The 288,358-nt window shown below is 42.1% G+C and overlaps 10 protein-coding genes across 13 annotated transcripts; 4 read left to right on the top strand and 6 right to left on the bottom strand.

The window, feature by feature from the left end:
- Window positions 1-9,474: 9,474 nt before the first annotated feature.
- On the bottom strand, window positions 9,475-14,958 carry elovl4a (ELOVL fatty acid elongase 4a). The gene is made up of 7 exons (XM_069655447.1): window positions 14,727-14,958; window positions 13,698-13,780; window positions 13,083-13,270; window positions 12,868-12,948; window positions 12,072-12,243; window positions 10,381-10,508; window positions 9,475-10,238 (listed from the first exon to the last, which is right to left on the bottom strand). Exons 2-7 carry the CDS (start codon window positions 13,762-13,764, stop codon window positions 9,903-9,905), a joined length of 972 nt encoding a protein of 323 aa, XP_069511548.1. The 5' UTR covers window positions 13,765-13,780; window positions 14,727-14,958; the 3' UTR covers window positions 9,475-9,902.
- Window positions 14,959-16,228: 1,270 nt separating this feature from the next.
- On the top strand, window positions 16,229-20,092 carry prelid3a (PRELI domain containing 3A). The gene is made up of 7 exons (XM_069655448.1): window positions 16,229-16,504; window positions 16,955-17,123; window positions 17,313-17,402; window positions 18,614-18,684; window positions 19,047-19,149; window positions 19,353-19,429; window positions 19,581-20,092. The coding sequence occupies exons 1-6, from the start codon at window positions 16,473-16,475 to the stop codon at window positions 19,422-19,424; spliced, it is 537 nt and encodes a 178-aa protein (XP_069511549.1). The 5' UTR covers window positions 16,229-16,472; the 3' UTR covers window positions 19,425-19,429; window positions 19,581-20,092.
- A 3,647-nt stretch (window positions 20,093-23,739) lies between these two features.
- fbxo32 (F-box protein 32) lies at window positions 23,740-30,638 on the bottom strand. The gene is made up of 9 exons (XM_069656011.1): window positions 30,450-30,638; window positions 29,796-29,917; window positions 29,398-29,447; window positions 29,177-29,269; window positions 26,715-26,808; window positions 25,934-26,118; window positions 25,636-25,818; window positions 25,045-25,188; window positions 23,740-24,935 (listed from the first exon to the last, which is right to left on the bottom strand). The coding sequence occupies exons 1-9, from the start codon at window positions 30,560-30,562 to the stop codon at window positions 24,846-24,848; spliced, it is 1,074 nt and encodes a 357-aa protein (XP_069512112.1). The 5' UTR covers window positions 30,563-30,638; the 3' UTR covers window positions 23,740-24,845.
- A 5,109-nt stretch (window positions 30,639-35,747) lies between these two features.
- On the bottom strand, window positions 35,748-38,205 carry klhl38b (kelch-like family member 38b). The gene is made up of 4 exons (XM_069656925.1): window positions 36,980-38,205; window positions 36,755-36,896; window positions 36,257-36,362; window positions 35,748-36,122 (listed from the first exon to the last, which is right to left on the bottom strand). The coding sequence occupies exons 1-4, from the start codon at window positions 38,197-38,199 to the stop codon at window positions 35,833-35,835; spliced, it is 1,758 nt and encodes a 585-aa protein (XP_069513026.1). The 5' UTR covers window positions 38,200-38,205; the 3' UTR covers window positions 35,748-35,832.
- A 36,327-nt stretch (window positions 38,206-74,532) lies between these two features.
- lratd2b (LRAT domain containing 2b) lies at window positions 74,533-76,827 on the bottom strand. The gene is made up of 2 exons (XM_069656479.1): window positions 76,673-76,827; window positions 74,533-76,382 (listed from the first exon to the last, which is right to left on the bottom strand). Exon 2 carries the CDS (start codon window positions 76,192-76,194, stop codon window positions 75,364-75,366), a length of 831 nt encoding a protein of 276 aa, XP_069512580.1. The 5' UTR covers window positions 76,195-76,382; window positions 76,673-76,827; the 3' UTR covers window positions 74,533-75,363.
- Window positions 76,828-80,394: 3,567 nt separating this feature from the next.
- On the bottom strand, window positions 80,395-85,957 carry nsmce2 (NSE2 (MMS21) homolog, SMC5-SMC6 complex SUMO ligase). Of its 2 annotated transcripts, none has more exons than XM_069656822.1 (6): window positions 85,599-85,957; window positions 84,758-84,870; window positions 84,338-84,491; window positions 82,063-82,154; window positions 81,740-81,846; window positions 80,395-80,821 (listed from the first exon to the last, which is right to left on the bottom strand). In XM_069656822.1, the coding sequence occupies exons 1-6, from the start codon at window positions 85,711-85,713 to the stop codon at window positions 80,710-80,712; spliced, it is 693 nt and encodes a 230-aa protein (XP_069512923.1). In that variant the 5' UTR covers window positions 85,714-85,957; the 3' UTR covers window positions 80,395-80,709. The 2 variants fall into 2 exon arrangements, with proteins under 2 accessions (XP_069512923.1, XP_069512922.1); XM_069656821.1 differs by having other exon boundaries at window positions 84,338-84,500.
- A 172-nt stretch (window positions 85,958-86,129) lies between these two features.
- Window positions 86,130-100,203, bottom strand: washc5 (WASH complex subunit 5). The gene is made up of 29 exons (XM_069656123.1): window positions 100,170-100,203; window positions 99,041-99,317; window positions 98,562-98,707; window positions 98,272-98,356; window positions 97,920-98,020; window positions 97,390-97,582; window positions 97,137-97,289; window positions 96,832-96,945; window positions 96,214-96,385; window positions 95,900-96,027; window positions 95,539-95,668; window positions 95,049-95,161; window positions 94,223-94,389; window positions 93,250-93,325; window positions 93,016-93,126; window positions 92,409-92,549; window positions 91,784-91,864; window positions 90,632-90,733; window positions 90,180-90,359; window positions 89,920-90,044; window positions 89,639-89,801; window positions 89,387-89,489; window positions 89,217-89,296; window positions 88,887-88,990; window positions 87,767-87,896; window positions 87,504-87,600; window positions 87,056-87,209; window positions 86,811-86,898; window positions 86,130-86,607 (listed from the first exon to the last, which is right to left on the bottom strand). The coding sequence occupies exons 2-29, from the start codon at window positions 99,224-99,226 to the stop codon at window positions 86,551-86,553; spliced, it is 3,480 nt and encodes a 1,159-aa protein (XP_069512224.1). The 5' UTR covers window positions 99,227-99,317; window positions 100,170-100,203; the 3' UTR covers window positions 86,130-86,550.
- A 10,636-nt stretch (window positions 100,204-110,839) lies between these two features.
- On the top strand, window positions 110,840-150,174 carry LOC138583866 (exostosin-1a-like). Of its 2 annotated transcripts, XM_069655913.1 has the most exons (12): window positions 110,840-111,002; window positions 111,300-112,495; window positions 135,215-135,308; window positions 138,471-138,578; window positions 139,814-139,933; window positions 142,727-142,859; window positions 143,772-143,890; window positions 144,895-144,990; window positions 147,575-147,664; window positions 147,870-148,030; window positions 148,154-148,325; window positions 149,877-150,174. In XM_069655913.1, the coding sequence occupies exons 2-12, from the start codon at window positions 111,555-111,557 to the stop codon at window positions 150,060-150,062; spliced, it is 2,220 nt and encodes a 739-aa protein (XP_069512014.1). In that variant the 5' UTR covers window positions 110,840-111,002; window positions 111,300-111,554; the 3' UTR covers window positions 150,063-150,174. The 2 variants fall into 2 exon arrangements, with proteins under 2 accessions (XP_069512014.1, XP_069512015.1); XM_069655914.1 differs by lacking the exon at window positions 110,840-111,002 and having other exon boundaries at window positions 111,204-112,495.
- A 6,805-nt stretch (window positions 150,175-156,979) lies between these two features.
- LOC138584635 (double-strand-break repair protein rad21 homolog A-like) lies at window positions 156,980-164,374 on the top strand. Of its 2 annotated transcripts, none has more exons than XM_069656916.1 (14): window positions 156,980-157,101; window positions 158,546-158,736; window positions 158,936-159,065; window positions 159,257-159,356; window positions 159,512-159,618; window positions 159,850-160,047; window positions 160,165-160,290; window positions 160,476-160,601; window positions 161,248-161,471; window positions 162,009-162,162; window positions 162,311-162,456; window positions 162,627-162,803; window positions 163,077-163,160; window positions 163,413-164,374. In XM_069656916.1, the coding sequence occupies exons 2-14, from the start codon at window positions 158,593-158,595 to the stop codon at window positions 163,602-163,604; spliced, it is 1,908 nt and encodes a 635-aa protein (XP_069513017.1). In that variant the 5' UTR covers window positions 156,980-157,101; window positions 158,546-158,592; the 3' UTR covers window positions 163,605-164,374. The 2 variants fall into 2 exon arrangements, with proteins under 2 accessions (XP_069513017.1, XP_069513018.1); XM_069656917.1 differs by having other exon boundaries at window positions 158,550-158,736.
- A 601-nt stretch (window positions 164,375-164,975) lies between these two features.
- LOC138584777 (eukaryotic translation initiation factor 3 subunit H) lies at window positions 164,976-232,978 on the top strand. Its single transcript, XM_069657087.1, has 8 exons — window positions 164,976-165,098; window positions 175,844-176,000; window positions 201,294-201,461; window positions 208,660-208,759; window positions 212,072-212,221; window positions 223,216-223,336; window positions 232,065-232,197; window positions 232,647-232,978. Exons 1-8 carry the CDS (start codon window positions 164,997-164,999, stop codon window positions 232,739-232,741), a joined length of 1,026 nt encoding a protein of 341 aa, XP_069513188.1. The 5' UTR covers window positions 164,976-164,996; the 3' UTR covers window positions 232,742-232,978.
- The last annotated feature ends 55,380 nt before the right edge of the window (window positions 232,979-288,358 follow it).

Below are 288,358 nucleotides of genomic sequence, written 5' to 3' on the forward strand. Positions count from 1 at the left end.
ATGATGGTGTCAGAGGCTCAGCTCATCCTCTACAACATCCATCCCCCTCACCAGTGTCCCTGTGAGTGGGAAACAATGACTTTTCAGAACCAAAGACTACAAAAGATTAATAGGATGTAAGAAGAGGTTATCCTCTACAGGTCCACCAAATAAGTCCAACTTTCTTCATTCTAATGAAGATCGAAAAGGAATAATGTGCTTTTAAAAACAGGTCAGGACGCATCATGCATTTTAAATGGATTTCCATAAAGGATGATAATAAGGCTACTGCCAATGGAAGCGCCTAGAGACAGGTGTACGTGACCACCAGTCATTACCGGTTACATTCAGCCAATGGCTGATGAGATGTTTGATAGATCAGCTGCACATCGGGTAATTAGACGATCATTTGCGTCATGTGCGCAGCCAAAAGGGCAATGTCCACGAGAGAGAGAGAGCAAAGACAATCCAATTGGCTGTAAACCTGGAGCAGCATTCAGCCAATTAACCGCTTCCAGTTCAGTTGACAGAAATGAGGTTCTGAGAGGCCTTTACAGACCCAAAAGAAACAAAGGAGGATCCAGTTTCTTCATATCACATGAGCCACATCCAAACGGAGACAACAGAGAGCCGCTTCCTGTCAGCCATCATCTCCCTCCTCCTATCCAACATTAACGATGACTCACTTCTATTATGGATGAAGATGAGCCATAAAGTCAGAAAACAACGGACACAGGTTTCTTTTACCTCCACTGTTGAAACAGTCTCTTTTGTCTCTTTAAACGAACAAAAATCGACTACCTGTCACACACACACACACACACACACACACACACACACACACACACACACACACACTCTCTCTCAGTGCTGAATCAATGAAGAGTGTTAAATGAGTCCAAACAAGGAAAAAAGCTCCGTTAAGACTAAACTCAAAATTCGTATTCAACATACAAGCAACAGCAAATCAACCCACTTTAAAGGCCTGACATTACAGAAGATAACGTGGAGCAGTCAGACATTTGCCCTTCATACAGGTTCATGCTGTTGACACATTCATCTTCAACACGCACGTGCGCTTAAAGAAAAAAAGGTTATAACGTGGAATTAAAGAAGCTCAAGTAGATTTTCTTACCTTTTCTTGGTGTTTTTGTCGGATCCTGCAGGCTGGTGGTGGTGATGGGGAGGCAGAAGGGATGCTGACTCGAGCGCCTCCCGACCACCAGGCAACCTGTTTCAATATTCATGACATTACATCATCGCTGGGAGGGCCCGCGTGCACGGAAATGAAGCTGCGCGCAGCAGGCTGCTCTCATTGGAAGAGGATACCATACTCATTCTCGCTCTCTCTACTTCACTTTCTCTCCCTCTCTGTTTCTCCTTCACTCTCTCTCTAAACAGTGATTGGATGGAGCCATTGCAACTGCACATTCACCTTGTTTTGAGTCATATAGATAACTGCAAGACTTTGAGGATTTTATATGATCACAGAAGAGAATATGTCTGTTCCCAAATTCTTTTGTTTTCATTATTATTATTATTTTTTAAGGATACATCAGTGCACTTTATTCCAAGATGACAATGTTGCTAAGATCGTAATGGACATTATGCAACAGCTGTTATCATTATCAGTCATTTTCGGCACATGTGGGATTGTCTGTCTCTTGCAGCTGTTACTTTTTCAGTTTTGCAATGATGCACGACTTAAAGACATAATCTCAAAGTTCTCAGTTTCGTTCTATTTGGTGGCACCTAATGGTGATAAAAGGCAATTGCAGGAGCAAACGTCCCAGATAACCAGACATTCACGGTTGGCTCCGGTTGTAACTCTTGTAACTCCTCGTTGTCGGTCGCTTTCCTTTTTAGATTGTTTGCCTTCATCTGAGCGTCGAATTTGTTTCTTTTTCTTTGGAGTTTCACTCATTGTTGAACTTGTATCTGTAGTCATTGATGTTTCTTTGTCTGTTAGATTACTGTTTACTCGCAACACTTGCAGAGACCAGAAAAGCAGCTGCTTAGCTCCGCCTACCCTCTCTGGCAGACCAACCACTGCTGGCTGATGGAAAACGCGTCACTAACTGGGAGCTGTTGTGATTTTTTGTCTGTGAAAGTCGCCACAGACGCCCAGTCTGTAATACTGCAAATGCAAAGGCTTTCATCAGTGGGCCATAGGCTCAATCACCATCTGAGTTACCTCATTCGGTGACAGATGGTGACTTAACAGATGTTTATTTACATGAAAATCTTTGAGGTTATCTTTAACTGTATCCTAACATAAAGTTTAATGCCCTTCAAATTAGGAGCGCATGTTAAATCTTTCATATGCCATTTTGTATTGGCTTAACACTTTTATTTAAATGAGACGTGACCTGGATTCCAATGTAAACGATCTGCCACATAGGCTCATTCACAGCCCCACTGACAGTTTAAAAGCATTCAAACGCTCATAGTTTCCATAGTTCATGGTCACAGCCATCTTTCTCCCTCCCACTCTCACTCATCAGTTCAATTCAATTCAAATCAAAGGCTTTATAAGCCTGAACGTCTCAGAGACAATAGAGTATAGTACAGAATTCCTCTCTCATCTCTCTTTCTCTCTCAAAACCCCAAACTGAAGTTTTTTCCCCAGAATCTTTTGTCAAACTTTTCTTGTTTAAGGAGGGGAGATTATTGTTGGGGGATTAATCAGACATTTCATTAGTTGAGTTAATGAGTTCTGTGTGCCATTCATTTCTCCGAGAACTAGTTTGTTGTGAGGACATTGAAATGTGGAAATAAGAGTGGATTTGGTTTGAAAAACAGGTTCATGTAAGGTTTTCCAGAGGAAATTGCAACTGAGGACAATTTATTCTGCTTGGAAACAGGCCCGGCTCTCCTCGGCGCTTCATAAATTCAATGCATCTTCACTTTGATTGAATTATTTCGCAGTGGGCCGGACCATCTCACCAGCCATTTGGAGTTCTTAATTCTTGGACCTGTGCCGACAAGATAAAACACTCTTCTGAAATGGCTCGTGGCTGCTTTAAGAAGCATCGCAAAGGCAGCAGCAGACTGGTGTGTCCTGTGTGAGTAAAATAACAAGTATGTTTGCAGGAAGTGGCAGGGATCGACTTAGACTGAAATGAAGGATTTTGTCTGCTCTGAAAGTTTTACGGCATCACAGGATTTAGATCTCTGTCAAGGCTTCAGTAAGCACAGCTCCCCGCCTCCGACTGTACACCTCTGTGCAATCCATTTGTTGCTGTCACTGCAGGATTTTACAGCACTGTATCTCAATCCATCCAGAGCTCTCTGTTGTAATCACACTTTAATTACCAGACGAGATGCTGTTGGGCCAATCATCCAGCTCTGGGCCTGAACCATGATCCATTCTCTCTGAATAGGATAACAGATGTTCGGGGTCTTGCACTCCCTTTCAGAGTGACACACACACATTCACCACTCCCCCCACCTATCCCCTCCTTCTGCCCCAGGACTATTCAATCATTCGCTTGCATTAAAGTGACAGATGTCTGCATCACAGAGGCTCCCATGTGCCTGACAAGACTCTGCTTTATCCAAGGTAAAACAAAAGACTGTGATGTTTGCTAGGGAAGTTGTTATTTCATGCACTAAGAAGACGGCGGCTTCTGTAATCACCGGGAAATGTTGAATCCTTATTCCTGCACCTCTTTTATAGTTTGCATATTTTACATTTAATCATGCAGATTAAAATAATTGACACATTTTCTTACTGGAATAAATCTTTATTTCTTGTCTTTATTGTGAAGTACTTGCGCGTCTTTCTGCACTAACCCTGCAGCAAGTTGTGTATTGTATCTCATCCTGTTAGAAGACATGTTAAAGGCTTGATATGAGACTGCTGACCTGTTAAGATGAACACTAATCACACAGCTCACCTGTCAATAATTCCTGCCAATCTTTTTTTATCACTGTTGTTGTCTTTGTCACTATTGTGTCCATCCTCTTTCATAATAAATCTCCTCATACATCCTAGTTCTCCATCCCACACCATGCACTGGCAAGAGGGAGGGAGAGAGCGAGGGAGAGAGAGAGTGGCCCTGATGAACCTTCATCTAAAAATATCTCCCTCATTCATTTTACACTCCTGAGTGTCTCTCTCACATTCTCACTTTTCTCCATTATTCACAAACACTCGGATCGTCACAGTTACACCATGTGTGGAGGGATCCAGGGCTGTGTACTGGTCGCAGTTTATGCATACATTTGGGAGTAATCAGCAGTGTTGTGTTGTAGTTCTTTGTCGTGTTTGAATTGTAATGTATACTGTTATTTAGATGGCTGGATTTGGCCTTGAAACGCAGTGTAAACAACTCCCAAACAAAGAAATAGCAGGGGGAGAAAAGCTCACAATCGAGCCCACTTTTTCCGTGCTTCATTTTTCATTGATAATCTTTATTAAAATAACGCCATGTCACGGATGAGGTAATGAAACACCATACGTCTTTAAGCTCTTATTCTGGCAGGTAAGCAGCGGAGGGCTTTGTAATGCTCGTGCCTTATTGGTGCAATATGTTTCTCCCCTGAGTCACAGATAACAGGCCTGTCTGTGGTCTCAGTTGCTGTGCTCCAGATATCAGCTGAGCTTCTGACAGGCAGGAAAATTGTTTCTTCGCTGTGAAATACACGCGGGATCTCACTGAGGGGGCAGCTCTGCACAGATACAGGCACACAAACTGACACATACCTGAGTCCTAACAGTAGGCCTACTTTATATCTATCACACAGACACATACAGTAAACACAGATGTAAACACACATTATAGCTGTGGATTTATATTAAGTACAATGTTATTTAAGTTTGTTTTTTGGTGTTTTTATTATAAAACCCACATTTGAATAAAATGCATTGACTGTACCGTACTAATGAGAGGGAAAACCAACATGTTATGCATGAACTGGCATGACGTACTTATGCTAAGGCTAGCATGCTGTGCAGGACAAACCAGCCATTTCGTCCATTATATTAATAGTTGAAATATTTGTCATTTAAAAAACTTTGCAAAATCTTATTGTTGGCAAAAATGTTTTAAGAGCTGTTGAGATTTTTACACCAACTATATTTTGCTGCTGATATTCTAAATTCCTTTCATAGCCTGTAATTCACCTGCAACTATAAATCACTGACCCTTTTGAAAACTGATTCACAGAGTCACAGAGCACTAAAGGAGCAATTCACCCCTGGAAAAATCCACTGTCAGCCAAAGATGGTGTTCTCTGTAATCGATAAAAGCAATATTTGAAATTGTACAAACAACTCCTGGTTTCACCCATTCTACATTCCTACAACACCCAGCGTGCATTGCGCCCCTCCCTCTGAAAGGAACGGCCCAGCGAGAGGCGCTGGAGTGAAATACTACAATTTTCACTGCAGGCAATGGTTCAGAGGGGTACCGAATCAGAAATATGGCGGACCGTCTAAAAAATCATCAGGTCTGCAGTCTACATTTCAAACCTGATGATTTGGAACGAGACATGACATCGGAGGCGGGCGTCCTAGATTGAGGAAGTGTAGTTTAGCGAGCTCCCTGGCCTCCGCCAGATGACGCGTTTTACGTAGTCTGGTGGAGGTTTTCCAGGGCCCATTGGAGAAGCAGGTAGCGTCCTCCAAAGGCACAGAGCGATTTGCATTTCTTTTCTACCATAATGGCATTAGCTCCCCCTAATAGCATGATAGGACTGAGGTTGAAAATCGACGAACTGATCCTTTAGATATTCAAGGATTCAAGGAGGTTTATTGTCATCGCAGAGCATGTTAGTACATGAAAAGGGATGAAATTAGGTACTGAGGTCCTGGTTAAGAAGAAAACAATAAAAGAAATACAATAATAAAAAATAAATATAGACTCTGTGTAAAAAAAAAAAGACTAAACAGTAACAAAAGTCAAATTTTAAATATGTATATAGAATAAGGTCCAGGCTGCTGATCTGGAGTGCAGAGTCCGCTATCTCTAGCCATGCTTCTGTCAGAGAAGCACACAACAGTTCCTCATCTCCTTATAGCTGTTCAGTCGCAGCCTATGCAGGTCCATCTTGTTGTCCAGTGAGCAAACATTGGCAAGAAAGAGTGATGGAATCATAGGTCTGTTCATGTTAGCATTTAGCTTAGCTAACAGGCTAGCCTGCTAAAAGGATAATGTCTGTCAAAAAGAAAAGACTGGAGGAAAGGTCTGAAACAGTTGGAAAGATTTGAGGCCAACGTTCGAGGGAAAGGTTTATGATGAGGTTATGGTTTTCAGTTACAGAGTTGTGCAATTGTTGCTGTGCGTTGGAGAATAGCACAAACATCATCCATGTAATATCACCCACCCCCCACCACCACCCCCTGCTGCTGCTGGAGGCCTCCTACTCATAAACTCTGCAGGGGGGTTGCAAACACACACACACACACACACACACACACACTAATATTAATGTGTTTCTCAATCTCTCTACCTATTACACAAGTGCACACACACACACGCGCACACTGAAACCTCCACTCACTGAAGTACACACACACACACACACACACACACACACACACACACACACTTACATGGGCACTAAAACCCTGTTAAATAGTTTATTGCGTTGGGGCAGTTTCCCACACATGCTCAGCTGATTCAAGAAGAAGCAGGAGGAGGAGGGGAGGCAGTGGGTGGGGGTGGGAGGATGGGGAGCTGAGGGGAGGGGGTCACACAGCTGCTGTGTACAGTTACCATGGAAACCTTTGTCTGAGTTGGCAGGGATGAGCCTTGTAATAAATTTAATTTTAAGAGGGTTTTTTTGTCCAGTAAACAGGTTTCTGTAGATGATCAGCACAATGATTTCATTTGTTTTATTTATCAGACAAGAAGCATGTAACAGCAGACATGACCACGCCCAATGTTTGAGCCACACCTTAACATCGCAGCATATTTTCAGGATCATTCATTATAAATATGTCATGCATCAGGGGTATCCATATATCCAGGCTTTTAGAATAAATAATAATTGTGATTTTAATAGTTTAGCCTTGTTAATAACCAAACAACACAGACATAAAATGGAAAGAAACACAAGAGATGAAGCTGCAAGAACAACAACACTACAACAAAAATGTCACATCAGGATTTCTTTCATTGCTGAAGGGTTGGAAGAAGTACCCAGGGATGGTATTATTACTTTTACTTCAACAATGTTAAAATAATTTATTTAAAGTAAAAGTCCTTTAAGGTTTTTTTTAAAGGGGAATTCTTTTCCTGATCCAAATCAAGGGTGTAAGGATGGTGTACAGATTGTAACGCCATCCAAGGTGTATTGTGATTTTGTGCTTTATAAATAAAAGTAACCTTTATCCAATATTCTAAAGAATAGTAATCTATAGTAGCAGAACTAGTAGTAGTATAGTATGGTATAGTAAAGTATAATATAGTATGGTATGGTGTAGTAAAGTATAGTATAATATAGTATTCTATAGTGTAGTATAATATAGTAGAATATGTAATACACTATAGTATGCTATAATATAGTATAATATAGTATTCTATAGTATGGTATACTGTAATATAGTATAGTGTAGTATTCTATAGTGTGGTATGGTATATTATAATATAGTAAAGTATAGTTTGGTATAGTGTAGTATAATATAGTATAGTATAGTGGGTATAGTATTCTATAGTAATATATCCTATATTACTGTGTGAAGGCTTCATCCTACTTGGGACTGCCTGAGTGAAATCTTCTCACAGCTTTTTATGTTAGTCTCTTATTATATGCAAAGTCAATGCCAGGCTGATAACAGGTATTAAAGATTATTATTCCAAAAAATGTCCATTAAAATATTACTGATTAAGTTGACTTGTTAAAGCTTTTTATCTTGAGGTGAAGTGATTTGTATAATTACTCTGGATGGTTCAGAACACGGGGAGCACAGGGAGCAAGCTGTGTAGACATTTAGATACTATTAACTGCAATGTGAGGATGACGCCCTCTAGTGTTGGAAACTTACTCTGCACATCTGATGCCAATGTTTTTTCACAGTTGCTGAACCACCAAAGTCATTGATGTCAGTACGATTAATATATAATATATAAAACATACGTATATAAAAATGTTCTATATCCATGGTCACACCGCAGTCTTGATCTACATCAAATTTAAAATGAATCAACTTGTTAAAGGCGACCGATATTTTCAATATTACAAGGTAGACAGTTAAATGAAGCGTCACACATTTGTAGAGGCATTCAGTTTAATTTAATTTGAAGAGATTTCAAAGTTATGATACTTTAAAAAAAACACAGAAGCAATGTGGACGTATAACTGTCCAAGCTAACAAGCTGGGAACATTCCCAAAATGCGCAGTGTACAAAATATCACAATGTCATATGTACAACACAAAAAGAACACAAATACACAGACAAGCACTCTCGGTTAGATGAAAATCCGTATTTACAGAAAAATAAATACAAAGAAATAATAAATAACATCAAAATGCATCGGTAGATGGATGACATAAAGCTGGATTTGCTGATATAGAGCTGGACACTGGTGTATATATTTTATATACTACAGGCAGCGCAGTTATCCCTCATACTATAGTATAACATACACACTCACTATAAAGGTCCATCAGCTGTCTTTGTATTTAAATCATAACTTTCCTCTTTTTAAATCCACGATTTACATTCAAGCCACCTCTGGACTCAGGATTAAGCCTGAAAACGATACTTGATTGAATATAAGTTATAAACTGTCTGTTAGCTCTTTCTTAATTCTCTGTAAATACAAGGAAAACCCAGCTGCACATCGCTGTGTCTCTGTTCGGCACACAACATATTCACCAGCGTGTAAGACAAACGACGACATCAGAGAGGAGAGAATATAAAAAGGTAAACATCTGCAAAGACAAAACTCCACCAGCCTCTCTGCCAAAACGGGGAACATTGAGATAATCCATCATTTGTCTGCATAATAATGAAATAGCATTGCATTACATACAAGTATGGACATATAAAACCTCTTCTAGTTGTATACAGAAATAGAAACTATCAATTTAAACCTTCTGTGAGACACAGTTGGTGATTTTGCCATCATAAACAATCGATGGAACAATCACACACCAGTCTCAGAGGGTTAGAAATGTGACTTTTGTACTTCTATATACATCTTACCTCTGCTTATTGATTTATCTTCCTTCTTTAGAGTGTACCTGTTTCATGGGTGTAAACACAAACTAAGTGAGGCCAATCTTAAAATAAATAAGAATAAATAAGATGTACAAAAGTTAGTGTATAGCTGCAGAGGTGTCTATTAGTAGACAATAACTGTAAACTTAAGTTTCTCTCATGTAACAGCGATAATAGCTTGAGGACAAAAAAAGATATGATACTGTACATTATCATCAGCGTTATATCTGTAAAGGTAAACAACAACAACAACAAAAAAACGCTCAATAGAAATTGAAAAGTTTCTGCGTGTTAATGATGTGTATTCCTCTCTCAATCTCTCAATGATTGCTAATAATGATATTTAATCTTTTACAAGCAGCTCAGGTGCATTTAATGTAGCTTTCCCAGCATGCCAAAGGAGCCTGATAAACTCTGTTTCCCAGAATTCCATCGCTGGACCAGATCGACAGTACTTGGCACCACAATAAAGAGAAGGAATACTAAGATCTATCCTGCACCGTACACGTTTGTATTTAGGCATGACCTTGGGAATGACCTTTGACACCTCTTACTGACAGAATGATCCTCTCTCAACACAGACCTGTCTCATGTTTTATCTACAACAACTCAGATCATGGCTTAAATAAACACACCTCATCGCATCCATCCGTCTAAATCATCAAATTAAGTCTCTCATATTTTAGCACTATCAACCTAGAACCCAAAGCGAGGCCCTACCTCACCTCTACCTCCCTCGCTCCTCTTCCTCTAATCCCTTTTAGCTCTTCCTTTCCTCTTCCTCCTGCCAGAGTTCTCCTGGGGCTTCTCCTCTTTGCTGCCCGTCACCACGGCTCCGTTGGCGGCCTTGCTGAGCCCGTTGAGGGTCCCGTTGGAGATGGCCTTTCCTGCTTTGGAGGCGGAGGAGGAGGAGGAGGAGGCGTCGCGTCTGGGCAGCTGGCGGCGGTAGGTCTGGTAGTAGAAGTTGCCGAAGAGGATGATGAAGGTGATGGCGTAGCAGATGAGGGAGTAGTGCATCCAGTGGGGGAAGTCGCAGTTGACGTAGAGGGACAAGGCTGTGTGGCCGATGGTGACGTGGAATTGGATCTGAGACACGAAGAGGGAAACAAAATCACTTTTTTGCAACGTATATCTGTTTCACACCTTTTTAGAATGGTTTTCAGTGTGAGATTCACCTTCAGAAATGTGTGAAACCAATGCTAATCTATTGAAATCAGTAATATCTCACCATCTGGATGATGGTCAAGTACTTCTTCCACCACAGATACTTCTGGATTTTCGGTCCACAGGAGGCCAGGCCGTAATACAGGTACATCAAGACGTGGATCGCTGCGTTCATGTGTGCCCCAAAGAATGCTGCAAATAAAACATTGAAATTAACTCCCATTGCCGATTGTCTCTGGTCCCATTGCCAGTGAAGTATACTCCTTTTGGCCTCTTTTCTGCTGCATCACCGTCTGACGTCACAAACGCGCCGGAGACAGGGTTAGCAAACAGTGAAGATGTTACGGTGGTAAGGTCTTTATTGTATCTATTACTCATTCAGTCTGAGTATCAAACTCTGAGCCGCCAAATGTGGAACGATGTTCGAGTGCTGCTTGGACGGAGACGGGCGGAATTTGTAGCTGAGATGACAAGGAGTCGCAGAAGTTACCGACGGAGTATAGCATCGCGACAGAAAGGAGGGGGGAGATTAGCGTGTCGACAGGTTTTGTGTTCCCATCAATGCCGATCGGAGCAGAGTCATTTGACTTGGGTCTGTATGTCGATTGTAGCCTTTCCCACTAAGCAAAAAAGCCGGGTGTTAGTGGGTTTTTTGACCAGTGGGAAAGAGGCTTTACAAACACAAACACAGTTTGGTTTTTATATAGTACTTTTTTTTTTACAATCTATAGACAATAATGGGAGTTTCTCTTATATGTTTAAATCAAGTTTTGTAAACTTGTATACTAAAAAGTTTTACAGCTGCATTAACACAGAGGTTGTTATGATTCTGACTCATTTGTAATTGTTTGTGTTTATTTATGATCATAATGTATCAGTATGTGTTTGGACTGTTTTCCCTCCCTGCCTGAGAGTGGCGCTGTTCTCCCTGCAGTGTGTCTTTCTGTGTGTTGAATTGCAGGTGGCTGCTGGTAATTTGATGTGAGGCTGATGGCACCTACTTTAAATGCTGGCTTTACTCAGCCTTGTTTTTCTGAGTCCCACTCAGACCTCGCTGTACCGTTGATAGCTTTAGAAGAGTGAAAGTATTGTAAACTTTTAAACAATTTTCAACATTTAAAAGCAGATCTTTTTCACTATAACATTTTCCTCCTGTTCATGCTAGGGAGGAAGGTAGTATCCCTGTATGTAGTTTGCTTTTCTTTTGTTGAGGTAAGAAAGTTGGATTAAATTACCGACTGTGTTGTTTGTTATCTCGGCCATCTCTCCATGACATTGATCTACCCTGTGTGAGCTGAATAAATCAACTATTGCAGGCATATTCTGTTGCATTAGTCATCCTTTGGGGTGAGGAAAGAGGGGAGTCACTTTGTGCTGCGCTGGCTTTCCCCGAGATTAACAAGAAATAATTTAGCAAATTGTACACAGGGTTGGAACATGTATCTCGTGTTTCAAGATGATTTTCACAATGCTGGCAGGCACGGATTACGACACCATAGAATCAATCATTCCTTCCTTCCCAAAAATCAAGAGATCCCTAATTTAAGCTCTTAATGAAAATATTAATGAAAGCCAATGGCTCCCCCCAAAAAAGTGAAATCAGTCTTACAAGTTACAGTAAATTTAAAAACTTGTGTAAAGCACAGTAGTATAGATCTAAGGCTGTTTTAATTGCAAGTTAAAAATATATTGCTTCATGGGTAAGAAAAGGCATGTGATGTAATACAGAGATCTATTGGAGCATGAGCTACTCACACTGTCCTCCTGCCACCCACTTGATGCCGATCCACCAGAGCGTGAACATGGTGCAGTGGTGGTAGACGTGCAGGAATGTAACCTGGTTGAATTTTTTCCTCAGGATGAAGAACACCGTGTCAAGATACTCGATGCCCTTTGAGACGAAATACCACCACAGAGCGCCTGCCACCTGTGTCAGACCGAACAGGAGGGATGAAGGGAGCAGACAGGTGCAGGTGGAGGAAAAGAAACAAGAGAAACACAGACAGTTAGAGGAATAGAGGAGTGGTTCTTTTGGACCAAATATGAAGCTGTATCGATTTTACTGAATTCTTAATTACACTTCCTATAGGAATTTTTTTTCTGTTTCTTTTCTACAAACTCTTAACAACAGGGTCACCTGAGACTGAGCGACTGTGTCAGATGTGTAACTACGTCATGGAGCAGGAGGAAGGAAGGTGTAACTGAACACCTTACATGATCCCTCTTCTAGCTCGCACTTTTTCTGATAAGGGGAGAGGTCCAAATGAAGCTGATCATGTTTCTAAAACCAGCCAGTGAAGCTTCCTTAGCAAATTGTATTGTCTTAGTTGTTTTGGATTCAGTAGAGCACTACAGTAAAGTTAGATTCATCTGGGAAACGTGACGTAGTGGCTAATAAGCAAAGGTGTCATGTTCCTCCTGCACCCACATTAACCATATGAAAGTAAGCTACTTTAATGGGCAGGTGAGTTGAATCCATTGTGGTAAATGTTCAATTTTCATTTAACACAAATGTTTGTGTCTTTAAGTGTGTCTAGCTCCAAACACTCACCCTGACTTCATTGGGGTCGTCTGAATAGTCCACCGATTGACAAATGTAGCTGTAGCTTGCTGCCCGCGCCGCCATGAACAGCTAAAAAACAAGAGAACATCTCTGTTAGGAAGGAAGGATACAGCTATGGTTGGGGTAAGACCTCCACACATTCACCTTAAAAACACATGCAGGGAAACAGAAGGAAAGCTGCTTTGCCTGTGATAATAACCTACCTCTTTAAAGATGAAGAAATTGAGGAAGACCATGCTGAAGTTGTAGACGATGAGTGTTTTGCGGAGCTGGAAGGGCTCTCTGTTCTTCATGTATTTGGGCCCCAGCCAGAGGAACAGCAGGTAGGAGGTGCTGATGGCCAGCGTGGGCAGGGGGTTGTCCATCAGAGGCCATTTCTCCACTCGCTTGTCTGCGGGACGGACAGATGTTCTCAGAGGATTACATAACAAGTCTTAATGTTTGCCAATGTCAACGTGGGTTTATTTAAAGAAGAGTGCAGGTCGAAACAGAGGCTGACGGATGCCAGAGTTTTGTTCCGAGGTGACCTGTCTGGAGGTCAGTTTTTATTTGTTTAAGGAAGCATCATAGATGAGTGTGAATTTTAACTCTTTTATGATGTAAAAGATACAATTTCCATACCTACATAATCTTTCATGCATTTAGCAGGTGAATCAAAATAAAAGTCCTTTAAAGATTTCCTTTAATAATTCCAGCACACCAAGATGTTTACATTATCTATGCAATATGTATGTAATTATTAACTTTGAAATCACAATTTCTCTCAAAAACGACCTCTTACAGTGACTCTAAGACGTACAAAAACACAAGATTGTTACCTGCAATGGTTAGGGTCCATTTGTAGAATTCTATGGTGTCATTAATAAAATGTGTGACAATCTCCATGGCTGCAGCTGATGACCTGTAATAAAAGAGATGACTGTGACTGTAGGCTGACCTTTTAACAATGTTTAGTATTCAGAGTTGGATCCAATGAGTAACAGCGGTGTCATCTTACAGGAAATTAGTAATCAACAATTTTACTTTAAGCATAAATGTAATCCTCATTCATTTTCAGACATTATTGAAATTCAAATCCCTGAAAGAGACGACCCCAGGCCAACAGAAGGCGGTATGTGGCCCCATGAGGCCATGATAGATGAGCTATAGGCTTCACTGCGCACAAAGGCTGGGAGCACCGGCCGGCACAGCGCATGTGTCAGCAGATTTTTGGCGTGAGCACGACCACCAGGATCACCAACCTGGTGGCCCTGGTAATGAGGGGGGGGGGTGCCTCATGCCCCAGTTTTACATTGAAATGGGTCAACAACGGTCAGACCCGACGCATAGGCTGATAAGTAGCGCAGTCAGACACACGGTATGATTTAATGATCCTATAAGGATGACGCCCCCCTCTGTCTCTCCCCCCCTCTCTCTTACACCCTCCAGCCCGGAGCGGATCAGGCACTGCTGCAGCATCTGCCTCCTCTGCTGCTCGCGCACAAACTGCCCTCAGTATAAACCATAGACTACATCTGTTGGAATACACATTTAACCCCACATGCTCTATTTCTGAAAGGATAAGTTGGAGTATTTAAAGTAGGAGTATTCAACGATTTGAATGGCGAATTTGCATTCTGCGGCATGCAGTCCGGCCTTCAACTAGGCTGCACGAGCACTCCTGTCATCAATATGGATTTCTAAAAAAACGCCTGAGCTGTTTCCGTCTTACATCTGTCAAACAACACGATTGCCGTCCATAGAAGATAAACATATTCTAGAAATTCAGATTGCATCATACAGATGATCAGAAAATCGACATTAATCTCGCCTTCTTCTCGTGCGGATGAAGATGCTTATTACCTTACCGTGTCGGTGCTTTAAAAAAAATCCGTCTATAATGACATTCAATGCAAGGTCACGCTGTGTGCGTTCCTCCGGCCTGTACTCTGCTGGGCTCGTGATCTATAAATGTATTGATTGTTCCGAATCCCGTGTGAAATGACCGGGCCGCCGAACAAACGGCGATGGCATGAATTTCTCGTTAAGGGACCACACTAGCCTCCACTGCGCGTCTGCTTCAGTGAATTTCTCCTCTGATCCCCCACCACACCAGCGGCAAGGCACAGAGAGTACAACTTACACTTCCGGTTACACTTACAAAATAAAATGCACTAGAGCACATCCTCAGAACAGAAAAGTAAAAAATACACTCAATGATCATTTCAGCACACACTTGTTTTATCCTTATTAATTAAATCCTTATTTTTCTTTAAAGGTAAATCAAGGGGGGTTCAAGATTCAAGATTCAAGATACTCATTGTCACTCAGGTACAACTGCTTGAAATTCTTTAGCCAGGGGCTCCATTTAAAAATGGGTGGATATTAAATATAAAAGACAAAAAGTATAATAAAATAAAATATATGTAACAAAATAGGGAAGCTAAAAATCAAATAAGAAATTCTGAGGGGAAAAAAAGAAAAAGTACATTTAGAGCAATATATATACACACATTTAAGGCACAGATTGTCAATGAGACATTGATACATGGTTATATTACATTTTATTATATTTTAAGTATGTTGCTGCCATAGTTTGAGCTAATTTTTCTAGTGAGTATTCTTGTATCTTTGATACCCAAATCCTTTTATTTAAAGGAGGTACAACTTTATTTCCTGTTTGCTCTTTGCTGTCTGTGTCTAGCTTGATGAAGCTCCGCTCCTCCGCTCCATAGACTGACGGGATGATAGAAGGATGCTACGCGCACGCGCAAAAATGGAGGCGGATGCAGCATCTGCGCTCCCTCAGCTTCTTGTAAAGTTAGCCAGCGACAACTAGAGGACGGTAGGAAAAGTATAGCATTCCTTCAAAATAAAACTGTACAACATGTGAAGCTTAATTGGTCAAAAATACCAACTACTCACCTAACGTGAAGTGACTCATTTCTCTAGTGTAAAATAGGAAATAAAAGTGTATTTTATAATTATTTTTGTTTTTACCATGAGTGTGTTAAATATTTAGTAATTTTCCTCCCCAACTTTTTAAAGTGACGCCTTAACTATAGCCTACATATTAGTAGAAAAGGCTAAATTATACTCTTTATCTAATTTTGTGCAATGTTCCTTAAACTTAAGGCTCCTTGTCTCCATCAGATATTTGAAGGTCTGTAAATGATGGTTAAACAAAAACAAAGTTGCAATCCTGACGGGTCATTGAAACGGTTTTATTTTGAAATTCCTGACCGGATCCACGTATCTCACGCTGTGTGATTTAACATTCAGTGGCTCTTCTGGTGCACCGGCTTCTCTCTCGTCCTTTACTGTACGAGCTAATTGTTTATTGTCTATTTATCATTTGTTTTCCGCTTGTTCTTCCTGTGACTCGGTTCTCAGCAGAACATATTGCGCAGTCTTCACGCGAGGCTGACATGGGAAGAAAAACGGAGATGCGCTCTCGCGACTCACTACATTGATGGCTGTGAGCTTCCATCATAAAGGCCCTACTCTCTCTGAATACTGGAGCTAGCTCCTCTTATAAAAAATGGTCCGGTGAATTACACTTTGGGATCATCGAGGAGGTTTTTCAGCGATAAGGTCGAGGCTGCGTTTGAAAAATGAAGATTTGGAGCACGGAGCATGTTTTCAGGTTGGTCACAGAGGGGTTCATTGTTCCGAGCAAAATGAGCGGGTCTGTCATTGCAGGGTGGATAGGACCTTCAACTTCATTAACTAAGTTTTAACAAATTTGATGAACCTCTCAGCCCATGACATCATTATTCTGGTCAGTGAATTCCACCTGCGCTTTATTATAACCAATGGAGAGATGGTGAGTCACCATGAGCATTAAGCATCAGGAGTCAGCCACAACTAAAGCCTGAACAGTCACGGTTTTGTTCAACAGAGGCGCATTAGGGAATTACTTTTAGTTTATTAAGCGCTGACTTCAACAACCCTGTGCATGTGACTTGAAAATTAGATCATAAAACATATTCCTACAAACTCTTAGTTAACTATTTGGCAGTTTATCAAAATATTGTCAGCATCTTTCAGCCAATAGTAACTGTTGAATTGTTTGTATTTCCTGTTATGTGTGCAGTTACCCATGGGAGACAGTGATCAAGGCCGCCATGAGGAAGTACCCAAACCCCATGAACCCTAACGTGGTCGGCGTGGACGTGCTCGATCGCAGTCTGGATGAGGAGGGACGCCTGCACAGCCACAGACTCCTCAGCACAGAGTGGGGCCTCCCGGGAATCGTACGAGCGGTCAGTATCTTCCCACCAACTGTGCTGTAGAGAAGTACAGGAAAGGAGGAATATCACTTTACTTGTTTATGTGCATGACCAAACTATTACAGGACCCACTTCCTCTTCTTGTGTCTGAGACTCAATGGGAAAGGTACTGAAAGTCACACATTTTAAAGGTTGTTTGTTTGTGTGTTACTGTGTTGTCAGATTCTTGGAACCAGCCAGACGCAGACGTATGTGAAGGAACATTCAATAGTCGACCCAGATGAGAAAAAGATGGAGCTGTGCTCAACAAATGTAAGTTCATAACACATTTTTCCTGACTTCAATCAACATTAGTAACACAGATATCCCAGCTAGAAATTCCTTGTTCTAAGAACCTTCTGAGAACATTACGTGCAATGTTTTTAATAGCAGGAGAACGTTCTCTGAAAACATCTTCAGAAAGTTGCAGTGAGAATGTTCAAAACACATTTGAGGAACGTTTTATAAATAACTTTCTGATAGTTCAGGCCAGACTAACATCCTGAAAAGATCCTCAGCATGTTGCAGTGAGCACGTTCTACCTTTGTTTGTATGTAACATTGAGCAAACGTTTTATAAAAGGCGTTCTCACCTCCCAGGCCTCAATAACATCCTGAAAATATCCTCAGAATGTCGCAGTTAAAACGTTTGTCTTAGTTTAAGTTTTAACGTTACAAGAACTTTATTTAAAATGATAAACATCCTTAAAATGTTCTTTGAATATAAGATTAAAACGTTTTTCTTTCAAACGTAATTAGAACTTGTAGGTAATGTTAGCCGATGTTATGGGAACGCTCCCTGCTAGCTGGGATATTAGCATCCAGCACCCAAATTAACCACTTCTAAAGAAACACTTTTTCACTGCTAATAGTCATGTAACGTGGTCAGAAGTTTCTGGGAGGAGGTGCCTAAAATCAAAAAAGAGTTTTTTGCAAAAGTTGTGTATTCTATACCTATATCTAAGGGATTTTCTCATTTAAAAGTGTGACTGCACACTAATACACTTGTGTCTCTTCCAAGCTAAGAGATCTAAGAGAATAGATATAGGATGGAAACATGTGAACAAACCAAGTTTAAATCAATATATTAAGAGTCTATCGACATGTGATGGGATGGACAAACAAACATGCATTAGTATATTAGCTGGGAGTTTCTGAACATATCTTGGGGTGCTTAATGGGGTTGTTGAAACAAAATGTTGGTAATGATCAATAAAAACAAGACTGGTTGGGGTTGGGTAAGAAATCTGGTGTACGATTATAAGAGAAGCAGTGCATGTGATTCTCAAGATTTCCGTACTACTTAGTCACTGTATCAGCTGCATCTTTAATGATGTTTTATTCACTTATTCACAGTAAACTATTCATGAGGTGGTATATGGCACTTTAGCTATTTCTGTATCAATAGTGATCCCTTTGTTTGCACTATAATAGTTCATGTAAATGTCCCATTAATAAAGAAATGAAATATATTTTATCTTCCAGATCACTCTCACTAACTTGATTTCAGTGGATGAGAGGCTTCTTTACAGACCTCACCCAGACAACCCCGAGGTGTAAGTACAGGGAATAATTTATTCAGTTATGTGTTTTACTATTTCTGACAACACTTCTTATTTTGATAATGTAACAGTACACAGAGAGATTGATGTAGACTTGCAGGTACACCACATTAGTGTTTGTTCATGTCTTACAGTAACCATGCTCTCTCTCTCTCTCTCAACTCAATTAAATTTCAATTCAATAAGCTTTATTGGCATGAATGTAACAATAACAATATTGCCAACGCATCATGTAATTATACAAATAGCATTTCAATGACAGCAATAATCAATATAATAATAATCTCTTCCTCTCTGTGTGTGTGTGTGTGTGTGTGTGTGTGTGTGTGTGTGTGTCTCTCTCTCTCTCTCCTCAGTACCGTCCTGACCCAGGAGGCCATCATAACCGTAAAGGGAGTGAGTCTAAGCAGCTACCTCGAGGGCATGATGGCGAGGAGAATGTCAGCTAACGCCAGGAAGGTAACGCAAAAAAATTACAACGGTGCAATCAACTTCCTGTATTCCTCTGCATGCCTTCTAACTGGGACTTTACTCTTTCTGTTTATGTGCAGTTTCAGGGCGACATTAATGGACATACAAACAGAAGTTACTATTTTCTCCATCTCTGTTTATTGCCTTTTTGTCTCTTCTTTAACCTCCTGTTTCTCTGTGTGAATCTGTAGGGTTGGGATGCTATTGAGTGGATTATTCAGAACTCTGAAAGAGAGAACGTTCCTCTCTGTGACATTTACTAACTCTGGTAACTCTCCTCTTTGCTTTCCTGTGTTGCCCGTCCTACCAAACTATTACAAGCATGCCAATTCTCTCTTAAATATTCCAAAATCATCATTCAAGTCTTTGATTTCCCACATGTCACATAATGCTTGATGCACATTTGTCTGCACACACAGGACTGCAGCTCTACAATGACATCTACTCTTCCAGGCTACACCTCATAAACCACCGGGGACTCTCTGCTGTTGGTTCTTATACCGTCTGGGAGGTTTTTCCTCTCTCACCTCTGGAGTCCATGCACTGCAAGCTCAGAGACGCTTGTAATGTTGCCAAAGCTGAATGGATCTGATAGGGATGGATATGAAGGTGGTAGGTGCGCCTCAGTGCTAACCCAGTACTCAATAACACATTAACTACTGTTCTAAGTAAGGCAAGTGAGGAGAACGGGACGGGACACTTTGTGTGTTTAACAAGTTTAACAGCTGTCGAGGAGTTGCATTAACATGAAGAGACTTTAATATTACTTACCGACATTTCCTTTGCTCTAACGTCATATCTTAGCATACTGTGGAAGGGATGCAGAAGAGGGATGCAGGACGTCGTACACGCACACAATTTTCAGAAGAAAAAAAAAAGAATGGTACAGCAACAATATGCAACAAACTTTGTAACTTTTATTTGAACTAATGTAAGTCTACTGTTTTGTCAAACACTGGCGACTCCTGCAGCAGGAGTTCACTCAAAAAGCTTCTGGTGCTTTTATGTGTTTCGAGAGGCACAAACTGTAGATGATGTAGGTTTGCATGAGTTTACATAAGATAATGGCTGTGTCTGAAACAATTCACTATTCATTATATAGTCCACTATATATTGAGATTACCATTTAGTAGTACCCACAATGCACTGTGAAAAGCAGGGTACAACTGTCGGTCACTAACCAAGCACTACTTTATTTATTTATATATTTGTTTGGGCACAATAATGAATATCAATGTAAAAATACAGCATTTAAACCTGCCAGAGTTAGCAAGAATGCATTTTACATCAAATTGAAGCTTAAGGGCCCGATCAGACAGGACGCGTTTTAGCAGCTGGGGGCGGCTTTTTTGTCATTGTTTTCAATGAGAGGGATGCTTTTTGCACGCTGCTTTTGCTTTGCAGAGCGCCGCGCTTTTTTCTGGTCTGTGCGCCTCCCGTTTTTGAGGAAACGCTCCGAGCGCCTCGAGTTGAAAAAATTTCAACACAAAGCAGAAAAGCGCCCGACGTCATGGGTTTTTTTTCTCATTGTCCAATCGGATGAAAGGAGAGGCGAGCCTTCTGTCAGTTTACAATGTAACGGTTAGGTTAATGACAGCTAATGATTCGGTGGTTGCCTTAACAACAGTAGGAAAAAAAAGCCGCCCCCAGGTGCTAAAACGGGTGACGTCTGATTGGGTGTTTACTTCCACAAAAAAGGCAGTGCGGTGCGCCTCGCGTTTTACAGCCTGCAAAGCGCGTTCTGTCTGATCGGGCCCTAAACCCTGTGAGAAACCTTCAGTTTGTGTTAATTTTGGCGCCCCCTGTGGACAAAGCCTATTTTCTCTTTGCTGATTTTGTTCTGTACATGCTTAAGTGGTGTTTTTTAACACATCTCATCCTGCTTTCTTTAACAGTCATATGTGTCACTCACTTTAAATTTCTGCCCTGGAAATGTAAACAAAGGCAGCGTGCAGTTAACTGCTTCGTCTGACACCTACCCCCCGCCAGCGGTTTCAGGCATTAAAAATTATTACATAGAAATAATCAGTCTTGTCGCTGATTGTCTGATTTGCTTTTTTAGTTAATATAGAGTCATCAGGATTCATTTCAGTCTTTGTCATAACCATCAAAAAACTCCTCGCAGGAGCTTTAAAGATACAAACATACTGTATAATAAGTAGAAAAAACAAACTATAAATTGCTCTAAAAGAAATAACACAGCAATGACAGTGCAGGAAAAAATTCTCAAGTAGTGTCCAAAAGTGTTTTCATTTTGCTGATGAGCGCTGTAGTCTTCTGAAATAGTGAATGATTTCAGACACAACCTAGAGTAGTGTGGTAGCTAGCTAGCCAGGTTGCTAGCTATAAAGTCACGAATGCAGCTTTAGATAGAAATTTTAACGTTTATCAAGGACAAAAAAGATGGGAATGTACCTTTAACATTGCCTTCTTTTTCTGCTGTCAGGGCAACAATACACTGCCATCTTTTTAGGGGAAATTGATGGTGAATGTTTCCTCAAACCAGCAGATTTGTAACTGGGCTACTGAGGATGATTCAGCTTTTGTTATCAGTATAGTAAATAGATAGACTGACTCTCTTTCTGGGCAGAATTACTGTATATTGTTGTTTTGGCCTCAAAATGATGCTTGTGTATTATAGCTCTGACAGCTGTATCAGTCATGCCTATGCCAGTCATACACATCATGCTACTCTGAAAGAGCTACCTATACGCCCTGAGGAGCGGTGCCGTGTGTACTGTATGTGCAATGCTGCAGTGGGATATGCACACTACTACAAGGACTCCTGTGCTAACCTTATTTCTTTGTAAAATGAATAATATTTACATAATCTTTGTATAAATATTATTTATTTAATGACATGTGTAACCAGCAGTGAATTATTACATTGTTTATATCGACTTTGATGTCATGCAGAAATTCATTGCCTTTTGAACTTTGTTTTGACTTCATCTGTTGTCCGACTGCAACGATTAAATCTGTTGTTTAAGAAAAAGTTCATTCTGAAACTTGTGAACACGACGTTTGTTGTTGATCAGACGGAGCTGATTGTTTAACAAGCACTGTGTTATTATACAGCAGGCCTGCCTCATTCACACTGATGCCCCGGAGCCCTTTCTGGTTTAATGACACTGCAGAGGTCCACTAGTGTTCGTGTTTCCCCCTGAAGCACATTTCAGACAGTAAATTAAAAAGAAATATGAAAATTCAGCCTTAATAAGTAAAATATCCCCTTAGTAAGAAATAATTATAGATGAAAAGTCAGAATTATTAGATTTAATAAATAATTTAATAATTATTTTTAAAAATCACGAGATTAAAAGTTCTGACTTTATAATTTAATCTTCTTCTTACATAATTAAGACTTTATTTTTAATTAGATTTTAATTTTGACTTTCTATCTCCTAATTATGAATTGTAATGCCTTAATTATGGCTTTCCATGGGGTTATTTTAAAGGAGCAATTCTCCCCTGGAAAAGGCCACTGTCAGTCATAGCTGCGAGCATTATTATTTGAAATTGGCGCCATAGCTGCTGGGAAAGTTGTGCAAACAGCTCGTGGTTTCGCCCATTCTACATTCCTACAACACCCAGCGTGCATTGCGCCCCTCCCTCTGAAAGGAGCGGCCCAGCGAGAGACGCTGGAGTGAAATGCTACCGTTTTCACTGCAGGCAACGGCTCAGAGCAGTACAGAATCCGAAATACAACAAGAATATACCGGTGGATCGTCTAAAAAATCTTCAGGTCTGCAGTCTACATTTCAAACCTGACGATTTTGAACGAGACATGACATCGGAGGCGGGCGTCCTAGACTGAGGAAGTGTAGTTTAGCAAGCTCCCTGGCCTCTGCCAGATGATGTGTTTTAAGTACTCTGGTGGAGGTTTTCCAGGGTCCATTGGAGAAGCGATTAGCATCCTAGATCAGATAATTTTTTCCACCATAATGGCATTAGCTCCCCATAATAGCATGAAAGGACTGAGGTTGAAAATCAGCGAACTGGCCCTTTAATGGACAAGGTTTCGTTTTTATCCCATTTTCTTTTACTGGCAGGAATGGGCCTCCTTTCACTATATGAGCATGGTAGTTAACTGATAAGCTTTTCAGTTATGTTAGTATTTTTTTCAGTTCAGAGTTTCAGCTCCATGTTTTAACATCTTAGAGCTGGTTAAATTCCTGTCTTTTTTAAGAAACAATAAGATATGAACAATGATAAAACCCTGAGGCAGAGAAAACATCTCTCCTAGAGTCTGAAGCAAGCATGTCCTGATGGTACCAGCAGCGCCCTCACCAAGAGTTTTCATAATGTACGTCGATGCAGTTCATTATTTGTCCAATAGAGGGCGCAATTTAACTGTTTGATTCAGCTCAACCGTCACAGCAGCTCATGTTTACCACTAACAGGAAGTCTGTGTGCATTTTAACCCCGTAGAGGAAATGTTCTGTCCTCCAGCAGCTTCAGTTCGTGCTAAAAAAAGTCACATTAATGTGTAAAGAGGTCACAGAACTGACGGCAGAGTTATGGTTATTTTCTTTTATTTATTCAACAGAACATAAACAGAACGCATTGCATAGCATGTACATCATTCCTCACTGTCGGAGCAGTGATAGAGGGAAGTCTGGGTTTAATTGCACCTTCTTTATTCCTATATTCCCCTTCCTTCAAACCTAATAGTGCAAGCTGAGCCACTTGCCAGAATCTCAGTAATAAATAAGTAAACACATTTAGCTGGTGTTTAAAACAATCATGCAGGAGGCTACAGAACTGTAACTTGTTTATAACAGTCAACTTTGGTGAGACGTTTGCTGATAATACGAAAAAACAGCATCAGGTCCGGAAAACATAAACATGGATGAAGCTGTACCGGTTTCAAGTTTCATGATAAGGCACAGGTGTTATACTCACTGATATTTTTGGTAATACTGCACTCAGGTGCTGTTGCTAAAGCAGCCACAGCAGAAAATAAACAGCAATGCATTTTTAAAAAAGTCATATCAAATCTTTATAAAAGTGAAAAACAACAAAGGAAAATAGAAAACATTGTGGTGTGAGAACAAATCAAGGAATCATCACTCAGTCTAACGATCAGTAACAGACTCCTCTGCTTACATTCATCAGCTCTTAGGTACTTCACTCCGCCCCAGTGCTAAACTTCAACTGAACATCAAACACATTGCATACCAACATGTGGGCCGGCCTTGTTATATATTAAACTATTTCAAACTTTAAAAGAAACAGGTTCCTCCCACTTACTGTGCTGAAAAAAAGACAAACTTTGAAAATAAAAAAGAACCAAATTCTCCAAATTGGGAAAAACAAGTGTTCGCATCTAAAGGTCAAAATGTGTGTTTTACTTTGGAGGTGTCGTTTTCAAAAACAGTAACCTAAACTCTGACAGCTGAGTGTTCCCTTTATCCACTCCTCTCCCTCCTCCGTCCACAGGCGGGATCGCTGCTGCGTCTCTTCTCCTCTCCGTCACATTCACTCGCTCTCAACACTGAACTCTCCCAGAGGCCTCTGAGCTCTATCAAAACAAACTCGATTGCATAATTGTCCCAATGCCTCCAGTCAAACCTCTACTAAATACACATCCAGGGATTCATTGTGCTATAAAACAAAAACATTATTGTACATCTCTATGTACAGTATGTACAGTCAGTTCATCAGGACTTGAGGAGGGGGGGTCAGAAGTTGAAAAGGTTGATAAAGTCTTGAGGGGAGAGCGACATGGTGCAGCTTTCAGGGTTGTTGGCTGTGCAGGGATGTTTTGTGTCCTGCAAAACAAACAAAAGATCAATATTACATTATTTATTCAGTTTTATCTTCTAAGCGCGGCTTTACATTCTCTTTCATCGTGTGGAGAGGGAGAGAAAAATACACTACCTGCCAGAAGAGGATGTGGCAGTGTGTGCAGAAGTGCAGGGTGTCACTGTACTGCTCTCTGTGAGGATAGCAGCGGCTCAGCTTAAAGTACATCTTCTTCCACTCCAGGTGACCTTTATCTGACACCATCAGGCGCTTTCGGATCTGAAGGGGAGGAAAACAGACTTTAAGACGAGACTCAAGGAGGCAAAAATATTCTTTTTAATGCCGGCTTTCTATCCGAATCTCTCACTGACCCCACACACAGACTCAAAGGTGGAAGCTTTCATCTCGTCGAGTTTTTCTACTCACCTAAACGTAAACAACTCTAACCTGTAGCGAGGTTCACCTTAACCTACATTAGCTTCCAGCCTGAGCCCACCTCACTTATCAGGTGCGTGCTCTTAAGCCTGGTGTTGGTCACTGTAGTGTCAGTATGCACAAACAGCTGTTTATCAGAGGTGCTTGACCCCCTTGTAGAGAGATTCAAATGACACGTTTGTCCGCGCTGTTATCTTCTTAACCGTCACACACGTAACCCTTTGGTCAGCTGAGGCGGATGCATAGTTTCAGGAGACATCTTAACTGTATGCAAATATGGTATCTACTTGCCTGTCTGTCTGTGAAGTGGTGCTGGCAGAGTCTCTTCCACAGCAGCCGGTCCTCAGTGAGGGCCCCAAGATCAGGGCACACCTGCCCCAGGCTGACCAGGTCCCTGCCGTCCGACAGACGCTGCATGATGTTCAGCTGCAGACTGGCAGGCAGGTCGGTCAGAGTCATGCCTGTAGATGTGGGCTGAAGGAAACAGGAGGAAGATGATTAATATAAAAGATTTGCATTGAATTATTTAAATCTTAAAGGAGCAATTCACCCCTGGAAAAATGCCCCTGGTATTGTGTCAGATGTTTACCCTGTTGATCTGGATGTTGTCCAGCTGCTGCTGCCACTGCATGATGTTGTCCATGCGGTGCACCCAGATGTTGATGTTCCCCACCAGCACAGACTTGCCCATGTCCTGAACGAGGACACACAGCGACAGGTAGAGCGTCTGCAGCAGCTCCTTGATGGGACGAACGTTCTGCTGGTCGTCGAGAACTGAGGAGGAAAGACAATACATCAATCAAAATCCATTTATGACTCCAATCACGACAGGATTTAAAGTCTGGGGCTCACAGGCAGTCAAATATTTATTGTGAATCAGTGAAAAAGCACATTATTAAACCAAATGTTAAGGAGGAGTTCTGTGACGTCCAGAACATTCGGCCAACAGGTTTCTTAACTACACCTAAACAAGCTGAATGTGTGTTTAGCAGAGGGAACATTTGGTTTACACTGCGGCTTGCAGAGGGGTCTGGTGTCTCTCAGTGTTTTCTACTGTGTCATTAAAGCGTTACGTTTACTGGTCGGCCTTCTTTAGATGTGGTCAAGGCTCGTTTCCTCACCTACGGTTGCAAACAACAGACCATCTTAGCTCCCCTTATATTATGTCTGTAATTGTCTTTATTGTTGAGTCACTTATGCAGGAAAGAAGAGTCCTCGTCTTTCCTACCTAGACTGAAAGAACTGCTCGTCTGTGTATTTTTTGCACTAGGAGTTACTTGTGTGTGAAAAAGAAACAGCCAAAAGATGAAACCCTTGGACACATAAAGGAGAGAAACTGAGACGCAAACCAGCTGAGTGGTGCTGCTCACCTTTCTGTACCACCCTCTCCAGAATATTCATGTAGTTCTTCTGCGCCACTCCGCTGAGCGAGGGGAGCTGTGACTTGGCGATAAGCTCCAGGAGCTGCAGAAAGAAAGAAAGAAACAACAACATAAATTTCATCCTGAGACTCTCTGCTCCATCGCCTCATTACTTGCTGTTTGTTATGCTGCATTCTTACAAAGCCACTTGCACTCCTGCTGTCCAGAACAAAACTTGGAGCTCTTCCACCTTGTCATTAACAACCGTACAAAAAGCTATCATGGCTCTTGTGGGGGAAGAAGCTACTGGAAAGGTGCTGGACAGCAGCCCGGCCTGTCAACAACGTCAGCCTCCACAAACAAGCTTTTAATCATTTGACTCCTGAGCCTGCTGTCATGTGAATTAGCTGAATCATTTGACAGACTGCGTGTGTGTGTGTGTACGTCTGCGAGGTTGTTGCTGCTGGCGAGCGGACGAGGGTGGCATGTGTGGCATGTAGCAGATGCTGTGACATCATGGAGAAACTTGAGTTCTCCCTTGCTCAATTCTGACCCGCGCATGTGACCTTTGTCATGATATCAACATCAACATATTGAGGGGTACTTTCTGGTAAACTGGAGGGTTGATGGCAGAGCTTGTAGGTCAGTTATGAAAGGAGATTTCACAACTCCTAAAAGTGGTGGTGTGAGAAAGCATTTAATCCCTAATGAAACGTTGATGAGTTTTGGGGTGCTCATTGTGGACTAAATGACTGTTCTTCTACATCCTCCACCAACCTGTCTGTTTTTTAGAACTATTTTAAGCCTCTTTGCTCCTTCCCGGCTCCTTTTTTCCGTTCTCCATCTCCATTCCTGAAACATAATCCCATGCCCTTCTTCTTTTAGCGGCTCATCAAGTGTTCCTCTCTTTGTGGAGCAGCCGGGCAGAACAATGTGCGTTTCCGTATCTACTTTTAGCCCCTGCTGTTCGCTAAACTGCACCTCACGGCTTGGCATGCGGATCATATTTTTCCACGCACACACACCAACACTGTTAAAAGCCCGGTATCTTATTGTTGTTTTATGGTGGCACAAGTTCACTTTAAGGTTCCCGTCTCCTTGAATTCACCTCCGTGTGTGTCGCTCCGAGCAGAGAGAGGACCACTTGTTGTCTCTATGTGGCAGAACCTGATCTGTGTAACTGAGACGGAGTTAAATGAACCCGCAAATGCCATCAGACACAAGCAGTGAAGAGCAGTGACCTGGGACACCGTGTGCAGACTGGTCGCTATAGTGTTACACAGCCGTATTGTTCTTAGGGCTTTCCACACTACACCGCGCTTGTTAGCTGGAGGCTGCGCGAAAAAGGTCAATCCAAAACTTCAGCAGAGACGGAAAGAAAGGGCTGCAAACATCATGTGTACAAAGAATACCAGATTGTTTTGTATTTCGATGCTGCAAGAATAATAGGATGCTGATACCCGACACTTGTGTTTATGAGCGTGCCACTAAACAGCCATAAAACATGCTCTCTTCTAAATGTCCCGGGAATTTGTATGTCTCCGAAGCCAAGCACGAATCGGTACATTACATTACACTTATCAGGATGGCATTTAAAACACAAAGAGAAGTTACAACTGTGAATGAGACAGAAGAGAGAGAGAAGGAGACAACACAATAAGAGGCAGCCTGAGCCTGGCAGAGATAAGTGTGTGTGTCTCTATGCGAGAGTGTTTTGAGGGTCTGAATCACCTGACAACCACCGGGTCTGGTTTCATAAACCCCTGTCGGGCAGTCGCACCTCACCGCACAGCTGTCGCCCCCCTCCTCTCCCCTGCCCTCCTCCCACCCCTCGCCCCCACTAGCTTTGGGAGAACAGGACCACATGCCGCCCTCGGCTCACATGGGAGCACATGTGGGAGAGCTGGTGTTTGGTTTAGTGTGGTAACACTTTGATGTGGGCAGGAAAAGCTGTGTTAAGTGATTTCCGTTTATATCCCGTAATTACATTATTGATAATGATATAACGAATGTTTCTGGTGTCACATCCCCCTCTCTAGTGGATATTTTTTCTAAGCCATTTGGCATCCCTAGTGTGTTTACTCTGTAAACACAGGGATGATTTCAGGACAGTATAAGGCATCAGTTTTACACTCATCATATGAAGAGAATAAATTGCATTGTGCAGCATATACTAATTACTTTTAAATAAAGCTTTCCAATTCTATTTAGGGATGCAAAATGGCTTTACTCATCAAACTGTATTACAGCAAAAAGCCACAGTCTTACGCCACCACAAACACTCTGATACCCTCCCTGGGAGTGCATCAGTCCTCTGCAGAGTATTGATAAGAGCCTGACAGAAGCCTACACACCCTCTTAACTTTAACCCCTTCTCTGCCACTAGCAAAACATCCACTATTAAAGACCACAGAGGAAGTCAAACATAAAAGAAAGAAGGAAGTGAAAGAAAGAAAGAGATGAGAACTCACTCTGACGACGTAATTAAATCTCCTCGTGTCCTTGATGGCGCTGCAGAAATCTAAGCGGTTGAAGGCCTCTCCCAGTGTACAATATCCGTGGCGCTGGGAGAATTTAATTATCAGGGTATTAGATTGCGATCCTTTGCAGAGCATAGGGTTTTCTCTGCATGTTTACAATAGCAATGATGATAAGAAAAGTTGCTGTGAAGCTAAATGAGTTGGTTTGTTACCTCTTTGGTGCTTCCTTTATGAACATAAATCCACTTTTCCCTGTGGAAATCTGTGAGAAAGCACAATGTTTATATTAGTGGCCGGTCTTCATTAAGCAGCTCATAAGCAGTGTGACAAATGCACACGCACACATCTCAAATATGATATTATTGCAGAGTAATTGAAAAACTTTGGAAATGATGGAAAATTAATCATAAACAATATTATTAGTGCAGAGCTCCCCTCATGAATGTTACATAACTTCCTCACGAGCGTCTCCTGCTAATACAGCCGGCCCAGAACTTAACTTTTAGATATTATTAGGTGATTTATAACCCCGCACATAAAAAACTAAATGTTTTCCTTTGCATATTAATACAACAGTTTCAGACTGTGCGGCTCTTTCTTTGAGACTCACAGGGGACCTTGCTGTTGTTGTTCATTAGGTCTTTTTTCCTCTTCTTGGCAGCCATGTCGTAGCTGAGAGAGAGCAGCAGGTTCTCCTTGTTGAAACACTCCTCCTCCTCCGCTTTGCAGAAGCTGGAAAAAGCACAAGGACCCATATTTCACTGAAGGCATCATTTCACCAGTTTATCTCAGTGCACAGTGCAGACTTTACAGCAGCTTTTAATGCCTTTTCAGCAACATGAGCTGTTGTCTTTGTACTCTCACATCATAACAAAGCTGTCAAATATAGTTCTAATTCGTTTGTTTTATATGTAGGCTACTTTATAATAAGCTATGGCAATAACAAAGTGAGTGTAGCCATTCAGGAAAGTGGACTCAACTGACGTTTGTTAATCCACTCAGTTGTTGTGAGGTTATTAATAGCTTAGTGATTAGCCTGGAAAAGAAACACGGTCCCAGAATAAGACACAGGAGGTAATAAGATAGAAACAACACGAAGGTGTAGGCCCGTCTGTTTGTAAGCCTGCCTTTGTTCATAAACTTGTTAAAAATCAGAATATCTGGCACTATTTTCTTTCTCCATCTTTCTTTAACTAATGCAGGAAGTGATGGCGCATTCAAGAGCTGCACAAAAAACTGTTTTTTTCCCAGCTTTATGACCTACCTCTCCACGGAGACATTGTTGTTTTTGTCCTCTGCTGTTGTCTTTTTCCATCCCTCCTCGGTTTTAACCCAACTCTGACCCGGTGACCTCCAGTCCTGTCCGAGGAAAGGCATCCCGCTCCGATGACGCTTTGTTAAATAAATGTAAAAACAAAAAAATATCAGGAAATAGTCCCTGCTTGAGTTAAGATGTATCCCTTCTTCTTCAAAGTGACTTCTCCAGCACGTATTTCTGGTCTACTGTTGACATTGCGCAGCTCTTCTTATATCCTCAAGTCAGAACCCGGAAATACAAAAGATCCGCCCTCTTTGGAAACTTCCCCGCAACACGTGGCTTTGTTTATCAACTTCAGGGTTGCAAAACCTCTTGGAGAGTACAGCGGAGGTAACGAAACGTCTAATGTCATGGAAAGAGCGTCAATGAAATACATATGGAAGGATTTAAACACGATGTATCCCTTAAGAAAGCACTTTTAAAATGTCAAAGGGCATTGAAGACGATTGTGTAACTCTCTTTTCTTTGACCAGGAGTGGAGAGTAACTACATTAACTCAAACTGCTCGAATATCCTACTTATTTACGACACAAAAAGGTCTATATTTTGGCTACTTCTGCTACTTCAACTTAACTACATTTCAAAGAGTAATATTGCACTTTTTTTTTTTTACTTCACTGCATTTACCTAACATTCATGGGAGGATTATCAGAACATGGCCCCTGGGGCACAGACAGATATGCCCCCCTCCTCTGCCTCCTATTATTCATTAGAGCAAGACCATTAGGTTCAAAAAGACACAAAAGGATTATGTTAATGATGCAGAGATAGTTTTATGTCTCTTTTTCTCTCTCTTGCGCTCATTTTGTCAGTCTTTGTAGGTGTTTTGTGTCTATTTGGACTAATTTTGTAGTCCTTTATGTCTTTTACTGACTGGGATTCATTCATGAGAAACATCATTTTTATCTAATATGTGATATAATAGCAAATCAAACTGTATCCCACTCCTGTCTCTGGACTTCACACTTTGAAAACATCCTGCCTATAGAGCCATAATGTTGCTCGCTGCAGTTTTTAATGCATAATGCATTGGTCAGGATAGTCCCTGTTCAGGAAGTGTGCTGCCTAAGCCTATCAGTACTGGCTTAAATCACTAATTGAAATAAATAGCTGGGCTGTGAATTCCCATGATTCTTAGTCACTGCTGGTGTTATTAATAGATCCCCTGCCCTTTGGTTTCCAAAGTATTTGGTTGCATTGTGGATTGTGTGGGAGTACCATAAGGGGGGTTTCCATTGTATTTCAATTAAATCCCAACTAATCCATGAAGACGAGATGAGGACATTTTGTTTGTTTTGGACGGTGCCATTAAAGATGGTGTGTAACTGAGTCTGCCCGGGTCACTGGGTCAGCTCTTATCATATTTAAACATTCAAATATAAGGCGTTTGGGATCGAGGTCAAAGGTCACATCAGTTTGTTTGCTGCTATAACCGACTTTAAACTTGTGCTTTTATATGCATCTACCAGGAAGTTAATGTTTACATGTCTTTTGTTGTTGTGGAAGACCAGGAGGAGTTGTGTATTCGATCTGTCATCAGCATACAGTAAGGATGATAACAAAGACATCAGTGAGGACGTGCTGTTCTCACCTGAAACACTTTGATCATTGATGTCATGTGACTGTTGATGTAAAGGGCTCGAGTTCACTTCCTGAAAGTCTTGCAGCATGAGCAACACTTTGTTTGTGAGTTCATTCTCAGTAAAAAGCAACAGCTGTGTGTATGAGTGTGTATCGATAGCCATGCGAGTAGATGAGTATATGCTTACATGTGTGCGCTGAGGCATCAAGAGGAGGCAGAGGAAGAGAGGGGAATTCTTAGTCCCCATAACTCATGACACACTATACAATCTGCACAACATGTCAGCAGCAGCAGCACATGGTGCACTACAAGTGTGCACTTCTAAGAAGCAGCATGGCAGCATTTTAGGTCAAGCAGGGCTTGTGTTTGGACTTGCTGATGTGGCTTCACTGCAGATGAATCACTGATGGCTACAAACTACCCTGTAGTGCTACACAGATCGTTTATTTTTGACTGGAACAGGTGCATATATGTCTTCATGTCTCGAGGTCTTAATGTAACGCCCTGATATAGTTAAAAGGTCAAAGGGTTCTGCGCACGCTCTGCATGTTAGAATCTGTCAACAAAACGTCACGTGACCATCTATCAAAGCACATTGGGCAGCTGTACTACTCGTAATCATCACAACTTACAATAGCAGAAGTGACCCTCACTGAAGTCATCACTTCCCCATTCAGGTAACCATACAGTCTGAACAGTGGTGTCTGTAAGAAGAGGAACTTAAAGACGGAAGTATTATTGTGTGAACCATGTGGAGTGTACATTTATCTACTTGGTGCTGTTGTCAGTCCTCATAGTCTAATTAAGTCTATTTTCAGAATAGGCCAAACTACAGGATGACATGGAAAGTCCCAGCAAGTGTTCAGTCAGATGGTGACTGGCTGGCTGCAGTAAGCTGTGACCTAAGGCTCCAAGGCAATCTCTTTAGTTTGTCCAGTGAATCACAAACAATGATTAATCAGAGATTTGCTCTGTTAAGTGTTTGTCCAGCAGGCAGAAGGTAAAGTAGTTTACACAGCTCTTGTGCTAACAAGAGAAAAAGTCCACCACTTTGGTCAGACTGAAATATCTCCACTATTGGATGGATTGTTTGAAATGTTTGAAAACCAGAGGTTAAATCCTTCTGCCTTCATAACTTCAGACCTAGCAAGTCAAGGCAGATGGCTGCTCACCAATCAGTCTGGTTCTGCTAGATGTTTCTGCCTGTTTAAAACAGAGTTGAGTTGTTTCAATACCAAATATAAGAAATGCCTTAATACTGAGTTTGCCAGTCAATGCACTGATCAAATGCCATGTTTTTTTAGGCCCAAATAAATCAGTATGTTTCTCCTTCTCCAAAACAGTAGCCTGCACGGCAATAATTTATTGTTACAGATTGTGCATAACAATGTGTTGGTGGTCATCTGATGAGATTTTGCTTTTTATTCATCTACATATTCAGATATCTGAGAGCAAGTGCTGCTAACAATCTCATACTTTGTACCTCAACTCCAACTCGATCCACGCTTCTCAAGTTGCTAGTCGGACTGTAAACAATGCAGCAAGCCTTGGCTGCCAACAGTAGCTTTAAACGACTGGCTAGGATGGTTGTTGACTTTGTTTTGTTGTTAATAACATACTGAATGTGTGTTTAAACTGTTTAAATTCAGTAAAAAGTCTATTTTTAAAGTGAATAATTTTCTATATATGAATCTTGTCCATGTTTATATCAATATTTCTGAGACACATGGTCGCACGAGGCATCAAATAACAACAGTTTAAAGGGTTATTATTAGTGGATCATCTCCCTCCCCCCCTATCTGTCCATCATCCCTGTTTTTGTTGTGATGTTGTGACCAGACGGGACAGCTGTCCTGTCCAGCAAGAACCTCCGGAAACCCTCATTAGAAACACACACACATGCATATGTTCACACACACACACACACACACACACACCTGTTGCTGCTCCTCCTGGTTGAGTTTCATCACTCGCTCAGATTCTCTGTTGTGAAACCTCGCTCATCAGTTTCTCTCTCTCTAGTCGTCTCTCACATCTGCCAGCTCGCATGGCAACCAGCAGGACCACATGCTTCACGTGGTGCAACACTCACCCTCTTGTTTGTTTCTCAAAATAACATCAGATCACCTATAGTTTTTCCAGTCCCCCACCTTTTCTCTCCCACTCCTCCCACTGTCCCCCGGACTCTATTCGCTGGCAGAGAGTGACCGAAACATTTGACCCAGTGACTTCTGATTTCAAAGAAATGCACACAGAGTCCTGTGTGACACCTCCTGCTGGTCACATTATGTTTACTCCACCTGACATTAGTCTCTGAAGTCATTCATAAATAAACATATGTAATCTGTAGCTTTTGCTTACAGTTTGAGCAATCATTTAAAGGGATACAGTTGAATTCTCTACAAGCATCTGAAGTGCTAACATCTCTTTGTGTTCACTTTAAATGTCATTTTTTAAAATGCCAGCCCTCTATGGGGTCTCATGAAAATTTAACCACATCTCTATTGATATTCTGTCTTGCTGGCTACACAGACTCATGTTCTGTTTCTCTCCTGTCCGTCTCCACGTGCTCTCTGTGCGAGCAGAAACATAAAAATCTATGTTAGTCAGCCGAGTTCACATCGGGCACCGGGGCTTTATTTTTACCTGCAACAGGTGTTTCAACGTGTTTTCCCTGGATAAAATCTCAGGCTGTTCTTTGTAAAGGATATCTTTTCTGAATCATCCTCTGTGCCCTCCTGTGCGTGTGCGTGTGCATGTGTGTGTGTGTGTGTGTGTGTGTGTGTGTGTGTGTGTGTGTGTGTTGCAGGAACCTGCCTGGGCATGTTAAGGTCCTGTGTGGACAGGAGTGTGAGCGAGGTCAGGCAGACACATGATGACACATACAGGACGCATGTGCTGGTCAGGTTGCATTCACTGTCAACTGACTAAGCACTGTGAAAAGATCCTGCACTGATAGAGAGAAAGACGGAGAGAGGTCACATGTCTGGATGGTTTTTATTGTAAAAATCAATTGCAAAAAATAGCAACAAAAAAAAAACAGTAGAAAAATTCCAGAAAACAACTTATAAAAAGGTGAAAACGCTCCTTGCTTCAAATAGATTAAGAGGCTATTCTTCAAGCCTCCGTTTCACTCAACAAAGTCAGTTAATATTTCAGCTTACAGTCGATATGATATGTTGTGCATTATATCTTATTTTGGGTATATGTCCTAAACAATAAAAAAAAAAACATCACCTATGGTTGCTCTATATCTTAATGCAGTCTAAAGCTACATTTTAAACAAATTCTTTATTCTTATTAATAATTGTAATTGGTAACAAGAAATCACAATTATTCAATCATAACTTGTCATTGAGGCAACAGACAAGTTCACCAGACACAGCAGCAGGTTCAGAGAACAGAACAGCTGAGACCTGCACCACACTGTGCACAGCCGCAGGATTTAAACATGACAAGTCAAATCTTGTGATTTACAGAGGGCCGAAAATAGCACTTTGTGAGGTCAGGCATGCTACGAACAAGCTGGGTGGAAGGGTAACTTATTTTTATAGGTTTGCTTGTCAAGTAAAAACATAGAAAAGACTTGGAATATCAAAAGAAGCATTTTTAGGAATCAAAATTCTAATATTTACATGAATATTTGAATGACTGGTGTTTGATGATGATGATTTTAATAAGTCTAAGTTTGATGACTGACAGGATTGGATGCTAATAAATATAATTCAAATACGAATCAGACCTGAGCTATGATTTTGCCCATGTCTGCGAGACATGCGTCAGAGTCAGGGAACCGTGGTCGAACAGTTTATACGGCAGAGTCCCCTTAGACGTCCACGTGTCTGTCTTCGGGTCGTAGCACTCGAAACTGTCAGAGTCCTCGATGACATCATGGCCGTTGACGTGTCGTCCGCCGGTGACGTAGAGTTTGTTGTTGAGGACGGTGGCAGAGTGGTGCATCCTCCTTTCCTTCAGGTTGGCACACTTGATGAACCGGTTGGCCTTGGTGTCGTACGCGATCATTCTCCTGGTGTATCCTGTGACAGGGCAGGTGTTAGTCTGAGAGGGGCGCCACGTGGGCTCAAGCTGAATGTAGTGACTCTACAATCTGATTCAGCTGGAAATGAATGCATGAATGAACTGTATGAAAATTGATATGGTTTCTTTCTACCTCCAATGATGTAGATTTTGTCATCCAAAATGGCAGCAGGAGCAGACACATTCTTCACTGTTCTGTTCTCCATCTTAGACCACATGTTCCTGGTAATGTGATACACCTGCAGGAGAGGTGGAGGAGCAGGGTGAAGGGAACAGATTGAGTAAATGATTCAATAAGAATAGATAGGAGACATAAACAGAGACGTGCACCCCGTTTACACCTGTATTTTAAATGTGTTCTCCTTATACTCATTAAGATGTGATCTCTGTCTTTAAGAGAAAAACCTGAGGTCAAAGGTCAGAGCAGAATGATGACGTAGGTACAAAGCCAGCAAGTTGTACATCTTGCGTTAACAACTACTTAAGATCCGGAAACAAGTCCTGGCAAGACTACCTCCAGATGTTGTCGGGCACCTTTCATTAACATGCTTGTATAACCTGTCCAATAAAGATCACATTTAAATAGCAGGTGTAAACGGGGTCTTAGTGAGTGGAGAACATTGTGTCCCACCTGTATTATTCTGATTGGGTTCTGCATGGCGTCCTCTCCTCCAAACACAAAGATCCTCTGGTTAGTCGCAGCCACCGCAGGGTGCAGCACAGCCTCAGGCATGGGCGCCATAGTCTCCCATTGGTTGAACATACTGTTGTACCTGATAGCATTGAAAGATGTGTTATTATTTACAATACTTTAGTGTCTTTTGCTGTATGTGCTGACGATTATGATGCACCTCACCTCTCCACACTGCCTGTCAGTCTTCTGTCAGGGCCCATGCCACCCAGGACGAAGATGAAGTGGAGGTAGGAGACGCTCTGGTGGGCAAAGCGAGGCTCCAGCATGGGCTCTGCCGTCCGCCACTGGTTGGTCTTCAGTGAGAGGGTGTAGACCGTCGTGTTGACCTGACTGTACTTTGTGTTTGTCGTCAGGCCTCCTATCACGTACAGCACACTGTGCAGGGCGACGTACGAGGCTTTATATAAACGAACGGGCAACTTGGCGAGCCTCTGCCATCGCTCGCTCTTCTCATCGAAGACGAGGGCCTCCCTCGACGTCTGCTCGTTGTTCTTCCTCCCTCCCACCACCACCAGCATGTCATGGTAGGAGTAACGCCTCGGTGCCACCCACAGAGGTTTGAAGCCATCTGCCGTGTCTCCAATGCATTTTGTGCTGACAGCAAACATGAGGCGTCTGACGGATTCGATGAGCTCGGTGCAGAGGGTGGACGACTGGATCAGAGGGTCGTTGGCGATGAATTGGAAGAGGTAGGTGGGGTGAATGTAGCGAAGGCGAACTTTCTTGAAAAGGTCACTGATGGCTCCACGCCTGGATAACGGATCATGGTGGATCCAAGCGACAAGTGTTTCAAAGACCTGCTCCTCCTCGGCACACAGACTGTCATCCTCCAGGTATCCCATGAGCTCCGGTAAGGAGAGCTCACACAGATCCTCAGAGGCTGACACATCGGAGAAGCTCCTCATGGCCATCTCCTTTGCTTTGTCTCTCAAACTGTTACAGTTCATGATCTCAGAGAGTCTTATCATACTCAGACAGTTTTCAGGGCTCAGCTGCTCCTGCAGGAAGCTCGAGCAGGCCTCAAAAAGGCGACCATATTGCAACATGGACGCCGCCTGCATCAGAGGCAGCACGATCTCCATGCTAATGCTAATGAGTCCTGTGTAAACATAGTCAATGATGCTGCTCAGGATGTTTGATGTGATGCCCTTTATGTTAATCTTTGCCTGCTGTCTCTCTAAGAAGTTGTTGCAGAACATGGCTCTGAAGTACGGGCTGCTGGAGACCAGGACGTTACGATGGCACGGGATCTCTGTGTGATCTGAACACAGCGACACGTCGGTCAGGATGTTGTCCTGCCTCAGTCTGTTGAGCTGCAGCAGCAGGTTGGAGGACTGCTCCTGGTCTTTGTAATGGAAAACCTTTATTTCTGGTCGGTCCATGCTGAGGACAGAGACATGATGTTTACATCAAACCCTTTTTTTTTAACATGCTTAAAGGTCTAATCTTGAAGATTTTCATTTAAATAAATGTCTGTTAAGTCACAATCTATCACCGAATGAGGTAACACAATGGCGACTGAGCCTATGGCCCACTGATGAAAGCCTTTGCATTTGCAGTATTACAGACTGGGTGTCTGTGGCAACTTTCGCAGAGCAGCGACCAGTTAGTGACACGTTTTCCATCACTTAGCAGTGGTTGGTCTGTCAGAGAGGGTAGGCGGAGCTAAGCGGCTGCTTTTCAGGTCTCTGCAAATGTTGCGAGTAAACAGTAATCTACTATGGCTGAACAAACAAAGAAAAGATCGATGACTACAGATACAACTTCATAAACAAGAAAACTAACGCGACACTCAGATGAAGGCAAAGGCGAGGAAAATCTAGAGTTACAACCGTGACAAAGGGTGCTAACCGTGGACATCGGGTTACATTGGGACGTGAGCTCCTGCAACTACCGTTTATCACCATTAGGTGCCCCCAAAGACAATCAAACTGAAATCTTTGAGATTGAGTCTTTAAATAGGGATTATAAATAGAAAAAATAAAATAAATAGATAGTAGCTCTACTTTAATGTGTTATCTATGGAAGCCCTTAGTGGACCTGCATCCACACATTTGGATTTACTCCGTTTCGGTGATAACGAGTAATTTCTGGTTGTTTTCTTACGATAACGAGATAATATTCTGGTGATCAAAACAACAAAACAAACAGGCTGATCACTGTGATACTACAGACCAGGACATGCCATGCTGCCATTGCCCACACTAATTAAGTAGGTTTGGTCTGTTTCTATGTTTGTTTTGTGCTTTTGCAACTCTGGGGATACGAGTTATGATCATCTGATGTCACGGTGCTGCAGCGAGATATGTGAGTTGAGATCTTTTGTTTGAGAAAGCAAAATTACTCGTTATAACGGGAAAACGGAGTAAATAAAATGTATGGCTGAATGTCCGCTAAGGGCTCTCGTAGTTATATACAAACTAGATTTATTTTAGTTTTAATTTAACTTGTAACTTGGTGTAAAAAGATATTGAGAAAATAGCTCTGTTTTGAATTCAAGGCCATAACGCTCAGATTTGGTTATTACACGTGCTGATTAAAAGTAATCCCCAGAATCGACGAGGATCAAAGGATAATGAAACAATCAAACATTATAACACAGCACAACACAGCCTGGTTATTGGAATTCAGCTTAATAACACTAATCAGTATTTAGTCATGTCTCCAAAATTTAGCCTTCAAATATTCTTGGTGAGTTTTCCCCAAATAACCACAAAATGAGTGTTTAAAAAAAATCTATTTAACTGTGTTAAACATGAAGAAAACAATGCAGTTATGTCATTTTTGACACATATCCAAATAAATGAAGAACTAAGACGACATATCGATGTTAAAACGAATCAAATCTCTTGTTAATATGACCTCATTCTGAATTTTAGGCCTGCAAATGTACTTATTATATATATATACATATATATATATATACACTGCATACACTTTCTGTAATCATTGTTGTATGCCGATAATTTCATTATCAACTGTAGATCATCACATCAGACAAGTTCTGCACTGCTGCACTCAGACACTTTATAAACAGGGCCTACAGTACGCCTGTGTGATTACTGTGGAGACGAGCTGTCTGAGTAGATTACAACAGAAACACCTGCACAACCATCTCTGCTGCATGATTGTTTTTTATTGTCATGGACATTTGATTATTAAGGATGTGACTGCAGCTTTTTCCCCTCCATGGTATGAATTAGAGATGAGAGCAAAATGTGCAAATAAACTGTAGTTTAAATGTAGTTGTAACATTAAACTTTAACAGATGATTATACGCTTGTTTAAAAGTGTACTTTACCTAAAGCTTAAAAAAACTTAACATCTCATTTATTCAGAGCCAACTTCACATATCTAACACATTTGCACCCTGCAGCTCCTGAAGCCATACTGAAATCCATCTCTTACCTGCTCCTCTTCTCTCTCTTTATGGTTCTTCTCTGTATTCGAAGCAAGATCTCAGCAGAAAATCTGATGCCTTGACATTTTCCTGTCCTTTCTGTCTCTTTCCTCTCGTGTTGATGCTGTGTGACTGTATGTTCTGAAGGGGGCCGTCTCTTTGTAGGAGCCTGTTGCGTACTGTTTGTTGTTGTGGTCTCTCTCCACGAGGCCTCTGTGTACATTCCTCCCCCTAAAAATAGAGCTGCACTTTGGCAACACCGCTGTAGACTCACATGTGACATGTTAGAGAGTTCATGTCTGACTCACTCTCTTAAAACTTCCTTTCCTTCTATTATTCTCTTCCTTCCCTCGTCTTATATCACTACTTCCCATTTTCTCCTCTATCTTGCATTCCTGTTGTCTCCATCACCTCTCTCTCTGTCTGGGTCATGATTGAAGCAGTAAAAACAGCTCGGATACTTGATAACACTCATGTTGTTGGCTGCTCACGCTGCCGGCTGTGCTGGTTGAAAGCACAGAGATACAAAAACAGCGAAAGGTTGCTGTGGAAGCGAAGAGGTTTGATATAGACTGCAGATGACGACATGGAGCAACCACATTTAAATCACAAAACAAGGTCAAACAAAATGCCTCAGATTTAGCAAGAGAGAAATGACTTTTACTTTTATCCTTTAAGCAGCAGCAACAGATGCTTCAATATTTAATCTATATATTTATCTGCATATTGTATGTATTTCATTGCTCCACACTTTCTGAAAAAGATGAAGCTTCCAGCTTTTGCCACAAAACTGTTTGCCTGTTCCTTAAAGGAGCAACTCACCCCAAAGCCAGTCAGCTGTCAGTCACAGCTGGTGTTCTCTGTAATCGATAGAAGCAATAATATTTGAAATTGGCGCCATAGCTGTAGAGAAAGTCGTTCAAACAGCTCGTGGTTTCGCCCATTCACCCAGCATGCATTGCGCCCCTCCCTCAGAAAGGAACGGCCCAGCGAGAGACGCTGGAGTGAAACGCTACTGTTTCGCTGCAGGTGATTCTGCAGTACAGAATCTGAAATACAACGAGAATATACCGGTGGATAGTCTAAAAGATCTTCAGGTCTGCAGTCTACATTTTAAACCTGATGATTTTGAACGAGACATGACATCGGAGGCGTCCTAGGCTGAGGAAGTGTAGTTAACCAAGTTCCTGGCCTCCGCCAGATGACGCGTTTTAGGTAGCCTAGCAGAGGTTTTCCAGGGCCCATTGGAGAAGCGGATAGCGTCCTCAAAAGGCACAGAGCGAAATTACATGTTTTTTCCTACCATAATGGCATTAGCTCCCCATAATAGCATGATAGGACTGAGGTTCAGAATAAGTGCACTGGCCCTTTTAATCTAGAAGCTTGCCAGGCTTTTTCATAACCGCCTAAAAACAACAAAAACAGAATGCCTTTTCAGACGTCATGATGTGATGTGTTTTTCTTGTCCTCACTCTTGTTTCCAGAACTCTGCGAATCAGACATAAATAGCTGCTTGAGATACCACCGCCACCGCCAGAGTAGCAGCAGTTCAATGTGGATTACACAACAAAGTCACTGGCTTATATCATAAACTACTTCTGCTTACTGGCCAGCTTTTTTGGACAGTTTGTGGCCTACAGTGCAGCAAACTCAACCCAGATGGAGACAAAGTCTATAATTGCCACATAAACAAGCATGAGGAGGTCAAATATAACAGAAGGGACTTAAAAGAAGGCAGACTGAAAACATGAGGTCACAGCACTCCCTCATGCGGCCTCATGAAACCAGGCCTGCTGTCATGTAGTGCTGCTTAAACTAAACAGCACCATCTAGTGTTTGTTTCCTGTTTCCTCTCTAGTTAACTCCCTCATACTTTTCCCAGCATGTGCTCAGGGGTTTATTTCCATGTAAAATGCACAACAGGTCAGCTAAATCGTAAAGGTCATAAGTCATCAATACCCGCAGGACAACCCTGACTGCATCATGCAACTAAATGTCAAACTGAACGCCCGCCCTTTTTGCATCACTGACATTCAAATTATCATCGATCTGTAAAGTCAAGGGCAAGAGCTTAACTTGTTTCCCCAGAAGACTGCAGAGCCATTTTATAACCCTCCCTCTCATATCCAAAGCTGTGATTGCATCCTTTAAAGTTACGCACAGTGTCTGCTATCTGCTGTTCCCTCACCTTGACGAGAAGGACTCATTAACGTCTGCCTTTAGGCAACAACTTATATTAAAAGTTAAGACTCGGGCGCACAGTTTTCAGCAGAGAGTTTTTCATGCAGCGGCGTCACTGTTGCCACCCACCGCCCCTGTGCTGCGTCTTCATATCGCTAAATGATTACCTTCTCATAAGCACATGGTCTAATAGAGCCTGCACCCAGGGGGATTTAGATCTCACTGATTAGTATCGTGTTTGTGTGTGTGTGTGTGTGTGTGTGTGTGTGAAGGGCAGACAGCTCTCCTTGGTCAAATAAAGCCTATTTGGAAGCAACGTGGTCATTGCCTTCACATAAAGTCTATTTCCTGATCTGCACTTGGCTTAATTTGATTACTGGTTGCGCAGCTGCCTGCCGTTTGCATATGGGGCCTTGTGTTTTTTCAAATTGTGAGTCATATAGAAATTATTTAAAAGGTTCCCCGACACATGGACTAAAGAAAACAAAGAGCATTGGGTAAACATAGGGGAAGGGGCAGCACTCATCCCTATAAAAGCCCAGATAATGATCCCCTTTCATCTGTGTTTGCTCAATTAAGGCCTTTTTTTATTGAATCGAAAGTGAATGAGACCCTTTGTATCAGAGCTGCTGAGTGCTATTCCCAAGCTAATTAAACCAATAGGATATCACACAATCATGTTTTTCTGAGATTTCCTCCGAGACTTCAGTTTTGATTTTCTTGGTCTAAAGCGAAGAGGTTTGTCCCTCTGTCGTGTCTGTTCAGACGACTTGCCTCGGTGCTTGGTCTCTGATTCTGCGCTTGACTGAGCTTGACGAGCCTCGTTTCTACAGCAGAGTCAGTGAAGATTAGCCGGGGAAGCAAAAAATGTAACTAATGATTCTCACCTTGCCAGTGGAGATGGATTACTGTCTGAGCTACAAGGTCAATAAAAAGCCTTGTAAACACTCAGAATTGAGCCATAAATGCCTCATTAGGTCAGGTTAAGTAAGGCACCTAATTCAGGTTAATGTGGGGATACCCGTGGGTACTCCTGCTAATGTTAAGAACATCATAATGCAACTCTAGTTTCAGCTACAGCGTACAGCCTCGCCCGGCGGTATGAGTGTTAGCCCAGACAGGGCACTTCACGTGGGCTCTGCCTTCCCCGTCTTCTTTGTAACACACCTCTCTCTACAAACTCTTCTCTCTCTCCTTCTCTCTATATCTTTCTCTTGTGTGGTTAATTCAAATGTGGGGGCCAGTAGAAGCCATGTGGTAGGGTAGGTAGTATCAGCCTTGTCAATACCTGGAGCTCGCATGGCGGAGCCTGCGTCTTTTGAAGTTGGCAATGCTGCTCGGGTTGCGGTGGTAGGTTAGGTTAAGTATTGGGATAAGGGAACAAGGGGAGGCGGTTCTACAATGAGCACTTATCCTTATCATTAGGGCACACGTATCTTGTGTTAAATTCAAATTCTAGTTTGCAATGACATTGTAATTCATTCATGTAAACAGCTATTCAGTCAGAAATACAACAAAAGATACAACATTAGCTATAGTCCTCGTAGTTGTTTGAACCAAAATGCTCCTCTTTAAAGCTCCTGTGAGGAGTTTTTCGCTGGTTATGAAACAGACTGAAATTAATTCTGATGACTCTGTATGACCTACAAAAGCAAACCAGACCATCAGAGACACGACTGATTATTTCTATATAGTTATTTTTAATGCCTCAAACTGCTGGCGGGGGGTAGGTGTCAGACAAAGCGATTAACTGCACGCTGCCTTTGTTTATATTTTCCAGGGCAAAAATGTAAAGTGAGTGACACATATAAAAACACTGTTATAAAGTCTGCAACCCCGCAAGATGATACATTTGTTTTGATTAAGAGGAAGGTGCACATTCCTCTCAAACATAATTGTACATAATAATTGTGAAATATGTGTGAATTAAACTTCATGATTTCTTGTTTTATTTTCTGTTTGAACTTATGATAAAATGGGCATTTTCATTATTTATTCCTTTAAAATGGCCGCTTGTGCTTTGAGTTCAGTATTTTTCCTTTGTTCACTTATGCTTGAGTGTAATCAACTCCTGGAGAGGCGAGATTAAGTTCACCTGTGGTCAAGATGGCACTGATTACAGAGCTCACCTGTGATTGGCCTAAAAGCAAGATATAAAAAGGTGTGTGAAATCAACTGTTGGATTGATGTGTGTCAGTTTGGAGGTGAGGGCTATGAGGAGAGCCTGTGTTTTCTGTTTGAATAACCTCTATTTCTTTTGTCTCTACAGAGGACACTTAATGATGATGATGATTGATATTTGATTGATAATGATTTTTTTTGCCTGTCTGGATGGCCTGAATAAATCTACACCTCAACTGGTAAATCGTCAACCTGGTTTTGAATCCTTTTTTTAGTCTCACTCACACTGCCTGTCATCCAGAAGCGTATCAACCACTTAAACATGTACAGGACAAAATCAGCAAAGAGATGAGAGGTACGGCTCTGTCCACAGGGGGCGCCAAAATCAACACAAACAGGAAGTTCCTCACAGGAGCTTTAATATGGCTGCTCTGCTCTTCCATGTGATGTCACTACGTAAAACTCTCATACAAGTAACATTAGATGTGTCCATGCACTGGCCACTGTCTTACAAAATTACTCAAATATATTCAGAATTTATCTGCATACATACGTACAATTGTGAATCCCTCGTGCGTTAGCAAATGATTTGAATGAAGTGCAGGAGGACGTTGCCTCCGAGAAAGCCAACTGAGTGTAAATACAGAAAAAAGTCACGAATAGTGAAATTTATTGGGTCAATTTAAGGAGGATTATAGATCAGTGGTTTTCAACCCACCATCACTTCCTTGATTTTGTAACCACTCAATTGTATTTAATAAAATAAATCTGTGCAGTTTGGACCTGAGATGGAACGAAACATCACAACCAGAGTGAGCTGCAGGCGGCAGTGCATAAGAAGAATATATTCCCTCTACAATTAATTCAATTAACAGCCATTTTTTGCAACATAAATGCAACTACTGTCAGGCTCATCAAGTTTTAAGACTGTAAATGTAACTGTAGCTGATATTACCCAATCAGTGGATACATGGAGTGTGAAGAAACTACACTTCTGCTTCACGCACATCAAAGGAAACCCACGTCCTTCAAAATAAAAGCACAGCAAAGACTTTATTGTTTGATCTGCGACCCACTGAAGACAGCTCTGCGACCCACTTTTGGGTCCCGACCCACCAGTTGAGAACCACTTTTTTTTAGATGACATTTCCTTTACCTCTCTGCAGCTTGATTTCCACTGTTGTAAGAGAGGCTTAGTTTCTCATGTACAGGCAATTGTAGGTGGTGTCTGACTCAGGTGTTCAAAACCATCTAAAAGTGTTAAATGACCAGAATGATCGGTGGGAATTTTACAAAACAGTTATATCTTACATGCAAATTAAGCATCAGCCAGCCAACTCTTCAAGAATAAGTCAGCTCTGGTGTCATTTTGAGGCTGAATGAATTGTAGGACTGTTGTTAAAAACACCAGAAAAACAGACCAAATTCAGTCTTGCTTTAAGCATTTTGTAATTACTCCCTTTCAGAGTAACATTATTGTATCCACTAGGTGTCAGGGCAACGTTATGCAGATTTCAGAGGGTTGTAAAGTCGACTCTGTCCCCTGTGACTTCCAAGAAAGAACCCAGGCTAAACTCACAGTCGGTGAGTAAACACAACAGATGTATAAACTGTCAGATGAGAATTGTGTGCTATTTTAGTTATTTTCAGGCGAATGCAAGGACATAAAATGAAGCTATCAATCCAGCCGGATATCGTCAAATTGTTTTTGAACTGCTGCAAACATGCGCTCATTGCGTGCAATTTAAAATTAATCATACACAAATAGCAAAATAAAAGAATTGGAACAGACAGTGAGAGCGATGTGATGACCTCTGGAGGCAATCTGCCGTGGGGTATCACTCCCAGGTGTAAAGCGATCCACGCCGGGCAACGCCGAGAGCAAGTAATCTAGCTTTGAAGGAGAGGCGTCCACGAGTAAATCAACAAAGAGAGAGGAGGAGAGAGGGAGAAGCCTGCAGAGACAAAGAGAGAGAGGTTTGTGGTGGGAAGGTAAGTGCATGTATGTGTGTGTGTGCTTCTGTACATGCACACATGCTCCGACGAGGATGAGGTCTTAAAGGGCTTACAGTTAGCTGCTTAAAATTCTTCTGATGTAACCAACACATGCAGGACATGTTATTTAGGAAAAAGAAGTGCTTTGTAGCAACAGAAGAGTGGAGGTGGAGGAGGGAATGCCTGGTGTTTACTCATTGTGTCCTCTGTTGTATCTCTCCCAAGGTTCCTCCCTTGTTTGTACGGTCACCACTGTGCAACACGGCTAATAGAGTCAGCAACACTGTGTACGTGGTGTTTGTGTGCTATATGTTGGTACATGCAGGAGGTGGGGGTGTGCGTGTGTGTGTGTGTGTGTGTGTGCGTGCGTGTGTGTGTGCAGCAGATATTGATATTCCACCAGCAGCAGAAGCTGAAGCCAGTGTCTTTAAAGTGTCAGCCCTCAGCAGCCAGCCAGGTGTACCCGAGGTATACAACAGGAAAAAGGGCAAGCGAGGAAAAGGGAGTAAAAGGAAGCGAAGGGAGCGAGATAGAAATATTGAGAGAAAAGAGAGAGGGGCCATGAAAGACAGCAGAAATACAAAGGCAGCGGAGATGAAGAGGCAGACACAGAGAGAGGAAAACGCTGCAGAGAGAGGGAGAGGAAGAGAGAGAAATATGGAGATAGGAGGGAGAGGAAGAACACTTTGGCGGGTTTTCTGGAGGTGAAATTACCCCATAGTCTTTGAAGGCCTCCACGTCCTCCCTCGCCCTCTGCGTGTTCGGGGGTTTCGGGGCGACAGACAGAGAAACAGATGGACACAGAGGGAGTGGTGGATGCGGGGACAGGAGGAGGAAATGTCAGGTTTCAAAAGAGAGCAAATGAGAGGGTCAGAGTGGGGCATGAAAACACAAAGGACAAATGTATAAAGACATTAAAAAATCATTCTCTGGCATTAAACAGAATGTAATCCAAATGTTGCAACATGCCTACAGGTGGATAAATGTGACTCTATGTATGTGTTTCTTGTTGTCTTTGGTTCTGGCCTGGTGTTTCTTTTGTCAGCCTTTCTCTAGACTTTACTGAAAGGTAAACAAGAGGTACTTTTACAACTAGAGCAAGGACAAATAGCACACAGCACCACAGAGGAGGTTACACATTTCTCCCTTATGATCACTGCTTGTGGTCTTACTCACAGACTGTACAAAAGTAGTGGAACTAGCCACTGTGACATCACCCATTTGTTTGGGAACTTACATTGTGAAGCCTTGTTTGGCATTTTGGTTTTTTTGGAACCAGAAGTGAGCATAGCAGTGTCCCAATCGAGGGCTCCTTCAGATGCGGCCGACAAATGCGTCCCCCGTTTCCCGAAGGATCCATCGGGTGCATCCTTCATGGCCCAACGTATCCCGAGATGCATTGCGCGCCAATTCAAACGAAATGGCAGACTTTTACGCAGCTGAGGCACCCCGGATTGGGACACAGCTCATGTTTGCACGACAGGGTGGATGGGGCTTGCTATGTCTTTGTGTGTAGCAGCTTGTCAATCATAGGTAGCCCCGCCCTAGAGCACATCCTGCTTTATCTTCTATTTCATTTTAAACATTTAATTTGCAAAGCAAGCATCATGCTTAAATGAAGAAGAATTAAACCTAGCAATTGAGTTCACAAACTCATAAGGAACATGTTTACCGAGGTTAAAAAAAAGTGTGCTTATTTTGTCTTCTGGTTTCATGAAATTGACTTCTTGCTAGCAGAGCAGTCGCCCCCTGCTGGCTGTTTAAAGTGCTGGTTTATGTCCACTTCTAAAGAAGGTGCATGTGCCCAGGACTACTTTCTCCTGTGTGTAATAGGAGAGGGGTTAAGCTCATAGTAAGGAACTCTAACCCACAAATAATTATCAAGATCTGCAGAGTATTGTGGGGTCCTAAAGCTTATTGTTTTGGTTATACAGCCTGTCACTTCACCGTTTTAAGTTACTCTCTATGGCACTTATTAGAGTTGCTCTGGGCTGAAACAAGCAGCTGTTTTCATCAGTAAACAGATCTAAATCCCATCATACACGATTTGCTTTGTACCAAAAAGCAGACAATGTTATAAACTAGCCTGTGAACCTAGCAGAGCATTTAGCAATTTAGAAGCCAAAGTGCCAAAAACAACCTGCTATTATTGGTTTAAACTTTATTTATCTTGGTGCACATGCTGCCCACGCTCTCAGATTGAACATTCACACCTGGAAGCTCCCCACAATCTGATCTGTGTGCCACCCAGGAGTTTGGAGATAAGAGACAAACTCCTGGGTGGAAATGAGCTGAAGTATTTCTTTCCGATGAAAAGACAAATTCACTATGCCAAGCTCTCAGGCCAGGCCATTTCTGAACCAACTCTCATCAAGGTGAACTCCTCCGTCTCCTCCTCACATCATCCATATTCTCCTTCAGAGTCTTCTCAGCTCTCCGCTATCTTTCCTGCACTCACATAACCCTCCTCTTCTTCTGCAACTCCCCATCTCTTCCTGGAAACCTGTTACACTGCTCCTCTCCTCCCTCATTCCTCTCTAACTCCCCTCCATTTCCTCCCCCTCACTACCCTCCCTCACATTTCTAAACATTGTCCGTGTTAACTGAATGTATCTAAGTGGTAGAAAAAGCAGCTTGGGGATGATGACTGTTCTGACCTTGTGTAAGATGGCTGAGATTTGTCAAACCAGCACCATCCAGTGCCTGTGTCTGGATTTATTTAGAAGCTAAACACTGATATAAGACTATCTGGAACAAGCACGCCTTCTACTTTTGAGAGTCATTTTTAGCCTCAAATCTGTTTTTTAATAGAAGTATCCCTGGAATGACTGCATGTTGGAACAGCTAAAGAACTGGCTCAGTTTCAGCATCCAAACACCATTTTTGTACATTTGAAAAAAGCTGAAACATTGTTTATTAAACTAAAAACAAAAGGGAAGAATTGATATTCAAAGACAGACCCCCTAAACGCTCTTTTTAGGGCCAGGGTTCAGAGTGGTGCCAAGGCCCTATTGTGCTTTTGGCCTAGGCGTGGCAAAATGGATCCATAGTTCCTTCTACAAAATTTCTAAACATCACCTGAAGTATATGTGACCTAGATTTATGAAATTTGGTAGACATACTGTATAGATTATGTCTGGACAATAGACTGTATAAAAAGAATCCCTAAAGGGGAAGCCAAACCCTCTCTACCGCCCCCTACTGACTGGCTGCAGTGTAGGTCATAAAGCCCGCCTCCTCCATGTTAACAGATGGGACATGAGTCAAACTATAAAATCAAAATAGACGCCAAATAAAGTTTTCTCAAACATGGTTTCTGTCATTATAGTTACTTCTTATCATGCTGATTTATGTCCAAGTGTTAATTTTTCTGACAAGTTTATTTTTAATTAGTTATTTGATGCTGTAAAAAGGATGATTGACAGCTCTGTTGACAAATACGGCTTCTGCAGCCGATCTGTTCCTGATTAGCAGAGTAGAGGAGGAACGGTGAGAGGAGACGTAACTAAAACAATCACTACAGTCATTGAAGTTTCCATATCTGTGAACTTCTGCTTCAGACCAACACAAGAAGCTGTTCTGCTGTTAAACACGACGGAGTGCGGGTTAAGTTAAGTGTGTGTTTTAGTTAGCGGAAGTGGCTATGGCAGCTCCATCCGCTGATCTCTACTGCGCAACTCTGGCTCCAAATGATGTCACCATCACAAGATGGCAGCGCCTATCATGCAGGATATTTTGGCCTTAATTTCATACAATGAGAGCAGGTGGAGATGCGTCCATCTATATAAACAGTCTCTGGTCTGGACCTACAAAAAAGCCTCTTGGACCCGTAACCTAAACCCAACAGAAAGTCCACCATTTTGAATTTATTGCAACCATATTTTGAGACATCTCAAGAGGTCAAACCTTTTCCTCCCTGGGTGTTAACCCAACCCTCTTAAAACTTGGTTGGTGTGTAGAAAAGACCTTGAGGTTCTTTGGGCTTGTACAGTCCTCAGACCATGTGGTCACGGCGTCTCACCAGAATTTGAATGTGTGGCCATGAAACAGGAAGTTGCTGTAAGTTAACTTTTAAAGTGTAAACTGCCTCAAACTTCACAGGTTTAATAACAGTCCAAGAGAACAGATGTAGTGTCCAAAACACATGACAATTCAATGCCACTTTGACTGTTCGGTTCATGATAAAGTCACGGTGGCTGCATCACACTCCTCGATATACACAGAGGTGCGAGGGCCCATTCAAGGCTGCTTGCAGCTTTAATGTTTCTGTTTGTTTTATCACAGCCTCCATGGCCTGGGGAAATGTTGTCAAGTTTGTTTCACTGAATGCTATAACTTAGTGACCTGTATCAGTGGAACCACATACGTCCCATCTGCACTCTGATCTATTTTCTCCTGACCTCTAAGTGTTTCACAGAGAAACTGGGTTACTTAAGAAAAGAGCACAGATAATAGCTGTTTATACACATTGAGTGGCCAAGCTGAATGCAAGTTTCTATACTACTAAATAACAGTATTTCTTTCTGTTGTTCCTTTAACATGTAGCCTTCACCCTGGCCCTGACCGGCTGTGGGAAAGAGGCCTTCTGTTTACAGAGGTATGGTTACACAACCGTTGCTGTTCAACTCCTCTAAGCCACTCAAACCAAACAAGACTTTAAAATGCAACATAAGGAAAAGTGCTGTTTAGGATCACCGTAAGGTCTTGTTTAAACTCTTACATAATGGCACAAGTCGGGGCTTTTAGGTGACTGAGGGCAAAACTTGTAATAGTGTAATAGTTTGGTTTAAAAAGTTCTGTGGGGATGTACCATGTAAGAAAAAGTGAAAATCTAAAATCAGCAACAAAAAAAATCTGAAACTCAGTCAGAGCCGGTGTCATGAGGGTGAAACTCGACCGGTGTGAGGGGGAGATTTTTCTTTGTTGTCAGTCTGGCAGCAGAGCTTTGAACAGGCTGGAGATGATTTATTGAAGACTGATGTGTAACTGTGTAACTGTAAAAGTACAATAATCTCACCAGTTTGTCACCACAGACTGTATAAAAAGATGGACGACAAACATCTCTATTGCCCCCTGCTGACTGGTCATAAAGCCCGCCTCCTCCATGTTAACAGATGGGACATGAGTCAATCTATAAATCAAAATACACGGCAAATAAGTGTTTCTCAAACATGGTGTTTCTGTCATTATAGTTAGTTCTTATCATGCTGATTTACGTCCAAGTGTTCATTTTTCTGACAAATTTAGTTTTAATTAGTTATTTGATGCTGTAAACATGATGATTGACAGCTCTGTTGACAAAACAGCTCCAGCAGAGTAGAGGAGGAATGGCGAGAGGAGATGTAACTAAAACAATCACTACAGTCATTGAAGTTTCCATATCTGTGAACGTCTGCTTCAGACCAACACAAGAAGCTGTTCTGATGTTAAACATGCAGGTGTGCAGGATCTTTGCCGTTTTTTTTTCGGTAAGTTAAGTGTGTGTGTTTTGGTTGGTGGAAGTGGCTACGGTCGCCGATCTCTGCTGCGTCACAGGGGCTATTTTGGCTTCAATTTCATACAGTGAGAGCAGATGGAGACGCATCGTCCATCTATATATACAGTCATTATTTGTCACAAGGACATGGATACATTCAGAAATTTCTTCACCCGAGGGAATGGATGTAAATTTTTACAATTTTTCCGAGATGCAGGATTCACCAAAGGGTCACTTGAGGCAACATTCAATTCATAAAGGTTTTGGGCCTCCATCTCGTGATTTCATTAAAATAAGTAATTAAATTAAATGAGATCAGAGTGATTAAAAAGAGGTACCTGTATAAGAAGGAAGGGGATTACAATAAAAACAACATAGTTAGCCAAATCACCAGTCTTTAAAAAAGAAAAAGACCAGTTTGGAGTTTGTTGTGAAACTGTTGGTTAAGGTTTTTGGAATCATTAAAAATGGATGAGCATGTGCGTGGTAAAAATACAAAATACAGCACCAGAGGAGAGAGTCTTATGCAGACTTGGGCATCTCCACTGGGCTAGAGGAGATTTACTTCCAATTCATCATGTCAATCTGGTGTAGGAGACAGGTGGCTGAACAGGAGCTGCGTATGTTAATATGTGAGTCAACATTTGGGCTCATAGGACGAATAGAGTTAATCTTTTCTATTAACAACTTGATTTTCCTTTGAGGAGGCAGATGGACCAGGAATCTGCACAAACTTGTAACATACTTTAAAGCCAGTGATGCAAACTGTGGGACATCTAAGGAGAGCGACAGACTAGACTAGCATCTATTTGGCAACTTTTGCACCTACCATAATAGGGGGCTTTCACATTAGGGACCCGGGCCCGGATCTGAGTACACTTGACCCCAAAGTCCGGTTTGTTTGATTAGTGTGAACACTGCGTACCGTAGTCGGGCATGGTTTGTTGATCCGTACCTGGGTCCACTTGAAAAGGTGGTCTTGAGTACGGTTCATGTGTACTCGGGCATGGTACACATCAGGTGTGAAAGCTAACTGTACTAAAACACGGAAGTGGACTGCTTTTTATAACGTCTCCTCCGAAATCCACGTATATGTGCAGCACCGCCGATCTCATTCTCTGAACTGCACGGCCAGGGCTGATACTGTAGGACTGTAGGTGAGAGGGTCGTTCTTGAGATTTTCTTCAAAACATGAATAATAGTAGGCATAGTGCGAAGGTCGGCTCCATTGTATGGGCTTGGGATCATGTGATTCGCACGCTTTTCTACACTGGAACGACAACATAAACAATAGCTGTGTCCCAATCCACGGGCTGCATCCTTCGAAGGAGGCGGTCCATGCATTACCGCCACCTTCTGCTTCTTGAAGGTTGACTTGAGTCCTACCGCAAGTGTTCTCAGGTACGGAACGAAATCACTCTTTTGCGGCTCGGGTACGGCTCGCGTACGGTACGAAGCAATTGTACCTAATGTGAAAACGCACATAGACAGTGAGGTTAGGGTGCGTTAGAGTTAGCAGGAGAGATAGCATTAGCTTAGAAACATGTTCAGCTAACCTTGAGGTGTCAGTATGCTTTTAAAAAACAGCATGTCAGAGGGTGGCATTGTTTCTAAAACATCATTCCAACAGTCTCCACATTCCAGCTGTGAGTGGTGGAGCGGCCTCTTAACATTTTCCAAGTTTCTGAAACAATCGAGAGACAAAGACAAAGCCTGTATTTTTGTGCAACAATCGGCCAGGTGTGTGGATGTAGAGAGAATATAGGAGCAGTTTCTTCTACACAATTTCGGTTCCTTTTTCATGTACTACTTCATGCGACATCTTGAATACCTTTTAAGACGGACTGAAAGTGTGCACCCTTATCCCCATTAGAACAGCTTGCTCTCGTGGTGACAGGCCTTTGAGTGTTGTTGTTTAGAACAGGTATAAATCGTTTGGCGTCTATATGTGATTGGAAAACACGTCCAAAGTATATTACAACATTAAAGAAATGCAATTTTTTCAATGGAGAAGCTGGACTTCAACTTGTACTTTATTGTCCTCTTCATTCTTTATTCATCCCTTGTTTTGCAACCTGGTAAAATCATAAAACACATAAAAAAACATAGTCCTGATGTTTCCGGACTTACTTACTTACATTTCCGGAAATACATGAACACATCAAGTGACATAAGGGTGTCTAGAGAATATAAAACCATCAATCAATATTAAAGTGGAAACTGCCCTCAACAAGATCATTAGAATTTAGCAATTTGATGGCCTGAGTGAAAATAGAATTTTTCATCCTGTTTTTTAATCTAAATCTCTGTCAGGAGGAGAGAAGCTCGGATTCACTACATGGAGGATGATGAGGACACTGTAAGATGTCTCTAGCCTGAGACATTCATCCATCCATCCATCCATTATCAACACCTCTTATCCTGTTCAGGGTCGCAGGGGGTGTGGAGCCTATCCCTGGCAGTCATTGGGCGAGAGAGCCTGAGAAAATGTTACCATAACATATACTATATAACATATACCATACATATGATGTCTTCTGTCTAACGTTGAACAAAAACAGACGAGCAGCTTGGCTCTTATTTTTGCGACACTATTGTTTTGCCTTATTTTTTGTGAATAGTGTAGCATTTCAAGGCATAAACTGGAGTAGCTATGGGTGGAGAGGAGGGCCACGTGCTTACCAAGCAGTGTTTGATACCCCTGTGGTGCTTCCTTGAAGCGAACCAGTGAAGAAGCAGGAATCTTGTCTTCCTAAGCCTGAGACCCAGTGCCTTTCAAGGTTAGCAAAGTCCTGTAGAAGGGAGGACAAATCTCTGCTCATAACAAAGAAAGGCCCACAGTTTATATGTACTTAAACATTTGATGTACCGGTATACATCTTCAACCCAAGCAATGTAGCTTCATGAATTTCTTAAAGGCAGCATAATGCTACGAAAGATAGTAAGGTTTGCATTACGTAGCACAAATACTACCACATGGTTCTGTTGGGTTCTCTTTCCTTCTTTGGTGACAACAAGCAGCCCAGACATTTTATCCTATGGGGTCATTGAGGTAGTGAAATGGGGAAGTCCGCCCCCTTGTTTCCACAAATAATGACCGTTGTCCTTCTGTTAGCTTAATAGAAAAACAGAGCAACACTGGTCCACTCTAACGTCTCCCCAGTTAAATATGAACAAATGTGAGCGCGGGGGGTGAGCGTTATTAAAAACGATCAGTCAGTCAGATCTCGGCGCACCGCTGCCAGCCTACAGCTGTACGTGTCTCTGTGGAGCCCCTGATATTGAATAAAGACATGCTACACTCACAGAAAATAACCATGCTTTAATATGTAGCAGCAGTAGAAACTTTGCATTCCCTGCAGGCTTTAGATTTGAGTGCACCACATCTTGTAGTTCAACGATCTACATGGAAACAGAGAGGAGAGGGGCTCTTTTCTGGATATGATTAAGCAAGGTGAGGCTGACCAGATATAGACGGTATACATTTGCAAATCTTCTCCTCTTGTAAGGCATGTGTTTTCTGACTTTACGTCATGAAAAACCTGAAGAGCAGCTAATAAAAGTATGCAAGACACAAAATAATCCAATCAGAGCGTCTCATTCAAGCCAAGATCTTAAAAGTAGCACAATTTTGTTTTTATATTGGAGAGGGTTTTTTTTTTTCATCTTTATAATTTGATCTGGGAAAAGGCCTAAGAGTCTCTTTGTTGGGTTTGTAGCTGGATATTAGTGCAAGCAGGAATATAAAGTATTGGATCCTAGGACCTGCTATTATTCTTCTTCTTCATTAGTATAAATTATGGTGAGCTAAAAACCAGGCTCACAGGAAGTTAACGGTGAAAAACATTTTGGATAATGTTACATTTGTACCTTATATGAGTCAAGGCCAGGCTTTAAAAATAGGAGAAAAAAACTGTTTCAATCTAGTAAGACTGATTGCATGTCGAACTGGGCTAAACTCATTGCCCTGCTCTGCAATTCACGTCCAAAGAATAAAGGAAGTTTCCTGCTCATTCAGGAACATGTTAGTTCATGAAAGGGACTAAATTAGGTGCCCAGTGTCAAAGCCCGGCTCACAGGAAGAAAGAGCAAAGGACCACACATGGCCTTTGACTAAAGATTTATTCTGACTGGCTCAAAGTCGGTGACAAAGTAGACGATCACACATGAAATAACATGAAATTTATTGTAAAACTTAAGATAAAATAATCCTGAAAGTTGCAGTGTATGGATGAGTGTGGTGTTGAATGCAAACACAACACAGAAGCAACCAAACCAGCTGGTGGGAGCGCGGGAGGAAGAGAGGGGAGACGGAGGTTAGAGTGGAAGCCACTTTAATAAGCCGAGGACCAATTAACTCAGGTGCAGGCGGCTTCCTGATGTCCTTCCCGTCTCTGCCCTTTGGATCCTGAAGCAGTGAGTCAAACAACCGAACCAAGAGCAGGCAGAGAGGGCAGGATGTCACAATTCAACCAAAAAGGATTGAAACACTGCCAGCGTAGAATATGTATATCAGTCAGGAGGTGTCATACAGGTAACTGCTCATCTGAACTTCCGCTCCTCGTCCATGTCCATGCGAGTGACAGGAATGAAAATAGAAACAGGGCGACTGGGTTGCACTGCATCGCTTAGGGCTGCGTCGCCCGCAAAAATCCCCATTCATTTTGTATTGCAAGCGGCTGATTTGCTGCTCATTCCTGGGGTGTCCCAGTTAGGACACCCCAATAGGAAGCAATGGAATCAAGCTGATCTTGTTGCTGACACTCGCATTGCATGCTGTTAGGACACCGCGTAACCCAAACAACGAACCATATGCCCAGAGAGAGAGAGAGAGACTGAATCCAGCAGCTTATATAGCTGAGGAACAGCAGCAGATTAAAAAGTGCACTTCCTGAAAGAGGAAAGACAGCACACACAGGATTTTAAGAGGGCTGCTACACCCCCAAAATAAACGTAGTAATATAATGGTCAAACTATTAACCTTTACAAGTATTTCCAAATACCTGGACCTGAGGCACCTGAGAAATATATATATTAATGTGAGGAAGAATATGAGTGAGGAAGAACACCTAAAAAACATGTAACAGCATTAACAGTGATACAATATGTTGTATAGCAAAAGGTTTTAGGACTCAATAATACCAAAGCTGCATAGACTACATGCCCAGCCATGAGCGCACAGTCCACAGAGCACTGATGGTTTTCTTTCCAACCAGCCACTTAATTGCATTCACCCTGAGTCCCAGGCCTAAAGACTCCTTCATTAGCTGGCCTAAATGAAAAACCAGCAGGACCAGGATGGAAGACCACTGATACAAACACCTCTCTTTCTCTCTCTCTCTCTCTCCTAACCTGTAATCCAATGCTGGATCAGTTGTCCAGGCAACAGCAGCGGCTACCGTTCTGCCACGTGCACAGTGCTGCCGGGTCAGGATGAAAGCGCCCAGAGGGGGCGATGCAAATCACCCTTTGCACCCCGGTGGAGCTCACCGCAGAAATCCTGCACCTAAGCCTGCCCTGAGGTTTCTCTCCCAGCGCTGGTGCAACACCTCTGTGTGTTATTAGTGCTGCGCTGTGAAAGATCTCTGTCGCTCACATAAATAAATTAAAGTAATTCCAGAGCTGATGCTTGTTTCACCTATAACTGATCTTACTGCTGTGTTTACAGGCTGAGCGTGTGTATTTCTCGCCTCTTTGCCACTTTGTCCGATGAATATTTTATCAATATATAAAAATATTTCGTTGCAGGCCTTTCGCCAAAAATCAACAGCTTGTAACTCACACTGTAACTGTTCAGAGAGTCAACATACTTCTGCTGTTTAGACTGGCACAATGTTGCTTTCTATCAGCGGCTGACATGATAAACAGCGAGCTCATGAGGAGGAGGATGCTGTAGGAATGTGGTGGGAAAACCCAAAGCAGGGAGTAAACACAACCCTGTACATGCACCTACACTGTGACCCTATCATGTGCTGCATTAATGCAGACACGCACATGCTATGTTGTCTGCTGTTGTGCACGGCATCAGCCACACTCATTGGGCTCAGTGTTGTTGAGGAATTAGCTCATAACCTTGTGCACTGCAGCTCTCAGGCTGCTCCATAATCTCTCCTGCAAACTTTGTGTGAACTCTGGTGCTCATAATACCTTCATTCAGGAGTCAACGGCATGTGGAGCAAACGCACAAAGCAGAGTTTCTGAAATGTTTCTGTAGCAAAAACTACCAAATGAATGTTCAACAATGGAGGATTTTCTTTTACATAAACTGTATTTTCTAATATTGTAAAAGCCTTGCTGGCTGTAGAGCTTCTAATAAGTGGTAAATGTGGGGCATATGTACTTAAAAATAAACATATGATCACTCACATTAGGATCTAGTAGCAGTAACAGTGTGTGATATCAAAGGGCACCAACTAAACATGATGACTTAACCAAGCAACAACCTTTCAAGCTGAAAAACAGCCAACAGTGAAGTCCCAAAAACTGACTCTAAATTTCCTGTAGGTGTGAGTGTGAAAGGTTGTCTGTCTCTGTGTGTCAGCCCTGTGATTGACTGGCAATCAGTCCAGAGTGTACCCCCCCTCTTGCCCAACGACAGCTGAGATTGGCTCCGGCCTCGCCGCGACCCTGAACAGGATAAGCGGTAATGGACCTAAAGATGGTGTCTGTATTCCATACCGCAGCTGCTTGTTAGCTTGTTCAGTGTGTCTTGTACACTAACTTATAAAGTGGCGGCATTTGTGCGTGGGCGTCAGAATATGTTGGGGCTTTTCCCTGCAGAGATGGCGGGTTGTCATGAGAAGAAGACCTGGTTTGTGACGTTTGCTAGCAGCAAGGCCCCTACCTTTCACAAGCCCGCTTAGCTTCTTTAGTAAAACAACTAAACTCAGCTACTGCAAATTAAATCTCTTTCTGTGGGTTAACCAGCCAACCAGCTAACGAATTAGCCACGGGCACTGACTGTGTAGATTCAGTAACATGATGTCTGGGCTGTGCGAAGTGTGCAACCTCACAGGTCCTCGCACCTCTAAAGGGCCTCGCACAGGGGCCGCTGCAACACATTAAAAGTAGCCCAATTCAGCGGGAAAACCGCGGACCAGGCAACCCTGCCTTTTTTACTATATACAATATTTTCAAGACAGACTGAAATGAAATTCATCTTTGCTAATTCCATTGTGCATACTCAAAAATCTAACATAACAAATGATTACGTTTTTTTTCATTTCCGATACTGCGTCGTTACGTAGTGCATGCTCCATCTCGCTGCTCACTGCAAGGATGACGGAGAAGGAGGAAACAATGTCGGCCGCAGGAGAGCGTGACAGATTTCATAAACACGAGTCGAGAAGAGGAAAATAATTTTAGTCACTTAAAAGTCACTTTGAGGATCCCTGGATAAATTTGTCAACACTGCACTTAATGATATTGATGCTATTGATGATGATGACATTGAGGATGTTGTAGATGTTGATTAGGATTTTCACGATGATGATGATGACTATATTGACCTTGTTGATGCTGCTGCTGATTATTATAAAAAAAAAACACATCCTATAGACGGTCTGTCGGCACCAGTGTCCAGTCACACTTGAAGCTGTCTGTGGGCACTTACTGACTTTGTCCCCTCCTGTCTTAATCATTGTTTGTGTTTTATTAACTCTCAGATGAACGTCGCTTTGCACGGCATTGTAACACTTCCAGAGATGTGTTGACTAAGCAGGTGTGCGAAGCTAGCGGGCATGCACGTCAAGTTCGCACAGGGCCTCGCAACCCCCCCACGACGGCTCTGCCGACCCCTTACTGCACTCTATCGCAACCCTCCCTTCCAAATATGGTCACATCTGGCACCAAAAAGAAACAACATGGAGAGCTCCAGACTAAAAATTGGAGTTGGCAAAACGTCATCGCGGCTGCGTTGTTCATACAGACAGTCCATGGACGCAACCTGTGACCTTAATGTGTTTTGATTTGAGATGAAGGTGATGTCATTGCTTGTACTCTTTATACTGCATGATGTGTAATTTCCAGACAGGAAATTGGATGGAGTTTAGTCATTAAATCAAACTTTATACACATTGTCAAAAAGAATAAAGGTTAAGTCTGTAATTACCTGTCTGCCCCTTTTAAGCAGGTTTGAATATAAGTCAACATAACAGAGTAGTGTCAGTCTGGTCACTCCGGCTGAGGCACCAACTTTTCACTGTGAAAGACGTTTGAAGGAAACTGAAAGAGTTTCTTTGTGTCATTTTCTCTCCTTCTCAGTCTGTCAGCCTCCCCTCATAGTGTCTGTCTGTTTAAAACATCCAGTCTCTCTATCTGAATCCTCTCCTGCCTGTGATCACGAGGACGGCTGCTTTTGGTTGTCAAACAAAAACAGATGCATGGCGCCTGATAGAATTTACAAACTCTTGTCAACAAACGCTGCACACGATCCATTTTTCACTCGGGGACGGTTAGAGTCTATTTCCCGGCGACGAAGTGACATAAAAGAACACAAAAAAATCTGTCATGGAGTGACGGCTGAAATTACAGTCTTGTTGTTTAATGAGAAGTGGAGACATAATTTGGCAATTTACTCCTCAATGAGCTGGTTTCCACAGACGAGAAACATAAGTGGTTTTATCTGTTTATGCACGGAAACATTGTGCTGCTCGTGTATCACAAGAGAGGGTGAACATTTTGGAGTTTAATGGTGTGTCTGTCTAGCTTATGGTACACACAAATAACAAAACCCTTTAGGGCATCATCTGTACACTTGAGTTATTTAGATAGATTCAACTTTAAAGTCCTGCAAAAGTGCTTCATGTCACTCTGAAATTAACTTTATAACTTTAAATCCCTCTCCGTGTCTTCATCCAAGCGATGGTCCTTTCAGCAGAATGAGGTCTGACACCTGTACCGCGGCTCACACTGATTTGATTTGTGTCACTTTGTGAATAAGTCTTTCTCTGTCCCTGGGTAGCAGACCTGTAAATACTCATCCTGACCTCGAATAGCCCGTCAGCCGCCCGAGATAATCCTGCAGGCTCACAGCGGAGCGAAGAAACAGTGTCCAAAAATCCCCAGAGAGAGAGAGAGGGAGAGAGTGACTGTTGGAAAATTCTTACTGACTTCCTTTTTCTTATTTATCTTTGTGACAGCGAGTCCAGAGAAGAGGATGACAAAGAGAGAGAGAGCGAGAGAGGGACGGTGCGTGTTAGGGAGACGCTGTGATCATGACTGGCAGTAGAGAGACAACAGCGGAGGAGAGGGACGGCCGGGGCCAGAGACAAGAGCGGCGATGGTAATGCATGTCACATCGATGAGGCCACGCCGTGAGAAGTTGGGAATGGGGTCAGCGCCACGTCCCGTCTCCCACTGTCTCTGCTCCGGGCGCTAACGCTAATTTCCATGCTATCATTTGTTTGGTCTCTGTCTCTGTATTCGTCTTTTCTGTTCCTCTAAACTGCCTCTCCTTTACTGCGACTATTCCTCCCTCTACTTCTCTACTCACTCTAACAATGGACACTATTCATCCGTCGGCCCCGTCTTTGTCTCGCTCTTCTCTCCGTCGCTGCCAACTCTCTGCAAAGTTCTGGACCCTAACCTTTCTGTGAAGGGAATTAAGCCAGGAATAAACAAGGCGCTTTCAGGCTTGTGAGTGGGGCTGTCACTTTATAATCCAAGAAAATATTTGATTCATAATAATTTCATATTAAGGAAGTGAATTAGCACAACAGCCTGACATGCAGTTAGCCTCAAATGTCTGTCTTTGACCCAATGCATGAACTGCCGCCCGAGTTAACTTAGCTATTTTTGTCTTTGCTATGCTAAACAGCTAAACAGCGTGTTGTCTTATTTGCTAGCCAAGGCACCATCATTAAACCGAATTATTTAATATACCACCACAGACTTCAGGATTAGGCTACATGAGGTTGTGTCTGGATTAATTCAAACAAATGAAGAGTTGGAAACAGTTAGAAACGAGTACAATTACTCAAGAACTTTTGAGCTATTGGTACTTGGACTACTTCCACTTTCCAACTGCTTTTTATTTTATTTAATTGACACTTAGAGTAGCTGGATAAGTATCGATTAGCTTAGCAACAAGACTGTGAGTAGAGGCAACAGCTAGCTTGGCTTTCTCCTCTCGGTCATTTCATCACAAACCACTTAAAGGGCCAGTTCACTGATTTTCAACCTCAGTCCTATCATGCTATTATGGCGAGCTAATGCCATTATGGTAGAAAAAAATGCAATTTCGCTCTGTGCCTTTGGACGACGCTATCTGCTTCTCCAGTGGGCCCTGGAAAACCTCCGCCAGATGACGCATTTAACGTATTCAGGGAGCTTGCTAAACTACACTTCCTCAATCTAGGATGTCATGTCTCGTTCTTAATAGTCAGGTTCGAAATAAAGACTGCAGACCTGAAGAGTTTTAAGATGATCCACCGGTATATTCTCGTATTTCACTCCAGCTTTCTCCACAGCTATGGCGCCAATTTCAAACATTATTGCTTCTATCGATTACAGAGAACACCAGCTTTGACTGACAGAGGCTTGTTCAAGGGGCTAACTTCTCCTTTAATTATGACGTATCTCGTTTAATTTAGACAAAAATAAAGCTAAAATCCGTTTTTGTGTTTCCTGGCAGACAACAACCTCATAGTGACTTCCTAGAGTCAAGTCCTCACAGTGAAGCTGGAAGGCGCCCAACTTCATCACAGGACATGCTCTACAGAAAAGTGCAGGACAGATGGGTAAACTGTTGTTTGTCAAGTTTCTCCGAACAGAGCAGAGCTAGCTGTTACCCCTGCTTAAAGCTAAGCTAACTTGCCAGCTTTTGTTGTGGCGCACAGACATGAGAGAACTGAATCTTTTCATCTCAATCTCGGAAAAGAAAGCAAGCAGCAGTGACAGGCATTCAAATAGCTTTATAGATATAGTCAGGATGGTCTGTTTTGCTTTTGTAGGTCACACTGAGGCATTAAATAAATGCTGTTTCATAACCAGTCAGAAAGTCCTCACAGTAGGTTTAGTCATCTGAAACGTCCACAGTGCTGTTGTTAATCTACACCTTTGTTGTTTCTCTGCAGATTCCCTCCATCACTTCAGGGTGCCAGGCGGGTGGCATTAGTCTGGGTGGGCGACACCAAGGTGTCCAAAATCTCCCTGCAGCCCACTGCTCCACTGAGCTGCACAGAGGAGCTTAGGAAGAAAGAAAACAGTGCTAATCATTACCCACATCCTCACCCACCTCCCGTCCCTTTCCTCTGTGCTCCTTCCCACCTCCTTCCTCTCATTAAAAGAAGTCCGAGACAGCTAGCCTGCATACTGATGCTTTGTTAAGCGCTCTTAATTGAACTTGAGGATTCTTAATGTGCCATCATTCAAATGCTTAGTCTGTGTGCTCTCGGCTGCTCAGTCCGAATTGCCCTCTGTGCTGAGTTTATCTCCACCTCCTCCGCTGCATACATTCAGCCTTCGGTGGAGGGGAGGACGGCCTCTGTGGCAGATTTGCGGGCACGGAGGAAAAGGACATTGACTCTTTATACAACCGAGGGAACAAAAGGGTTCACTCTGTGCCAACTGGGAGTTTCATCATCAGCCAGGAGAGAGAGACAGAGAGAGAGAGGGCAAAGTGAGAGAGCGAAAGAGAAAGGAGGCAGTGGGAACAAGCGAGACTGGGGGAAAAAAAGTTATTGGACTTGATGGGGCAGGGTGACATCAATAGCATCCCAAGCAGGGCCACAAATTAGCCGGGCGAGAAGCGGCGCAGCATGGGAGCCGACAGCTGGGGCCCCGCGCGCAATGCCACCAGGGGATTAGCAGGGTTTCAGGATCTGACACCGCGGGGATGAGCGTCATGGGCAGAATAAAGAGCAACGCGAGGATTAGAGAGCTTCCCGACACTCCACCAACACTCATGAAGGGCTTAAAGGGCTATAGATATCATTAAGGAATGGACACAGAGAGAGACGGAGAAAGTTTGGGGGGGTTGTCTTTTTGCTTTAATGCCGCCTTACCCCCCCTAGGTTGCAGCTCTGATTTATAATGATCACACAGTCCAACGTACATACATTAAAAGTCAATGAGAGGCGGGCCAAAGATGCGAACTACCCGCGTGCTGATCATTCAACATAACCCGCAGCACACCAGACACGATGGCCGCCGCTGACTGCTGTATGTTCAATTCGTGCCACCCGCTGAAGATTAGCCCTGAATTATTCATCAGAACGTCGTGGTGAAAATGCCAAACATATATTTGAATATTTGTACGCTTTCGTGCGAGTAGACTGCAACAAAAAGATAGTATTCGTTGTGGTGTGCGAGCGTGGTGCTGCTGGGAAACGTGTAGGTATCAAATTGTGCATTCAGACGCAGGGTATGGGGTGACTGGAGGGGCCGCGGGGCTGTGTCTTGTTTCATAAAAAGGAAATTGCTTGAGTTCTTTTCCTGTAAACAGACCCTGCCTTCAGATAGGCACAGCCCCACTGGCCCGTCTACACAGACGCTGCTGGGATTTGGCACCGAGATAACCTTTGTTCTCTTTGCTCCAACACATCAAACATGACACAAACTCTTGGTGTAAATATGATGTTGGAAGATGACACACAGGCCTGAAAGTTTTCTTAACATTAGCACAATCTGTAAACCAAGAAACAACCCTGTTAGCCTTTTCCACGATAGCAACATTTCCTCTGAGCCATATGGGATATCCTGGACAGGAAGGCAGGGGAAGATAAGTCTCCCTGTTGTTTAGGAACATGGAGTTATCATCCCCCTCCTCTTCCTGTGTGCAGCTCTGATGGAGCCTTTATCATGAAAGAGTTAACGACTTATCACTGGTTTCGCTGCTGCTGCTCTTCAAGAGCACAACTGGATTTGCTGAAGGCGCAGAATGCTCTTTGATGAACTTCAGTCAAAGTTTAATGAAAGCACATTTGCCTCTGCGTCGAGGCCTTCGTTTGCTCCTTCAGGGGGATCTCAGTCTGTGGCTATAGGAGGCCGCGACTGAGCTCTGCTAGTGTGTGCGACAATCCATCAAAAAAGGGATACACAGGTCCATCAATTTTGTCACGTCTGAGGAGCGAATATTTTTGTTTTCTTCCTCGCAGCGTGCTCTGACGACTCAAGTTGTTTTGCAAATGAATCTCTGCACGCTGCCTCCAACTGTGTGCAAAAGCAAAAGCAGCTCCAGTCCTGCTGCGTCAGGACGCCACACCTTGTCCTTGTGTACAGTATCCCACCATTGTCCCGAGAGATCCCCGGAGATCTCCAGGAAGAGTGTGTGTGTGTGTGTGTGGGGGGGTTTGTGTGCGCAGGTGTGTGCGCCATCTTTTTCCTCACCTTTGAAGTTACAAAGAGCGTATAAATTGTTGTAATATGCCCACAGAACAAAGACTATAATCCGCTGTGTGTGAAGTTGTACGCATTCGCTGTACTTGTTGTATCCTGATTGATGTAACACTGAAGAGCCTTGTTGCAATTATCATGCTTATGTTCTGTTGCTGCAGCTGCACATCATGGTATTTATGGAGACAGGCGGGTAGGAGAAGAAAAGAAACTTGGCTGGAAGTTGATTTACAAGAAGAAACTCATAAGTGAAACATTGTGATAGCAATAAAGTTGTTTTCTGTAATTGGAGCTGTGATAGCATAGGCGATATTTCCTAAAAGTTTTAATACAAAAGCAGCAATAAGCAGAAGGAATCTGAACGCAGCTTAATTGCTTCTTTGTTAAAAATGGAATCAGGAGCTTTGTTGACAATAACGCCGACCTTAAAGTGAAGCGTTTGAAAGGCTTCTGAGCAAACACCGGGCTCAGGAAGGCAGCCGTGTACTCATTATCGCCTCCCATTTTCACATTGAGATTTTAATCATGGCCTACAGTATTTCTGATTGATGTGTGTGCACGAGTCTGTGTGTGAAATGCGTGCACACACGTATAGCCGCGCACAGGGGGGGTTGTAATACATCTTCGTAATTAGTCTCATAATTATAAGGCAATAAACTGCAGTACACATGGGAGACCGATCCATCTCTGGGATGCTGCAATTACCCTGCTAAGATGTGTTGCTGTGACAAATCTGCAGAATCAGAGCAGAGCTCTGTCTGCACTGTTCACGCAGAACACAGGCTTAGTTCAGGTTTGTGCTTACACGTGTGTGTAAGAGGTTAAAGTGCTTCATTTATCTGGCCTGCTTCTTGGAGTGGACGCGGTCTTAGAGCTGAAAAAATCCCCCCCTAAAACAACATTGGATTCTATATTCCAGCTGTGTCACCACTTCTTCTGCTGCACGTTTTTCCCCCTAAAGCACGTCTAGACTGTCCAATCACAAGTCTTCAGATGCTGATGCACAACACACATCGCCGGGTACTCGTCAATCTGCTCGATGTGGTGATATCGCACGGCCGCTGAGTGAGTCTAAATTTGCTTTGCCTCCATTAGCTCCAGCAGTGCCTCATTATCAGCAGCCAGCATCGCGCCTGCAGGGTCAGACCTCTGCTACTCCGCCACCCACTAGTTCAACATCACACGCACACATGCACTGAACTCACCGGTATGCACGATCACACACACACACACACACACAGGGATGATCTCTCTGTCTCTTACACTCGCACACATTCAGTTTAATAGCTCCATTTCCATGTCTTTGATTAAGCCAGCAGGATGTTAAGGCCCGCTACTGAGAAACACCTGCTTTCATTGCCGAAACCCACAAGGGATGATGGGATGTTTATCAGCTGGAGATTGAAGCTTTTCCCATTGGTGGGCAGCTTAAAGAGCCGAGTGGTGAGGTTTTGTGACGACAACATGAAAGTGGAAACAGCAGCGGTTTATTATGAATGAATGCAAGCGTCAAACCAGCCTCGTCCCTATTTGCACAGCTGTGATACATAATCATGTTCATTAAACACATGCAAACTACACGAACACGTGTGCAGAGCAAAGGTTAAGTTGGCTTGAATTACATGCACACACGCAGCTACACACAGAAAATGTCACCGTGTGTAACCTTTTCTAAACACCGTGCAGACCTTTTTTCATTCAGCATCAGCGGACACAGTCTGCACACGGACGTCATGCCTGCGAGACAAACTCCAGCAAAATAATGGATCAGTGATTCATGCCTGAATCTGCTCTTTCTCTTTTCTTTTGTTGATACTTGAAGATGAAGAAAGATCAAACAGACAGGTTCAAATGATAGCTACAGGTTAGGATGAAGGCTTACAATGATATTTGGATTTCCAGACACAACGTCATGTGCATGTTAATGTCGAAATTAGTGTGTATTAGTTTTATTGCTGGTTCCCCAGTCGGCTCTTTTTAAATCCTCTGCAATTATTCTGCCATTCTTCTGGAAGTTTCTGGTCAATAATGAGCACGGTAAAAAGGTTGACATTTTAGGACTAATTGCTTTCTTGCCTTGAGTTACATATCTGTCTGGTAACTACATCCAGTTGCTGGTTAGCTTAGCTTAGCATGAAGAATTGAGACAGGAGCAAACTGCTATCACGACTATGTCTGAAGTCGACAAAACCGCCAACCAGAACCTCTAAAGCAAAGAAGTATACGATTGTTACAATCTTATCTCAGATATTGCAGCTGGTCTGCGGCCCTGAGCTTCAAAATATGACCACTGTAGCATCAGTTTGGTATGTGCAGGACTCCTAGCTAATATAAATAAGCTAGGTTGGGTTATAAAGTAAAAAACAAATAAGAAACAGCAGGTTTGATTTTCAAAATAAAGCTTGCTGACAAACGTCTCCTCTGTCATGACTTTAAAGCCGGAGATATACTTGCTTTTAACTACACATTCGCATGGTGTCTCCTCATGTGCTCTGCGTTTGTTTGGAGCGTCATCTGTGCACGTCCTCAAAAATGAACGTTTCACATATCCAAGATGCAGTATGCACATGAACGGTAGCGACAGTGTAGAGGCAGAGGGGATGTGACAGGGTCAACACAGCAGCAGGAACAACAATGGAGGAAAGATTTGAAAACAAGCTGATAGACTAAGTCTGCAATTATCCACATCTATACGATGTGTCATTACCACTGCACAGCGACAAACATGACTGTCAAAGGAGCTGCTGGCAGATAAGTTTCATTTGGATGTCAACTTGGAAACCTGCAAAACTAAATGGAAACAAGTCCAGGACTGGAGTGGGGAAACAGAGTGGGGGCGGTGCCGACGGTGTGTTCTGTCCACCAACCACACAAAAGCTGTCACTTTTTTCTGCCATAACCTCAGAACATGAAACCTGAAACATGTCTATTGTTTACTTCCCATACGTACGGTTGTTGCATACGGCCTGAGCTCTCTGGTGTGCCTTCTAAGGAGAGCAGTGGTTCTCAAATACCTCTTTCCCACCGAAATTAGTCCATTGACGCAGACCCGGGAAGACCTGCTTTTAGATGTCGATTGTCTCTTTTCCCATTGCCAGTGAAGTATACTCCTGTCAGTCTCCGCTGCGTCACTGTCTGACGTCACAAACGTGCCGGAGACAGGGTTAGTAAACAGTGAAGATGTTACGGTGGTTAGGTCTTTATTGTATCTATTACTCATTCAGTCTGTTTATCGAACTTGGCGGCAACAAATTTGGAACGATGTTCGAGTGCTGCTCGGACGGAGACAGGTGGCATTTGTAGCTGAGATGACAAGGAGTCGCAAAAGTTACCGACGGAGCATAGCATCCCGCCGGAAAGGGGGCGGAGATTAGCATTTGTGTTTTGTGTTCCCATCATTGCAGATCGGAGCGGAAGCGATAATTACCCAGGTCTACTGCAGAGTCATTTGACTCGGGTCTGAATGCTGATCGTAACCATTCCCACTTAGCAAAAAAAACGGGTGTTAGCGGGTTTTTTGACCAGTGGGAAAGCAGCTTAAGTGGTATTGTATGACAATACAAATAGCTCCAATGGCATCTAAAAGTGCAAATAGTAGTAAGCTTAATCGGTGTTACGATTATGAGGGGGTTCTTGGAAAATGTTCTCCCTGTAAGGTCTGAGAACCCCTGTACTAGAGGTATCCTCCAGTTACATGCCTGGACAATTACGTTCATGATGCAGACGGTTGTGTATGCAAGGTTAAAAAGCAAGTCTATCTCTGGCCTCAGAACAACAATCATTTACACATGGTTTAATTAGCAATGGGGCTGCAGTTTGGGATGTTGAGCTCATTACTTTGTAAGTAAACAGCTTACATACTTTTTTTTACGTCCTTCGTTACTTGAACATCAACTCCATAAAAGAATTCAAGGTCTAAACTTAGCTTACTTTCATTCTGTAGCTGTTTAATTATCGAACAGATAACAGGTTTTCATCTTGTCGTGTAACTGCAAAAAAACTAATGAGTGTTTTATATCAAACAATCCCGTTTAAGGCCACTGCAGAACAAAGCTGTAAGTACAAGAAGTCGCCTCTTTGTGAACTCCTCACAACTCCTGATACTCATCATGACTCTGTATTCAGTCAAGTGTTGTTGATCAGTGTTTACTCCGCTGCCTCTTCTGCTGTGTTGTTTGCAGGAGGAACAGCACTTCTCCAAACCACCTCCAGTCATCTCAAATATGCAATTCATAAGGTGGAGTGAGTGAGGCGTAGTTTGCACAACAAGCACATGTTGAAAAGTCTGAGTCATGAGCGTCGACTGAGACCACTTCACATAGTAGAATATATGCAGGCAGGAAAGATAACAAGGAAGGAAGGAGATGAGGAAGGAAAGAAAGAAGCTACCTTATAATAGGTTATCTTTTTTTTTTTGCTGAAGGGCAGAGGGAAACCCAGCTCTGCCCCTGACAATTAAACTGACAGTGCGCTAGGAGCAGCAACATGGAATTAAAATTAAAGAAGAGCAAGAAGGTTGATAAGCGCTAATTTGATTCCCTGGGATCTGGGAGGAAGGTTTGAAAGGAGAGCCGGGGAGGTGGGCTCGAGTAATTGCCCAAAAAAAGGAGACTCTCCAGGGATTGTGGCTCTTGCTTCCAGGTGAAGCTCAAAACTGGCTCCTTTCTTTGTGTTTTTACGAGTCTAACCTTTATTTATTTCAGGATTGTATGTTAAAGGGTACATACGCTTATATTTGGGTATAAGGTAGATAAGACACTCTGCCTTTTAAAGCTGAATTCTTGGTCAAATAATCAAAGAGGAAAAACAGAGAAGGAATAAAGTTCAGAGATAAAAATGAGAAGAGATTTTTTAAAGGGCCTACAAATGTACAATCAGCATAATTGGACTATCTGTGATTATAATTCTGTGCTTTTTAACCTCTGTGCAGCCTGCACGATGTTAGTCAGCACAGCCGCAGATGCAGGGCAGGATTTCCAGCGATGACTCAGGAGAAGATGAATGTTGATCGCTATTGAATCAGCCCGCCATAAATAATTGAAGTGACAAACAGGTCAGAGAGCTTGAAGGCAACAATTCTCAGCCACATCTCAGTTCAAGTATGAGGGTTTAATAACCACTCTGATTTCTGTTCCCTCGCTCTCGGGTCGTAACTCAAGCCTCCTATCCCTCGCTCTCTTTTATTCATTCATTTATCCAAAGAAACCGGGCCGGGCCTACTTTCCTCTCTGCTTATGCAAACCAGACAGCCCTGACTGACCGGACACGACAGCTCAAACTAAAACAGCGGCAGATTTTACTCTTACAAACCCCTCATCAGTTCCTGTCGTCCGAGATGCTCTTCCTTTACACGCGGCGAGATATCCCTACATCGTCTTACAAAGCTCTCCACACACACGCCGCCTTGTATCTTCACACAGCCTGACTTGCTACATCGGTATTCTTGTTTCCTTGTTATTTCCTTTGAACCATCATGATGCCTTTGAACGCATCACTTCAGAGCAAAGCAATTCCTCCCTCCCAGCGTTTGACGGCGGCTTTACCTTCACAGCTTACTGCTCAGCCCTACTGAAGCACATTTGTAAAGGAAAGTGAAAGGAAGCACAAAGGAAGGGAGGGAACGTTGCCTGCATGTATGTGTGGAAGCGTACAAACTAAACTGTGCAGCTGAAGCACAATGAAAGCAGGCTATGGGAATGTTGCTTTAAAACAAGGAGAGCTACTATAGAGACACATGCAGCTGGGAGTGAATGGACTTTGCCTTTGTGCGGCTGCAAAAACAAACGGTCGTCCCACGCTGGGACGAGCAAGACTCACACGTAGCGCCAGTCTGAACAGCAAACACAGCCCAGTCCAAGTCAAACTGGTTGGAGTCCAGTATAAATTATTAACCCACTGCAGGTAGGCGGTGCTTGAAGTAAAGTTTCCAACAACAAAAAAAGTTGTGTGGCAGCTCTGTGGATCGATACGTACTAATGAATGCAGTGTTAATTTCAGAAGTACATTATCTCTCTTATGCACAGGAAACAGAAGCGTCTCTCCAAACATGATTCAGGTGAGTGGGCAGTGAAAACGGCCGGACAAACAAAACCCCCACAGCTCTCTGTCACTGCTTCAAACAGATGGTTTTATGGGTGAGGAAGCAAATTAATATTTTTCACTATTAACTGTAAACATGACCGGAGAGTGGCCCGGTTTTCTGGCTGAATTTGAAACGTAGCACTGCGAATGAAAGGCGGGAGTAATCTCTTTTACTATCTTATCTTACAAGCGCACTCTCTCCCCAGCAGCCATTCATAAATCTTTACCGGTTAAAGATGAATCCTATCTGTTGGCAAAAACCTCAGCAGCTCCGAGATGCTGTTTGAGCAGCAAAAGTCGCCTAAAACTGGCAATCTAATAAAGAAGAAACCCTGAGGTGAGTTTCTTCTAAATAGTCGAGCACATATCCTGATAAGTCCTCAAACTATCCATCTCTCAGCGACGCACTGTTTGTCCCACTTGGATAACAATCTCTCGGTGGCTCGAGGCCTCATCTGAAATACACTCCCACTTCCTGCAGGCCTGTCAGATACCATCTCCTCATAAGCGCACTCCTCTAAAGTTCAGACATGTTTGCGTGTGGGAGGAAGTTTTGGTACATAATGACATTCTGTAAACACTGGGTGGGTTTGATTTGAGCTCTGGCTCGCCCCCAACTTCTGTGATGTTGCCAGTTTTGCCGGGGGGGTGTGGGCTTTCCTCCAACCCTCCAAAGGAAACGCGACAGACTCGCTGGCCAAAAGGCAGACGTGAACGAGACAATGTGTCAAAGCAAAAGCTTCCCCTGGTTTCAGACTCTTTGTATCAGGGCAAAAAGGCGTCTTTAAAGCCGATCACTCTCACTGGTCACATCATTTAGTTTGGTTACAGGAAATTAAAGACACCCTGTGGAGTTTTTAATACGAAGACTGCAATGCACTGCAATGTTTGTATGATGTCCCTGCTCTGTTTGCATCATGCATGTGGCTAGTTTCACAGTATTCTGCTGATAACACATGAAGAAGTGTAGCACTGACTCAATAAAAGCCTTAAAGGAGAAATTCTCCCCTGGAAAAAGCCTCTGTCAGTCAAAGCTGATGTTCTCTGTAATCGATAGAAGCAATAATATTTTAAATTGGCGCCATAGCTGTGGAGAAAGTTGTACAAACAGCTCGTGGTTTCGCCCATTCTACTTTCCTACAACACCCAGCGTGCATTGCACCCCTCCCTCTGAAAGGAACGGCCCAGTGAGAGACGCTGGAGTGAAATACTACCGTTTCACTGCAGGCAACGGCTCAGAGCGGTACAGAATCTGAAATATGATGAGAATATACCGGTGTATCATCTAAAAAATCTTCAGGTCAGCAGTCCACATTTCAAAGTGTAGTTTAGCGAGCTCCCTGGCCTTTACCAGATGACACGTTTTACGTAGTCTGGCGGAGGTTTTCCAGGGCCCATTGGAGAAGCGGATAACGTCCTCCAAAGGGACAGAGCGAAATTGCATTTTTAACTACCATAATGGCATTAGCTCCCCATGATAGCACGATAGGACTGAGGTTGAAAGAAGACTGTAAGCTAGCAAACATGGATGTAAACAAAGCTGAATTTAAATATTAGGAAAAAAATCAGCTCTGCAAATGTTTTGTAAGGATGAAAATACATTAAACATGTCTGCTTGACAGTAAGGATACTTACTGTGTGTTTTGATGAGTAACACGAAACGTAAACAGAAACTTTGTTTACAAAAAAAACTCTACAGTGCAGCTTTAAAGTTTCACCAGCGCACCATCTGAACAACACAATGCAACTCAAATTTATGTGACTGTGTCTGGCAGCTGGATGGATTCTTCTTTGCTGTATTGAAGAAATAAAATCATATTGTATAAAATATATATGATTTAAGTATGAATATATTCCGGCTTTGTCTGCACAGTGAATAATGTGAGTTAATATTCACAATTACACAACTTTTCTGGCAGCTGCTTTAACATTGTGAGCTTTCCCCAGTGCTGTGGGTGCTACAAAATATGAGTGATTATCATAAATATGCATCACACACACACACACAATTTATATTTCATCACTGTGGTAGACCACAGAGGACTGGAGAAATGCTAATGTGTCCGGCAGCCTTCCTATTTAATTCCAGTGTGGATGATGATCCTGCTCCGGGTCCAGTGGGACCTTACCTGCAGCTAAATGAAACAGCATTATCTCCATGCAAATACAACTTCAAGAAAACAAACAGGCAAAGTAACTCATCTGGTGACTGGCTGCGAGGGAGTCATCAGCTTCCTGTGAAACCCAGAGGTAAAAAAACAGCATGTCTCACAGTTCAAAACAACCTCAGCGCCTGCTGTAATTTCCGTTGCAGCCTGTGTGTGTGAACGAACTATTAAGTGTTTCACAGGCTGGGCTTGTTTGACATTAAACACTGCCATTTAATCTGATATATTATTTACTTTTATGCTCTGCTTCTCCATCACAATTCCTTCTCCCCCATATATTCATGTATTACTATTTCTTCTACTGTATCTTAAATGAGACTAAATGTAAATGAGTTTTGGCTGAGCTCAAACTAAGCCTGTTTGTTGGCGCGCACAAACAAATCTGCACCTTTGCCCAATATTTAATGAACGCTGTGATTCCAACTCCTTTTAGGAGGGAAAGCCAAATATGGGCGAAGAACATTTAACGCCTGCGGCTAAAACTTTCAAAAATGACTTATCTTCAGTCGGCAGAGGTGTAAACAAAGCAAAACGTCCAGCTCGGCTCGAACAAAACTTAACACACGCAAACAAAGCTGATGTTTAAGTAGTTTCAGGGAGCTGCTGCTGCTCTGAGGCAAATGTTTAGATCAAAACTGGCAGCACTGACAGCTTTTACTGTAGGGCAGCCGGCGCTCTTCACAGCACAACAACAAACAAAAGGCAGGGATCTTAGGAGCTGAACAGGTAGGTAACACATGCCTCCTCCAGGGTGTCGACTGGGATTGTGATGGTGGTGGTGTAGCTGCTTTCAAATAGTCTGTGCAGTGCAAACAAAGCTGCCATTTATGGAGAATATGGAATAGCCTCTTCTACCGTTCCCATTGAGATTGTTTTTTGAAATGGCTGATTGCACCACCATCCCCATAAATCTTTTTAAAGGTCACCCACAATCCTTCACTGAAAAGAGAAAATAAACTTTCCTGTTCAAATATATATTTATTTCCGTATTCCTTCATACAAACATCTTTTTTTTCTCAGAAAAATAAACTGTTAAGACGAGTGAATCAATACAAGTGCACAGTGATCAGTGTGCACAATAGTCACAGAGTGGGTAAAGCTGTGTGATGATTGGATAAAAAGCAACAGAAGGGAATCCTCAAGGTTGACACACAGTAACAAAAGCACACAGTCCTGTCTCTTCCACTCTATTGATCTCCAACAACACCTGAGTTGTGCAGAAGCAAGCACTTTCAGCACGCTTGTCAGGTAGAGGAACTTTGGAGAGGTTTGGCTCCTGTGTGCAAAGACTCATTGGATTAGAAAGATAATTATGGGCAATTAAATTCTGACTTCATTCCCAAATGATTAGTCTGCAGGTGCAGCTCCGATTGCAAATGTATCCATCAAAACAAGTCACTTAAGTCTTGGGTTGAGAGCGTAAAATCTCATTTTTCTAAGCAGGAGAGGGGAAATGTTCTAGTTTTACTTGTTTGAGATGCAAATTAACTTGAGAGAATTTAGTTTTGACCCTTGTGATCTGCTTTGCAAACACACTTGAGCAGTGTCAACACAGATGTCAGGGCTTTTCCTCTCATTTTTGGAGAGAAAAGAGGATCTCTAAGATTCATTTAAACTCCCTCTGAAGATACACTTTTGTTTGCAGAGTGGTACATGCACCCGAGCCCGCAGACAGAGCTCTTATTGGTTGAGTGGAGAGATAAATGCTCCCTCAGCAGCAACACACGTGCTTTGTCTCTAAGCATGAAAAGTGTGCATTTAAATCCGCACCGGATGACCAAAGCAGCCATTAACATTTAAGAAAATGCTCATCTTTGATTTCATGTGTTGCGTTCAGGTGGTTCGCAAGCTCCTCCATGACAGCATCTTTGCCAATCTGATCGTTCCTCCTCTTTTCCATGATCACGTCCTCCAGGCTCTGAAACTCCAGGACGTGACTCTTCTTCTCTGAAAAGAGCATTTTCAACCTGTACGGCTGCTTTCCTATCCTTATCTCCCCTCCGATTTTAAACTCCCGTTTGCCAAAACGGCACCAGGCGGCGAAGCACTCAGAGTTCCTCCAGTACAGCTCTCTGTCCCTCGAGCCCACATGGTCCAGGGCGTTACGCACGATCACCTCCGGCGGGAGCGCACGGTACCTGTAGAGGCCGTTCACTATCCGGCCTTTTTTACCCTGGCTCACATCGGTGAGGAAGTTGTTCTTTATCTCAGCCCTGTGCAAGTGAACCACCTGGAAGTCCCCGACGTAAACAGCCCAGTGTGGGTACTGTCCAGTGGCCAAAAACTCCAGCACGTCTCCGGGTCTGCAGTTGTTCAGGAGACTCTCCGCAGAGTGAGTCGCGTCTCCGGTGTTCCTCTCGTAGACGCACTCCTCTCGGTAGTAAACCGCACACTCCAGCTCGTCCTGGGGGTCAAAGGGCTTTTCTTCGTGGTTTACCGCGTGATTTTCAGATGAAAAGTGGTCCATATGCTCGTCCTGGTCGTCATCGCCGTCGTCGTTGGAGAAAATGTAAGAGACGCCGATTCGCGGTCCGTCGTCGTCCGGATCGAACCCATTTGGGTCCGACGTTGGCACCTCTGCGTAATTCAAATGCGTTAGTTTCTCCACCTGGTTCCCCATAAAGGTGAAAGGTGGATGAAGGGTGAGAAAGCCGAGCACAGAAACAGGATCCACCTGTTCTTGGCGCACTCAGGAGGAGAGACGGAGGGAGGTGAAGTGTCTTAACTAAATCCAAAGCGGTGAAGACGGGCACCAATAATCCATGTCCAGCTGTATATATCCTCCAGACGAACTCCAAATGCGTACACCTGTACGGAAATAAACAAAACAGCAGCTTAAACATCAATTTCAGAGCGGAGGAGAAGCATATCTGCAAGTCAAACTCTGATGCGTAGTTTACATTCCTAACAGGTGTGACCCGTCGCACCTGTTGGTCTCAACGAGACTCACCAATATAACTACAGCTATTTCTACTTTGTATGACACGTCAGTTCTACAGGATGTCACCTGCACTGCTGCTCACATGTTGGTCTTTCTGAGTAGTTAATCTTGTTCAAACAGGTCTACAGTAAACTCTGTGGCCAGCAGACAGACTCACCTGCAGCTCAGCTTCTGACAGACAGACAGACAGACAGCAGCTCTCCCTCTCTGTCTCTCTCTCTCTGTCCTGATGTCACATCGGTAAAACAAACAGGATGACAGTCCGCAGCAGCTCCTTCCTGTACCGCAGGCTGCTGCTTTGCTCTGCTCTACAGACTGTCTGTACTATGAACCACCGTGTTTGTTGCAGCGAAACTCACCCAGGATCAGAGACTGCTGGGAGGTGTTGTCATTTAAAGCGACAGTACGCCTCGTTTACATATTCCGTCTCCACTTTACTTTAAGTGGAATGAAATCTACAAACTATGAGGGATGTTTCTACTACTGTGTGATTTGAATGAGGGATTATTTAGGTGGGTATATAGTAAAATACTTTGATTAATGTAATATAGTTTAATACTTTTAACATGGTCAGTATCAGGGGCAGATCCAGAGGGGTAGCCTGCTTGGGCCCCCCTTGAAATCTGATTGGCCACCCAAGGTGCTACCCCAAACTATGATTGCCTATTTGCCTTGTCAGAGGCGGGGCTTATGTTAAAATAAACTATTTGGGCGGTGTTGCAACAGCCTGCCAACAGCTTTCTTTGCATTTCAATGTGGCACATTTCCTTTTGTTAGTACTTTAAATTGTGACTCTGGACAAAAGTCTTTCTTTTTGAGTCTTGAAAGAATTAAGTTTAGAAGATTTGTATGTTGCCACTCTGTTGTGTTACCTTTTAAAGCTTAAAAATGTGCACAGGAATATAACATCTTTTAGATACTTTAAAGATATAATCTCAAAGTTCTCAGTTTCGTTCTCTTCGGCGGCACCTAATGGCAATAAAAAAGGCAAATGCGGGCGCATTGCTCCAGATAACCAGACGTCCACGGCTGGCTCTGGTTGTAACTCCTCTGGTCCTCGCGGACGGTCTCTTTCCTGTTTGCTTCATCTGAGCGTCGAATTTCTTTCTTTTTCTTTGGATTTTCACTTATTTTTGAAATTGTATCTGTAGTCATCGATCTTTTCTTTGTTTGTTCAGCCATAGTAGATTACTGTTTACTCGCAACACTTGCAGAGACCAGAGAAGCAGCCGCTTAGCTCCGCCTACCCTCTCTGGCAGACCAACCACAGCTGGGTGACAGAAAACGCGTCACTAACTGGGCGCTGCTTGTGATTTTTTCTGCGAAAGTCGCCACAGACACCCAGTCTGTAATAATACTATATACTGCAAATGCAAAGGCTTTCATCAGTGGGCCATAGGCTCAATCACCATTGTGTTACCTCATTCTGCCATAGATAGTGACTTAACAGACATTTATTTAAATGAAAATCTTCAAGTCAGTATTCAAAGTAGAAACGATTCATGGAGATAGAAAGGGTTAATAATAATATAACACAGACTTCATGCCACCCCTACATAAGTCAGTGCCCCAGTTGGGCCAAAACAATCTGGATCCGCCCCTGGTCAGTATACTATGGGCCTATTAAAAAACATTGTATTTAATATAATATCCTATAAGACAGCCCTGGGGAAAAAATGATAACCACATAATAAACACATCAAAGCTTTCCTGAACAGACAAACGTGAAATGCTGCGGTCTAGAGAACTTCTGTCCTTTGTAACAAACACTGGAAATTTGTTTATAGACAATAAAAATGTGTTAAATCCTGACTTTAGTTTACTTTACAGCAGGCGCATGTACACAGTGGTCAGTAAACAAGTCAGCTATTTCACAAGTTCCTGGTCAGAAAGTTGTGAGCTGTGATGAAATCAGATTATATAATGAAATCTCTTAGGCATTTTACAACACACTGCATGTACAGGGACTCATGATGTAATTTGTGGATAAGAGCCAACAGTAAAGACTAAATACTATTAACAGTAGTTTCCTTCATTTGTTCCAACACAAATCACACTACTATAGATTTATTTATGTGCTTGGACCACTGAACATACTTATGTCTCACTGTTTATTATTGTAAACAGCCAGACATAACTTAATATAGACAAATCCAAACTAACTTCATATATAAATAAAATAAAAGGTTGTTTCATTATATTGACTTTGAGCTGGATTTTGCCTCCAAACCCCGTCAGCTGTAAAGATGTACACATCACTTTTTCCATCTGGGATATGAAAACAGTCAAATGCATAAAATGTGATGTGTGTGAAACACAACAGTTAAAAAACAACAGACATTTTGACTCTGAATCAAAGAAAAGCAAAGGTGTTACTGATAACATTTACAATGGCAGCGTTGTTAATGTTATCTTTGTATTCAAATGTCACAGTGAGCCTTTAATGTGTTGATTAGGCAGCATTCACAATACCAGGACCTAAATATGATTTTAGCCATGACTCATTTTACTATCGCGCTGTTGTTAAATTATCGTTTGTCTGTGCACTATTCTACAAAGGTAAAGGAGATAATGTGGGCAACCTCAGACAAACAAAGTTTCCTTAACAGCTCTTTGTAAGTGTGTCAGAAGGACAAAGAACCAGCCTCTTGTTTTAATCAGAGTCAAACTGTTTGGATTTGGCCCTGAAAAGCAGAGAGGGAAAAGCACGACACCCGGATCAAATCAGAATTCTGGAGTACCAGTCTCATCCGTGCCTCTCCCTCTCCTCCAGCTCTGGCAGCCGCCCGGCCAGGACTCCGGCGCCAGGAAGTGAGACTGTTTTCTCTTCCAGCCAAAAGGTAAAATCCTCCTCCTTGGACAAGCCAGATACCGAGGCTTACATCGTCTCAGGCAGCCATTACACCTTCTTCCTGGAGCTTTCGAACAGATGAATGTGAATTCCAGATCAAACATAACCAGAAGAAAGCAAACATCCACAGGGAATTGATTGGGTGTTTTTTTTTCTGTGTGTCTGTACAATACTGAGATTGAATTTCTGAGGATATTTACAGCTCGGCTTCCTCCAAAGGAACCGTTTAATGGTTGTGATATGGTGAACACGGTGCTGAGGCCTGTTTGTGTGCGCTTCCCACAAATTGAACTGTTGTTGTGAAATTACCTGTGACTTAACATGTTGTGCGGTAAACAAGATTAGATTCGCAGAGTGGTAATTCAGAATGAAGCGGAGTGGAGAGAAATGAATGAGTCAACATTAGCTTGATCATCTGTCGCCACTTAATATCTTCATCAGGAAATGCTCTTAGTGCTGCGTGACGCACCGTTCGGAGGGAAAGGGCAATTAGAGATTTTTAAAAATGCCTGATGCAAGGTTATTAAAAGATTAGCGTCACCTAATTTCATCTGAACACAGCCTTTGTTTGTTTCTCTTCGGAACAAAGACCCCTCACAGCAGGCGAGAGCAGGCAGGAAGGGAGAGATTTAATCACATAAGAAGTGCATTCCGCCGATGTTAAAGAATGTTTGTTTATGGCTCATTCACATAACGTGTTTTTAAGGCTTTTAGTGTCTCTAAATATCCTGCGAAACTTTCTTAGTTTAAAAAGGAGGCTCACAAATCAAAGATTTTAACATTAACAGTATTTATCTTGGCTGTCTAATCGTTGAATTTACAGCTGCAAGTAGTGGTCACAATTCTACTCATGATGGCATTTGGCATAATGGCATAATTGAAGCTGAGAATTTATATTCCAGACATGCAAAGTTGATTTCCTCTGCTCTGGCTCTGCAGACTGCAGACACTGCCCTCTTGTGCTTCAGTCAACTAACTGCATCATGTAGACTGGGACTAGATGACAAATGATTTACCAACCCTCATAATTACTTTCAAAACTGATTGTTTTATTAATTATATTTATGGAAAGATCTGTATCTTTTATTTACATTCAAGTGTAAAAAACATCTAAGTGAAATACAAAGAAGTCATCGCTTTTTAAATTCCTGTTTGACCTGGCAGAGCTTTCCTGAGTGGAAGTCTCTAAATAAAAAATGGTTAACAAAAAGGTTAACAATTTCAGCCCTTATGAACAAAAAATGTCTCTAAATCCTTCCGACAATATATTTTTGGTTAATGTACAAATAATAACCGAGGTATGGCTTCATGGTGAATTATTCTGCAAGTAGATTTATAGAGCACTACGTCGAGTTGTTCTGTCTCTTTTGGCTCTGGATCTTTCTCCTCAGCATCTGGTCAGGAATCAGATCTGATTGTTTCACATCCGAGTTCCCACAGCCAACCACAGGACAGCTGGAGGACAGAGACAGAGAGGGACACCTTTAAATCGTATACAAACCAATGACTGTATTTAAAGATGGATGATGTGCCTCCATCTGCTCTCATTGTACAACATTGAAGCCAAAGTAGCCCCATGACGGGTACTGCCATCTTGCGATAGTGATGTCATTCGGAGCCAGAGTTGCGCAGTAAAGATCGGCAGGTGGAGCCTCCGTAGCCACTTCCGCTAACCAAAACACACACTTAACTTTTTTTAAAGCATCAAATAACTAATTAAAACGAAACAAAAAAAATGAACACTTGGACTTAAATCAGCATGATAAGAACTAACTATAATGACAGAAACCATGTTTGAGAAACATTTATTTTGCGTGTATTTTGATTTTATAGTTTGACTCATGTCCCATCTGTTAACATGGAGGAGGCGGGCTTTATGACCTATACTGCAGCCAGTTAGCAGGGGGCGATAGAGATGTTTTGGCTTCACTTATAGGGAGCTGTCACGTCATCCATCTTTTTATACAGTCTATGATACAAACATACAAATATTACCTATTAATTGTCACATATGTAAGGGTGAGTTAAAAATATCTCGTTAGGGAACGAGGATAACAAATTGTGACTGCAAACACGGCATCAGTTCTGCGCCCAATCATGATATGAAAAGCCCACTCGAGTACTGCTGCTATTATCATGCATGTAAAGTGTGCACAGTGACCACAGCCAGGAAACAAGACAAAAGGCAAGTTTCTTTGACAGCAACATAAACTGACAGGGATTTAAATCAGTGTTCCTCTAGGAGCAGCCATGTGTAATTTCATTCCAACATCAAAGCAGTATGATAAGGAAAATGTGAATCAAGGCTGACTGCTGGTGGAGTTATTTACTGCTGAAAATCATGTTCTTTAAAGTCGTCCAAGATTGTCTTACCGGCATTTCTTCTTCTGGTTGTGTCTTGCTTTGATCAGACCCAGTATGGCTCCTTCATCATAGTGGTGGTTACATTTCTTATTCTTCACCGGGTTCTTCATTTCCACCTTGAATACAGACACACAGCGGTGTGTTATATAATGAAACACAATTTGGTTGGTAATATATCAAATCAAAGTGGGTTTCTTTGCTTTGCTGGGACCTAAACTAATTTGCTGAGATGTTATTAGATGAAAATGTTTTGAAGCAAGAGAAATGATTAAATGTGACAGCATGAATTGCTGTAAAGATAAATGAGCCATCAGCAGGCTGGAGTGGTGTACCTGTGTGAGTGGGCAGGTGAAGTTGACTTGGCTCTGTGTAACAACGAGGTCCTCGTCCAGCTCCTCCACGTTCTCCTCTGACTCTCTGATGGCTGAAAACACAACAAACAAACCATAGTGAGCCTCCAAATGTACAATCACAGTAATAAACTGTGGGCTGGATTGATGACAAGAGATTACCCAGCAGGAAAGTTTACTATAATCACACTGCAACCATTGTCCTCAGAGAATAGCTTAAATGCAGTTATCAAGTATAACGTTGTACTTCTGTGTTCCAGTTTGTCAAACCATATAAATGTTTGCAATCTTGCAAATTGATATCATTTCACTGCTTCCCGATTGATCCACAAAATCACACGCTTAGTCAATCTGAATTTCCTCCCTGAGGATAAATAAAGTATTATCTTGTCTTAAATCTAGATTGGCATGGGGCCATACTTCACAGTAAAACAACATATTATGTTACATTATGTTCACACATGGCATAACCCATTGGTGTCTGTTAGACACTTCCTAGCATATCAGTATTACATGATATGTTCCTGAAGGCGTGCCGTTATGTAAGCTTGTAAGCAGGTTGAGCGCTGATGTAATGTATTTATCAGTACCATGTGCAGTATCAGGAGCAATATAATCTGTTCATTGTGTACAATTACATTCTATATCAATCACTATGTTTAAATTCATAAACTTGTCTGCGTTACTGCGTTATAACTATTAATACTACTGTCAATTTAACTGAAACCATAACTTCCTGCCTACTTCTGTAAATAACTATTGTAATATTGTCTTTCTATCAGGCACCGTCTCTTTTGCATTAACCCAACCACTTTATATTTTGACTGATATTTGAGCTGTTTTGTTGCATTTCTCTCATTTGTACTGTATTTTTGGAGCTTTCTAGCACTTTAATTTCCTTCAGCATTAATAAAGTTCTATCTTATATCATCTGTCAGATAATGTTACCTGATGGTTTATCAAATATGTTATTTAGCCTTGAAACACGGCCTAATGTCCCTCTGGATTTTCACAATAAAATGTCTTTTTTGTTGCTGATAATTAAAACAATCGGTCAGATTCTTTTTATATATGCCTATATGTTTTGCAACATGAAATACAGCTGAACTACATTATTGCAGCTTTTGATATTCCACCCTAGACATGAGGTCTGAGGAAAACAGCCACCAGGTGAACATGGTGATTATAAACTCAGAACGTATCTTACATGTTATTAATTGTTAAAAAATATATTATTTTTATAACCCCAAAAACAGACACTGTCCATGTAACGTTGAGTACTAAGTATTCAATATGTTTTGCAAATGTTGCTACCATTACTACTACACAAACTGACAGCCACATAAATTCATAGTATCACACACAACCTTAAGATATTACACAGCTACACAGACATATAACACAACCACCAACACCTAAAGCAGTCTCTCCTTTGTCAGCCCACGCATTCACAATAACTACTGTTGTTGTCCCAGTGCAGCAGCGGCTGCTATTGAATAGTCAGAGATCATCCTGAGCTAAAGGTATTAAAAATACTCTATATAATGCTTTCTTAAACTCCTTCAGGAGATGATGCAATGCAGTGGCCATTGGTGCAGCCTCACATTTATTTCTAAACTCTATGGGAACCTAATTATGATGCGCAGACAATAAGAACTGCAGGGTGACCACTAAACATTATTATTCAACAGTAAACAAAGGGAGTAGTGTCTTTAAAAGTAAGCTAATCATCCTGGAAAAATAACACATACCCAACAAACTGTGATGCACTGTGTTTCTATCAGAACCAGCATCAATTTTTTCATCAGTTTGAACTACAGTAGCTCTTCACAGGCCAGCTTTCGCTCCCTGAGTGCATCAGTGAGCCTTGACCCTTGACCCTGTCGCTGGTTCACTGGTTTTCTGTCCTTGGACCCCTTTGGTAGGTCCTGACCACTGCACACCGGTAACACCCCACAAGAGCTGCAGCTCTGGAGATGCTCTGACCCAGTCGTCTAGCCATCACAATTTAGCCCTTGTCAAAGTCGCTCACATCCTTATTTACGCTTGCCAATTTTTCTTGCTTCCTACACATCAACTTGGAGGACAAAATGTTCACTTGCTGCATAACATATCCCACCCACTGACAGGTGCCATTGTAACAAGTTAATCAATGTTATTCACTTCACCTGCAGTGGTCTTTGTGTTATGGCTGATTGGTGTAAGTCGTAAACACGTTGCATTGAGTCTAGCAGTGAATACAATCTGAAAACCTTACCTTGGCTTGCAGAGTTTTTCATGGTTTCCTTGAAGGCCACTACTTTCTGATGATTCTGCAGCTCATCATCCGAGAGCCGGGCGATTCTCTCTGTGAACTGCTCCTTCACTTTGGCTGACAGGCTGAACATGGACTCTGGCTGCTGTGTAGTAACCTGCGGAAACTAAAGTAGGTTAGGACATTTCCTTGACTTGACATTTCAAACTAGCGCCTTAAAGTTAAGGCTTGCCACTTCAGAAAAATTTGAGCAGCAAAGCAGGAGCAGCTGTGGGTGTCAAGAGCGACCTTCAGAGGAGCCAATCCTCTATATGTATTTTGTACATCTCAGTCCTCATCCCAGTAATGCAACTTGAGGCTGACCTGTTCATTAAGTAGAGGGGGAAGGATGCTTTTTACTTGAGTGAAAAAGGTAGCTCTAACCTCTGCTGTTACTTGTTGCACAACGTCCACAAAGTAGTTAATCTCTCTGTCCAGCTTCGCACATTCAAGAATCATGGCCTCCATCTCTGCGATTCCGGGGTGCACCGCTTCATCTGCAACATAACAGCAGCACACAGTGAGGAACTCTATATACAGCACTAGAGGGGTTCCAAGGGTTTGTACAGAGCTAGGGAAAAAAAGCTTTCTCCTACTTTGCTGCCTGGACTTGGAACAATCTGCAGAGTAAATTACATCTTGAAAATCTAGTCCCCCTGGAACAATTTAAAGCCACGTTAAAAGTCCATGTTTCTGAAAAATGTAACTGCTTCATTTGAGCCGGTCTTAGTCCTTTTCTTGTGTATTTGATGATTGTATTTCTTGTTTGTTATTCTTTTATCTTTATTGGAACTGTAACTCGTATGCTGTCTTGGTCAGGTCTCCCTCGGAAAAGAGATTTTCATCTTAAGGGACTTCCTGGTAAAAAAAAAAAAAGGTCTTATCAAATAAAAAATAAACTAGACTTTTGTTTGTTAATGAGTAGAAGTAGGTTCTCTATAACACGTAGGTAGTAACTATAAGTATGAAGTAGCATAAAGTGGAAAAAGATCAAGTTCCTTTCCTCAAAATGTTCTCTTACTGTCCTTTAAATACAGTTATTTAGAGGGTTTTCATTACTGTAGATACTTGCAGATACACCATCAAAAATACGGTTTCTTGGAACATTCCTCGGTATTATGTTGCGTTTGACACACAGAATAAACCATACAGAGACTTGAAAAGGACCGGGAAGGCTAGTGAAGGTGACAAGCATACAAACAGTTTGTAACAATATAATATTTACTCTGAGTTTCAGCAAGGTCCATAGCTACATCCGTCACTATGTCCATTCCCGTCCCGATGTCTGCTTGACATGACTTCAGGCTCGATAAAGTTCCGTGAACGGCGCTAAGAGACATTATGATGGGTGTCTTTTATCCGGTGGGACCTAAAACACCACAAACATGAACTAATGGTGAGCTAACTTACGTTACGTTAGCCCACCTTGCTAACGAGCCCTATTTCTGATCTGCTTAGCTTAGCCAGCTAACTGACGAACTGTTGTATGAACGTTAAGTAGCAATGTGTCGATCTTTATCAATAATGTTACGATAGGTAACATTAAAATGAATCTAACAACCAAATGTTACACACATTACAGGTAAGCACGCAAATCACCCGCGTAAATATAACCAAAAATTGGCTTGAGTCTGACTTCCGGGTTTGTTTGTTTTTCAAAGTAAAAGCCTTAACCAAAAGAAGTGAATTGAAAACACAAAATACCTTAATACGAACAATTGTATTTTTTTTAATGATTTCATTTGGAAATGGCACAAAATGATGTACAAAATTGGCAAGTTAAGTCATAAACATTTTAAATTTTCTATCTATATACAATCTATTGTTAGTGCATTAAGACATTAATGGTCAATGAAATGTGCAGGCTTCAGTAAACAGTTCAATAAGCTTTGTTTAAATGAAAACATTAAAGCACAGTTGTAAATCAGAACATGAATGAAAGCTGAACTCCATTTGGCTGCTTCACTTTTGGGGTTTTGGTTTAATGCCTCCCGAGTCACTGACAGTCATGACTAACTGGGACACATGAATAAAAGAAAGATTGTTTTAATGAATGTTAATCATTAATTTCATTAGTAACACCTGTGTTTTTCCTACAAGTGTAAGAGTGAAAATGTCATAAAAAAGCATATGGCAGCAACAGCTACATTTTCTGATGAAACACTTCATCCAGATTTTCACAGTATTGTTCTGAACTCATCAAAAATAAAACTGGGCACATGAGCTTCCACCACCTGAAGAACACAAAGGAAATAAAGAGAAGTACATGTTAATATCCCACAGTAAAAACATTGTGTTTAAAAAGGTCTATAGTTGTGTTTCATTCAGGGCATGGTACCTGTTTTATACTTGAGCTGTAAGGTATTACATCTTACTGTATAATGATACAGAAAATCACGTCAATTCTTAAAATCAGTCAAGGTCAAAGATGTCCTACCTTACGCGACAGTTTTGTGTACTTTACATAGTCTTCCAGGAACATCAGTGCTCCCACCACATCAGAGGGCATGTCGGGGATCTTCTGACTATGATACGATAAATACAGTTGTTCATAACAGCATACATTTCAGAAGAGTATTTACATCAAGAATAAAAGAGAAAATAATATCTATGACACAAAAGAAAGTGATTAAATATGTAATTCTATCATTGATTCCAAAGTAGTTAAGTCTGTTGTGTTACCTTGTGCATTGCTCCATGATCGAGCGGATGAACTGACCAATGAGAGCCAAGAACTGTTGTGTGTATCTGGAGTGGAACTGCTTGAGCAAGGTGAGCATGCCGAGCACAAGCGGAGGCCAGTCGACTGGATCTGTGGCTTTCCTGCACGTCATTCCTGGGAAAACATCAGTCCTGTGGTCATTAACAAATAACAGGCAATACACAATAAAGCCAGCAGTGTCCCAGCCGAAAGTGACTCGCATCTATAAGAAAATATAAGGTAAACAGTGTATTAAATACATCTCAATATGTGATGAATAACTCGACTCAATGAAATTCAGCTTCTCTGAAACATCAACCATCACAGCATACAGATTTTACTTGTTGCACTCACAATCGATCAACTTAATAACTCATCAACAACAGTATGACAAGACCTGTAATATAGCAAGCTAATTAAAAAACTTGCCTTGGTTCTTGCTGTACTGAAGTTTAGGCAGCTGAGCGATAATAAACAGGAAGTTGATGATGGGGAAGTAAGGAAGGCGCTTAGTGGTTATGTAGATCTGTGAGAAACATTAACAGAAGAAAAGCATCAGATCATACTGTCACCTTCAACCATGCCAAACAGAAAATAGTCAGAGAGAATGTCTAAAATAAACACGTGACAACGGTTTCAATTTGTGGTGAACAATCATCATCACACAATAACCACACCCATCATCTCCAGACCTTGTTGAGTGGGTTGTGAATGCCAGCAGCCTCCAGGTAGGCAGTGATGTCATACAGAAGAGTGTTGTCCTCTTTAGGGTAGGGCAGGGACGGGTCCTGGTAGTGAGCTTCAATGTCTGCCAGCAGAGACCTGCAGGAGACACAATAAGAGTTCAGCAAAAGTTACTTATCTACAAGTAATTGTGCTTTAATTCTAATTAGGAAAAGTCACATGATATGTTTTATTTTTGAATCAGACAGCAAAAGCTTTAACATTAACTAATTAACATACACCGATCAGCCATAACATTATGACCCCATTATGAACATTTCGTCCTCGAGGTTGATGTGTGGTGCTGCATAGCCTCAGAAGAAGGCGGTCTGGTCTGATGAATCATGTTTTCATCACATCGCTTACCTGGGGAAGATATGGCACCAGGATGCACTATGGGTAGAAGGCGAGCCAGCAGAGGCAGTGTGATGATTTGGACAATGTCCTGCTGGGAAACCTTGGGTCCTGCCATTCATGTGGATGTTACTTTGACACGTACCACCTACCTGAACATTGTTGCAGACCAAGTACACCCCTTCATGGAAACTGTATTCCCTAATGGCAGTCGCCTCTTTCAGCAGGATAATGTGCACTGCCACACTGCAACGATGTTTCAGGAATGGTTTGAGGAACACGACGAGTTCAAGGTGTTGACTTGGCCTCCAAATTCCCCAGATCTCTCAATTGAGCGTCTCTGGGATGTGCTGAACAAATAAGTCTGATCCATGGAGGCCCCACCTCGCAACTTACAGGACTGAAAGGATCTGCTGCTAACGTCTTGGTGCCAGATACTTCAGCACACCTTCAGAGGTCTACTGAAGTCCATGCCTCGACGGGTCAGGGCTGTTTTTGCGGCAAAAGGAGGACCTACACAATATTAGGCAGGGGGTCATACTGTTTGAGCTGATCGGTGTACTATTACGGCTTTGCAAAAGAAATGGTGATAATACAACTTTTATATGCAGTGTTACAGACATGTATCAGGAGTCGAAAGCACCTAATGACAACAATAATCTTACACTGTAACATAGTTACAGAGACATTAGAGAATTAATAATGTATACTCTGAGGTGGTGAGACCGGACTGACTTGTTCAGGTTCTCCAGGGCTGCAGCCAAGTGTTTGGAGTCAAACTTGCAGGAGTAGTTCAGCTCATTAGCGATCTGCTGTCTGAGAATCTGCATCTGACCAACCTACGACAAACACATGTATTCAACATCATTTTTATAGCATCATGTCTTTACAAGCATTAGGTTTGAGTGGCATGAAAATACACGAGAGAGGGTGGGGTGGATTAAAGCTTCATTGAGGATTGTAAACACAATTTCGGCTCGTGTTTAATCTTCCAAGACAGCTCAACCCACAAACATCACAAAGTTATTAATGATTATTTTCTATCACAACATTAGACACCATTACCTTCATGATGGCCTCAAGGTATGCTCCCCAGATCTTCTGGGTTTTGGCTACAGCACTTGCATACACTTTGCTGGCATTACCTGTTGCAGAAAAAACAGAAACATTGTTCTAAAGCTGTTCAAAATAAAAAGATCTTGGCAGGTTGTAGGATTTCCTTAATAAATACCTACCCACAATGCCCTGGACTGGGTTAACTGCCATCAGCATGGCTTTAAAAACATCCACCACAGCTCTATCCTTCAGGATGGTCTTCTGAAGCATCGTCAGGAAGTTCTGAAGAGAGGCACAGGGTGCAAAAACATTCAGGCCATGTACACTTAAGATACCATAAAAGCCCCTTACAGAGCTCAAAACAGGAATTAGTCTCCTCTCAGCCTGGTGGTAGCTTTGCAGAGCCTGGGACCTCTGTGAAAGCTAATTACCTGAAGTTCCTTGACAATCATGAAGCAGAGCAGGCGGTCCAGTCCGTTGAGGCCAAATGTACCCAGCGTGTTCTGGATCTCAGAGAACAGCCGGTTGTTGGTGACTTCCTGGTGGTACTTCAGGTCATACCAGGTGTTCATCTGATCGAAGTAGCATGTTATCCTGTATAAAGAATAAAGGTTAACAACAGAAGCTTCTATTTCTATCTTTAAAACACTTCTCAGGATTTAAATAAGTTTTGTTTTTCAATTTCACTTTTATTCTCGAGGAGACAACGTACTTGGGATCAGTGATTCGGAGGATCTCTCTGCAGAGACGACCGATGAAGGTGGCCGATTCATCCACAGAGGGAAACTTTGGGATGGGGATGTGGGTGGACTGATGCACACTCTGCCAGTCCTGGATCTGATGGGAGGCAAGGGAAAGAACCAATCAACCAAAGCATTTCTTATTGAATACAGAGGGACGAACTGAGGTCAGCGCTCCATTTGAGGATGTGATGAGAAGAAGTCAAACGCATGCTGCTGTGTTGAGCCTGACCTTTGCCCTGAGGAAGCTGTTGCACTCCTGTTCAACATTGTAGTTGATGATGCGGGACACTTCCTCCTGCCAGATCTTAAGGCCATAAATGCTGACGTAGTCCTGGATGTATTCAAACGACCTGTAGAAGCCGTCCATGGTGGCTGCCATCTCCTTCAGCTTGGGCATCAGCTCGCTGGGCTAAAGCGTGGAAGATTTCTGTTTAGTTATTTCATTTTTTCACTGATGTCGTCCTCAATCCTCACAGAGCAAGAGGAAATTAAGACATTATATACATTGTAATGACAAATTTATAATGAGATATTTAAAATTGAATTCTGGGCAAAACCTGTAATTGTAAAATGTAAATCCAGTGTCCTGAAGAAGCTGCACCAATTATTAACGCACTCTAAAATATAGTAAAAAAAAAGCAAACAAACAAACATGCAGCATCAGCAGGTCTGATGTCTGACCTTGGCCTTCGGGTTGAAGATCAGTCCTTTGTGCAGAGCGTAAGCCACCCTCTTCACCAGCTCCTTCCTGATGCCGTCCTCCAGAAGCTGCTTGGGATCCACCTAAAGCATCAAAGTGTGTCAGTCAAGTCAAATACAACACAGTCACTTATTCATGAACTGCACTGTGGCTTATGTTAAACGTAAGTCCTGCATGTATGTTTGAACACATGAAAATATGTTTTCATTTTTTTATCATCATGTTAACAGAAAAGATGGAAAACTAAGGGGGGAATTCACTAAGAATGAATTGCGGCTGCTGATAGCTCCATAAATTGCACATCATTTGCCCCTTCTATCTGCTCCGTCTATGGGTCTGATTCACAAAACAAATTGCACTAATGATATTCAAGCGCAAACAAGTTTTGATATTCAAGTTTTGTGTCTGATTGTGCCCTCTGCTGCGTGGTGCTGTGCTCTCAGGCAGTAGTTGAGCATGCACTGATGGATCTCAGTTCCATGCACAGATCGATGATGAGCAGGGAGAAGAACGGGCAGCTCTTTTAACAGTTTATTGTAAAAGTCCAGACTCGACAGGTGTTTACTAGTTTAACTGTCTGTAACGCAGCTTCATCTTTTAAACGAGCGCGCAGCAGCAGCTCGTCCATATTATAATCCCCGTTAATCGTCACAGTGTGCCCGTGTGCCGGGGTTCAGCCTCGCACAGCTCTGGACTGATTGGTCTCCCGATTATAATAATGATGACAATACATTATTAACAAATAGTTTTTACAAAAAAATATATTTTTGATCAGTGGAAACTCAGAGCGTAACAGCCCTTATAATACTGCACCACGGTTACCACCAGCTCTCTGCAGACGGTAATATTTTCACACTAACTGCGCAGTGCTGTTAGCGCTGGTGTTTGTTAATAAGGTGCTTTTGAATAAAAAGGGGCTAAATTTGCCCCGAATGTCTGCATAATGACTCATTTAAATACGTGCAAACGGCACCGGAGCACAGAGACGCTGTTTGCTCTGCAGCTCACTTTGGGATGCATTTAACCCTCTGTGTGTGCTTGGAGAATGAGGCCGAGTCTTTTTAAGTTTTGCAAGTGCAAAAGCCACGCAATCCTTTAGTGAATCAGGCCCTCAATGTTTTAAAAACATTTACCTTAATGATCCCAACTAGAGTGGTCTTCATCATCAGGATCCCCTCAGTGAAAATGGAGATGTCATGGGTCAGTTTAGCCACCTGTAACAACATGAACAGGAGGATGTTTAAGCACACAAATAAAATACCACGGTGAATCAGTCAATTTTCAAGTAATGGAGAAAGCTGAGAGGGTTGTACATCACTTTGTATAAAGACAGATGAACACCAGCAGACAGTGTATTAGTTGAAATATGCCATCCTGTTTTGTTTTCAAGTAAAATTAAAAAATCTATTCAGATGTTGAACTCAATCACGTTTAATCTGAAAGCATTTGACTAAATTTCAATTATGCATTTTTCAATATCCGCCTGACAACATCTAATAAATGTAATTTAAGTAAGTCTCTGCCTGCACCATCTGTTTTCATATTGCTCCGTCTTTTCTCATTTGTGTTTCAAGATTGAAAAATGTTCAGAGAGGCCAGCTAGTACGATTGCCTCTGATCACACACAGTACATGCAGGGCCTCAAATTCTGCTTTTGATATATAAAATCTGAGGAATTGTTTTCATTACACATTCAATTACACTGTGAAACCTTCCAGGAGCTACATGCGCAATATAAAGTATGACAATTTGTGTTACTTCATAGCGAGCCCCGAGCTGGGAGAAGTCCTTTAGCTTGTCCTTATCGAGCCGCGTGGGCACCTCCATGATGTCATGGATCTGCAGCTTGATGATCTTGGCCAGAGAGGTGAACATGCTCTCTGGGATGATCTGCAGCACCTGGAAACAAGAAGAAAAAAACTGAGCTCAAACATCATTCTAACATATGTCTGAGGGTATTTTTTAAGGCAGAAGATTTGAGATTAGTCATCAGAAGCAGATGGTACAAGATGCTGCATGAGAAATCTTGTGTACAGCTAGGAGAAGCAAATCCTCTGGTATAAAGAAGCATGGCGTGTAGCTGATGAAACCAGAAGGTAATGGGATCTTAAGGTACACATCCACTAAGTAGCTGTTTTGGGGAGAATTTGCCAAACAGATGGTCGCAGACACATTAATCACGACTGCAGCTGCTCCTGTTCCTTATCGAACAATCATTTACAGCATGTAGAGCTCATTTGTAAAGTTGTGAAACCACTTTAAAAGAAATATCATTTATCAGTACTACAGGAAGTGCCAAAGAGTGTGCTCTCTTTAGACAGAGGAGCTACATCCTGGTTAAAAACATGATTGTATCATACTGTACCTTCCTGACATAAGCCACCAACTCTCCAGAGTAGAACTGTGACACACTCAGCAGGTCGGCACTGTTGGCCTGGTTTATACGCAGCAAAGGAAGGTCCAATGCAGACGCAAGCTGGAAAACAAACAAAAGAAACCACACAGGGAACAATCCCCCAAATCAAAGCAGAGTAATTACAATCATGTATTGTCTTCTGTCTGTGTGTAAGCATGTGTGTCGGGCAATAACAGTCCTCACCTTGAGAAATGTAGCTCTCAGTTTGGTGACCATTGACGGGTTGACTCTGATGCTCTCCTGCATAATTGATGTGAAACTGCAGAATGAAAGATAAGAAGAAAAACAAGAGAAATCTTCTGGTCACACAAAAAACTAAAATACAACTGAGATAAATGAAAGTCAAAACAACTGCAGCACTGCGGTCTTCTTGATAGTTTATGTACAAAGCTGAGCAGACTGTCTCACTATCTGTGGCTGACAAAGTGAAAGACACATCTGTTGCTATCTGCACCCGACTGAGGAACTTCTTAGAGAATATAAACTGAACTACTGTGAGAGTAGAAAATATGCAAGAAAATCTCGAACTAATGTGGCATTTAACTGAACTGGGTAGCAACTGGGTCATCAAAGATACAGTTTTCGGTTTATTTACGGCTGCTTAACCATCTTCTTCTGCACCTGCATTTTTGAATGACTATGATGCTTATCATTAAAGGGCCAGTTTGCGGATTTTTAACCTCAGTCCTATCATGCTGTTATGGGGGGCTGATGTCATAATGGTAGGAAGAAAAAATGTAATTTCACTCTTGGAGGAATGCTATCTGCTTCTCCATTGGGCCCTGGAAAACCTCCGCCAGACTACGAAAAACATGTCATTTGGCGGAGGCGGAGGTCTCGTTCAAAATCGTCAGCTTTGAAATGTAGACTGAAGACCTGAAGATTTTTTAGACGTACTTTGGATTCTGTACCGCTCTGAGCCACTGTCTGCAGTGAAACGGTAGTATTTCACTCCAGTGTCTCTCGCTGGGCCGTTCCTTTCAGAGGGAGGGGCGCAATGCATGCTGGGTGTTGTAGGAATGTAGAATAGGCGAAACCACGAGCTGTTTGTACAACTTTCTCCACAGCTATGGCGCCAATTTCAAATATTATTGCTTCTATCGATTACAGAGAACACCAGCTTTGACTGACGGTGGCTTTTCCTTTAAATAAGTACCTATCAATTATCTGCCACGCGTAGGACAAGTCTCCAACTATCTGCATGGTAATGAGGACTTCTTCTTTGATATTGATGGTGCGGATCATTTGGTGCAGGAACTTCCTGGTGTCAGCCAGGAACTGACACACCTGCAGGTTCGACTCCAGCTGGTGAAACTCCTGGACCTGAAGACCAAAGAGAGACATAATTTTATGGACACACAGAGCTGGTCAGAAAACAAACAACACAACAAACACATATCTGTATCCAAAGATGGCAGACACTCCACCGGCTGCCTTTGCTGTTTTTAAAAAACACTTCACATTTGGCGTTCATTCACTTTCTGGCTCCTGAGGATAATTTAACGCTGGCACAGAGGATTGTTCTGATGGGCTATTTAATTGTGAAAACACTTATCGAGGGCTATATAAATAAACAGAACCCAGTTTTTCAATTTTTGCAAATTATATTTGTTTTATGTCTCATTTTAGAGAACACTGAGTCAGGATGGACAGGAGAAATGAGGACATTACAATCCACTGAGCCAACAGGACATTTTGATTATGTTCTCTAATGTGTCTTTATTTAGATGCGTTTCACAGCAGTTAATTTTCTCTCTTTGTCTTGCTACCGTTTGCAAATATTGTTGTTAGATGTATTTAATAGCTCTATGTGTGAATCTAGAGCAAATTCCTGGAGCTGCATAACAGTATAAAGTGATTTCAATATTGTAAAACAACTGAAATTTAAGGTCAAAATACTCCTGGCTGATATTTTAGCCATCAACACTTTATGATCAGCATTTGCAGGTTAATATGAAATGCAATAAAATGATTTGTCTCACCTCTACGAGAGCCTGTATGAGCTGAACTGTCTTCCTCCCAGCCGCTGTAGAGTCCTCATAGTTCAAAGACTCGATCTGCTTTGAGATCTCTCTGAACCAGGCCTGTAAGTTCTCTGTGAGGAGCAATGCAGGTGTGTTGCACATGCGGAGAAAGAGTGATATAAAAGTGTTTTTCACAAGCAGTGGTTAAAGAAAAATGGGTCTCTCTTTACAAGAGAGCCAAAGCTGCAGTGACAGAAGTAAGTATGACTGATGTAAATTTAATCCGCCTCTCCCTGCATGTGTGTCCTTGATGCATTTCTTCCTTTATGTCTCCCTGCCTCGACATTTTTCTCGGAACAGCTTCGAGCTTGAATTTAAGCCTTTTTTGTTCCAACGCTGACAGTCAAAGCATGAAGCGCTGCACGGCTAAGGTTCCTCTAGTCAGTGCCACTTCTTTGCTGTGTGTATAATCCTCCACCTTATCCGCCCATATAACAGTGTAACTCACCATTTTTCTCCACCCTGGTAAGAGGTTTGACGCCGGAGAAGACTTCGGCCAGCTCAGTCATCCTCTCCGATCCCTCCTTCTTATAGCTCTCCCATTTGATCTGCTTCTCCAAGAGCATCTGCTTGAACATCTGGAAGAGGGACGGCACAGATGCGCAATCAATGAGGAAGGATAAGTCAGACGAGATATGTAATGAGGACATTAAATTTGTGTCCTCTGCTGGTGATAGACTGGCCATATGCTGTCTCACTGTGTGCTAATACAACACTGAATGAGAATGAGAAATGCAGTGGGCTGACTCAGCTCTTAGGAAGCATCAATGCCATACTCTTACACACTTTTACAGTAGAGAGACTCTCACCTCTTTGAGTGTGAACTCAAACTGTGCAGTGTCTAGCAGCACCTGGAACAGGATCTTTGGCTTGTACTTGGAGTCGACGAGCACTTGGTCTTTGATCTGACGCAGTCGTTTGTTGTTTGGATCATAGGCTGGAAGAAAACAATTCATTTATATTAATTCATATAATAATCATATATTCAGAGGTAAGTGGGAAGTCCGGCCAGCTCACACTAATGGACCAAAGTGACGTTTCTTGCCTATTTACTGTTTTTTGAAGGTAAATTAAAACATAACAAGAAAGATGGTGTCTATTCTTCTGCAAGCTACAGTCTCACCTGACTCTGCAGAGTGCAGCATCAGCCAGCGGATAGCGACGTTGCAGTCCCTCAGATAGTTAAGTAGTTTGGGAATGTTGTCGAGGATGATCTCCTCCCTGAGGAAGCCTTCCTTCAGCAGCTGCTGCACCTGAGGCCTCAGGCTCTCCATGCTGGCTGCGTACCGAGTGGCCTAAACACACAGTGATGGTGGCGGTTTTGTTTGGGTGATAAGTGAAAAGAATCCTCCATCTTGGATGATAAATTAATTATTTATCCACTCCCACTAGTAGCCATTAGAAAGCATGGCAAAGTCAGCAGATGGCACACTAAATGAAGGATGCTCGGTTTCCTCCTTCTGCTGTCAGCGCACCGTTCTTCAAGACCATGACAAGCATCTTTGTTCCTCCACATACTTCCATTTTTATCAAACTTTTCAAGACAAGTTTTCTAAAGTCACAGCTTTGATTAATCCCCTTGAGTGTAAATTTAGATTCTGCACAGTCACTGTAGATGACTTATAAATTCTGTAGACACCGTTATCAGCACCTGCACACAATAGAGCGCCACACTGACGGACTGTAAATCGACAAAGCCAGAGGCTGTGTGACATTGAAGCCACTCGAAAACTTTCCATACCTGCTCTCTGATGTTTGCAGACTCCAGGGTGTAGTTGAGAGCAGTTTTGGCAGCTTTGTACGGCTCCCAGGCCTCCACCAGGTTAACTGTGATCCCCATGTAGATACTGATGACCTGCAGGCAGACATCACAAACCATTCAGGACAACTTTCACAATAAAAAATGGACACAAAGCAAGATAAAATAAATAAGTGAATTCCAAAACATGACACAATTACTGCTATAAAAAATCATATTCAGTTTATTCAAATGAAAATCTTCGAGATTATATCTTTAACAACCCTTCCATATAACAAATGTCTTACCCAGTTGTCAGGGAAGTACTTGTCCACTATCTCCCTCATCTTGGCCTGCTGGGTTTGCAGGATGGAGGGGCTGAAGTACAGGCAGACATATAGCATAGCTGCCTGGTTAGCCAGAGCTGTGCTACGATGCTCCGGGAGAGGGTACGCAGACACCTGATGGACAGGAAGGGAAATGTGATTATAGTTCCAGCCCATAACACATGACACAATCTAACACACTCAAAAGTATGATGTCCAAGCAAACGTTTCTCACTTGGTTGTATATGTCGTCGGATCGCAGCCTCCCAATGACCATGCTAATAAAAGTGGTGCTAATGGGAACTCTGTGGAAGTAGCTCTCTGGATAGTTGGCTGGTCGTTTGGCTCCCGGCTGACTGGAGTAGCCCGTGCTGCGCAGCAGCTTGCAGATGTCATCCAGGTTGGAGTCGGCTGAGGAACGGGCAGCACTGAAGAAAATGTAGAGCAAAATAATGAACCACTAATCTACCAAGAAAGATGTTCTTGTGAAAATGTTTGCATTTTATTACAAGTTAACTGATATTTTGATGCAAATAAGACTACAAAAGGAAAAAAAGAGAGCATCCATATTAAATCACATTTCAAACATATTTACATAAAGAGGCGATAATACAGAGAGATAAAATGAGATCAGGTACACACACTATAATGTTTACTCAGTATTTAAAGCGAATGCACACACGAGTCAAGCATGTGTCAGAGTATGTTGGATGTGTGTGTGTGTGTGGGTGTGTGTGTGTGTGGGCGTATGATTCACAAACACACCTGTATCTATAGTAGGAAACAAGCATCCGCTCTCTGACCTCTCCTTCTATTTTCTGGTCAATTACCAGCAACATGACTCCATAGAGGTAGAGAGCTTCACACTGAGGGGAAGAGAAAACAAACACATCATCATCTACTCCTGTAGTGTATTTGAGGTTATTTACATTTATGTTATCATATCACGTGTCGTTCAAAGGGTTATGTATGAAAATCAATCTGCAAAAAAACACTGACACAGCCACTTTATTAATTCTGATTCAAACTCATCACAAACAGATACTTAAAAGATGTAATGAAAGCTTGTTTCTGTAATGTTACAAAATTAAACCTGATTTGCATTTGTGTCACTTACTAAAAGCTGTTTCCCATCCTCATTTAGCAGCACAGTCTCCAGGGTCTGCTGAATATAAACTCCCTCATGTAGGTCATCCAAATATCTGCAGGGAGGATAAATTGATAAAATGAAGTATTTTGATTTAGTCTTATTATTATATTGAGGCTAAAAGGGGGGAAAGGGGGGAAAGGAGTGTAAATCAAGGTTGGGGAAATTGTTTTATTAATATGTATTTCAACAGGACAACTCAAAACATTTGTATATATTTAGAATAACTTTTAACTAACTATCCCCGTCTCAAGTCTTACCTGTTAAGATCCACTATATATTTGTGGACACTCTCAAAAGCCAGATAGAACCTGGACAGAATCTCAATGTTGTTCTCTCTAAACTCTTCATCCAGGTCTTGAAGGTCCGGTTTGGTTTCCAGCTTCGCCTCGTAATACTCCGGACCCTATGGAAGAAGATTTTATAATCAACAACCACGTCATTATGAAAATGTACGCACACCTTTAATCAAAGATAGACAAGACAGATCAGCTGTTCCAATAAGAAAATAACTGTTTTCTTAAATATCATACACAGATCTTGTTTGTTTCTGTTTAGAGCTGTAAAAAATACAGCTGAAAAAAATTCTTCAACTCCTATTACTTTCAATAAATATAATAATGGCTTGAACATTCACTACACCACAGTACATCAAGTCTCTTGTAAGTTAAACTTCAAGTGAGATTGTAGCTAATTGTTTAATTGTTTGATTTAGCGCCTGTCCTGATGAAATTCATACCTTAAAGTAGCTGAAGTCACAGATAATGTCTCCATATTTCTGCTGGTCGCTTTTGTCTCTGAGTCTGAAAACTGCAGGGATGAAGTCAGAGAGGCGCAAGAGCTCTGCAATGATGGCATTTCCTCTTGAAACTATCCTGAGGATAGCCTGTCCACACAGGTTGTTCTCCGCCAGGAAGTCCACCATAGCAGCTGGAGGAAGAGGAGGTGGAGAAAGATGCTCAGAACAGCCACACCTGGACCCTGTGTTTGTGCAGTAGACTGTTTGGATACTTCAGCTGGAAAAAGAAAGGCAGGTAAATTACGTGAATGTAAGTATTTTTGATCATATTTTCATTTATATCTGCGTGTCATTGAGCAAGACATTGAATGTCTGCCATCATTCAGACTGACTCCTGTGAGAAGCAAAGAGAGTACAAGTAACAATGCTTATTACAGCATTACTATTTGTACTTAGCAACTATATGAAGGCGTTGGAGGAAGACGCATCAGGCTAAAGATCTGACTAATGACTTTCCCAATGTGATCGAGGATATGTTGACTTGTGTTTGCAATTGTAATGTGTTGTATGTCTGTAACTGTGTTAAAGTGCTGCTGCTGTCCAGGCCAGGACACTTTTGTAAAAGAGACTTTTAATCACAGTGAGGTGTTTCTTGGTGAAATGAATTAAACGAATAATAAAATAGAGTACTATCAGAGTATGGAGTTTTGAGCATGTCTTACTTTGTTCCCAAACATTTTCGTTACTTACTTCTCTCTCATTTAAATTCATTAGAGCTATCTAATAGGCTATATGTCTTATAGACTATTAGCTTTAACAATTTCCAGCTTTGTCAAGACACGTTAAAAACGTTTTGGCAGCTTTTAATAGACTTGTTGTTTGCCTCTAAGCGTACCAATTTGTAATAGGTAGTTATTAAATGGTCATGTGTTAGCTAAGCTCTTCCAAATGCCACCAAGCTATCGTTAGCATGTAGCCTGCTAGTTACATCGACCAGCCTTGATGCTGCGGACGACAACATATTAAAACGTGCACATACATTATGGCAAACTACCCTTTTTCTAGTCGTTATTATTTCAATTAAATAGCTGGAAATTATTTAACTCCAAGACTACAAAAAAATGCTTGCCTCTTTGAGTCTTCTCTTCCCTGTTTACTTCCTCATGACCAACCACATGACTCTGCTGATGGGTGCGTTTGATTTAGGTCATTCAGCACGCCGGAGAGGAGCCGTAACAACTTTATGACCCAAGTTTGCCTTCTTCCACGAAAAGTACATTTAGTATGTATTGTCTTATGATGATACCTGATGTAATATGAATCAAAACTATTATCTTTACAGACAGAATCGCTAAGTAAACTCTTATTTGTTGTATTTTCCCGGTGCACTCCGGTGCTTAAACTCAGTTGGGTGTGCATGTTTCTCTAGATGGCGACAGAGGTCCACCGTACCCTCATTTTATCTCTCTCACTGCTGCTCCACCAGCTACACTGTGTGCAGATTTCTGACTCCACAGGGATGCAGTGATTTGCAGGGATTGAGTGATGAGAATAAGCCAGAACTGAAATTAAACAAACCTAATGTGGAAAACGTCAAAAAGAAATCCAAAAGGAAGAAAGTGAACATACTAAAACCTCAAGGCAACTAATATCCTCCTCATAAATTTTTTCTTGTTCTCTCTGACTGGACTTTCCTGTCAATTTTAAAAGCAACCCACTTATTATTCGTCATGAGTACAAATAAGTCTTGCTGGTGAATTAATGAACCTTGCTTATAAATACTTGAGTTTCCCCACCCACTGTGTCTGACAGGGCTGAAAAAAGCAATAACCTGCATGACCAACATGTGGTCATCATGGATGAATAAGCAAATGCCCTCGTGTTTCCTTCAAATACTGATTGAATTGGACTTTTATTGCCAATAAGTCTGACACGCTGGCAGGCACTTCCTTTAAGCAGTGTGAGCTGGAGGTTAATCACAATCATATGGAGAGAGCTGTTTGTTTGACCTGTCCCCTCTCTGTGAAGCAGAACAAGGTTCCATATCAATCCTGAACCACTTTATGTCCCCGTGTATCCCCTTCCTCATTATTCAACATTAAAACTCTTGTAAATCTGTAATACAACACTGCTACATCATTTTAATTGCATTTTTTTCTTTGATATGCAAATGACTCTCTGCTTCAGGGTATTATCTTCAGAACACTTTTACTTCATTCATTACAGCGTGGTGATTGACAGGTAACTAGAACCCAGACAGTCTGACATATGGCAAGGTTAGCTCTGTTTAACGTCCTGAATAACGTGCTTTTTATCTCGCCGAGCCACTGGAGCACCATTATTTCAATGCATTTTATAGTGAGGACAAGGGAAAAAGACAGACAGGTGTAATTTAGATTCACAGCTCGCCTCCTCATTGACCTGCGCCGTCCACAAACTACACACTGTGTCCCTGCGGCCAGTGGATTTATTACCCGTTTACCATCACACCAAGGTCACATTCTCAGCAGCACCTGGGTCAGCTGTATGGGCTTACTGGGAAGCATCATGAAAGGTTTTCACTAATGAGGTCTCTCACTACACACCTTCTTTATTAACCTTCTGGCGCCTTAAGGGCTTTCTCTTCTTGTTATCGAGATTGGTCTTTGTAGAATCTCTTCCGAGAATTGCTTTTATTGTGAAATACGAGCTTGTTTGTGATGAATCAAATGCATATGCAGGGAAGAGACACCCTATATACACTGCAACAGTACAATCTTTTCCCATTGAGTAATATTCATGACACATTTTGTATATTCATTTAGTTATCGACTGAAAAGCGGCCAAATGACCCTCATGTCTCTGCCCATTAAGGGCATTGACGGATCTCAGTTCTCTTTCCCTGAGCAGCCCGGCGGCCATTGACTGTTGGGTCAGGTAATTATCATTTGTCAGTGAAACCCTTGAATTGGCTGACAAATGATGATTGCTTCTTTCTCTGTGAGCTACTTTATGTGCCAACGAACTGACAAAATAAAAGACTTTGGATAACGTTTTAAAGAAGGAGTGACTCAGAGGTTTATAAACTGGAGGTTATTGTCAGTATTCAGCAGCTGTAAGCGAGTGGTTTTAAAGTTCTGCGTCTGCATGTATGTAAAGACGGCCAGAGTGCACACATGCAAGGGCGTCCCATGTATGTGTGTGTGTGCCAGAGTGCATTAGCAAACGCACACGTGTGCATGTGTCCCCTCAGGCCCTGTGTGCCCTTTATTAGCAGCAACTTGACTCTATTCAGCTTGGCTAGTGATTAAACCTTTTCATGGCGGGAACTTTCACACTGCTGTGAACTGTGTGAGGTGATTAAAGGCTGCTCAATTTGTAGTCCGGTCCCACTGCTATTCTTCCTCATTGATCTTTTTCAGGCCCTTGAAGTGAGAGCAGCACACAGCAGGCGTCTCTCATTGGAATGAGACGGGAAACATACCCTGCACTCGTCTCTCTGCTCTCAAGTCAGCAATATATTTCACAGACATGTTTCAAATCTAATTACAGCTGAAATTAGCTGCCATGTATGGCTGGTATAATAAGGTCTATGCTATTAACTTTGCTGTGTTTCTTTTGATATTGTTTTATGGATTTAATTAAGCTCTTTTATGTTGAACAGTGTGCATGAATACATATCAAGCAGAATTCCATGAATAACGTGCTCAGACGACCGTTGATCTTTATAATATACGACACACCACTCAAGAAGGTTAAAGCACATTAAATCAAATGTAATTCCCCCCTGGAATAGAGTCCTCAGAGACTTTCATTATAATATTCTGTCATGGCAAACTAAATACATCCGGGATTTATTTTTATTTTACCTGTGTTTTATCCATAAACTGTATAAAAAGATGGACGACATGACAGCTCCCCAAAAGTGAAGCCAAACCATCTCTATCGCCCCCTGCTGACTGGCTGCAGTATAGGACATAAAGCCCGCCTCCTCCATGTTAACAGATGGGACATGAGTCGAATTATAAAATCAAATACACGCCAAATACATTTTTCTCAAACATGGTTTCTGTCATTATAGTTAGTTCTTATCATGCTGATTCACGTCCAAGTGTTCATTTTTCTGACAAGTTTATTTTTAATTAGTTATTTGATGCTGTCAAAAGGATGATTGACAGCTCTGTTGACGAATACAGCTCCTGCAGCCGATCTGTTCTGGATCAGCAGAGTAGAGGAGGAATGATGAGAGGAAACGTAACTCCAAATGACCTTACCATCGCAGGATGGCAGCGCCCGTCACTGGGGCTATTTTGGCTTCAATATCATACAATGAGAGCAGATGGAGATGCATCGTCTATCTATATATACAGTCTTTAGTTGGACCCGCATAGAGCAGGCCCACCCACAGATGGCTGGGCCCCTGAAAAGTTCCAGTAAAGGATCATCTGATTTATTTATATCAATAAATGTACTTTCAGAGGAAGACATAGTAGTGGTGGTGCCTTCACCGGCGCTAGTTACCTCCTGGTCTCTCATGGTAACTGTAACGTTAGCGTCCTGGCTAAAGTTTGTCTCTTTAGCCTGGTTCGAAGCAGCTCTCTGGGCCAACTGAAAAAAGTTGGTTGGCAGATTTTTACTCTCTTTTTCTCTCTCCTTTCTTTCTGGCATCCTGATTTATGCACAGATACTGGCACGGCAATAATTCAAAAGACTCAGTACTCAATAAATTAATTATAACTTTTGGCACTTTTAAAGTAATGACGAGTATTTTCTCAGATTAAGAATTGGTTATCTTTGCTTATATGTAGACTAAGTAAAGTAATTGCTTGCCTCCAGGGGCCTCTCTAGCATCTGCAGCCCAAAAAACGCCCTCCCCCCCTTTTTACAACCCTGTCAAAGAGCCTAAAACTTCAGTAAATGTTTATCATGTTCACCATTTAAGTCTGTGTGTTCACATGCTAGCATCTGCTAATTAGTATCCATCTAAGAATTGTGTTTTCAGTGGCAAGGAGCTGATGAAAATGTGTGGGGAAAGTGTTGGGAAAATAACAAATTCAGTAAACATGAAAATCCAATTTTATGGCAATCCACAGACGGGTCAGTCGAGATATTTCACCCAAAACCACAAATCTCAACCTCGTGGATTTAGAAGGGTGGTTGGCAAAGTTATTAGGATTCATCCTCCAGGTAAGATGAATGTCTGAATTTCATGAGAATCCTGTGAATTTGGGATATTTCAGTCTGTCACATCGACATCTCCATCCCTAGTGCCACACCACTACTACTTTTGATCAAAACACTGTTTGACTGCAGGGTTGTTCAGCTTCTGTGTTTCTTCTGTTTGCTCTATATGGCAGCTATTGCTTATCTGTCCATCCTGGAATAGTGACTGACCCCTCCTCCGCTGCCCATCTCAGGTTTTTAGAATTTCTCCATATCTGGATCAAGGATGAGGATGTTGTGCAGTACGCTGTATGGATTTTAAAGGCCTCTCATATAACCCTCTGATTTAGTCCAAATGAAAAAGACTGACTTGAAGAACGTGTCTATTTTCAGTTTGCCCAAGACTGCACAGATAAAACACAACACCTTCAGACAGTGCAGAGAGACAAGAAAAGGCAGGAGAAAGGTTAGGTCATCACCATGCCAAAACACTTCCCAAAAGGAGTTTGGAGGCTAACAAGTTCTTTGAAGACAAATAGCAAAGGCTGATTGTGGTAATGTTCTAATATCAGATGTGATCAAGGGGCAGATGTTACCTTTATTGCAAGTCATTACTGCTGTCATACTTATTAGCATACAAATCGTTTTTGGGCCTTCTGAGACCTAAAAGTTATTGCATGTGTAATTGAACCTGATCTCCGCTCTGTGACTGAGATGTTCGCAGAAGTGGAGGAGCGTGTTGTGAGCACGCACAAACCTGACTACACACACATTCACACACACACACAAGTGCTTCTTCTCTGTTCTTCTCATTTAGTCACAGTCGTTTTTCTAATATATAAACACACACGGAAGAAGGGTGGGAATAATAGGACGAGAGGAATACGATTATAATCATGACATCTATTATAAAGGGCATTGATCCTGTCATTGGTAAGCACATTACACTCCCGTGGACTCTTTCTGACACAGTTTGTATGATGAAAAACCCATCAAAACTGTTATATTTCACTTCACTTAACAAAGTAACTGATCAATTAATTGATAGATACCACTCTCCAATTTGAATTGGATCCTTAAATCCACAATAACACTGATAAATCTATCTGCAAATGGCAATAATCAATACTAGTGGGTGCAAATGCAAAATGCATTTCACAAATATTCTGTATCACATGCTATTTAGCTGGAAACAATATGAGTGTTTTATAGAACACAATTATTCACTCTGAATTTTAACAGGGTCACGGGAGCTTTTAGTTGCCGCCACTCAAATTGATGTGACAGGTCCTTATGCCTGTCGCGCTTCACAGGAAAGATTGCTCTGAACAGGCGCAGACTTTTAAAATCTAATGGAGTCAACCTTTCACTGTGGCCTCATTTCCTTTTTTTTTTTGCAGATTTGTTGTAATGACATTCAAAATGAGGCAATAATGAATTCATGTGACCCCTGAGCTATTTTTCTCCTGCCATATCAGCCCGGCTCTGGATATGGTATTGATAGTCTGTAGGCCTGTTGGTTAGGCTAAAGACAAACTGTAACAAAACTATAATATCTCAAGAACTATGTGATAGCATCTGTAGGAGCTATTTTTGATTGTAAATTATTATTTGTATTTGTTCTGTGGGCGTGGGAGAGCGCTGAGCACCTGACCAGTCGCTGTCTGGACACAGGTTTTTACCAGGTCAATGAGAGGCAGCGTGGAAAATGTTTATTTGCCTTGAACTGGAAGAAATGAATTGAATCATATACAGTACATTTGACTGGACATTCAACTTCTTGTGACCTCAGTACGACCAAACTGGAACGTTGCATCAGTGGCCTTTTGCCGAAGGTAAAGAATCTAACAGTGCAGACATGCATGGCTTCAAGAGGTTGAATCTTTTCATCATTACAATTTGGCCAATACCTAAGCTTATGACCAAATATACAAAAAAATCTGTCTTTTTCCATTTCTTCATCGAATGCTAATTAGTAATATTAGCATGCTAACACTCTAAACCAGTGGTTCTCAACTGGTCTAGCCCATGGACCCACCAACTACGACCCAAATTTTTAACAGTGCATAAGGTTAAAATATTTCTTCTCATCTAAATGTCTTATCTGAGTTTTTAAATTCTGCTGTGAACGCTTTTTCTTTCAGATCCATGAATAGAGTGTATCTTTTAATCAACATAGCGTTTGGCTAATTTCAAGGCACATTTGTATGAATAGTCGTAATGGGAAAAACACCTGTGAAAAATCTTATAATAAGTTTAATAGCTGACTCTTTTCTGTCAGGTTACTATGAAGCTACATACTGACCTGGTTAGCTAGCACAAAACTGGAGGGGGCAACAACTAGCCTTGCTTTGTCCCAAGGTCTCAAAATGTGTCTGCCACCATCTTTAAAACACACTCACTAACAGATTAAAGTTTTCAGTTTAATCTTTATGTAACTCAAAATGTTAAAGCTAAGGTTGTGTTTTTCTAAGGGCGTTATGGGTGGGATCAAGCTAAACTGCTAAGCTAGCAATCTGCTGGCTGCAGTTTCATATTAAACGAACTCAAATGACGGTGATATTAATTTTCTTATCTTACTCCAAGCAAGTGAATCAAGCTTTCTATTTCATAAAAGCTTGTGATTGGAGAATTCATCTATTTCCAGACTTGTTAGCAAGAGAGGAGAAGGTTCCAGATGTACAGTACGTAAAGTGGCTCTCTATTTGAACCCTTGAGGATACTCCTACCATGGCCCACTTTACATGAAGACACCGTCACTTCCATTTGTCACACGAACCCTTCATTTCACTGCTCATCCTGCTACACTCAGATGGGATTTGTGCATTGCAGCATCAACACAGAAGGATGAGGCTCCTCACCAAGGCCGTCAGTCTCCGTTCAGGAGGGGGCATTAAATTACAACATCCAAGGCTGTGCTCTACATGAAACACGTGCATCTACGTAGCTGTGTGTGCCTGCATGTGTGTAGTCATGCATATGTCTGCACAGCTCTTGCACATACCACACGTTGATATTTTAAAGTAAGTGGAATTATTAATAGGACATCTAACGAGAAAGGGACTTAATGAGCTCGAAGTGTACTCAGAAGGAAATACTAAATTTCCATTTGGCTGTTTAGTTGTTTGGCTGACTAGCGGGCTGGCTGGGGAAACTATGTTGACCTGGGCGCAGCCAAATTAGATATTGGCATGGTTGCGTGTTTTACACAGTGGGAGTGCTGCTCTGGCTCAGTCACCCTGCTGCTTTAAATCTGGCCAGTGCTCAGCTCAGCAAACTCAATGCAACAGCAGGGAGAAGGCATCTCCACGTGCTCATTAAGCTGCAGATCATAGATAGACGGAAGCAGAACACAGATGTGTTTTTTTGCTTGTATTGTTTACCTGGAATCCAATTGTATTTGTTGATTTGTCCTTAATGGGTTAAAATGTTGGTTTTGAAGTGAGGCATCCAAAAAGCCCACTGCAGGGCCAATTATAAATTTCCGGTCTGTATTCCACACGGATGCACCACTTGAAAGAGCTTGTATTCAAATTTAGTGACATAGAAACAATGCACATCTGATCTTTGTAGTGGCAAAAACAAAGCAACATCCATCAATTCACATCAGTAACCCCCCCTCGTAAATTAGTTTAACAGATAAAAGAGAGGAGAGATGGAAAGAATGCCAGAGAGCAGCAGAGGGGAGGATAGGGAGTAAGAGAGGGAGGAGTGGGGTGGGTGAGACAGAAAGAGGAGAGACAAAGAGAAAGGGAGGAGGTAGAGAATGAGGAGGTGGCCGTCGTATCCCTCCCTGTCTTTGATCAGTGGTCCATGGGGAACGGAGGCAGTGCAGATAGCTGGTCCACAGCTCCTGAGGAACGCAGCTTCACATTCCTCCTTGCTCTTTCCCCGCTTCTGAAAAATCACTTGTAGTCTTTCAGACCACAGCAGCTGTGAAAACACATCATGGCTTACTACATGCCAGACAAGACCTGCTGGCTAATGCACTGTAGTGCCATTGTCCTGCTGGTCCTCATTCACTGCTGCAGTTCCTCTCAGGGCGAGCTCTACTCTAGCCTAAACTAATGTTTTTTATTATATTCTATTTCTTTTCAGGCTCAAAATGATCAATTCGTCCCTTACCAGCTGAGGGGTCAGAGGTCATGTTCGGCTACAGAGCAGCACTGGCATGACTCAGGGATCTGGTGTTCTACTCAAGGGCACTTCAGCAGGAGAAATGAATGTGATGAAGAAAAAGAGCGGTCTAGTATAAGCGTAGGAGGTGTGAGAATCAGACAACAAAATCCTTCACATGTTATGACAGGGAACCAAACCTTATCTCTCCTGAAGCATGGTCTGAGTCCAGTCAACCTCCTGAATAGTTAATGCTGATTGTACTAAAGTAAAAACTGAAACTGCTATAGTCATCAGTCTTTAAACTTTAAACCATAATTTGAATATACAGCATTAGCCATACAAAATGGTTTGTACATCCTGCATCACTATGCATAACAGTATTATCAGCCAAACCACAGACCTTAAAGTTTTGACTATAATTGCAGCTACTTTATATGAAAAGATAACAATATAATTATACTTAGAACTGTGAGGGTGAGAGTGTGTGTGGATGTTGTGTATTAAGCTCCTTCATTAAAGTTGTAATCTCAAAGATCTCAATTTTGTTCTCTTTGGTGGGACCTATGGCAAAAAAAGGTAATTGCGGGAGCACACTTCCCAGATATCCAGACAGTGTTGCATGTGTGACGTCCACTGCTGGCTCCGGTTGTAACTCTTGATTTTCCTCGCTGACGGTCGCGTTTCTTTTTAGACTGTTTGCCTTCATCTGAGCGTCAAATTTGTTTCTTTTTCTTTGAATTTCCACTTATTTTTGAAGTTGTATCTGTAGTCATCGATCTTTTCTTTGTTTTTTCAGTCATAGTAGATCACTGTTTACTTGCAACACTTGCAGAGACCGGAAATGCAGCCGCTTAGCTCCACCTACCCTCTCTGGCAGATCAACCACTGCTGGGTGATGGAAAATGTGTCACTAACTGGGCGCTGCTTGTGATTTTTTCCACAGAAGTCGCACCAGACACCCAGTCCATAATTCTGCAAATGCAAAGGCTTTCGTCAGTGGGCCATAGGCTCCACCATTGTGTTACCTCATTCGGCAATAGATTAACAGTAGATTAACAGACATTTGTTTCAATGAAAATCTTCGAGATTATTACTTTAAACCCTCTATCATAAAGTGAGTTTCAGTTGCTCTAAGGGCAAGAAATTAGTCAAAATTATCAAATAATTAAAATGTTTACATATTATTAATAATAGATTATTAACATAGGACTTGATCTTAAACAATCATTTCTATCATTATGCGATCATTTGAGGTTTGTCACGTTGGGAGTTGTAGACGGTTGACACTTGGGGGTTCATTCCTCCATCATTGATGTTTGGGCCTGGAAAAGGTCTTTCCACTTGAGCCAAATGGATAATGCTTTCAGACGCCTCTGAAACTCATCTGATGCTTGCCTCAGGGCCTGTCCTTGGATTCTAGCCTCCTTAAGGAGTCTGATGTTAGAAGAAGCCACAACACCTCTGCCTCCAACTTTAACCCGGTAGACTTTAGTGTTCCAGCCTTGCTGTTTTACTCTGCTGCAAGCTCAGCATAATATAGGTTTTTGTGCTCATAAGCCTCAGACATAACTGTGAGATATATGATGCCTACAATCTTCAGTAAAGGTACCAGAATACCAAATCTGGCCTAAAGTGGGTGCAATCTCTGGTGTAAGAACTTACATAGTTGTCTGGGATTACTTGGTTGTAATAGTAAAATGTAATCAATAAACTATTTACAAATAAACTATGTAGGCTATATTAATCAGATTTCAACAAAGTAGGTCAATTATGGTGTTATTAGTAAAGTAAATTGATGTATATAAAATGTACATAAACAATTAGAAATAAAACAATGAAAAATAATTCAACACAGAGATGTCTGTTGCAAACTCCATGAATAGGCTTCTGAACATCTTGTTATATTATCAAAAGCTCCAGAACAGCTTATATATGGTCCTTGATGTGAGATTATTATTTTGTTTCTGCCCATTACTAGCTCTGATATAATTTTAATTCTAGCCTTGTTTTAATTTAAATTGAAGTGCGCGGGCAGCCAAGAATACCTTTCAATTATCATATGGCCTCATTTAATTTTGTAGGCAAACCACAAATCTCAGCTCATAACAATATGTGGTAAATCAGTGTATTGACTGTCCTTCCTGCATGCTTCTCTCGTTTGGGGATGTGAATAGGAAGCACTGGAAGCCCCGCCCTCCTCGGATATGACGCGGACCAATGGTAACGCAGCGTGCGCCGGGGAGGGACGTCACATCATCATTAGCAGCCGTTGTGGTGGGACTGCCGTGCTGCTCCTCTGCTTGGCTTGCAGTCTCTACGGCAGCGGCACCTCTTGTTTTTGTGTGTGTGAGCCACCACTTGAACACTTTAAACCACTGGAGAAATTAAACGGAGGAATTATCCTGTCGGTTTTGTGGGAAGAACGGAGGACAAATCATGCAGTTGAAGAGACATGTTTTTTAAAGGGAGGAGAGAGACTGCCGGGCTGTCTTTACTTCCAACCAGCGGTAAAGCTACTTTGATGCAACCGCTTAGCTAACAAGCTAACTGGGAATGTTTTCAGAAACTAGCCAGTTTGTTAGCTTGCTAGCTAGCTAAATCAGATGGAGAAATTCGCTGTATAGATTCAGAAAACCGTTACAATGCTACTTTTATCCGTCGATACATTAGCAGAAAGAATTGTGGAAACATATGAAACTGGGTATGTTGAAGGTTTAAGGCTCCTGTGCCTGCTTTGTTGCTAATTTCCAGTAGGGACAATAGTAAACTGTCCAGGCAACAAGTCTGGCACACTAATGGTTTAACAATACTCAAGTTTGTTCTCGTTTTGTGAAATGTTGATGATAGCTGCCATTTGTTACTAGTTGGCTCATCATGAAGACTCTCTGGTAAAAATGAGCATTTTTGTTTCAACGTAAATGTTATTTAAAGGAAAGTGAGGTGCTACTTTAATGTGAGACTCCCATTTTTAAGTGAACCGGGTCACTCTGTTTTATAGGAGAAACCGATGCCAGTTAGTCGACACAACTAGTGACGAGGAGACGAGGTGGATGAACATTACAAGTCGCCCACATGCTTTGGATCAGTTCCCGGACTTGTGAAAGGCATCTGAAGCAGAAGGTGGGAGACGTGAGTGCACAGCCCTTGCAGCCCGGGGGAAGATGGCGGAGCGATCCCGCAGGAGGTGGTGAAACCAAAACTTGGGCACTTATTGGATTTATCGCCAGACATCTTATCCCAGATCGTAGGACACATGCAGGCCAAAAAACGGTACTTAACTCTGTTCTCCGCCGGCGCGTGTCTCATCCTGTTGTTTTGTTTTGGGGGGATACAAGTCCCGCTGTCCAGACGGGGTCCCAGCCGGCGTGATGACCGCAGCCTCTCAGGGGCGCGGTGGCGTCGCTTCCCGGGGTCCCTGCAGCCCTTCAGCTCCTGGGAGCAAGACCAGAGTGATGATCACAATGAACACATATCTCCAAGGCAGAAGAGGGACGCTAACTCAGGTGTTTACACTGGAAAACGCTGCAGGATGGAGTCCTGCTTTGATTTCTCCCTGTGTGAGAGGAATGGATTTAAAGTTTATGTCTACCCCCAGCAGAAAGGGGAGAAGATGTCGGAGAGTTATCAGAACATATTGTCCTCTATTGAAGGATCCAGGTTCTATACACCTGATCCAGGACAGGCATGCCTGTTTGTCCTGAGTTTGGACACTTTGGACCGGGACCAGCTTTCACCCCAGTATGTGCACAACTTGAAAGCAAAAGTCCAGAGCCTTCCTCTTTGGAATGGAGGCAAAAACCACATCATCTTCAATTTATACTCTGGCACCTGGCCAGACTACACAGAAGACCTCGGTTTTGACATTGGCCTCGCCATGTTGGCCAAGGCAAGCATCAGCACAGAAAACTTTAGGCCCAACTTTGACGTTTCTATCCCTCTTTTCTCTAAAGACCACCCTAGGACAGGAGGGGAAAGGGGCTACTTGAAACATAACACTATCCCCCCTTTTAGGAAGTACATTCTTGTTTTTAAAGGAAAACGGTACCTAACTGGAATAGGATCAGACACTAGGAACGCTCTATATCATGTTCACAATTCGGAAGATGTGGTCCTCCTCACCACCTGTAAGCACGGGAAGGACTGGCAGAAGCACAAGGATGCCCGCTGTGACAAAGACAACGCAGAGTATGACAAGTAAGTACTGTGCAGTTGTTAACTATAAAGCAAGAAAATGTGCCAGTCTTTTTGGTTCACACAATACTGCTGCTACCAGGGTCTGGGTTTGTTTATCTTGCCCTTACATTTTGTCAGCATGACAGTTTTATATTATGTTTAAATGGATCTCTGTATCTCCGAGGGAAGTGTTGCTGTCTTGAACGTTTTGACTGAAGACCTGTTTCCTCCTTGGATTTAAACTCAGAGTTTTTAAGATGAGTCCTGTAACCATGGGATATTGTAGTCAACCCACACTGAAATATTAAAATAACTTGGCAAGGGTCTGATCAGGTCCAATCTTAACACTCATTCATAACACTGGCAAATATTGCCAGGTTTTGGATGTATTGTTGCAATGCTGATTTTTATTTCATGTTTTTGTTTGGTGCCATATAACTTGAAGAACCCTAAGTGTGGGATGTCACACATAATTTCTCATTTTACTTCCCAGAGTTGATGCAGAATGATGAGTATTTCTAAATGCAAGATGTTCTGCGTGCTGTCTAGATCCCTCTTTTCCATGATTGAATTTAATTTCATTCTGCTCATTTGATTCACTAAACAGTAATGTAAATGCCTTGGTGGACAATGGTGATTTGACTTTTAAATAGCCCTCATATCACATGACTTTATTTAACAAATTAAACATCATGAGGCACAGATAAGTAGATTTGCTTTAATGTCAGCCACAAGAGCCACTGTATTAATGTAATTTGATTGATATCCCCATCTGTCCACACAGCCGGCAATTCAGCAGTGCATGAATCTGCTTCTCTTGCTCTCAACATTTCCACCTCTCTGCTTGCCATTGAATTTTGAAACCAGATCCGATTCGGCAAAAAGCATCAATATATCCCAAAAAAATGTGCACAGTTTGCAACCAGTTGTCATGAGGCGATAGGATAACCATTTAATGAGTGAGTAGATGGACAGATTTTTAAAATGTTATATAATGCTCTATAATATTGTATCTGTTACAAGAACCCATCCCCGAAGAAGGCAATATTACACACTTCCAATGCTTCAAAAAGATGCTCTGTGATCATCATCCAGTCCTGTTCTCTGTGCCCAAATCTGATGAGCAAACTGGCGTCTGTCTCCCTGCTTTGGCCAGCGGGATTCATTTCGTGTCCCCCCAGACTGTGCTGTGTTGTTACTGGTGACTGTATGGCGCTGGGTGTTTGACTGTGGCTCTTTGGAGTGGATTAGTGGGGACAAAGCGCTGGTGCCAGTAAGGGGAAGCCACTCTGGCCCCTGTTTGCTCAGTCATTTCCCAGACAAACCCAACTGCATGAGCCAGGAATGCCCTGGCCCCAACCTGTGTCCTGTGTGACCCCTCGATGTTTGGGGCCTGCTGTGATTGACCCCCATGTCAACTCTTTACCTTGTTGATGTTCAACTTTGGATAAGAGATGATTTCATAGAAGAGTTGTTCTGATACCAATACCAGTATTGAAAAGCATTGAGTACAGGTATTTGTGAGGACGCCAGTCTATGCACCGATCTGATACCATGATTAATTTGTACAAAAAAATCAACTCAAATCCATTCTTCTTCAGTGCTCTAAAACAGTAGCTATCACAGCAAGTCACAATTGGCTTCCCCCATGGATGAATTATGGCTGCCACCAGCAACCACTTTTTAGATTGATGAACACAACAGAATTTTAGGTAGTTTACCATGTTACGATGGCAAACAACAGTGTGATGCCAGCAGACTGGAATTTTAGTCAGAGCTACACCTAATGAAGCATTTTCACAAGTTTCGCCAACACTTAAGCAGACACAGCACGCCTGAATGGGCTGTAAGTCGAGCTCCGTCTGACATTTTTGTTAGGTTAGCTTTTTTCTAGGTCCTTGGCCTCTTTTTAAAGTTAGGATACCTTCATGGTTCATTGTTTTCAGGAGCCGAATTATCAGCCAAGGTCTCCTCCTCTCTACAACAAATGGACTTGGTGATTAAAACTGTAAAAACTCTGAATAAAGCAGTTTCTTCGAGGCATCTTGATTGACATGAGAGGGATGCTTCAAATACATCCTCTCCATACAGCATTGTTATGTATTCATGGATTAATTAATTCGTTTTTTTGCAGTTATGACTATCAGAGAGTATATGGTGCTCCCCCTCTGTATTTTGTTCATGTGCTTCAAAGGGTTTAACTTGAGCCAGGCCGTTCAAAAAGCAACCACACCAGCAATATTTCTTCTTTTGCACAAATGGCAGATTTACTCCATCTGTCACAAATCAGGTATCAGAATCGGTATCTGGGAGTATCTGATTATTTGTATTTGTAACTATGTTCAGGGTCTATGAAACCAGGTGGCCACATGGATTACAGCGAGAATACACGAGAGGTGTTTTTAAACGTGTTCTGATTTGTTTCACATCCCTGTGTGTAATGCCTTTTGCTCAGCATTGATCCCCAGAGGATTCTCATGTTTGTGTCGGCCTGTGTAGGTGGGTATCAGCTTAAGAGGTTCATCCGTTTACTCAGCAGAGTAAGTTCTCCATATCACTCTTAAGACATGAGCTATCTGCTCTCTCTGCCCCTTGCTGCCAAGTGCTGCCTGCGAGTGATTTCACACAGTGAGACGGGTGGCATTGCAGCCATAACCCAACGGAAAAATTAATCCTCCTGTCATTAAGTAGCATTGGGGGAAGGAAACAAGCTTTGGGTATCTCTGTGGGTCTCGCCAGCTTAACTTCATTGCATGGCTACAGTATGTTTAATGGTTCTCAGTCAGTACATCCTCAGTGAGCCACACCGCTGTCAGTCAACATGCTTTGGCTTGATCCCCAGTCCTCTGCTGAATTTCTCTTAAATGACATGAAATTAATTTGCTGATCCACAGAGCTCCACATTTTAACACCGTCTAACTGAAACCAATATGGTTACAAAAAGTTTTGCAAAGGTTTGTGAAATGCAAACAAACTTCCACCGTCGTCATTTACACAGTTTTTTTTGTGTTTTCATTGTGGCTTTTATCATGCAGCAACAAATTAATGTAAACATTAACTAGCCAAAACACATCCTGAAGTAGTCACAGTTTTAACCCTGAATCTTAAGCTAGACAGAATCTAGATATGGCACTGTTTAAGCACATCTTCAGTCCTTTCAGATCACACTTCAAAAGTCAGATTGCTGCCATTTTACACTGAGGTGTTACATGTTGGTAGTAAGGAGCCCTGATCTGTTGCATCTGATCACAGCCCGATACATTTAAGTTCAATGGCAATGGCTCTTAAATGCACATCCTCATTAGGTTTCAAGGACAGATGGATAAGACCTTCTTTGGTTGTAAACTGTTGTAGATACTTGGTACAAAGTCTGATATTAGATTCCACAGATTTTATAACAGACGCATTTTCCATGGGTTGTGTACATAAGAGGCAAAGGGAAAAGTGCACCTCCGGGCCAGTTATGCATTTTTCATGAGAAGTTTGTTCGGCGTGGATGTGTTAAAAATATCTTTCAGTGTGTGTGATTTTAAAGAACACAGTTTGAGTCTACTGGGAATTCTCTCTCTTGATGTGTACTATCTTTTAAATGTTTACAGCCCACAGTCACGTGTTAACTACACGGTTTGTGCCTTCACATCTGTTGTGTTAAAAGTTTGTGACAGCCTGAAATGAAGGCTGTCCATCAAAACACGTTCCAATGCATTGAATTCAGTATTTTCAAAGAATGGCAGTGATACAATTGATAATCACATTTTATCCCCTTTTTTTGGTCTATTTTAGAGGATGATATAAGGCTGTTCCAGTTGTGTTTGGTCTCATAACATCAGGCATAATTGTCAATATTCCTCCGCAATAGGACTCTATAGTTCATCTGTGAAATTTTTGGAAAGCTTTCTTTTTAATTAAATTTCCTGCTGTATTAGGTTATTAATTATTTTCTTCCTTGGCTTGAGTCAGCAGTACAATGGACCATCAAATGCATCACAGTAAGGTTTTCACTGAGTCTGTTTTGAGTGCAAGTTGGGTGGGGTTTTGCCTTTCTGGGGGAACTCCAAATGGTTAACATTACAGTCTGACAGAACCGGTTCATCAGTCCCCAAAAGCTGAATTATTTTCAGTCTGTAATCGTACCCAGACCTGCTGCATATTCCCAGCCTGGCACCCGGCTGTGCAGTGCTTTCCAAAGGGGTGAGACTTAGAGGGGCCAAAGATGTGTGTGGGACAGTCGTCAAGAAAACAGAGTGCCAAGAAGATCAATATTTGTTTTCGGGTCGACTTTCAACTTTCCAAATTAAAAGTGCCTCTTGACTTGCACTGTGTTGTAAACAGCGCACCAGTTGGAGTAAGCTGGTTGTAGCATGCTGAAAATTGGACAAATATTGCGTTGGTTGTGCTCTTAAAAATATCTCCCTCTGGATGAAGCAGCTGTTTGTCAGACAGACAGATTTAGACTTGGATTAAGACATCAGCTAATTTGTGAAAGTGTCACATATTCTAACAGGTGTACATTTAAACTTATGCCACACAGCATCGTCTTACTTGCATTTGATCGTTGCACAACATGTGGCCAGTACTGAGTTTTGTGCAGTTTGAAGTAAGTGTTTAATGTTCCTGTTCTACAGCCCTGTGGGTCAGACAGTACAGTCTGTGGTCTAACTGGGTGGAAGTAATAGTTTCTGTGCCTGGCTGTGGCCCTTTGTGCAACAAATCCCTCTTATCCTCTCCCACTGACAACAAGGAAGTTGTGACAGACTGAACGCAGCCTCTCACCATAATTACCATGTAATGGCCATGTCATTTGTGGGTAATAGTTCAGACTCTATTCTCCAGATATCGACTTGGAATGTGTATGGGTTTTTGAAGTACTATGTCTACATGTGTGGCCTATTATAATTCCGGTGCTGCTTGCATGATACATTCACTCTCCGATTGTATGGTTTTGTTTGTAGTTTTAGTGTATATATGTTAGTGCAAAATGTTTTAAAAACTATATTGTCTAATGTTGAGAATTCACAGTCCTATATTAGCTTAAATAATATCCTAAAACTGAAGTTGCGTCCTCTGTAAGTCTTTTGTTTCTTATGCCTGCTTTTGGCTTCTTGAGCTTCTCTTGTTGGTGATAGAAATTGGCAACCCTCCAGATGCCTTTGGTCTCTACAGTGAAGGAAGGTTTTTTAGGATTGCTGAACTAATGTTTGTACGCATGTTGCCCACATTAATCTGTAATTTTCATATGTAGGAACATTGAGTCAAGGTCCCACATTTGAGCTTGTAAAGGTTCCAGGCAGGACGAATCTCTTGGCTCCCACCTTGGTCGTATAAATTTACACGTCTTACTCCAAATCTCGGGTCTGACAGGGCCTGTTGTCGGAGGATTAAAAATGTCAACTCAGATTCCACATATTGGTGTTTTGCGAGTTAACTACATCATGTCTCCATTCTACTTGTTTACCTGTCATGTTCCTGCTGTTCCCAGCCAGCCGGCACAGTCAACTTTTTGCTTCTCACTTCACCACCCTCCTGTCCTTCCGACGTCTGCACTCAGCCGCTGTGTACAAGCCTGTTATACGGCCAAAGGAGAGCAGAAAAGATACAGCAGGAGGCAGGTCAGATGCAATTTTAACCTCAAACTGAAAGCCCTCTCACAGCTTGTTTCCAATTAAGAGGCCCTGCCAAGCGAGAGAGTACGAGAGGGATGGAGTGAGAGATGAGGGGAGCAGGAGAGACAGAAGAGTGGGAAACAGACTGAGTGAGAGTGAGTTAGAGGGAAAAGTAGGAACACAAAGAGGGAGAGTGGTGAGGGTCTGAGAAACTGAAATATGGGGACAAAGTAAAAGCAGGAGGGACGTAGAAAAGAGGAAAAACGCATGCCAGCCATCCAGCAGTGAGAGGTGAGTGCAATAGCTGGTTGGGTGCTGACGCTGGTCTGCTAGGTGTATTTATAGACTCGCAGGTTTTAATCCTCAGTATTGGCCAAAGCCCCTAGCAGAGGGCTGCTAGCCAACTTGATGCAGGCTCTACAGAGCTTGGGGAAAATGATAATCGTTGGGGGAGGATGGTCGATCTGAGTTCCTGCACATTACCTTTAAATTTTTGTTTTCATTGCTTTCCCACTTGTATACTATTTTAAGACATTGGGTCAGCAGTGTTTTCATCAGGCTCCTCATGTACTTGTTCCGGGTTTTACTTTTTCTTTTGCAACCTTACTTTTCTGAATCATTGAATACTCTGTCCTTTCAAGACCAAAACACGAACAATTACTGATTGAATTCTTATTGTCTCATGTAGGGCTGGGCGATGTGGACAAAGACCGATATCACGATATAGGATTTTTCATATCTCGATAACGATATACTGTATACGAAGATATATCATGTTTCTGGTAACTTAACAAGTAATAAGTCTATATGAAATAACCACATGGTAAAGCCTTTTTTTGGATAATCCTGTGTGAATCAAATACTTAACAAATAAAATGAACTGAGTTTCTGTTTTCGCTTGGCCTGAGCCTGAGTCCCATTCTGCTCATTAATGTCCATTTTAATAAACCGTGCCTCCCTCATGGTTCACTGCAGGTTAGAGTTGTCAAAAGGACATAAACATTGCAGTAAAGCAGTTCAACCCCTGGTTTTGTGACATCACGATAGAGACGATACAGAAAAACACAAACGATAGACATTTTCATATTGTTTTAACTATACATTGTCATATTGCCCAGCCCTAGTCTCATGTTTAGCCCACATAGTTGGATGTGTAGGAAGACATAATTTCCAATGTTACTTCAAGCATAACTCATCAACTTCAGGGCACTAACAAGAAGCTGCCATCAAAGAACTATCACTGGCAGCAGACAGACTGATCAAACGTGTCACATTGTCACCTCAAACAGCAGTTTGAACATACTGCAAACGCTAAAGCGGTCCGACAATCACATACATGCATGAACCTTTTGTGGCGAGGGCCAAGTTTGTATTTTTATTCAAGAAATGGTTACAAGAAAAACAACCAGCCAAGCATCTGATAGCCAAAACAGATCTTTTCATATGACATTGTTTTGTCTCGTAATTGGAAAAGTAGATAAAAGAAGGTCATGGCAAAACACAAAATGAAGTCCAACCAAAAGGGTAATTTTTTTTATTAATTAAATCTCTCCCCAACTGCTGTTGCTACTGATGCACTTTGCTCACTATTGAACATATTGCAAAAACTACAGGCCATGTTTGGTCACAGACACATAGGGACAGTGGAGTTGTACCCAGCGGGCAACAGCTGGCTTGAGATGTGTCATTGCCCTTTAGCTGCCCACGGCTAGACTGGCAAAGACATGTGGGAGGATATTGTTGAGTTTGCACAATAACTCATTATTGAAGTTTGTCGTTTGGATATTAAATTTCTTGATCATATCTACTTGGTTTAAAATAAACTATCCAATAAGATAGTTTAATAATCCACCGAGCTTCCGTGTAGTAAAAGTACCTGAGGAGATGCAGTATTGATTATGACATAGACGACATGAGTCCTAACACGTTTTCCGTATTACATTTCTAATCTTTCGTTGCTCTCTTCTTAACATGGTCACATTGCCTACTGTTAACCCAGTACAGTCTGTGGTTCTCGTATGCGTAGCGTTTCTGTGACTTTTCTGCCAAAAAAATTATCTGAAGTGGCCACCCTTTTTAACTCAACTGTGCCAGTAAACCACCTACAGTTGGCCCTGCTGGAAAGTTTGATACTGAATGATACAGCAGGCTGGGAGGGAGGCTGGTAAACCACAAAACCACTCCGCTCAGATTATATGTTTCCTCCTCTTCCACGGAGGCCTATGTGACACTTACACGACCGCACAATCATCTTGGAATGGTCAGAGTTTTGAATACAGTTTCAGATGTGATTTGTCCGGCCATTATTTATATGAAAATAAAAGCATGGGATGTGGAGCAAGGGAGAGGCCTTAATCTACCAACATAGTGAGTCTGTGTACAAGAAGGCTTAGTAGCAGCTCTTTTTTGCTGAGTAAACTTTAGTCCCTTATGTGGGTTTGTGTTTCCGGATGTTGCATTTGTCTGTCAGCCTGGTCTTGGCCTCTCAATAGGTGCTTTACTGTCACTCACATCCACATATAACCGAAGAGTTTTATGTCCACGTATCATCTTTAAAATTGAGACAAGATTGGCTGAAGGCATCTGTTGCCACTTAGCTGATCTCGAGAGTTTAATGTACTGTAGCCTATAAGACAAACAACACTGAAGTGGCCATTCAATACATTTTGCGCTATTTATGTATCTCCATTACATTGTGTTGTCAGTCTAACTTATGCTGCAAATTTTACCACTTGCCGTTTGTTTCCTCATGTCTTGTCTCAAGAGCTGTATAGAAACATGCTGGCACAATCAGCCTCTGAAAACAAAGAGCTGAGATGAGCTCTTCTGAATGCTGGAATTGTGAACAAATTTCATATCTTTGTTAATGTTCATTCTTCCTAATGATTAGAGACAACAGAACAGGAAATGTATGTCAGTATGACGCATTGAGCTTTTTTATTTTCTTCACTACGACTACTAATGTTGGGTTTTTGTGATGCCAGGATGTTTCTTGCTTGTTTGCAGGGGAGTTTTAAGTAGTTGTATTTGACAGTTTGGTGCTTGAAAGAGTCTTTTATTATATCCAAAAAAACTTTGGTAAGCTCTCTGTCGCCAAGTACACACATCAACCAGAACATGTTCATAATGGATCTTCTGGCTGATGAATACAGTGTAAGAAGGGATTTATTTAACCTATATGCCTAATGGCCCACAGCCCTGTGTTAAGGGCTGAAGGACTAAAGTAGATGGATGAAGCACAGTTTCCTATAGAGCCTGGGGATTACAAACCGCTCTTATTTAGAGCTCATGCTAAGTGATAGCTATGGAAACAAATGCAGGGAGGAGTATAACTGAGCAGCCGGGCTATCACATGGCCGACATTGTTATTCTACATAGCTGCTTCATATCATGCAAAATATGACTAAACTGGCTCTGACATCCAAGTGAAGCCAGAGGCACGTGCGGCTGACCTATTGAGTTACAGCTCATCCTGTTTACACACAACATGATTGCTTCGAGTCAGGCTGGTGACCTGCGCAGAGTCTCATCACTGTTGGTCCTGTCACTTCCTCCTGTACTTTCATAGATGGTAAAGTAGATAGAGACGCTTTGGATGAATGGACATCATCCGAGCCAGCTGTGAGGACAGAGACCTAAATAATCTCTTCTAATTTGAATACTATTTGTACTTTAGATAAGTCAGATATCTTAAATTTGAAATACTCTTAATTCTGTTCTGAGAAGCGTGTTTATATGCTCTTTGTAAATTCGCAAGCATGTGGCCCCCTTACTCCCAGGAACTGCCTAAACCAAACTGTTTCCAGGAAGGATCCCTCCTCTCAATTGATTGCCATCTCCCTTTACACTGCCAGGATTTATAGAGAGGGAGGTCGAGGGGGAACCGAGGGTATTACCATCAATGTTCACGTCTCATCACTCATTAATTACTCCCAGTGCCTGTGAAGCAGCAAGCTCTACATTACCTTGACGTCACCTCTTGGCCAGTGACTTAGTGTGACCTAGCGCAGTCTAGTTTTAGAAGAGATGAAGTCTGGAAACTTGTGTTACCGTGTACTTGAGCGTGTGCTTGAATGGCTGCAGTGGTTTTCTACTCCCTCTCTTTCACACTCTCACTGTGATTCAAATTCAAATATGCTTTATGTGCCTGAATGGGTCTTAGCTGCACTCTCACTCTCTTTGGAGGCTACTGGTTCAGGACAGAGGGCAGCGCCGTTAGTTGGCCGTGCTCCCTCTCTCTCTCTCCTGTCCTGACAGGATGATGTATGTCTCGTCCTTGGCAGCCATGTGCAGGTGATGTATACCACTTGGAATGCTGGGAGAGTGAAATAAGGAAAGGGATGTCCACGTGCCAGACGCAGAGTGTGGTCCATTCCAGGAAGAGCTTGTCTGTCGTCATGTGGAGGCACATATCACCGCCTTACATCCACCAGATGTGATCAAGTTGGACTGGATGAAGCAGTAAGGCAGAGAGTAGAGGAGCTGCCAAACAATCTTGGATCTGTGAGGGTTAGGGTGTGGAGAAGTGAAAATAAATGCTAATGAAACACAAGCAGCACTTTATGGTGATGGATATGAACAGGGTGACCTTGGTGAAGGGTAGTAACAGTGAATTGATCTAAAATCCATTTTTATGGCGTTAGACACTGTGACTTGAGTTGGAAAGCATTTTCCAAACCCCAGGAAGCTTTTTCATAATTTTAAGATAACAAAAGAGTGAAATCTGCTGCTGTGCAAGTAATGGGGCTCTCTGATCAACCTTAAAAGCATTGGTCTGGGGGTCTGTTTTCTGAAAGCTCTCATGCTTTCCACTGATATGAATAATGTGATTGTGTTTGAAAAATTGGACCAAATCTCAAAAGCCTTTAGTTACGTAGACTGTGAGAAAGGAGCTAAGAAAGGACAGAGTAGTGGCAACATAAATATTTGATAGGTTTCTCTTACAAAATCATCTAAAGTGCCACTGGCGGAGCATCTCGGGACAAAAGATGTAACTTCTGGGAGCTGACGCATCACTCAGGAAGCCCTGTGTTTGCGTGACGCATGAGGCACATCTACTGTCCTTTCAAACACTCGGATAAGTTCCCTGCCCGGCATGACGAGAGCTTTCTCAATTATCCCTCATGTACGATAAAATATGTTGTGAGAACAACATGCAGAATTAAGCGGCACTCTAAAACCGAGGCCATCCAAATCCTGTGGGCTTTTAATCCTTTGGTCAGTGTGGTGAGCAGACCTGCCAAGCCAGCGGACATACAGCCTCTAAATCTCTGTGACTCTTGACTCAGTGCCACAAAATGATTTTTTTCATATTTAATTTATTATTTTGCAGTACAGGAAGGGATAACGCTACAATAATAAATAGCTTTAGTATTTCTGTTTTGGAGATTAAAAGAAAGGAAGCGACTTATCTTGACGAGTCGGGCCACACGAGTGTTGTTGTCCGAGTATCTTCTCAAACGGACTTTGGCAATGCATCATCATCACCATGATGGACCATGTTGCGCTGTGTTAATGTAAGCACACTTGGCAGCATGGAAAAATTGCTATCCACCATGTTGCGTGGCTTGGCTGGGTAGCGACTTGATCGTCAGATAAAACTGGCACACACACACACACACACACACACACTCGCACAGATATGCTATCTCTCGCTGTCCTCTTTGGACTCCACTTTGTCAGATAAGGGCTTCAGCCAGCTCTGTGAGAGGAAGGGAAGCTCGAGCACACACCATGATAACCCCTGGTATGTGATATGTCTTAACTCTTCCGTGAAATGGTGGCCTCATTCAACCAACTCTTTGTTGCAACCCTTAACAGATTAAGTGGCCATTAGATTCAGTTCTTAACAGATTAAGTGGAGACTCTCTATAATGTTAAACTCATTAAATCACGTCAAGAAGAAAAGCAACAGAATAGTGGCAAACAAGTAAATATTGGCAAAGTCTCAAAGCCACTGTTTTGCTTGTAAACTACTTCCTGTGATTCAAACTGAAATGACCTGCAGTTTGATTTTGTGCCTGTTGGCCAAGCTTCACACAGTTTCTTTTCTTCTCTCACTCAGTGAAATCTGTGACTTCCGCATGTGAGGTCACAACCACAGGGCAAGACAGGAAGTGTTGTCTTTGATCTTTCCCGCTGTTCAAACTAATTACCTGCCCGCAGCAGCAAGCACCGCAGGCCGTGGAATTCATTAACAGATGGTAAAGCTTTGTTCTGGGCCGGTGTGTCTGCGAGGAAGCAGAGGAATTCAGCTGCCTCACAGTCTGCTGTTTGGCAGTCTAATTCTGCCTGAGATCAGTTTAACTTGTCCTTTGGTGTAACATCCAGAGGCCGGTGAAAATGTTCACCAGCCCACATAGGTAGTAATTGTATTGGACAAAATGCCTCTAAAATGCCTCTGGGTGTTTTTGGCAGCATTGTAAAAATGGCCTGAAAGAGACGAGTAGGTTACAATATGTAAATAATTGAAGTAGGTGACTATGGCAGATGTTCACTCTTTCGACTGTAAAGAAGCAGCTGGAAGTCAGCATTGTTGCTTTGTGTTAATGTGTTCGACGTGGTGTGCATGTCCTGCAGAATAAAAGGTGATGACTGTGACAGCGTATCATTGTGCTCTAAGTGACGTGCAGTAATTTTAACCCACATCAATCCAGCTTGTCCTCCCTCTGCCCTCCCTTTGACCTCACATGCTTTTTAAAGGCTGCAAGTGACACCCATTTCTTATCCTGTGCTTAACAATAATTAAATATTCTTTTAAGCAGGATTACAAAATTTGATAAAGTTACCTACGTTTAATTTGAGATATTTTTAATATAATCTGCAACACAAAGTTAAAGATCTGTGAAGCTTTTCAAGGCAGAACTTTTCTATACGAAGGAGCCTGTTATTTCTCGCTCTGTCCACCACTCAGTTTAGAACTGAAGAAGCCTTTTCGGGTGATGGCTTCAAGTATTTCAACCAAGTCCAGTTGACTTTTGGATTAAGCTCAGAACTCTTATTTCATAGAATAATGATTTCATAATTTTAAGGCTTGAGCTCCTGCACTTGCATTAGTCCTCACTTATAGCCAGTTGATGCGAAGGTGTCTGTGTGTGGTGTATCATGGTATCACTGTAGGATTAGGTCGCCCTCCCCCACAGTCATCACATTAGCAAGTGAGGATTTATTAGGGGCTAAAACCTGAGGGATGGTTGGCGGTGAAGTATGACAAAACCTACCCTCTGTTAAGCATTTATGAGAATGACTGCAGTAAAGAGATATCAGTGCAGGTTGTAAATGCTGCCATGTCATGACAGTCAAATGGGTTTGTATTAAGCTCATGATATGGGTTACCATGGTCATGTGTTGGTTCTTTAATGATTTCACAGGCCTAGTAGTGTTTCCTGCCAGGAAAATATGGATGCATAATTATAGGCCTGTAATGTGCAGCATAGTGCTGCTGTACTGATGTTGATGTTTTAACGCTTTGGGGGGAAAAAAAGATTGTTAACCCAGCAGCAGACGCTCAATAAATAAGGCATTCCTTCTACATCTCTCATTTTGAAGAGCATTGCCAATGCGTAAGCCAAGTGCCACAAATTTCTGCTAGTCGCTGCAATTTTGCATGTCCTCTGGGATAAACTGCTGTATTTTTCCCTTTTCCCCATCATCATTAGCACCGCCGCCGCCCTGTAATCTCTCTTTCTGTCACAGAGGCAATGGGGCTTCTCTCCCCTCTGTGGTCTCGTAATTGTGAGGTAATCATCTTTTCCCTCTCGAGAGCTAAAAGACTGTGTTTACACTTAGTTTTTGGCGGCTCGACTTGGCGAGACACTAATTTACTCTCACAGCAGCAGAAGAAGCAGCTCCTCTCATTACTTCACACTGGCTTTGCACTTCTAGCCATTCTTTTCCCAGCGCTTATGAGGCAGGTTGACATCAGCATTTTGGATGAACTCCCATTTGCAGTCTCTCTTTCATGTGGTGTTTGTTAAAGGTTGGTTCACACAAATTCCATCTATTCCGTCATGTTTACCCTTTAGGTTTAGTTGTTTATGTAATATCAGTGTTTAAGTTCCCTTTAAGTCGATTCACTCGGTACAACACATATAGTATGATATCCCATACTATATGTGTAGTACCTAATTTCTCTCCTTCAGGAAACAGAAGTTATAGTCCTAACATTTCGTTCCCTTTCACTCAGTACAACACACATAGTATGGGATATCACACCCTTACTGTATGTGTAGTACCGCATTCCTCTCCTTCAGGGAACAGAAGTTATATTCCTAACATTTTGATTTCTGCCTCCTCCCCAACACAGTTAGTCATATGTTTAATTTTTTGTAAAAAATAAATTACCTTTAAATTATTCCAGAACAATGTCTCAGTTTCTTTGGATAGCCTGCAGAAAACCACGTTAACAATTTTCATTGGAGATAGTTTTATTTTTTGGAGAAAAGCTGCTTGAGAACAGTTGAAAGTGTGCTCTCTGAATTATCCACAGTAATGGGGCCAGTGTTTCTGTAAAGAGATGTTACCGCAGATTTCCTTTGTGATTTTTTTTTTTTTGAAAGCTAGAAGCACCTCGAGCGATATTCCACTTGCCTCCATGATATTGTGTTTGAGACAGAACACGTAGAAAAGCAATTTTCTGAGGGTCCTAGTGATAAAATACAATCTTCTATTCGAAGGAGGAAATCACCTCTTTGAGTAAAGATGTTCTTGCTTGCTTTGTTTGTCAAGGGCTCCCATTTAGTGCTCTTTGAAATGGTTCAAGTGAGGTCTCGTTGTCAGCAGCGTTACCTTTATCAAACTTCAGCTTGAACTTTGCAGAAAGAAATTACATTGTTACTTCTGCGCAGGGTTGTGTGATAGTTGGTGGGGGACTGTTGAAATAATCCAAGCATATTAAGCAATGTATCAGCTTCACTGACCTCAGCAGACCCTCTTTCTTTTGCATCATCCCTCACATGGACACACTTATCGTCGACTCACACTTTCGGTTCAAAAGTGCAAAAACCCGCTGGGATGTAAACAAGCAGCACATTTAAATAACAAACACTCTTCTGTTTCCTTCCCCACACTCTGTACTCTTTCTCCTCTCTTTCTCCCCTGAAACACTTGCATAAGAGCATCCCCTGGTATGTCCTAAAAAAAGACCTCATGCCCGTACTCATTCACATATGCATATACTTAAAGACACGGTCCTGCAGTTCCACTGAGGCATTACCCCTCCGATATTGTCCCCAATCACACCCACACACAAAAAGCTTCAAAACAGACTTTCGAGTCCGGGCAGATTCTAGCCTCAGCAGTCAGGCTTTATCTAAATCCCTCTCTCGGCATGATGGATCAGATCAGACACAGCCCGCAAGTCCGTTTGATGGTGCATTGATAGCAAATGCAGTTGATAACATCCCGTATTCTGAACTAAGAGAATTACAAAGCCCTCTTCTCCTGTCATGGTTATTGTCACGGCTGCTTTGCCATAAGACAGATGAAGATAACTTTGAGCTGAGAGGGTTTGTCACCCTGGAAACAAATAATTAAATGCTTGGATAAAGTGTCCACATGCTGATAAATTCACACAACTTTCAGTTGCATACAGATACCTGCAAGGATGCACATAAACATTGATTTTCTTCCTAATTTTACATTTGTCCCTCTGTATGCTGCTTTGCCCTTTGCTTCCATCTTCCTTGCCTCCGTTTTTCTCGTGTTTCATCCCACCCTCCTTTCTCATTCACCTCCTATCAGTTACCTCCCATTCATCACTCTCTCCTCTTCCCCACTATCTTCCCTCTCGCATCCTTTTATCTCTTCCTCCATCCGTCCCTGCTTGGCCCAGGAACAGAGGCATTCCTGACCTGGACTTTATCTCTCGTGCAGAGCAGCCACTGAAACAGCAGCACCAGCAGGAGTCAGTTACCCGACTGTTTGACGGCATTCCTTCAAGATCAGGGAGCGCTCGGATTAATCTGCTCGACTTCCACCTTTGTTCCGAATGAGACACACTTACTGGCCATCCAGAGATTCTCGTAATGTGTATTTTCATTCATGCATTCATTTATTCAGAATCATGTTGTTGGCTGATGGCTGGAATAAGAGATTGGGAAGTTTGTCAGCTGAAATAAAAGTCCAACGACCTCCATGGATCCACAATGATAACCACTTTACAATAAACACTTTAAGAACCATGATATTACTCTGGCCTAATGTGCTGTTTGGAAATACTTCATAAATCCCAAGTTAATTTATATCAGTCTCAACTATTCCCAAATCAGGCCAAGTCACTCAGTGCTCACTATAGTCTAATCATTTCCCCCAAACTGTCCTCTCTGACATCTTTATGTTGCCCGACTTTACAAGTCAGCCCTGACATTCCAGCGCTAATGGCCGCTCCATTAACAACAGTCGTTTCATTATCTCCAAGACTCCCCTGATCTGGGATTTTGGTGTCCGGAGAGCACTTCAAAGCATCCCTCTCATCCGCCTCATCAAGCTGATGGATGGCTGATGGAGAGATGTGGGAAAAAGCTTCCTCCAAACTCCTCAAGGATTCAGTGAAATTAAGCCGGCTCTTTTATGCCCCACATATTTACTTGATAGATGTTGATAAATCTGTGTTTTGGTCAGTGCGTGTTGATTATACTGGAACTAACTCCTAAGGCGTGTTTGACTCGATCTGGAGGAGGGATGTTTGGAGAGATGAAAGGTTCTTGCTTTTTGATTCTCCTGGTGAGAGAGGGCCTACGATGAGTGCAGGCTGAGAAGGGGACTAAGAGAAAGAAGATTCAAAGCATAGTAATTAGGTGAATTAACCTGGGGTCATGGTGAACTGTGGGAGTGCTCCAGACCCCCCTCTGTGCGTCTGTAAATGTTTTATAAAGCTGCCTTTGAACTCATTAACCGGAGGAAGATGAGTGAGATCAAGGTGCCCTGAGGAAACGAGTAAAAGCTTTGTGTTTTTTCAGAAGCCATATTGGTTTCAACATCAGTGATAGCTCTTACACTGTAGGAGACGTGTTACAGCCATGAACTTTAATCTGTTCAGTATGTGAACTGAAAACAGATATAGTGAGTCTTGTGCAATATGTTTACTTTAATAGGGAACGATGATTAAATTTGGCCACCCACTGTCACAAATATGACTCAGAGAAACCAAAGCCATTTTCCATGTATAAACTCTGAACAATGTCCGGAGGATGGGGATGTGACCTTGTCCAGAGTTGCCCTTTTACACATGTTGCACACAGCTGGAGATTGTCTGTGTAATAGGCTTTCTAAAAGACTGGAAATACTACTTGTGGCGAGGTTAGGGCTGAGGCCAAAGTAAAGCTTGTAAAGAAGAGGAGAAGGACTCGTCTGTAATAATGACTTATTCTGTGGTGATGTCACTACAACACGACGTATCTGCACATTACCACCGGGATACAAGGTATACGCAAGGAGTAAAGAGTATGAAGCAGTTACACTCAACGTAACTTCAACGACATCATAAATACAACCACTGGCTTACTGTGAACGCACAGGACAATGACCTGCACAAGGGGGCTGGCAGGGTAATCTCTGTTACATGTCCAGCTTCACCGATTTGGACATTTGCATTCTCACATGCAGCTCCTGGGCAATGGCCGGACATGTTCAGTAGAGCATTGCATGTGAAAAAGGGGCTTAAGCCTTTTGTTTATTCAGAAAATAAATGTATTAGTTACCAAGAGATGTCGTCTGCTTGGGTACAAACTTGATAACGGAGGCAGGAAATTCCTTAAAAGCAAGTTAATTTGACCTTTATATTGTATGAGACCTGAGATAAAGACTGTGATATGTACCGGACATTTCACCCTAGAAAATGTTTTCATTGGTGAACTTCCTATTGTGGCAGTGTCCATGTACATTTTGATACCAATTTTAAGTTAAAGGAAAAGGTAGAATGATTAATTATGCACATTCATCCTTCAGGTGTCATGACACAGCCAAGCTTGTGTGACAGTGTGTGGTTCTTTCAATTAAATTCTTACTTTCCCTGAACATCTGCTGCCAACCACCTTTTTTTTTTAGGTCCCAGAATTACGTCCCCATCCCTGCTCCAGGCAAAGTTAGACAGCTCCACTGCTTAAAAAAAGTTGTTCATCAATCACGACCGCGGGTAAAACAGTCAAGATTAACTATGCAATTAAGTACAATATAGTGTAGGGAATCTCATTCATGAAAGCGTTGGCCATCAATCTCTAATGCACCTGTCCTGAGGCCGCTGGAGTATTTTAAGCTCCAAAAGTTTGAGTCACACTCGTCATAGTTATTCCCCACACTGAATTGAATGAATTGTGTAACTTCATCTCTTTAACTTTTGAGGTATTGACTGAATTGCATCGCTGGAATAACTATCACTGTGAAATTTGAATCCACACACAGAAAAAATCATTCTGTGGGGGGAATCATTGGATCGGTGAAACAGATCTTTGAAACCGCTGCTAGTGTCTAATGTTTCCACATTCCTTTGGGATGCCTCTCCACAGAGGTCTCATAGCTCGTCCAATACCAGAGGGCTTTCTAGTATTCATCCTGAGGGCTAATTAACCCAGTGTAACATGGGTATGAGGGGTGCTCATTAACCGTCGTTTGATCGCCTCGTGGAGATCAAAACAGTCATGTAATGATTGCTCTCTTGCCTGTAAACAGCATGTAAGTCTGTTTTCTTAACACATGCAGGTCTGATGCAAATCAGAAAGAAGCTGCATTTGTTTTCAGAGTGCATTTGTTTTTGCATATAGACAGCCTGCTAGTTCCCCGTCCTTTCTGCCTGTCACCGTGCTGTGTACATGCCTGCCTCTTAGTGTGAAGCCTTGTCAGGAGAAACAAAGCAGCCATGTCTGGCATGTCATGAAATATTGAAGTGGCTCTGATGTGTATTGAGATCCGAACGAGGCTTTATGCGTCTGTCTTCGTCGTGTGTGTGACATTCTTGCCATGGGTGGCTCTGGCTGTGTGGAGCTTGGATATGACATGCGCTTGTCAACTGCTGTTTTCCCCCCCCCCATCTTTTCCTTTCTCATCCGATGACACTCACTTTCACTCGGTGCCTTTCATGCTGGAATTCCTCTGGCCTGAACTCAAAGTCCGGGAAAACAGTCGACTGCCCATCAACTTGGCTCAATAGAAAGAAAAAGAGGAAGCAGAAAATGAGATATGAAGTCAGTTTGGGATGGGAGAGGGGCGTGAGAGAGAGCGGGGTAGAGCTGCCTTTAGTTTCCCCTCTGAAGTCCATCTTTAGGAATTGTTGTTGTTGATGATTCTCAGTGTGACCAAATGTGTGATGACTACACAATGAGCTTGAGGCAGTGTATATTGCAGGATCCATGCCATGCATTTTGTTTTTGGATTATTCTAAATTTAAAAGCATTTATGTTTAAATCAACAAAACTACTTGGGTCCCTCTGTGGGAGGGCTGCAAATGTAATCCAGATTACTGAATCACAATAAGGCCCCTATTCTTTGGACATTTGGTCCATCCTGTTGCAGTTTCCTTATATACTTTGCATGCCAAGGATCATGTTGAACAAGTTCTAATTGTTGCAAAATGATGCTAAATCGCAAATAAATTCTGAGGATAATAAGGAACGAACTAAAGAGGATTAGTCTTGCACGCTGTCGCAGCACAGAGGACAGTTTATTGGAGCCCACATGAGAACTTGTCTTAGCGTCCTCTGATTGTTGTCCTCTCTGTGAGCTGCGTCGCAAACGTGTGTGGTCTCTCACGCAGATTATTGAAGACAAACACTTTGGCTGTTCTTCTGAGTCTCCTCGGGCACTTTGACAGAGTGAGCAGTGCATTTCTGTTTTAACACCATCCATTCTTGTTGCTAGGAGACTAGTTGATCTTTTTCTTGACTCAGCTCACTTCCTGTTTTTCTTTTCTCTCTCTGTGAAAAACACCGCGTTCCTCTCTTACAATATTAACAAATGAGATTTAATTACACCCATGAGTGAATAAAGATGCCAAAGCATCTCCCACCTTATTAAATAGAAAGGTGATTGTTCATCTTTTTCTCTTTCTCCCAATGAGAGTCTCTCTGAAAAAATACAACAAGTACCAGGAAATTCAATGCTTCTTTATGGATTTGAATTGTTGTGTTGAAGTGATAATGCTGCATTAGTGCACCTCAGAGGAAGCAAAATAATGCCCCAAAATAGAAGCTACTTCTCCAGAAATTAGTTAGTGCCTCACCCACTAATGGATTTCACATATAGCCTTCAAATCTCCATAATGTATCTCCTTACTGACAGTTGTTTGGCCACTTTACTTTCAGGAGAGGCATTCTAAGAGTTTATACCGTAATTTCCAGTCAGTGTTTCCAGTCAACACAGCATATGAGAGCTACTTTTTTATAGTGCTAGAAGCCTTTTAAAGCCATTACACTGCTATAACATGCAGATTCTTTTACCTGTCTTACAAACACATAAAATGTGGCCGTATAAAGAACTGACACTTTCAAAAGATGCTAGTTTCTAGCTACAGCCACTTTCCCACTGGTCAAAAACCCGCTAACACCCGCCTGGCTTTTTTGCCTAATGGGAAAGGTTACATCAGCATTCAGACTCGGGTCAAATGACTCTGCACTAGACCCGGGTAATGATCGATGCTGTGCTCTATCTGTAACTTCTGCGACTCCTTGTCACCTCGGCTACAAATTCCGCCCGTCTCCGTCCAAGCAGCGCTCAAACATCGGCGCCTAGTTTGATAAAAAGACTGAATGAGTAGTAGATACAACAAAGACCACCATAACATCTTCACTGTTTACTAAGCCTGTCTCCGGCACGTTTGTGACATCAGACGGTGACGCAGCAGAAAAGACACCGACAGGAGTATACTTCACTGGCAATGGGAACGGAGACAATCGGCATTTACAAGTGGGTCTTCCCAGGTCTGAAAAACCCATGTCAACACGCTAAATTTAAGTGGGAAAGGGGTGTAACAGTAACCGGATGGTCAGGAAAAATGAACAGTGTGGGCGCTCTGATTGAACAGCAGGTCGAGGTTAAATCCTCAGTGAAAGTTTCTGTGTCGATGCATTATCTCAGCCTGAAGCTTTGTGCAGTGGGATACATTGTTTTGCACTTAGGTTTAACTATTCACGTCTTCCTCTGCTGTCAGATTCAAATGTATGTAAAGCCAATATATAGTTGTAATATGCCCATGATAATGTTCCTGAAATACCGTTTTTTTGAAGAGGAATAATGAAGCTGCAGTAGAGTGATAACCTATGCCAGTCATTTCTCCCTATATTATTGTAGTACTTTTAATTATTGCCTTAATAGTATTTTAATGCTTCATTACAGCATTTATTCTAGCAAAGAGGTGGCAAAAAAGTATTACTTTAGAGTTGTAATTACAGTGATAACCAATCCGCTAGTATTAAACTCCTATGCTCACCAGCAACCATTTGTATGTTGGAGCATTAAAAAGACACAAGGCAGGATTTACCCCATGCCACGTACAGTTTACTGCGGACATTGCTTTGAGATGCGGAGCATGACTTGGGTCAGTTTTTTCTACTTGGACCAATCTGATGAACCTCTATGTGCATGCACACAAATCAGAAAGTGCACACAAAGACAGGAGTTGGTAGATGAGGAAAATATTTTTGAACGCTCATCTTTAACGTCTCGTCTGACATGCAGCAGCCCTACTGTGAGTCTTACTCCTCCCCACAGGCAGCCATCTGGAAGAGCAGAGAAGAATGGAGGCATGCAGGGAGAGGAACATCTGGTCTGCTCTGAGTGTGCACTGACAGGAAATGTGATGGATGGGAGATTTGCACTGAGCCAGGCCCAGATATGAACCTATACTTTTGTTTTTATTGGCCTGCAAAATGGTCAGTTATTATGTGCCTCTGGCTAGATTATCTGGGGTTTTTTCATGCATAATGGTAGGGCATTATATGGTATCTGTGATGGAGTCAGACTATAGGGCAGATTGTCGTTTGATAATGGATACACAGATCAGAGCAGCATCTGTCAGGCTACCTAGCGTGTAGCATTATTTACTGTAGCCTACTAATATATACTGCGCCGATAATGTATTTACGTGAACATTACAGTGTATGAGTATAGACAGCATCAAGCTTAACCATCGCTTTTATGATTTTTGTGGCTGTAAATCTTCTTTAAACTCACCGTAGTGGCTGCTGTGAATGTAATGCACAGTCTTTAGTGGGATTATCCATACAGACATTACATCAACACCATATCTGATTCAATGTTGATGTTTATATTTCACATTTCAATCAGTTGTGACTCCTATTTTATAGCTCTGCATAGCGCTACAGATGCTAAATAGAATTCTCATTGCAATATACTTTAACACATGTACATGATACTAAACTGACGTGTGTTGGCGGTGCTGCATGAAGATAAAGTGGATCGGTTCAGGCATTGAGTCTGCATTTGAAGGGGAATTTACTTATGCTCTGACACTGTGCAGATAGGCATAGAAAAGAATCTCAGCGGATTGTTTGGAGAGACAGGAGACGATAAAACAATGCTAAATAAATCTTTATAAACACTTTTTGAATAAAGGAGGGGAAAGAATATACACACTGAGAAGTAAAATGTGCAAACTTTCAGTCCTATCTAATGAATCCCAGTCCGACGCATGACAACCACGCACACCCTTTTTTGCACTCTCCCGGGTACACGTATAACATCGACACTGAAGGAATTCCAAGCAGCTCCTTAATCCAAGCAAGTGCTGACTGAGCTTTAGATTGGATAGAGGGAATGAGGAAGAAATGAGGGATGTTGAGACGTGCAGGTGAGAGGGCAAGGGGTTTAAAGCTGGGCGAGGAGACGGGAGGAGAGATGAGCCGATATCAAAGCTTGGGGATATCCCCTGAAAATACCTGTGGTTTCCAGGTATTTCATTGTTAAAAAGAGGGGACTTATCTGCCCTGTTGTCCATTGTGCACTGACTGTTCCAGAAAGTTGATCCTGGTCTAGGCTGTGTTTGAGGTCAGGATTTATGCAAGACATGTAGCTGGTTTTAATACTGAAAGAATCAAATACCCTGATGAAACGTGTTACTGTGATCTTCTGTTAGTAGTAGTATTGAATTAGTTCCTGATGTATCCTCTTGTTTGCTATCATCCTACAGGTACGACTACAGAGAGATGCTCTACAACTCCACATTCTGTCTGGTACCTCGAGGACGACGGCTCGGCTCCTTTCGCTTCTTAGAAGCTTTGCAGGTCAGTGACTCACAAACAGATGTTGCTCATTATCGCTAGACTTACTTAGCTGAGTAAGTAACAGTGCCTTCATTATGGTGACTCGGAAGTTGTTACATTATATATCTCCCAACTTTCCTGTCATGAAGCAATATAGTGGAAAAATCACAGTAGGTGAAAGCTACAGATGCTACTTCACTGGAATTATAAATTGTACCCTTTGATTCAATTTCACAAATATTTGAGTCCTGATTAATCCCCAATCCAAGGCTGACCCACATAGATTTATGAGCCTGCAATTTGGGTTGGCAGCTGAACTAAATGACCAAACACAAGTTGAACAGCTTTATTTTTAAGACATTTTCTAGTGAGTCAGTCCTGAAGCTGTATTCTCAGAACAATAAGCCCATTAATCAGTGGTTGTAAAAGGAAAAAGTGATGTACTGGGTTTGTCCCAATAGCCTTTCACTCACTGCCAGTCATCTTGTTATGGTGCAGACAGTGTTGATACAGCTGTGTCTGACTCAGTGCCTGCCATCTTTTATCTTCCTGTCATCTTTTTGTTTACTTCTTTTAATTCTTTCTTTGAGTTTCCTCCCACATAAACTGAAGTCAGCCTCTAACAGTGCACTCTTTAATACTTTCTTACATGAGAGTCCCTTTTTTGGCGTTTGCATCGAGCCCATCTCACTTATCGTCTTATTCACACTCACTTAAGGTTTACATGAAGGTTGAAGCTTCTGTTGAAGCTTCACTAATGTCTTTCACTGAGTGCATTTTTCTTGTTAAATAACAACTTGCCCCATTTTAAGAAGAATCTTTCAAACATATTGATTTTTCCAACCAATAGTTGCTTTTATTAGTCTGCAAGCTAGTGTAGCTTTAGAATCCACAGAGCAAGATGTTTGTTTATAACACTAAATAAGAGTTAAAGTGATAATCTCGAAGATTTTCATTTAAATAAATGTTAAGTCACCATCTATCGCCGAATGAGGTAACGCAATGGTGATTGAGCCTATGGCCCAGTGATGAAAGCCCCTCTTGCAGTACAGACTGGGTGTCTATGGTGACTTTCACGGGAAAAAATCACAAGCGGTGCCCAGTTAGTGACGCGTTTTCCATCACCTAGCAAGTGTGCTCCCACAATTACCGTTTATCGCCATAGGTGCCGCCAAAGAGAATGAAACTGAGATCTTCGAGATTATAACTTTAACTACTGGTTATAATTGGTGTGGTCTTGCAATTGAACTCATAACTCTTAATTGAGGGATTCAAATGTATATATGTTTTAAATTTGCTCTAAAATCCATACAACAATACCATGACTGAGTATTTACTATTCTGATCATGTTTACTGCCAACACGTCAGGATGAGCTTAAGTACTCGTACTCCTGCTTGTCTCTGAAAATGGCAACATTAGTGCTTCCAGTGTTGCTTCATAAAGCCTTTATATGCAAATGGTCTATGATACAGGTAAATATTTGCTATATATCCCTGTTGTGTTGAGTTAGACATCGTGTAATGGAAGTTGCAGGACACCTGGGGACAGACTTTAACTGTGTTAAGGCACTGCGTGTTAACACGAGTTAAGTATGTCCACAGGTAAAGTATTGTCATATTTTAGAGCGTACATATGTGAAAGTTTGAGTTGCTGCAGTGAATAATTCCTCTTGTGACCTACCGTGCTGTGAGTGCAACAGTGGTAAAAACAGTCCATATACTGTATATGTTATCAAATAATCAACAGCAACCAAAGTCATGGTGTTGTTTCCTCTGTGTGAGTTGTGTTTATATCAGGTACTGTAAGCACTTGTCCTGGGAAACGGGCAAGGAAGAGGGATTTTTATAGCCAGTTGAGGACTTTAAAGTTTACAACAGAAGATGTGCAGTGATTCTTGATTGACAGGAATGGAGAGATAATTGCACCACCAGGGAGCCCGGATTGAGTGGAGGTGAGACAGAGGACTGATGACCGGGTCCACACAGGAAGAGAAATCAGTGAAGCTGCAGTTGAGATTGCGCACAGCAGAGGTTAGCTGGAGTGAAGGGCTGGACTCTGGCCTGGAGGTATTAGTGGGTCTTTCCTCTCACAGTCTTACGCAGGAGCACAGAAGTTGAGGAGGGTAGACCGACACTGGGGACTTTGGGAAAGTTAAAGGCCAGGCAGGCTTCGAGCAGGTCAGGTTGGAAGTAGTGCAGAAGTCAAGAGTAGATATGTTCACGTGAGGAGGGGTTGACTGATCCGTGAGATGACATGGAGGGCAAACCTGCAGGATCAGGTTGTGCGATGCAGGTGCCCTCACAAGCAGAAGGCAGGAGTCACATTGAGATTCTCTGCTACACGTGTGTGTTTGCAAAATGTAGGAAGTTAACAGCAGGTAGTCTTATTAATGAATGTTTGTCCTGTGTGTGTGCATGTGTGTGTAATGTGATGAGCCGGGAGAGGATTGAGCTCCTGTAGTCTCTAGTTGATTGCTCAGAGCAGATAGGTAGGAAAAACATGGAAGCGTTTCAGCAGATTGCTGCCTTTGCTAATGACACCAAGGAGATTAGACGAGCACTGCAGCACCCTGATGCAGGAGCGTTTGTGCCTGGACGTGCGCGTGTGTGTGTGCGCAAGTGTAGTGACCAAGGCCAATCAGTGAATGGTACCGCGCTTAACAGATTAAAGTGACGGTCACTGCGGGCAGGATGCTGCCAATACACATACTAAAACTTGCAGTACAAGCGTGCACGCCATTTAGCACACACACCAACGGGTGAATAGATTCGCAAGGACGCATTTTCATTAATCTCTTGTATGCTTGGGTTTAATGTTCAAGTATGTTTTGAAGAGTATCTTTTTTTCCAGCGAGCGTAATGATCATTTTTATGAAGCCGCACAGCCTGGTCTTTTTGAGTTAGTCATCAAGGTACCTCAATGGTTCTGTAGTTAATGGAAATGTGTTTGAAGACGAGTTGCTCCTCTTGGTTAAATTGCCTGATTGGATTGCTGGGGAAATAGACCATGTACAGTGATGGTACAGGTTTGCAGAGCATAAGCCATGTAGTATTATTCTCCAGCTTTCTCCTCTCTCCAGTCTATTGTTTTTTTATCGCTTCTAGCTGAACAAACTCAAAACATTCATCTTTTTAACCAACTCTGTGTACTGTGTTTGTGTGTGTTTGTGTTACTCCTGCAGGCGGCTTGTGTGCCAGTGATGCTGAGTAACGGCTGGGAGCTTCCCTTCTCAGAGATCATGGATTGGAATACAGCAGCTGTAATTGGGGATGAAAGGCTGCTATTACAGGTAGGAACTTCATACAGATCTTAAATGGGATATACTCTAGAGTTTTGTCAACAGTGTTATAAGAAAAGAGGAAAAGCTGCATCTGCACTCAACTGCCACATTGCCAATTACCCTTTTATTTGTTTAAGCATGACAGCGTTGATAACCTCAGTTTTCATCAGGCCTGATCTTAAAAAGTATTTGTTACACAGCTTAGAGTTATTATAGATGCATTTATCCTCTTTGAATCAACTTTGCACCAGGGCTTTATATCTAAAGACACATTTTCTTTGTCTTTTGTACATAGTTCTAATGATTTGGACTAGGGATGCACGGTATTATCTGCACGTTATCGGTATCTGCAGATAATGGCTTGAAAATGACATATCGGCATCGTCAGATATGTCATTTGTCAACGCTTTAAAAAACCTCAACATAATACTACGACATTAACTCGGCACGAGTGTGCATGCACTGCCTGTGCGAAGTTGTCAATAATATACAAATAAAGACTAAGAAGTCACAGAAACTCGAGCCACTCAATAGAAGTTAAACAACTTTCACACCTCTTAACTAGCTAACAGTTAGCTCACATTCTCGTCATTTTACAGGACTTAAACAACATCAAACATGCCAAAAATACACTCGTGGCCAAAGCCGATGCTAACAGAGAGTAACATAAACATCAGTGCAAAACTAACTTACATATTCATGGACACACACACAATAAAAAGATTCTGTCAGCGATCATTGATCTCCGTAGTAGGTGCAGTAAACAAGTCCGGGCATGTCTCCCTCACTGCCGTGTTTTGGGTGGATGCTGCAATCAGGTGCGCTCAGAAACCTGAGTGATCAGACACGTGACCTTTTGTACAACACAGTGAAGAAGGGTGCAAGATGTCTGCTTCATGGCAGTTTTTGGCCATCACAATAAGAATAGGCATGTTATCAATTCCACTACAGGGGAGACTTGATGTTCTCTGCAATTAGGTGGGAAAAAAAACATGTGCCTAATATATCGGTATCCAAATCGGCAAACCGCAAAAAGGGTTGGAAAATATCGCCTTATTGGATATCGGCAAAAATTCCAATATTGTGCATCCCTAATTTGGACTGTTGCCTTGTTAAGGCAGATCTTGCGGTTGATCATTAGGAAGTGTAGATTAAGTGAGAGTATCCAATTTAGACCATAGGTTTCTGTTTTTGTTCTGTAGGGCTAATTTAACTATTCTAACGTATGTTCACTTGTGTCTCAGATCCCGTCAACAGTACGCTCCATCCACCAGGATAAGATCCTGTCCCTGAGACAGCAGACCCAGTTCCTGTGGGAGGCTTACTTCAACTCTGTGGAGAAGATAGTGCTGACCACAATGGAGGTAAACGCACGCTCATGTTCATACATACAAAACTATCTGACACACAAATATGGTGTCAACTCTTTCATCTGTGATTTTTCTTTTGTTTTGAAGTCTCACAATTGTTCATCCCAGTTATTGACTTTGTACTGTCAAGCTTTGAAGTGCATGGTGTGTAGCGGCAGACAAAATACCCACGATGAAACAGCTCCAGACTATATTGAAAACCAAGATGGGATGATATATACTGTTAAACTCTGCTGTCATGTTTTTGAAGCTGTTTCTCGCTGCGGCCTGGCTATCAATCATGTCAGTAGTTTGTTCCTGTCAGGGTCCATTTGTCTGCTTTCTTCCTGCTGAGTAGCGGGCTATCACACTGCTCTCGGGCTAGAATTACAAACAAGCAAAGATGAGTGCAGAGAGGAATGAAAAAGGGTAATGGACAGGATGTGGAAGGCTGTAAGTAAAGCGGGATTTTTCACTGCATTAAAAGTCATGCATTTCCCTAATTAACCAGCCACTATAAGCAGTGGACCTCCTAAATTATCATCCTTTTGCAGCTGATGTTTATTCTTTCAGATGAATGTCTGAATCTTCCTATGTCAGTGAAGGACTGCTGATTTTCGTATACGTTACAAACAAGCCTTATTGCTGTCAGCAGTCAGTCCATAGATAGTCTTACAGAGGCCTTGTCCCAAGAGGTAAGAAGTCAGAGTGCTAGAAGGCAGAGCTGGGATTTCTATGTCAGCAGGCTAAAGTTACAGCCCCAAGAAGCTGATCTTCGATCTGTTTACACTCTCAGTATCTCAACCATGTCCAACACATACCATAGTACAAACCCTGCGAGAGGGCAGTGTTTTGGCTTCAAATTGAATCCATTAATGAGCTAGCATTAGCGAGGGATTCATGTTATTATAGTTTCACCTCAAGCATCTGTTTATACCACAATGTCCTACAAGAAGTAAAAAAGCTTTATTTTGCTGTGTAGCTTCCACATAGCCCTTGAGAATGCTTAATATTTAATGAAGGTATCCTCTCACTGTGCACGAGTCATCTCAGAGCCTTCATGGAGTGGGAGGCAGTTGATGCTGTTGGCATGTAAAATCTGCTCACACATCGTCAGTGTCAACCCACTTACAACACTCATTGAAGTTGAGGTTCTGTTTAATATATTCAGACGAAGTAAAATGCTAATGCTTACTGTGGCTCATGACGAGCTGAAAGATTTAAGCTAAATGAGCTGATCAATTCTTTCAAAGCTGCTTGTGTTTTATAGACAAGAGACCAGTGGAGAATTTTATTAAGACAAGCCAGCGTAGTTTTATTGCAGTCATAATATTCAAACCTAATCAATTTATGTTTGTTTTCCTTCACACAGAGGTATTATAACAAGGTCCAAATGTAATTTATTTTCATTATTGATAATTTATGTCTTGTTTTCAGCTCTTGCAAAGCAGCCTCATTTGTATGCATACTTGCCATGTTAGTTGAGAGTCAGGGAATTCAAAAGGAAATGACATCACACATATCACAGATGAGGATAAAAGGTGTATTTGATGAACATTTATTTAATTTTAGTTATGAAACCTGTCACTTAACGATATTTCAGCCTTCTATATCTTTAGCTGTTTCTTTCTGAATCAGGGGATGCATTCATGTAGACAATTCAGCTTGTTACTGATAGTGGTAGTATTCTAAATTCAATGGTTGATAAATGTAACAAACTAATTTAAATGTTAAATACCATTTTTGAATAAAATAATATAATTTCAAGTGATGGGGATTGGGATATGAATTAATTTTAAAGGGCCAGGTCGCCAATTTTCAGCCTCACTCTATAATGGTATTAATGGGAGCTAATGCCATTATGGTAGAGAAAAAAATGTGATTTGACTCTGTGCCTTTGGAAGATGCTATCCTCTTCCCCAGGGAGCTCGCTAAACTACACTTCCTCAATCTAGGACGCCCGCCTCCGATGTCATGTCTTGTTCAAAATAGTCAGGTTTGATATGTAGACTGCAGACTTAAAGATTTTTTTTGACCACCGGTATATTCTCGTCCTATTTCGGATTCAGTACCGCTCTGAGCCGTTGCCTGCAGCGATCAATGTCCTTGACTGGAAAACGGTAGTATTTCACTCCAGCAGCCATTCCTTTCCTGGGCCATTCCTTTCAGCGGGAGGGGCGCAATGCATGCTGGGTGTTGTAGGAATGTAGAATGGGCGAAACCACGAGCTGTTTGTACAACTTTCTCCACAGCTATGGCGCCAATTTAAAATATTATTGCTTCTATCGATTACAGAGGACACCAGCTTTGACTGACAGTGGCTTTTTCCAGGGGTGAATTGCTCCTTTAATGGAGTGGCCAATGTAAAAAATATTTTAAAAAAACCAATAACATCTTTCCAAAAGGAAACGGTTAAAGGACAATTAAATAATAGGACAGTAATTTGTTGTTTATGACAAGACATGCCAGCAAATATGAAATGTCTGACTTCATTTGTATTCTGGAGGTTTTTTGTTTATTTGAAGTGACTTGCTGTGTCAGTTGTTAATTTGAGAGAAGATGTGTTTCTAAGCAGCTTATTAGTCTGGCATAATTATTGCTTGATTTGAAGTGTATGGACATGGAAGATATTGGCCTTAAGCTCATTTCCTACTTAAATCCTACTGACAGTTCCCATTAGTTACACAAAGAATGCATCTTGGGCTTGTTTAACTTTTTTGGAGTCACATAAAAACAATTTATTTTAATTAATTGACCACTTTACAGAAAACATTAACATGCATCTCCTCCGCTCCCCTGTTTATGCAGATCATCCAGGACCGGGTGCTGCGGCACACCTCCAGGAGTAGCCTGATGTGGAACAGCCTGCCTGGAGGCCTTTTCACCCTGCCTCAGTACTCTACACACCTGGGGGAATTTCCCTTCTACTACGCTAAGCTGGGTCAGTTCATCATTCATGCATATGCTGCTGTTTGCTACGAACAGCGTTAATGGCACACCCTGAGGTTTGATTTCCATCACACAGCTCTGGAACATCTGGCGTGTGGCAGCTGTTGAAAACTCATAAACTAACAAGCGATTCGCTGACATTGCCACAAGTTATGCAGTCTATCTTTATTAATTCATGATTTGTCACAGAGAAGCTCACCAGTTAGACCTGCCATGTCGTATTTCTGCTTGATTAATTGGCCAGACATGTGGCTTGTTGCTGACTTCGGGATTTGGTTAATTGGCACCTTTCTCCTTTACAAGCCCTAAAAGACCTTTTCTGTTACCCTGTATGTCGAGTAAACATGGATTGAAGTTAACAAGCTCAAACTTAGAGATGTTAGAAATTGTGATAGTAAAGAGGAATTACAGTAATTGTAAACTACCTATAGAAAATATAACAAGTGATAGTACTACGTGACCAAGAGAGATTCTGAGGATCATTCGGGTCATCTTGTACACTGCCAGTTCAAGGTGGGATTATTGCGCCTCTGTTATGTTCCATCTTCTATGTAAAACGCACAGAGGCGTAATGAGCCGGCATCAGAGGTAGTAACAGAGGTGCAGTGTGTGTGTGTATTTGAAGCATGCGCTATTTGCGCACATTTTGTTTTCAGAACGCCGGAACGCTTTGTAAAACACACACTGAGGCAGCTTCACGCCGGTGTTGCTTGGTCCAATGTAAAATGACAAAGGTGGAATGACGACGGAGCTTCATTACGGCACTGAGGCGGAACCACGGTGTAAAAAGGGCTAGTTTTAAGTGACTAAGCGAGATACAGAGGATCATTCTGGTGCTCCAAATCTGACCTGACGGATTGAAATTGCTTCTTTTCTAACCTCGATGTGTCCTGACTGTTTACAGGTATTAAGCCGTACACCAAGTTTACAGCGATCATTCACGTGGTGACCCCGCTGGTCTCCCAGTCCCAGCCAGTCATGAAGCTGCTTGTGGCTGTGGCCAAATCCCAGTACTGTGCTCAGGTAATTCAAAACACAGCTAACTACATGATGCACCTGACACAGTTGCGATCATATTAACATGCTGATATGGTGAGAGCAATGTCCCATTAAACTGAAATATCATGAACTAATTACTCAGATGTTTTAAGGTGTTAGACAGAAAGAGGGCAAAACAGCTTTGGCAGGAAAATGTCTGTTAGTCTTTACGTCAGAATTATTTTTAGGTTTATTACATCTGGTTTTGGCTTAAAGCTGTTTTTGAAATACATTTTACTTCATGCCGGGGATGAAGGGAGGCTTTAATAATAATTTCCAAACCTTCCAGCCACAACACATCCCCCATGACACTCCTCTCTCTGCTGATATTATAATAACACTTCTGCCCGCTGAAGAAAATACAGGAAATTATCACCTGCAGAACAGTTTAATGCACGGCTATTCAGCTGCCAAATATAATAACCCTTATATCTTAATATTCATGTTCATAGATAAAAAAGAGTTAGAGATATAACTGGTGACCACAGTGGGAGAGGTAGTTTGCCCTTTCACTACTTTATGGTCTCTGTTATGGTGTAGCAGTGGATTAATGTGCACAATAAAGACGTTGTTGTTTTAAGGGAGATTTCTATACAGTACACATTATTCTGCCCTTTTGCAAAGTCAGCAAAAATGTGAGTTCAGTTTTTGTTTAAAACTGTATAGTTAGCCTGAAGGTCTAAGCACATTTTGTTGGAACATTTACAGTGATAAAGTGTGATGCTGTCACATAATGTAGCTCTCATAAAGGGTTGGTGACAGCTCTGAAAATAGATCTACAGCAGAGTTATTACCATGTTTTCTTCCACATGAATATGGATTAAATCAAACTGGCTTTGAATTGAAACAAGGCTTTATTGTAGGTTTTTATATACACAGTATTACTAAGTCAGTCCTTAGTGTACATGCATATACTGAGTTGGCAGATGAATATGAACACGGTGTGTTCAGAGTGATGACTAAACCTTACCTGTGTTGCCTTTGTGCAGGTGATAGTCCTGTGGAACTGTGACAAGCCTCTTCCTGCCAAGCACCGCTGGCCCGCCACCTCGGTCCCTGTCATCGTCATAGAGGGAGAAAGCAAGGTACACTTCTCTCATTCAGTACTGTCACAGCAACCATTTCATATTCAATGCAGATTGAAACATGTGAAACTGCAGGCGTTACAAAGTGTCTTTGGAAGAAGGCATCAAACGCTGTCATGTTCAAGCTTAAGGTCCATTTTTACTTAAAGGAGGTCAAACACTGAAGATTTTTAATTTGTGGTTGACAGTGTTAGATCTTTCTTGGTTTAAGTTTGTAAAAGCTAAATGAGATAAAAAAAATAAAAAGTTGGTTATTTAAATCCACCAACTTGCTGCCGGAATATGGATGACTCTTTGGTAAAGGCACAGCCGACTCAAGGCATGGACGATACAGGCACCACGTTCCGCAGAGCCTCAAACGTTCTGAATGTAGCCCTGAGTGCAGTGTTAAATATAAACCTACTGCCAGATTGACACCTTAATTCCCAACTTCAGTTCTCTCTGCTCCGCAATCTGTCGCTCTGCCCATCTGTTAATAGAGGGGAGGGTAGGAAGACTGATCACTGGCAGCAGTATCTGCCAATGCCAATCAGCGATCACAGGGTCTATTTGAAGCCTTGGATAGACTGTGTAGCACTATTTATTCTTTTAACATTATCTATTTATTTATTTGACAACATTGTATATAAAGTTTTAAAATTAAGAGATAAGAAAGAATCGTGAATTGCCAATTGTTTGTTGCACATTAGTCCCGCTCTTGGCACTCAAGAATAACGTGCACTTTTTCCTTCGGGATCCCCCATGCTCGGAACATGTCACTGAATGCAACTGCAAGAGCCTCTGCGGTGTGTGACCCGCAGAACTAAATATACTGCGCAGTTAGCGCAGGCTCAACATGAGCATGGGACACACACTCAAACTCCAACTGTCACACAGTGACACTTATTGAAGTGGTGATGTCCTTCATAAGGCTATCTATATGAGTATAGACCGTTTGGCATTACTGCGGCAGGGATACATCTGTCAGAGAGAAACGTGGATCCATGAATGAGTCATCAGAACCCCTTGTCTTCCACAACCGACAGCGAAGGCAAATTAAGTCCATTATTTTGATAATTTGATATTTCTTTTGGATTCTTGCTGTCCTTGTTGTCATTGAAATATCTCTGTTACAGATGATTGAGTGAGTTGCGCCAGAGTTGCTGATGCCAACTGCTCTCTCTCCTCCTTAGTGCCTCTTGCTCACTTTGAATACGTCATATTGTTGTCATATTCTTTGACGTGACTCACCCTCAATAATGAGGTTCATGGTGTTGAATGTTTTTGATTGCATTCCCTCACGAGGTACTTCCTTGGAACACACCTTGCAAATTATTATAATTATTATCTTGTTCAGACACCTGATAAAACTGCAAGACCGGTGAAGCCGTTTTAGTGTTGCTCAGATCGTCTGATCGGCTCTTATGATCGACCTTTAAAACAGACCACAGATCAAACAAGTTAGAACGAATATCGGCTAATCACGATCGGTGGCTGATCAATCGGAGCAACCTTCATACGAAGAAAAACCTTTTTGATATTACAATAAACTAATGGTAATTCATGAATTTAACTTTTTTTCTAGTCAATAAATGTTAAATAATAGTAGTTGAGGAACACATTTTTAATGTTTGCAGGATTTCTTTGTGCGTCATAAAAGAGTGCATAAAATTTGCATCAAAATAGAGATTTTTTTACCCCAAAAAATCTAAGGCCCCACAATATCATCATATCCTAACACACGTCAATCTTTTTTGAAATATGAAATCTGTGATGCAAAATAGCAGCAATATATATATTTAAAAAATTGTATATTAGAAAAACTGTTATTATATATTTTCAGCTGTAGGGTGCCAAATCCTTAAACTGCCTCGGGCACCAAAATGGCCAGAGTAAAGGCAACAGTGGAAAGAGTGTCTGAAATGTACCAATCAGTTAAACCTACTGTATTGACAATTAAACATAGTGAATAAGCACTTGCTTTAAAGGGCAAAGAGGATCTTAAGGACAGTTGCAAAAGCTGCTACACAGCTGGGTCACTGCAGACCAGCAGCATTTGTCACCGATAAAACCAGTTTGTCAATCAGCACTCTTATGCTGCACATGAGTTTTTAAACCACTTAAATACAACTGGTTTCTGGTCAAATACAATTATTTTATATGTGCGGGCGGTTTCTGGCTAACAAGTCGTTGATGTCTCAGATGGAAAGCCTTACAGTATACTCCCAAAAATAACTGGCATTTTGTTCAGTGTGCGTGTGTTTCTGTGCCAGAAAGCAGAGGCTGCAGGGTTCATCAGGGAGGGAAACCACTCTGCTGCTTGTAGATTTCTATCTGTGGTTTTATTTCATCAGTGGAATGCTGTATTCCTGCTGTCATCTGTGTTATATCAGCTTGTATGTTTGTCTGTCTCTGCTGCTAAATGAAACAACTCTGTAGCACACAGACATGAAAGGACGTGTTATGCTGCTTGTCAGGCAGATGTACCTTGCTTGTGCACATATGGACACTGTTTATACTCTGATTATTTTTAGCTGCATGGTAAAACTATTCACTCCCTTTCAGCAACTCGTCACATCTGCTTGTCTGTCTGTGTTTATGCTAGGTGATAAGCAGTCGTTTTCTGCCCTACGACACCATCCCTACTGATGCTGTTCTCAGTCTGGATGAGGACACCGTGCTCTCCACCACAGAGGTCAGACAACAATACAAGAAAACTACAGCAAACATTTACAGTCTATTAAATCAATAGTACACTCTGCAGGAGTTCTTTTTAATAAGTGTTCAAAGACTATTATGTATCCATGTATTTCTTTGGTTCCTGTTCCCTGGACCTGTGTGTTTGTGGTGTCCTGGCCTCATGTCCCCTGCCTCTTTGTTTCCCTCTGCTCTCGCTCCAGGTGGACTTTGCCTTCACAGTGTGGCAGAGTTTCCCAGACCGCATCGTTGGCTACCCGGCTCGCAGCCACTTCTGGGACAGCAACAAGGAGCGTTGGGGTTACACTTCAAAATGGACCAACGACTACTCCATGGTTCTGACCGGGGCTGCCATCTATCACAAGTACGGACACATTACTGATTTTTACTCCGCTCTGGATATTTATCCCATTTCACTTCTTTCCACTGATTTGTTTCCCCTTTACTTCAACACTAATGCATGCACTCTCTCTCGTTCCCCCTTTAGATACTACCACTACTTGTACACCACCTACCTTCCAGCCAGTCTGAAGACCATGGTGGATCAGATGTCAAACTGCGAGGACATTCTGATGAATTTCCTGGTGTCCTCTGTCTCTAAACTACCACCCATCAAGGTCACCCAGAAGAAACAATACAAGGAGACGATGATGGGACAGGTGAGGCAGAATATTCGCGCCTGAAGTGAAGCAGGAACTGTTGATTACTAATCTATTTCATGGCTCTCAGGGGCAATCAGTGTTGCCACTACTTTTTACTTCCTAGTTTTTGTGAGTGCGATCATCTATGCAAAGTGAAATCCAAAGTAGAAGGTTAAATTGATTGCCATTCTTTCATTGTTAGGGGAGTTGATGTGTGAAGTGAAACACCTTAAAGGTGCAGAAAATCAGTACAGTTGCAATTTCACACCAAGACAATTCAAGCACGTAAAGGAAATAGTTTTATTTGTGGAAGGAGAAAACACAATACGTAACACTTCTTTTTTTTTTGCAATTTCCCCTCAGGGCTTCTTTCTTTTTTCACACATTCTGGTAGTTTCTCTTTTAAACTTGCCAAAACCTGCATTTTAACTACTGAAATCCACATCGTCATTTATTATTATTCTAAATGACGTGGGTATTCGACTGTAGCTGTAGCTTATGGATTATTATTTTTTGCCTAAAGTTCATAAAATATTATTCATTAGCAATATCAATCACATTTGTCATTTAAGATATGTCAAAAGTAGAAATAAGCGCCACGGCACTTTGGGCCGGGTTTACAATAGGGCTGTATGGTTGGGGCGGCCACACCCTCTGCCCCCGTGGCTGGTCTACTACAGGCTTCATTATGAGTGCGCTACACTTTTTTCTTTTTTGTAGTTCTTTTTTTTTATAGAATATTCGAGTATTGATATGCCTTCTATGCCTTCAAATGCCCATCCCTACTTTAGACACATTACACCACTTATACCCGAATAGTGTAACGGTAGTTAAGACATTTTTCATTTGTGCCGTAAATTCACAAACAACAGCCAGTAGTCAAATAAAATAAATAGCCGAGGGCGTGGTCGTGGTCGGCACAAACAAATAAAATAAAAAGGCCGGCCCCAAACACAGGCCGGGAAAAAAAGTTAAAATGTATTTCTGAATTATTTATGAGTGATGAATCTTTTTTAAATTTACAAATATTACCCAATAATCATACAATCATGTGACTTTTAACAAATCAACACTTTGTTGTGGTGGATTACTCATCTAAGTGTTAGTAAACTGGTTTAGTCACTGCGGGTGCAATCTAACCAGAGCGGCAACCACCGTCATAAAGACTTTCTGTCCCGCGTGCTGCATTCTGCATTGTTACAGGAGAAGAACCCGTTTTTCTTGTGATTTACTTTAATTAACGGGTCCTTTGTCGGAATTTCAACATCACGATGCAGATTAGTAAAAAATAAACTGCAAGCTTTTTAACGGCCTGTCTCTAACATAAGCCTACTTCATATAAAAGCCTGGTACCCTGTGCAGCTGAGGTAAATCAAGGCCCCGCCCACTATGGGAGAATTGTCGGTAAATTTGAACAGAAATTAGTTTCCCTGCTATATGACCTTCACTAAAAAAACCTTGTGAATAATCGCAGCAGGCTCTGAAAGGTCAGAGGAATTTGTGATGCATTATTCATTTAGTCTGTCCCTCTCTTCCTCACACTCCCACGTATCTCTCTCTCCCCTCCAGAGCTCCCGGGCGTCTCGCTGGGCCGACCCGGACCACTTTGCCCAGCGTCAGACCTGCATGAACAAGTTTGCCAGCTGGTTTGGCACCATGCCCCTGGTCCATTCTCAGATGAGGCTGGACCCTGTGCTGTTCAAAGACCAGGTGTCCATACTGCGGAAGAAGTACAGGGACATCGAGAGGCTATAACCCTCCGGAGCCCCCCCACGCTCTCTGGACACAACAAAGACGGAGTGAGGGAGGGGGGGGCGGGCATGTAAGGAAACGCGGAGCCTTTCCATGATTGCATGGAGCGGATCAATGGAGAAGCAAATGGGATTTGGTACAGGGGGGGAGGAGGGGGGAAAACTAGAACAGATGTGGAGGACGCCACATTCACCGCTCTCCTCTGTTGTATCGTCCTTTATTTCTCCTTTCTCTTGTGTGTGTTGGGCTGAGCACACAGCTCCCACTCTATACACTACGACTACCACCAACTGAAGGACACCTGATAACTTTAAAACTGCTCGACTTTAAACTGAAGTGGTGAAAGTCAGTTGGAAATCCCAGCTTGCTGCTTCAGTGTCCCATCAGTGGCAAACTGCTGAAAAAGACTTTTTTCCTGCTCTGTACACTCTGCACAGGTCCCAGACAGTTTTTGCTGACAGAAATTTATGACTATGAAGAGGATAACACTATTTTGGATTGTGTCTAGCTATTTTTTTTATACAGTGAACGAATGGCCAGCACTACTCTCTCTGTATTGTCTTAATTGAAACCAATAGCGGGTCGGCTGAGGAGAGGAACGACATCCCCTCAACCACAGTTTTTGTGATCTGATATTCACAGTGCCTCAAGTTTATCTAACGGCGTTGGGATCCGGGAGTCTGAGAAAAAGACGCGGTGCAGAATGAGCACCGTGATCTTGCTGCTTTATGTTTTGTTTTATTCATGATTTGTGATTTTCTTTACGATTGACGGGATAATGGATCTGGTAGTGAATTCTTCAGGTCAGCATTCCTCGCAAAAGGTGTAATGCAAATTATTTTTTACGCGATAAACAAACAAATTGTTATTATGTGCCATTTTGAACATTTCCTTCCTGGTTAAACCACATCAGTCTTGCATAACAAGTCAGTTAATCTTCTTTGTGGGAATCAATATCCACGAGAGCTAAATAGAAATACACGCAAATACATGGAAATCCCTCTTTATTTCACAAAGGAATCTGTTAGCGTCTCTTTTATCGCTCTTAAACCCTTATGTGATGAGCTAGAATTGGTACTTGATTATGTGCTGGCCTGAAGAACAGTAGATGATCACAAGAATTGCCTTGATTAAGGAAGGCTGAACTTGCCAATCGCACCTACAAATGGTCTGTTTGAAACAAAAACTACTGTGAAAACCAGGGAGTGGTTCTGTTAGCAAGGGATATTTATGTACGGTCATAGAGTTTCATTTTGTCCAGTGACAAGTTTGGCATTAGTCTTTGCTGACACGTACTTGACACGAGCTAACACTTGCTTTCATCTAAGAGCGTCGAACAGTGCTTGATGCCGTCATTTTAAATGGTCTGTATTCTCCCCCCTTGTTATGAACAAATACGAGTGTTGTAACACTGCTAAAAAAGCACAGGGAAGACATCTGCTGCCGAAGGGGACATATGCTCTAATAAGTAATCATTGTCACTTGTGGTGTTTCGTCAACAGAAATGTGTGTAATTAGAAGCCTTTCAAATTCCAGCATATTTGCAAAACGCCAATTTGTGTCTCTGAAAATCACAGATTTAAGACAGCTACTAATCTCTGAGAGATTCTGATTGGCGGTAATCTGTTGTGATTGGGCCATATTGAAAATTTGCAATGTAAAAACCGAATGTTGAAGTATGTTTCACAGTTCAGTTTTAACATCTTCCTCAACATCTCATTAAATCCAAATCTGTACATTGATTGCCAAATGTCAGTGCAACATACGATGGGGTTTGTTGCAGATGCATCGATAAGTGTTTGGTTTTAAGAGCAGTCACCCTTCACTTCATATGTCATATCCGGTGGTCTGAGACATACTTTGATGCATCCAGAATGTGCACTTGTGTTGTTTAATCACTGTGCATGAAGAATCCCTGTTTAGCCAGCAGCTTGTCTAAACCTCACCTGCCCTGACGCCTCCTCTGAAAGCCTCGGCTTCATGTTTGTGGGAGATAAATAATCTTTTTGGCAAGCTTCACCATTCTGTACCCTGCACCCCAGTATGTGCCAATGGAAGTGTATTTCCTGTCTTCATAAGAACGTACAATATGTGAGAAAGAGAAGGAGAGAGCGTCTCAGCAGAGACGTGTGCTGCGTGGTGTTTTTCCACTTCTGAGAATGTGCTATCAGCTTTACAGCAAACAAACAATCCTAGTATTACTAAACACAACACTATCAAGACAACTGAACGTGGGCGTAAACAGAATCACATTTCAGAAATGACCTTGGTGCAATATGTAGGATGACATTTTCTCTATCTGTGTTGTTTCTCCTTCCTGGTGTTGTTGTTTCAGAGGGCAGGGGTTATATATTGATGTGCCTTCAGAAGAAAAACGTTTATTAGTTTTTTCCATCTGCCTTGTGCAGGAAACAGGTCCCTGTTTTCATTTCAATGTGGATTATTTGTGTTTTCTGTATCAACACATAATGGCTCCCTCTAAATGATATTGTTTAACACTGGAATGCTACTAAGACCTATCACACATCTCATACTGACATTCCTGCCTTTTCTGTTGTAGGAACAGTTTGTTTTTTTTACACGTACTGCCTTGTATTACTATACTTGCGAGGTCCCTCTCACTGGTTGTCTCAAGTATAGCAATACATGTAACATACACTTAATTCTCCCATGCAAAGTATTTATCAGACAGGATCGTGTCTCGGTTGAATCTATGCCTGCTTCCTTCACTCTCTTCCGTAATTGCAGACCTAATTTTATAGAGATTTAAAATGGAAAGATAGAGGAAAAATCACATTTTTGTAAAAGAATTTTATAAAAACAAAGAAAAAAATCGATAAATAAAATGTTTGATATAATTTGATTGTTGTTTTGTCTGTTTATTTTCCTCTGATTGTTTCTAAACTACTACTCGACAAATTTGCAGTCTCCTTTTCAAACGAACACTTTGATGAATACAATTACATAATAAAAAATCTGCCCTACAGAAGATCCACGTACAGTAGTTCCCTTTTTTCCCCATTTCACTTCATCATCCCTCTTGCTCTCTGACCTGCTGGCAACACATTTTCAGGCTTCCCAAACACACTTAGCGTGTTGGGCTTTTGCACGGAGCCCACTGAGGGAGAGCCAAACTAAATAATACCTTCAGCTTCCTCCTCGTGTGTGTATGTGTGAACCTCATCCGATGCCAAGAAACTGCTGTGTTTACATAAATCTGTGTCAGGATGATTGGTTTAGACACGCTGCATAAATAACAGCATCTATCCAGGATGATCCCATGGTGCATGAGAGCTGCCAAGTCAGCTGGAGCAACAGCTACAGGAGAGATAGCTACCCCCCAAAACACACACATACACACAAAACTAGGTTAAACTCTGAAAGCAAAAAGATGTACGGTATGTAGAAGCTGGACTCACGCCTGCCGAGGTAAATGATCTAGTGTGGGACCAAAAGGAAAGCCATGCGGACAGTTACACCAAGACCACATCCACTCGATTCATCTGTGGACCAAAACAGGCAGAAACATACAAGATCCAGATGTGCTGATGCTCTGTTGCATGGAGGTTTTTTTTTATAAATCAGAGTGAAACTTAAATGCATCGCCGGATCGTCCAATGCTAAAAGCCTTTATGATTTAATACTATGCTAATCAGCTCAACGTCTCTAAATCCTACAGATGAGATATATATCTGCACTGGAGATGGATCTCAGCGTGCAAGGAGTCGGAGCTCTTACCTACTGTTTGATTTAACAAAGAGACTTGAGGCCAAGATTGATAAGATTTCTGTCCCTTTATCTTATTTTTACTTCAGATATTATTGCAGCCCCTTTAAAGACAGAATTGGTAATATGAAAGGAATGTTAAAGTTGCTTTTGGTAATTGATTTATAGTCTTACTCCCTTGGTATGTGGGAAATTGTGTCTTTCTTGTGGCATTGATGTTTCAATCCTTCAACCAAAAGACATGGTGATATTTTGTCACTTACTAATAGTCTCTGAGGTGTTCATACCAATAACAGCAGAGGATGTACTTCCTGTGGCAGCTGAGGAAGTTCAACCTGCCAAAGACAGTGATGGTGCACTTCTACACCGCCATCATTGAGTCCATCCTCACCTGCTTCATCACCGCCTGGTGCGCTGCTGCCACTGCCAAGAACAAGGGCAGGCTGCAGCGTATCATCCGCTCTTTAGGGAGGGTGATTGGCTGCAATCTGCCATCTCTCTACGGCCTGTACACCTCCAGGAAGATTGTGGCCGACCCCTCTCACCTCGGACACAGTCTCTTTGAGACCCTCCCCTCTGGCAAAAGGCTGCGCTCCATCAGGACCAAAACCTCCCGACACAGGAATAGTTTCTTCCCCTCTGCTGCCAGCCTCGTAAACAAGGCCCCAGCCCCACCTCACCCCCCAACATGACATGGACTCTCATCCTTACTTAACATTGTGACGTTGTTAACTCTTCTTATAGTCTTAATCTTATTCTACTTAAGTTTATTGACAGCAGGACTACTATTGTTTAATAGCTTTTTACTTACATCTACTTCTGTGTTTTGTTTTGCACCTAAACACCAAGTCAAATTCCTTGTATGTGTAAACCTGCTTGGCAATAAACTTAACTCTGATTCTTATAAAGCCTTTGAATTAAATTCAAAAATTGAATTGAACTAGGCACAAAGGCAGAAAATTATTGATTGCATTTAACTGCATGTGCACCTGAACGTCACAGAGCCTCATAGAAAAACAGTTTAGTTAATTTGGAGCAGAAGGCGCTCCCTGTGGCGACCTAATTGAATACATTAAGATTAGTTTTATTATGGCACTATTAGCCAGAAACAATTAATTTCCCAGGATTAAAGGCATCTTATTCTTCCATCCGTTTTTGCCTGGATAGAAATCTGCTGCTACTTTTAGCCCACGCACATGTCCCCTGAGTGTGTTTGTGTGTACATGTAACACAGCTTCAGTAAATTTCCTTTCATACGGCCGTGCAGATAATAATATACTTCTGTTTTAGGTATGTAGAGATAAACAGATGTTCAGGCTTTGTGACGCACGCGGCGCACGTCAGCAGGAGAGCACCAGTATTGGAGTGGTTGGGTTCTCTGATGCTGTTTAGATGCATAACAGTCACATGATATCAGAAAGCAATCAGCTATCTGGATAAAATTATCTTGTTTAACAGATGGCGCCCCAAAATTGTGTCGCCATCCACACATGGCTGTGCAGCACTGTGTTATAATGAGTCATTACAGTGTATGCTACACAACACATTAGATATCTATACAAAAATAGCTTAATTCAATATAATCATTAATCGGAGATGCAACATTTTTAATTGAAGCCCATTTTAAATGTATTGTTGCCCCTATTACATCTGTGAGCTGTAATCATGTTTAGTAATTTGCCATAGATCAATAATTTATCAATCTCACATTGAGCTGTTTGTGCGACGATGCAACATGCATGAGACTGATGATCTGATTTTGGAGCACATTTGCACACATTTAAATACATTTAGTAAATTACTCCCTCAGTAAGAGTTAATCATTTGATTGTGATGCATCACGCAGCTCAAGTGCTCCGTGGCTTTGCTTTGTTTTCCAACTGTTTTGTCACTGCTGATATCAAGCGTAAGAGTTCATTAAATGCGACCTAAATGCGATCTGATAAATCGATTCACAGATCAAGCTGATGATAAGAACTTAATTGAACATTAATCTAATGATGTGAGAGAAGTGCCTCAGTTATCTGCCAGCCATCCTCATACAGTGACATGGAGACCTGCTGCTCGTAAATCATAAACATGCTCCACTGGCAGCAGTTCAGTTTGAACTGCAACAGATGCTGTGGCCTATGAGACAAATCTGCTTTACTGCATACCAATTTTGCGATTTGATTGTAGATGAGTCAGTCTCTCTGTCAGGCATGTTTACCTCCTCTCTGTATCTCTGTAATAAACTGTTTAGGAAATAGTTTTTTTGTTATTAGCAGGTGAGCAGTTGCCTGTTGAACACAGCTGGTGAATTTGAATGATTCCCTTCTTTTTATGTAAATAGTGTGTAACCCTTCCTTTTTTTTTTCTCTTTACACATTTCCATCAGATTTAATTATAACATAAGGGTAGACAATAGCTTTATTATATCTGAGTAAGACAGCCTGCACCATAGCAATACCCTGCACCTGAGACCCCTGAATGGAAAGCTATTGATGTTAATAATTGTACCTGTGCATGTGACATGTCAAAATGTCTGCTGTGAAAAAGAGTTTCAGGTCACTCTGTTGATGTACAGGACGTGAGTCACAATAGCAATGTTACAACATTGGTTCTGTTGTTTTCAAAAGACTGGGGGCCAGATGGGACAAATAGAGAAAGGAGCAGAGTAGGCACACACACTCAATGAACCCCTGAAGGAAAAAGGACTCTAATGATAATATAATAATATAATAATGTAATACTACTACTATTATTACTACAACTACTACTACTACTAATAATAATAATAATGGATAAGATAGAGAAAACGAACATGTATCTTAAATGTAAACAAATATTACAGGGAGGTAGAGGTGTTAATGTACTATACATACAGACAAAGTGCTGATAATAATAATAATAATAATAATAATAATAATAATAATAATAATAATAATAATGATAATAATAATCATCATCATCATCATTACCAACAAGTGCATATCTACGTTAATATAAAACAACACGGTATATTTTTATCATCATATTTATTGATTCTGTCAGGCACCTCCACTGTCTTTGCTGAGCACTGTGCCACAGCGCCCCCTATCTCCTCTTGCGGCTCACAGCAGGCTGTCTGTCAGTGTCCGCCTCCATGGTCCGCCTCAGCAGACTCCTCCTCCGCCATTTTTGACTGTAAACATCCTGCCGATTTTAAAAGGACAGCGCTGAGCGGGAGGAAGGCGACTGGCGCCATCTTGGCAGTTTTAATGAGTACAACAGGGGAGAATTCGCTGGGAGATATAACATAATAATTGGAAATTTCACTCTTAAAGGGGAACCGTCGGTAAGTGTGTTTGCATGTCAAATATTTTCGCGTAGTTTAGTGTTTTGTATGAGACGGAATTAGCATGCACGTTTGTGTTTATTTGCTGCGGCCTTCATTGTACCAGCAGCCGTTAGCCACCAGCTAACTATACAGTTGTGTTGATGGAGGAAAAAAGTATGAGCAGGATTTGATGGGTGCCTCATTACTCCGTGCTTTACTTTCTCTTTGTGGCCGAATTGCGTTTTTTTCCACCACTTTAATAAGCTCTATGCTTTCTTCTCGGAAGTTACAATGATATTAACCTCTGCTTCATACTCAAAGCACACGATTTCAGTGCTCCTTTTGTAGTTAGCTAGCGGCTAACATAACGTTCATTTAGTTCGTCCCACTTGATGGCGCCGACTACTTACTGGCGTAGACCAACCCCTTGGCGCTTTTAACGTATTACCATGTATTAAGAGCATACACAGCCACGCAAATGTAACTTTTAGCTGACCTATGTATTTATGCAGATTAAGAATTCATGATTCATTGAAGCAAAGTACGGGGACAGTGTCGGGTACATTTGGTAAGTTAGCGTCAAACATGTGGATTTTTTAATGTTTGCCTCCCGATTGGTAAATAGGCGGAACTTCAGTGTAATCGACGCCTTTTCTGACAAAATATAATTTTTCTCAATACCCAGCCCTTAGTTTGTGTTCAATTAACCAGCTACGTTCACGTTGCAGTTGATTGGATCAAAAATGCCAACAAACAAAAGACGTAGCCTATTTCAATCGACCCTTATTGATTTTAGCCTCAATGTTAGCCCCAACAAGCCTCCAGCATAACATTACTGTAAATTAATTTAAAAAGTTTCTTTGTCAAATACTTTACAGGTTGATAGTTATTAAAAACAAAATTGTCCTATATAGTATCAAGGAATCTGTATTTAGAGTGGAACTGGACTTTATCTTTTATACCAAGAAGGAAAATAAATGATTCCCATCTTCAACGTTACATAAAATTCTAGATATGTAAACCTGAAAATGTTGTTATGGTTCATGTTGCCATAATATTTGGGCTTACTTCATTAGTCATTATTTGCATTTTTCTGAAAATCTGATATAGATGTGATTTCACTTCTGTTCTGATCAGTGTTGGACTAGCAGGATTTACAACTGCATTGCTTATAGCTGATCTCTGGCAATTTAAAGCACTATATTCAGTAAAGATAGGAGTTATTTCGAAACTAAAGTCAAACTATTCATTTGTTTAGAATTACCAAGTCTGGATTCTATGTATCACTTTGCAAACTTTTAGAGATATTGAGTATCATTTTGCTGATGTTATCTTAAAAAGTCTATATTATTTTCAGACTATTAAATTGCTTCTTCTTTGCTGCTAATTTCAGCGTTGCATTTTATTCCTACCTTTTTTTTTTCAAAGGCTTTTCCCTATACTAATGAATCTTATTTTCTAGGTAGACCATACAGCAGTGCGAGTGTGTGAGCAAGAGGAACCAGGGCAATGTTCTACGCCCACTTTGTCCTCAGCAAACGTGGGCCGCTGGCCAAGATTTGGCTAGCGGCCCATTGGGACAAGAAGCTGACCAAGGCCCACGTGTTTGAATGCAACTTGGAGAGCAGTGTGGAGAGCATCATCTCACCCAAGGTAATTAGACACAAGTTCAGCCTCTGCATGTTGGTGTTCCTGCTGCAGGACTTGTGTTCACTTTGCAGGTCTTGCTAAGATACCAAGTTTTTGCATTCTCAGTGTATGTTTGGTATTTGAAGATTATTATATCTAGTATTTGCTGAGAACATGAATTTTCTTTGATGCATGTTATTGGTTCCACCACATTTTCCTTTAGGTGAAGATGGCACTGCGTACATCAGGCCACCTGCTCCTTGGGGTGGTGAGAATCTACCACAGGAAGGCCAAGTACCTGCTTGCTGACTGTAATGAAGCCTTCATCAAGATCAAAATGGCTTTTAGGCCAGGTAAGTAGAATATATGAACGAATCAGTACTGGATTAATTGTAGTTTTTTCTTCTCAAGAGAGGAGTTTGTTTATTTTTTATTTTATGAAACAGTCATATGACTCAGTTGGTGACTTTGTATTAGTGTTCTAATGGGCTTGTGGAGAACAGTTGTGTGTTATAACAACGTCACTACTTGTGTGTGTGCTCAGGTGTGGTGGATCTACCTGAGGAAAACAGAGAGGCAGCCTACAACGCCATCACCTTACCTGAAGAGTTCCATGACTTTGACCAGCCGCTTCCTGATCTGGAGTAAGTTAAACTACATGTTGTGCTCTTGTGTCAAGCCCTCATTGTGTATTTAAAACACTTATAAGTTAATCAACACTGTCACTATTTGCTTGGGTAGGTCTGACTCATACAACCTTCTCTGATATCTGTTTTGATATCTGTGTTTTTCCAAATAGTGACATAGATGTGGCCCAGCAGTTCACCCTGAATCAGAGCAGAGTGGAGGAGATCACCATGAGGGAAGATGTTGGCAACCTCAGCCTCCTGCAGGATAATGACTTTGGTATGACACTATGCATACTGATGTTTACGGTCCTACAAACCACTATAAACCTATGAGAGGATTATGCTTTTTCACTGTAATAGTTAAATTCATCAGAAGTGTATCACACTGCAGAATCTTTTAAAATTGTGTGGTTTCTAGATATAACAATATATATTCTACCAGAAAGACAGAAATCAGTCTGAAAAGACTTGTTTATATTTCACAATAACAACCTGCTGTTCTCCTCAGCTGACTTTGGTATGGACGACCGGGAGATGATGCGTGAAGCCAGCACATTTGAGGAGGACATCATGCACGGTGCCACGGCCTCTAACCTTTTGCTAGAGGCTGAGCCTGGTCCTGCTAATCTCCCTGACAAGTCCAACCACATGGAGTACGATGGCTTTGGGGATGCCACCATTGGCAACAGTGAGGGAGGAATGCTGGGTAAGTAGTTTCAATATCTTACAAAAGACTTAATTGGACTACAGCTGAAGTCACTCTTGAGATATTTATCATTGAGGAATAAAGAATGATGTTAATCTTGATCCTCTTGTTTCCTAGTTGATAAGCTACTGAGCTCTGGAGACGGAGGTGGTATTTTTGATGACCCTCCAGCCATCACAGAAAGTGTCATGATGCCTCCCGATCATGGAGACGATGAGGACGACTTTGACAACCTCCAGTCACGTAAGTACACAAGTTCTTTTTCCTTATTGCAAAGCATTTGAAAGGGGTAGGGATAACTAATTTTTGTTATAACTCTCCATTATTTTATTTGTAAAGGTGTTTCATGTTTTTATTTTGTACATGTTTATGTGCAGAACAGCTTTAACTGCTTGTTCCCATTGTAATAACACATTTTGTGTTTGTAGCGGGTCCAGACAGCCCAGACTCTGGCCCAGCAGAGCCACTGCCAGCAATGGCTGACCAGACTGAACAGACCACTCTGGTTCCCAATGAGGAGGAGGCCTTTGCCCTGGAGCCCATTGACATCACTGGTAAGATTCCCGCTTACATTTCTTTAAGTATTAAAAGCTGTATTAAAAACATTCCTATCTTTTTACTTGTGTATATAAACCTGAATTAGTTCTTCTTCTCTATAGCATTTCTGCAGAAAGTCACGTTAAAGAGGGGGCATTATGCTGTTTCACATTTTGAGACTTCAGTATAATGTTACAATGTTGGATGTCCAGACTAAACGTGGGTGAAGTTTCAAATCTGTAGGTAAAAGTATGTTGGCGTAATCCCCAGGCTTCTCAGCTCAGTCTGCAGGCTGCTGTGAACGCCAGGTTTCACAGTTTTTTCTACAAGCTGCACTTTGTGATGTCACAAAATGCAGCCACAGCAGGCTTTGGAGAGCTGGCAAATCTTAAGAAAGTGGGCTTGTAGGGGCGGGGTTTCTTAAAGGGACAGAGCTGGCTGAGTCGTTTCAGGTAGAGGCTGTATGAGGGCCAGCACAGAGCGCCAGTGTGTGGTTTTTTTTAAACTGTAAATTATGCTAAGCTACTCCACAGGTATCACAGAGTAAAATATGAAGCTTGAAACTAGCATAATATCCCACCTTTTAAAGTGTTCATTCTCTAAATCCCTTACCATTTGCAACAAGCCATAAAGTATTAAGTTATTTTTTCTTCACGTCTCCAGTGAAAGAAACCAAGGCGAAGCGTAAGAGGAAGCTGATTGTGGACAGCGTGAAGGAGCTGGACAGTAAGACCATCAGGGCCCAGCTGTCCGACTACTCTGACATTGTCACCACCCTGGACCTCGCCCCTCCCACCAAGAAGCTGATGATGTGGAAGGAGACGGGAGGAGTGGAGAAGCTTTTCTCCCTGCCTGCTCAGCCCCTCTGGAATGCCAGGCTGCTCAAGGTAACTAACGCTTGTTAAGAAGATGCGCGTATTCGTGGATAAATATCAACACCTGTCAGCTTGTTACTATTTGAGAACATAATACAACTGTCAGCTGTCAGCCTGAAATCAATTTAACAATATTACCACTTGTGGAACGGTAATGAACAAGGCACACTGGAGGTCTGACTCTCCAAGCAGGTCAGACTCAGACACTGTTAAATGGAAGAGGGGAGAGTGGGTTTTTAATATTGTATCTTTCATTGACATTCTGCTCGGGTTGTAGGATTTCAAATGAGAACAATGAAAGAACAGGAGGTGGAGGAGTGATTGGTTTTCTCTTTTTCCTATCCTTTCACACCCACACGTTAACCCCTCCAGAATACTGAATTGAAAACGTGTTGATGCATAATTTAGCAGGCCTCTTTCCCTTTGTCTAGCATCAGTCCTTCCTACAGCCTCTGCATTTTTATTCTGCTCCTGGCTTTGCATAAAGTTTGTATTTTTTTATTAAACAAAACTTCCCTCCAAGTTTAACTGTTTAACCTCTGATGTCAGATGTTCACACGCTGCTTGACGCCTCTGGTGCCAGACGAGCTGAGGAAGAGGAGGAAGGGCGGCGAAGCAGACAGTCTGGATGAGTTCCTCAAAGAGCTGGAGAACCCAGAGGTGCCAAGAGAGGAGGTCATGAGTCAGCACAGAGATGTTATTGGTAAGCTATGCTAGAAGAGATGAGAGGAGGTCATGTCCCAATGCACACATGTCATCAGTTTTGTGAGAGGTTAAGAGACCAGACACTGAATAAGGGTGCGTTAGTTTTTATATTTAAACTTTTATATTCTTTTAAATCTGTCCCTCAGACCAGACTATCATGGAGGAGCCCAGTATGCTGGCAGCCTCTGCAATGGAGGGCAGCAGGACGACCCTGGATGAGACGGTCATGCCTCCCCCATCCACCCCCCGTGGTGTCAAACGCAAGACCCTCGACAAAGACGGCTCCCTTCCTGTGAGTACACATCACCTGTATTTTATTTTTCTATTGTCGATTTCTTGTGTTTTCTGAAGCACTAAACTTGGAAAATGTTCAACAATAAATCTAAAGTAATATGAAACATGATTAATCCAGTTGCCTGCGCTGTGTCATGACTTGGGTGTATCCTGCTTTCCATCTTTCAGATGGCTCCCTTGGAGCAGCAGCAGGTGACTGAGCGCTTGTCACAGAGGCTAGACATGCCTCAGGTGGATCTGCCCCCAGAGGAGAGCAGCCTCAACCTCACCCAACTTGTCCCTGAGCTCGACCTGCTCGGTGACGGCAAGGGCAAAGACAAGAAGGATGATAGTGATGAAGAGGAGGTAAGGGGGAAAACACTTTGCTTTGGCACACTCAAGGATTTGTAGTTTGTAGCATACATTATACAGTGACGTATTTTGTCAGATATGGCATGAAGACTGAAGAGAAATTACTATCAAGTACCTGCCAACCAAACAAAGAGAAATAGGAAATTAGTCAAGGACAATTACGGTGTAAAGGAAATTGTGTTCCGCTGAGATAGGCTTTAATTTGATTTGCTGTGATATAAATCTGGACCAGTTGATGCTCATGACTGTGTTGTCTTTGGTCCTCAGGAAGAGGAAGGCCAGGGCGGAGACCAGGATCAGGAGGAGAAGAGATGGAACAAGAGAACCCAGCAGATGCTGCACGGTCTACAGGTAAGAAAAGCTATTGCTGTATACAAGTATACTACTTTTATGTAGACTGAAACGGTCATTAAAGTACTTTATATCATTAGAATTGTGTACATATTTTGTTTTGATTTCAGAGATTTAAACTTTAGACAAACAGTTTTTGTTGTCTAGGTTTAAATAGCGAACAAAGAGAGATAAGCAGCACATAATTGCAACATTTGATTTATCACCAAAAGAGAGAACTCGCACTGACAAGCTCTGCTTCTATCCCCTCAGCGCGTCATGGCTAAGACTGGCGCAGACTCAATCAGCCTGCTTGAATTGTGCCGGAACAACAACAAGAAGCAGGCCGCCGCCAAGTTTTACAGTTTCCTGGTTCTCAAGAAGCAGCAAGCCATCGAGGTTACCCAGACTGAGCCCTACAGCGACATCATCGCCACCGCTGGACCAAGATTCCACCTTATTTAGACATCGGAAGAACAGACAAACACTCTGCTTGCAACAGACATACTTTTTTAATTACTCGACTTTTTTGCCTTTTTATTTTGTGTTTCCTGTCTGCCCATTTTTTCTTGGGAAGGGGAGGGAGTAGTGGGGAAGGGGTTGGGGACTTTTTAAAAAAACTGATTTTACTGTACTACAGATGGAATCATGCAGTATTCATTTGGTTAAAAAGGAGTGAGGAAGAATGTTTAACAACTATATTTATAAAGCAGCCTTTTTCAGTCACCAATTTGTAAGCTTGGCTTCATTTTGTTTTGTAAGTTAAATTTCCATTGTTTGCTCATTCCATAAGTTTTGTACCATTACCCCCCTCACACCTGAAATATTGCAGATTTTAGACAGAGCCCTGTATTTTCACACGGAAGCTTGTATTGACTCTGTACATGTTCTGGAAAGGTACTGTTTTATTGCTCGGAAGTGTAACCTATCCAACCCTCCCCCTGTTGCACTTGTACTCTCATGATAAACAAAAACATTAACAACAAATTGGTAAATCTTAACCTGGCATTAAATATCCTGTTTCAGATGTATAATTCAGGCAGTTTATCAGTTAAGTTTTATGTAAAAATTTTTGTACCTTTTTAAGTTTATGCTTATTCACCTTTTTGCATCATGTAACTAGGTAAAGTACTTGTTACAGTTAAGTTCAGTATCCCACCTTTTTAGTCTTCGGGTAACTTCTAGTTGTGATACATCTGTAAAGATTTGAAATAAAGTGTTTTAAGTATTTGGTATTTGGATGTTATTTCTTCTTTTATCATACCATTTTTAATAATAGCTTTTATAAAGTTAGATGATAAGGTAACATTGAATTAAAAGAAACAAAACCAAAACCCTACTTGATGATATGGAATAAGAGACAGTCACTTTTATACTGCAGGCCTAATTTCTAGTAATATTGGTTGTCAAGGCTGCAAATTAGTTTATGCTCACAGTACTTAAAAAAAGGAGCCTCCGTCCTCCTGTTTTCTACTTCAACAAACAAAAGTAGAAAATACTTATTTTGCCAGGTATGGTGGTAGTAGCACTTCAGGATTACAATTTATTATACAGGGTGGAGATTATAGTCCATTTGCATCCTAGCCAGATATACATCTTTATAAATCAAGAAAATCTTACACAGAGGTCTTTAATATAAAGTGCAGTATTTGTACCACTCGTTTAATTATGGCTAATGGCCTCGTTAATAAAAATAAACTCCCTCTTCATCAAGCAGGCGTTGATTTATCGCAATGCACTATTGTCTGAGACACGAAGCGTTTGTTTCTATACGGACAGAAAAACCGGACGCATCTTTCCCGGAAGTGTCCGTCACTGAAAGCTTCCCTCCCTTTTTCCGCGTGCGGCAGCTTTTCCATGGCTTCACGTAAAGAGTCTGGGTCAGGATCTACCGCCGTGATGGCTACTACAAGCGGCACTTTGGACTCGCCCGTCAAACAGATCCAGATTGAGGGACTGGTAAGTGTCTACATTGAGCCGTATAGCTAAGTAGTGAATTTTGGAGGTTGAAAATAGAGAAACCGGTTCTCAAGTGTTACCAGATGCTAACTGTTAGCTTAAGTGTGAGCATCATCATGGCGGAAAGATAGTATAAAGCAGTGTCTTAAACTGTTAGCCGTTACACATTTAGCGATGCTTTTACGTTATCCTGCCTTATTAGATAATAACCCGATTGGCAAACACGTAATATTTGCTGTTTACATTTTCCATACAGGCTGGCAGGCTTATCATAATGAGATGACGACGATTGTCTCTTTAAGCGGTGATGGTTAGGCTAACCAGTACCTCCCCGTCTGTATGTGTTCAGGGTGCACAATTGGATAATGATGCTACTGCTTCTTGCTTCCCTCTAGAAAAAGTGTTATTATTAACCTTGAAAGAATAATGGAAACATGAGGCATTTGTTTGCCGTGTTCATTATCAGGAGCATTGTACTGTGTAACTAGACAGTAGGCTACAGTCACCTCAATGTAGTAACTACGGTATATTAGAATCCATTCATCCCCGGCTTAAATGATCATAGGTGTTAATTTATTTTAAAAAAGGGTGAGTAACAAGCATGCTTGTATCCTTTTGATGGAAACCTATATCTCTAACCTGGAGAAGATGGAAAGATGTAGTATGTAAACATCTTCACCAGGGTTCTGAACATTATTTTGTAGGGCAACACATTGTGACTTAAACGGTGAGAAATAAAAACACATCTACGAACAGATGATCAGAATCCACTGTCACGATCATGTACAGGGATTACACAGGGATTAACCAGGTTTCTCCTCTATTGTAAACATCATATCCCACATATGATCAGAAACAGAATAAGGCTCATATAATGAACATGCACGCGGGTTTTGTCCAGCCAGTTGAGAATAAAACGGCACAAGTACCTAATGCTTGTGTTCTCTGCTCCACTCTGTTTTAACAGAACATCAACGATTGCTCTCTGGTCAGATTTTTTTCTAAGGATTTCAAAAGAGATTAACTTGAATACTTTGGAAGACTTATTCACCAGTCTCATAGTTTATACTTAGAAAGTTGGTGGTCTATTTTCTACATCTGTTTTACTACTTTAAAACCAGGTTTGACTTATATTTCCCCTCCGGCTCTCTGTTGCTGTTTCAAATCCAGAAAATAAAGAATTTTGGCAATTTGAGCACTCTTAAATTGAGAAATAGGTAGGGTTTGTATGGCATGTTATCCTTGATGTTGTATTTCATTCTGTAGTACCTCTGTATAAACAGCAGAGGACAAACTTGCTTCACTGCCATGCAACGCTATCCTCCCTCATCCTGCCCTAAACTGCACTGGACACAAAGCAACTCATTTGCCTAGCGTGCCTGAGTGCAGTAGCAGGACTTTAACTTGCCAGCTGCTGCCTTCCTTTTATCTTGCTCATTAAAGCTGCCCTGGAGTCTCTGGCCCTAATTTCAAATCTAAATATTTCACCTCCACGTGTATTATTTAGCCCTCTAATGAGATTTTCTTAATTCATTTCCCAGCCTTATCAAGCAAACATTTTAATCACAGCGGTTAAATTAGAACCAGTGGCGAGCTGTTTAGTTTATGACCTTGTTTTGATTCAGATGGAAAGGTGAAAGGTGTCTGTTTCAGGTAGAGTTGTGTAGCGTGTCCTGCCTGAATGCATTTGTATGCTGCAGTTGCTGCTCTGTTGCGTCATGACCCGTCTGTCAGAGGTTTAGCTGGAGGGTTGCCCACAGACAGCATCACCACTGCTTTGTAATAGAATTGGGTTGTTTCCTCGCTTTTGAAGAGGCTTCAATGGTTGACGTTGCCACAGGAGTGGAGTGCTGCACAGCGACGTGTTCCATTAAACACCTACAGAGATCACACAATTGCCTCGATGTTTGAAAAAGACTTTATTCAATTATTCTGACGCATGAGGCTCGTCAGACACGGGTCCTTTTCATGTACCATGATTTACCGAATAGCCAGAGGCCGTTATAGAGGACATGGCATTGTGCTTTTAAAGCTCTGAGGGATGAGAAAAAAGACAGGAAGCATGTCTGAATTATTTTAATTTTAACACTTCTTTTCACAGTGGCAACCTTTTCTTTGTTTTTCTAAGTGAATATATGAATGAGTAAAACACTGTGCCGGAACAGTCCCTTCTCCCCCCTGAGGCACTTCCACTTGCCTCGGGTCTTTAAGCCTGTGCTCCTCAGGAAGTTGCTCACACTACATAATGTGACACATATCAGCAGTAACACACACGGACACAGGAGATAAACTTACTGCCCGGTGTGGAAACAGCATGTTCCCATTTGTCTGGCGCACTTACCAATCGGGCTGCACAGTAAATTTAGCAATTTAGTTGTTATCACAATATGAGCAATCACAATATGAGCATTTGCAATAAACACGCCACAAAAGTCTAAATTTATCCCGGTGAACAAGAAAAATTATTTAATCTTAGCAAGCCATATTTTCTCAGTCGGCAAGTGAAAACTGTACCTTCTGGATGAAGCCGTTGGTGTAATGACCGCGCTTTCACCATTCTGAGGCGATCAGATGAAGCCCAAGCTAGTATCAGGTAGGGATGCAGATATTCAACATTTTCTCGAACTGATTACTCGTCCCATTGCTTAAACGATTACTCGAGTACTCGCTTGTTAGTTTTTTTCCCCTGTGCGGTCCAGTCTACAAAAGTTGCGCAATGGAATCAGTGCGGAGTAGGGATGCTAATATTTAACAGTTAAACGGTTAACTGACAGTAAGAATGTTGACTGATTTAATACTATCTGTTAAACAGATTTAAAAAAGCTTTGTCGTATATCTCTGCGTTCCTGGGACATCGATTCAGTCTGAGCGGGTTTTCTTCACTGCAGGTCTCACAGTCAACAGACAAACTGTCTCCTACATTATTAGGACTGGTGTAGACTTGGTCTTTTCGTTTCAAGTTTCCATAGCTGTGACTTAATTAATTATTTATATCTCCAGACGCGCCGTCAGGCTCGGATAGGATCTTGTGTTTATTAAAGTTGCCATCAAAGAAAGGTCGGCTGTTAATGTTTATTGCACAGAGTATTAATATCTGTTGGCACGATTGTCGGTGCCACAGGTAGTCAAGTTTGAGGATTATAATAAATGTACCTTTTTAGATGCGTGTGTGTGTGTCCGTCTGTTTGTGCGAGTATGAGAGAGAGCCCACATCAGAATGAGCGTGCATGATGGCGAGCTTGTTGTTGGTCTTCAGCTGCTTTTCTAAAAAAAAATTTTAAAACACAGAAAGCACCAAGCTGGATAGTTTTTTAAATAACAATTATAGGCCAACATAACACAGGGGACTTAATTGGATAAAATATTTTTTTGTAACCGATTATGATTTATTTAACGAGTACTCGTTTGCACCCCTAGTATCAGCTATGCTCAGATTAATTGGGGTCAATTTAGTGGTGAAAAAAACTGTTTTTTAAAACTATTTCAGATTTATCTCACTTCATGGAGTTATCACAATATTGAACAATGTAATCGCAGATCTTTCTCAAACCGCGCAGGGCAGCTAACCAACTACTTAGTTTGTTAAAATGTTTCATTTAGCAGATGCTTTTGTCCAAAGCGACGTACGTCTGAGAGTTAATACAACACAACCAAGCTTATTCTATTTCTTCTTTATAATACAGCATCAACTATTTGTTTTAACATAATATTTTAAAGTTGTAACCCCAAATATTCAGCCCTTCTTGATTTGGTGACACGCAGGATCACTTGAGGCATCAGCATGTGTGATTTAATACGACATCAGACACTTCTGAGAAGCCCTCTGTCAAAAAACAAACAAGGCATCTGTTTAAAAAGGAAGCTGCAATCAGAGTTTCTTCCGTTTCACTGTTCCACACGCAGGTAAAGTTGATTTTATCGCTGTTTCCTCTTTTTCAATCACTCTCTTGAAAATGTCAAAAACAGAAAATGTCTCTGTGCTGCCTCCAGGATAAAAGCCCCAACGTGTCCCAATGTCCGATGCTTTTAATGCTTAACAGCTGCAGGAAATGTTGTTTGCATTCGGATCAATTAGAAAAATCTTGGATACAGTGTCTGGACAGAGCACAGTAAACAGTGAGGCTGATATCAATACGATTAAATTAAAAAAACTGGATTACATGCTGCATTGTTTCCCGTTAATCCCCCGAGCACTCAAATGCAATTTGGATCCAGCATGGGGATGGTGGACTCTGCCACTAACAATGAGAACTAATGTAAGGAGACGTAATTACAAAATGTAAATGCACTCAGTGTCTGTGGCAGTGAACAATGTGGACTATAAATGGCATAAAAAGAGGGTTTTATGAGAATCCTACAAATTGTAATGACATCCTTCAAAGAATAACAGTGAAAGAAAAATGTGAGAGATGTGTTTCACTTAATTTGTAATCACATACTTACGTAGACTGATCCAGATGAGGTTTCATCTCATAATGTTTAATGTGACAATTATTGTTGCAAAGGAAAATTGAGCATAAAACAGAGTAAAGCAAGCAAAGGTAGAAATAAAACTTTAAACGAAGTGAATCACAATGAACAGGTGCCCTTAAAGCTCTTTGTTACCTCGTCTTGTGTGCCGTGTCTGTACTCAGCCAAAGATCATTTACGAGGAAAGAGCCTCCACTCTGTAGCACAAATTTACAAATGCGAGTATTTTCTGTAGTTCCAAGAACTCTAACAGAGTGATGGGTCCTCGCTCTCTAGTAAAACAATTTAGCGGAGAAGGTCACGTCCATCCTCATTCTCCCACTTTAACTATCATTGATATCTATATCAGCTCGCCGGCTTCAAAGTTCTGAATCAGGACTGTCTGCGTTCAGAGGAAGTTGCTTGTGCAAAAGATGGTTTGCCAAAGTCAAAAGGTTGCTTTTATTTCACTGTGCCAGATGCATATTTAAGCAATATTTCTTATCCTCCTCCTCCATCCTTTTTTCATACTTTATAGAGGCTGCTGAGCATATTTGGCACATGGCACTGAAATGTCTTTTGATGAAATGAGTCCAATCTTGTAGCCAGAGGTTGTGAACGTTTATAAGGCTTCCACTCAAAACTGTTTCTACTATCTGATTTAGCTGAATTTTTTAAAGTTGTGTTTAACTTCCAACTTTGGTTTCTAGTCAGTCAGGTGGTAATCTTAAATATCTCAGTTTCCTTCTCTTTGGCGGCACCTATGGCGATAAACAGTAATTGTGGGAGCACACTTCCCAGATATCCAGACAGTGCTGCATGTGTGACGTCCACGGTTGGCTCCGGTTGAAACAGAATTAATATTTAAGATTTGAAATGTAAAATAAACAATTACTCACAGCAAAAGAAACCGCAATGTTTTAGAACAAATCACTATTACAGACTTCAATGTTGTGATGATGGAAATATAGACCAAATGTGTCTGTCTGGTAGTGGGCTTATCAATGATCCGGTTCGTCATACTGGGTAACAGCGTCCAGTGAGAAGTGTGGAGCATGTCTCTGCCTGTATATGAGGCACTTCAGACAGCTCGTGTTTCCGCCCTTACAAGCAACAGTGTTGTTGCACTTGTGGCAACGAGCATTGCCGGTATCGACTCTGGTGAGGTGTAACCACGCTTTTGATTGTTTAGTTCTCTCCGCCATCGTCATCGGATCTCTTGCGTGTGCACGCGTGCGTATGTGAGAGAGAGCTGCACCCACCCCTCGCACGGAGGCTCCGCATGAGATCTCATGGGATGAGAAATGTCTTAATCTTACTGCAAATTAGAGACGCATTAAATGTGCAAGATAACGATTTTGTAGCAATAATAAACATTATTTTCTTAATTTCTCCAGTACCGGATCAATACTGCGGTCTTTTTGTTTAATCCGGGTTTTGGTACCCATTCCTATTAGTAGATTTTTGTTAATTCACAACACTTGCAGAGACTTGAAAAGCAGCCGCTTAGCTCCGCCTACCCTCTCTGGCAGACCAACCACTGCTGGGTGATGGAAAACGTGTCACTACCTGGGCGGCGCTTGTGATTTTCTCCACGAAAGTCGCCACAGACACCCAGTCTGTAATACTGCCATAGGCTCAGTCACCATTGTGTTCCCTCATTCAACGATAGTGAGAGCGACTTAACAGACATTTATTTATTTATTTTCTGAAAATCTTCGAGATTCTCACTTCAAAGAGCGATGCATTACTCACCCCAAAAATATTTTTTAACTTTAGCAAACAAGTGGCCTGTGATGAATGTAATTGCGGAGCCCCGACATGCTTAGGCCAACAAGTGAAAGTTAGCAGATGCTGTGGTCTTCTCCACCCGTGGCTTAACCCAAAACTGTGTTCTCTCCGTCGAGGCTGTTACCTCAAACACCGGGTGTAGAGTTCATCTACACATCAGCGGCGCAAAAAAGAAAACTCATTACGGTATCGTCTCTCCTGCTGTACTTTCTCATAACTCGGGCCCCGTTGTGGCGGGAATATGAGCCCTTTTGTGTGAGCCAGAGAGAAGATTTATGATGAGAATTAAAGGCAGCCAACAGGGGATTTGGGCCGCAATTGATTTTGCACAATTCAATTTTAAGCTTGTTGATTTATAATACGCTGTCCACATATCAATCTTGGGCCTCTCCACATGAGGTGAGCTCACTGGGCTAGCTGCTGGTGAGCTAGATCAATAAAACTGCATATGAGTGTGTGTGAGGGAGAGTAGCAGGAAAAGACTGAGAGAGAGAGCCTGTGTGTGTGTGTGTGCGTGCGTGTGCACAAACTTCGGACTTTGAAGGCTTTGCTTATGATACCTGATGGCATTTACTCAGCACCAGGAAGCCTGCAGAACAAATCCTCCTTCCTTCCCTTCCTCCTTTCCCCCTGTAATGCCGACGCTGCCTCAGATCCCCCCTCTGTAAAGCATTTCTGTGGATTCAGGAGTTTTCCTTAAAGCTGCACCAATTTAGCTTTATTTATTTGACCTTCCTGGTGTTGTTTTTGGCCAATAGTCCATCTCTCACTTCCTCCTTTCCCAGACGGATGCTATTTAAGTGTGTGATGAACAGATTGCCAGGAGTTAGATAGCTGAAAGCATTGTGTATCTGTGCTATCTGCTCTCGCTGATGGAGGGAGACGAGAAAAGCTATTTGCCGGCAGAAAAAGGAGCCAAAGCCAAAGGTTGAAGGGGAGGGGGGGGGGCTTGTAAAGCACCCAGGACTGCTGATTCGGAGAACTTCCACTTTAGCCCCCTTCACCCCGCACCCTATCCCTCTCTCACTGCCATTGCTTCACCTGTCTGCTCCCCTTTGCGCCCACCTAGCCGCCTCTCATTGTCATCATTTCCTCTGTGCGTCTGATTTCTCTCATTCTCCCACCGTTGCATTTCCTGCTCTCCTCTCTCCTTTCCCCCCTCCTCCACCGATTTCCCCATCAAATTCTCACTCTCACATTTTCTCCCCCCTCTCTCCATCATTTTCTCTCCCCCCCCCTCTGACCTATTCCTCAGACCTTCCTCCCCTCTCAGTCAGACGAGCCGTGGCAGGCGGGCAGGCAGGGAATGAGATTTGTTTTTCTCCCCGCTCCCACCCCCCCATATCGTCTCTCCTCTCCCGCCCCTGGCCCTTTTACTTGTTGCATGACAGGTCCAGCACTCTATTGAAATAAATCATCTCCCAAGACAGATGCGTGTGTGTGTATGCACGTGTGTGCGTGAGCTCGAGAGACAAGTAAGAGCTTCCTCGTGGTGATGATGGGTGTTTTGTTTTGAGCGTGGCCCCAGGACTACCACCCTGTTCTTTTGTCTATGTGTGTGTATGTGTGTATTATTAATGCCTCTGGCTGTGACCTGCCCACACTGTTATCAGCATGATTTATGCTCTCCCCATACACACCGTGCTTTCAGCTTCACATCCTCTTCCCGCTCGTTCAGACGCTTTGCCTTATTCCCCGCTCGTTGCCTCGGCTGCTTTCTGCATGTTGCCGGTCAGCGCGTCTCCTGATGGGTCGGTGTATGTGTGCGAGTTTGAGTCTGACGTCCTTGATGTCGGGGAAGCAGCGTTAGAGTTTAAACCAGCTCCTCAATCATGTGGAGGCTTGTCCTATTGGCCCATTTTTATCTGGCATTAAAAATTAAACACACACGATGATGCATGGACACCCTGTCCAGATGAGGCACGGCCGTGTGGGATATCAGACTACAAGTCCAAATATACCCTCCCACAGTACGAGGGAAGCATTTCTCCTGATATTTCCCCACATTCAGGTTTTATTCTTTATGTGAGCCGCCTCCTCTCTCCCCGGTGTAAATTGCTAAGCTGTGCTGAATACTAACTACCCCTTTGTACGCACTCAAGATCAGCGATGCACCAGCATAGAAGCCTGCAGGTGCTGCTTACCACTTAACTTACCACTCAACCACAGCCGCTGATTGTCTCAGAATTGTCCCAGAATTTCCTCTTAACAAGTTTTTGGGCTGTGTTTTTTATAAAAGAGCTTCTCGAGAGGAGTGCAGAAATGTGCCTGAGGATTTATTGTACCATTTAGTGTCGATGTAAAGGCTGTTTTAGCGATGTGCTAGATTCTCTGGATAAGTCACATGCTGCGCGCCAAGTGAGAATGAAATTTGACCTCTCCTCGCTTTATGTGCAAGGACATGTGAATTATATTAATGCAGCAGCCTGTTATTTTACATTTTTTGAAAGAAGATAAAAAACATTTTCTTGACATTTGTTGAAATGGCGTCCAAGCTTCAGGCCTCAGTGGGCGGGTCCCTTGGTAGCAGTTGACTGACATTTGAAGGCCTGCGTTGCGAGGAGACATGCTGTTGACCTTGGTGCGCTACAGACTGGAGCATGTTACAGCTCAGTAAGCCATGAGAGCTGATGCAACATGCCCACATAGGTTGGGTAATGCACTGTTCGAGATTATCACTTTAAATCACTAAGGTTTTCATTTAAATAACTGTCTGTTGAGTCACTATCTATCGCTGAAGGAGGCAACACAATGGTGATCGAGCCTGTGGCCCACTGATGAAAGCCTTTGCATTTACAGTATTACAGACTGGGTGTCTGGTGTGACTTTCGTGGAAAAAATCCCAAGCAGCGCCCAGTTAGTGACCCATTTTCCATCAGCCAGCAGTGGTTGGTCTGCCAGAGAAAGTAGGCGGAGCTAAGCGGCTGCTATTCCGGTCTCTGCAAGTGTTGCGAGTAAACAGTAATCTACTATGGCTGAACAAACAAAGAAAAGATCGATGACTACAGATACAACTTCAACAATAAGTGAAAAAAAGAAACAAATTTGACGCTCAGATGAAGGCAAACAGTCTAAAAAGGAAAGCGACCGTCAGCGAGGAAAATCAAGAGTTACAACCGGAGTGACCGTGGACGTCACACATGAGACACTGTCTGGACATCTGGGAAGTCTGCTCCCGCAATTACTGTTTATCGCCATAAGGTGCCGCCAAAGAGAACGAAACTGAGATCTTCGAGATTACCACTTTCAGATGTTTTTCCCTTTTATAATATTAAATGTTTAGAAGAACCTGTTTTACTGTTAACTTTCTGTTCTACTCAGAAAGTGGACGCTAGCAAGCTAGGCTAAGTAGCCATTAGCACTGAGCTCCTAATTTGTTGGAACATCTTTTTTTTATATCTTATCTAAATATCTGTATTGGCCTAATCCAGTATTTGATGAGCTTTAATAACCTCTTATCTCAGATTGGAAGCTTGTTAGCTTAGCTTTGCTCAAAGTTCCGGTATATCTTGAGCTAGCTTCACATCTGAAAGTGAAAGCCTGTTTGCCTAGCTTGCTAACGACCAGTTAGCGATGATTTAACTTTCTTCTGTTAGAACTTGAATAATATATTTTATTTAAACCTACTACGCAACCCGATAGGATGTGCAGTAGGAGTTACATAGTTTTTAGTGGAGGTGGTAAACCAGCTCAGGGTGGGCTGAACCATGTAAGCATTAGCACCTGTAAATGCTGAGCACTCAATAGTCAATAGACAGGCGCTCATCTCTGGGAAGAGTCTAATGATTTGTTTTCAGTGCAGCGCAGCAGTGTTTATGTAACCCCTGGACAACCGGTTCACACTTAAATCCATCACATCAGAGCACATTCACTGCATCAATATATTCTGTGTGCTGAATGTGTGAGACCACATGAGGCTCAACTCTTTATGTTTGTAAATAGTTTCCTACCAAACTATTTATAATTGTATTCTTTTGATACTCCAGCATGTTGTGGTAATATTTACTACAGACTCACTGTTAGTTTAGTTAGTTAAGTTATAAATGAGAAGTCATATCAGAGAATATGATGTTACATTTGCTATATTTGTTTCCCATTGGAATTAATTAAACGTTATATGTGTTTGTGCTTTGATAAAACATCGCGTGTAAAAGAACTTGGGAGGGAAATCTGTAGCAAGAAGGATGGAAAACCTAAGAGGCTTGAAAAAAACCCTCAAAACATCTCCAGCAAACTAACCCAAACACAAACTAATGAGTACAAATCTATGATGCCATTAAATTGGATAACATAAATCAAAGCTGATAAAAAAACAATAACAAGAAATGCTGTAACGGCTAGAGTATGCACAAACAATCGGCAGGATAAATGAATTAGCCCCGGTGCAGAAAATGAAATCATTTTCCAGACAGTGCTATTGAAAGGAAGGTAAAGGCTCTTTTCTTCCCTCTCTGCCTCGATCCTGTCGCAGTACTTCAGTGAAAGAGCTCTCTCTGTTTTCACAGGTGGTGCTGAAGATTATCAAGCACTACCAGGAAGAGGGCCAGGGCAGCGAGGTGGTGCAAGGTGTCCTGCTGGGTCTGGTAGTCGACGACCGGCTGGAGATTACCAACTGCTTCCCCTTCCCCCAGCACACGGAGGACGATGCAGACTTTGATGAAGGTAACGGAGAGCAGAGTGTGCCCTTTTTGTTAAATGTATGGAAGTGCACACACACTTCACACCCAGACACTTCACACACACACACAGACACTTCACACAAGGCTGAAATAAATGCATGTCAGGCAACAAATACCAGTTAAACCTCCTTTTACTGCCTGGAAAGAAGACTCTTAACTAAGATTTAAACTAAAAATAGCTTTTTTACATTGAAAATCAGCTGTTTTCAATGAAGTTTTTAATTAGCACTGTGTTTTTAATTAGAAGTGTGTACTGGCCCATCAAACCACACTGTACATATAAAGTTGGAACATTTCTGTCTTAAGTCTGCATATTTTTTGGTTCAGTAAATATTGTAACTAGTTATTATTTATTGGATCCAGTCTCTTGCCCTTTTCACACACGCACTCCAGACAATTTCCAGAACAATGTGATGGCAGTCTGCCCCTGAAATTTTTCCAGAGTTTCCCTTTCACACATGTCGCTCACAGCGGGAGTTTTTCCATGTTTTCCTGAAGCCCCTGTAACTGCCGAACAATTTCGGTACCCTCACAGCCACCGAATGTCTTCATCCCTCTAATTTGCTATTGTCGTCTTTATGAATGATCCTTCTTCTTCAACCTCAGATGTTTTCAATCACCCTGTTATGTGTCGCACTTCTGGTCTCGCACGGGGCACATGATGTAATGTCATCACCCCGCCCGCTCGCTTGTGGTGAATGTTTCTGAGTAGGGGTGGGAATTGCAGGGTAACTAACGATGCGATACGCGATACATGGGCCATGATAACAATAATATCACATTACAGTCAATCTGTGATAATTGATATATTGCAAGACGATCATATAATGATACATCACAATATCTGATTAACTTCTTCAGCCAGTTAATGCCCGTTCACATTCAGGATAATTCATGTCATGAGCGGCATGCGCGGCGTCATGAAGTAGTGACACGGTGAGTCGAAATCACAAGGAAGTTATTTCAACAGTATTTCAATTTACTTTTATTTGAAAGACATTCAACACACACAAATTACAGCCTACCATGTGTTTTCGCCATGTCGAGTTTGCAGTCCTCAACATGGCAGCCTGCGATAACGTTGATTGTTGTGAGGGTGGCGGCTGCAATGGTGATGATGGCGGTGCATGTCTGTGACGAAGCGTTGGCAACAATCAAGTTATATAATAATATTTTCTCCCACCCTATTCCTGAGTATTTATTGCTTCATGCACGCATCAGCTCACCCCGACTTCTTGCCGGCATTTTACCAGGAGGCTGGCAGGAAAAAGTCTGCTTAAAGTTGAGGTGAAAATTCTGCCCTGTGTGTTCACACATGCAGTGTAGTGCATGTGTAAAACGCGCTTTCCACAGGAGCTGAAAACAATTCCTCAAACTAATTCAGTAAAAAAGCAATAAAAAGATATCAAAGGAACCAACTGGTCCTTGAGTCCTGATTGAACTGCTCCTTAAAATGCAACAAAACAGTGGCTCACACAACGATTTCATCCAACCCCCCATACCAAAGGTTTGACAGGAAGCAATGAAACACTAACGTGTGTGTTGGTTCATTTGTTGGTTTTTGAATGATGCTTGAGGGGATCACCGTTAGTAGCCCACTTTGTCTCCACAGACAAAAGAAATACAAGCCTATCGAGGCCAGAAGCTAAAGTAGAGTCATATCAACAACTCTCTGAATGTCGGTGTGTGTTTTTTTGGAGATATGTGTGCATAAAACATCCCAAGGCACAGTGTTAAGGACAAAGCCGACTTTTAACTAAGCTAACTAGGTGCCGGGTGTCCTCCGCTGTCAGAAGCAGGGTTGATGTGCGAGGGCAGTGGTGCAGTGATCGAATAGCTCCAGTGTTTGTGTTACAGGTGGGTGGTTTGAACGTGCGCAGGATTTGATTTAGCCTTTATCACCACACGCACTCTTTTTCCTTTCCCCTCCCACATCCCGTCAGCTTCCCTATCAAAGGGTGCCATATCCTCTGACCTCAGCCCGCACGCTATCGAGCCTTGTTGTTGCCCGCTCCTTGTTAACGCAACAAAATCTGCTGCGAGCCAAGCCGAGGGATGGGAAGGTGAGCAGATGCAGGAAATGGGGGGGAAAGGGAGAAAATCCTGCTCTAACAGGCCTCCGCTGCTAACAAGCAACTGTCAGAAATTCTAGGAGACACACAAGCACCAATGGTGGCTAAAGGTCGTTAGTGTCAGCTCGCTCTGTGTGTGTATGTGTGTGTGTGTGTGCCATGGCTTGCTGTGTTATTGACTTTTGATGTGCAAAATTTTCCATCTGTCACTCCCTTTAAGTTAACAAGGTTTTCAGTGAGTAGCGCCTTGCTGTGAGATCTTGGAGGATGTACAGAGCTTCAACAGGGCTTTTGATCCAGCTGCAAAATGTCATCCACTTTGGGGTATCTGTCACTACGGAAACCAAAGTGAAAATGATAATCTGGTGGGAGTCATGCATGTTGTGTGTCGTGTTGAAAATGAGACCAGTACAATCTAAAGTAGACGTCCCTGCAGACGATAGGAAGCTCACGTCGCTGTTGACAAAGGATTTAGTTTTGTTCACGAAATCACAACTATGGACTGATAAAAGTTAGAGTAAAAACGCATCACAAAAACATCTGACAGTCACATGCAGGATGGATTTCATGTCTACATTCAGTCAATTTGTTCTCTTCTACTTCAGCATGAATTGTCTTCCCACGCACACAGCTGACCAGCCAGACCACCCTCACTCTCTCTCTCTCTCTCTCTCTCCTCTCTCTTATTCTCCCTGTTTAAACTGTCAGTGTTTCGGTGCTGATGTTGGGCTAGAAGTCAGCACAACTGTCTTTACTTTAGTCAGACTTTAAAGCATCATGTCTCCATTGAGGATCTGTGAACTTCCTCTTTGATCATTTATACTCTGTTAAAGATGCTTAACTGCGAAATATATGACACCAGTGTAACTATCCCTTGTTCTGATGGCGGGATGCTTATTAAAACAAAATGCTTGATTGGATTTTAGCTCCCCTTAAACGGCGAGCAGTGCTAACTGATTACAGATATTTACGGGTTCCCCTTTAAAACAGGAAGCTAGGGAGGGACTATTTATTGGTATTTACATTAGCCGATGGCACTTAATGCGAGAACACTCAAACACAAACACAGTGGCAAACCATTACTGATAGCTAGCTCACAGGCCCTGTGCAACATAAGGGAGGGACGTAACGGTTCATGAAGGTGCAAATTCAGTTTACACCTCCAGGTGCAGGATGAGTCATCGACATTTTAGTTTCAAAGACAAAAAAACCCCTTTTTGTCCTGATTTGGACAGATCAGCAGTATTAGTGATGATCAATGCAGAAACTTAAATTCAATATATAAACCAGCTGTATGCATGGATATTATTTATTGATAGATCAATAATGACGAACAGTGTTCACTGACCGCCTGGGTAAAGTTTTGGACTGTACCCAAAGATGACTCACCTTACAGTAAAATACTGCAGCCTGACAGGACCAGGGTTAGTGTCATCTTCCTCAATTAATTTCTTTCAACAATGTTGGACAGATGTCTGCTCTAGCCAATAACATGAATTTCAATGGCTGCCTGAAACACCATTGTGTTACCTCATTCTGCGATAGATGGCGACTTAACAGACATTTATTTAAATGGAAATTGAGTTTATCACTTTAAACTAGCAGCAGTTACAGTAGGGGGACCAGTGTACTGTGTAAAGGAGTTCCTTTTATGTAACTAGATCATGGTCCACAGCCGCTGGAGGTACATTTTTCAATCAGCACTTCAGTATTTAGCACAGTAGCACAGTGCTACCTTTTTTTTCTCGAGGTGGTTGGCCTGAAATAGATATCTGATTGTGAAAGTTGGCATGAGAAATTAATTTCTCAGCGAATTCGGTTGGATCTGTATTTTTGTACAAATGAAGCCCTCTCTCTGACTACTGTATTGACTCTCTGATACGCATCAGTTAATCGTTACATCCCCTGATAAAGCTCCAGATTTAGGGCTAAAAAGACTCAGCAGAGCAGCACAAACTCTTCTCAACCCCAATCAAACACCCGACGCACGTTTAGCTTCGAAGGCCTGCTCGCGTGGGTACGTCTCCCTGCTCTGTATGTGTGTGTGTGTGTGTGTGTGTGTGTGTGTGCTTGCCTGATCCGGCGTTGTCTGTGTGTCAGTGTTTGTATACCTGTATCATCTTACACTGACTCATTCCCTGCTAGAGGCCTCTCAGAGCTGAATTACTCCTCTCTTTCAATCTCTCTCTGAAGAAAGATGGACAGGATTGGTAGATTCGTGACTGTGTTGTTTTTTGTTTGTGCGTGTGTGTTTTAGAGTCAGCGTTTCTGTGTGTCTCTGCTATGCTGCCTTTTTATCAACAGGTGCCACTGTGGAGCCGCGCTTGCAGGACAGTTGATGGCAGCAAACGTGACCATTATGAGTGAGGAAAAGGATAGAGAAGGGGAGTAATCGAGCACACGCAGCAGAGTCGGCCTCAGATAAAACCTTGGCTGAACCCCAACCCTCCTATTTCCTATGTCCTTGTCTACTGTGTCCTTGTATTATAGTCAGAATGTATGGGGAGAGGTGCAGGCCGTTACTCTTTAGGCTTTTTGTGCTCTGGAGGAACGCAGGTAGCATCTTGATAATGTGCTTTGGTCTTCTTATTTTGTGGTGATAGTCGTGATAATACAAAAACAAGGCGTCCTCTGGCTGCATACAGGACTTTACATTAAGCCTTGTATGGGAGTAACAGTGACCCTCCACTCCTCTTACTCAACTTCTGTTATTTAACAGAATCAGAAGAGTTGTCGTGATGTTTACCAGGAAAGTATTTGTACCTTAAGAGAACAAATTAAACATCACATTTACATCTTTTTATTTTGATGCCTGAAGCCACAATTTAAATCGTTTGATTTTAAGATTGGATCTTTGACCGAGGGCGTTTCTGCTGCCAATCCCACCGAGAAGCGACACCTACGTCTGCAGCTTGTGCTCATTGTTGTCGTGCCGACGGCCCGTGTGTTTGACTCCCGTTGGCTGTTACCAACCTCTGCGCTCTGTTAACACATGGCGTACCTTTATTGAAAATGTCACTGCACTTCTAAGTTTTGACAGAGTGTGGGCGTCGATTTTTTTTTCTTCTGGCTTCTCCCTCGCATGTTCTGCCATGCACCTGTCTATTCTCATACCAGTTCACAAGGGTTTGTCTTCAATATTTCATACTCTCCACCGCTATCATAAAAAACAAAAGCCTGGGCAGCTGCTCCTGTTTTTCAATCACATGCAAACGGACGGCACGCTGCACCAAGGTCACGACCCGGCTCCCAAAAGCTAGCTGGAAATAAAGCCGGACATACAGCAGACTCCAGATATTTGTCATGAGAGGTCGACTAGGACTAAAATATGTCGATAAGAGAAGCACCAAAACAGGTCTAAAGGTGAATTATGACTCACTGTGTTTGTTAATGTGGTTAATTTCGGTCCGCTCTGACTTAAAATAGGTGAACACTGAAAAAAAACCTCAGCAAATTGTAAATGCCACTCGGTTAAACAGCTGATGGAGTGTGGCTCCGTCCAATTCTCAGGCTGATAAAGCATGATTGGGCCGCCTGTTTGACTCGTAAGGAGGGATTATATCAAACTAAGCGTTGCTCAGTACCACTTTTGGTACGTGTGTTTGATATTCAACCCGTGTCACGATTGTTCAGCAGCAGGCGGAGGTATCCTGAAGGTAGAACAAAATTAGCCTGCTCTTTCTCTCCCTTCACCCTCCGCTACTTTTTTCCCCTCCCTTTTTTCTCCAGCTCACTGCAGGTGAGAGGGCTGCCTCCGCCCTTCTCTACGACCATTTCACTTCTTCTTTTACGCCGCTTCCTTCCTTTAGTACTTTTCTTGATTCTTTACCTCTACCTTTTTTCTGCGCCACATTGTCACATCTACCCCTGAATCCTCCTCCTGTCCCCGCCACAACCATAGAGGAATAAAAAAGCAACATGTGCTTGGAAAGAGAAATGATGTAAGCACCCAACCGATGTCCTTTTTGGGGTAATTATGTCCCAGGAATGAAGCGTTCATTTTAAGAACATGGTGTACCTTAATTAGCCAGGAATGTTTGTGTTGTTGGCATGAAATTGGAGCGGCTGTTCTGCCTGTTGTTTGAGGAGATGACCCCACTGGAGTAAAAGTAACCCCATTGACAAATAGGGGTGCAACGATTACAATTACAATTACAATAACTTTATTGATCCCCAAAGGGAAGTTCAGTGCATCTCATCTACCCTTAGTCGGTTTTCTACGATTAGTCGGCATTGTGGACTAAAATCGACGACAAAAAAGGTTGGCAACTAATTTAATTGTTGATAACAGTCGGTTATGTCACTGCGCATGTTTTTCATGCTGTCAACGAATATTCTAAATTTGAATATACAACAGAATTGTAATAAAAAACAGATATTTGAATATTAAAATTATATTCCAACGTGAAAGACATCAGCACTATCACGAGCTCTCGCGTGTTTTAGCGTGTTCTCGCAGCTGTCTAGCATGTTCTCGTATGTCCGCATGTGCACTCTTTTGGTTATGGAACATCTTTGAAAGCACACAACGTCACTTTATACGGTGATAATCAACTTTAATCTGGCTGAAACGAGCTAATACAACAACCGTGTGGTAATGATGGCGGAGAATTCAAACCCCAGCCCCGCGCGCAAGAGAGTTTATTTTGCAGACAGGAAGCTTATGTTGATCTTTTGATTTTTTAATTTTTTTAATTTAAGGCATGTTTATGTTTAAATCTTTGCAAGTTTGTCTCTCGTTGTATTGGTATGCCCTCATGGACATACTGCCCATAAATAGATATTTCAATAGTTCGAACAGTTTTTGTTTTTTTAGACGGAATAATAATTTCTGGCCATTTTTGACAGCACTAGTCTGCGGACATAACATTGTTTTCCAGAGCTGACTTTGCTGAGGGGTGAGCCATCTTGCATCCTTACTATCTCTGCTGAGAGTTGCGCATGCAAAACAGCGACCGGGAAGTGAAAGGTAAAGAAAACATGGCAAACTGGCAGCAGCCAATGCCAACACCATGGCATCCTAAAACTTCTGAAGTCTGGGAGCTCTTCACCATCTACGCTGCAAAGGAAAGGATCACCTGCAACATTTGTAAAGCAGAAATGAGCGAGTATTTGAAGAGAGCTGAGAACGATGGACTTGTTGATGATGCAGACTCGCCCAGATAAGATTGTTAGCTTCTCAGCTAGTTAACGCTAGCTTTCTATAGACAGAGCTGTCCTGGCTTTTAATACAACACTGTAGTGCTTTATAAAAACCTGACGCATCTCTCTTTTAGCCATCAACTGAACAGTCCAAAGTTACAGCCACATTGTGAGATTTTGACGCCGTGCTAATGTTTTTACACATGATTACAAGGGGAAAAATGTACATTTACCTCGAATGCATATTATGTAATAGATGTACACGTTAGTTTGGGTTTTGTGTCCTTCAAAGTATTTTAGTTTAACCACGCTGCACTTCCTTCTGGCTATCCGGCCTCCTCATGCCAAGCTGCTCACTCTGTGCCCAACACAGGTGGTAGGAGCTGCCAGGCCCCCTGTCTGGGCTCGCATCTTGCCTCACATTGGCTCAGAAGACAGGAACAGTTGTCACATTGCTAATACAAACAAGTTTTTAGGGGGCTTGTTTCGCTGTGTGTCCTGATTTCCGTAATTAGATCAATGTTTTTGCGGGTATACTGCCCCGTAGTTAACACATGATGACGGTCCTTTCTTGGCCAAGGAGCGCTCCGTTTGGACATTTGACATGAAAACATATTAAAGGTTGTAGCTATTCCAGGCCTAATAAGACACTTAATTAAAAGAGCATGGAGATTTGTCATGATGTATAAACAACCTCGAGTCATTAACAAGGTTGATTTTGCTGATTGGCACTCCTTTTTTCAGTTTATTTGTTGTGTTTGTTTGTATGTCACTCCTGCTGCCACAGTTTGAATTACTCGGGAAACTAATTAGCCGCACAACTTCAGATTGAAGTGAGTATGATCGGGCTGAGAGATAGAGGAAATGCCTCCCTGCATGGGATATCTGGCTGCTGAGAATAAAGGACAAAAAGGAAGTGAAAGACTAGGCAAGTGTTGCCAACATTTCCGGAGACACTTCTGTTATCATTGAAGAGTTTTAAAAACAATGTACTATCATAACTTAATCGGGTTTAATCAAGGACACGATTTATGTTGATACAATGCTTCAATGTTTTCTCTAGATTTGGTCAAGCCGGCTTCAATCTAATTCTGGGTACAATTAATTGTTGGTTCTGAAGCACAAAAGAAGGATCCGTGTTTGCAACACCATGCTTTGTTTCAGCTCCTGCCTCTTTGCCAGCTTGCAGGATTTGTTGCTACTTTTTCATAAAGTCCATTCTTCCGTTTCTGTGAACAGTTCTCCTTTCTCAAGGCTGACACTCTGACTTGTTTTACACAGGTGAAACTAATAACATTAATCACAGCTGTATTCAGTTTAGAGGTGTTTCAGGTACAAGGCCCTGGTGTATGCTGCACCGGAGCCTAAATTGAACAGAGCGATCATTAATGTTATTAGTAACACCTGTGCCTTTCCATGCTGTCAGGTCAAAATGTGTGCTGTGAGAAAGGTCTGCACCTTACACGCCTCTGGCTGCCACATAACTCCAAAGCATAATAAATCCACTGCGGTGTTTAACAGTTTGCAATATGTGTTTTATTTTTTTTATTTCCCCAAATGCTCCTTTTTTTTCCTTCCAGCTCTACATGTTGTGCTTGTGGCCGAAGAGTTCAATTTTTGTTTCATCACTTTGAAGCACTTTTCCCTTAACAGCTTCTGTTAGATCCAAGTGCTGTGTTGCATACTGAACACTACTGCACTCTTGTAAATCACACTATTGCAGGACACATAGTAAGACGAGTGTGAAAACATCCTGCAAAATATGTATCATTTAACATGTACACCAATCAACCATAACATTATGACCACTGACAGGTAAAGTGGATAACATTGATTATCTCCTTACTATGGCTCCTGTCAGTGGGTGGGATATGTTAGGCTTGTGAGGTGTTCCCGGTCTGCAGTGGTCAGGACCGACCAAAAGTGGTCCAAGGAAGGAAAACAGGGTCACGGGCAGCCAAGGCTCAGTGATGGGGAGTGAAGGCTGGCCCGTGTGCTTCGATCCCGCAGAAGAGCTACTGTAGCTCAAATTGCTGAATCATGCTGGTTCTGATAGAAAGGTGTCAGAACACACAGAGCAAGGAAGTTTGTTGAGTATGGTGCTGAGGAGCCGCAGACCAGTCAGGGTGCTCATGCTGACCCCTGTCCACCGCCAAAAGCGCCTACAATGGGCACGTGAGCATCAGAACTGGACCACATTCTCTTTCACATCATGTGGATGGCTGGGTGCGTGTGTGTCACTTACCTGGGGAACACATGGCACCAGGATGCACTATGGGAAGAAGGCAAGCGGGCGGAGGCAGTGTGATGCTTTGGGCTGCTGGGAAACATTGGGTCCTGCCATTCATGTGGATGTGACTTTCACACGTACCACCTACCGTTACATTGTTGTAGACCAAGTTCACCCCTTCATGGAAACAGTATTCCCTAATGCCGGTGGCCTCTTTGGCAGGACAATGTGCCCTGCCACATAGCAGAAATGTTTCAGGAATAGTTTGAGGAACATGACAGCGAGTTCAAGGTGACTTGAATTGGTCTCCAAATTCCCCAGATCTCAATCCAATCGAGCATCTGTGGGATGTGCTGGATAAACAAGTCCGATCCATGGAGGCCCAACCTTGCAACTTACAGGACTTAAAGGACCTGCTGCTAACGTCTTGGTACCAGATAATTCAGCTCACCTTCAGAGGTCTAGTGGAGTCCATGCCTCGACGGGTCAGGGCTGTTTTGGCGACAGAAGGGGGACCTACACATTAGGCAGGTGGTCATAATGTTATGGCTGATTGGTGTATAAAAGCTGTGTAAGGGCTCAAGCCAATAGCACAAACTAAATAAAACTTTAAACAAAGATGCTATTTGTTTTGATGCACACTTAGTCAATGGAAAGTATGCATGTACATTTTTCTGCGCTCGGCTGTTACATGCTAAAACCTGTGACCGTAGTGTTACAGCGGTGAAGCAGCCCCCCTCAAGTCAGTGACAGACATAACAACACCTGAAGAGTGCTGAGTTCCCATCCCTAATGTGATTCTCATAGTAGTACTTGTGATGGCTGATCTGTTCACTCAAGTACTTTTGTATTGGCTCTGTGAGAGGGGCATCAGTGCATCGCAAGCAAATGATCATATTCTGTGACTAACCACCGTGTGCGTCGAGGAGAGGCCCGCCTGATTTACTGTTACATTTCCTTTTGTCATTCCTCAGCCTGCTCTAAAAGACAATTACAGGCGTGACCTTTTATGTAACAGAACACAAAGGAAATTTTCTGGGTAGAAAGGTCACCTCATAACTGTAGAATAAATACAACTTAACATGTCTGTATTTTATTCTTTTCGAAGACATGACATTTATGATGCAGTATTTAGCAGACACGGGCCACTGCCCAGAGTCTGGCTGACAGCTAACAATAGCTACCTAGCTATACGACTTTAATCTTACTACTTTAATACCCCACACTGATGTTTCCCTCATGAGAAATACTTCAATAAGCCAGTTTAGTATTAGACAATTTAAACATAACTTTCTGAGGCGAACTTGCCATCATTGTAGGTAAAGGGCCCTGATAGAGGAAAACAAGAGTGTCCGGTGGAGCGGACTTCATCTCTGCTGTGACTGCGGCTGCCAGGAAAGCCGCATCATCTGCTTCAGATCCTTTTGGCTCCTCTCCATCCTTCAGTGTCCACCCAATGGTCCTTGATACCTCCACTGAATATTCTTCATCTTTTTTAGATTTTAGATGATTGCAGTCTTCTTGCCTTCCCTTTATCCTCCCTTCCCTTTCTTTTCTTCTGGCTCGTCCAGTCTGCAGCAGGTGTTTTCATTATTCAGAAGCCCCCTACCTTGCTTTTTTTTCAGATATCAAAGAAGCCAAATTTGAAATGGACCCAATACCAGGCTGAACGATTCTTGGCCAAGATTTAATATTCCCTCTCCATGGTATAGTGAAGTCATCACACACACACACAAAAACCACTAAAGAAATTGGTTTCACAAAATACAGCTACGCGGTGCCACAGATCTTAAAGATTGTACACAAGAAAAACAGCGAAGGCTCAGACTTGTAATTTCTTGTTTATTGTATCTTTTCCAGCTGCTTTGGAAAGGAATGGTGATAAAAGTTGTTGGCAGATGTCCACGGGAGGTGATATTTGTAAAAACAAAAATCTTAATCTTCTGAAAACAGAGCGAAGTTCAGTGAAAACAAACAGAACTAATTAGGGACAGTTACATCAGCAGCAGGGTCTGCGAGGTGAGTCCTCGGTTTTTGGGACTCGGCGGCCGTCATTTTCACGGTAGGTTAATTGAAGTCAGGGGGATTAAAAACGTCTCTGCCATGATCTCTCAACTCCTCTCTGTAAATACACTATTCAGTATGCAGCCAGGCAGCCCTGTGTGTGTGTGTATTTTATAAAAAAGCAGGCCCTCTCCCGTTCTGATAAGGTCTTCCTTGGGGTTAGCTCTTCAATAGATCAGTCTACCTGCCCCAAATGGGAAATTGATTTCCTCCGTTTTCCTTGCTCTCCCTCAGTGAGGCTAATTAGAAATCACTTGGCAGCCCACCTTTATTGGGAGATATATAAACATTGGAGATATCGTGAACTGATTTAGGATTTTGGGAAGGCACCTTTGCCTTTTCCCAAGCTTCCAAATATTCTCCCTCATTGTCTTTTGCTCCATGTCCCCTGTGCCTTTTCTCCCGCCCATCTCTATCTCTCTATCTGAACTCCCGTCTCTCCCTCACTGTAGCGTAGATCTGAGCTCGGGCTGTTAGCAGCGAGCAGGGGCTGTATCTGCTTTTGAATGCTCACCCAGCGTTATAAATCAAGAGTGTGGGTCCCCCGGGTGCCGTCACCATCGCCATCAGTTCCACTGTTTTATTCATCCGCTCCTTTGTCTCATCACGATTCTGCCCCACATTAAATTTTGTGTGTGTCTGTGTGCGCAGGGGAGGGGGTGGTGGTCGCAAGGCATTATCGCAGACTGCTGCTAATCCAGGTGGGCTGTTGGGAGTAAAAGGAGGGCAAAAGGTAAAAAGGCAAGAAGCATGTGACAAGGATGAGAGAAGGAAGGAAAGGGCTGAAAGTGGTAAGAGAGACGGGAGAGGAGGTTTGAGGTGTAGGGAAAAGAGAGAAAGTTAGGAGGGAAAATGAGTGCAACCAAGCAGAAGATTGAGAGTTAGGGCAGGAATAACTAGAGAAGGAAGTAAACAGATGCTGGGGCATAGAAACAGTCAACAAAACATGGACGAAGAAGAAAAGAGAGCGACAGAGAAAAAGGACAGAAACCATTTCTAAACGAGTGTTGAGTAGGAGCTTAATGTTTCCTTCATCGCAAGTGTGCAAACTGTTAGGTGTCTTTATAATTTGTTTCTAAAGATATTCTCAAACCCAATTTATACTAATGAGTCAACCTTTTATCCCCATTGAATCCTTGGAAGTGCTCTAACTGACAGCTAATGCTGTCAGCGCAGAATGAGCGGGGTGTTACTGCTGAATGTCTGAAATATCTCCTCTCACTTTGCTTTGCTTTTGATCTACGTTAATCATCAATGCTCCCATGTTTCCTCGCGCAAGTCTGACACTTAAACTGACACTACTTAGCGTTTTCTTAATAGGTGAGGCCACAGAGGATTCTGGTTGCACAGCAAATAATTGCTCCTGTATAGACTCTGAGGCCCGTATGGGGGAGGCTAAATGACATACACCTGGAGATACATGCGTTTAGTGCAGTTGCTGCACCTGTTGTAGCCATTCGGGAGATGAGAGATATCGATGGTGTTTAAGAGGGATGAATCGTGGGGCTTAAGAGGAGGGATTAAAAAACATGGTGATTCTTTAAAGAGGGGGTATTATGCTGTTTCACATTTGAAGATATATATATAAGGTTACAATGTTGGATGTCCAGACGAAACGTGGGTGAAGTTTCAGATCTGTAGGTAAAAGTATGATGGAGTAATCCCCAGGCTTCTCAGCTCAGTCTGCAGGCGGCTGTGAACGCCAGGTTTCTGCTACACGCTGCACTTTGTAACGTCACAAGACAGCTGGCCAATCAGAAGAAAGCGGGCTTGTAGGGGCGGGGTTTCTTAAAGGGACAGAGCTGACTGAGTCGTTTCAGGCGGAGGCTGTATGAGGGCCAGCACAGAGCACCAGTGTGAGAAAAATGTTTTTTTTTTTAACTTTAATTTATGCTAAGCTACTCCGTGAAATATGGAGCTTGAAATTAGCATAATACCCCACATTTAAAGTTACGTTCAAGTTTGGACCTTTTGGAGAAGGTTTTTAGTGTTTCATGCATGTCCCCTCTGCACTAAATTTCTTATCTGAATGTAATGGTGGCAATTATTAAAAGTAAAAGCACCATACCTAGTCTCTTAATGCTTTTTAAATATGACCACTTATATAGTTTAAAGGAGCTGCAGAAGTGTTTTGTCCCTCCACACTTGCATGCACACTCTGCACTTCCTTCTATTTGCTATAATATATGCTGTTTAATGAACATCGACAACGAGATCAAATAGAAGTCGTTTCTTTTCCCCTTTAAAAACGATAAACTAGGATCTGCACACATGTGAGCAAACAAACACAAAATGTCCCCTTCCACATCAGCTCCCCATCCTCACTATGAAAACAAAGCCCTGTGACAAGCAGCGCTGTCAAATGTGCATATGGTGAACTCGTCAGTGTGTTATGCACACAAAGCAGCTGCCTCACTGTGCTCTCGCTCTCTCCTGTGCATCACTGAGTGTGTTTGTTTGCCTGTTTGTGGTCCCTGTGTGTTTATATGTGCATGCGCGCGTAAGGCAGGCACACTCTCCGCAGGGCTTGCTTAACTAAGATTAATTGCACCTAATCCACTGTGCCAGGTGGAACAAGGACCACGGTGGGTGCGCTCGCACAAACACACAGACGCACTCACAAATAGGCACACACATCCCATTATAGCCTTGCTGCTGGAAATTAGCCTCGTACCTCTCCTGACACCCAGGACCAGACCACAACTCGATACCACCATTTACTTCCCGACAACTCCCGCATTTATCACTGTTCCCTCCGCCCGACAGATGAACACGTGGACGAACAAAATGCCATGACAGAAGGACAAGCTATCCGCTCCCTCACATCAGCACCGGCTGACCTTGACAATACGTATAAAGAAGGTGTTTGTCCTCTTTTCTTTAGAGGAGCAGAAGGAAACAATGTGCTTAAACTTTATGTCTTTGACAGATGCAGCACTTTTTTTAGGAACTGGTGCTCTGAGGCACAGCAGAGTTTTACTGTGTTGGTGGCAGTTTGACAAGGTCAGCAACAAGGTGACCAACAATGGTAGTTAGGCGATGTTAAAGAAATGAACAATGATTATTTTTTATTTAGGATTTGTTTTTCTATATTCAGTAGGACATGGAAGAATCCTGAAATAAAAACCTGCATAATTATATACTGTTGAGAAACGTTGTTTGGCCAGTCAGCTAACACCTGTCCTTATTGCCTTATTGACTGTGCCATTAAAGTTAGCTTAAACGGTAGGCTGACCACTGCACCACCATGCAGCCCCGGTTACTAAACAGTTTTATAGGCAAGGCAAGACAAAAGCTGACTATTAATCAACTGACAAAAGGGTCCAACCATCCTCCAAACCAATTTACAACACGAAACAAATGTAAACCAACCCTTTTCAAAGTGCACCTTTCAAACAATGTCAATCAGAAACGTTATCACAAACAGTCATAAAAATCATGTTGGTATGAAAAATGTTTTGGTCAGGTATTCGGTCATACTACAATCGGCCATGAGTCATCACTTCCTCCTCTCCACATCCTGAACCTCAGAGATCAATAGTCATGTCTTAGGTCAGCCTCCCTCGTACCATCTCACACACACAAACTCAGTGACGAGCGCTCCACTTAGCAGATTGCATTCACAGATGAAAGACAGGCGGTCAGCGTCCTTCACCTCCTTGTACCTGTCACACTTTCTTCCTTTGCGTCTTCTCGCTTCACTTCTCGGCTGTCTCCTCTGTGTTCCTGCCTCCCATGTATGTCACAATGATGTTAAGTGGTAGACCTCATTAATCATGTGGCTGTGATGTCATACAGACATTGGATCCTTCCTTCACCCCCTCAACAGTTTTTTTTCCTGAGGTACCCACCGAGTCCTTTAAGATGAACTCAACACTCTTAGATCAACACCACCCATTAGGTTTCATATATGTTCACTCAAATGGAGTTAGAACTTGATGATATTCACCTACATGAAAGTGAATTTTCCTGTACTGTATGGTACCGTTAAACTGTCAATGTTTTCAGTTGCTTTGATCAGGGTTGCATTCTTATTATCACTACAACACAAGCTGGACTCTTTAAACTGTTTATCTAATAGAAACATTTGTCCATTATTTTTAGCTAACACATTCAAACAGTCATTCACTACTTTTAGCTAACATTTTTAATTTTTTCAACCTTTATCCGCTACTTTAAGCTAGCTAGTTCAACCTATTATCCAACACTGTAAGCTGACACGCAACATTTTTGCGCTGCTAAAGTTTATGATCTTAACCACATAATCTCTACTTTTAGCTAAGAATTTTAAAACATAACTTCAAACATATAGTCACTACTTTTAGCTAATATTTTCAACCTTTTCAACCTTTATCCGCTACTTTAAGCTAGCTAGTTCAACTTGTTATCCAACACTGTTAGCGGACACGTTTATTTTCACTGCTTAAGTTTATGATTTTAACCACATATCCTCTACTTTCAGCTAGAAATTTTAAAACATAACTTCAGACATATAGTCACTACTCCTAGCTAACATTTCCCACCTTTATCCGCTACTTTAATCGAGCTAGTTCAACCTTTTGTCCAATACTGTTAGCTGACACTTTTGAATGTTTATGATTTTAACCACATATCCTCTACTCTTAGCTAACATTTCCCCGCTAACTTTAGCTCATGATTTCTACCATTTATCAGCCAAATTTAGCTAACAAATTCAAATATGTATCAAGTACTTTTAGAATCATTCTATTATCTAGTAGTTTTGGCTAGCTATTTCAACTGTTTGTCCACTGTTTGCAAACTATTGGACCAGTTTTTTATTATTTTAGAATTGCTATTTCATTTTAGCTAACTTTTTCAACCATTTAGCCAACTTTTCTTTTTTCCCAGTTACTCAGCTACTTCTCAATCATTTCATGTGCCTTGGTTGGGAATAAGTGGTCTTGATAATTGACACAGCCTCTGGGTGCTTCTATTGTCTTGTGGTTTCTTACTGTAGTGTACTGTGAAAGCAATAAGTGGTGCCTGGAACCAACTTTTATGCTCCATACCTGCCAAGGATCTTCCCTTTTTTTTTTTATAATCCAAAAGTACCTGCATGTGTATTTGTGCATGTGTTTGGAGTGGAGGCATCAGTGTGTGTGTGTGTGTGTGTGTGTGTGTGTGTGTGTGCGTGCTTCTGGCTGGAAGCAAAAACTCTTTTTTTTTTGTGAGAAGGACAGAGAAGAGAACAGATAAAAGAAATCAGTGCAAGGCTCATGTAGGTAGCTCTTATGAGCTCACTCAAGGGCACTGTCTGTTAGCTCAAGGCCTAATTGGCGTATTGTATTGTGCCGGTGGGACAAAAGACACGCAGCCTAACAAATGAGGCTTGGACAGAACCTGACAACTCATTGAAGGTTTCCTCTTCCGTGTGTGTTCATGGAGGAAATAAGATTTTCACACGCTTTTTTCAGCGCCTTTATCATGTTAGAGCTGTGTCGCATGGGAAGTGTTGGCGTGCTGGGAATTGATACATGCAATATTATGCATTTAGAGTATGTCAGATGTGCCTCAGCTGTACATTTCTCATCTCACCTCAAGGCTGCCGGGTGGAGAGATTGCTATGCATTTGCAGATTTCAGATCCTAAGTGTCCTTGAGAATAACTTTGCACACTTTTTTCCTCTCCATCCATAGTGGAGACATTGTTTTCACTTTCTAGCTTGATTATATTTCAGTCCATGAGGACCGGTTCCCCCTCGAAAATGAATTGCATTTCCCCTCAAATATGAATGATATTGACCCATAAATGTACAGGGCATGAATGAAACACTCAGGAGTTTAGGGCTCTACAGTTCATCAGTGATTTGTAATGTGATAAAGCGACTCAGAGGAGGAGAAAAAGGCATTAATATCATCAGGTACTCATTCCTGTTTAGTGAATCAAGAGGAGTAGCAAGGTTACAGGAGGATGGGTAAACAGGAATGCAGCAATGTAACAACAAGACAGAAGAGGCAGCGGGTCTCAAGGCCTTCGAACATTGAAATTCACTTTATTCTCCACATACAGCAGACAATAACACATGTAGTGTTGTGCTTAGTTTTATAATAGGGAAAGTCAGGTCAAGTGTGTTTAGAGAATGCTTAAAGGAATAGAAAGAGAAGCGTACACTCTTGTTTTTTTGTGTTACACAACAGCAGAGTTAAAGTAGGTTGTCAGCTGTGTTTGAATGAGCGGGTCAAAAGTGTGGATTCATTAAATTAGGGTTGCTGTCTTGAGGGTGAGCTGGAAAAAGAAGAAGCTGTGGAGCTACAGCCTTCTGCACTCAGAGAAGCACATTTATAATAAGGTGCGTCTTTAAATTGTAATGCCCTTAAACATTTGTTTTGTTTTCTTTTGGCTCTGAAGTGTTCATGAAATGCCACGATGAGCACGCTTTGCTGTCACCACTGGAGAAATATGAAGATCATTTAGAGCAGCTAAAACTTGCAGTTTTATCCCTCATCTGTACTGATAGCTGTTTTGTTTTTCAGTGTTAACTCCGAGAGGGTTTAAAGAAGTGTTTTATATGTAAAGGGAAAGCATCGAAAGAAAGCAAACCCATCGTTTGACTTTGATCAGGCTGAACAGCATTATTTTTCTTCAGAGTGCACTTCAATCGCAGCTGTATATTTTTGTTCTGAGACGAAGCTTTGAAGAGTTTCTTATTATTATTTCTCAGAAACCCTTTTTTCTCCTTGATCAATGATCTATCTAAAGCTCATCATTCTTCCTTTATTGCGTCTAAGAGAGGGAAGATTGTAGACAAATATAATCAGGTTATTTTTATAGAGCTCTCATTGGGCCTTAGAACCGCTTTTAAAATTTTTAACAATTTCTCTCCACCAAACTGAGCAACAAGTCACAGACGCTTAACATCATTTTACTCCATTATTTATCTGCTCCACTTGACATAAGTGGAAATAAACTTTGCCCACTGGTTGTGTGTGGGATTGTGTACGTGTTAAACCGCAGCAGACTTTCCAGGCAAGACCCATCAGCCTGTCAAGGGGTTGATTAGAATTTGCTGTGACACGCAGATACGTGCATCCCCATATGCGGAGACACACACACATTCACACACGCCAGCACACATCCCTGCTGCCTGCGACGAGATGTTGTGGCCTGCAGCAGCATGCAAGGTCTGATGCAGTTCACCCCTTGTGTCATTGAGTATTAGAGTATGGACTATCTGTCTGGTTCATTGCAGAGGCACACACACACACACACACACACACACACACACACACACTCTCACACACACACACACGTGCGCGCGGGTAGTAGCTTGTTGATTTTGACTCTTAACGTTAATGCCCAAGGTGAGGAGTTTAGCTCGCAGCTGATAGATACCCCGTCTCACACATACATGCACACACACCCTTAGATGTACAGCATGCTGCAGAACATGGAGTCCTCAGGCGTCACACTTTGTCTTTCCACACATTTAAGCACACACACATGTTAGGAAACACGTCCCTGCTCTCACACATTTTGCACTTTGACTCCGAATCACGTCCCGTTTCCTTCTCCGCTTTCTCTCTTCCCTGTGGTTTCGCTCTTTTAAATACACATTCATTTTGTCTCTGTCCCACACACACGCACTCACATACACATAGACAATCAAGGCATGCTACGGGCAGACTCATTCTCTGCCTGGCCCCGGGACCCGCATTGATTGATAGGAAAGGCGGCAAGGCAGCAGACATGAGTGAGGAATAGCAAACTGTGTTGGATGCTCCCACCTCCGCACCTTGATGATTTTGTTAAATTGGCTGTTCTCCAGCTAATGCGGCTATTAATGTCCACAGAATATTACGTTCTGTTTGGTTCCAAACAACGGGGAGCAAGAAGTAACATTTTAAAATTTTGGTCTGGATTTTAGCAGCACAGACGTTAAAGGTGTGTGTCTCAAGGTGGCTGTGTGAGAGGCAGAGAGAGAGAGAGAGAGGGAAAAGCACACATAACTGCCATAATCAGGTACCTTACCACTTATCTCCATTTACCGATTCTACATAGAAATATTTGTTTGCGCTACGCTTATAGTCCGAGTAATATTGACCAATCACGTATCAGCAGGCTGCGGCGTATGCTGGAAAAACATTTCATGTGTATCAACAGACATATGCATGCTTACAGCTAACAATCTGTTCTAGGTCTAAAATTAAACTTGAAATAAATTACCTGACGCTGTGTCACGAAAGCCGCTCAGCGTTACGATTTCCTGACTTCCTCGAATGCATCGGAAATGATGGATCCGACCTCTTTTCGCCAAAGAGCATTTTAAAAGTAGTTTTCTTCTCCTCTTGAGGACAGACTTCAAGCTTCATTTTTACTTTTTACTAATCTGCATCATGATGTTGAAATTTCAGCAAAGGTAAGACCCCTTAATTAAAGTAAATCACAAGAGAAACAGTTTTTTTTCTGTAAAAAATGCAGCACACGGAAAAGGAAGTCTGACTGAAGTCGTTTATCGCTAACCGCTGGCTATCGCTGGGCTTTTCCCCCCAGATCATCATTCAAAACTCTATTCGTACAGCCATTTTGCTTTTATTTGATAGAGCAGCTGAAGAGAGCGAGGAAACACAGGGAAGAGTGAATGATGATTACGTGCAGCAGAGAGCTGAGGGCCTGAATCTAATCTGGGGCCTCTGCAGTGAGGACTTAGCCTCTGTACATGGGGCGTGTGCTCTACCAGCTGAACTACACCAGGGCGCTGATCAAAGGAATTTTCAGAATGAACACAGTGTTCATCAGCATCCTGCTGTCATTAAGTTGCACATCTGCACACTTAACTTTACCTCTTGTGAAAGTTCTCCAAAACTTCACTACTTAACTATCTAGAGGAGTAAACACACTCAAACACAAATAGCCACCTCTGTGAGATGCTCGCACAGCGTGTTTTGTTATTTGTTCCGCAGCTGTAGTTCTTGGTTTATGGACAAACAAGGTAGTGATCCTGCAGCATTTCCCGGGCTCTGTGCTCTGGATTGGATCTGCTGAGGATGAGCTGGCTGCTCCGGCACTGGCCTGTTCTCTCACTCAGCCATCTGAAACTCTAGTTAAGCTATCAGGCTGTACGTCAGTTTGTTGTCTGCATGTGTCCTCAGTGTCTTTCCTTCTGACTCTGGTACAGCGTGTTATAGTTTGTTTGTTAGTCTGCCTGTCTGTCTGTAGAGGAAGCCAAGTCAGTCTCCTTACTGCCTACAAAAGAAATGCATTCAACTTCTGTTATATTTATATATATTTTGTATTGTTTAAATGCGTATTACTTAACAGACCGCACAGTGTATTTTTACATTTTTAAAGCCTTTTGTCTGAGGTCTTGATACTTCATAGACAACAAACCTTGAAAATGATCATCTATTTACTTTAGATCTACACCACAGCATCACTGAGCAGCAGAAAAAAAATACAAAGACCATGTAAGTGTTACAATTACCAGGAAAATGTGCAAGTGTGAGTTTACTATATTAATGTGCAGCCAATGCCTTGTTCGCCTCAGCTTCATGCTTGGGGCCATTGTTTAAGTAGAGTATAAATCTCCCCCCCAAACCCCCCCGTCAGAACACAGACACAAACAGTTATTTGTGATTCAGGAGAAGCTCCAGCGTTAGCACAACCATTTGGCTCCATTTTCTGTTTCCATAACAAATTAGAAAATGATTTGTGAAGAAGAGCTACATGTTGCTGTTTCTACAAAATGATCTTTAATGTCTGCCAAGGATCTTTCTCTGTGTTTACTCGGTGGGCTTTTGGTCATTTGGTAGCTCTCAGTTGACCTGCCAGTTCAGAGAAAACTCAGTGCTGTCCCGCGCTCTTTGAATTTCTTCTGAGCGCTTTTGAAATTCTCAGCACTTCAGAATTTATCTAATAACCTTCCCTGAATATGTGCCTTTGAATTTAGTCTTTGGGATTGCGCGCAAACTGTGGCATTGAACCTAATTGCGAGACCTCCCAGTGACACTGAGATGAATTTAACTACCTCAAAGTGCATTGTGCAAAATATAGTGCAATATCGGAAAGTGCAAAGTTTTCATAGGACAAAAGTACCTCTATTTGTTATTGTTTTATACAGTGTCTACTTTTTGTTCTTTATTCTATTTTTTATTTAATTTATTCTGATGCTCTCATCTTGTTTTATATTTTGTGAAGCTGACTTGAGAAGAACACACGCTAATTCCAATGTACCTGTACTGTCCTGTACCTGTGCAAATGGCAATAAATATCTTTTCCATTCTAATGTGGACACAGCTATTTCTGTTGAAACTGTAAGAAAAAACAAAAACACGTTGACATCCATTGTGAGTCTAAACGTTAACATCAGACGAAGGAAAGTAGATAACTTTGAAGTCCAGCAGTTTCATAGAAAAGTTATATTGCCTACTTATTGTCACTAAGAAATGATCATATAAACTATTAGTCAGGTTAAAACACAGTTTTATAAAAGAGTAGGTTAGTTTGCAGGGAAAATACTTAGTGCATACATTTTTGATGTGTTGGTAAAAGATCTGAGTATTTTATTTACACTCTGAAAGTAATAATCTCGAAGATTTTCATTTAAATAAATGTCTGTTGAGTTACTATCTATCGCCGAATGAGGTAACACAATGGTGATTGAGCCTATGGCCCACTGATGAAAGCCTTTGCATTTGCATTATTACAGACTGGCTGTCGGGTGGAAAAAATCACAAGCGGCGCCCAGTTAGTGACGCGTTTTCCATCAGCCAGCAGTGGTTGGTCTGCCAGAGAGGGTAGGCGGAGTTAAGCGGCTGCTTTTCCGGTCTCGGCAACTGTTGCGAGTAAACAGTAATCTACTATGGCTGAACAAACAAAGAAAAGATCGATGACTACAGATACAACTTCAAAAATAAGTGAAAATCCAAAGAAAAAGAAACAAATTGGACGCTCAGATGAAGGCAAACAGTCTAAAAAGGAAAGCGACCGTCAGCCAGGAAAATCAAGAGTTACAACTGGAGCCAACCGTGGACGTCACACATGAGACACTGTCGGGATATCTGGGAAGTGTGCTCCTGCAATTACTATCTATCGCCATAGGTGCCGCCAAAGAAAACGAAACTGAGATCTTCGAGATTATAACTTTAAAATGCTGTTTTTTTAAAAGAGCGAGTTAGTTTTTAGGAAATGTGTTGTTAAACAATCTCACCACATATTTAGACAACAAATAGGTAACTTACAGCTTTGATTTGATCATTAGTTGGCATTTACATTTAATTTGATAACTTTTCTTAACAAATCAAGTTATATACAAACATTAAGTAACTGTTCTGCAAATTGTAAGCCACAATTTTATATATTTCAGAGCAGCATACGTTTGGAGTTCAACTCAGAAGGCCAAAAGCATGAGTATCTTATATTTAAATACCATTTTTTTAGCTGTAATAACCAGGAAGTTGTGCATTTATATTTCATACATAGTTGTTAATTTGAAAACTAAAAATCAGTGAGCAGAATATAAGAAATACAACAAATTAAAAAACAATAATTTCATGTGTACAACAGAGTTAATTAGAATAAAGTTGTAACACTGAACAGGAGTTAGCAGCATTAACATCATTGTATTGTCTCTACTAGAATGATTGAGAGTGATGGGGGTATGCTCACATCAGTTTCAGCGCAGACAAAACCCCCTCACAAATCTATTTTGCTTTTAGTAAGTGGTTTGTCAAAACCCTGATTGTACAAAAGCCGCCTGATTTGACACAGCTAATTAAGATTTCATTCACACATGAATATAAAGAAGTGCACACAGAGTCGACAGTTGCAAAGGACAGGAGAGATTTGTGATTGGGTTTCCTTCCTCTGTTGTCAATCCTCCGGCCTTCAGAGTTCTCCCAGAGACAGATCACTTTGTGCACAATTTCCCTCTTAATGAAGGGGTGTTGGGGCACGTATACGCATCAGTGGTGCTTCAGAGGTAACTACACATACTGATTGGCATAGAGGTGCAGATACAGTGGTTTGGTGGCAGGCTGCCATGCCTCTCCATTGAGCTCTGTGTGTCTTTGGGTCTGCTGCCGGCCTGCCTCTGGGCACAGCCGCTCTCTCCAAACTCTGTCTCACACAAACACTCTCTCCCTTCTTGATGCTCTCTTTTACCTTTTCTGTTACTCCTCTTTCCCACTCCATCTTTTTTTAAGTGTCACCTACTTCTCATTCGTCACTGTAGACTCGGAATTACAAAGACGACAATTGAAACGTCTCCCACCTGCTACCCCCCGACCGGCTAATTTTTCCCGATGAAACATGCCATCCGTCCATTTCTCCAGTGAGTTTGTCACTCCGTTTAAGATCACAGCTTAGAAACACACACAGGGTTTCAGACAACACTTGACACCTCCTCCTCCTCCTTCTCCTGCGGTTTGTCACACAGTCTGTAATCTCTCTTTTCCCCCTCATATACCCTATCTTTCTCAATTCCTCTCCTTCCTTTCCATCTCCTCCCTCGTGTATTCTCCTGTCCGTCTATTCTGCTTACTTTTGTCTCACAATAAAAGGCCAGATTAAAAGGCTAGATTGCTACAGGACGGGCTGTGAATAGAGCCTCTCTGCCTGCCTGTCCTCAACCTGTGCTCCAATCCAGATGTTACGTTCACTGAAACTTTCTCGTCAGGAGGAAGAGGCTCTTTAGCTCTGCCTTTCTCCTGCAGTGGTTGACTGTGTAACTGTAGGCGGATCAGTGCCATTTGTTGTCTGTGTGGAGTACAGCAGAGGCAGTGGTACGCACGACTGCGAGTGAGAAGTGTGTGTGTTTGTGGGAGGCTGGTTATAACTGGATGAGTAAATAGAAGTGGAAAATATTGTGTGTGAGCGTGACTGCAAACTGATCCCAAAACGCAGATCTGAGCCTCTTTGTGAGAGCAAAATGAACTCCGGGAGGTCAAACGCCTAGAAGTGACCAACTGAAACGTTAATATATTTTGACCAAAGTCACCCCCTGCTTTACATAACAAAACAACCGGGGGTCGAATTCAGGACTTCAGGAAGGAGCCAAAAGAGAAATGGCACCTTTTTGTAGCGAAGTGACATCACTGTTCCTCTTCCTTACTCTCTTTGCCGTCCTCATCTGTTCGTCTTCGTTTTTTCCGTCCTTTGCAGCTCCTTCCCGTTAACGGCCCCAACAAGAGAGGGATGTGCTACACAGGCTGGGGTCTAGGGGGCCACAGCTGCCCAATAACACCCTGATTTATCAACCTCCTCCAGCCAGCCTGCATGGAGATGCTGTTTTGCTCGCTTGCTTTGGTTGTTACTTACAGCCGACGAGGCAGGTTGTTTATATTTCTGGCTGTGCGTCCTTAGGATGTGTCTGGCGTAATGAAACGGCCCTCCTCGCAATGCATCTAGCTTTCGCTGCAGTAGCTGAAGCCCGTCTGTGTATCTATCAGCCTTTTTTTCCTGCAGCCAGGATATATTGTCTGACATAAGGAATGAAAGGGTGACTGGTGATCCCTTATTGAAGTGTGTTTTTAGAAATCTCCTCCACAACTCCTTGATAACACAAGATGAAGCCTTTGTTATTTTATGTTTCGGTGCATTTGTCCTTCACATCCGCGTTGCTCATTTCTTCACTGCATTTCTCACATCTCTTATCTCTGTCCCTCTGTTCGTACACCATGTCCACTTCCAGATGGAGACCAGATATTCACAGATCAAAAAAAATCCCTAAGCTGATTTCAATGAAGTTCATTCTGATTTTAAATGTTTCTCTCTCTGCCCCATCCCTCTCTCTCTGCATCTCTGCCTCTAGTCCAATACCAGATGGAGATGATGCGTTCTCTGCGTCATGTCAACATTGACCATCTGCATGTGGGCTGGTACCAGTCCACCTACTATGGCTCCTTTGTCAGCAGAGCTCTTCTCGACTCCCAGTTCAGCTACCAGCACGCCATCGAGGAGTCTGTTGTGCTCATCTACGGTAAGTAAACCTACACAGACTACAGGAGAATTGAAGGCTTTCGTCTTACTCAAATCCTTTCAACAGTGTTACACCAAAATCAATGAAAATCTGTGTGTTCATTTGGGAGGACACAAGACAACTACTCCAAATTTGTGCGTAGTTGGGGCACGTCACAGGAAGTTAAAGAAAATATGGCGTCATTATGCTGAAGTGTTATCTCTGGCTCAAACCTGCGCCTGGTCTTTGAATAGGGTCGGTCAGCACAGGTAACGGTCCGATGGGCTTGTCTAATTTTTACAATCTATCACAATCTCTAGCAGGGAATGCGTTATTGACAAAGTTGTAAAAGAACAAGAAGTCCGATCAACTGCTTTATTGTTCACCCGTCACAGAACCATTCAGCCATTCACAGACAACCACTAATGAACGAGGTTCAGGGTGATGGAAACAGGCTCCAGGAGAGTGGTCCAGCCCTGCTTCAAGGAGCAATTCTCCCCTGGAAAAAGCCACTGGTGTTCTCTGTAATTGATAGACGCAATAATATTTGAAATTGGCGCCATAGCTGTGGAGAAAGTTGTACACACAGCTTGTGGTTTCGCCCATTCTACATTCCTACAACACCCAGCGTGCATTGGGCCCCTCCCTGTGAAAGGAACGTCCCAGCAAGAGACGCTGGAGTAAAATATTACCAGTTTCGCTGCAGGCAATGGCTCAGAGCGGTACAGAATCCAAAATACGACGAGAATATACCGGTGGATTGTCTAAAAAATCTTCAGGTCTGCAGTCTACATTTCACACCTGACGATATTTAACGAGGCATGACATCGTAGGCAGGCCTCCTAGATTGAGGAAGTGTAGTTTAGCGAGCTTCCTGGCCTCTGCCAGATGTTTTACGTAGTCTTATGGAGGTTTTCCAGGGCCCACTGGAGAAGCGGATAGCGTCCTCCGAAGGCACAGAGCCAAATTGCATTTTTGTCTACCATGATGGCATTAGCTCCCCATAATAGCATGATAGGACTGAGGTTGAAAATCGGTCAACTGGCCCTTTAAGATCTCAACACTAGCTCCACAAAGGCATGATAAATCTTGATAACACTGTCACAAAAGCAGGTTCAATAAACCAGGTCAGAATAAGGTTCACATCTCTGGCATTAATATGGCTCTGCTACAAGGGAGCTGGTAACAGTCATTTAAGGTTCAGAGTTATTTAAATAAAGATTAAACAAACACAAGTCAAATTGAGCCTCTTTAATCAATCGATGTCTAAGAATAGGACTGGCTTTTTTAAGTCCGATGTGACTGACATTCAGAGAGCCAGTGTTCAAAGCGGCAGTAAGACGGTGTGACAGGTGTTGCAAAAGATGAGTTGAGGTTAGCACAAATGTTTAAAAGGCAGTCACTGCGGCTCAAGGTAAATCTACATTCACCTTACATCAAGTACACTTCAAATCCACTCCAAAGAGCTTGAAGAAATATTAAGATTTTCTTTAAGTGAGCATCTGCAGTATACTATACTGTCGTCATTCTATGCCATGCAATCTGCTATCAAAGAATAAGGTGGCAGGTGCATGTGTGGTGTACAGGTGGTTATTTTGTCCACATCTAATACCACAAAAACCTGCAGGTATGTCCTCCCTGTAATTCATCAGTGGCAGGTGAAAAGACGCAGCTTATCTTCCAGAGGTGTAGCACATGTCTGTCTGCAGCACGTAACAGGCCGACAGCTGAGGCGACAGTGACATTCAGAACACGGGGAAAACACACAGGATTAACAGAGAGGCTGGTAGCCACTAACATGACACTTACGGACGTCATGTGTTTGCACCTGGCTTGCAGTAAAACCTTTAAGAGCTGCCCGTAATTACCACAGCACAAATGCCATCCCAGATGGTGTCAGCTTTCTTTCAAATGACAGCAAATTAAAACCTGTCACTATAACCCAGCGTGCATTTAACTACTCTGTGTCTATATAAATTCTAATTCATCACTACATAACCACTCCAAGGCAGTATATCAGTACATTACATGACTAGCACAATAGTTTTTATGTGTATTCAAGAAGCTGAAATGTGGCTCGAACATTTCAAACAGACTTTTACAAGCTGAGGACGTTTGATCAAATGTAGACAAAATGCCAGATAGAATGAAGACTGTTCTCCCCGTATAAAAGACCTCATGATGTGCAGGGTTAACCTCTTTTGACTTTATGAGCTGAAAAAATAAGTGTAAAGTAAAATGAGGGTGACACAAAATGTCTTAAAACTCACTGACCTGAAGTCATCATCTCACATTAAAACTTCTCGGTGCTTATCCACTCACCACAAGTCAAGACAAAGGCCGCATACCAAACCAATTGACCCTTCGCTAAGCCCCTCCCGTGAACGGCCACTGTCCAATCCTACGTTAGCAACCGTAACCAGGCGTGGGAGGCCTGTCAAGTCCGACAGCAGATATCCTCGTGTTTTTCGCTTTTCCGAAGCCAAAGACTCGAGAGTTGAGATGTCGGACACGGATTGCGATCCTGTCTGGCCTCGCTTACACCACCGATGATATCGGCACAGCCTTTATTTTATTGGTACCCTGTACAAACTCGTACAGGGTTTTGTTGAGCTTTCCTGTTGTGCCTTCAGGAGATCCAGTGTGGATTAAGCCCACGATATGCGAGCGATATCCTGAGGCACTTAAAACTAAATGAAAAAGTGGGATCATTTAGTTTTGCTAGCAATGAGCTCAAACATATTAGATACTGAAAGTTATAGGGAGTCATAACTAAACATTAGCTTCAAAGAAAACAATATATTGCTGTGCAGGAACATCGATGTTCCTGTATATGATTGTCCTTAACATGAATTGTCAAGACATGGGGTGCCTGACGCTTGCCTTACCTCGATTATGTCCTTTTCATTCTCAACACGCTGACAAACTATATTCTGGATGTAGCTTTCAAATGCGTATTGTCATCCTTTCTGTCTACCACTCTCTAATATGTGGGAACTATATTTTCCATAAATTTGCTGTTATTTCCCTTGGAACATTCCTCACTGTTATAGTTAAAAACGCCATAATATTTGCCGTTTCGAAAACAGTAACCAAGGTGGGTGGGACTTAGCAAAAGCATCAATCGTCATTTGACAAACTGATGTAATGTTTTGTATTTCATCAATGCCGCCCCAGGTGTTGTTCTTTATCCCTCTCAGGGTTGTCATGTACTTAGATCCTAGAAATCTATGATACACAAAGATACATTTCAACCAGCTGACGTACGAACCCCTCAATCTAGTCCTGCCATCCACAGGCAGAAAGTCAGTCAGCCCGCCCTTTCTCATTCTAAACGAGGCCTCCTGTTAATGTCAGTCAATAATGCAGCGCTTAATGGATCAAAGCACCTCAAAGCAATTGACATTATCTCTGTTTAAAGTCAAAGGGAGAGAAAAATGATTCCTTTTTTGTTCCCCTCGTCATTACCTCACCGCTCGTTTTAATGCCGATGGATAAATCAGTCAAGTGACCAACTGGCGAGGTAATGGCTTCCGTCGGAAGGTTGGAATTAGAGGAGGTTGTTAAACCAATTGGCTTAAAATGTTTGCCATAGGAACTGGTTCCATGGCAATCAAAGGAAACATGCGTCTGCTCTCTTAGCAGGGCCAGAGCTTTAAAGGCAGGGACGTATAGCAACAACCATATAGAGGAACATAACGGGCACTATTGCCAGATATATGCCTGGCCATTCATCTGACAAATTAGGTCTATTAGAAGCAAGCTGCAGGTGGTATTACACAACTCTATAGATAGATAGCTATATCTACATACCTCTAAGTTTCCTCTTAAAACAGGATTAAGACATGAAATTAGAGCGATATTTCTGAGAGGATAACATCTGTGAATCCGTTTTTTTTAAGTCTGAGATTTAACAAAAATGATCCAATAGATCTGTACAATAAAGACTTTTTTTTAAAATCAGCAATGTGGCTTAAATTTCACTTTTTCTAATTTCTAATTTCTTTCCTTTTCTAGGTTTGCAGATTAGAGAGAAAATGAAATAAGCTTCCTTTTCTCCATAACATCTTAGTCCATGTTGACCAGCAGGGTAGATTTGTAAATAATGAGTGCAAAGAAACAAATGGTAACGATAAAGACTAGCCTTCACTGCCAGGGAAAATCCCTTGCACAAATGCTAGGCACCCATCATGCTAGACCATTCAAGATTTTAATTTAGTCACCAGGCTTCCAATAGCTGGAGAGAGCTGTCTTAATCAAATGTGGCTGTCACCAACCGGTCTCGGTGGAGATTGGCCAGCATGAATTGAGAGATTGGCTGTGTCTTGTTTGAGATTGGCTATGCTCTAGGCAAATGGCTTTTTCACAGTTGGCTGTTGGGAAGTGAATAAGTCACACTAAGATTTTTGGTAGACGGGAGTTTGCTGGCTGTCAGCCTGTCCCGTCTGAGCCAGTAAAACACTTTTTTTTCTTGGTAGCAAGGGGCATAAAGAGGCGAACAGGAAGTGGAATAGAATTGGACAGAGCCATTCCTCAGAGTCCGTCTGGATGTTTCTTTACCTTCTCTGACTAAAATGTTTGAGTTGATTTGTCAGTTTGTTGAATTGATTTTATAAAACAGAATGCCAGCTTTTAGGTACTTACTCTCCTGCTCTGCCCATGTTTGTAGGCATGTGATAGAGTATTGTTCAAGTAAACTAACAAAATCAGCCAAGTAGGATCTAATGGGAGGCACTATGCTGCTCTCCAAATTTCTGTTTTTATTTGTGTTCACTGTTGAAACTTGTGATTTTCAGACTTGTTCCATGTTTGTAAATAGTTCCTTCACACTTTTAAGAAGGTGTAAAATTTGAATATGCCAGCAGTCTATTGCTGTCTAGAGAGTCTAAACTGCTGGACACTGCACACTTTCTCTTTTCAGATACACTCTGTGTTACATACAGGATACTGGAAGCATCCGAGTAGTGAGTTGGAAGCAGCTGACCACAGGGTAGAAACATAGACCTGTAGCATAAACTTTCTTGACTCTGAAAATGTGGGAGGCAGATCCTGAGCAGTGAATGTTTCCAGCTCAATCAGTGGTCCTTAAGGTCGAGTCTTTAAGGTTCCCTTTAGCTCGGCACTTAACCCCTGACTTCTTCAGGAGATGCTCTGAGGCCAGCAGTGGAGGAGGACTGTGTCGACTGTGCATCACTGGAGCAAGCCTCCCAGATTTGTGTTTAAATAAATGCGTTATTTCATGCAGGACACAGAAGTCTTACGCCCCAGCTGTAATCAGCTGCTAGCCTGCTGATTGAAACATTGTTTCTAATCAGCAACACACCAATCACAGCCGCTTCTTACAACAAGGCGGCCCCTTTAAATGCAACTTCCTTCTCATTTATTCCTGCTACAACAACACTGCACACACACTGCAGCTGGTAATGCTTTGCCACCACCACCCCAGCCTCCTCCTTTCTAGTCTGAAGCCTGTCTTGTGTTGTATTATCTCTCAGATGTACGTCACTTTGGACAAAAGCGTCCCCTAAATGAAATAGTAACATTGTAAGCCTTTTGCCCACTCAGTAAACCCAGGAGGGGGTTGCATTGTGCTCCCTGGAAAGCTGTTGCATGCTGCTCTGCTAACCCAGGGAGCAACTTTAGAGCAGAGCCGTCAGCACCAAGCATAACTGTATTTCCATTTTGCAATATATGGTTAAATCTATGACGAGAGTGTTTCTGACTGCACTGAAAGAACTGACACTAGGGATGGGCATTTCGAGCAAACATACTATACAATCTTTGCAAGGTACTATTCTACCATTATTTGAAGACCCCCACCCCCTTGCATGGAAACACACACAGACATGAGGATATAGAGAGACCCATTTACTTTTTTGCAACTCTGTTTTATTTAGCTCTTAAATGACTGTGTATAGTTGTTGTAATGGTGTAATAGTTTTACCCTTCAAAGTTAGCATTTGACCTCATTCTTGTTTATATTTTGGAAGCAGTTCCTCACAGACCCCTTTCACAGCTGCAGAATGTCTGCATTTTTCTCTGGTTCTGAATCTCACAGCGCCACACCCTTTTTACTGGCACCTGGCACTTATGCTTCTTCTTTTGTTATTTAATGGCGGATAGCAAACCGCTTTCAGATGTTCTACAGCCACTGTCTGGCGGTAGTACCACATTACAACCATGCAACAATAAAAAACAGTTGCTATGTTTGAAATGCCGTACTTTACTAGCAGTACGTACTGATTTGGCCAAAATGTAGTATGCAGTATGTAAACAAAAGCAAAATGTGCAGTATGCCAAAAATGCCCAGATATCTACCTGAAAAGGAGAAAATCTCCAGTATGCGTCGACCAGTCTACCCCATCTACTGTATCCCACAATGCAAAGCGCTGGAACGTCACAGCGGCAGTTGAAATGACGGACAGCAACAGCATTCCAGCAGAAGCTAAAGAAGCTTTAGCTAAAGAAGTGGCTGTTATTGTTTACTTAAGCCTCGTGTAGCATACTGCAAAATTAATTTGAAAAGCTCCTCCATACTACATACTACCGCTGAACGCAGTATGCAGCATATAGTATGTAGTATATAGTACAGCATTTCGAACACATCCATAGACTGTATAAAAATATGGACGACATGACAGCTCCCTTAAAGTGAAGCCAAATCATCTCTATCGCCCCCTGCTGACTGGCTGCAGTATGGGTCATAAAGCCCGCCTCCTCCATGTTAACAGATGGGACATGAGTCAAACTATAAAATCAAAATACACGTCAAATAAATTTTTCTCAAACATGGTTTCTGTCATTATAGTTAGTTCTTATCATGCGGATTTATGTCCAAGTGTTTATTTTTAATTAGTTATTTGATGCTGTAAAAAGGATGATTGACAGCTCTGTCGACAAATCCGGCTCCTGCAGCCGATCTGTTCTGGATTAGCAGAATAGAAGAGGAACAGCAAGAGGAGACATATATTTTTATATAATATATTTTTAAGATAAGATAATCGTCACTTGAACTTTTCAATTTTTTAAAATAAATGAATGAGTATTCGTATATTTGAAAATCATGACCCATCCCGAGTACTGACTGTAATGGATCATTTTTAACCCTAAATGGAGTGTATGCAAGGTTGATTGTGTGCTAATTTAGATAATATGATTTAAGTGCATTAATACATTATTTTAACTGATCTTTCTGTCTCTCTCTCTCTCTTTCTTCTAGATCCAATAAAGACTGCCCAGGGCTCCCTGTCCCTCAAGGCCTACAGGCTTACCCCTAAACTCATGGAGATCTGCAAAGAGAAGGATTTCACACCTGAGGGGTGGGTAGCTCAAAGCTCGAAACGCAACTTTACTGCATGTTAGGCACTGAATGGATAATTGTCACGATGCATAGAGAGTATATAAACACATGGACCCGCGTTGCTTACAGGAAAACTAGAATTTTGCCTTTTCGCTCTTTTGCGCCTCCTCATTGAATGGATCCAGATATTGGCTCGTGTGTCCACAGGGGAGGCATTTAGCACCAGTTGGAGATTGATGCTGATGGTGATGATTTATCAGTCCGCCCTTGCCCGTCAAACAAATGTACCATGTTTACGCTTTCACTGACCCCAAGGCTTATCGTAATTGCTTTTAAATTGCAGCTAAAAATGAATGTAATGAGGAGGCCATTTTCCAGGCAATTCAGAGTAGTCAAACTCACACATGCATGAAGGGACACACACACACACACACTTGCACAAATCTGTGTAAACACTAAGAAGAGGGGGCAAAGAAGGAGGTCCATTCAGAACATTTAGACATACATTTTTAAATCCACTAAAAGCGAGAGGATTTGAAGGAAGAGGGGACAAATTAACTGCATCATTTCATTTCTCCCTCCTGTTCTCTCTGTACTTCTCCACCTGTGCGTCTCTTTTGCCAGCCACTAGGTTATTGACCCTGTGTGCTTGGCCCAGAGTCAGGAACCCTCTCATTTCTGCAGCTTTTCATTAGTTCCTATGATTTATTACAGCTCCGATCTGTAGCTATCAGTGTTCCCAATAAGCCTGTGATTGAAAGAGGGCAGCTCTGGGCAGGAAAGGACAATATCACCACGTAACAACAATCTTGCCTCTGTCCTTTTTATTTTCAGGATACAATCTGAATATTAATAATGTCTCTATTTTTTTCTCTCCTAAAGATGCAAAACTTCAAAAAGCGTTTCATTTCTCCCCCCTCTCTACAATGTGTGGAAAAAGCAATCTCTTTCATGTCGGTATATTTGATGTTAAGCTTGCATATATTGTGCATCTTTCTGAAATGAAAGGCAGGGATAGATGAGTGCTGAATAGACCCATCCCTTTGAACTGTCCTCCAAGTCTGCTGGGCAATGGAGGCAGTGGTCAATAGCCTCCACTGCAGCGCACAATATGAGGCAGCAAATTAGTCGGCCCGTGGAGTCAACCTTTGCCTCTGTCCAGCGGGGCCCAACTTGGAAAGAGCATGGCATTAAGTATGCCAAAGTCCAGTAGGGTTGGAGCAATTTGTCCTTCCTAGAAATGTGCGGGTCTCCTGTTTCCTCATAGGCGACTTTTCAGATTGCTCTGCAGGCATTTGAAAAGGTCATAATCTCCAGGAAATATTTGAAAGCACTGCAGATGGATAATTGTGCCAATATGTATAACAAACAGTATTTATATCATTAAAGATTTTCCCTATAGGCCGCTGCCATCCATAATGATTTTTGTCCTCCTCGCTCAGAGCCTCAGGCAGCATCGTCCACTTTTGTTGCCCTCAGAGTTGCTCCTAAAGTTTGCCGGAGGTGCTGCAGTAGTTCGAATACAAATCAACATTTTTCAAATTTACCATATCTGAATCAGAAGATGCTTCAAACTCCTATTTATCACTCAGACACGCGTTGTATAAATCTGTTTCTGGCACAGTGCACATGGAGGATTAATGCAGTGACAGTATTGATCCCATAACAAGCAAGACGCCTCTAACAAGCTAACATTAGACATATACAGACATTAGTTTGAAGCTCACGCACTGTGCACAAGTGACAGGCTGAGCAAAGGCAGTCAGTCAATGCGATTGGATTTATGTGAGACATTAAGCAAAGTTTGAAGTTCCATTTTGTGTTAACAGGCCCATGTCAGAGAGAGAGAGAGGGATGGAGCATTTAGCTCCTCAGGAACAGGGAGAGGTGGTATTAAATCGGTCGGCGTAATGCACAGAGACCATAAAAAAAGTCATTAAGGCCTCTGAGTCTTACATCACTCGGGTTGGACAATATCTGATCATATCACACCGCTGTCAAAAATCAAACTGCAATATGCATCGAATTATTATTCATATTGCTTCTATTTTGCTGTGGTGCATCTTATTGTGTGACCGTACAGTGATCTATTTGCAGCTTTTCTTGAGGAAATATCCAAACAACAAATATAATATGGAAATACAGAAGAGTAGAACTGCGGGGCTCTCTGCCCTGAACAAAACAGATGTTGGGTTGCACTAGAACGAAGGTCGACCAACCCGATCCTCTCTGTGTTCTCTTTAAATGTGTGGATGAACTGAGCCTGGGTTTTTCCTTGGCATGAGATTTTCCAGGCTAATATCCACCACTGATCCACACTGCTGCTTCTTTTGTGTTCTTTTATACATAAAGTGTGTGCGTGCATAAACAAGCAAGCTGTCCATTTAAAACCTCTTTTGTGTCTCAGAGAGAAATTGAAACAAGCTAATAATTCCTTTTGTTTACTATGAAATACTCTATAGCTGTGTGTCAACAAAGTGGTGTCACGTAGGGGTGGAAATGTTTGGTTGAAGTCTGTATCAGCTTTTTTAAAGTCTTTTATGTGACTTTTTTGTGTCTCTATTTCACCAGTAAGAAAAAGATTAAGTCCATAAAAGAAAATGAGATTATTCAAATATCAATGTGTAAAGGAAATGCTCAGAAATAGTCATTTATTAATATTAAGTACTTTACTTTATTTCCTTAATCCAGACACATCGGTCCATATCACTAATACAAGTTATAGAAAAATGCATGTATGATTTTAGATGACATTTAATTTAAAGTTATAAAGGAGCACACTTCCCAGATATTCTCCGGTTGTAACTCTTGATTTTCCTCGCTGACGGTCGCTTTCCTTCTTAGACTGTTTGCCTTCATCTGAGCGTCGAATTTGTTTCTTTTTCTTTGGATTTTCACTTATTTTTGAAGTTGTATCTGTAGTCATTGAGCCGCTTAGCTCCGCCTACCCTCTCTGGCAGACCAACCACTGCTGGCTGATGGAATACGCATACGCGTCACTAACTGGGTCTCACAGACAGCCAGTCTGTTATACTGTAAATGCAAAGGCTGTCATCAGTGGGCCATAGGCTCAGTCACCATTGTGTTACCTCATTCGGTGTTAGATAGTGACTTAACAGACATTTATTTAAATGGAAAATCTTCAAGATGATTACTTTCAATCAACCATATAGGCAAAAAAAAGTTGATAAGAGGGTTGAATGTAAACAGATGATGATATAAAACATTCTTATTCTTGTAACATGTCTACATTCTCACTGTGAGGGCAAATCATAACCCAGACTCTCTTCTTTTACTTTGTGTCCCTCCTGTCCTGTCCTTCACTCTGCAGCTTAAAGAAGGCTAACATTGGCTTCGAGCATATGTTCGAGGAGGTGCCCATTATCATCAAGAACTCACACCTCATCAGCGCGCTGTTGTGGGATCTGGAGGACAAGTCCACGGTCGCCGACAAGCACGAGCTGCTCAACCTCTCCAGCAGGTCAGACATGAGCTTATTTAGTCATATGCAACAAAGTCCTGAGGTGACACCTTGTTGTGAAAACTTTAACAGTGCTCATAGGTACATCTAGATCTACTATTTCCGACAGGTTTTTCTCAGGAGGCCAACATTTACAAGATGTTTCTGCGTGGTGTTGTGAGCCATTTTGTAGGTTTATCAACATCTGTCCCCAATAAAAACCCCGACCTTCATCCGGCTGTAAATTTTCTAATTTGACACTGATATTGCAGGGAACGCGTTAGGTGTTCGAGCAGATTTAACTGCTGCAGATACTCAGGAGTGATTTAGGTTCTCTCGCCATTTTTGTATGTGAACCTCAACTTTAACTCCCAAATGAAAATCGCATTTTTCGGTTTATTTTGGAGTTTAATAATCTTATATTGCTCTCGGACAGACCTCTGTGAGATCATAACGTTAGGGGGCTTTTCAGTCTTTGGACACGGTAACATTACGGCCAGCTCTACTTTAAGGACACAGCCTGCATCGTGTGTGTTTTGTAAGCACATGAGCGAGAGCTAACATGGAATCAATAAGTGTAAAAACACACTCTAATCAAATCCAGGAATGCACAATTTATAGATGGAAGTTACATCATCCGAAACAATCCAGCACTAGAAACAGTTGTCACTTTAATTTGATCCATTTGCACACGGTTACCATGGTGCTATGCATGCACATCTATTAAAGAATAACGTCTTCTTAAAAGTGTCTGACAAGCTTTAAAACCATGTCTTGGTATCTCTTTGAAGCCGCGGGCTGCTTTCACAGACATGAGTAAAAGCTTTTTGAAAATTAAAATTGATTTGACATTAGAGAACTGCCGGGCATTAGTCTGTGTCTTCTGCAGTGCTCTAAAGAGTGCAGGATTGGTGGAAAGAATAAGCTCTATTGACGTGTTTTGTCCTATGTATAGCCAGCATACAGGGGTTTAGTGCAGTTCAAACACTTCTTATGAAGCCTGCTTCGATTTCATCTTTTTATTATTGTCAACAATGATTTTTTTTTTCTTATAACAAGAACTGTTTAAGTAGCTAAAGCTCACATTTCCGTGGCAATGTCTTCCAGATCGAATTAAAAACACATAAAAGAGCCAAATTATTGCACCGGGATGCATATTCCTCATTACAATGTACACAGCCGCTGTAGTTTGCTCAGAAACAACACCATCCACTGATAACAGCTGCTGCTTTTTTGATCTCTGCAAAGGAAACACTCACTGTAGCTGCTCTGTGTTTGACCTGCTTTGTTAGTGTGCATTACCATGTATCATTAGCTGCAGAAATTATCATTAAAATGTACAATGCCTGGGTCAGACTCGGATCACTTTCACACGCTTGTGTCTGCAGTTGACAACACTAATGAAGGAAGGGTCAGATCTGGTGGACCGGGCATGTTGTATAAGGACGAGTGCTTGGAGAAATATACAATAACAGCAGAGTAGCAGAAACTACAGTGGCCATTTTTGTTGTTATGAAAGAAAATGTCACCCACGACAATGCTTAGGCAGTTTTGAGCAGTTATAATCTTTTTAGAGGCTAATCGGCTTAATTGGCACGTAGGCTTTAGCTGGAGGAGGCAGTGGCAACTCACACAAGACTGGTAAGTCAGATACATCCCTGTTTTTCAGAGATTTTGTTGATGATTAAAAAAAGATTAAAGTAGGGCTGCACCATTATGGCCAAAATGATAATCATGAATATTTTGCTCAATATTGAAATCACGATTATTTATTAATTTCAGGAACACATTTCTTTAATTGCACTTTCACATTTTAAGTAAACAGAGTTGTTGTGTTGCATTTCAGCTCATGTACAAATATTGCATCAAATTAAGATTTGAAATTAGCTTCTTTACCTGAATGTGCTGCACCTTTGCAGTGATGCATCATGGGTAATTTCGGTCCGTCTTTGGGAGTTGGGTGGATAGGGTGTCGCGCTGTGCAGCATCACCGTTATGGATATCTCACTTAATGCTAGACAAGGATGGGGAGTAGTGACGTTTTTCCTCTTGGTCGTCATACACTCATCAGGCTGCACTTTGCAACCACGACAACCATGGATGCTTTCGGCTGAAAGTCAGCAGTTAACATGGTCCCTCATTGAACCGAAACAGCGGTCTCTGCCGCTGCAAGTTAAGCGCTCATGACATGACATGCCAGCTCCCCCAAAAGTGAAGCCAAAACCTCTCGATCGCACCCTGGAGGGAGTGGCTGTTAGTTCAGCGCTTGTTCATGTGCTTGATTTGATATGCAGAAGAGTTTTCTACGAGCTCTACGAGCATTTTAAACGTCACTATCGCCGTCAATCATGTTTGTTTAATCGTGAGAAAGATCGCCAAAATTGTGATCGGGATGAATATTCGATTATTTGTGCAGTCCCAGGTAAGGGAAACTGTATCAGCAGATATTAAAGGAACGGGTAAGTTTTACATTTTAAGTGTTGAATCATTGAGTTTCTATTGTGCAATAAACAAACCCCAAAGTAAACATTTGTTGTTTGGATCAGATCTGTAACACATATACATTTCCGTCCACTTATATATTTTGGGTTTTAGATGTGTTTAACTGCTCATCTGATTGCTGGAACTTATCACTGCACCTTCAGGGATAGTATATGCTGTTTGATTTGGATATCCAGTCCAAAACTAGATGCAGTAAATGCCACATCCAAATGTCAAAACCAATTTATTCAGAAATGTCTCCAAAAACAGTTCCTGCCTTCAAAACTTTGTCTTCCATCACTAATGAGCACAATATGAACAAATATCACGCCAGCATATCAGCTACCAGCCTGGCACTTTAAGTCTCGCATTTAGATCTCAGAGGCGCTCGGCATCAGTCTCAGGAGAATTTATCAGCAATCATTTATGGAGATAAACCGCTGCAAGTGGAGCAACAGCTGTGAAGCTTCCCAGGGGCAGGTGTGAGAAATTAGTACAATAACGACTCAAAGTGTTGATTTACACACTGTTAACATGCAAAACACACTGTGCTTACTTACACACACCAGTGTAGCACATCAGGAGTTGTTGTGCTTCTTCCCATCTGTGTCCTGAAACAGCCAAATAAGTAACCAAGTCATGAATTAAATGAAGACTCCAGATATGTGCAGAGCTCGGAGAAAGCATGCGCCTGGCCGACCAAGCCTGGCACCAGTCATTTGTGAGAAATAGACTGAAGAGGAACACCTCACTTTTCTTGCATATTGTTCTATTTTCCGAGTGATTACTCTGATGTTGAAACATAGCGTTTTAAATGACCTAAAATGGGGCGGAGGCAGCCCGGCCCTCCCCGAAGCTTTCCCTGCATGGCCGCCGACGGGACGTCGGGCGAGATGAAATGATTTCCTGAAGTTGTCAGATTGCTGCGCATCTCCGTCCTTGTGTTGACTTGTAGCGTCCGTCTCTCCACATCTTCTGTGACAGCCCCACCCTTTCCTCCTCATTTCCACCCCTTCAAAAAAAGATAACGATAATGGCTTTTATTTAATGTTTTTTCCTTTTTGTTTCATTTTCCAATCTGCAGCCCCATTTGTCAATGTCACAGCCGTCTAAGGCTGAGTGAATGCAGTTTCACTCCAGCAAACAGGGGTTTTTCTTACCACAGATGATGATGTTGATCGAGGTGATGGATTGCATGAATGTAAATTCATTTATGTAACCCCTTTCCCCCAAACAGCCCTGAAACGCCTCTGTATTTCCAGTTTTACAAGCAGCCTGCTATGGCTAACACAAAGCATTTCACGTGTGGTATGTGGTCTTCACCTGTCTAAGAAAATGCCCACTGTGGAGTGGCTTACATTTCTCATTATAAATCATCCTTTAAGCCTCATATTTACTTTCTGTTCTGCGTGGATGAGCAGCTCGTCCGTCCATTACCTCCCGTCTGATTAGTGTAATTGGCCTCCTGCATATAAATGTCGGACAAAGTAAGGATATGTAAACATAGCTTTCTGCTTGACAGGAGTACCACGTTGATATGAATTCAATAAGGGAGAAAGGATCTTGTGCGGAAGGAATAGACAAGAAGTGTAAGGCTTTATGGGGGCTGCAGCCGTAGGAGGAGTGAGTCAAGTGAGGAAGGTGAGGAGACAGCTGGAAATAGGGTCACAGAGGAGGTGATGACAGAATTTTGCTATGAATAAAATACTCTGTGAAAAAAATGGCCCTCGACAGGCAAGCTTCCCCAGTGGGATTGAATTTTTGATCAACAGCCAATAATAGTTTTCTCTGATAGTTCAATCTCTTTCTCACTTTGAAGTAATGATAATGGACAGGAAGGGAGGAAGAGGGATTTAAACAGACATTTCTACGCCTTATGGGACTTGAATACCTTACAGCCCAGTAATTCTGTCTCCATTTTATGCACACTTTTTATTCAATATTTCCACAGAGATAAAACTATAAACTTATGCAGAGGCACAGTCAGATCTGGACTATCTCGTGTCTTTTTTTAAAACACATTATTCTGCTATAGAAGAAAGCCACATTACGCCCCGGTCCATCAGTTAAAACGCTCATTTCAAGCAGGAAAGTCACTTCTGTGACAGCTCTGTTAAACAGCCGCCCTGTGAACTTTCAATTTACTGAATGTCAGCCCATTTTTGCTCAAACATCAATACAGTTTTAGAGTTTGTCCTCCATTGTCCTGTGTGAATATGAACACACGCAGGCGCCAGCACACATACATACTGTATGGGCTGCCATTGAATCAGAGGTTGAAACAGACTGGCTGATGACAGGAAATCCCTCGGTGGGCTTTGATTTCTAATTCAGGATTGATCGAAAGCTGGCTGACCTGTTTAAATTATTTAACCCTCTGTAGTGTCTGACCACACCGTGCGCACTGTAGGTTGTATTATTCAGCATGCAGTTTCTCTCACTGCGTAGGCTACTGCTGGTTAGGGCCAACATTTTTATATTGTACTTGCACATTTAAATAAACAAAGTCAGCTATTCATCTCGGCCTTAATACACTCATCATACAGCACTTTGCGCATGTGGTGTTTTTTCAGGTTGTTGAACAAGTCACTTGTGTTGCTTTGTAGCACAGACGCAGGGTTCAAGCACTCTTTGCATATCATTTTTTCTTCCTTAACATCACTTGCCCGAAACCTGACACGCCTCCAAACAACCGATGGCGAGCAGTTTTGGGTGGGACCGGAGTTTCGGTTTAACGAGTGACTTGACCTCTTCCTGTTTTGGTATAACAACAGGCAGCGACTGCGTAGGTAGCCTAAACAACATGTTGGCACAAACAGATCAGTATATTTTGATCTCGTAATGAAAAGAAAGAGGCATTCACACGGACAGCTACGTATTCTCTTCTTGTTTTCAGCAGTTGCTGTAACTACGACAACCACAGACGCATTCACCTGAAAGGTGCCAGTTAACATGGTCACTAGTTGAAGCATTGAAACAGCAGTCTCTGTTTTTTACTCTTCTTCTTTAGACTGCCACTGCAAGGTAGGCGCCCAGCAGACGTCTCTCTTTGTTGCATTGCATACTCTTTCTGTCTTTTTGTTTAAATTCTTACTTTTAAGTTGATAAGCGATCAGGGTCGTGGCACAGTGAAAGAAGAATTTCATTGCACAGAATAACTTTCGCATATGACAAAGTCTTTGAATCCTTGAATACTCATAACATGACATGCCAGCTCCTCCCAAAGGGAAGCCAAAACCTCTTGATTATCCCCTGGGGGAGGGGCTGTTAGTTTAGGGAGCGCTTGATTTGATATACAGCAGAGTTTATTTACGGGTGGAGCACGCATTTACACGTCGGTATCGCTGTTGATCAATTATTTAATCGTGAGAAGCCCAAAATCGTGATCAGGATTGATATTCAGTTAATTGTGCGCTACCAGTCGAGCAGTAGAGTGTTTTCCTTGTGTATTTAGGCTCTTATAAACTTGGATTCACAAGTAAACATGCTCAAAAAACATGACTACACAACACACTAAACAACATATTTTAAAATCAAAGAAGTTAAAGGTCATTAAGGTCACATACAGTCATATAAACATGCTTTACCAAGCATTTGCCAAAGACTTTAAACAACACACAGTACTAATGCAATAGGCCCTTCCCCATGCAAACCGAATACTAACAAGATAGACAAAATGCAGTACACTTACTCATACTCGCATAGACACACATATAAAACTCAGTCCAGCTCAAACACTTGACACATCCATAAACGGCAGATGTTTTGAACGATCCCGCTCTGACTAAACGATTTCCTCTGCACATATTATAAATGCACACCACACAAATTAGCCACCATATTGCTCGATGAAATAGTTTTAAATGGGCTCTCGTCAGCGAGAATCAATTTTGACACAGCCGGAGGGACGCAGCGGGGAAGTGTTATGGCGAGATTTGGTCCTGGGCCATCAGTTTTCATGTTTGCGGCTCTGACACCACAGTGGAGGGTTGACAAACTGATCACACAGCAGTCCTCACAGGCAAACATGATGGGAGAGGCAGCGGCTCAGCAGTCTAAACTACGGGACACACAATTGGAGCTGTGAAAAATCATACACTACTCGCACATATTTATTCTAAAAGGTGAAACAAGCAATGAAATGTGACTGAAAACCCATTTGCGATATTTATCCACGTATATTGTTTGCCTAAAATCCTGCAGAATGAGGGCAGCAGGCGTTCAGGCTGATTTGATCGCTTACGCTAAAACGCACCTCATGCAGGTGTCGGGCAATAATATGGATGGTGTTACAGAAAGTCAAGCATGTGAGAATAGCTGCATAAATCATCATCAGCAGGGTTCATACAATTATCTGCATTCATACGGGTACATTAGTTTTCCCTGTCTGTGCATGCAAGCTTGAGGGACTTCATCTGCATGTGTGTTTGCTTGTAAATGTAATTAAGGTGTTATCAGCCGAACGCGCGTTAAAGTCAGCCAAATGTTAAGCTGAGATGATCATGATGAGTGGCTGCAGGACGTGCATATATTCCATTATTATACACATGTGTGGATGCTTAATTTAACACACATAAATGTAGTAGATAGTTTTTGTTCTGGTGTGTGCTCTGGCCTCATATTTTGCACTTCCAGGCATTTCCATAATACTTTCTGACATGAATACTTGAATTAGAATGAATGAGTTCATTGCTTAAGACAGTGGTTCCCAAAGTTTTTCTGCAGGGCCCCTCTTTGGATGATGAAAACATTTTCAAGCCCCTACAGACTGAGCTACCGTCTACCCATAAAATAGGGTCAAAACCTAGCATGTGGCTGACCGCATCAGGTCAATGTCTGCTTTCGTGGGCATGTGTTACAAGGACTGTCCTTATGAGGCCGATGACAACGTGTTTGAAAGCAGGTGTGTGCTGCGGACCTAGGTGAGGACAGTGGAGGAGCAGCCCCGCCTACTTCCCGAACAAAGTATCCAGAGCCGTATAGACAAAGAGTCGCGTCAGTGGAGGTCCAATATGCTCCATGATCCGCCATTGATATGCCACAACTCTCTCATGTACAGCTCTGAAAGTACAGTCACTCACTCAGTCAGTCAAATACAGACCCATGTGTTGGGCTGACCCAGACGGCATCCAAAAAAACCCAATTTTCTTTGAAAGATTTACGCGCGATAATTTTTATGACTGGTGTTTGTGTGCTATCGATCTTCTCAAGTCTGGGATGCAGCTGAGAGACTGCCACTCTTAGTTTATTTTCTATGTCCAGCTTTGATCTGTATTTAGTCTTGATTAAGGCCATTGCGGAAGCAAAACATGTGCGAGGTGTAAACAAACAGCGCGCACTTCAAATACACACGCGCCGCTGTTCCGCCCTGCCGGCTCTGCTGTTTACACAGACGCCGTTTCGCCTCTGTTACGCCTCTGTTACGCCTGTGTTACGCCTGTGTTACTACTTCCGATGCTGGCTCAGAGAAGAACGACTTCGCCCCACCATTCCGCTTCCATGCGGTTACATAGAAGTCGAAACATAACAGAGTCGTAACAATCCTGCCTTGAACTGGCAGTGTGAAAGGAGGCTCCTGGTTTAAGTGCTGGCAGATGTTTTATTTATCTTGCAATCAAATAAGAGTAAAAGAGACAGAACTTTGATACCTTTGATTTGAGATTGTAAAAGATTTCATCAGTAAGTTGTGTTGCAGTTTGTTAATTATATAATTCCACAGCAACTCTCTTGTTATTTTCTTTCTAATTGCAGTAAAAGCACAAGAAAGACATATTTTTAAAATGCAAGTTTAAAATCTTGTGAACATCAGGAGAAAGTAAAATAAGGAACAAATTGGCACAAATGTGTTTGCCTCGGGTCAATTGTGGTTACATTTGAGCGTGTTTATATCAAAGTCTTATTTATGCTCCACAACAATAAGCAGTTATTGCTAGAAAATAGGTAGCAGTTGTTGAGGCGGTTAGTGGCAATTTTCCTCATCTAAGACCTCAAAGAGTCTAAGAAAACTGAGGGAGGGTAAATTATTTCTTTAGAGGATTTTTTTTTGGCCTGTAACACACGAGTGTGTGAGGAGCCCGGAGAAGATAGGACTATTGATTTATAAAATTACTTATTGAAAAATCGCAGCAGAGAGAAAATAGTAACTAAAATCACCCAAAAAACCCTCTTCCTACACACAAAGAAAGAAACACACACACAAAACAGTTACATCAGCAAAAGTGCGCACACAGCCAAAGCATACACAGTGCTGGCAGTCCTTGCGGGTAAAATTTTCATTTAAATAAACAGTCAGAATGTGTTTTCCCACAGTACACGCTGCATTATGTAGCACCCAAACAGTCATAAATGAAAGATTATAATTCCACAGAGGAGAATACAACGGGGAGAAGGCTTGAAGTAGAGCACTGCAGCCTTGTCAAGATTGAACTTAAGGCTGTAGTGAGCAACGTTGTTAAAAATGGGGCTCATGGGAGGAAAGAGAACAGGAAGGCTGGTGGAGAAGTGTGTTGAGTGTTGTCAGCATGGCGGGGTTGGAGAGAAGATAAGGGTTGTGATTCCAGAGCAGAGAGATGAAGCACAGGGACAAGAAGAAAGGTCCTGAGGTCGGATCGCTGGCAACCCCCCGGAGAGAGCTTTCATGTCGGATGTCTCGGCGTACAAACCAGAAAACGTGAACTCGCAGATTAGGTCAGAGTCGATGGCGAACAGACTGTTGAAAACTGTCAAGCGTAGCGTTTTTAGATTGCAACCGCAGGTCTCTGAAGAAGACATCTTGAAGCTTGCGATTGTGCCAACCACTAACAAGTGTTTCCTCTCATAGTGGTTGAATCCTGCGGTTCAGTGCCAAAGCAAGGAACATCTGTGTTGACATTTTACATGACATTTTGAACAGATGGTTTCAGAATGGGTGACTCCGTCTACCTGTTCGACACCTGGTATATCACATGGAATGTATATACGTTTGGAAAGTAGGCCTTTAGATTCACACCTGGTATCAATCTCAGAACACATCAGCTTTTGTTTGAAGACAATGGAGCCTCTGAGGGCTGACGGACATTTTATTTTCCGGTCGCTTACAATGAAGGCAGCTTTATTCTTGTCATTCTGCAATGAAGGATATCCAGCAAATGACTTCCTTTACCGTGCAGCTTGAGCCAAGAGAGGCAATTTGAGTGAGGAGGTGAAGTCCATGACCAGTTTCTAAGCAGCACTTGTATACAAATATCACCTTACAGGATTTAATGAAAAAGGAAATTGTCATTTCATGATCACCTATGGGGTCTAGGATTGCATTACATCTGATGCAGCAGCCTCTGTTTCTCTCCACACGGACCGTTTTTCCAACATACAACCAAACCCTGCTGAAACACAATTGGACAATACTACTCAGACTAAAAACTATGATTATTACAGCCTGTGTTTGTCCAACAACTTTATTGAGGGTTGTCACTTAGAAATTAAAGTGGTAAACTTGAAGATCTCAGTTTCGTTCTTCTTGTCGGCACCTATGGTGATACAAGGTTGTGGGAGTCACTAACTGGACGCCGCTTGTGATTTTGTTCCACCAAAGTCGCCACAGACAGCCAGTCTGTAATACTGCAAATGCAAAGGCTTTCATCAGTGGGCCATAGGCTCAATCACCATTGTGTTACCTCATTCTGCAATAGACAGTGACTTAGTGAAAATCTTCGAGATTATTACTTTATGATTTACTACTTCAAGTCAATTTAATTTATAAAAACTTTTGATGTGCACATACTAACACATCTGGTGCTGAACTGTGAAGGAGTCGCCATTATTCTCCGAAGCTGTAGTGGCTGCTGTGGACAGATTTAACGCAAAAATGAGGGAAGGCTGTTGCAGAAGAAGAATGCAAGAAAAGCTGCATGTGACTGCACAGTTTCTGTAGTAACATGCATGTTCTTAATATGCTTCATCATTTTTCTCATATTAATAAGTATGCTGACTATGTGGATTAGGAGGTATGTTTGGCAGAGGAGAAAGCCATTGGATCAGGGATAACCATGACCAACGAGCCGTGCAGAGTATGAATGGCCACAGACCACGATACAGTATTTCACATTTCAAGATGCACACAATGTGTGAGCCAGCCAAAGTTACATAATGAGAAGTTTCGTAGGACCCTCTGTGAGCAGCATGCAAAGGGCCAGAATGGAAATGGTGGGTAGCTGTGGTTCAGGAGGCAGATCAGAGCTTTCTCTGACCTCAGGAAAGACCTCGGCTCCAACTGTCCACACGTTGAAGTGCACTCGGCCAAGATACTTAACCCCTAATTGTTCCCTATGGTCAGGCCCGTGGCTTGCATCTTTGTGTGCCTGGGTTAATGAGGCACCAAGTGCTATCTAAATAGAGTCCATTGTGTGTCTAAAGTAACAGCAGTAAAAGTGTGTTAAACGTAGGTGAAGACTAGTGTCAGCTGTCATTTTAGGCTCAGAGAGCGAATGAAATATGAACCGTCACTGCTGATGGCAACAGAAAAACATGTGAATGACGTGCTGACTTTTCTCTTCCAGCAACCACCTGGAGAAGAGCCTTCAGCTTCTGATGGACAGAGTGGATGACATGAGCCAAGACATTGTCAAATATAACACCTACAGCCGCAACCTGAGTAAGCAACAGCAGCAGAAGCACCAGGTAACTCTCACACACACACACACACACGCACACACACAGAAACATGAACAAGCACACAGGCAGACTCATCACACACAAGCTTTCGAGAACAAAAGCGCACACACCTCCTACAGACACAATGAGTAAGCAGAAGCAGCAGAAACATCAGGTTGCCAGAATGCATATAAGGGAAAAAGCAACAGACTCGCAGACACACACACACACACACACACAGTTGCACCTACAGCCACAAACTCAGCAGGAAAACAGCAGGTATATTTCTCTCAGCCATGGATACAACCAATTGCAGCTATAATCTCAGCAGGCAAGCAGCAGAAGTGCCAGGTAGCAGAAAACAAACACACACACACGTACACACACACACACACACACACACACACACACACACACACACACACACACAGAGAAAAATATGGTACCAGAGGCTCTCACATGCACTTGCACTCACGGAGGACCACCAAACAGTAACTACAGTACATGGCAAAGGTTAAAGATATATAAGCATTTACTTACATCTATATCTCAATACAGCTGTACTTTCATTGTTACACAGCTGCTGTACGATACACGTCATTCATTTCCTGTTGCCCACCTTGTTTCCTGAATAAAGATCATCAATCGCGTATGTGGTCTACAAACTAATATAATGCAACAATAACGCCTGAGCAGACACGACTGATCGGCATTTCAGTTGTGCATCTGCACAGGAAGCAATCCTCACTCCCCTAAGTGGAGCGGAGTAGTAAACAACTCTGTGCTTGCGTGTCTGCGGGCGGTAAAATGAGTGTGATTGGCTTTCACCTGGTTGTCGTTCAAATTGCGTCAGAGGACGTTTGCAGTCATGAATTTCACAAGGCGTCCCCTGCAGTGCCGCCGAGCACCTTTTTTTAAAATCTCTGTGGCTCAGCAGGTTCTCGGGCTGAAAGAGCCAGGTCCCTTTTATGACAAGCAGGAGACTTTTGCTGTCCCAGCGTCAGAGGCTGTGAATTTGTGAACAGCCTGTCAGAAATGAATTAGCTTGGGAAAGGATTGGGATGTTTTAAGAGCTCAAAAAGAAACGCTCCAACGATTATGATCATGATTTGAATGGCAAGTGGTTTGGACATTGGTTTGAGTGCACAATTTTATCTAGTCTGATCAGGTCTGGTAGGGTTCAGTTGAACTGCTGCAGGTCTCCGATCTCAGTGTCACAGTGGCATACAGCGACATTCAGCTCTTTGTAAAAGGGCTGCACGATATATCATTAAACAACCGCAATTGCGATGTGCGCGTGTGCAGTATTCACATCGCAGTGCGTGCGATAGTGAAGCAAATTAAGTGAAATACATGAGGCTGCTACTTTTTTGTTGCTTGGTGCAAAACAAAAACTCAACAGCTTCTCGTTTTCAATGACTAATCTAAACCCTAATCCAAAGCTCTTCAACAGAGCACACAGAGACCTGACCGCTGAGCTGCCTGTAAACTGTACACAAGCGCGGAAAACGTCTCCTGACTCCTGTCGGCACACACAAGCTCACGCTGTGTGTGCGCAGCAGGAGTAGCCGCTAAAAGTAAGCAGTCCGAGGCACGTCCGCTCTGTGTCCGTCTGTGCACCGGGACAAGGCTGTTAAAGGGAATACACTCACTTATAAGCCAACACGCGTAACAGAGCCTCGATCATCCTGCCGACATCATCTGTGATGGCAGCAGCTCCACCCGAACTCTCTCTACTTTTTCATAAGGGTGTCAGAGTCTCTGAATCAAGAGTGATAAAAGTAGGAGGGGGGGGGTTTGTTTTGTTCGAAGCAAAAAGTCCCAAATAATAAAAAGTTAATGTTAATTGTTACATGAAAACACTGCATTTATCTGGTATCATTTCCTGTATTTTTTTAATTCGAAATAAATATTGCAGAGCAAAACGATATCGCAATGCGTGTTCTGTCCAATATCGTGCAGTCCTACTTTAAGTCTCACTTATTTGTGTCGCAGGGTTACTCCTGCGTGAGACAGGGTCGTCTGATGATAATAAAATGACATCTCACTGATGTGTGTAGATGTAGATTACTTTTGTTAAATAATATTAGTTTTCCTTGTTTTTATCTCATGTTTGTCACCACAAAAGTGATGGTAACCTTTAGAGTTGTTAAATCCTGTGGGGCATTTTGTGTTCTAGCCTTAACATTCACGGATCTGTTACTCAAACTTTACTTCCTGGATCATATTTCTTTGTCCAACCCTGGAGAAATCGGTCATATCCATTTGTACAGGGGTTACTTCTATGATGGAGTCATAATTTATCTTTATGTGAGGAAAAGAAGGTTCAAATGGTTTAATACCATGAGTCATGCTCAGACAATCTTCAATACCATTGATACCCAGGAGGAGCTGATGCACCTGGACTCGAAGACGGTTTGAAAGTTCCAGTGAGACACATCACCAACCAAAACTTTATTACTAAGCAGCAGCAGTAGCACACACACACACAGTTTGACACACATACCCCATGTGCTCAAGACTAGACACACACACCACCTACGAGCACAAACTCGCCCAGAAGCGCCAAAAAGACCAGAACAAAACGTACAGACGCAGAGATGAAGAGTCAGCCATGTACCATCTGTAACTACAACCTCAGCCAGATGCAGCATAAACATCCTGCAACACATGCAAACACAGAGGCGCGCACACTCATACACACACTCATTACTCAGGAAAATGGAAGCGTAGAGGCTCAAGGTGACTCACTGTTGTGCGCCTAGTGGCTGCGTACACGCTTACACCTACGTTCAAACAACTACATTATTCTGTCATTATCCTCTGCAAGTGGAAATGAGGGAATGTCTGAAATATTAATGCTAATCCGACTGAGTCATCATCTCCTCGGCCGACGGAGGAAAAAATCACAGCCAAGTTCACACACATTTGGCAGACTGGTGACAAACATGAATCTGTGACCACAGGTAGTCTGCTGTGTTCACACAACACATTCACAACCCGGGCCGTGGAGAAACACACACCTACACAGCCACACATCCCAGGGCCAATCACCCACACTCCAGCTATTATGATCCATCATCCTCCCCTACCGACCTCCTCATCATCACAGCCCCCCTGCCTTTCCCCCGTCACACACACACACAGACTTGTGTCATACACAATATCACACAGGCATTCACCCTCTGCTTTTTCATGTTTCATGCAATTCTCCACAATGAGCCAACAGCACACACAGAGACAAAGAAAGTGGGCTCCTAATACACCTTTCAGACATCTACAGTACTTGCTCCATGTAATCTTGCGCTATTGACCCTGCTGCTTCCCGGACAAATGGAACCTTATTAATCATCATAGAAAGTTGCAAAAAGGAGCCGGGCTGAAGGGGCTCCATTTATCACTTAAAGCTCTCTGAATCTGGTGAATAGCAGGCGCAATCTGTGGCCAAGTTAGTCTTTGTAACGGGGGAATGTATGTCTCACTCCCCCCGGTTCATTCATTTGTTCTATTTCGTTTTCTTGTCTGTTCCCATCCACAGAAGCAGCCAACACTTAGATTAGATATGTACGAATGTGTTAATCTTACGAACCAAGGAATCGTGATTTATGGTTAATGATGCAATCCAGTTACCATTAGACAATTCAGCAATATTTTCCAAGTCATTACTTTTGAGCCGTTTAATTAATTTTGATATATAAACGGAAAACAAAAACATGAAAGGTAATTTAATCATCTCTGAGGGGCTGTTTCTGGTAGTAGATGATAAATAGATACGTAGCAGCGAAGAAGTTTGTAGCAAATCAGGAGAATGTCGTAAGTCGTAGCTTCTTCGCTGCTCGTGTGTCAGAAAGCCTCTGAGAGACTGACTCCAAGAGTATGTTGGTTTAATGGTCTGATGACTTTACGGCAAACGTGATCTGAAACTTAACAGATGAAAAGCTACTTGATCCTGACATGCATAGATAAACTTAGTCCTTGTCCAAAGGGGATCCAAGGATAATAAAACCAGATCCATCAAACCAAATAAACCCTAATAGAGAGTTTTCATCAACATGATGGGCCATCCATTAGCAAGCAGGTGCTTTTGAAAAGAGCATCAATATAAAAGTTCCAGAAATTATCAGTTATTCGTCCAAGTCACATTTTCTGCCCTGGACCAATATTAGACACATCCTGTAGCCGCCTGTACTATAGATCACCAGAAGATAATAACTTCTGACCATGACGTCCGGAGGTCATTAAAGCATGTGAACACCAAGAAAGCAGCAGGACCAGATGGCATCAGCGTGCACCTCCTCAACTACATTTGTAAACCAACTAGGAACGGTGTTCATTCATCCTTTTCTTGGCTCAGTCGGTCATACCCATGTGCTTCAAGAAACCCACCATCATTCCAATGTCCAAGGAACCAATACCAGCCTACGTGAATGACTACCGCCCGGTGGCGATCACCTCTGTAGTGACGAAGTGGTTTGAACGGCTGGTCAAGGATCATCTGAGCCTCACTAATGACAGCCTAGCGCACTGGGCCGAACACAGTGCCAGCCATCCCAATTGATCAAGGCAAGACGTTATAACCCTTGTCCTCCATAGCAATTTACCTCCATGTGAGATTGCTGCCCATTAAGTACAGTCGAGCGCTAAACATCATAGTCCCCTCCTGGCTCAAAAGAAACCTACCGAACCCCAAGGTAATGATTAAACCCCTCAAGTTGCATGTGAAACATAGACTCCCTGATGCACGAACCCCATATGATGTGGTTTTACCATCCTTAAGTCCACTGCATCCAAAAGCTGTATTTGAACCCCCTGCTGTGCCCCCCTCACACCTACCACGGTGTAGCCACTTTCAACTTCAACACCATCTTCATGTTTGCTGCTGTGGTGGGTCTGATATCAGACAACAATGAACACCAAACCGAGGGAAGTGAAGGACCACCAGCTGATGCTAGGACAAAGAGCTACTCCTGAAGCTACTCCTAAAAGACTTTGATAGTGGACTTTAGGAAGGGGCAGGGAAGGAACTACACCAACCTTTATATGTACAGGTCCTGAGTGGAGAGGGTGGACTTCTTCAGGTATCTTGGTGTCCATATCACAGAGGAAATGATCTGGGCGCTGCACACTGACACAATGGTGAGAGAGGCAAAGACACTTTCACCTCAGAAAATTCCCGGCTTCCCCCCAAATACTGAGGAACACTTCTCCTGCACAGCTGACAGCATTCAAAAAGGAACCGTTACAACCTGGTATTTGAAACAGGACCAAGAATAAGTCAAGGGGAATCATTAAAGATCCCAGTCGCCTGGGTTTTTGCCCTGCTGTGGTCAGGAAGAAGATACCGCAAACACCAGGCCAGCACTGACAGGTTCAGGAAAAGCTTCTACCCTCAGGCCAAGAGAATCCTAAATAAGGACACTGCCTGAGACTGCTCTAAGTACTAAAAGTTATTTACCATAATAACCACTGCTATTTATTCCTTAGTTTAATTCTGATTTTCCTAATCAGCTCTTATTGTTTGTTGCACACTTGAAGGATCTTGCAGGCGTGCACTTCATTATGATTACACCCTGTAGGATTTATTTGACAATAAACCTCAGAATTATTTAATATATGTAAATCAGATTATTAAAGGTAATTGTGATTTAATAAAATACATAAGGGGGACATTTCCTAGACTATTTTTGGCTGACCGCCAGGGTCAGCCCTACACCTAAAGAGAGAGAGTTGTGACATCGCAATGGCTGATCATGGAGCATATTGGACGTCTACTGACGCGACTCTCTGTCTATACGGCTCTAGATACTTTGTTCAGGGAGTAGGCGGATCTGCTCCTCCTCTGCTCCTCCGTTGTCCTCACCATGTCCGCAGCGCGCATATCCAGGGGTAGTTTCTGGTCTTTGTTTTAAAGGTTTCCGTGGGTTGGTCTTAACAGAAAACAATCTTATTTACATTCGAAACGGGACCTCAATTAACACACAGCGAAAACAACCGTGTGAGGCGAGACGAAAACACAGAGAGCGAGCTAGGGGGAGAGAGGGAGAGATTGCACGAAAGTTACTTCTGTAACATGTTTTTTTTTTTTTTTTTACTAACATATATACTTATGGCCTGCAAGAGACTTATGACTACGTTTTTATTTCATAGAAAATTAAGCAGGAACCGCGATAAGGAGCCTGTGAGTTACTTTATCAATCAAATAACTTCCTGGAAAAGTTACAAATAAAGTTAAAAAAAAACAACAGCCCAGGAAACACTTCAAAATAAAAGCATTGTGTACAAATGAGGGGAGTCAGAGTTCCAGATCGGGCTTTTACTTTGAAAAAGCATACCGGAAGTGTTGACCTACTTTACTCTTCGTGCCTGTGACTGTTGCTACAGGAAGAGATGTTAATATAGCTGTCAGAGATCATTAGTACTCATCACAATTCATTTTCACCGTGTATTTTGGCCGAGAACAGCGCGCGGCACGTGTCACGCCAGCAGTGTGAGGACTCTCATCTGTCTTTATGCATTTCAAATGAAAATGAACAGCCGTCACGCACACGCCACGCTTCCAATGTTGCCCACAAAAGCAGACATTGACCTGAAGCGGTCAGCCACATACTAGGTTTGACCTAGTCTTGTTTCTGCAGTGATTATGATGTACCACATGATCTGAGCTGTTCCTGAATACTCGGATCCAAAGCAGGCCCAACGTAGCCAGATTAAACTGAGCAAGCAATATGAACCCAGTTTGATTTTGGCCCGGGCAAAGTTTCTGCTGGGAACTGGAGTCCAGATAGTGAAATTGTAATTTTGTACCCTTGATACTACAGCCAAACAAAGCACATTGCCAGGAACACGCCATCCCCAGCATTGAGCGTGGCGTTTCCAGCAGCATGCTGCCGGGACGCTTCTCTGCAGCAGGTCCTGGAAGGCTTGAGAAGGTAGAGAGTCGGAAATAGATTCAACAAGCTCCAAAGAAATCCTGCTGCAGTCTGTAAAAGAACTGCGACGATTATTTTGCACCAAGACAACGACCTCAAACATAAAGGCAAAGCTTCACAGGAGTCAAGACCCCAATCCAAGTCAGGCTTTGTGTTGGACTTAAAACTGCTGTTCTCTTCGCAGTCCCCAAGAAACTTTACAACTTATTTCAACACCTGAGCAGTTTCTAAAGAAAGAGGGAAATAGGTGCCTCTTCTAAATGCTGACACGAAGGAGGATGTTTTATAATTGTACTTAAATTAGATCAGTTGAATTTTTTTTACCTTGACACTTACTTCCAATGGGGTTTGTTAAGACATTTTGGGCTCCGTTAGTCTATATTTATATATGGAAAGTGGAGCACAACTGCAAACTCTTTGTTTCCCTGTCTCTAAAATTTGCACACATTAGCATTTTGATGATGCAGTCGTGATGTGACACATTGGAAGGAAAAGGAAGCCGGAGGAGTATCGATTCATTTCAACAAATAGTTACATTTTTCACGTATTGTTCATCTTAGCGGTTTCTGTCAGCCTCAGTCATCCTTACAGGTGCATTGTGGGATGTTTGGTTGAAAGCACTCAAGTTGCTCCCACGTCCTTTTTCCCTCCTCATCTGCCGCAGCCTCCCGTTCCACCAGTCTGTGTGTCAGTCTCTCCTCCGTCTTGCCAAATTAACAAGGCTTTTAGGATCTCCAGAGACCCGGCACCTTACTGATTTACCGACTGTCAGCCCGCCACAAATCACTCCATCCCTGTCAGCACTTATAAGTCTTCTCTTGCTCTCTTGTCTGTCTCTCTTCTTTCATCACCATGTTTCTTTACATCTTACTCCCTTCCTGTTTCCAGGCCATTCGCGCTGTCTTTCTTCTCCACCTTCCCTTTTGTATTCCTTTTTTTTTTATATTTTTACTATCACCTGCTAGTTTGTGATCCCTGCAGAGCTCTTTCCCACTACTCCCACTCCTTACCTTCATGACATCGTTAGCTAACCTGACATGGAGCCTAATATGCAGATTTCAAACGCTTTAAAAGCCCAAACAGAATAAAAACGCTCCATAAAAACACCTCAATTGGAATAAAAAGCTCAAACTGATCGTTTGTTTTATCGTTTTTGTAAGCTGTTATTTGCCTAAATACAGCTGAAAATCTGCAGCTACTGCCCTCAACAGACGTTGGGTTTCATCCTGACTCTGCTTATCTTGCCTTATAAAGCAGATAGGGTCATTACTCAATGTCTTTGTCCTTATCTATTTTTATTTTGTATTTTATTTAATTGTGTGTATTATTTTATTATGTTTCTGTAAAGCACTTCGTAACTCTGCTTTGAAAGGTGCTTTACAAATCAAATATCTTCAGGGAGCAGATCAAACAAAGAGATGCTGCTGAACATGTTGGTGCTGAAAGGAAGTCCTTGAAGAAGACAAATGCGTGTATTCAAGCATCTGTCATTCATGACATTTCCGCATGTCATACAGCTGTTTTAATTAAATGCGTTGGAGCATGTAAACATCAGACTGTTTTAAATGATGCGACATGTAAACACTTGACCCGAAATCTTTAGAGTGATTTCAATCAAACTGATGAAACAAATGTGCAGCTTTTGTTCCACCTTTGCTCCTCACTCTCACATCCTGTCTTCTACCCCCCCTTTACTTCCCCCTCTCTCTACTCCCCTTGCTCATTCCTCTTTCTGTGCTTTATCTCAGGTTTTTTCCCCTTCTTTTTCTTTTGTACCCCCTCCTCTCTAACGGGACTCCTCTTTCTCTCTGCGTCTCTCCCTCCAGTACCTCCAGAGGCGCCAGCAGGAGAACGCCCAGCGGCAGAGCAGAGGGGAGCCCCCGCTGCCTGAGGAGGACATCACCAAAATGTTCAAGCCCCCACAGCCTCCACCACGCATGGACACGCTCCTCATTGCAGGTACGCACACACTTACACACAACCTCCACGCACGAACAGCCCCCGTCATCTCCACCACAAAGGCCCCCTTCGCTCCAAACTCCATCAGCCGCCTCTGCTCCCCTCACAGGAGCTCAGGTTCTGTTTTGTAATTATCGCCGCCATTATCTCGAAATTACATTAATTTAAAGTTTATTGACTCAATCTCCAAGTCGACCGCCCCTTCCCCTGCTGCTTCACGCTGTTCAGCTCTCCTCCGCCTTCTGACAACATTCTGATCCTTCCGTTTACTCTGCTCCCCACTAATTTGATGTTTTGCTGTGCTGCTGTTTTCTCCCCCCTCCCTCTGCCTCCCCCGCTTGTTTGTGTACACATCTGTGTACACATGTATGTATGTCGGATGTATGCGTATTTCTGTGGGTGTGTTTTTGTGTGGGGGCGCGTGGATGCATGTGGCTTCCTTCCAACAGGGCAAATTAACAACTACTGCCAGAACGTGAAGGAATTCACATCGCAGAACCTCGGGAAGCTGTTCATGGCGGAGGCTCTGCAAGAACACAACTGAAGGAGACAAACAAGGTGAAACAATCAACGACAGACGGGAAGAAGGTGCACAGAGGGTGCGAAGAGAGGGAGCGGTGACAGAGATGCAAAAACCACCATGCAGACATCTGGAGGAGAACTGCGCTAGTCTTTGATTTCTAGAGTTTATTCATTGTTTTTACGCCTAGACCCATCTTGGATACAACATTATCTTTGAAGATCACTTGATATTGATTTAAATAAAAGTCGTGCATTTCGACATCTCCTGCTGTGTATTTTTTGAATTCTGCTTTTGATGGTAATTGCTGCTTATTTCACTGTAGCGTTGAACGTTGTTTCGCTCTGCAAAAAAACATTTTGGTGCACACTTATGCTGAAATGGGGCACGATACAAAATAATTATACAGAACAATGGTATTTATACATAATATCATCGCTACATGCTTTTCATCCTCATGCATTTAAACATCAAGCAGGCGGAAACATTATTAGTGGATTTGCTGGAGTGTCGGTTTGCGTGGTGGGAGCAGTGATATCCTTGTAAACACAACTTTCACAGAAGCATCAGCGAGAGTTTAGCGTTAAATGAAATGCCTCCTTACATGTCTCGGCTCCCACCGTCTCACAGCGCTCGATAGACTTTTGATTTTGTCTTTTTGTGAAATTACTCTGCGCACCAGAATCCGCCTTTCCTCCACACAGGTAGCAATTAGCACCTGTTTATTTTTAGGATGCAATAATAAAAGTCCCAGTAGTGGAATTTGGCTCGGATAAAAGATTCTTCCTGTTGTTGAGTTTTCAAGAAAAACATTTTAGGGAGGAACTGCAGGTGTGCCAAATAATAGACTGAGGAAACTTCTGCACTGGTAGGCACTCCGTACTCGACGCAGTTGTGTCTGTAATTGCCAAAACCCCATAAATAATTTGGCAACATCGTTTAGAGAAATTAAAAACAAGAGAAGCAATAAAGTGTTTATTCATTAAAATGCGTAAATAATCAATGTGAGCTGTGCTGAAAGATACACACCAACGACAGCCTGATGAGAGGTGGACTTGTCAGCTCTAACAGGTACTTGGGTATATTGTCTGACAGCCGGTTGAAGTGGGATGTAAACACAGAGCTGATTGTCATGCGCGGCCATCACAGAGCTCACCTTCAAACACCTGACTCTCTTTCAGTGAGTGATTCTAACATTTACAAAATCCTTTATTGAGACTCTTGTTGGCTTTTTATTGTGTAATGTCTTATCAGAGAGGGACAGAAACAGCCTGAACAATACGAATAGAGCGGTTCTTTTGTGACCAACGAGTGATAAGGAAGTCAATGAGAGTATTGAACCTACATGACCACATCGTACCAAACAGGATGCTGCTTTGCTCTACCTGCATTTGTCTTTAATCCCAAACTGTATTCTTTTGTACAGCCTACTTTGATTCATTTTCCTGCTTTTTTCTTACACTTTTATACCTAATCAGTCTCAATTCTTCTCTCTAAGAAGTGCTGTGTAAATATAGCATGAGGAAGGCTTGCATCTCTGTGAGGCTGTATGAAAACACTGAACTGTTTTAATTGGAATGCTGTCACACTTATTCACACATATTCACAGTGATGATGCTAACAAGTAGGTATATTGTTTCACTGAGTGTTAGCAGACAAACATTTGCTAATTAACTCAACACAAGAGCAGCTGTGATGAGAATGTACTTAGTCTGTAAGTATTTGATCACAAAGCACATTCTTCCCCTGATGGCAACACTTGATATATGAAAACGATCGTCAAAGTGATTATAAACCACCCTGAGCGGTGTACAAATGTACTGTATACCATTTCAGGAATGGGTTTCCATTAGTTAATACATTTCATCCAAAACTGCAAATGTGCAAACCTCATGGTGTTGCTGGCACAAAAAAGTCACTTAGAAAAATCATCTTAGTGGGCGCTGGGTTAGCTCAGTGGGGGGTGGAGCAGACGCAGGCGCCCCATGTAGAGAGGCTACAGTCAACTTCCATCCCCGGCCCTTTGCTGCGTGTCATCCCCCACTCTCCTCTCACAATCTTAACTGTCTCTCTTCAGCTGTCTTATACATAAAGGCAAAATTGCCCTTAAAAAAAAAAAATCTCTCTTCCCCCCACCCTCCAAAAAACAAACAACCCTTAGGACCACAAATGCCTGTACAACACGCTGGCAGCACCTATTTTCAGTGTCAGCTGTTTTTAGATGTGCGCTCGCTGCGCTCTCAGTTGAAAATCCTTCAACCTTTGGAACACCACCGCGCTCGTCAATGTCACTTCTCCCTCTCCGACGAATCAAAATCAAGAAGAGGCGGGACTTCAGATATCAACGTTGTCAACAACAATGGCGGAGGAGAAGCGTATCGTTTCGCTTTTCTGTGGGTACGATTTCCAGGTGTAGAGCTGCTGCTAACGCCAGGAAATTATTCCTTTCCATCCGTTTTTGTTTTCTTTGTAATATTTCCTTGAATAAAAGCGACAATTAAGCATACAGAACAATTTAAAACAGACTTATCTATCACTACCAAGGGAAGCGGAAGTGCCGCCAGACAACTTTCATAACCTAGCAACAGTGAGCGCCTTTGAGAAGCGCTCTGAAAGTGAGGGTCGTAGGGGGTTGCCTGCACAAGAAACCCTGTTAGTGGACACAGGCCCTCAAGGATCTGATCTGAGTTTTATAGTGTTCAGATCAAAGTGGTGGACCCAGATAACCAACAATACCCCCGTTAGAGCCCTGATAGTATTTTAAACTTAACTATTATTCTGAAGGAGTCAGTCTTTATAAGTTTGGTAGTTTGTTAGAGTTGAACTGATTCCACATAAGATATTAACACTGCTGCAGACTGCTCTTGAATGCAGCATTTTTTGACCGCAGGTATTTCTAGAAGATGTGCATCCAGCCTCTCAAAAGCTTTTGCCGCTGACCTTGCGTGACCATTAAGTCTGTCTGTTTATATATTTACATTGAGGTATTTATAACCAGAACTATTTCATAGTTTATAACTCGTAGGATTAAATGTTGTTGCTTTGTTGCTTCACAAAGTATGTTTGTCGAGTTTGGAGGTGGACTATGAGGTTGCCCTTGCGGGAATGAATAGAGTTGAATAGTTTTGCATAGCACTTAGCAAAACTTCAAAAATCTAAATAAAACAAAGTTATAAAATTAACTCTTTTCATAACTTCACATAAAGTCCTTCCTACATGAAGGAAAAGTCATCCTAAAACAAACTTGTGCTGACACTTAACCAAAACATAACATGCAGGATGTTGCCGCACTGAGCTGGTCGGTCAGTAAACAGTGAACTTTGAAGTGTCCTTGAACACAACTGAAAGTCCAACTGCTCGCTCGCTCTAAATCCTGCATGAGAGCATCAGCTAAATACCTCACATGTAACCGTAAGCTGTTTGGGTGCTGATCCTCTGCATCTTAGAATTACTCCTCAGGCCACAAAAGCCCAGCTCATTTATGCAGCTTGTCACCAGCGTCCACTCCAGCCAAACAACACGAGGCTGAAATGATGGCTCTTCGTGCTCCATTTAATAAAGAAGCTGCCAGCGTGCGGTTCATTGTATAATAATTACACCGCGGCTCTATCTGGCTGTGTGCGTCCGTTGTTCTTCCTCGACCTGTGGTTAAACAGCATCATCTAATTCAGCAGATGATGTTATTTAACTTGTCATCAGCATCGCCTATGCGAGTAATAACTTGTAGTGCTCCTGCTTGTCATCAGCACAATGTCATTAACAATAATTACGAGTCAAGCAACATGATGAACGCTTATTGGAACAGTGACACTCGAGCCGGAAATGATTTCTTCCCCCAAATCATAACATGTTTCCCCGACAGGCTGGCATATATTAATCCACCGCTGAGGGCTCGATTAATATTTATTAATTATGTATCTCCTGCTCTGACGGGCATACCTGCGCTTGTGATTGATGTGTTGTATGATGTGAGGCCTTTCCTCCGAGCAGGTATCGACTGGGTTTTGATGAGTGGCTTCTGCTTAAGCTGAATCCGTGTTTGTAATTCTGAAGCAGCTAGGTGGACGTTGCCCTTGAGGTCCGGCTGGGCCACAGCCTCCTCCCCCCCTCTCTTGTCCTTAATCCTGAGATGTGTGAGGAATTACAAACTTTCAAACGTCCCCAACAGAACCAACGAGCACCATGTGACGCCGCCGAGGCCCCGCTCGCCCCTGCAGAGTGTAAACACGGTGACAGAGGGGCTCAGCTTGTATTTAAAGTGACAGTGTTTTGTTTGCCGTGGAAAGCAGTTTGGACTGATTCATGTAGTCACGGCAGGGCTCAAGGGCAACAGAGTGCAAGTGCATGAGAGTCAAACTGGTGTTTCGCTTCCACATTACTCAGCAGTCAATATAAATCATGACAATAGCTGTTTACTGTCATGAAAACGACGATAAAGATGCTAGATTATTTTCCTTTTATGGTTTGAACCAGTAAATCACGGTGTCATATAAGCAGCAGATGATGTGGTTTCTGGGATTAAACTAAAAATCCAAAGGTATTTTCATGACTTATTCAATGGTAACTCTATATCACATACACATGAATACATCATTTAAGGTAAGTTTAAATGTCTCAAAGTCTCAAAATACAACTCAAAAGTCAATTCTCATAATATCTGCATTGTAGGCTTAAAGTTTCACCATCACACTCATCTAAGTTGCAAACAGGACCGTGATCTTTTTCCAAACTAGTTGCAAAATCCTGCTTGTATTTACACATTTTAAACTCCATTTAAAGTAATAATCTTAAAGATTTTCATCTAAATAAATGTCTGTTAAGTCTTTATCTATCACCGAATGAGGTGACACAACGGTGATCGAGCCTATGGCCCACTGATGAAAGCCTTTGCATTTTCAGTATTACAGACTGGGTGTCTGGTGCAACTTTCGCAGAAAAAATCACAAGCGGTGCCCAGTTAGTGACGCGTTTTCCATCAGCCAGCAGTGGTTGGTCTGCCAGAGAGGGTAGGCGGAGCTAAGCGGCTGTTTTTCAGGTCTCTGCAAGTGTTGCAAGTAAACAGTAATCTACTATGGCTGAACAAACAAAGAAAAGATCGATGACTACAGATACAACTTCAACAATAAGTGAAAATCCAAAGAAAAAGAAACAAATTCGACGCTCAGATGAAGGCAAACAGTCTAAAAAGGAAAGCGAGGAAAATCAGGAGTTACAACCGGAGCCAACCGTGGACGTCACACATGCAACACTGTCTGGACATCTGGGAAGTGTGCTCCCGCGATTACCGTTTATCACCAGAGGAGGAAGAGAACGAAAGTGAGATCCTCGAGATTACAACTTTAAAGGTGAGTAAAGGGAAGGTAAAGAGTAAAGTTTCCTTCACAGCAGACGGATGTGAAAACAGCTTTCAAGTGTCAAACTTTAAAGGCACAGTCAGATATGCAACACCCATAATATTTCAGTGCAGTGGGTTTTAAATATCCTTTTTATTGCAATGACATGTAATACTAATTGTTTTTATTGTGCTCATAAATGCTAGATTGGATGCTTGAAGCAAACTGCTACCTACTTTCTTTTCAACACTTTCAGCATATTTATGTTCGGTGCCATATAACAGAATTATCAATGCAACAAAGATTCTGCTGAAGCACACTTATGTGCCTCCATATGTCCAGACTCTTGACGTTATGTGCCCACTGGAGGTAATGATGCCGATTTAAAAGAACGGAGTCTCTGCTTCATTGTGCTGCTCCTTTTGAAATGTTAAACTGTTTGGAAGAAAGAAACCCACAGCAGCAGCTGCATTTGCGATTTTCTCTCCCACACTATCCAGCTCAATTGACCGTGAGAGTACTGTGAGTCGGGAAAATGAGAGCGACATCCTCAAATACGAGACAAATTTTCTTCACCCACGAACAGAGCCCAAGCCGAGTCTGTGGTCTGCTGACGCAAGGCTTTAACTTTCCACCTCTGCCTCCAGAGTGATTTCCCTCACTAACCCAATTATTTTTTTTATGATGTCACTTTTCTCCTCAGCGTTTGCACACATTACCCTAAACTATGTGTTTGAACAGAGCATGGGAACCGAATGAAGGCTTTAGCTGTGTAAACAGTCAGGCGTTTTGTTCGCTGCAATAGGAGGAAATACTTAATTAGGATTATGGGATTTGTCTCTGCACCTTCAGATTCCTGAGAAGGAGGCTGCGAGATGTCAGAGGGATATAAGTTTGGTCTCATTTAATCAGGGAGTGCGGCCTGCGCAGCCCTGACCCCAGCAGTAATTTATTACCGCTAAAACACAAACACGCGCTCTCTCACCGCTCTGCCGTCGCCCTGTCATTGGTGATCGAGAGAATCAGCTGGCTGAATATAATGAAACCAGTTATTTCCCTGTCAACTCTGAATACTTTTTCTTTTTTCTGCGCTCTCTCTCTCTCTCTCTGTCTTTTTTTTTTCTGCCACAGATATTGCCATGGCAACTGTAGATCCTGTATGGAGTAGCTGTTGAGGATGTAAAGTAGTTCCCGTGGAAAAATAATCTTGCAAATCCCCAAAACAAGAGCAGGAAGGAAGGCAGATGCAGTTTTCTGGAGCGGGATTATTCACACGGGCCTGAGACAACCGGCGTTTGTTCACGTAACAATGCTCCACCTGTCACTGAGGCAGCTCTATATTTACCTTATCTCTGGTCAATAGATCTGCGCTGTGATTGGCAACTGTAAGGATTGAGCGCTGTGTTCTAGTTGCAATTCGTCTCTGCCTGCCACCCAATTCGACGGCTGTCACCCGGCAGTGGCACAAATCCCACAGGCCATTATGAGGCTGGTTTAATCCCCACAACAGCAGCAACAGAAGCCTTTCAACAGGGGTTTGGGAGCATGATACCCTGTCTGTCACATGCATCCGTGGGCTTCAGGCAAGGCTACAGTGCATTGTTGTCATCCCACTCCATCACGTCTGTCTTGTTTTATCCTCGAGCCACTAAGACAAATGCACTGGATGTCCTTCTGCTCCAGATCAATCACATGTAGCGTGTAATCTTCTGCCGCGCCTTGTAGCTGCTATTGATACTCAGAGTTGGTTTTGGCTGTAACACAGAATAAATCATGGTTTTATTGATGGCTTGATTTTGCAAGTCGAGATGCTTTGTTAAAAACTGCCAGTTGGTCCGTTTATTCAGTGCATTAGTTATTTGTTTGTTTCTGATTCAAGGCCATTGCTTTGTTCATTATTCATTCACGTAAACTCTTCTGCCCAAATCTTCATTCAATTCTAGTGTAGCATTACTTTTTTACAATTTGAGAAAGAGACTGTTAGAGGGTTTGATAAATACAGCTCTCATTTCTGTTTGGTAAATATTGAGGTACAGCCAGGAATCAATTAGCTTAGCTTAGCATAATAACTGTAAGCAGGTAGAGACAGCTGGCCTTGCTCTTTCCAAAGTTCAAAAATACGCCTTCCTGTGGCGGTGGCTGTGGCTCTGGCTCAGTGGTAGAGTCGGTTGTCTTTCAATTGGAAGGCTGGCGGTTTGATCCCTGACTGCTACAGTCTACATGTCAAAGAGTCCTTCCGCTGAAGTCTGACTGGCTGACATGACAAGCTAAAGTTATGCTTGGATGACAAAGTTAGTTAACTAACTTGCTAGCTATCTAATGTCACTTTACCCGGTAAATATTTCAGTCACACTAACCACAATGCACAATCAACAATACTTTATGGATGACAATAATTTTATTGATGGCAGTTTACCTTGACAGATGAAATTCCACTTTGAGCTTGAGCGCCACATATGGAGCATCCCCATATCGTGATTGGCTTTGGTTGTGTGTTTAAGCTGCAGTAAGGGAAGACGTGAGGTGCCGCTAAAGACACTGAACCCCACATTGCTTCTGAATGCATAGCCTTCAGTGTATGAATGTAGTTAGTTCCTGACAGGAGATTAGCTCTTTGCACAGTAGCCTCTGCTGTCAGTGTGTGACAGGGTGACTGTGCCGTGTAGTGTAAAAGTGCTTTGAGTGGTTGGAAGACTAGAAAAGCGCTAAGTGCAGTCTTTTTACCATTTACCGTAATTTATAAGCAAATATTCCCAAAATGTGTTCAAGCCGACAACTGTCATGACAAAAGACTCAAGAAAGTCACTGCATCTGGCCAGTTCATTCATGTAAAACCCTGTTAAACTACAAATTGTTTTCAATTGTCTTTGTGTGCTGATTAAACAAACATGTTGTTAGTGCATGTTAGCTGTACTGGTAGGCATTACAGATGGAATTATGCTAATCGACTGCAGGCCCTAGGTCTTAGCATAAAGATGTGATGTTAACTTTCATTAAACTTTTGGCAGGAAAGCAAATAAGTGTTTTTCCTAAAACTGAAACATATTTCTCTAAAGAAGCTACAACCCACTATTTGCAGTGTAAGAGGAAGCACCTGTTGTGCACCTGACTCAGCAATTCTCAGCAGCTCTGCAGAGCAATTTAGCAGTTTAAGCTTCCTGTTTTGGTTTATACTCCGTACCTTTACTGTTCTGGTTTACTCTCATCAGCGTTGTTTGTCTGTAAAATCCAAATGGAAGCTGGTTGACCAGCATCATTGTGCACAACCAGAGGAAGTTAGCATGTAGCTGAGGAACAAAGTGGAGCAGCTAAAACTCAGTATCTGCCGGATGTGTAAATAGGCTACTGTTTGCTTACAATTTATTCATATTAACAACAAGCTTGATTAAAGGCCAGTGAGTTCTGAGCTTTTTTCTGTTGCCCGTGAGTGGAGAAAAATATCAGTTAAAAAGCAGCTTAAAAGAGCACACAGAGCCTTTATTCAGTTTTTATAGACCTTGTTAATCAAAGTATAAAAGTTCTTACTGGAATTTATGTGCCGAAATTTGTGACCTTGCTTTGAATGAAAGTATGTCAAACCCTCCAAATTTAGAGACTGCTACTTGTGCAAAGAAGCTGTATATCAGACACAAGCTGTGTATCAGGGAGGCTTGGAATGAATATATACCGTACAGCCATAACATTGTGACCAGCATGGGCACCCTGACCGGTCTGCGGCTACGCAGCCCCGTACGCAACAAACTGCGATGCACTGTGTGTTCTGACATCTTTCTATCGGAACCAGCATGAACTTTTAATTAGCTTCAGTAGCTCTTCTGTTGGATCGGACCACACGGGCCAGCCTTCACTCCCCATCAATGAGCCTTGGCCGCCCATGACCCTGTCACCTGCTCACCCGTTTTCCTCCCTCGGACCACTTTTGGTCGGTCCTGACCACTGCAGACCGGGAACACCCCACAAGAGCTGCAGTTTTGCAGATGCTCTGACCCAGTCGTGTAGCCATCACACTTTGGCCCTTGTCAAAGTCGCTCACATCCTCACGCTTGCCTCAACTTCGAGTACAAAATGTTCCCTTGCAGCCTAACATGTCCCACCCACTGCCAGGGGCCATTTTAACGAGATAATCAACGTTTTCACTGGACCCATGAGTGGTCATAATGTTGTGGCTGATGGGTGTAAGACCACACTGTAACAGCTTGATATCTCTGAGCCTGCATACAGTTTCTCCTCATGTATTTTAAGCAGCCTGTTGCTTTTTATTCAGGAGTAGAACTTATGTTATCCATCATCCTTGTCGAAACCTTGAATTTCAAATTCTGCCCTTTCTTCCTTTTTTCTGCTGGCTTATCATATTTTCCCCTAATGAAGAAGATGAGAAAATGCCAAGCGGAGTAATTTATTATAATTCGCAATCACCTCCCCTCTCTTCCTTAAAGTCTGGAGATGCCACGTTAGCCAGAGTAAGTGATTGATGGGATGCTTGTGACCTACAATAGACAGACCCACAATTAAAGCGCGCCTTATCTCCCAGCTGTGACTCTGGAAGATAAATGCTGATAGCACCCTCCCCTTTGATGCTCAATCATGCACTCCACGCCTCGCTCTCAGCTTGTGTCCTTAGAATGACTGATGTGCATTTGAATATTTCTTTCACGCAGGTAAACATTAACATTCACTTCACTTGTGCATTCACTCCTCCTCACTCTGGGTTCAATGTAGCCTGTCTGTTTCACACAGACACACTCAGGGGAAACCGCCACCTAATTTAAGTGTGTTTATTTTCACGCTGCGCACCAGCAGGACAAATGTACTGAACAGCCTTTTATATTGGAATGATTCATCACCTGATGCAGGAAATGGCCATTGTTTTTCTATATTTTTCTCTGTCTGCATTCTTTTTCATTCCGTCTTCCTTTTTTTCTTGGCTCTGCCCCAAATATCATATTTTGGACTCCTCATCCATTCAATACACTTATATTTCTGTCTATCTCCAGTGGGACATACGCCTTAGACCAGTGCTGGCCTTGTTGCTCCGGTCTCTGGACTCGTGTCAGGCCTCAGCCCATAAAAAATTCATCTCTTCAAGCTTGTGTTGTCCTGCACCACATTTTCTTTGGGCGACTATGTTTCCTTTTTCCATGTTGGCGTCCAGCTTAATAAAACATCTCTAGGGCAGTGTGAGAATGTGTCCAAGCCAACGCAGTCATTGATGGTTGACCTCGAGGAACACACCATGGCAATGGATTTTTATCAGAGAACTTGCTTGACCAGAAGATAGAGTTCAGATTGTATATGGATCTCTAAAATGGGATTTCTTTTTGTTTGCAGTCATCTTTGCTGACGGCCCTGCTCCGGCATCATCCATGCATCCATGGAGGTGTTGGGCTGCATCCAGGGCTTGACATGTACTGTTTTGCTCACCAGCCACTGGGGCTCGTGGTTACTAGCCACTCAGCATTTTCACTAGCCACAATTTTTTTGGTTAAGAAATTACGTTTTATTTGATTAAAGTTTAATGAACTAGATTTGCAACCCTTTTAATGTAAATGACCACCATAAACAACCAAATCAAAACTACATACAATGTATAACATCACAATCATCAAGTATTCAGCTTTGGTAAGGTCAGCGCAGTACATTATATTCCAGCCAGTCTCGACCTGACCTCCACTTTTGGTCTTTTCTTTTTCTTCGTCTCATCTTGATTTTCGCTTTCGATCTTCAATTTTTCTTTTCCGTGCTGTCTGCTCTCCGGGCTTTGTTTCACCTGTTATGTGCCGCCACATTTTTTTACAGGGCCTTCTTGTGTGGTCACTGGCGCACAAACGCAAGGCGATACTGTGTGAAGGTAGTGCTCATGGGAGTTGTAGGTTCGTAGTGTCACATTGCAATAAGTTTATAATTATAGTTAATATAGTGACCTGCCACTGCCCAATTCTACCCACGATTAGCGGGTTGGCGGTTGCTAATGTCAAGCCCTGGTTACATCCAAGGTTTAAGTGTTGAGGTGTTGATGTTTAACCCAATCTAAGTTGTGTCATGACACAGACTGACGAAATTTCAGTGGAGTGTCCAGCCTTGAGAAGTTAAGATCTTTGACTTCCTGTTTCCCAAACTGGGGTACGTGAAGCATCGTAGGGGCTTTGCCATTTGATTTCCATTTTCCATTTCAAGAAGTCGGATAACATTTTCAAACTGACCTTTAAATTACATTTTACTTAAACACTCTGAACAACCAAGCAGCATTGCAGAAAACACACTTGTGTTTAGCATACACTCTAGTTATGGAGGGTAGGAGGTGTAAGTAAATGGAAAATGGTAAATGGACTGCACTTATATAGCCACTCAAAGTGCTTTACGCTACATGTCGGCATTCACCCTTTCATACAAACATTCATACACTAGACTGAAGGAGCTGGGGGTCGAACTGCAGACCGTCTGATTGGAGAGTGACCCCCTCTATCTGTCAGCCACAGCCGCGTGAGTGGAGGTATCTAACGGGGTAAAAGACTACAAATTCTGGTAACTAGATGTAAGAAGGGGTTAAATTGATGCTTCTTTATTTCTTTATCTGATTCACACAATCTTTGGGGAAGATAATGACGCACGGCTGGTTGCCTTATTCTCCTGCAAACCCCCCCAAAGAGGCAACTGTCAATGCTTGTTCTTCTTTCAAAGTGCTAATGAAACGGCTCTATCGGTTGATTCTTTCAGGAAAGCTATATGGGCCTTTATGATCATACGCACAGCTTCCATGCGCTCCATGCTGAGCGCTGTTCAATAATGTACATGTTGTCAGCTGATTAGCACCCTCCCTTATATTCTTGCTTCCTTTTTGTTTCTCCGTCGGCTTTTTATCTATTTTTGTGCCTCATCTTAGTTCACTTCACTATACGAGCAGCAACATGTACGCTTCACTCGGCGGTTGTCGTCTCTCTGATCTCTTGTATGTCTGAAGCCAAAATAGCTGCGCGTGTGGCTTTAACATTTTGAGTGCACTGGTGTTGAAGGAATGGGATTTTTGCTCACTTGGCTGTCTCTAAATATGGGCCGCGCACTGTTACTACAGGTGCAGACTGTCAGAGAGGAAAACACAGCAGCCGTCACTGACCTTTTAGCTGCATGAACCTCACATCATCCCCCAGCTGGTAAGACAGATTACAACAAATTTAAACGATGAATTGAAGCTCATTTAATAAGATTAGTTGCAGTTTTCACCTTCAGCTTTATTTCTTCTTTCCACACACGTTTTGATTATAACAGATGTTGATGCCTGGGCCCTGAACCTTGTCATTTGATGCCCATTTATTTCCTTCCAGGGAACCAGCAAGCCCACTGACATTCAATCACATTATTTTGGCACAATGATTTCGCTGCCTCCACCTGTGACCTGAATCACACATAACGCAGAGCATGACAAGGGCTGTGTAAATCACACCACCAGGACACACAGATCCCTCACTGAACCACGCGGCGAGACCCTGACCAGCAGCGGAGATAATCACATGCACATCGATAAACAAAGCAGGCATCCAGGATCCCATTCTCAATGTTTTAATTCAATTTCTCCCAAGCCACCTGAAGGTTGATGCCTCACCACTTGGAAGCAGCTGCCGACCTGTAACTGCAGGAGTGTGATAGAGCGTAGGCTTATAGCAGCTATAACAGGCTTTTGTAAGGGCATGATGGCCTGCAGGTAAGTGATTTAGAGAAAATCAGGTTGATGCTCTCCTCACCCTCTGCCAGAGAGGCCCGGGCCAAGGCCAAGCTGTTGTAAATTTTCTCAAAGTGTCAGCATTTTCCACATCGCTTACCTTAGTCTCGGCTGGAATACATTCGCACAATTTTCGGAGCTGAAATTGGTCATTCCATGTGCGTTTTTTCATTCCTGGACCTCTAAAAATTGTCTGCGGCTGCCGTATGGAGGCTTGTCTCTGTGTATTCGGTATGGCACCTGATCCATATACTCAGTGAAGAGAAATTTCTGAATCTTTCACCCAATTTCGAATGAATTGGCTCTGCTGCACAGAGCTGATTTGACACGGTCTGTGCACAAAAGGGAGCATATCTGATGCGGTCAGGCTCGGAGCAACTGGACACCTAGTCTAGGAATATAAACAGGTAGGATTGTACACTGGAAGTCAGTGTCTAATTCAGTCATGCTGTCCACATCCTGTACAACATTTAGCAAGTTAGCCTGAGTGAACGTAACCATTATTCACATCCCATCCATCGTTTAACGTGGGATCGTTTATATGACAGATTATGACCTTGCAGAAACCCACACAAAGATAATTGGTACGCTGTCTGATGAACTATATTTATTAAAAGCTTGTAGTTTATTATTGCAAACTGTCAAAAACTCTTTTAAGAAATATGGAAGATAACAGGTGTAGATAAATGGATGCTTCATTAATATAAGTAAAGTATTGTCTGCCCTTCTTTGAAAAGGATGTCCTTTATACGGTGTATATAACAGTATTTCCAGGAAAATGGAATTATGCACGACACATTTCCAAGAGTAAGTTATGCATTAAATTGAATTAAAGTTAAATAGCTTGGATATTATAGCATTATAAGAAAAAAAGTCATATCTGCACCATTTTCTGTTAAAGAGGCCATACAGAGAATATAAAGGGCCAAGTCACGGGATGAATATGAGCTGCTTTGTGGGTAGTCAAGCTTATCACATCGTGACACGTGTCCTTCAACAGCTCAATCTGCAGCCACACTGACCCTGACCAGAAGGCCACCGATCTCAGACTTTATATTTCTCTTAACACAAAGCAGTCAGGACTAGATGACATCTTCGTTGTGAAATTGAATGAGAAGTTTGAGTGTCTGGATTGTCTGTACAGTCATACATAATAAATAGGTCTAAAGGGAGCGTGCAACAGGCTTTGCATGTTTAAACCCATCTTCCACAGTTTGTACACGGAAGATTGCTGACCACTTATCAGAGGGAGTCATTAAGTTTTCATATCCTGTCTGCTTACATTTCCTACCTTCTCAGCCAATTAGGGGTCCAACAGCAGAAAAAGAAAACATGTGAAACTCTTGGCACATCGACGGGTATGTTGTTGACAGTATGTTAAGTGCACATGATACACACATGTTCAATAGTCAGGAGTCATACTGCTCTAGCACAAAATAAACTTCTTGACCTGCCAGGAAATTTGCTTCCTAGCCTTCTTGCAGAGAGTTAGATAGGACCATCAGCACTCTCACATCTGTACGGTAAATATGTTGTTGGAGCTAGCAGCCCGTTAACTTAGCCTAGCATACTGGAACAGTTATAAAGAACTATCCTAGCTCAGTCCAAAGCTAACAAAATCCAGTTCTATTACTGACAAATTCTCATTTGAGATTTTTTTAAAAACCCAGTAAATTGTTGTTTCTTACAGCTGGGTTTTTAAAACTGGATTGCTGACTGTAGCTAGCTAAGCTAACCTCCTGACTTTAGCTACATATTGTGCGTAAAGATACGAGTGACCGTTATTAGCCTTTTTTTCACTGTTAATGCTGCAAATTAAAGACTGATAGTTAGCTCTGATTGGTGCTGTATATAATAAGACACTTATCCATTGTGTGATTTTAAGTTGCTATGACCACTGACTGTGAGAGCAATGTGACACTGTATAAGGAGCAGCTTGTCGTGATCTACCAACAGAAAAACGACCCTGAGCTCCCATGTGCTTCACAGTGCTTTAATTATTTTTCACTGCAATTTGCTTACTAGCCTTCTTTTAGAGCAGGGGTCTCCAACCTTTTCTCATCGGAGAGCTACTTTGAAAAAGTGAAAGTGGCCAAGAGCTACTTGTATTACATCGCTGTAATTGCTGGTGGCGCCCCGTGTTGATTCTTTTGTCGACTGAAACGTCTGTACCACAGATGAGGCACACACACTTGTCATTCACATTCGTGAAGAAAAGCTGGCTTTCTCACTTCCTGTGGAAATAGTATGTTTTCTGCTTTTTCTTGCAGTGTACAGCATAACTGACCTGACCTGTCGATGGAGGTTGCTGAAACATTGCTGTGATTGGTTAAGTTCAGACGTTGACAAACCTGCCAGGAGCATCCCCGTTTTTTATTTACAGCTGAAAGGCCTATCCTATTATTTTGTATTGGAGGGGGTGGGATATCTGTGTATTTGGTTAAAATTGAGTGAAGAGGCTTTCAAGGTGCATATATTGTAGTCAGATTTTTTGTACAGAGTCTGTGAACCTCTTGTCAAGCTACTAAAATCCCCTTTTGTAGAGAGTAAGAGACAACCAACGCTTGTTAGAGCTGGCAGCCTGTTAGCTTAGCCTAGCATACTGTAACAGTAGTAAAGAGCTAGCTTGGTTCTGTGCAAGGTAATAAAACATAATTATCTCTTAAGCCCACAAATTAAAACATTGTATCTCATTTGTTTTAACCACCTGTTCAACTTTAAAGTGTTTTTACACTTTTACACTTTTTGTACTTTACACGTAGGACCCTACCATCCATGCAGCGCAAAGCACCAAAGCGCGCAGCGCAAGTGTCATTGCTATCTTCCAACCGGCACAGTTGTCTTTTTCACACCCAGTGCCTGCCCACGTTGTGTAAATAGCACAACGTGTGGTCAGGCAAACGGGTGGCGCGTTGCTATCTAGAGAACGAAGAAAGCATCTGTGCCTTAGACCAACAAAAACCTGGTCTACAGTCTTAAGTCTATGGCGCATTATGAACATACATCGGAGAGTTCACAACATGAGTCTGTGCTTGTCACTCACACAGGGATGCACAGCAGCACTTCTACTCATAAGGAAAGAGCGGTGTTTGCAAATACAGTGAAAAAAACGTTCTTTAAGGGACGGACTGCAAGCTGCTTTCTGCTTTCTGTTTGTTACTGATCTGCTGAGAAGTTCAGGAAGACGTGGACTAGCTCACCGCTGCCTCATCACACACCTGCCTCACCTCAGGGAGATTCCTGCTCCAGCCGTGCACGTGCCAAAAACTATTGAGACCGACACAAAGCTCTCCATACTGTGCGCTCATTGAGACGCACGCTCTCTATAATACAGCAGAAGCCGAGACACACTCACACACACGCAACTAGGAGGTAAATTAATTACCATCCTCAAACATAACTCCCTGTGGCACAGACAATCGTGCCCACAGATATTAAAACACTGTCCAGTTAGTCCTATTATGCGGAGTGTCCATTACGCACGAGAATACAGCCATGTGATCCAGCAGCAACAATAAGTGAATTAACATTTAAAGCCGACCTTTCTTTGATGGTCAGCATGCAGAACTTTAATAAATATGAGATCCTGTCAGTCTGGAGACTTAAATAATTAATGCTGTGCCTCGTGCGTAAATGTACACAGTGTGCCTCTTTTCATTTTCGTTTCTGCAGGGCAGTGGGATGTATCGTACAGTAACCTGTGTTTTTTTCTGAGTGTTCAAGAACACAGTGGAAAGAAATAAGTTGAATTTTGCGGTCAGGGGCTGGTTTATATAAGAAGAACTACTAAAATCTGCTGTGTAAATAGCAACATGCCTGCCTGCTGGCGCACCGGGCTATTAAAGGGAATGACAGCTGACACTCTGATTGGTTTGATTCATGTTATGCCGAAAACACGCCTATGAATAATCTACTTAAGCTAACCTCTTTGCACCTTGCGCCTCGGTTTGCGCCCAGATTGTGCGCCGTGTAACTAGCAAAAGTGCGTCGTACACGCCCTAAATCACTAGACTGTGCGCCTTCCGCCATCTAAAAAGGGCCCAAAATCTAGTTGACTGACTGTCTGGACAGAGCAAGGCTGTTCCCTCCTACCTCAATACAACTAAGCTGAGCTAATCAGCCGCTGTCTTTAGCTACATTGAGCATAAAGATATAAGAGTGATACCAGTATTAGCCTTGTTTTCACTGTTAATGCTGCAAATTGAAGCCCTGATAGCTCTGACTGGTGGCATGTATAGATAAGACACTACACTTAGCCTTCATTGTGTGATTTTTAAGTGGCTAGGAAAACATTATAACAGTGTTGGGCCAGCTTTTAATACCAACAGAAAATTAACCCCTCAACCCTCAGCGCTCGTCTGCTTCACAGAGCTTTGAAGTGAGTTTTAGCTCATGGTTGAACCGTCAGCACACATTCAACTTTTTGTGTTCACACTTAGAGGTTGCATATTATTTTTGACTGCAATTTGCTTTAGATAGGACAACCGACACTCTTAAATCTGCGCAGTTAATTTGCTGTTGGAGCAAGCAGCCTGTTAGCTTAGCCTAGCATACTGGAACAGCGATAAACGCTAGCGTGGCTCTGTACAAGGTAACAAAATATGTTCACCTCTTATGTCAACAAAATAAAACGTTGTATGTATATGTTTTAACCACTGACTTGACTTTTTACACTTTTACAAAAACTAGCTGACTGACTGTCTGGACAGGGCAAGGCTGTTCCCTCCTATCTCAATACAACTAGCTAAGCTAACCAGCCTCTGTCTTTAGCTACATATTCAGCATACAGAGTGATATGTATCCTTTTTTACACTGTCAACACTGCTCTTTAAAGACCAACAATTAGCTCTGACCGGAGCAGTTTATAGATTAGACACTACACTTATCCTATTGTTTGTTTTGTTTAAGTGGCTATGACCAATATTTTAAAAATAGAGGTTTGAAATGACTTTGAAAACAATGTGTGGGGCAGCTTGTAGTGATGTACCAAAACAGAATTAACCCCTCAACCTTCAGCTCCCGTCTCCTTCACAGAGCTTTAAAGCGAGTTTCAGCTCATTGTTCATCTGTCAGCACACAATTTAACTGTTTTGGTTCACACTCACCGCTCACACATTGTTATTTTTGAGCAGACTGCTGTGTTCAGTGACAAAGCTCTAAAAACCAGCTGTAATCTACCAGTTCAAGACAAGCTGGTAAACAGAGTTGGGCATTTAGCTGCTTAAGGGGCGGATATTTCCCTCAGGAGTTTGTAGAGACTAGAAGCAGCTAAATGAGAGTGAATATTGGACTTACAATCGTTAGGCGGCCATAAACAAGACTCCAAATGAATTGTAATGTTGGGCTGTATCTGCTGGATGTGTAAATAAGCAACAATTTCTTAGCTTATTTGGATGAACTGGTAATGGTGACTTAAGTTATGCAATGTGTAGTTAACAGGGTCAACATGAAGGGAATGTGGAGGTCAGTCTAAGAGTTAAAAGTTCATGTATTTAAAATGTATATTAGAATAAGTGTTTATAAATGTTAATGTGTGCTGTAAGAGATGTGCAGGTTTAATTTTAACACTATGTTCAGAGTAGCCTGTTGGTCCTATTTCATGTGACTTGCAGATATTTGTGGTCATTTTGCCCAGTTTCTTGCAAACCTTATAGTGTCTTGCTTGTTTTTTTTCTGCTCTGACAGTATCATGGAGTCTGAAACCTGGCTGAGACCGTGAGATACAACTTCAGCTGTCATCTGGCACCATGCATGCGAGGTCGTGATTTGTTTTCCCTCAGGTTTGCTGCTTGCCAACAGTCAACAGAAAAAAACCCATCTTGAGCCAAGCAGCTTAAAGGTCCCTTTATTGTGCAGTAGAAAATTTGATGGCATAGGTGCAGGTGAAAACCCATAGTGTTTATCGACTAATATGAGTGATACTGATCTGAGAGCAGTTATTTCCTCTCCACCAGGCTGTCATTTGGCTGGCTGAGTGAATCCAGCCCGGGCTTTAGCCTATTCTTTTGCTGCCAGACGGTTGGGTGATTAGTACTGTGGCAGTCTGCGGTCTGCAGCTCAGTGCTGTTGCCTGATAAAAGGGTCAGGCTCAGTCACACACCCACCGCCAACCTACCCTGCCACTTAGCAGTCTGTTTCCTGTCGGCCTGGTCGCAGTGAACAACACGGGTCACCGTACCTACAAAGCCAGCCTCTCCACGAAGCAGAGCCTCTTTTGCACTGCTCATTGCTGTAACACATCTCTGCACCAGTGCAAGAACATCCGCTGATTAATTAATCCAAGCCAACATCAGAGCCAGAAAGTCAACAATGCAGTCTGCCTGTGGGCAGATTCTCTTCATTGACTGCGGAGGGATAGCAGAGCCCACAGAGGCGAGCGAGAGTTAGTTAATTGGATATTATATTGAACAGAAGTAGTTTAGAGCAGGAGGAGAAAATAACTTTTGTTGAGAATGGTGCAATTGCAGCACGGGGAGATAAAATGGATGTGATTCTCTCATCAAAGAGCGGGTTTATTGTCTCTAGAATTGTCTTCTACAAAGGATTGAGATTGGAAAAAGAGATGGGTTTTCATCTTTTCACAGGATGATTTACTGCACTGATATAGTTTCTAATCAGATTTCACTGGCGTTTTAGAAGCTTTTTAACAACAACTCTTAAAAATAATCCACCTTAAAGCTACTTTAGAGAAACCCGCAGGATTAAACAAGTCCACCCAAAGAATCCTAACCCTTTCTCAGTCTCCTTCCAAAGCTACACCCCAAAACCAATGAAAGACGTTATCATTGCTAGCAGAGCCAACAACCTAAAGCCTGCTAGCTTAAACTATATGTCTGCCTAGCTTTGTGGCTTTGTGCAAGAAGCAATCATTTGCAGTGAGTGGGCAGGGTGCATGAATGACATGATTGACAGGCTTTTGTCTGTCAGAGAAATAGGATGTGAAGAGAATTTAAACAAATACAACATACAATAGCTGCTAGCTTTTAATAGAAATCCACAGGCAGATGCAGCCTAAATTTAACAGGTTTCCCTTGAAAATTCCCTGCTGCTTGATCCCGGTAAGACTTTTGCGTGGGAAATGCTCATGAATGCAAATGAAAGTTGATGTAGTCAGGGGTATAATTTATTTTTACTGATTGGGTCCTGTTCAAAAATGATTTTTGGGTGTGTAATTTCTAACACAAAGGGCCTCCAAACAGCAAACTCAAAACTTTGAAGCTCAGAATTCTGTAGCCATCCTGAAGGCATTTTCTTTATTCTGAACTAACTGGTTTTTACATGCAGGGGGAGTAAAATGCAGCGTAGCAGCATTTAGAAAATGAGCAATTTTCGCATCTTCAGAAACTGCATAAGTCATTGCAGCTCACCTTGAAGGCTCCTGGAGGGTCAGCAGTAGGAGGCTTTTAATCTGCTATTGCACACATCTTCTGTGCCATGACCTTGCAGACACACCATGAATCTCATTACATGCTTCCTACCTTTGACATGACAATGACAGCTGCTGTTAGTTCCCTTTAAAAGTTTTCTTAAGGCATCACTCACAAGGTGGGGAATCCATCAAGCTGCAGGCCCATTTACCAAAGAGAAAATATTACTTTCTGTTCTGCTCCAAGATTCAAAGCTCAGTCAGAATCCAGTCAGATTTGTCTCTTTTCAGGATTCGTTTTATTGTTTCATTTTCAATCTCACACACACACACATTCACACACAAACACGGCGGCTCAACTTCCATTAGTTTGGCTGACTTTCACAATGCATTGCTAAGCATTATCTGAGACTGCCTCATGGTTGTTGCTAATTGATGCTGCAGTCGGTTCATTATTTCAGTCTCCCATGGCGGCTCATATATATCCGATTCATACGTGCAGCCTGCGTTTAATCAGTCTGATCGCACAGCCATGGGACCGAACATAAGAGGCTTTGATGAGGGTCTCGCGCTATCAAATCATGCGTGTGAAGGCTATCAATACTGTTTAAGTTGTGTAACAAAGGCTAAGTCATTATATTTTTCTCAATTACAGTATAATTCTATAGATTTTCTCTCATTATTTACTAATTAAATGCACTACTTTAAGTTTATTGTTAACCCCTGCCTCAGAGTTTCAATTAAAGACACAAAGATTAAATTAAATGTGCATGTTGGATTTTAAACTGAGGTGATTCGACGTTGTTTTATGTCCCAAGAGTCACAGAATGCACATTACTTTATATAAATGTATGATGTATGTCCTGTCCCAGAGGTAAAACAACAGCTGGGCCTCATTAATCAATCCACAGTTGTGCTCACGTCGCTGCTGTGAGGGGATTTTAAGAGTCAGACGTGAAAAATGTCTGATTAGATTTGGTGTTCTTTTCCTCTATCGGCTGATAGATCAGGAGCAGTATAATGTAAGATTTCATTACAGCTGTTTATACCTGGTTTCTATTACTTGATCATGAGGCTACAGCACTACGCTGGCCCCTCAATAACCAGATATTATCCCATTTGAGCTTTTACTAGCCAACATAAAAATGGAGTACCAGGGTGATTATTCAGAATTATGATGGTGCTGGTGATAAACATTGGCCTTGGCCACTAAAGAGGAGCAGCGGATGCCAGAACTAGCAGCCATTACAGAGCTATAAATGAGGGAAATCCCTCAGCTGGTGGGCTCACAGCAAGCATAACCACAACAACCATTACTTAGCCTTTGTGCGGATAGTTTACCCAGAACATCTATCAGCTATCTAAGGGACATCTAGAATACCTTTCATGGCAAACAGACTCAAATGGCCTCATTTGAATGCATTATTCTGTGCATAAGTCCCACAAATGATGCATTAAAAAGCCATGATCAACACGTAATAGACCTTATGCCACCGGCAAACATTCAGTGAGGCAGCAGAGACTGTATGCCTCAGATAAAACGCAGACAAAAAGAAAGACAATTAGGACGTGAGCAAGAAATTAACAACCTCATTGATGGGCCTGAATAGAGCCCCAGAGGAGGAAGAGGTAAAATGTAATGCTTCAACCAAAGGACATTAACACAGATCCCGTCATTACTTTGATTTTAATGACCCCCTTCCCACAACCCTCCGTTACCCACCAACCACGATATAAATGACCCACAAAAAAATAATTCACATTGTTTTAGTGGCAAAATCTATTCTTCAGATACATCAGTGCTCCATACAGACGCTGTCAGCTGGAGAGTACAGAGCTCAGATGTCATTGTTTTTAATTAATCCTTTGACATTTTGAGGATTTTCACTGCCTGGAGCAGGCTGCATCGAGCTTTTCATAAAGCTTATTATGAGTTCAGCCTTGTTATAACATAAGTGTTTACTGAGTGCAGATCTAAATATCACTAAATTCAAGTGGGTTGCAGCAGATGTGCTAGTTCCTACATAGAGCTTAAGAGCTGCTTAACATAAGTATATGTGAGGTGTAATTATTGTGCAGCTAACAGCAAGACCAACGTGAGCATGCTAATGTAGGCTGTGAACCATAACACTCGAGATAACAAAGAGATGCGATGGTCCCACATATGAGTTGACTTTTAATAAAAATCACATTTGGTAATGATGTAAACTGAACAGACTTTAACATTAATTTCACAGAATAATGAAATATAACTTTGCTAATACCACTAGATTAAATTTCTACCTAGCGTCAGGGACGTTAGCTTAATCGTAAATTTCCCTTTTTTTCTCCAAACCATAGCTGTGTCCCAATGCAGGCTGCAGCCTTCGAAGGACGCATTTGAAGGTCGATTGTGTCACAGCGGTGCGTTGAAGGCTGTCCCATTTCGAAGGCTCCTTCAGATGCGTCCTCCGTTCTCCCGGTACCATGAAGCATCCGTCGGGTGCATCCTTGCAGCTCAACATATCCCGAGATTCATTGCGCACCAATTCAAATGAGTTGGCAGAATCTTTAACAGCCGAGGAATACACTTTTCAAGTAAAAGTTTCTGGTTTCAACTCAGGGCCCATAAAACAAATTATCTTTAAAATAATTGGTTAAGTTACGTAACATTAGTTATGCTAGCTAGTTCGCCTGCTAACTACCTGTTGCTAAGCGACAGGAGCAGCGCTTGGTGACGCAAGGGAATCCTTCGGAGACCAGACCATCTCATTTCAGTTCGGCCTCAATCTTGGATCCCATCGGCTAAAGTCTGACAACGATATAGCCTCTGGGGACAACAGTGAACATGCGACTTCCTTTTCCTTGTGCTGCATTGTTTACAGTAAAAGAAACCGTTTTTCTTGTGATTTACTTCAATTAACGGTCATAAGTTTGCTGAAATTTCAACATCATGATGCAGATGCTCGTTTGTTGAACGGAGGTCGGATCGATCATTTCTGATGCATTCAACGAAGTCTGGAAATCTGAACGCTGAAGGGCTTTCGTGACACTGCATCAAGGGAATTTATCTCATGTAAAATTTTTGATCTAGAACAGTCTACGCAGGCTACGAATGACGCTGCCTTTATAGACCGCCTGGATTGGGCCACAGCTCATGAATCATATTGACTCAAAGAGGAAATAAAATAGGTTTAACATATTTGTTGGCCATATAAAATGTTTTGTTTTTTTTGACTGGTATGTCACAGCTCATGATCATACAATTAATTTGTATTTATTTAGTTGATAGCTTTTTATGGGACGGCGCTACATCATGTTTCCTATAGCTAGAGACATTAGCTACATTTTAATGATTCAACCTGATTAAGTAAATCATGAGCTCTGAGTATGCTAGAAGCCTAATGAAGGACTTGACACACATACTAAGTTATAGATTTATGAATATTTGGCGCAACATGTCCAGCGTTTGTGACCCCAGTGTCAAAGCAATAAATCTACAATCAGCCCTCATCCATAGGTAATGATCGAAACCCAATAACCACCTTCAAATTATTTCTTATTGCTTCTTATTCATTTTTGATACAACCCTGGTTCCAGTCTAGCTTTTGGCTGTCTTCGCCCTTCCAAGTTAGAAAAAAAATACAGTTTTCTTTTTGCAAACACGCCGAGTAGCACATTGATCACCTTGAAGGCAAATATTAGGGAGACATGAAGCAAAAGTTTCTCATTACAGCTCTCGGTTCATTGAATGTAATTACCACGGACACTTGAGAAGTTATGCAGCAATTAAACCAAGTCGCATAATACGAGCTCAATTATCACACAGCATGGGTATGTATCCATGTAGAGATACAGTGAAAATGATTACGCTGCTGTTACTGTTCCTAACATTGGTCACGTTCGGAACAAGCCCTGCCGGTGAGTAATTACTGAATGAGTGAGCTTAATGAGCGGAGGTGAGCACTTCCAATGTGAATCATGTCTCCACATACTAATGATGGGGGGAGTTCATTTCAATAATAAAGAGGTGCATGTTCTTGAATCATGCTCCAGCTATGGAGGAGGAGATTTAAGATGTGAAGAGAAAGCCGGGACAGGGCGGCGCGAAAGCCAATCAAATATTTGAGCTAGTTTTATGAATATTTGATCTGTCGAAGCAGAAGTCAGTGATGTGCTGTAAGAAAGGCAGACGAGACTTTTACTTGTTTCATTTCTCTAACAGTTTGTGAAAGCAAAGCATAAATTATTGTTGATTCCAGGGTAAAAATACTGTCTTACGTATTTCACAGAACATCCTGCCTTAACAAGTTTATTATTCTGATTTATCTGAGTTAACTTGAGGATAATTTCAAAGCTCGGCTACTTTTCTTTTTTCTTTCGTGATAAGCCAGCCAACATATCGGGCTGCTGCGTGTCTGTGTCATAATCCTCTCGTACTAACCTTTCTCTCTCTTGTCGAGTCAGCCAAAGCTCAAAATCTCCGCTGATAACCTGTTGTGGCCTCGACCAAAGTGCTGCCGAGCCGGATGGGATTGTGCACAATTACCCATTGATGATGCTTTGAAATCTCAGTGGCACTCATGGGAGAGGGGTTCTGGGGTCGTTGAAGGCGTTCTTGTTGTTGTCAGTCTGCGTTACTTTTCACATTTACAACATCATGAATAGACATTGTGGTTAAATAGGAGATTTCAGCTTTTACAGTCTCACATCTCTCCGGAGCAAAGAATAAATTAAAACAGTTCCCTAATAAAATCACTACTCAGAGGCCGTGCTCATCTATATTTTAGGCCCCGACTCTATAATGATGGAGGGAGGATGTGGAGATGGAGAGAGAGAGAGAGCAAGGTAAAGGACTGGAGTGCCCTTGTGGTCCCAGACACAGATGGACAAGATGAGAGGGGAACACAAGCACAGCTGAGGCCTTGCAGCGAGCAGTTTTATAAGACCAGGAATCAGTGAGCCCGGCTCTGCACTGATGACACTGGCTTTACTGCCACTCAGTCTTTCGCCGCTCTCACCAGGAACCCCCGGGAATCGACTCGCTGAGCACAGTTGCGTCAAGATTAAAGACACTTTTCCCCTCTAAGATCAAAAGTTTGCTGGGCCATGCCAAAAGAGTCTCCAGTGGAGATACGACGGTACAATTTCAAGTACACGAATGTCCAAATCCATTAGCAACGGGGAAATGAAAGTCATCTCAAAGCATATCAAAATGATGTGGATGCTCTATATTTGAGTTTATTAAGTGTGTCTTCCATCTGTTTGGGCAGGAATCTTTTCACAGGATTCAACCAAAGTTTTCTGCTCCATATTACCTTAATCAATAAAAGCTTTACATCGAGGCCTTTCACAGAAAGTGTAGTTTATGACGGATGGATTGGTTTGAACTATTATGAATGCCATCCTATATAAAATCCCTTAAGCCTCATGCATAAAAACCTTAGACAGAGACAATGAAGTTAATCCTTTAATGGGAAAAGGAAGAATAAACGTACCCTCTCAGGCATGAACTCTTGTTTGTCCGAATTGCACTCTGCTTGTAATACGCTATGTTGGATGAACGTATCCGCTAAATGTCCAAATGGAAAATGTAAAAAATGTCTGAAGTTATCTCTCGGGCTTCACGCTCCCTGTAAAATGAAGCACAAAGCGCACACCACCTGAACTTTACAGAGTACAGAAAACTAGTAATCTTCCAACAGGGCTTCAGCAGGGAGGGCAAAGAAAGCACACAATAGCATCATCCACTTCTGATCCATTTTGTGAAGGGAGACGAATGAGAAAAGAAAATGAACACACTGCCTCAACCTCAGCCTCAACAGTTGCAGGGAATGAAAAAAGAAGAGAAAAAAAGTCAAGTCGACAACAGTGGAATTCATTATACGTCCACGACTGGAAACCTGTGAGAAGGCAATGGATAGACTTTAGAAATAATGGTTGTAGCTATTGAAACATCACACATTGGTTTATCGACGATCATGTTAAAGCCTCGAGTTTGGCAATTTGGCCGTCTCCATGTTGTTTATTTGGAACAAGAAGTGACCATGTTTGGACGAGACTGCCGTGCTGGACGGCTGTGAGGGGTAGGAAAATGCCATGTTATCAAAGCTTAACAGCCTGTGCCCGTAGCTAATTCATTAGCTTGTGAATTTGCAGGTTTATCCTCGTGTTCCCTCCAGAATGAGGTTCAATTTGCGGTGCTAGCTGACTGGAGTTGTTTAGACTGAAAAAGCTAAGAGAGCTTGAGGAAAGGAATGGATTTAATACTCGTTCGCCCACATCTCCGCTGGTGGAGCGAGCAGTCGGTGAACAACATGAACCAAGTAACCTAAAATAGCCAGACTCCTCATTGATACAGCCAGCCGTCTTTTCTGCCTAGAAAACCCAAAAACTATCCTGAGATTAATTAATGTATGACAAACACTGAACAAGCTATAGGGCAGACATAATAGCTGCTAATTCATATAAATAGCATACTTTATTTTAACTCACTTAAAAACTAGAGCACAGCCTTCTTGGATGGCAAGTATGTACAATAAATAGCACAGGAAGCTATATTGAACAATATTTGCTTGGAAAAATCTCCAAAAGCACCAACAACAAAAACATGGCCAAGTAGTTTAAGTTCGGTGACTGAATTAGCAAATGTCACATCTAGCAGCTAGCTAGCAGCATCCACCTGTCCCTCAAAGCAGCCACACCCATAACAATTTATAACTTTAAGCCATTGCATAAAATAAAACAGGTGAGTTATATATATAAATTTACCCCTGCTGTCCTAAATAAAGAAATTTGCTATAGGGACCGTTTTTGGACAAGGCTGTAAACATGTTTAACTTCAAAGTTGGGCATTTCAATATGGGGCCTAATGGAGATTGGCTCACTTTTGGAGCTAGCATCAAGTGGTCACCCGAGGAACTGTAGTTTTTAGCACTTCTGCGTTTGCTTATTTCTTTTAATCCCTGCAGGTTGCAGCTTGAATACTGCTTAAAGTGAACCAGGAAGTAAAGATTTTGTCAATTACTATTGAATAATTATTTGAACTGGCACTGCCTTGCTAATCTCAAAGACTTCAGTTTCGTTCTCTTAAGCGGCACCTATGGTGATAAACGGTAATTGGAGGAGCACACTTCCCAGATATCCAGACAGTGTTGCATGTGTGACGTCCACGGTTGGCTCCGGTTGTAGCTCTTGATTTTCCTCGCTGACGGTCGCTTTGTTTTTAGACTGTTTGCCTTCATCTGAGTGTCGCATTAGTTTCTTTTTCTTTGGATTTTCACTTATTTTTCAGAATCAGAATCAGAAATACTTTATTAATCCCTGGGGGGAAATAAGGGAAGTTGAAGTTTAAAGTTGTATCTGTAGTCATCGATCTTTTCTTTGCAGAGACCGGAAAAGCAGCCGCTTAGCTCCGCCTACCCTCTCTGGCAGACAAACCACTGCTGGGTGATGGAAAACGCATCACTAACTGGGCCGCTGCTTGTGATTTTTTTCCACGAATGTCGCCAAAGACACCCAGTCTGTACTACTACTATATACTGCAAATGCAAATTCTTTCATCAGGGGGCCAGAAGCTCAATCACCATTGTGTTACTTCAATTGGCGTTAGATAGTGACTTAACAGACATTTATTTAAATAAAAATCTTTGAGATTATTACCTTATTTTATTACAGAAAAATGTTGAGCCAAAACAATGCATTGTATATTAAACGAAAAATAAGGACAGAAAAGCCAGAATGAACAGAAAGTGTGGTTCATCCCCTCGCTCTCCTGTCATAGAGAAAACTTTCAGGTTGGCAACACAGAGCCAAGTACCTCCACATACCAGAGATGGTTTCCAAGGTAACAGCGAACGGGCCCCCTTTGGATTGAATGGCTAATTTCCACACCTGTACCCTGACCATGACTGCAGAGCGATGTATATTTCAACATACTTTACGGCCTGCCGCCTGCAGCGATCAGCAGCGACAGAGGTGACCACCGCGTAGAGGCTGAAACACCAGAACAACTCCGCGCTCCCTCATTAGCAGGATCACACTGATACGGAGGCTTGGTCATCACTGCCACCTCGCTGTGGGTTATGTCATCCTGTTCTTGTTCTTCCTTTCTCTTTCTCACCAGAATCCTCAATGCGGAGTGCCTTTTTTTTTGTTTCCTCACCTCCTCCTCCTTCTTTTCTCTCTGCCTCCCATTGCGATCACTGATTCAAACTGTCCTCAGGTGGCTCTTTTCATCCTTGTCAGTCTGTCAGTTTATCAAACCTGAGTACCTGTCTCCACGTATAATTAGTTCTGTCCTGACACCAGCTGTTTTCAGTTTCAACAGTTAGTTACATCTATGTGATTTGATCGGACACTTAAAATATCACCCAAAACTATTTGAATTTTCTTATTTTTCAAAGCCCTTGTTAACTAATGTATTTATTTATAATGTTAAATATTCAGGATTATTCAAGCAAAAATAAAACTTCAGTTCTGTCCTCATTAATTCAAGATTTTAACACCTAGCTGTTAATCTGCTTCATGGGGACGATGTGGGTTTGGTTTGATCTAATCTCTATTTACAGACTCTGCATAAAAATGCTGCATCTGTAGGCGCGGGACCAGATTTTGGTTACAGAAGTGTTCTGGCTTCTGTTTGAAGTGCGTTTGGAGTCAGAGCAGTGTTATCATGTATCTGCAGGCTTTGATGTATGCAGGAAAAACAGAGTTGTGGAGAGCAAAAGGAGCAGAGCCAGTCCACCATAATACACCCGGCATCTGACGATGATTTAGCCTTTAACAGTGCACACTGCACTGCATCGCCTCTCAACTCCAACTATATCCTGGCTTCTCAAGTTGCTTGTTGGACTGTAAACAATACAGCGCATGGAAAAGGAAGTCTTGGCCGGAAGTCCTTTATTTCCAAACCATTGGCTACAACGGAAGCCCCGAAAAGTTGGCTGTTACCCCCAGCGGCTTTATCATACATCGTCAAATGATAGCCGATGGGTTCTGAGATTGGGTTTGATCAGACTTGATTTGCCCTGGCCTGCATAGCAACATAGACAAACCCTACTGATTGTTGCATGCATTTATACAACAGTAAGTTCCAACCAAGTAATCTGATTGGACAAGAGGCATTTCATGAGTGTTGATATAGAGAACAACATCACTGAGACTTGTCACTCTGTGTACCACTGCGCTTCAGCCAGGTGTTCTGAATACTGTTGATTAACATTACAGCAGACAATGTCTGTCGACATTAATCAAGCTGGTACCTCTGAATCGCACAGCAGACTCTTATTTCACTGGTTGCATTATAAATTAAAACATACAGATAAATGTACATAATAAAAAAAGACCTGACCTGTGGTAACCTGTAGAGACAGAGTGCAGGAAAATGTTTGGGTTGCTTGGCAACAACAGTCCAGTTTCACACTACTTATTTTCGAGATTTTACTTATAAGAGCTTAAGAGCTTATAAATATGAAGCATTTTTGTAGATTGTAGATTAAACTACCCAACCATACAGTTTGAGCTAAAATTATGAATTGATTGATGGATTGGTTGATGGGCAAAAATTAAGTGGAAATATTTTAATTATATTTAAAGGTCATTTTTAAAAACAATTTTTATTGAAAAGCAGTGTGGAGATGGTCTTTAATAATGAAATTAGCTCCATCTCAGCCAAATGCAACAGCCAACATGTAACCTACAAAACAATACATGAGAAATAATAGTACAACAGAATAACAGTAACAGGGGGACTTTTTTCTAATTAAGTCCACTTTCACTTTTGTTACTTTGAGGCTCCAATCACACAATCTCCGGGACTACCTGTAACCATTTCAATCCACTGAAAGAAGTCCGGTATATTTGACAGTCTGTTTACAGAGGGGGAAAAAAGAAAAGAGACGAATACAGCGGAGAGAAAGCAATAAAGGTTAAATGACAGCAAGATCTACAAAACTGAAGACAACACATGAAGTAAACATTAAACTGAACACAGTTTGGGATACGGTGGTGTAAAGACGGTGAATGGAAAAGAAAATTTCAACAGACTCTGACAGTGAAGAGACAGAAAACCTCAGGTGCTGCGCTGATTCCTGCGGTCCAGATCAACTTGTCAACTCACTTTAACGTGACTTATTTAATATGAGTAATAACAGCTAGCTTAGCTCATTTTAATGTGAGTAAAAACAGCTAGGTTAGCTCATTTAATGCAAGTAAAAACAGCTAGCTTAGCTCATTTTAATGTGAGTAAAAACAGCTAGGTTAGCTCATTTTAATGTGAGTAAAAACAGTAAGGTTAGCTCATTTTAATGTGATTAAAAACTGCTAGCTTAGCTCATTTTAATGCGAGTAATAACAGCTAGGTTAGCTCATTTTAATGCAAGTAAAAACAGCTAGCTTAGCTCATTTTAACGTGAGTAAAAACAGCTAGCTTAGCTCATTTTAATGCAAGTAATAACTGCTAGCTTAGCTCATTTTAACGTGAGTAAAAACAGCTAGCTTAGCTCATTTTAATGTGAGTAATAACAGCTAGGTTAGCTCATTTTAACGTGAGTAAAAACAGCTAGCTTAGCTCATTTTAATGTGAGTAATAACAGCTAGCTTAGCTCATTTTAATGCGAGTAAAAACAGCTAGGTTAGCTCATTTTAATGTGAGTAAAAACAGTAAGGTTAGCTCATTTTAATGTGATTAAAAACAGCTAGGTTAGCTCATTTTAATGCGAGTAATAACAGCTAGCTTAGCTCATTTTAATGCGAGTAATAACAGCTAGGTTAGCTCATTTTAATGCGAGTAAAAACTGCTAGCTTAGCTCATTTTAACGTGAGTAATAACAGCTAGGTTAGCTCATTTTAACGTGAGTAAAAACTGCTAGCTTAGCTCATTTTAATGTGAGTAATAACAGCTAGCTTAGCTCATTTTAATGTGAGTAAAAACAATTAGCTTAGCTCATTTTAATGTGAGTAAAAACAGCTAGCTTAGCTCATTTTAAGAAGGCTACAGAGTTAACTGTTGCTATTGACGCAGCTCTCACTGTGAGTGACAGACTATTTTTAAATGGAAATATAATCATTTTTAAATTAATGACATAGAGGTTGTTATCGCGGAATAGAACCCTGACAGGGTGAGCTCGCAGAGGGTCTTGTTTCACCCCTTACTCATACATACTTTAAGTAAAGCATCTGAATACTGATGATATAAAATGATGAGAAGCTGAGAACCAAAGATGTCAGGGCCTTCTATTTTTAAAGAGTTCAGCCCCAAACTCTGACATTTCCAGACACTTTAAAATAAACTTTGTAGAGCGTTTTTGTTTAACTTTCCTCAGGTTGAGTCCCCGTCTACAGAGGGCCAGTAGGCAAACAGTCCGATGCCATCGCAGACTTTGTAATTTGTGTGCATCTTAATGACTGTTGCCCTGAGCTATTTGCACAATTTCCCAGCAGCCCTGTGAAGGTCAGCGAGGCATCACAGCAGACGCTAAAGACAGACTTAAATGCTCAGACAATTGACACATACACCATTCCTTTTCCTGCATCGACCTGTAGCTCTCACATATACCCCAACACTGCACGCTACGTCTGTAATGACAATTGTTCACAGTATCTCCTTCGTATTGTTCTCCTTTCCTTACACTGATACTTCAGGGGGTTTTTTGTCTAAGAAAATGTAATCTTTTTTATAAATCAAAATGTATTTAAAGGTGTTTCATTTCTCTGACATGTTGGTAACAAGCTTTTAACAGTGTGTACATTGTTTTTTGCGCTCAATGATTATAGGTAGTCAGTCAAACTGATGAGCCAGTCAGATAAATCACATACACCAGACATTTGTGTTTAAACAGATGCATCTGCGGATATTGAAAATGAAAGAGTGCACTTTCAAAACTTTCCATACTTTCTTATTGTATTCTGCTCAGAAAGTGTTTCCTGCCATTTTCTTGCCATTTGTAATTTATGATCGACACCAAGGTGATCGAAAACCAGCCACTTCACATGGCCAGAAGCTCCTTAATCAAGGAGGACTCCTTTGAATGTGATATTGAAGTGCTCGGGTCAAATCTAATCTCTGTTTTCTTTTTTTTAATATTCCAGCAGGCTAATTTAAATCAAGAACTTAGGGGCCAATGTCACATAAGGAAAATTAGCACAGACATAATGATGGATTTTTTCTACTTTAATTAACTGTGGTGTGATCTTCATATTCTGCATGCACTCCACGTCGTCGGGGTCAGAAAAGTCACATCTTTGTCTTTGTCTTTGCTGAATTTAAATCCAAAATCTGTTTCTTATTAAGCCTCAATCTGTCACTCAAAAACAACTTTGCTCATTTTCTGTTCTTTTCTATTAACACAACCCAGCGGGAGAGACTATCAAAGTACTAATGTATCACAATATTTTATTATTTGTACAACCTTAATCATTGCATGAACACATTTGTAAACCTATTAGCATTTTTCTGCAAAAGATAGCACAATAATTGTCTAAAAAAATTTTTTAAATGCAACTAAGCCATAACATCCATCCTTCCATTATCTATACCATTACGCCTGGATCCCACAGGATCCATGCACGGCGTGTTCCGTCTGTGCGGCGGTTCCGGTCCGTCAGACAGTGCAAGCCCTCACCCACAGGAAGTGTGTCTGATCCGCAGCGCAGCACAGCACAGGCCCAAGAAGCTGGATTCACAAGATCGCGGGAGAACTACATTATTGCATGAGAACTCCACACAGAAAGGCCCACTTTGTCTGGGGTTTGAACTACGACCCTTCTAGCCGTTAGGTAACCACTGCACCACTGTGCTGCCCTCAGTCATAATACTCTTTACCAATTCTGTATGGATAGCGTATCAATTGTTCTAGATTGTTCTGAGAAACTAAATTGCAAAGATTATGTGTCTGTCAGCGTTATCAAACGCTTCACACCCCACTTTACGTAAACACATAGTTTAATATAACGGTTAACGGCCTGTATGAGTAAATATATTTGGTTCTTACCTTTTCAAACTGAATGTCTGAGACACAGCTCTTCTCCTCGGTCCCAGAGCATGTTAAAACCGGATTAGAGGGGCGCTGGTTTAGCTCAGTGAGCAGGCGTCCCATGTATGCTACAGTCCCTCATGCAGCAGGCTTGAATACCTTCCTCAGCCCTTTGCTGCATGTCATCCTCTCTTCTCCCAATGTTATCTCCAGTTTTACTATCAATAAAGGCCAAAATGGACCAAATAATACAAAAAACGGATGTGTAGTGTGACTCAGCCACAAGTGTATGCACTTGACTCGCTGAAAGAGCAACGCCCCCAGAGAGAAAAACACTCAAATCAACATCCATTAACTCAAAATAATTTACACTGGGTAATTAACACCTAACACTACAGATTTTTCTGTGTACATAGGCAGGACCAGCTCAGGTTATTGTCTTTGCATTTCTTCCTTTTAAAATAACTTTTTTGCCAAGTTGCATGAAAAACAAAAGTCTTGATCCACCCTGTTAGTCCCTGCACGTCGCTCGCTGTGGTCAAGCTTTTTATACATTCAGCGGGCAGGTTCTGTCCGGTCTGTAGACGCATTACAAGCAGCCGCTTGCTGTGAAAGGTTTTGATGAATCCTACAATCAACCGGCTTTTCATGTTAAACACCTTTTCAGGAGGATTAGAATTTTACTCTGCGCCCTTCAATAATTCATGGGATCAAGTCGGTGACTCTGACAAGAAGACTGTTTTAAACATTTTGTTCACACCTGTTAAAGATTATTTAAAGCTTCTTTAAAGCTAAATTGTCTTAAATTAAACAGCTGTGATGCAAGTTCCTCACAGAAATATGCTCTAAGAGCACTTCTCAGGGCTTGAGAATGAATGTAGGCACTCTTACACTGCACAGAGTAAAATAAATGTAGTGTGCATCATACGTCACGTGTTGCGATTGAAGTCAGAAGAATGGAGATCTTCACTGCAGACATTCACAAGCAGCTCTGTGATTTTCTAACCGTAGCTGTGACTCAGCACATGAATTAAATAGATATTTCAGCAAATTCTCTAACAACAAGGCCGCTCTTGAAAGTTTGAGAGGAAGTCAGAATAGGCTCACTCGTCACTCCCATCTACCTGCTGCTTAAACACTTGACTCAAAATCAATAGAGAATCACAAAAACAAGCTGAAAACTTTAGCCATGGCTGTGAGAAACTTTGCACTTGTTTAAGCTAGCATGAAATGGCATTTTCCCCCCCCAAAATACAGAAACATTGTCATTCAGTGTGACAAAAATGTACCTGGTGGAGCAGGCATGGGTGGCATGAGGTGACATTGTGATTCAGGATGAAAAATAGATGCATTGAATACTTTCAAAGCAAAGCACAGTTTTATAAAGGGTGTAAAATCTGCAAACACACTCGCACTCAAATGTTGACCAGAGGGTCCTGCACAGAATAGCTTGCCTTCTTTTAATGTGCACTCCTCTTTCAGCGTCACTGAAAGACGGATGCCAGGTAATGGCTGCTTTACATTCAAAAAGCTGTTTGTTGGTAGTAAAACCATGTAGGAGAAGGCGTCAGGGGAACGTGTGTATATGATACAGGGTGCTGATCAGACATGTCTGTGTACCAGGTGCATTTACTTATGCAGGGATTGTAATTGCAATGGGTTTTGGAGACTGAGTAGAGAATATAGCAATCTAAGCGGGTGAATTGGCAGCTTTGCTCTGGCAGTGCTGAGCAGACTGCTAAATAAGGTTTTCTGTTGTCCAGAGAAAAAGCCGTGACCGTGGAGAGGGGAGTGAGAGAGGGAGGGAGAGAGAGAGAGAGAGGGAGGAGTGACAAGTGATACCGAGAAGGAGTAAGGGCAACAGAGGGAGAGAGAGAGAGTAAGAAAGATAGAGGGAGAGGGAGACTGAGCCAAGATAGACGGCGAGCGCGGAGGAGTGAGGACAATGGAGGGTGAGGGAGGGAGAGTGTGAGACGAGCACCTTAGAAAATCAAGCAGCCAGTCTATTCCCCTGAGAGGGAGCAAGGCTGGCTGTGGCTGACTGATCCAGTGCTGCGCTGCACTCTGTGAAGGGGGCCAATAACAGGCTGAGTAATGGGATTGTGCCACTGCAGATTGTGTGTGAACAGGTTGGGTCCTTGGGTGTTCCCACACGTCAGGTTAGCGCTGGCCTGAATACGACCGGACTGAACGAGAGGCGAGCCTGCCGGTTGTGCTCAGCGTCTATGGGCACAGCAATTTAGTTTTAAAGGATAAGGATGGAGGTATTGTATTTTCCTTAGTGTCAACAAATCCCATGAAAAGACCAAAACCAACAATAAACGACCCGACTGACAAATACTACCTGTGAAGCCAAAGCCTAAATTCAGTTGTATTCCAAGGCTGAAATGAGCTTATTTGCTCCGTGCCATAGAGCTCCATTATGGTTGAAAAATGTATAATAAAAGGGCCATGAATGAGACACATTTTTTCATTTGGGGACGTGCTTCTATATTATTACAGTTAAGTTAAAAGTCGTAAATTACAGCATTTTACAGTCTTACGGGCAGACCGCTGCTACTGTAAGCAAAAATAATTTGAAGTCAAACCAATATTTCTTTCAAATTGTTGATTTCTTTAGTTAGTAGCCGTGTCATGTTGGGGTTTCTCTTCACTCTAACAGCCAGCTTGCTGTCCATTATCTCTTACAAAATTAACATGGACACTGCAATTTATTAAGCACGCCATGATATCACTCCTTTGCTAGCTTGACTGTAGTGATGATTCACCTAGCCTAAGAAACTGCAAATGGTGTAGCTTGCTAACGGGCAGCTAGCTAAGGCCCCGTGTCCACATATCGCCTTTTTCTGGCAGAAAAGCGCTGGCAGGGCGCTGGGATGAAGCGCTTGTGCAATGAGAGAAAAAAACGCTGCACGTGGGTTTTGTGTCTATGAAAACAACAAGTTTAACTTAATACACAGCTAACAACAAGCTTACAACACTTACGAGCAATATTTAGTGTCCGGCTGATCTGCTCCCACAAATGGGCTTTTCGGTCTCTATTATGATTGTCATATTGTACAGCTCCGGGTAGACAGAAACAGCCATAACAAGTTGCTCCTCCATGTTTGGTGGTAACCAGGGTGACGAGTGTCTCCCCAGCTGATTGGTTGCCTGAAAAAAGCAGCCTCAGCTTCTTTCTGAAAAGTTAAGAGATTTTCAACTTGAAGCGCTTTGAACGGCTGCACAAAAAAGGCGGAGCGCTCTGAAAAAAGACGCTGGGTGCAGCTGCATGCGGCCACTCTGTCCTCTTTGGGAACAATTGAAAAGAGACGCTGGCACTCAGAAAAATGTGCTATGTGGACACGGGGCCTTAATTATATTTGTTATTTTTTTCTTTCTTTATGGTTCCGGGGGTCGCTATCATGAAGCTAACGGTAGCAAACAAAACAACTATTGTCGTTAGCATGACTAAATTTGCTAGTTTGGGACTCAATCATGACACAAAAAAAGAGAGAACACACAAAACTGCTACAGTTTCAGACTTTCTTGAGTAGGGAAGAAAAAAACACTTGATATTTGAGGTTAAAATGATTCTGTCACACATATTGTGAATTTGAATTTGAACAGATCATAATTGATATTTGTGTGTCCAATGTAACTGTACATTAAACGGTTATTATTGTAAGAAGTCCCATCTGTGTGTGTGGATGTCGGCCTGTCTTACGGGATAAGATCATCTTCTGAAGTGAGTCAATGGGCTCCATATTGATGTGGGGTTTAGTTACTGTAGTTCACACAATGTCAGTCTGGATTAGAGCCTCCAGTACTCAACACAAACCCGCCCCCGCTTTGAAGCCCTCTTGCTCCACATCCGGCTGGTGCTTTAGCTCACATTTAGCACGTCCCATTTCATTAGTCTCACTCCGTCCCTCACCTTGTGGCTCGGCTCGAGCTGCCGCTGTGCAGCCATTTCCATTTCCTCGTTGCCTCTTTGATGTTTGTCCATCACATCAGCCACTCCCGCGTGTGTGTGGGCATGAGGGCGAAAGCACGGGTGTGTGTCAGAGCGCGGGAGTTAATTGTACCGATGCGATTCGGCTACACGCACGCCGCTGTGATCAGTGGATTCGTTTAGTTGTAGAAGGTGTTGCTAATGCCTGGCTCAAAGCGGAGATGAAGACGGTGGCGTACAAGCGGCCCAGCAGGATGAGTGTGTTGCCAAACGTATAGCTGTGTGCCATTTTTACACCAACACAAACTGCATTCAGCGGTCCAGATGATGACTCAAAGGCAAAACAAAATGAAGAATTTTTAGGGAGAAATTTGAAGAGTATAGATTTAAGATTATTCAAATGAACTTCCCACTTGCTGCAATGTTGAAAGGAGAATTTAATTCATTGGCAAGGCACCAAAGCCATAATTACTGCCTGTATTTTGCCTTCATACTGCAGTAACAAGGTTCCTGAGAAGAAACAGTCTCTGTCTCCTTCTGCCGAGATCACTCTATAACACCTTCAACCACTCTCTTTCCACCAAATTCCAGGCCTCTGACGTCTCATTACTTTGGATTAACTAGTCACCTCTGACAGCACTGAGGGGGCTACAGATGATGGCCTAAGGGTTTCTTCATACCCTGTGGCACTGTGCTATCTTCCCCTGCCAAGGTGCTGAGGGATGGAGAGGAGCGAGTGGACAGGAGAGTTTAACTGGCTGCAACTGCCTCCAACTTGATTTCAACTTGACCTCAAGTCTCTTTTTTTTTGGAGTAAATATGTTTTTATTCCCTTTGATTTCCTTTTTCTGTGCATGTAATTAAAGTTATCAGTGCAGTTGAAAGGATGCTGTCTTTGTGCTTAGCTTTGCAGACAGCTGTTTACAGCAATAAAGCTCTGATAGTCGGAGCCATACATGCTTTCTTTCCTACACTTGTCAGCACACTGACATGGTTAGACGGTGAACATAATGATACATTAAGCAGATAAAAACAAGAAATTTCTCCAGAGGAGTTGGTGGAGACCAAAAAGACAGCGTGTATGCTGCTGGAATTCCATTTTCACTATCGCTGTCTATCGCCGAATGAGGTAACACAATGGTGACTGAGCCTATGGCCCACTGATGAAAGCCTTTGCATTTGCAATATTACAGACTGGGTGTCTGGTGCGCGTTGAAAATCACAAGCGGCGCCCAGTTAGTGACGCATTTTCCATCACCCAGAAGTGGTTGGTCTGCCAGAGAGGGTAGGCGGAGCTAAGCGGCTGCTTTTCCGGTCTCTGCAAGTGTTGTGAGTAAACAGTAATCTACTATGGCTGAACAAACAAAGAAAAGATTGATGACTACAGATACAACTTCAACAATAAGTGAAAATCAAGAGTTACAACCGGAGCCAACCGTGGACGTCACACATGCTCGGAAGTGTGCTCCCGCAATTAACGTTAATTGCCAGAGGTTCCGCCAAAGAGAACGAAACTGAGACCTTCGAGATTATCACTTTAATAGTGGCCATAAATAATAATATTATAAAAAATAATAAGTGTTTCTACTCTTTCCAATATAAATGTAATTTATATGTAGTTAAGAGAGAAATCTAAATCACATTTTGGAGTTAAACTCATGTCTCTGAATATGGATATAGATTAAAATTGTAGTTGAAACTGTTGTGAAAGGTTTAATATTGCTGGTATTATGTCAATATGACTACCAAACCATCTACTATTTCCACAGTCTATTTTTGCTGAGGACTGAAAGCAGATGGTAAAAACAATGACTGTATATATAGATGGATGATGGATGATTGATGATGCGTCTCCAGCAGTTCTCACTGTATGAAATTGAAGCCAAAATAGCCCCATGACGGGCACTGCCATCTTGCAATGGTGATGTCATTTGGAGCCAGAGCTACGCAGTAGAGTTCGGCATGTGGAGCTGCCCTAGCCACTTCCGCTAACCAAAACACACACTTAACTAACCAGAAAAAACCCCAGCAAGGATCCCGCACACCGGCTTATTTAACAGCAGAACAGCTTCTTGTATTCTGAAGCAGACGTTCACAGATATGTAAACTTCAATGACTGTAGTGATTGTTTTAGTTACGTCCCCTCTCGCCGTTCCTCCTCCACTCTGCTAATCCGGAACAGATCGGTTGTCAACAGAGCTGTCAATCATCCTTTTTATAGCATCAAATAACTAATTAAAAATAAACATCAGTCAGCAGGGGGCGCTCAAAATGTTTTGGCTTCACTTTTAAGGAGCTGTCATGACGTCCATCTTTTTATACAGTCTATGGGTAAAAATATGTGAGCCTCCTATTCTCTAGATTTTTGCATGCATGCACAGCCCTGGCCTGCAGTGTGGCCCGGGTGTACTTATTCTACAGGTGGCCAAACAACTGTTTGCCTACACATTTACTCAGACACACCTAAGGGCATACAGGGTTTTTCTTTTAACAGATTGTATCAGTGCACCAATGTGAACTGATAAAGGCAGGTTTCATGGTGGTCTTTGTCTTTATTTTACTCATCAAAGTCAACTTTAATTGACATGGAGGGGGGAGACACCATAACAGAGTTTTGATATCTGGGTTTTTCGTATATTTAGTATAGTAAATCTCCCAGATAATACCTGAGAAAGTCGCCCACACCCCTGCTGATGTTAACAGACTGAATAGAGACATGACATAGTGGCCTGCTGCAGCCAGTGTGACTCCAGCAGCGGGAGTCAGAGGTAATTAGGCGGGTAGGTGGATCCATTTCATTATTCCCACAGAAAGAAGTGGCTAAGCTCTGTGTTCCCCTGTAATCCCTCCACTGCTCTGCCCATTATGACTCAGCTCCGACCCTCTATACTGAAAGTCATCGCTTTCTGCAGACGCGGCGGGCCTGACGGGCCAGGTCGCCCCAGGCTTACTGACAGCAGCCCCGTCTCTGGTGGCCGAAGTGGCCTCGGCTCAGAGCCGGAGCTTCCTCCTTGGAGGTTGGACGGGGCTGGAGGGAGCGCCGTTTAGTTCCCCTTGTTTAAAGATAAGATAAGGCTAACGACTGTAATAGCTCCTCAGGGAAATAGATACTCAGGATAATAGAGATCCAGTGTTGCTATCAGTCCAGGTATAATGGACAGAGCAGAGGTTTTAGGCCGGGGAGAAAAGCCCTGATGAGCTCTGCTTTGCATTACAAGTCTCACTAATGACTGCGGTGTATCAGCTGTCATCCAGCAGAGCAGGGATATAAAACTCCCTACCCCCTTTTGACTTCTGCTCCTCCCCATCACTCATCACTCTCTGCTCATTTAAGTTTTGTGTTGAAGGAAATAAAAAAAATAATAAACCCGAGACAGTTGATGAAACTTCAGAGTGGTTTGAGGGGGTGTGTAAGTGTTTTTTTCTTCCTTTATTTCTGGCTGAAACTTCTGTGGTCTTTTTGTTCTTCCACTTCATGAATCTTTCATGCAGAACAAGGTTCATTCAGCAAAGTCAAACTCTTCCCAAATGTTTTGCGCTGAGACTCGCAGAGATACAAGCATATCAAGCCGATCCAACCAAATGCCAAAAGGGCTGCAAGGGCAACATGCCCCTGGGAGAGATTTAACTTTTTAAAAGATAATACGAGGCTCTTGTTTCAGGTGACGTCCTACTGAAAAACACTGGTTGTCAGGGCCCTGCCTTCATTATAGTTTAAAGGCCCCGCAAGGCTCTGCTGGAGTCAGATGAGGCCTTTTTTGTGGTCGTGTTTGTGATGAAAATGATTCTGCTGAAAAGCATCGAATAAAAACCATTAGAAGTCATCGCTCAATTTCTGCATGTAACGCTAATATGAAAGGCGCCCACACTCAAGACAATATCCAGTCAGTCATGTTTCCCACTCTGTTGTATTAGATGGTGCAAAGTAAGACAGGAAGAGTGATCATTCAGTAAAAGTGTCCCTTCAATTAGAAATCCCACAAATCACCATTAATCTGCTGTCGTAAATTAAAGCATAGCACAGACTGTGTCCTTGTCCGTGTTTTGTTTTAAATGACTGCCTGTCTTTTTTTTCAAAATGTTAGCTGTGGGCAGCAGTGATTATCCCTCCTGCCCACACCTTTTACTTTGTGCACTCAAAGCCTGTGCGGCACCCTGAAGCTCCAGTACGCCACCAACTAATTTAAATTTTGGCACAAAGATAATTTGTTCTGGGTTTGAACCACAAAAGATCATTGTTGCACGCTGACTGACCTTTGTAAGGATAAATTATTAAGAAAAGGTGCTTTTATTTTGCATGCATTTGATGTCACAGCTGCAGCTCTGACACACTTTGATGAGTAATAGGCATTTAATTTGATTTGATTCAGTCGGGGACACAAAGTACTGCAACTAAAAATAGTGTCTGTGTATCTATCTGCATGCACGGCACATTCAGACGCACGCAGCAGGTTTAAAGTAAGACCTGCTGACATTGTTTGACTGATAAATTTAGAGCATCCCCCTCCCTCGGCTCACTGCCTCCCGTCTCTCCACCATCTCTGGAAGTTTGTTGTGTTATTCCCGGCATTTTTGTCTGATGGTGAGATGAAGCAGTTTACCTTTTGACTTTCTACCGGTTGACTCCAGAAAGAGCTCAGTCTCCCTCCATCTTTTCATAGCGTCAGCTATACTGTATCTAGATCTTTATGTCACGTTAGCATAATGTTTATAAAGCAGGTTTTGTTCACTTTTAGCAGCGAGTAAACAGACGTTCCCCTTCAGAGTGCGGCACCAGGAGCAACAAGTAGCATCATGGGACGTACTCTGTTGCTGCCATTCCTCCTGAATGTTTTTGTACATCCATCCTCATGATCTCATGAGGGCGCGCTGTGAGATTTCTTCTCAGCTTTACCATCTTAACTCCGGCACAAATTGGGACGCCTCTGTAGACAGAGTCTGGGGCAAGTGAAAAGAGCATGAGTGGTGCCTCTCTGCCCTGTTGGATAAACACTCAGAGCAGAGCGCATTAACCTTTCTTTTTTTGAATATTTCATTCAATTTTTGCATAATATAAAAGGTTAGAATCCAGGTTTAACTAGTAATGACACTCAGATGAAAGTGCTCTGCATATGTGTGTGCATGTGTGAATGCATCTGGGTTTGTATCTGCGTGTGTTTGTGTGTCGGTGTCTGTGCATGTGCAACAAAGGTGGGGTACAGGCGTATCCAGGCGGCTCACCGTGGGGTGAATGTCAGCACTCTTGTGTCGCACTCTATCTGGCATTTTGTGACTGCAATTAATGTCCTGGCACACAATGTCACTGTAAAATGTCCCAAATTACTGCTTTGCCAAAGACAAACAAACACTATGAATGAATCATAACAAAACGTTCCCTAAATAGGACACCCTGCTCCTCCCGAATAAAGTCACTTAGCTTGCACTCGTACAGAAAGAGGGTATGTGAGGTGAAGCAGGCCTCTGTTCGGATACTCTCCTTTCTTCCTCCTATCAAATTGTGTCTGGCACTGTGCAGCACGGCACCAGCGGGGACGCTGCAAAACAAGCAGGGACTGGCAAATAAGATAATGAACTCATGGCTGAGCACAATATCAAGACGAGTATGGCAGCAACATAAAGGCCAAGGTGCAGAAGTGAAGTCCATGATTTGTAATAAGGTGTTGCTGTCTCTGTTCCCCCGTCATTAACACCTCCCTGGTCCTTTTATTTTGGAAGTTTCTACCAACATTTTGCATCCTCCACAGTGAGCATGGCCTTTTAATGTTGTAAACTCTAACTGTGATCAAATAGCTTTGAGTCATCAGTATAATTTCCATTAACAAACATGGTGGCTCAGCTGGCAATTGTCACACTCAATCAATCATTTCACATCCTTCTCTGGTCCGATGACTGAAGATCTCTCCATCTCCTCTGATCGTACTAAAGTGAAGCCAAAAAATACCCCCCGCAGCGGGCGCTGCCATCTTGCACATTTGAGTCAACGCAGTAGAAATCAGCCGGAGTCACAGTATTGATGTCCCGCCGCTTCTGCTAATCAAAACACACATTTAACTCACCAACAAAACAACAAAGATCCTTCATGTCAGCAGCAGAGCAGCTTCTTGTGTTGATCTGAAGCAGTTATTCGTGGTTATGGAAAGTTTAATATCTGTAGTGTTAGTGTTAGCTACACTTGGACGTAAAACAGCATGATAAGAACTATAATGACCATGTTTGAGAAAAATGTATATGACGTGTATTTTGATTTTATAGTCTGACTCATGTCCCATCTGTTAACATGGAGGAGGCGGGCTTTATGACCTATACTGCAGCCAGTCAGCAGGGGGCGATAGATATGTTTTGGCTTCACTTTGAGGGGACTGCCATGTCGTCCATCTTTGTATACAGTCTCTGCTCTGGTCTAACACAGAGTCATCATCCTCTACAGGTTGCTGTATAATGCTGATTTCCTGTTTGACAGTGCATGCACCTGGGGCGCTGCTTCAGCTCTGTCAGTGGAGCTGGCGCCCCATGTACAGAGGTAAAGTCCTCTTTGCATCGGCCGCAGGTCCGACTCCAACTCGCAGCCCTTTGATGCATGTCATCCCCATCTTCTACACACCATATTTTCTGTCGGACCAGATAAGGCAAAAAGGCCAAAAAAACCACTCTGCACTGGGAAGGTAAGATGTTATTTACCACTCTGTTATTGTTATTTCTAACTAATGATGACAGAAAAGCCCCACATTCTGCTCGCTCTTCTTTTATTGAGATTTCCAAAAAAATCTACAAATGACTGTCTTTTATTTTGGACACCTTTACCATTCTGCAAACTCTAACCTGGCCTTACAACACATGAAACAAGCAGATCACTTCTACTTCAGTCTTACAAGAATGAGTAGAATTGGGCAAATGTGTCCACATCCTGCCACCTGCAGCGGATTCTCCAAATAATGCGCGATAATTTGGTTGGTATTGATTTTGTACTTTGGTTTGTCGTCTGTTCATCATTTTCACAATTTTTCGTTTTTTCCCCAACTAGCCGATCCACTACAGGGACTCTCCAAAGCTCATCCTCAGTTGTTATTTGTCTGGTTGTCAGTACAAACAAGGACTATCCAATCTAACTGGCCAATCCAATAAATACTGAAGTGTCATCCTGAGTGACACCATTAGCTGAGCCTGGTGCTGCTGGAGCCTGTGAGTCTGTGATCATTTTCACTCGTGTGGAACAGTGTAGAAAACACAACGTCTAATGTTTTATATTTAAAATGCCATCCTATGATGTACAAGGACATAAGATCAAAATTAAACAGAAGACTAATCTCTTATTTTCTTAGTAAATGAAGACGACACAAGAGAAGAGGAACTTGTATCAGGATCAGGCTTGGCGTTGGTGCTCAGACGCTTGTCCCATAAAAAGCTGATAAAAGGCTCTAAGCGGGGCTGGCTGGGGCTGATTGCATATGCACGAGCGGTAATGGTGAATTGACTCGGCCCACAGGGGAGTGCTGCTCCCTCCTCGGCGTGATGCTTTGATCACCACGAGACACCAGCAGCACTGGGCTTGTTCCCTACCTTTCACTCAGCCTATGCCACAGGAATATATTAGCATATGGAGCAATAAAAGAGCTGTCGCCTTTAATCTCATGGCTTTAGGTTAACAATGACTTTAAATAAGTTTGTTTTTCTGCGTGTGCATGAAAATACAGAGTTGTGGAAGAAAGATTTGTCGGCTGGCGTTGTTGCTTTAATACTGTAGCGGCTTACTGTCATCGGAGCATTGTCGTAATTTAACAAAGCACGCAGGAGCTCGGTGAATATAATAAGACCTCGTGCCGTTTGGCAGAACTTTTGTTGCTCTACAGAAAACTTTACGTAGGTCTGTTCATACATTTACATGTGAGGTTGCAGTGCACATGCCCTCAAACTCATACACACAAACTTGACATCTATGAAGTGGGCACAGAGGCGTGATTCTCAATAATTCAGACGATGTAAGTATTAAAAAAATCCATCACAATTTCATTTTATTCTCATAAATATGTGAATTTTAGGCATAAAATCTTCCTCTGCCTTTAGCAAAGTCAACTTTCAACGCTTTGTTTTCAGAGTAGAGGTGTTAGGTCGTCACGCAGTGACCACATATCATCTTAATACTCCTCAGGCGTTGTTTGTTTCAGGTTTGATTTTGTTCAGAGACATTTATGAGTTCTGAAACTTTCAAGTTGCTCCCACGTTGTGAGTGCAGCCCACAATGGTGTAGACTTTCATGAATCATATAACTAATGAGTCCCTTTGCAAGAAAACATGCATCCAAATGTCAACAACATCAGTCTTGAGATGTGGCCTTAAACACTTTGAAGGATATTGACCTGATGGCATTTTCATACATGTTAAAAAGGCTGTCCTGTGATGCTGTGATAGATTTCGCAGGATTTCATCACGCCCTCGCAAGTTGTGCTTTTCTGCATGTGTCAGATATATTATATTTCACAATGTTTCTAATCTCCACGGCTCAGCCAGAATAATTTGACGCTCAGATGCCGCGGCGTTGTTTGCAAGTCAACAGTTCGAGGGCTTCAGAGTGAGAGGACTTGATATCAGACTGGACGTATTCTTGCTTTAATCAAAAGCTTTAGTTCTGCGATGACACTAACCCTGCCAGGGACCGGCATGTCCGCGCTCATGACACCGCCAAAATATTCATTGCCACACAGCCCGCTGCCTTTGCTCTTGAGGACATTGCTGAATCATGCAATTATGGTTTGGATGAGGAAAGTCGATAACCGCCTCATACTTGGCCAGAGATAGCTAAGGTCACACCTGTAATCATGTGGGAGCAGCACAGTCCATTGACACATTGATGAGACTCCACAGACAGTCAGCCAGGATCGAGATAGGGGCTGATTGCTCCTTATTGGAAGATGGAGTCGTGCTGTCATGAATGGAGCCGCGGCACAGATGGAGATATGCACCAGTGGTCACATGTTTACTCGGGTCAGGGCCCGACACCCTGCCAGCAGGTCTTCTTTCACCGGGTCAGAGGTATAAGAGACATTTTAGACTGGTAACAGAAAGAGACAGGGCAGCGAGCAGAAGTGTCTTTTTGTGGAGGAGGGAATCACATAACTGGGTATGTGTGAGTGAGATTTTATACAGTACCAGCTTTAAAAAATACACACTATTAAAGGCCATACTAACATCCTGACAAGATCCTCAGCATGTTGCAGTAAGCATGTTCTGCCTTTGTTTTTATGCAACACTGAGCAAATGTTTTATAAAAGGCGCTCTCACATCCCAGGCCTCAATAACATCCTGTACATATTTTCAGAATGTCGCAGTTAAAACGTTTTGTCTTAGTTTAAGTTTTAACGTTACGTAACTTTATTTGAAATGATAAACATCCTAAAAACGTTCTTTGAATATTAGATTAAAACGTTTTCTTTTAAACGTAACTTGTAGGTAATGTTAGCCGATGTTATGGCAACGTTCCCTGCTAGATGGGTTTGCATGCAAGAAATGTACACTACATTTACACTGTTGTGACTTCCTGGAATGCATTAGGAATGATCGATCCAACCTCTGTTCAACAAACGAGTATTTTAAAGGTTGTTTTCTTCTCCTCTTGTGGACAGACCTGACAAAGCTTCATTTTTACAACTCTGCATCATGATGTTTTAATTTTGGCAAACTTAAGACTTGTTAGTTGAAATTAAATCACAAGAAAAGCGGTTTCTTTCATGGGTTCATACTGCTGAAGTAAGCCAGAGTGCAACACACGGAAAAGGAAGTCTTGGCCTGAGATCCCTATCGCTAACAGCTGGCTACGCTAAAAGCCCAGAGAAGTTGGCAAAAATGTATTAATAGATTATTGTTAATATCTAAACAGCACAAGTAAATGACTTATCAGCTACCCTTCTGGAAAAAAACAGCATAGAGCAGGGTGCCTATCAACACCATGGGCCCTATTTAGATGGCGGAAGGCGCACAGTCTAAAGCGCATGGCGCTAAGTGATTTAGGGCGTGTCCGACACACTTTTGCTAGTTACACGGCGCACAATCTGGGCGCAAACCGAGGCGCAAGGTGGAAAGAGGTTGGTTTAAGTCCCTGGATTATTCATAGGCGTTTTTTTGGCATAAAACGAATCAATCCAATCAGAGTGTCAGCTCTCATTCCCTTTAAGAGACCGGTGCGCCTCAGTGAGCGCACAGTATAGAGAGCTTTGTGTCGGTCTCAGTAGTTTATTGACCCGTGCGCGGCTCTCCCTGAGGTGAAGCAGGTGTGTGTTGAGGTAGTGGTGAGGTTGTCCACGTCTTCCTGCACTTCTCAGCAGATCGGTAACAAACCAAAAGCAGTATCATGATTTAAGGAGACAACGGAAACAAAAGCTTGCAGTCTGTCCCAAAGAAAGTTTTTTCACTGTATTTGCAAACACACCGCTCTTTCCTTATGAGTAGAAGCGCTGCTGTGCGTCCCCCTGTGAGTGACAAGCACAGACTCATGTTGTGAACTCTCCGATGTATGTCCATAATGCGCCCTCTAAAAAGCGAACACAGATTGTGGCATATACTTTAGACTGTAGACCAGGTTTTTGTTCTAAGGCGCAGTCACTTTCTGTGTCCTCCAGATAGCAATGCGTCACCCGTTTGCCTGACCACACCTCATATCAAAACAAAACACGCCCATGGGCGCTAACGGTGGCGCAAGTTGACTTTTTACACAACGTGGGCGCTGGGCGTGAATTGACGACTGCGCCAGGTGGAAGATAGCAATGACACTTGCGCTGCGCGCTTTGGACGATAGGGCCCCATGTATTACATCTCTACACTGTGCTTGAACATTGTTCTCTTGCTGTAAAGGCCAGGTCATACTACCAACAGCAAACAGAGCCCAAGAGAAAGGAGAACCTAAGAGCCCAAAATGCGGGACACGATGTAGTTTATTATTGTGATTGCACCATCCACTTTTCTTTAACTCTCCACTGTTAGAGTAACAACTCCCAGAACAATGAGACTGGAGCTGCTGATACAATAACAAAAAATAAGATTCCTCAAGAGCAACAGAGCTAAGTGGCTTTCTGACTGACAGCCAACAATGGAAAAGATTTATCCTCCTTGCTCTTTCAATAACACCTTTTATTGAACAAAATGCCAGAGGGGAGTAAAAGGTGTGATGAGGAGAAAAGAAGAAGCTAGCATGTTAGCAGTTAGCTCGCTAGCAACAGTATCTCTACAGCTAGCAGTGTTGTGACCAAGTTATCTCTGCTCAAGTCCCAAGTAAGTCTCAAGTCATTTGGTCCAAGTCTCGAGTCATTTTTTTCTTGGTCAAGTCAAGTTAAGCCAAGTCAAGTCACTTTTATTCCACCCAAGATCCAGCACTCTTACCTGTAGTATCCGGTCTTTATAAAGAGAAAAGACAAGATATTAGTAGCCCGTCTAATGATTATATTATTGGCCAATTTATATAACCTGTTTAAAAAGTATGACAATGAATTGTATCTGTGTTATCTTGGCACAGACGCAGCCATGATGATGGTCTGGTCTGAGACCGTGTTGAGTAGTAATGAGTACGGCTGATGAGGCTTCTCTTTGGGGAAAAAACATCAGGTAGCGGGTGCCTTTGATGTTGTGTGTTGCCTTAGCGAGGAGTTTGACTGACAGCCAGTCATCCAATCATAACAATCACACACCTGCTCTGCCGCTGCCTCTCATGGAGAACATTCATTAGGAGGAACCCAGGTTTTCAGTACGCTTCTCTGTCCACTTCAATCCAATTATTCCTAACAAGTGTTCACTCGGAGGTCATCATTATGCCAAGCCGCCCCCCCAGTCATTTGAAAAGCCACCGCAGAGTGGTGAAACATCCTGTGCGTGTCTTCCTGCTACTTAGTCTTTCCTTTCTCTCCTTAATTTACATATCCCGAGCCTGGTTGGATGAAATATCGCATTAATAACTCCTCTTATAATAATAATAACTCTGCTTTTGCTTCCTTAAATCTGCAGCTTTCACAGTGTTGTTAGATCTCGCTCGTCTATACCCTGAAGGGTGCTTCGCTGCCAAAATCGTGCCGTGTTTGGCTTCTTGTGTTGGGCTGTGTGTAGGCAGACGGGCTCGTGCTACAATGTAAATGAGAGCCATTAAAGCGATAAAGAGACATTTGGCTTGCTTTGTCGTAATTAGATTGTCAGATGAGATCCTTAATGTATCTTTTAAAAACTGCATTTGTTTATGCATCCAAACTCTCACCTATCAGTAAAAAAAAAGCAGCATTGTTTACCGTCTCTCTCGGGTGGCAGACGCGTCGGGCTTCATTAATTCACACTTCAGCATATTTGTATTCAAACAAAAAAAGGTGCAGTAAAAGTGAAGGACTCATCCGGATAGCGTTAGTAGGATGTGACTCAGTGATGGTGGATTGGTCTGGTTTATTAGCTTATTAGAGTGTTTGTGTGTAGTGTTTGCATCAACGGTTTAAAGTCCCACAGCTCAGGTGACTAAAATTGCAGGCATGATTTGTTTGTCGCTGTAGCTCGCCTGCGACGTGAACACTGGCAGGGAAATGTAATAAAGGATTGCCAGAAGCATCCCATAATGATCCCTCTAAAAATCACTGCAGCTGTTATTTCAGAGAAAGCTTTAATTTGTTTATGCCTACTCAAATCAGAGTGATCCATAGTAAACCGCAGAAGGTGTTAGAAGCCTCCAACAACCTAATTGTATTTTTTTGAAACTGGCTCTTGCTCATTTCACAGTTGTAGTAACATGTTTGTCAGCCCATCACACACTGCTGTGATACTTAGAAGCTTCACCAGCCAAACAACCGAGGAAGCTGCTTAAATTTACATCAAGTGCAGCTCGCTTGTTTGTCATTTTTCTTTATCAAAATAAAGTCATGTTCCGTGTTTGCTCAGCCGCCGATGCAAAGCCTTTATTTCTTGTACTCAAACTGAGCAAAAGGTATGTTTGGCTCAAGTGCCTGAGACTAACAAGCACATTCGAGGTGTGGCTGTTTCCCGGAAGACGGCCCTCTTTTGATCAGAGCAATAATCTGTCTCTCAGACAGTGGGAGCTATTTAAAGAGGAGATTTATTTCTCTGATTCTTCGTGTACAATGAAGCATCTGCGGCTGCCAGCTCAGGTAGAGGAGGGCTGTTTCAGACAGCGGCTGCATGAATATATGCTCTCAAACACAGAGAGAGGAAAAAAAATATCTATTAATACTCGCCTGAGTGTCCTCTGTATGCTGCTAGATGCGGGTAATGCTCCTTTCAACGAGGTAAAGTGGGAGGAAAATGTCCATCTATGTGTGCATCCCTTCTACATTCTTGTCAGCGCTGCAGTAAAAATACCACCAGAGGAAACTTTGGTCCATTATCCATCAACAGTGGACACAACCACGTTTTCATCCGCTCCACTGTGACTACAAATAAAATAAAAGAGCCATGAGTGGAATTTGTCTTTGCTTTTTATCTTCCAGCTCCAAAGTGAATTACAGGAGCCCTGAGCACTGTCTGGCAGGCCTTGAGCTATTCCCAGGCAGGAACAGTAGAGGTCAAGGCACAAGCACAACTTGAAATTCTGTCGGTGCTTCTTCTCCCGCAGGCTCGCTCTCATTTCCCCACTTTCTATCGCTTCGTCTCCGCCTGTCTCGCCTTCCTCCTTCCTGTTTCTCTCCTGTGCACATCCTCTCTCTCTCTCTCTCCCATGCTCCTGTCTCTCGCTCCCATTACTTTTTAACACCTTTTACAACTTCTTTACTCCCTGTGTTCTTCGTAGCTCCCTTCCTTCAGATATAGGGATCGGTGAAGTATACTATGGTGCTTTAAAAAGCTGTTCATGTCAAAGTGCCCTTTTATACACACAAGCAGAAATGAGCACACATACAATAGAATAGGGCGTTAAAATCAGTAGATCTAACACGTTTTATCCCTGATTCATATTAAAGTAGTGACTGCCATCCACTGTTGGCTAACAAGTCTGTTAAGTGAAATCAAGAGATGAAAGTATCTTAGTATCAGGGTTGTGGATGCAGATTCACTTACCACAACCTCACAGCAGCTATTAATGTTTAAGCAGATGACAGAAAACTAATATTTAATATCTTGCATGTTTATTCATTTCACATGTAAGAGCTCAAATGTTGTGTCAAGTTCTCCAAACTTTCTGGTACAGAAATCTTAACTCTAAAATGTATTTACATTTTTCAGTACTTGTTGTTATCAGAGTCAAATTGCTCAGCGATTCTGTCGTGCAAACCCAAAACTAGACTGAAAATAATTGCAGAGGAATAAACACACAGTGGGGCATTAGTTCAGCTCAAACAGGAACTCTGTTGATACACACCCGTTGACATTATATACGTATATGATGTACCAATACCAGTGCATATCATTGGCTGTTGTCATTGTCCATATAATTGTGCCTACACTGATTCCTTAAGCTTGTCGATTTGACAACATAAACAAAACACTTGTTTTAAAAGGCCACCATATCTAACTTGTTTGTACATTTAATTGTAAATTTTGCTCCTTAAAGTAAGTCTCAAACTTTTTCATTTAAATAAATGTCTGTCAAGTCTCTATCTATCACTGAATGAGGTAACACAATGGTGACTGAGCCTATGGCCCACTGATGAAAGCCTTTGCATTTGCAGTATATTGTATTATTTCAGGCTGGGTGTCTGAAAAAACATTCTCGAAAAAATCACAAGCGGCGCCCAGTAAGTGGCGTGTTTTCCATCACCCAGCAGTGGTTGGTCTGCCAGAGAGGGTAGGCGGAGCTAAGCAGTAGCTTTTCTGGTCTTGCTTGTTGCGAGTAAACAGTAATCTACTATGGCTGAACAAACAAAGAAAAGATCGATGACTACAGATACAACTTCAAAAATAAGTGAAAATCCAAAGAAAAAGAAACAAATTGGACGCTCAGATGAAGGCAAACAGTCTGTAAAGGAAAGCGACCGTCAGCGAGGAAAATCAAGTGTGCTCCCGTTATTACCGATTATCGCCAGTTGGAGATGCTCAAGAGCACATAAATTGAAATCTTTGAGATTGTATCTTTAATTTGATAGTGAAACATAAAACTCCTTTTAATTTCTTTTAAATCATTATTTCCCAGAAATGGTACAGTAATGTAGCCCTGTAACGTCACACATTGGTTTCTCGACTGTGTAAATGAATTTGGTTCGAGATTTGGGATTTGGCCTCTGCCATGTTGGTTTTCTGCAGCCAGAAGTGATCATGTTTGCTGTAAAAACATGGGCCCTGATGAGGTGTTTTTGGCTTTTGGACACTCGAGGAAATGCAATCATTTTTTAACACCAGAGGTTAATATCATTCCCACCAGATGACCCTACAGCTTCAGCATTGAACTCGTCATGACTTGCCGATATCTCTAAATGGATAAAAGCACACCACCTTTAGCTCAACCTATCCAAGACTGAGCTCCTTGTCATCCCAGCAAGTCTCTCTATGCAACCTCGGATCAATATCCAGCTTGGACAAACTGAACTCATGCCTAGTAAGTCTGCTCGGAACCTGGGAGTCGTAATTGACAACCAGTTAACTTTTAAGGTTCACCTGGCCTCGATTTCTCTGTCATGTCAATTTGCCCTGTACAACATTAGGATCAGAAGATCAGACCCTACCTTTCAGAGCCTGTAACACAACTGCTGGTACAGGCTCTCGTGATGTCACGCATTGATTACTGCAACTCCCTACTGGCAGACCTTCCTGCATGCACATTCAAACCTCTGCAGATGATCCAAAATCGCAGCAGCGCGACTGGTCTTCAATCAACTCAAAACAGCACATGTCACTCTACCATTCATATCCCTCCACTGGCTCCCAGCTGCTGCTCGCATCAAATTCAAAACCCTGTTGCTCGTTTACAAAACAGCAACAAAAACGGCTCCTGCCTACCTGAACTCCCTCATCCAGGTCTACACTCCCTCCCGCCCACTACGCTCTGCAGATGAAAGGCACCTGGTACTCCCATCACAACAGGGCCCTAAGTCGCTACCTAGACTCCAAAGTCCATTCAGTCCGCAGAGTCCCTTTCACCTTTAAGAAGAAGCTAAAGCCCAGCTCTTTCATGAACACTTACTTACTTTGTTCCCTCCTGTCTCCATCGTTGCTTGTGTTGTATTAACTCTCAGATGTACGTCTCAAAAGCGTCTGCTAGATGAAATTGTAACATTATATAAATCCCTTCAGATATATCATCTAATTTTTAAGGGGTAGAGAAGAGTTAATGCAACTAGCAGCCTCGTTAGAAATCTTACCAGGCAGTACATTACTAATAAATGTGACTAATCAATCAGGATACAATACAGGATTAGTAATCACAAAGATCACATTAAAAATAAAGTATCCTGTGTGAGTGACACACTCTGTGAGTGTGTTTGCTTGTTTGTGTAGGACTCATAGCGAGTGTATTTCCCTGCAATAAGGCGTGCTGTTTTAGTCTCCATCCTGAGCCTCTCCACGCAGCACGTTCAGTAAGACAGGATACGTGCTGCTGCTGAACAAATTCCCTGTGTATACAGTTAGGATCATTGTGTGTATGGACAGCATGGACTGAACAAATTGCAGCTTGCAGTGCTCGAACTTATTTTAGCAGCATCCTGCAGCGTTGCTCCTGTAGAGGGGAGCTGTGACGAAGGATTAGGAGGAGTCGATTTCAATTTCTGATGGATAGGGTGAAGAAAAGAGATGATTGTGCCATGAGGAGTTTTCTGATGCTTCTAACAGGCCGTTATGGGTTAATCAAAATGAGGCATGTAATCATTTTAAATAGAATGTAAACGTGTAATTTCATAGTTGTTATTATAAATGCTATGTCAATCTTGAATTTAGTTTACACTGAAACGGCATAGAATTATAAGCGCTGGCTGAGTAAATTAAATTGTTCTGCTTTCAGTCTGTATGAGACGAATTTCAACATTTCCTACAGTAAAATATCCAATATTCATTGAGAAACCTGGGAACAATCTAATAGACTAATAATATTTTGTTATTGTTTTTAGTTTCAATTATTTAAATCAAACACGATTAAAATTGCTCTATGCAATCCAATATTAATCTAATAGCGTGTGAAAAAGCTGTATCAAAATATTAATTTCATCCCTGCAGGGAGACAGTCTCCACAGAGCAGTGGGTGTACATGAATTACAGATAGTCGTGCTTGTGTGTGCAAAAGTTTGAAAACCTTAACAGTGGATGTGCATGGTTAGCACTCTTATTGGAATAAATAGGACCTCTGTGTTTGGATTAATCTTCTCTGTCTTTCCAAATAGATCATCCTGTCTACAGTGCTGCGGGCGCATTGTGAATGACACTCAGCTCTACTGCGCCCCCTGAAAAAGAACATATTAAAACAAATGAGCTTAGCTCCGTGGTATAGCCCCAAACCTGCAAATTAAAGCAAACATAACAAAAAGTTGGGTGTAAATGGCGCTCCACAAAACTTTAAAAAGCTTGTTTGGTCAAGAAAGAAAAAAACATCACCATTAATAAAGGAAAATAAGAACAACCCCAGGTTACTGTAGCCCAGTCGACAGAGAGACAGAGCTCTATTGAGCCTTGTATTCTTACTGCCCCCAGTAGTAAACACTTCATGAGCCTCTTAAATGGTAAAATCCTAAATATTAATGAAAAGATTAATCTCCTTGTGCCCTCAGGCAGCATTGATTCACCTTCAAACAAGGGAACTTTAGAAACAGCTGTTTTATGCATATACAGACAGTTTTTCTTCATCGACCTCGACAACTACGTTCAATGATTTCTTTATCAAAACAAGCGATTCCCAAACTGTGCCACTTCACCCACTGGTACACAACAACACTCCAAGTGGCCCAAATCATTTGATTTCATTACAGACAAAACTTTACATGTCGCATTGCAATGATGTAAAAATTTGATCTTAAAAATGTAAAGACTTTAGAAATAAGATTTGCGTGTGTGTACCAACGTATGGCGGACACATGTTGTCCGATATAGCATGAGCTCTAACTTGAACTTTAGTCAAACACTTTTAGAGTCTTTAGTCATTAATTAAAGCAGACACCATTGGCCATCACATCTAGTTACAGAAAAATTATTAGCAAGTAAAGAACAATACTAAGTTGGTTCAACTCCTATTTTCAGTCAGTCTCAGTTTGAAGATGTTACTGATGAATCCTACATGCATGCAAAAGTTAGTTATGGAGTTCCACAAGGTTCAGTGCTCGGACCACTTCTATTCTCCTTATATACGCTTCCTTTAGGCCACTTTATTGGAAAATACTGCAAAATATTTCATAGTTATGCAGATAATACTCAATTATATCTATCAGTCAAGCTAGATGAAACCAATCAGCTAG

Source organism: Semicossyphus pulcher, unplaced genomic scaffold (genome assembly GCF_022749685.1).
Source record: "Semicossyphus pulcher isolate SPU_LCO1_2020_fin unplaced genomic scaffold, fSemPul1.0.p SCAF_9, whole genome shotgun sequence".
In the NCBI taxonomy this organism is placed as follows: Eukaryota; Metazoa; Chordata; class Actinopteri; order Labriformes; family Labridae; genus Semicossyphus; species Semicossyphus pulcher.

Bases quoted from the DNA above. Each gene is read 5' to 3' on its own strand.
- fbxo32 (XM_069656011.1), bottom strand. From the start codon at position 30,562: ATGCCTTTCCTCGGACAGGACTGGAGGTCACCGGGTCAGAGTTGGGTT. The intron at 29,270-29,397 runs GTAACAAACCAA...AAATTCTCCCAG, and splicing joins ATAAAGGAAGCACCAAAGAG to CGCCACGGATATTGTACACT. The intron at 26,119-26,714 runs GTGAGCAGCACC...TTTCCTCCTCAG, and splicing joins GGAGAGGGTGGTACAGAAAG to TTCTCGACGACCAGCAGAAC.
- elovl4a (XM_069655447.1), bottom strand. From the start codon at position 13,764: ATGGAGATTGTCACACATTTTATTAATGACACCATAGAATTCTACAAA. The intron at 13,271-13,697 runs GTAACAATCTTG...TCCGTCCCGCAG, and splicing joins ATGGACCCTAACCATTGCAG to ACAAGCGAGTGGAGAAATGG. The intron at 10,239-10,380 runs GTGAGATATTAC...TTCGTGTCTCAG, and splicing joins ACTTGACCATCATCCAGATG to ATCCAATTCCACGTCACCAT.
- LOC138584777 (XM_069657087.1), top strand. From the start codon at position 164,997: ATGGCTTCACGTAAAGAGTCTGGGTCAGGATCTACCGCCGTGATGGCT. The intron at 223,337-232,064 runs GTAACTCTCACA...CTCTCCCTCCAG, and splicing joins AACAGCAGCAGAAGCACCAG to TACCTCCAGAGGCGCCAGCA. The intron at 232,198-232,646 runs GTACGCACACAC...TCCTTCCAACAG, and splicing joins GGACACGCTCCTCATTGCAG to GGCAAATTAACAACTACTGC.
- LOC138584635 (XM_069656916.1), top strand. From the start codon at position 158,593: ATGTTCTACGCCCACTTTGTCCTCAGCAAACGTGGGCCGCTGGCCAAG. The intron at 159,357-159,511 runs GTAAGTTAAACT...TTTTCCAAATAG, and splicing joins CAGCCGCTTCCTGATCTGGA to TGACATAGATGTGGCCCAGC. The intron at 162,163-162,310 runs GTAAGCTATGCT...TCTGTCCCTCAG, and splicing joins TCAGCACAGAGATGTTATTG to ACCAGACTATCATGGAGGAG.
- washc5 (XM_069656123.1), bottom strand. From the start codon at position 99,226: ATGGTGGACTTCCTGGCGGAGAACAACCTGTGTGGACAGGCTATCCTC. The intron at 98,021-98,271 runs GTAAGTGACACA...TCTTCCCCTCAG, and splicing joins AGGATGGGAAACAGCTTTTA to TGTGAAGCTCTCTACCTCTA. The intron at 94,390-95,048 runs GTGAGACAAATC...TTTGGTCTTCAG, and splicing joins TCATACAGGCTCTCGTAGAG to GTCCAGGAGTTTCACCAGCT.
- LOC138583866 (XM_069655913.1), top strand. From the start codon at position 111,555: ATGCAGGCCAAAAAACGGTACTTAACTCTGTTCTCCGCCGGCGCGTGT. The intron at 135,309-138,470 runs GTCAGTGACTCA...TTACTCCTGCAG, and splicing joins GCTTCTTAGAAGCTTTGCAG to GCGGCTTGTGTGCCAGTGAT. The intron at 148,326-149,876 runs GTGAGGCAGAAT...TCTCCCCTCCAG, and splicing joins AGGAGACGATGATGGGACAG to AGCTCCCGGGCGTCTCGCTG.
- lratd2b (XM_069656479.1), bottom strand. From the start codon at position 76,194: ATGGGGAACCAGGTGGAGAAACTAACGCATTTGAATTACGCAGAGGTG.
- nsmce2 (XM_069656821.1), bottom strand. From the start codon at position 85,713: ATGTCTCTTAGCGCCGTTCACGGAACTTTATCGAGCCTGAAGTCATGT. The intron at 82,155-84,337 runs GTAAGGTTTTCA...TTGTGTTTTCAG, and splicing joins GAAAAACTCTGCAAGCCAAG to CCATCAGAGAGTCAGAGGAG. The intron at 81,847-82,062 runs GTACACCACTCC...TCTGTATTCAAG, and splicing joins TCACCTGCCCACTCACACAG to GTGGAAATGAAGAACCCGGT.
- klhl38b (XM_069656925.1), bottom strand. From the start codon at position 38,199: ATGGACCGACCAGAAATAAAGGTTTTCCATTACAAAGACCAGGAGCAG. The intron at 36,897-36,979 runs GTGAGGTGCATC...CAATGCTATCAG, and splicing joins CTGACAGGCAGTGTGGAGAG to GTACAACAGTATGTTCAACC. The intron at 36,363-36,754 runs GTGGGACACAAT...CCTCTCCTGCAG, and splicing joins ACCCAATCAGAATAATACAG to GTGTATCACATTACCAGGAA.
- prelid3a (XM_069655448.1), top strand. From the start codon at position 16,473: ATGAAGATTTGGAGCACGGAGCATGTTTTCAG. The intron at 16,505-16,954 runs GTTGGTCACAGA...TTATGTGTGCAG, and splicing joins AGCACGGAGCATGTTTTCAG to TTACCCATGGGAGACAGTGA. The intron at 18,685-19,046 runs GTAAGTACAGGG...CTCTCTCCTCAG, and splicing joins CACCCAGACAACCCCGAGGT to TACCGTCCTGACCCAGGAGG.